Source organism: Ranitomeya imitator, chromosome 4, assembly GCF_032444005.1.
Source record: "Ranitomeya imitator isolate aRanImi1 chromosome 4, aRanImi1.pri, whole genome shotgun sequence".
Lineage (NCBI taxonomy): Eukaryota > Metazoa > Chordata > Amphibia > Anura > Dendrobatidae > Ranitomeya > Ranitomeya imitator.
This window is the reverse complement of record NC_091285.1, coordinates 715,984,874-716,273,231: the sequence shown is the minus strand read 5'-3', so window position 1 is coordinate 716,273,231 and position 288,358 is coordinate 715,984,874. Positions and strand designations below refer to the sequence as shown.

Below are 288,358 nucleotides of genomic sequence, written 5' to 3'. Positions count from 1 at the left end.
TACAGAAAGCAAAATTGTCCCCAATTAACTCATTCTTCTCCAATGCTAACAACCTTCTATGCAGCTTCAGTCCGGGCTTCTTTATACAATGCCTACAAGTAGTATTCAACCCCCTGCAGATTTAGCAGGTTTAATAAGATGCAAATAAGTTAGAGCCTTCAAACTTCAAACAAGAGCAGGATTTATTAACAGATGCATAAATCTTACAAACCAAAAAGTTTTGTTGCTTAGTTAAATTTTTATAAATTTTAAACATAAAAGTGTGGGTAAATTATTATTCAACCCCTAGGTTTAATATTTTGTGGAATAACCTTTGTTTGCAATTACAGCTAATAATCGTCTTTCATAAGACCTGATCAGGCCGGCACAGGTCTCTGGAGTTATCTTGGCCCACTCCTCCATGCAGATCTTCTCCAAGTTATCTAGGTTCTTTGGGTGTCTCATGTGGACTTTAATCTTGAACTCCTTCCACAAGTTTTCAATTGGGTTAAGGTCAGGAGACTGACTAGGCCACTGCAACACCTTGATTTTTTGCCTCTTGAACCAGGCCTTGGTTTTCTTGGCTGTGTGCTTTGGGTCGTTGTCTTGTTGGAAGATGAAATGACGACTCATCTTAAGATCCTTGATGGAGGAGCGGAGGTTCTGGGCCAAAATCTCCAGGTAGGCCGTGCTATCCATCTTCCCATGGATGCGGACCAGATGGCCAGGCCCCTTGGCTGAGAAACAGCCCCACAGCATGAAGCTGCCACCACCATGCTTGACTGTAGGGATGGTATTCTTGGGGTCGTATGCAGTGCCATCCAGTCTCCAAACGTCACGTGTGTGGTTGGCACCAAAGATCTAGATCTTGGTCTCATCAGACCAGAGAACCTTGAACCAGACAGTCTCAGAGTCCTCCAAGTGATCATGAGCAAACTGTAGACGAGCCTTGACATGACGCTTTGAAAGTAAAGGTACCTTACGGGCTCGTCTGGAACGGAGACCATTGCGGTGGAGTACGTTACTTATGGTATTGACTGAAACCAATGTCCCCACTGCTATGAGATCTTCCCGGAGCTCCTTCCTTGTTGTCCTTGGGTTAGCCTTGACTCTTCGGACAAGCCTGGCCTCGGCACGGGAGGAAACTTTCAAAGGCTGTCCAGGCCGTGGAAGGCTAACAGTAGTTCCATAAGCCTTCCACTTCCGGATGATGCTCCCAACAGTGGAGACAGGTAGGCCCAACTCCTTGGAAAGGGTTTTGTACCCCTTGCCAGCCTTGTGACCCTCCACGATCTTGTCTCTGATGGCCTTGGAATGCTCCTTTGTCTTTCCCATGTTGACCATGTATGAGTGCTGTTCACAAGTTTGGGGAGGGTCTTAAATAGTCAGAATAGGCTGGAAAAAGAGATAATTAATCCAAACATGTGAAGTTCATTGTTCTTTGTGCCTGAGCTACTTCTTAATACTTTAGGGGAACCAAACAGAATTCTGGTTGGTTGAGGGGTTGAATAATAAATGACCCTCTGAAAAGACTTTTCACAATTTAAAAAAAAATAAACAAAGAAATAACATTCTTTTTTGCTGCAGTGCATTTCACACTTCCAGGCTGATCTGCAGTCCAAATGTCACAATGCCAAGTTAATTCCAAATGTGTAAACCTGCTAAATCTGCAGGGGGTTTAATACTACTTGTAGGCACTGTATAACCGCGTTGTAACGCTACTATGCCCACCCATACCCGTCCTCCCAGGAACGCTGGCATACTCACCGCCCCAGCCGCGTGGTGTATCCCTTGGTATTTTCCCTTCTTCCTGGTTCTCGGTGGCACACCTAGGGCACGCGCACTGGCCGTACTTAAGAGGCCAGCGAAGCGCACCTTCAAAATGGCTCCCAGCTAATAGCCAGTGTCCTCAATCCAAAGTCCCTGGTCCTTGTGTGGTCAGTGTCCTGAACCCAAAGTTCCTGGTCCTCGTGTGTCCAGTGTCCTGAACCCAAAGTCCCTGGTCCTTGTGTGGTCAGTGTCCTGAACCCAAAGTTCCTGGTCCTCGTGTGTCCAGTGTCCTGAACCCAAAGTCCCTGGTCCTTGTGTGGTCAGTGTCCTGACCCCAAAGTCCCTGGTCCTCGTGTGTCCAGTGTCCTGAACCCAAAGTCCCTGGTCCTTGTGTGGTCAGTGTACTGAACCCAAAGTTGCTGGTCCTTGTGTGTCCAGTGTCCTGAGCCCAAAGTCCATGGTCCTCATGTGTCCAGTGTCCTGAACCCAAAGTCCCTGGTCCTTGTATGGTCAATGTCCTGAACCCAAAGTTCCTGGTCCTCGTGTGTCCAGTGTCCTGAACCCAAAGTCTCTGGTCTTTGAGTGGCTAGTGTCCTGAACCCAAAGTCCCTGGTCCTTGTGTGGTCAGTGTCCTGAACCCAAAGTTCCTGGTCCTCGTGTGTCCAGTGTCCTCCTGAACCCAAAGTCTCTGGTCCTTGAGAGGCCAGTGTCCTGAACCCAAACTCTCTGTTCCTTGTGTGGCTAGTGTCCTGAACCCAAAGTCCCTAGTCCTTGTCTCTGAATTTACCCTGTCTGAGACTCTGTGTCAGTAACCTTTCTGCCTGAGGATCCTGAACCTAGTAGTCTGAAAAGAGCCCAATCATTGACGTCAGATCCCAAAAAACAATTACAAGATGACGGACCACCAAACAGTTTAATTACATCCAATGAGTTTTGTTACTAGGACAGAAGACTTCTTGCTGCATTGTCATACAGGGATCTTCTCTCCTGTATCGTGGGAGAATGGGATTGAAAAATGGCGCAATGTTGGACTCTGCAAAATGATGCAAACAAACCCTAAATGTTACTCCCTTTCTCGTGGTGCTGTGTGCAGATACCTGATGAGAGGAACGTCTTTGCTGTCTTTGCAGAGATTCAGTCCTCGTTTTCCACAAAACCCGTAGCCCTATAATCTGTCCATCACTCAGCCTCCACACGTGGAAAAAAAGGACATTTTTGGCGTTCTCCAGACTGGTATTTGACAAACAGCGGGGAGCGGAAGGGGATTTACAAAAGTGAATTGCAAGGCTCTACAGTGTACCTCATCTTGGCCTTCTTCTGGAGTATGAAGTCCTTGGTGAAGAAGAGGAATGTGCCTGCTATGGCGGTATATTCCAGAACATGTTCAGCCTTGTGAAATGAAGAAAGACTCTAAACGTGCCCCTTGTGGGTAAGGGATAATTCTTTATGCTGGGCTCGCCAGGGTCAGAGAAGGAGCCGTGTACAAGGAGCAATCAGTTGACTTTTCACCACCTGCAAATCGGCCATAACGAGGGCATAGTGGTATTCACAGAGGGTATACTGGTATTCACAACGGCCAGGAAAGTCGCAACTCCAACAACATAAAAAAATGGACACAAGGACCCATCTAGACTAGAAAAACTACTTGTAAAACCAAAATGCCTACAGACAATGATCGTACTATTAAGGCTGTGTCTCATCTCTCACAGGTTGAAAACCACAAAGTGGGGAGGGTACAATGCCTATGAAGACTGGAACAAGGAGGACCTACAAAGCCAAGCCAGCGGTCCCGACCCAGAGCAGGACACCTTCTTCCCTTTCCTGAATGACAGTGTCAGGGGCAGCGAGCCAGACAGGCCCATCTTCAGTGTCTCACCACCTCGCAGCCCTGGTGGAGTAAGTTTTTAGGATGTCATATTATTAATCGAGGCATGGATCCAGTGAGATTCTGAACACGTTTCCTGTCATAGGACCGTCATCAGATCATCTGCGTGAAAAACACATACTGTAATGTTAACACTCAGATCATGCAAAATAATAGAGAGCACTAGATAACAAAATCAAAGCTGACGTGAAAAACTGGAAAAGAAAGGATCCATAAATGAGAGTATCAAGACATTCAAGGTAGAGGGCCAGAAATCCCATAGATGTGGCAATAGTTAGATGGTCAGTCCATACTACATAGTGGCAGATACTCTGAATGCTTTCGATAAGCCTGGTTACATTGTGCCGGCTGTAGAGTTTGGTGGAGCAGGGATAATGCTACGGCCTCGGCCCCTTAGATCTAATGGTTCAGGGTACAAAGCATTAGAAACAATTGAAACTTTCAACTTTACGTCAACAATTTTGGTAAGGCCATTTTATTGCCCATATTAATGTCTATGGATGTAGATGAGGACAGAGAAGCCCCCAGGAGGTGGATGTGGGGGGCACATACTTTTTCCATATTAATGTCTATGGATGTAGATGAGGACAGAGAAGCGCCCCCAGGTGGATGTGGGGGGCACATACTTTTCTCCATATTAATGTCTATGGATGTAGATGAGAAGCCCCCGGAGGTGTATGTGGGGCAGGGGTGGACACTGACAGCTTGGGGCCCCTGTGCAAGAAATGCGGCTGGGCACCCCTCCAAAGCTACATATATAAATATATATATATACTGTATATATATATAGAGAGAGACACGCACACATGCATGTATATATAGTATAATACATAGTCTCCTTTATTATGTATATAGTGCCCTCTCTTGTTACGTACAGCACCACCCCTTATATATCGGATTATATAGAGCCCCGTCTTTATTACATACCGTTCTCTCTTGTTAAATGTATAATGGAATGACGGCTGATGGAGTATGGGAAAGCTTATTTTCTAATGAAGGGCTGATGGACTGGTCGTCTGGTCACCGACTGCTCCATCAGAAGTAATTTTATATCTAACAAGAGAGGGGACTATGTAATAAAAGCAGGCGCTATGAATAGTAAAAATAACAAGAATAAACTATGTAAGAGACAGCACTGTTCATAATAGGAGAGGAAGCTATATAATAATGGACGGAACCATATATAAATAGTATGGTACATAATAAGGGACAGTGTTATACATAATACAAGAGGAAACTATGTAACTGAGGATCGCACTATACATAAGTGAGTACACTATATACTAAGGGACTGTGCTATACATAAGTGAGTACACTATATACTAAGGGACTGTGCTATACATAATAAGTGAGTACGCAATATACTAAAAGACTGTGCAATACATATGTGAGTACACTATATACTAAGGGACTGTGCTGTACATAATAAGTGAGTACACTATATACTAAGGGACTGTGTTATACATAATAAGTGAGTACTCTATATACTAAGGGAATGTGCTGTGCTATACATAAGCGAGTACACCATATACTAAGAGACTGTGCTATATATAAGTGAGTAAACTATATACTAAAGGACTTCAATACATAAGTGAGTACACGCTATACTAAGGGAATGTGCTATACATAGTAAGTGAGTACACTATATACTAAGGGACCGTGCAATACACAATAAGAGAGTACACTATATACTAAGGGACTGTGCTATACATAAGTGAGTACACTATATACTAAGGGACTGTGCTATTCGTAAGTGAGTACACTATATACTAAGGGACTGTGCTATACATAAGTGAGTACACTATATACTAAGGGACTGTGCTATACATAATAAGGCTACATTCTTGTATCAGTGTCCAGTGTTGGTGTGCTGCCCACTTTTACAAACGCATTGAGCATGTCCTATGCTGATCCTCAAAATCGGATCAGAACAGGACATTCTTAGTCCCTGTCCTGTTTCCCCATCAGTCACTATGAGTACATGATAGTGTCTTCTCCCACCCCCAAATTCATTATGATGCTATCAGGTACTGAGCATCCTCCGCCACCTCCCAATTTATCACAAGTCCCTGACAGCATCTTCTCTCACCTTTCATTTCATTATAAAGGATCCTATGCACCTTTTCCCCTCCTCTCCCACTCCCCAATAAATTTTAAGTCCCCAATAGCATCACAATGAATTGTCAAATGGGGGAAGAAGCTATCAGGGGCTTAGCACCTTCCTCCACCGCCCAATTCATTTTACATCCATATCTAACGTCTTCCTCAACCTCCCCCTGTTCGTAAGTCCATTATAAGTCCCCCCTTCCTCCCATCCCAATCCTCAACATCTATCATTGTCCTCCCCCACCTCCATCATTGCCCTCTCCATCACCTCCATGATTGCCTTCACCACCCCATCAGTGCCCTCTCCACCAACCCCATCATTGCCTTCTCCCCCACCTCATTCATTGCCATATCCACCACCCTCATCATTGCCCTCTCCACCACCTCCATCATTGCCCTTTCCACCATCACAATCATTACCTTCTCCAATCCCCTCCATCATTGCCCTCTCCACCCCCTCCATCATTACCTTCTCCCTCAACACCTCCATCATTGCCCCTTTCACCACCTCCATCATTGCCTTTTACACCACCTTCATCATTACCCTCCCCACCACCTCCATCATTTTTCTCCCCCTCCACCCCCGTTCATTGCCCTGTCCACCACCTCCATCACTGCCTTCTCCACCACCTCCATCATTACCCTCTCCACCACCTCATCATTGTTCTCACCCTCCACTCCCGTCATTGTCCTCTCCACCACCTCCATCATTGCCTTCTCCCCCACCACCCCATCACTGCCCTTTCCACCACTACTATCATGACTTTCTCCCCCACCACCCCATCATTGCCCTCTCCATCACTCCCATCATTGTCTTCTTCCTCCATCATTGCCCTTTCCACCACCTCCATCATTCCCTTCTCCCCACCATCCCCATCATTGCCCTTTTCACCACATATATCATTACTTTCTCCCCCACCACCACATCATTGCTCTCTCATCACCCCCATCATTGCCCTTTCCACAATCTCTATCATTGTTTTCTCCCCCACTACCCCCATCATTGCCCTTTCCACTACCTCCATCATTGCTTTGTCCCCCACCACCCCATTATTGTCCTCTCCATCGCCTCTATTATTGCCTTCTCCCCCACCACCCTCATCATTGCCTTATTCACCACCTCCATCATAGCCTTCTCCCCAACCACCCCTTCATTGCCCTTTCCACCACCTCCATCATTACCTTTTCCCCACCTCCCCCATTATTGCCCTTTCCACCACCTCCATCATTGCCCTTTACACCACCTCTATCATGGCTTTCTCCCCATCACCCCATCATTGCCCTCTCCATCATTGCTTTCTCCCCCACCACCCCATAATTGCCCTTTCCATCACCTCCTTCATTGCCTTCTCCCCACCACTCCCATCATTGCCCATTCCATCACCTCCATCATTGCCTTCTCCCCACACCCCCATCATTTCCCTTTCCACCACCTCTATCATTGCTTTCTCCCCCACCACTCCCATCATTGCCCTTTCCATCACCACCATCATTGCCTTCTCCCCCACCACTCCTATCATTGCCCTTTCCACCACCTCTATCATTGTTTTCTCCCCCACCACCCCATGATTGTCCTCTCCATCACCCCCATCATTGTCCACTCCACCACCTACACACACCCAACACACAGACACACAGCACCACTCACCTCTCTGCACGTTCCCCTGCAGCCGCAGCACACATGCACACAGAGACAAACACAGACACATACACAAGCAGACAGACACACACAGACAAACCACTCAACCTCCCCGCACATTCCCCGGCAGCCGCAGCATCACCATTGCCGACAGCTTTCTCGCTGACGCAACCGCGTGCTGAATGATGACATCATCCAGCCGCACTGCTATGTAAGACACGAAGCGCGGGCAGGAAGCAGGATGGATCCCTGCAGCTCCGCTCAGCTGCCATTCTCTCCTGAATGCAGTGGAGCGGAGCTGCAGGGATCGCTCCCTTCCCGCCGCACATGAGGGCAATCTGGCCAGAGGACCCCCGGAGCCTCGGGGCTGGATAAACAGGCCAGATTGCCCTCAATGTTAGCCGCCCTGCAGGGGCCCCCTCCACCTACGGGCCCGATGCAGCCGCACGGGCTGCACATGCGGTATGTCCGCCCCTGATGTGGGGGACACATCACTACTCTCTCCATATTAATGTCTATGGATGTAGATGAGGACAGAGAAGCCCCCGGAGGTGGATGTGGGGGGGCACATACTTTCTCCATATTAATGGATCAGTATCTGATCAGTATCGGTAGGACAGATGAGCTGGGCACAATATAAGAGCATTTCTATAATACACAGCAGTAATAGTATAGTAAGTAAGTCATAATGATTCGCTAAGCCGTAGGTGGTGTGTGGAGCGCAGAGCAGAGACATTGAGGCCATGTGCACACGTTCAGGTTTTTTCGCGTTTTTTCGCGCTAAAAACGCTATAAAAACTCATTAAAAACGCATACATTATGCATCCTATCATTTAGAATGCATTCTACATGTTTTGTGCACATGGATGCGTTGTTTTCCGCGAAAAAAACGCATCGCGGTAAAAAAATGAGCATGTTCATTATTTTTGCGGATTTTCTGCGTTTTTCCGGCAATTCTATGCATTTGGGAAAAAACACACAAAAAACCCACAAAAACGCGTCAAAAACGCGTCAACAAACGCGAAAAAAACGCATGCGGATTTCTGGCAGAAATGTCCGGTTTTTGTCAGGAAAATTTCTGCAAGAAATCCTGACGTGTGCACATACCCTAACGCAGCTGAGTTGGGCTAGCCAGACGACATGTAGAACAGTGAAGTGGGAAGTGCTGGGTTCAGCAAAGCCGTGTACGTAGGATCAGTAGAGACAAGCAGGCAGGCAAGTAATTTGATGCAGAAAACCAGCATGTTCATGTTGGATCAGCAAAGCAAGCAAATAGGCTCCCTGTTTTAGCAGAGCTGGATGTTTAGGTAGCACTCGGGAACACTGAGTAGACAATCAGGCACCTTGTTGTGCCAGAGCTGGGTGTGTGGACAGCACTCAGAAACAATGGGGCTAAGTAGACATGCACCTTGTTGTGGCAGAGCTGGGTGTGCAGACAGCACTCAGAAACAATGGGGCTAAGTAGACATGCACCTTGTTGTGGCAGAGCTGGGTCAGTGTGCAGACAGCAATGAGAAACTACAGAGCTGAGTAAGCAATCAGGCACTTTGTTGTAGGCGAGACGATTATGCGTACGACACTCAGAAATAGCTGAGCTAAGGACACAGGCAGGCATCTGGCTGCAGCATTAGACTCTTGGAAAGCGCATAGTGGTTTTGCTGTCACTCAGGTGGTAAAGCAGTAGCCAGCGCAGTAGTCAGCTTAGTAGTCCGCCTCACAAGGCCTGAAATGACGACATGAGAGACTTGCCGTATTCCTATAGTAGGCCAGAGGAAGCCTGCCGTAGGGGAATGATGACACAAAGCCCAGTGCTGGACCTGGGACAGGTGGGCAACACATGGTAACAATTGTGCAAATCAAAAACACTGAAGAGAGCAGGAAGAGACGAGGGTGGAGCGGCTGTATGTGGTAAGGGCGGATTAGACGTCTATAGGAGGGAATATGATTAGGTGGAGTGGCGGTGTAATGTCTCACCTGGTTAGGCGGATCATCAAAGCTGCTGGTCCAGAAGAGCCGTTCTTGAGCAATGTGGACCGGTAGTGCTGGTCCAGCAGGACAGAGGAGTCAGGGCGAAGTGGTGCCGAAGATGTAACAGGCCGTAGAGGAGAAGTCCAATTGGCATAGCAGAGCTGGAGCAACAATGTCTGATGTGGTAGAGCTGGGACTGGAGTTGGCATAGGTGAATAAAGGTGATAAGTATGGTGGGAGGGGACTGGAACGTCCATAGATCTTAATATCAGGTAGTTTATAATCCTAGATGACAAATCACTAATATTGCTATTTTGTCACGCAGGCAGTGTTCCCGTGGTTGAGCCCCCAGCATGATACCACCACACCTTTCATGGACAGAAGCTTTGATGGGTTGGGACCGGCCGGGAAATTCTTCTGAGCAGCCGATGTTATAATGTTCTTACTGCTTCTTTTATCAGTTTATTATATTATTAGAGTTAATAAAGCAGATGTTGTGTCATAGACTGTGGTCACTATTCTTATAATTCACATACTCTTGCCAGGGCCATCTGTATTTTTCTACTGATCTATATATATAATTGTCTAAGGGGTACTTCCGTCTTTCTGTCTGCAACTTCCGTAACGGAAATCCCGCGTCACTGATTGGTCTCGCCAGCTGCCTGTCATGGCTGCCGCGACCAATCAGCGACGGGCACAGTCCGATTAGTCCCTCCCTAGTCCCCTGCAGTCAGTGCCTAGCGCCTGCATGCTCCCCTCCAGTCACCGCAGTCAGTGCCCAGCGCCCGCATGCTCCCCTCCAGTCACTGCAGTCAGTGCCCGGCGCCCGCATGCTCCCCTCCAGTCACCGCAGTCAGTGCCCGGCGCCCACATGCTCCCCTCAAGTCACCGCAGTCAGTGCCCGGCGCCCGCATGCTCCCCTCCAGTCACTGCAGTCAGTGCCCAGCGCCCGCATGCTCCCCTCCAGTCACTGCAGTCAGTGCCCGGCACCCGCATGCTCCCTTCCAGTCACCCCAGTCAGTGCCCGGCGCCCACATGCTCCCCTCCAGTCACCGCAGTCAGTGCCCAGCGCCCGCATGCTCCCCTCCAGTCACTGCAGTCAGTGCCCGGCTGTTATGAATAGGTAATTCAGAACCACAATGGACCTTGAAGTTCAGAGCACACAAGTGACCTGACAAAAACCACAAAACATAGGACGAGCTCTGAGACGTGGGAACTCTGCTGACCGCAATCCCTAAACCTATCAAACCACACTAGAGGTAGCCGTGGATTGCGCCTAACGCTCCCTATGCAACTCGGCACAGCCTGAGAAACTAGCTAGTCCTGAAGATAGAAAAATAAGCCTACCTTGCCTCAGAGAAATTCCCCAAAGGAAAAGGCAGCCCCCCACATATAATGACTGTGAGTAAAGATGAAAAATACAAACACAGAGATGAAATAGATTTAGCAAAGTGAGGCCCGACTTACTGAATAGACCGAGGATAGGAAAGATAGCTTTGCGGTCAGCACAAAAACCTACAAACAACCACGCAGAGGGGCAAAAAGACCCTCCGCACCAATTAACGGTACGGAGGTGCTCCCTCTGCGTCTCAGAGCTTCCAGCAAGCAAACAAAAACAAAAAAGCAAGCTGGACAGAAAATATAGCAACAAAAGTAACACAAGCAGAACTTAGCTTATGCTGAGCAGACAGGCCACAGGAACGATCCAGGAGGAAGCAAGACCAATACTAGAACATTGACTGGAGGCCAGGATCAAGGCATTAGGTGGAGTTAAATAGAGCAGCACCTAACGACTTAACCTCATCACCTGAGGAAGGAAACTCAGAAGCCGCAGTACCACTCGTGACCACAGGAGGGAGCTTGATAACAGAATTCACAACACCCGGTGCCCGCATGCTCCCCTCCAGTCACCGCAGTCAGTGCCCGGCGCCCGCATGCTCCCCTCCAGTCACCGCAGTCAGTGCCTAGCGCCTGCATGCTCCCCTCCAGTCACCGCAGTCAGTGCCCAGCGCCCGCATGCTCCCCTCCAGTCACTGCAGTCAGTGCCCGGCGCCCGCATGCTCCCCTCCAGTAACCGCAGTCAGTGCCCGGCGCCCACATGCTCCCCTCCAGTCACCGCAGTCAGTGCCCGGCGCCCGCATGCTCCCCTCCAGTCACCGCAGTCAGTGCCCGGCGCCCGCATGCTCCCCTCCAGTCACCGCAGTCAGTGCCCGGCGCCCTCATGCTCCCCTCCAGTCACCGCAGTCAGCGCCCGGCGCCCGCATGCTCCCCTCCAGTCACCGCAGTCAGTGTCCGGCGCCCGCATGCTCCCCTCCAGTCACCGCAGTCAGTGCCCGGCGCCCGCATGCTCCCCTCCAGTTACTCGTGAGACCATTAAGTCATCTGGGTAATTTCGCAATGCATCCTAGGAACGGAAGATGGCGGCAGCCGCGCGCTCATCGCCTGGGCCACAGCTTCGCTGGATTGGATCCCGGCAGGTGAGTATATAACTATTTTTTAGTTAATTTTTTTTTTTTTAACAGGGATATGGTGCCCACACTGCTATATACTACGTGGGCTGTGTAATATACCGTGTGGCTGCTATATTCTACCTGGCCAGTGTTAGATGCTATGTGGGCTGTGTTATGTACTGCGTGGGCTGTGCTACTGTATATATTACGTGGCCAGTGTTATATACTGCGTGGACTGTGTAATATACCATGTGGCTGCTATATACTACCTGGCCAGTGTTATATACTGCGTGTGCTGTGCTATATATTACGTGGCCAGTGTTATATACTGCGTGGCTGTGTTATATACTACGTCGCCTGTGTTATATACTGCGTGTCTGCTATATACTGCGTGGGCTGTGTTATATAGTATGTGGGCTGTGTTATATACTGTTTGGGCTGTGTTATATATTGCGTGGCCTGTATTAACGCATCGGGTATTCTACAATATGTATGTATGTTTGTATATAGCAGCCACATAGCATATAGCACAGGCCACATCGTATTTGTCTGCTATATACTACATGGCTCCTATATACTACGTGGCCTGTGCTATATACTATGTGGCTGCTATATACATACATACATATTCTAGAATACCCGATGCGTTAGAATCGGGCCACCATCTAGTATGTTTATAATATTCTATATAGTTCGTACAGAAGCAGGAAGTAAAGTCCTGGATGGCAGGTATGTGTCACCCAGATGGCTGGCCTCGGTGATGTAAGTGCATGAAGAAAATACACCAGAAACAACAGGTTGCTTCAAGGATTTCTAAGTGGACTGCATTTTGGGTCCGGGATTTAGGAGCAACCAAAAGAACCTGGGTGGGAAAGGTCGCTCCCATACACTCCAGCCCAGGGTTTGCTCATCTAATAACAAGCAGCTGGGTTAGCTCAGTAGCATCTGTGGTGTTTAGAGAGGGAAAAGTCCATTAATGGTGGACAGTCTCTGCAAGAGCCTGGGAGATAGATTTACAATTGAATAGGTGAACTATTTTTCCTGCCCAGTGAAAGGACTGCTTTATTATTCACTTGTGGCGGAAAAAATGCTGTTCCTTTTCATTTGAGCCCTATGGAAGTTTATGAAGCATAAAAAATCTTACACACAAGGTCCCGCTGCCCGTGTGTGCCCTGACAGCTGCCGGACAGCTTGAAGCCCTACATACAGTTGGTGTCAGGCATGAAGTTCTAGAGAGCACAGTGTCAGGGATCCGAATATTTGTCAGGACTTTCTTAATCCCACAATCTTGTACGAACACGGTTGATAATTGGGATTGATCTTTTATCAGACCCCGAGTCCCACCCCTCTATGATGACATTGTAACGGAGTGCCACCCCCGCCCTGATTTCATAGACCATACTTCATTAACATTTCCTACCCTCCTGTACAAGGATCAGCTGATTGAGGCTTTGGAAGGAGCTAGCCTTCAAGATGGCACTGGAGAGGGACTCCCAGAGCAATTGGAGGATAGACGGGACCTGGAGGTAAATACTCAGAAAAGTCAGTGGGTTGTGTGGTATGAGGAGGAGATGGCCTTGCTGGGAGAAGAAGCCACCATAGAAGATAAACGGGAGGCTATTCGGAGAGCTCATGAAAGGCAGCTCTCTGAGGAAGCAGCTAGAGCCCACAGGCAGACCTCCACCATAACTCCCACCATGAGGGAACCTCCAAGAGTGTCCCGCAAGGACTTTAAGCCATTTAACGAGGCTGCAGGGGACATTGAGGGATTCTTCAAAGACTTTGAACATCAATGTCAGTTAATGGAAGTCCCAGAAATGGAGCGGGTCAGACATCTGGTGGGACTTTTGGACGGTGGGGCTGCGGATGCATACAGAGCTATGGACCCTCGGTGGAATCGAGAGTATGAGGACATCAAATAAACCATTCTGGAACATTATGCTGTGACTCCAGAGACCTACAGGACTCAGTTCCGCTTGCTAACCTGTAGGGGGCATGGGTCTTTTAAAATGTATGCCCATAGAATCAAAAAAGCATGCCATCGCTGGCTGGAGGGGGGGGGGGGGGGGGGAAGCCTTAACGCCGGAGACCATCCTCAAGGCCATCCTAAAAAAACAGTTCTTTGCGAAGTGTCCCACAGAGATCAGGGAATGGGTGCGTGAGAGAAAGCCAGCTACAGTAGAACAAGCTGCCGCCTTCTCTGATGAGGTTCTCACCATCAAGCCTCAGTGGAAAAAGTTACTGATAGATGGAGAAAGAACTACCAACTCCCCTTCATCACCAGTGGCTCCTTTACCTTCAGGCCCAATGTTCACCGCCCTACTAATACCCATGTGAAAGTGCCTGCAACTGCTACCACAGCTTCTGGAATGCGACGCTGGGGAAGAATAGAAGAACGTAGATGTTATGGATGTGGGCAGCCTGGGCATCTGCAAGCTGCCTGTCCAGGTGGTTGGAGGAGGAATGGCCACACCCCAACTTAGCCAGTCCATTATCTACAGACACCTTCAACAGAGGAAGAGCTTGTTTCACTCCCTGATGACTTGTCAAGTGACCATGATATGTCTGCCCCACTACCTGGAGTTTATTGGGTGTGGGCCACCGCCACCTGTTCTGATCTGCGGAGCAAACTGTCACGGGAGTACTGTGTAGACTAAGGCTGGTTACCCGGGCCCCTGTGATATCCCTCAGGCTAGGAAAACCCTGTCTGACCCTCTCCCAGAAGTTACACTAAAGGTACCGTCACATTTAGGTGATATCGACATCGTTGTCGATATCGCTGCAGCGTCGCTGTTTGGTCGCTGGAGAGCTGTCACACAGACAGCTCTCCAGCGACCAACGATCCCGAGGTCCCCGGGTAATCAGGGTAAACATCGGGTTACTAAGCGCAGGGCCGCGCTTAGTAACCCGATGTTTACCCTGGTTACCAGCGTAAAAGTAAAAAAAACAAACAGTACATACTTACCTACCGCTGTGTCCCCGGCGCTCTGCTTCTCTACACTCCTCCTGCACTGACTGTGAGCACAGCGGCCGGAAAACAGAGCTGTGATGTCACCGCTCTGCTTTCCGGCTGACCGACGCTCACAGCCAGTACAGGAGGAGTGCAGAGCACAGCGCCGGGGACAGACAGCGGTAGGTAAGTATGCAGTGTTTGTTTTTTTACTTTTACGCTGGTAACCAGGGTAAACATCGGGTTACTAAGCGTGGCCCTGCGCTTAGTAACCCGATGTTTACCCTGGTTACCAGTGAAGACATCGCTGGATCGGTGTCACACACGCCGAGTCAGCGATGTCTGCAGGGAGTCCAGCGACGAAATAAAGTTCTGGACTTTCCTCAGCGACCAACGATCTCCCAGCAGGGGCCTGATCGTTGGTCGCTGTCACACATAACGATTTCCTTAACGATATCGTTGCTACGTCACAAAAAGCAACGATATCGTTAACGATATCGTTATGTGTGAAGGTACCTTAAAGGTGTGCATGTCTGGGCCGCCAGCCCTGACCCTGTCTCCTGTTTCAGCCCTCAGCTGAAACCACCTCCCGCCACCCAGTGAAGAGACCACACACCAATCCCCACAGAAAGCACAGACAGGGAAAACTGAAAAACGCACCACGCCGCAGTCACACAGGAATACATGAAAATGTGCACAGGGCAAAACAAATACAAATATAGGAAGGAGAAATATGACAAAGGATAATACACCACCAGATACGATATTCCTTCTCCTAGACCACCACTCCAGACCGAGATCACCAGGCACAAGACACAAGCTACAATCGGCAACGCCCAAAGTTCAGCAGAACTATTTAAAGGCAGAGGGCGTGACCCAGCCTCCAATCCGAGTACCAGCTAGATTAACCCCGGACAACCTAGATAAAATCTAGCCGGCACCACTGAGTGCATAGTGGACGAATGCGGAATTACTGCTGTCTGTCGGACGCCCTAGTGTGAATAGCGTCTGACATGACACAAACATCTACAGGAAGTTATGCTGGATGGCCAAAAGGTTGTTTGTGTTGCTGTGACTAGGGGGCATTTCTCACTATAGCTGATCCCCGGGTGGTTCAGCCAGAAGCCATTCAAAAGGGACCAGGGATTGCCATTGAATTGGCTGGGGGCACCCAGAGGAATATCCCAAAAGCCTACGTGATCTTGGACTATGGCTTTGGGGCAAAACGATTCATGATTGGTGTGATGAATGGCCTTCCTGCAGACATTCTTCTAGGAAATGATGTGGGGGATCTTCAGTGTCACTTTGTGGGTGCAGTAACCCGAAGTCAAGCCAAGAGAGACGCACAAATGGATATGCTCAACCTGTCATTGGAGCTAAGACCATCAGCATTGCCTTCGCAGCCGGTGAGTGACTCTTCTGTTGGGGATTATAACGAACTCAACTAGAACTGAGAGTGGACCCTCTGGACCGTGGGCAGCCCTACCCCTGAGCGAGCGACCTTGGGATGAACCGACCCCTATACAGGGACCGTAAGGAGCAGGCCCAGAGGTCACTTACCCACAGTGGAAGTACCGAGAGGGACGGCTCCAGGTAGAAACGAAAAGGCACTGAAGGAACACTGGCAGGAGTAAGAACCAGGAGAAGACTCTGGAGACTGTGGAACAAAAACAAAAGGAAGGGTTAGGAGTACAAGACAAAACGGAAACGGGAAAAAACAAGAGCAAGGGACAAATACAGAGAGGAGCGAAGTCCAACAAGAGACAGCGAACTGGCGAACCAAACACGAGCACCACAGGGGCCAGAAGCACAGACAATGCTATGACAAACAGGCAATGAGGCACAGAGGAGGACGCCTAATATAGCAAAGACAAGGGTAGGGATTGGTTGAGGCTACACTGACCTTGAACCCAGAGGAATGGTATCAGGTGTGATGCGCCTGCATCTATTGTGAAACCCAGAGCGCCTGCGCAGGGTCAGCAAGCCTCCAGCAGCAGAGAACTCCAGAGAGGAGGCGGAGTCAGCGAGACGCCCGGACCCGGAAGTGGAACGCCGGGGACGCGCCGCTGCTGAGACAGGAGCAGAGCGGCGAGAGCGCGCCGCAGCACGAGCAGGGACCCTAGCCGGAGAAGAGGTAAGAAGACGCCCGGCCCCAGCACACAGCCTGCGGCGAGCAGCCGCAGCAGTAGCGGTAACAGTACCCCCCTCCTTACAACCCCCTCTACGTAAACGGGCAAAAAATTTGTTAAGAATACGAGGAGCATTAATGTTTTCAGAGGGCTCCCAGGATCTCTCCTCAGGACCAAAACCCTTCCAATCAATCAAAAAAAAATCTTTTCCATGAATTTTCTTAACTGCAAGGATATCCTTCACAACGAAAATATTATCTGCACAGACTGGTTGCGAGGAAGAACTAGATGGAGAATGGAAGCGGTTAAAGATAACTGGTTTGAGAAGAGAGACATGAAAAGTATTGGGAATACGGAGCGAGGCAGGTAACTTCAGCTTGTAAGCGACTTCGTTAACTCGACGCAGAATCTCAAAAGGACCAATGTAGCGAGGACCAAGCTTATAGGAGGGGATCTTGAGTCTGATGTATTTAGAAGAAAGCCAGACCTTGTCACCGGGTACAAAAGGAGGTGAATCCAAGCGTTTCTTGTCAACTTGTCTCTTCATTAATAAGGAAGCTCTCTCGAGCGACTTCTTAACCTCACCCCAGATTGTAGAGAAGTTGCGAGCTGAAGAGTCTGCCGCTGGAACTCCGGAGACAGAGGAGACCGGTAGGGGCAAGCCAGGATGTTGACCAAACACTACAAAGAAAGGAGTCTTCGCAGATGCTTCACTGGAGTGGTTATTGAAAGCAAACTCCGCCCAAGGAAGCAGATCAACCCAATCACTATGATAAGCATTGGTGAAGTGTCGCAGATAGGCGGCTAAAGTCTGGTTAGTCCGCTCAGCTTGACCGTTCGTTTGAGGATGGTAGGCGGAGGAAAAGTCTAGAGAAACTTTAAGGAGTTTGCACAGAGCTCTCCAGAATCGAGAGGTGAATTGTGTTCCTCTGTCGGAGACGATATGAAGAGGAAAGCCATGGAGTCTGAAAATGTTCTGGATAAATATTTTTGCCAACTCAGGAGTGGAGGGTAAACCGGGAAGTGAAATGAAGTGAGCCATCTTGGAGAACCGGTCAACTACAACAAGAATGACGGTACAACCTGAGGAACTTGGTAGATCGGTAATGAAATCCATGGCTATATGCTGCCAGGGTATAGATGGAATCGGTAGAGGAAGAAGGTTGCCGAAAGGTAATTGTCGGGGCACTTTGTTCCTAGCACAAGAAGGACAAGATGCGACGAATTCTTTGACATCTTGGCGTAGAGTAGGCCACCAATAATACCGCGAGATGAGGAGGAAAGTCTTCTTATAACCCGCATGTCCTGCCAGTTTGGAGGAATGACCCCAAGATAACACTCTCACCCTGCTGCAGTCCGAGACGAGGGTTTTACCTGGTGGCGGAGAAAGCATCTGTAGCGGTGCCACAGTCATGATCTTGGATGGGTCTATAATGTATGCTGGCGGCTCCTCCGCATCCGGCGGCTGAAAGGACCTGGACAGTGCGTCAGCCTTAAGATTCTTGTTGCCGGGCCGAAAGCGTAACTCAAATTCAAAACGGGCAAAAAATAGAGACCATCTGGCTTGACGAGGATTTAGTCTTTGCGCGGTTTGTAGATACGCAAGGTTCTTATGATCGGAGTAGATAACGAATGGATGTACAGACCCCTCCAGCAGATACCTCCACTCTTCCAAGGCCAACTTGATGGCTAATAACTCACGATCACCAATGGTATAGTTTCGTTCGGAGTTAGAAAAACTCTTAGAGTAAAACCTGCAGGGAACCACTCGCCCTTCAGAAGACTTTTGTGAGAGCACAGCTCCAGCTCCAGTAGAGGACGCGTCTACCTCCAAAATGAAGGGTTTATTAACCTCTGGATGATGCAAGACTGGGGCGGAGGAAAAAGACTTCTTAAGAGATTCAAAGGAGACTTCAGCTTCAAGAGTCCATCCCTTAGAGCTGGAACTTTTCCGGGTGAGAATAGTAAGGGGTTGGATCATAGACGAGAAGTTTGGAATGAATTGTCTATAGTAATTGGCAAACCCAATGAATCGTTGGATGGCTTTTACTCCACAGGGTTGCGGCCATTTGAGTATGGCACTCACTTTCTCAGGATCCATCCTAAGACCAGAATCCGAAATGATGTATCCCAGAAACGGCAAGGAGGTCTGTTCAAACAGACATTTCTCGTATTTGGCAAACAGGTGGTTCTCTCTCAAACGCAGCAAGACCTTGCGAACACTTCTACGATGAGACGGAAGATCAGTGGAGAAAACAAGAATGTCATCCAGATACACCACAACACACGAGTTAAGAAGATCTCTGAAAATATCGTTGACGAACTCTTGAAAAACCGCGGGTGCGTTGCAAAGCCCAAAAGGCATAACCAAATATTCGTAGTGGCCGTCTCGAGTGTTAAAAGCGGTCTTCCATTCGTCACCGGCGCGAATACGAACAAGGTTGTAAGCGCCTTGAAGATCAAGCTTGGTGAAGATACGAGCACCACGGAGACGGTCGAAGAGCTCGGGAATGAGAGGTAGAGGGTACCTGTTCTTGACCGTAATATTGTTCAATCCTCGGTAATCAATACAGGGACGTAAAGAACCGTCTTTCTTTTTCACAAAGAAAAAACCTGCTCCGGCAGGGGAAGAAGATTTTCGGATAAACCCTTTAGCCAGATTTTCCTTAATGTATTCCGACACAGACTGGGTCTCAGCAGCAGACAAAGGGTAGATTCTTCCTCTGGGTGGAGAACAACCGGGAAGGAGATCAATCGGGCAGTCATAAGGCCGGTGTGGGGGAAGACCCTCCGCCTCTCTCTTGTCGAAGACATCCGCGTAGGACCAGTAAGGAGTAGGTAACCCCTCAGGAACACAGGCAGACCGAGATGGCAGAACTGGGCGAACTGACTGTAGACAACGTGAATGACAAGTAGACCCCCACCGTAGGACATCTCCGGTACGCCAATTAAGGGTCGGTTCATGCACTCGAAGCCATGGCAGTCCAAACAATAACGTGTGAGACAGGTTCGGGAGAACGTAGAAGGCAATTTTCTCGTGGTGAAGAGCCCCGATTTGTATCTCCACCTCCTCAGTAATCAACGAGACGGCCTCCCGTAAGGGCCTCCCATCCACAGAAGCAATTAAACGAGGAGAGTCCAGAGAGAAGACTGGAATGCGAAGCCTCCGAACCGCGTCAAGACTGATAAAATTACCTGCTGCGCCCGAATCCACATACGCAGTCTCAGAAAAGCGACCTAGATCTGAAATAAGTAAAACAGAAAGGGTTAAAGGTTGAGAGGAAGCTGGAACACCTAGGGAAGCCTTTCTTACCTGTCCTAGGCAGAGAAGTTTTCCGGTCTCTCCGGACAGCTACGAAGCAAGTGAGCGGCACTCCCACAATAAAAGCAGAGGCCTAGGGTACGCCTCTCCTTGCGACGTTGCTCCGCCAACTTTACTCGATCCACTTGCATGGGTTCAGGAGAAGAAGCGGAAGAAGAAGCTGCGGCGGGAACTCGAGGGCTACTGGACCGACGGAGAGGAGCAGAGACATTAGACCTTCTGGCACAAGCGGATTCTCGGGAACGTTCCTGAAAGCGAAGGTCTATACGCGTAGCGAGAGAGATAAGATCCTCCAGGGTGGTTGGAGTATCTCGTCCAGCGAGTTCGTCCTTAATACGGCTGGACAAACCCCGCCAAAACGCACCCACTAGAGCCTCGTTATTCCATCCGAGCTCCGACGCCAGGGTACGGAAGCGGATGGCATACTGTCCCACAGATAAAGAACCCTGACGTAAATTAAACAGAGACTCAGTAGTAGAGGCTAAACGTCCGGGCTCGTCAAAAACCTTGCGGAAGGTCTCAAGGAAATCTCCTAAATGGGAGACTAAGGGATCATCCCGTTCCCACAAGGGATTGATCCAGGCTAAAGCCTCCCCCTCCAAATGAGAGACAATAAACGCTACTCTGGCTCATTCAGTAGGATACTGCTGAGGTAGAAGCTCGAAATGGAGACGGCATTGATTCAAAAACCCTCTGCAGAGTTTGGGATCGCCAGAATACCGGGGAGGTTTACCCAGACGAGGAGGAGGATGAGAAGTTGGGACTGGAGTGGAATCCAGAGCGGAGGCAACAGGAGCCGACTGTAAGCTGAATAGGCGATCATCAATAGATGCCATATGACTCAACATACGGGTTTGAGTATCCCGCTGTAGAGATAATTCCTGCTGTAGGTTAGCTAGCAGAGCGGCGTTCACAGGATCAGCAGTTTGCAGGGAGGTTAAGCGTGACTCCATGGTCTTCATAAAAGCCATAATGCGCTGCTGGTTATCGCGCAAAAGGGCCAACTCCTTCTGGGCCGAGAAGGGTGTACTAGTGGGGTCCATGGCCTGTTTGTACTATAACGAACTCAACTAGAACTGAGAGTGGACCCTCTGGACCGTGGGCAGCCCTACCCCTGAGCGAGTGACCTTGGGATGAACCGACCCCTATACAGGGACCGTAAGGAGCAGGCCCAGAGGTCACTTACCCACAGTGGAAGTACCGAGAGGGACGGCTCCAGGTAGAAACGAAAAGGCACTGAAGGAACACTGGCAGGAGTAAGAACCAGGAGAAGACTCTGGAGACTGTGGAACAAAAACAAAAGGAAGGGTTAGGAGTACAAGACAAAACGGAAACGGGAAAAAACAAGAGCAAGGGACAAATACAGAGAGGAGCGAAGTCCAACAAGAGACAGCGAACTGGCGAACCAAACACGAGCACCACAGGGGCCAGAAGCACAGACAATGCTATGACAAACAGGCAATGAGGCACAGAGGAGGACGCCTAATATAGCAAAGACAAGGGTAGGGATTGGTTGAGGCTACACTGACCTTGAACCCAGAGGAATGGTATCAGGTGTGATGCGCCTGCGTCTATTGTGAAACCCAGAGCGCCTGCGCAGGGTCAGCAAGCCTCCAGCAGCAGAGAACTCCAGAGAGGAGGCGGAGTCAGCGAGACGCCCGGACCCGGAAGTGGAACGCCGGGGACGCGCTGCTGCAGAGACAGGAGCAGAGCGGCGAGAGCGCGCCGCTGCAGAGACAGGAGCAGAGCGGCGAGAGCGCGCCGCAGCACGAGCAGGGACCCTAGCCGGAGAAGAGGTACGGAGACGCCCGGCCCCAGCACACAGCCTGCGGCGAGCAGCCGCAGCAGTAGCGGTAACAGGGATAATATAAGTGTCCCTTGGGATACAGCTCAGTTTAGACAAGAAGTAGAGACTGACCCTACCCAAGCCAGTTTTAGAGTTCTGGCTGAAGTGGGGCAGATAGGGGAATATGAGGAAAAAATTATGAAAGAAAATGGACTTCTATATCGTGTTACCAATACTACCTCTCCAGATAAACCCTGGAATTCTAGTAAGCAGCGGATTGTTCCTCAGAAATACAGGGTTTCCCTACTTCACCTTGCTCATGATATTTCTACTGCCGGCCATCAAGGGAAAACCCGAACGGAGAGACGATTAACTCAGGTTTTCTATTGGCCTGGGATTTCTCAAGCAGTAGCACATTTCTGCTGAACTTTCGACATATGTCAGCATAGAGGGCGACCAGGAGATCATCCAAAGGCACCTTTGCAACCACTTCCCATAATAGAAGAGCCCTTCCAAAAAAGTAGCTGTTGATATTATTGGACCCCTGGCTAAACCCAGTAAATCTGGAAAGCAGTACATTCTCACTGTTGTGGACTATGCCACTAGATACCCAGAAGCGGTGGCCCTGTCAAGTATTTCTGCCGCCAAAGTAGCCGAGGCCCTGGTTACAATTTTCACTAGAGTGGGATTCCCAAGTGAGATCCTACCAGATAAAGGCTCCCAGTTCATGTCAGAGCTGGTACAGTGTCTCTGGCGCACTTGTGGAGTACGAGCGATCCGTACTACACCATATCATCCTCAAACCAATGGGTTTTGTGAAAGGTTTAATGGCACCCTGCCTACCCCTGTCCTACCCTGCTTCTGGTGGGGGACATTGTGTTCCTTTGTTGCTCTCTGCAGGGGGCTTCTCAGACTGGCTGGGACTGGACATTTGGAGCCTCTTTTGTACTTTCAGCTCCAGGTAACAAATGTTTTAGGGTGGGTGTGAGCCCCTCCACCCATCCATGGGGCTGATCCCTAGAGGTGGAACAATAAGCCCATGGATATACTATCATCACTATTCTTCTGGGACCTGTGTGGTGTGAGGAGCTAGGATCTGCTGCTGCGGCCAGATCCTGGTGCCGGTCTATCAAGTAGTGTTTTGTTTTCCCTGGAGTCGGATTATCGGGTGTCGCCCTGGATTTGTTATTATGTTGAGGCCTTATTGTAAGTTGAAGAACCTGATCACTGTTTGCCGGAATATTCTCTCAGTTGCAATAAAGGTCTCTTGGATTATTCATCGGTCTGCTGTCCCTGCTTGCTCTGTCGCACACCCCGTCACAGACATCACAAGGTCCCGGTTGTGGGCTGGACTCAGCCCTTCATAATTTTAGGAAATCCCTATTTATGTAATAACTCCTCATAAGATGACGGCAGAAGGTCGTGATTGATGTCATCTTGTGTATTGGGATTTTATCTACGCTTAGAAACCAAACATGGCTTATCTGCTGGCGGTGAGCCCACCTCAAAGCCGCGACATGTCAGCTGTTTTGCACATGCTGACAGCGGCATTTAACTAGCGCTCTCGGCCGCGCGGCCGGCTCTTCTCGCACCGCTGACCCCCGTCACATGATCGGGGGTCATCGGTGCATTGCCATAACAACCAGAGGTCTCCTTGAGACCTCTATGGTTGTTGATGGCCGATTGCTTTGAGCGCCACCCTGTGGTCGGCGTTCAAAACACACCTGCATTTCTGCTACATAGAGGTGATCTGTGCTTCACCTCTATGTAGCAGAGCCGATCGTGTAGTGCATGCTCCTAGCCTCCTATGGAGGCTATTGAAGCATGCCAAAATTGAAAAAAAAAGTTAAAAAATATAAAAAAAATAAAAAATATATAAAAGTTCAAATCACCCCCCGCGTTCAGAATCGCCCGATCTATCAATAAAAACAAAGGATTAACCTGATCACTAAATGGCGTAGTGAGAAAAAAAATCAAAACGACCAAATTATGTGTTTTTGGTCACCGCGACATTGCATTAAAATGCAATAACAGGCGATCAAAAGAACGTATCTGCACCAAAATGGTATAATTAAAAACACCAGCTTGGCACGCAAAAAAATAAGCCCTCACCCGACCCCAGATCACGAAAATTGGAGACACTATGGGTATCGGAAAATGGCGCAATTTTTTTTTTTTTTTGTTTTTTAGCAAATTTTGGATTTTTTTTTTACCACTTAGATAAAAGAGAACCTATACATGTTTGGTGTCTATGAACTTGTAATGACCTGGAGAATCATAATGGTAGGTCAGTTTTAGCATTTGGTGAACCTAGCAAAAAAGCCAAACAAAAAACAAGTGTGAGATTGCACTTTTTTTGCAATTTCACCGCACTTGGAATTTTTTCCCGTTTTCTGTTACACGACATGGTAAAACCAATGGTATCGTTCAAAAGTACATCTCGTCCTGCAAAAAATAAGCCCTCACATGGCCATATTGATGGAAAATTATAAAAGTTATGGCTCTGGGAAGGAGGGGAGCGAAAAACGACAAAAGCTCCGGGGGTGAAGGGGTTAATATCAGATGGATCGAAATTCCAATATTCCATATTTTCTCCCGGAGACGTACTGTCTGCTGTCTCATTGTACTGCAGAGACCACAGCTATGTGTAAAGGTGTCAGATCTTCTTTAATCCACTCCAATCTAATAGCCTTTTCCTGTCTCTCTATGTGTGGACAATACACATCTTCAGTCACCTAGACATCAAGGGGAATCCTTACATGGGCGGACATACCGCCTGTTCAACTTGTGCAACCGCACAGGGGCCCAGAGCGGGAGGGGGCCCCCGACGGACATACAAAGCAATAAATGTGAATGACAGCCGGCGGCAGTATTACTGCTAACAGGAGAAGCAGGGGGGCCCGCTCTGCTGCATGCATGTGATATGACAGTGAAACGGGCCCCCCTCCTCACCTGCTAGCATTTATTATGCTGCTGTCCAGCCGGCTGTCACTGCTGCGGTCTGTGGTGAGGTGACGGGTAGCAGACGCTGGACCAGGAAGAGAGGAGGGAGGGGGAGGGCCTCTCAGTCACAGTGAGTCACTGAAGCTTGTTCTGCTTGTGATTCTTTCCGGAGGGCACGACACTACATGTTACTTGCCTGCACCACGCCTGAGACGCAGCAGCACCTGAGGAGCCCGGAGCATGTTAGAGTCCCTGTTGAGTACTCGTACCGGGTCCTTCGGTCCACAGGGGGATGTCATGGTGGCTGACCCGGTCCGTGGCCCTGGGATGTCTGAGTAAAAGGGAAAGGTCTTTAAAGGGATAAAGTTTGTGTTCGTTATGCCACCTGTGGTATTCGGTCAGGGTGACCGACACTGCTTTAAGGGGTCCGCTGGGGTGATGTTATGGCAGCTAGATGGTATACCTTCCCACAGGTGAAGTATGTCCCCAGGGCCTCCCGGTGTGTAGATGTTGATATGGTGAATGGCGCAGGGAATAACGAGGACACAAGGTTGCAGTCTCTTTACCTTTACTGAAGACTTCAGCATCCACAGTCCAGGGCACCAGATCACAGGGCAGGCAGAGTCCAGCCGGTTTGGAGGCAAGTCCAGAGTCACCGTGGTGTTGTTGTTCCTTACTGCCTAAGGCTTCACATAAGGTCCTCACAGATGTAGTGTCTCTCTCTCTGTCCCCAATATAGGATAGGACAAACCCGTATGACTGGTGGCTTGAGGCGGTTTATAGGGACTCTATCATGCCCCAGCCTCTAAGGGGTGCCACCATGCCTCCTGGGTGTAGGGCGGACAGGAGCAAGGTATAAAGGTCGTTACTCCCTCGGTGTTTCGGCTACCGGGATTCTGTGCCTCAGAAGGAGACAGCCTGTGTAGGGCTGGTCCCCTTCTGGTATCCACTCCTTTGTTACGACTTCTTTTGCACGCTCGCTGCAATACAGTTCTGCCTTCGATGTCTCTTCCTAAGATCTGCAGCTCTGAGGGCATTCACAGCTCTGTGTCCTTCTCCTTTGCTCTCTGACAGGATCTTACCCCTGCCAGGGACCAAATAACTGAGCGGAGCTCAGCCAGCAACTGACTAATGCAGCGCCCCAGAGATCTGATCGTTGCAGTATGACACTCTGCCACTAAGGGGAGTGATGGTACGTCTGATGGCACTGAAGGAATTCTACTGACCAGGTATCACCAGCACACATTACACTTCACACTCCGGCCACTAGGGGGAGAAAAAGGCTTTATTTATTGGGCCACTCCTCACACTGGTAAAACTAGGGGTTGGATAGGAAGTTAGTCAGAAGCTGACTGGGTTGGATTCAGGCAACATCCCGTGGCAGGGGGTGTTGCAGGGAGAAGACACAGGGGGGTCTCTGTCAGGCGTGGAAACCTGGCAGGTGCCTAGCGAACAGAGCAGAACGTAACGGAACCGCGCCTGCACACCCCGCGGCGGTATACTAAGAGAGAGACACGAAGGGAAGGATATTGTGGAACAGTGAGAAACGAGATCAAGCACAAAGGAGAACCAGTAGGAGTCGTGCCGTGAAACCGAGGCAACATCCTACTGAGGCGCGTAGCCGGAGTAACTGACTCTAGGCCTTACTTCGAACTCCGCAGGACAGTTAATTATAGGTTGGCTGTCTACCTTAAATTTCCTACGAAGACATAGCGGGCAACGCGTGGAGAGGGGCGTCTTTAGGGTCCCGGAAGAGCTCCGAGCCTTCCCCGACATACGGATGCGTACTAGCCATAACATACCTGGGGGACGAGAAACTAGTAACATCTGGAACAAGCGAGAGAGAATTAGAAAGAAAGAACGAACGAGAACAGCAGTTGTGAGGACTATTCCGAATGCTCAGCAGGGTAGCACTACAACACACAGGCGCTATTGGTAGGCACTGATTTCCACCTGCAAAGGGAACTCTGGATGTGCCCATCGGACCGGCCGATCTCGGATAGCCCTGTTAACCGTGCTCTGGATTAAGGATCCTGAAGTCTTCAGTAAAGAGGTAAAGAGACTGCAACCTTGTGTCCTCGTTATTGACTGCACCTCACACCATCACCATTCGCCTTACTGGGAAGCCCTGGGGACAGACTTCACCTGTAAGAAGGTATACTGTTGTGAATTCTGTTTTGGAACTCCCTCCTGTGGTCATGAATGGTACTTCGGCGAGTTCTGTCCATGGACTCCCTCTGGTGACTGTGAGTGGAGCTGCTGGTTCTGAGGTTCCTTCCACAGGTGACCTGGTTTTTTCTTAGGCTGCTGCTCTATTTAACTCCACCTAGATCGTTACTCCGTGACACCTGTCAATGTTCCAGTACTGATTCAGTTCGCTCTTGGATTTTTCTGGTGACCGTCTTTGCCAGCAGAACCTAAGTCCCTGCTAGTTTATTTTGTTGTTCTTGTTTTCTTGTCCAGCTTGCTAATATGATTCTGTCTGGCTAGCTGGAAGCTCTGGGAGGCAGTGTGGCACCTCCGCACCGTTAGTCGGTGCGGGGGTCTTTTTGCACACTCTGCGTGGTCTTTTGTAGTTTTTTGTGCTGACCGCAAAGTTACCTTTTCTATCCTCTGTCTGTTTAGGTAGTCTGGCCTCCCTTTGCTGAAACCTCTTTCATTCCTGTGTTTGTGTATTTCATCTTAACTCACAGTCATTATTTGTGGGGGGCTCCTTTTTCCTTTGGGGAATTTCTCTGAGGCAAGGTAGGCTTTACTTTCTATCTCTAGGGGTAGCTAGCTCTTAGGCCTGTTAGGTACGCTCCACGGCTATTTCTAGTGTTTGTGATAGGATTAGGGATTGCGGTCAGCAGAGTTCCCACTTCCCAGAGCTTGTCCTGTGAGTTTAACCATCAGGTCTTTCCTGGTGCTCCTTACCACCAGGTCCATAACAGTACAGGTGGCCCAAAGTATTAATGCATCTCAATAGAGGGATAAGAGAAGTTCTGAGACCATTTTTTTTCCTCTGCAGTGTGTTTTGTCTTTCTTTTCCCCTTTACCTCTGGGTGGTTCAGGACACAGGTGTAGATATGGACATTCAAGGTCTGTCCTCTTGTGTGGATCATCTCACTACAAGGGTACAAAGCATTCAAGATTTTGTAGTTCGGAATCCAATGTTAGAGCCTAGAATTCCTATTCCTGATTTGTTTTCTGGGGATAGGTCTAAGTTCCTGAATTTCAAAAATTATTGTAAACTGTTTCTGGCTTTGAAACCCCGCTCCTCTGGTGACTCAGTTCAACAAGTAAAAATCATTATTTCTTTGTTACATGGTGATCCTCAAGACTGAGCATTTTCCCTTGCGCCAGGAGATCCTGCATTGCGTGATGTAGATGCGTTTTTTCTGGCGCTTGGATTGCTTTATGATGAACCAAATTTAGTGGATCAGGCAGAGAAAAACTTGCTGGCTTTGTGTCAGGGTCAGGATGAGGTGGAGGTATATTGTCAGAAATTTAGAAAGTGGTCTGTGCTTACTCAGTGGAATGAGTGTGCCCTGGCGGCAATTTTCAGAAAAGGTCTTTCTGAAGCCCTTAAGGATGCTATGGTGGGATTTCCCACGCCTGCTGGTCTGAATGAGTCTATGTCCTTGGCCATTCAGATCGATCGGCGCTTGCGTGAGCGCAAAGCTGTGCACCATTTGGCGGTATTCTCTGAGCATAGGTCTGAGCCTATGCAATGTGATAGGACTTTGACCAGAGCTGAACGGCAAGAACACAGACGTCAGAATGGGCTGTGTTTTTACTGTGGTGACTCCACTCATGCTATCTCTGATTGTCCTAAGCGCACTAAGCGGTTCGCTAGGTCTGCCACCATTGGTACGGTACAGCCTAAATTTCTTTTGTCCATTACTCTGATTTGCTCTTTGTCGTCCTATTCTGTTATGGCGTTTGTGGATTCAGGCGCTGCCCTGAATTTGATGGACTTGGAGTTTGCCAGGCGCTGTGGTTTTTTCTTGGAGCCCTTGCAGTGTCCTATTCCATTGAGAGGAATTGATGCTACGCCTTTGGCCAAGAATAAGCCTCAGTACTTACAGTACTTTGGTCACCGGTGCTCAGGAAGGATATAATGGAACTAGAGAGAGTACAAAGGAGGGCAACAAAATTAATAAAGGGGATGGGAGAACTACAATACCCAGATAGATTAGCGAAATTAGGATTATTTAGTCTAGAAAAAAGACGACTGAGGGGCGATCTAATAACCATGTATAAGTATATAAGGGGACAATACAAATATCTCGCTGAGGATCTGTTTATACCAAGGAAGGTGACGGGCACAAGGGGGCATTCTTTGCGTCTGGAGGAGAGAAGGTTTTTCCACCAACATAGAAGAGGATTCTTTACTGTTAGGGCAGTGAGAATCTGGAATTGCTTGCCTGAGGAGGTGGTGATGGCGAACTCAGTCGAGGGGTTCAAGAGAGGCCTGGATGTCTTCCTGGAGCAGAACAATATTGTATCATACAATTAGGTTCTGTAGAAGGACGTAGATCTGGGGATTTATTATGATGGAATATAGGCTGAACTGGATGGACAAATGTCTTTTTTCGGCCTTACTAACTATGTTACTATGTTACTATGTTACTGGACCCAATTGACCATGCGCATGGCTCCTACACATCAGGAGGATATTCGCTCTTTGGTGTTGCACAATCTGCATGATGTGGTCGTTTTGGGGTTGCCATGGCTACAGGTCCATAATCCAGTATTGGATTGGAAATCTATGTCTGTGTCCAGCTGGGGTTGTCAAGGGGTACATGGTGATGTTCCATTGCTGTCAATTTCGTCTTCCTCTCCTTCTGAAGTTCCTGAGTTTTTGTCGGATTACCGGGATGTATTTGATGAGCCCAAGTCCGGTGAACTACCTCCTCATAGGGATTGTGATTGTGCTATTAATTTAATTCCTGGTAGTAAGTTTCCTAAGGGCCGACTGTTCAATTTATCTGTGCCAGAACACGCCGCTATGCGGAGTTATATAAAGGAGTCCTTGGAGAAAGGGCATATTCACCCGTCGTCGTCACCGTTGGGAGCAGGCTTCTTTTTTGTGGCCAAGGAGGATGGTTCTTTGAGACCTTGTATTGATTACCGCCTTCTTAATAAGATCACGGTCAAATTTCAGTACCTTTGCCGCTACTGTCTGATTTGTTTGCTCGGATTAAAGGGGCTAGTTGGTTCACCAAGATAGATCTTCGAGGGGCGTATAATCTTGTGCGTATTAAACAGGGCGATGAAGGGAAAACAGCATTTCATACGCCTGAGGGCCATTTTAAGTACCTGGTGATGCCATTCGGGCTTTCTAATGCTCCATCTGTGTTTCAATCCTTTATGCATGATATCTTCCGAGAGTATCTGGATAGATTCATGATTGTGTATTTGGATGATATTTTGGTCTTTTCGGATGATTGGGAGTCTCATGTGAAGCAGGTCAGAATGGTGTTCCAGGTCCTTCATGCTAATTCCTTGTTTGTGAAGGGGTCTAAATGTCTCTTTGTAGTTCAGAAGGTTTCATTTTTGGGTTTCATTTTTTCCCCTTCTACTATCGAGATGGACCCTGTTAAAGTTCAGGCCATTTATGACTGGACTCAGCCTACATCTGTAAAGAGTCTGCAGAAGTTCCTGGGCTTTGCTAATTTTTACCGTCGCTTCATCGCTAATTTTTCTAGTGTTGTTAAACCGTTGACTGATTTGACCAAGAAAGGTGTTGATGTGGTCAATTGGTCTTCTGCGGCTGTGGAAGCTTTTCAGGAGTTGAAGCGCCGTTTTTCTTCTGCCCCTTTGTTGTGCCAGCCAGATGTTTCCCTCCCGTTTCAGGTCGAGGTTGATGCTTCTGAGATTGGAGCAGGGGCTGTTTTGTCTCAGAGAAGTTCTGATGGCTCGGTGATGAAACCATGTGCTTTCTTTTCTAGAAAGTTTTCGCCTGCCGAGCGTAATTATGATGTTGGCAACCGAGAGTTCTTGGCTATGAAGTGGGCGTTCGAGGAGTGGCGACATTGGCTTGAAGGAGCCAAGCATCACGTGGTGGTCTTGACGGATCACAAGAATTTGACTTATCTCGAGTCTGCCAAACGGTTGAATCCTAGACAGGCTCGTTGGTCGCTGTTTTTCTCCCGTTTCGATTTTGTGGTTTCGTACCTTCCGGGCTCTAAGAATGTGAAGGCTGATGCCCTTTCAAGGAGTTTTGTGCCTGACTCTCCGGATGTTCCTGATCCGGCTGGTATTCTCAAGGAGGGGGTAATTTTGTCTGCCATCTCCCCTGATTTGCGGCGGGTGCTGCAGAAGTTTCAGGCTGATAGACCTGACCGATGTCCAGCGGAGAAGCTCTTTGTCCCTGATAGATGGACTAGTAGAGTTATCTCTGAGGTTCATTGTTCGGTGTTAGCTGGTCATCCCGGAATCTTTGGTACCAGAGATTTGGTGGCTAGATCCTTTTGGTGGCCTTCCTTGTCACGGGATGTGCGCTCTTTTGTGCAGTCCTGTGGGACTTGTGCTCGGGCTAAGCCCTGCTGTTCTCGTGCCAGTGGGTTGCTTTTGCCCTTGCCGGTCCCGAAGAGGCCCTGGACGCATATTTCCATGGATTTTATTTCAGACCTCCCTGTCTCTCAGAGGATGTCGGTCATCTGGGTGGTTTGTGATCGCTTCTCTAAGATGGTCCATTTGGTACCCTTGTCTAAATTGCCTTCCTCCTCTGATTTGGTGCCATTATTTTTCCAGCATGTGGTTCGTTTGCATGGCATTCCGGAGAACATCTTCTCGGACAGAGGTTCCCAGTGTGTTTCGAGGTTTTGGCGGTCCTTTTGTGCTAAAATGGGCATTGATTTGTCTTTTTCTTCGGCTTTCCAACCTCAGACAAATGGCCAAACCGAACGAACCAATCAGACTTTGGAAACATAGCTGAGATGCTTTGTTTCTGCTGATCAGGATGATTGGGTGTCTTTCTTGCCTTTGGCTGAGTTCGCCCTTAATAATCGGGCCAGCTCGGCTACTTTGGTTTCGCCTTTTTTCTGTAATTCTGGTTTCCATCCTCGTTTTTCTTCAGGGCAGGTTGAGCCTTCGGACTGTCCTGGTGTGGATTCTGTGGTGGACAGGTTGCAGCAAATTTGGACTCACGTGGTGGACAATTTGACATTGTCCCAGGAGAAGGCTCAACGTTTCGCTAACCGCCGTCGCCGTGCTGGTCCCCGACTTCGTGTTGGGGATTTGGTTTGGCTGTCGTCTCGTTATGTTCCTATGAAGGTTTCCTCTCCTAAGTTTAAGCCTCAATTCATTGGTCCTTATAAGATTTCTGAAGTTCTTAATCCTGTGTCATTTCGTTTAGCCCTTCCGGTTTCTTTTGCCATCCATAATGTGTTCCATAGGTCGTTGTTGCGGAGATACGTGGCGCCTATGGTTCCCTCCGTTGACCCTCCTGCCCCGGTGTTGGTCGAGGGGGAGTTGGAGTATGTGGTGGAGAAGATTTTAGATTCTCGTATTTCGAGACGGAAACTCCAGTACCTGGTCAAGTGGAAGGCTTATGGTCAGGAAGATAATTCCTGGGTTGTTGCCTCTGATGTTCATGCTGCTGATCTGGTTCGTGCCTTTCATTTGGCTCGTCCTGATCGGCCTGGGGGTTCTGGTGAGGGTTCGGTGACCCCTCCTCAAGGGGGGGGGGTACTGTTCTGAATTCTGTTTTGGAACTCCCTCCTGTGGTCATGAATGGTACTTCGGCGAGTTCTGTCCATGGACTACCTCTGGTGGCTGTGAGTGGAGCTGCTGGTTCTGAGATTCCTTCCACAGGTGACCTGGTTTATTCTTAGGCTGCTGCTCTATTTAACTCCACCTATATCGTTACTCCATGCCACCTATCAATGTTCCAGTACTGATTCAGTTCGCTCTTGGATTTTTCTGGTGACCGTCTTTGCCAGCAGAAGCTAAGTCCCTGCTAGTTTATTTTGTTGTTCTTGTTTTCTTGTCCAGCTTGCTAATATGATTCTGTCTGGCTAGCTGGAAGCTCTGGGAGGCAGTGTGGCACCTCCGCACTGTTAGTCAGTGCAGGGGTCTTTTTGCACACTCTGCGTGGTCTTTTGTAGTTTTTTGTGCTGACCGCAAAGTTACCTTTTCTATCCTCTGTCTGTTTAGGTAGTCTGGCCTCCCTTTGCTGAAACCTCTTTCATTCCTGTGTTTGTGTATTTCATCTTAACTCACAGTCATTATTTGTGGGGGGCTCCCTTTTCCTTTGGGGAATTTCTCTGAGGCAAGGTAGGCTTTACTTTCTATCTCTAGGGGTAGCTAGCTCTTAGGCTGTGCCGAGGCGTCTAGGCCTGTTAGGTACGCTCCACGGCTATTTCTAGTGTGTGTGATAGGATTAGGGATTGCGGTCAGCAGAGTTCCCACTTCCCAGAGCTTGTCCTGTGAGTTTAACCATCAGGTCTTTCCTGGTGCTCCTAACCACCAGGTCCATAACAGTATACCATCCAGCTGCCATTCCATCACCCCAGCGGACCCCACAGCAGCGTCGGTCACACTGACCGAACACCACAGGTGGCGTTACGAATCCCTGACAGACTGTACCACCTTTATTGGACGCCCCTTAGCAGGGTCACGGACCGGGTCTAGCCACCGTGACAGCCTCAGAACCGAACCAGAGAGGCACGGTACCAAGAACTCGTGGCCCTGTGTCTGGGGGCGCTCCACTAACTTTCCCTACAGGCGACCAGTTTTACCAATGTGGGGAGTGACCTAATAAATAGGAGCAAGAGCTCCCCCTGGTGGCCTGGAGTGTGAAATGTGTTGCATGTTTGTGATACCTGGATGCAGTTGTCCTTCTTTGCCTCTAAACGTAGCATCACTCTCCCCGAGAGGAAAGCAATACACTGCGATGACCCAGACCCTGGGGTGCCGCAGGCGCGTCACATATAATGTAGAAAATCAGCCTCAATGGATCCATGGGTCAGGAAGTGACCATCAGACATCAGACTGTAACGGGAGTTAGTGGACAATATTCCTCGCTGCCAACAGAATGGAGATGTATATCCCAGTATGGTACAGTAAGGTGGTGGTTTATTTCAAAGCGTGTATTGAAGTATATAACTTCTTCTTCAGGAAAAAACCACATTTATCATGTTGATATACATCTCTATTCTGTCGGCAGAGCGTAATATTGTCCACTGACTCCGGTTACTGTCTGGGTGTAACCCTGGCAGTCAGAGCATAGCATGTGCACCTCTGGTGCTACCGTAGGGACAAGCTTCCCAGGTCCCACATGGTTGCTACATTTTGTGCAAAAATGGCTATAGCCTGAGGCCTGCTCCCTGGCACAGAGGGTGGAAAGAGTTTATACCCTTGTGAGGATGTAGACGGTCTCACCCAGTCCTGCCCTGGATACAGCCGCCATATGCACAAGTGTAATATGAACGGTGTTATGCAATTTTGGAAACATAATTTTTTTGTTAGGAAGTTATAAGCGTTAAAAATTGACCAGCGATTTCTCATTTTTACAACAAAATTTGCAAAACCATTTTTTCAGAGACCACCTCACACTTGAAGTGACTTTGAGGTGTCTATATGACAGAAAATGCCCAAAAGTGACACCATTCTAAAAACTTCACCCCTCAAGGTGCTCAAAACCACATTCAAAAAGTTTATTAACCCTTCAGGTGCTTCACAGGAATTTTTGGAATGTTTAAAAAATTTTTAACTTAAACTTTTTTCACGAAATGTTTACTTCAGATCCAATTTGTTTTATTTTACCAAGGGCAACAGGAGAAATTAGACCATGAAAATCGTTGTACAATTTGTCCTGAGTATGCCGATACTCCATATGTTGGGGTAAACCACTGTTTGGGCGCATGGCAGAGCTCGGAAGGGAAGGAGCGCCATTTGACTTTTCAATGCAAAATTTGCTGGAATTGAGATCGGACACCATGTCGCGTTTGGAGAGCCTCTGGTGTGCCTAAACAGTGGAAACCCCCCACAAGTGACACCATTTTGGAAAGTAGACCCCCTAAGGAACTAATCTAGATGTGTGGTGAGCACTTTGAACCTCCAAGTGCTTCACAGAAGTTTATAATGTAGAGCCGTAAAAAAAAATCATATTTTTTTCACAAAAAATGATCTTTTCGCCCCCAATTTTTTATTTTCCCAAGGGTAACAGGACAAATTGGACCCCAAAAGTTGTTGTTCAACTTGTCCTGAGTACGCTGATACCCCATAAATGGGGGTAAACCACTGTTTGAGCGCATGGCAGAGCTCGGAAGGGAAGGAGCGTCGTTTGACTTTTCAATGCAAAATTGGCTGGAATTGAGATCGGAACCCATGTCCCATGTTTGGAGAGCCCCTGATGTGCCTAAACAGTGGAAACCACCCACAAGTGACCCCTTTTTGGAAAGAAGACCCCCTAAGAAACTTATCTAGATGTGTGGTAAGCACTTTTAACCCCCAATTGTTTCACTAAAGTTTAGAATGTAGAGCTGTGAAAATTAAAAAATCATTTTTCTTTCCACAAAATGATCTTTTAGCCTGCAATTTTTTTTCCCAAGGGTACCAGGAGAAATTGGATCCCAAAAGTTGTTGTCCAATTTGTCCTGAGTACGCTGATACCCCATATGTGGGAGGGAACTGTTGTGAATTCAGAAGCTAAGTCCCTGCTTGTTTATTTTGTTGTTCTGGTTTTCTTGTCCAGCTTGCTAATATGATTCTGTCTGGCTAGCTGGAAGCTCTGGGAGGCAGAGTGGCGCCTCCGCACCGTTAGTCGGTGCGGGGGTCTTTTTGCACACTCTGCGTGGTCTTTTGTAGTTTTTTGTGCTGACCGCAAAGTTACCTTTTCTATACTCTGTCTGTTTAGGTAGTCTGGCCTCCCTTTGATAAAACCTGTTTCATTTCTGTGTTTGTGACTTTCATCTTATCTCACAGTCAATATTTGTGGGGGGCTGCCTTTTCCTTTGGGGAATTTCTCTGAGGCAAGGTAGGCTTTACTTTCTATCTCTAGGGGTAGCTAGCTCTTAGGCTGTGCCGAGGCGTCTAGGCCTGTTAGGTACGCTCCACGGCTATTTCTAGTGTGTGTGATAGGATTAGGGATTGCGGTCAGCAGAGTTCCCACTTCCCAGAGCTTGTCCTGTGAGTTTAACCACCAGGTCTTTCCTGGTGCTCCTAACCACCAGGTCCATAACAGTACAGGTGGCCCAAAGTATTAATGCATCTCAATAGAGGGATAAGAGAAGTTCTGAGACCATTTTTTTTTCTCTGCAGTGTGTTTTGTCTTTCTTTTCCCCTTTACCTCTGGGTGGTCCAGGACACAGGTGTAGATATGGACATTCAAGGTCTGTCCTCTTGTGTGGATCATCTCACTACAAGGGTACAAAGCATTCAAGATTTTGTAGTTCGGAATCCAATGTTAGAGCCTAGAATTCCTATTCCTGATTTGTTTTCTGGGGATAGGTCTAAGTTCCTGAATTTTAAAAATTATTGTAAACTGTTTCTGGCTTTGAAACCCCGCTCCTCTGGTGACTCAGTTCAACAAGTAAAAATCATTATTTCTTTGTTACATGGTGATCCTCAAGACTGAGCATTTTCCCTTGCGCCAGGAGATCCTGCATTGCGTGATGTAGATGCGTTTTTTCTGGCGCTTGGATTGCTTTATGATGAACCAAATTTAGTGGATCAGGCAGAGAAAAACTTGCTGGCTTTGTGTCAGGGTCAGGATGAGATAGAGGTATATTGTCAGAAATTTAGAAAGTGGTCTGTGCTTACTCAGTGGAATGAGTGTGCCCTGGCGGCAATTTTCAGAAAAGGTCTTTCTGAAGCCCTTAAGGATGCTATGGTGGGATTTCCCACGCCTGCTGGTCTGAATGAGTCTATGTCCTTGGCCATTCAGATCGATCGGCGCTTGCGTGAGCGCAAAGCTGTGCACCATTTGGCGGTATTCTCTGAGCATAGGTCTGAGCCTATGCAATGTGATAGGACTTTGACCAGAGCTGAACGGCAAGAACACAGACGTCAGAATGGGCTGTGTTTTTACTGTGGTGACTCCACTCATGCTATCTCTGATTGTCCTAAGCGCACTAAGCGGTTCGCTAGGTCTGCCACCATTGGTACGGTACAGCCTAAATTTCTTTTGTCCATTACTCTGATTTGCTCTTTGTCGTCCTATTCTGTTATGGCGTTTGTGGATTCAGGCGCTGCCCTGAATTTGATGGACTTGGAGTTTGCCAGGCGCTGTGGTTTTTTCTTGGAGCCCTTGCAGTGTCCTATTCCATTGAGAGGAATTGATGCTACGCCTTTGGCCAAGAATAAGCCTCAGTACTTACAGTACTTTGGTCACCGGTGCTCAGGAAGGATATAATGGAACTAGAGAGAGTACAAAGGAGGGCAACAAAATTAATAAAGGGGATGGGAGAACTACAATACCCAGATAGATTAGCGAAATTAGGATTATTTAGTCTAGAAAAAAGACGACTGAGGGGCGATCTAATAACCATGTATAAGTATATAAGGGGACAATACAAATATCTCGCTGAGGATCTGTTTATACCAAGGAAGGTGACGGGCACAAGGGGGCATTCTTTGCGTCTGGAGGAGAGAAGGTTTTTCCACCAACATAGAAGAGGATTCTTTACTGTTAGGGCAGTGAGAATCTGGAATTGCTTGCCTGAGGAGGTGGTGATGGCGAACTCAGTCGAGGGGTTCAAGAGAGGCCTGGATGTCTTCCTGGAGCAGAACAATATTGTATCATACAATTAGGTTCTGTAGAAGGACGTAGATCTGGGGATTTATTATGATGGAATATAGGCTGAACTGGATGGACAAATGTCTTTTTTCGGCCTTACTAACTATGTTACTATGTTACTATGTTACTGGACCCAATTGACCATGTGCATGGCTCCTACACATCAGGAGGATATTCGCTCTTTGGTGTTGCACAATCTGCATGATGTGGTCGTTTTGGGGTTGCCATGGCTACAGGTCCATAATCCAGTATTGGATTGGAAATCTATGTCTGTGTCCAGCTGGGGTTGTCAAGGGGTACATGGTGATGTTCCATTGCTGTCAATTTCGTCTTCCTCTCCTTCTGAAGTTCCTGAGTTTTTGTCGGATTACCGGGATGTATTTGATGAGCCCAAGTCCGGTGAACTACCTCCTCATAGGGATTGTGATTGTGCTATTAATTTAATTCCTGGTAGTAAGTTTCCTAAGGGCCGACTGTTCAATTTATCTGTGCCAGAACACGCCGCTATGCGGAGTTATATAAAGGAGTCCTTGGAGAAAGGGCATATTCGCCCGTCGTCGTCACCGTTGGGAGCAGGCTTCTTTTTTGTGGCCAAGGAGGATGGTTCTTTGAGACCTTGTATTGATTACCGCCTTCTTAATAAGATCACGGTCAAATTTCAGTACCTTTGCCGCTACTGTCTGATTTGTTTGCTCGGATTAAAGGGGCTAGTTGGTTCACCAAGATAGATCTTCGAGGGGCGTATAATCTTGTGCGTATTAAACAGGGCGATGAAGGGAAAACAGCATTTCATACGCCTGAGGGCCATTTTAAGTACCTGGTGATGCCATTCGGGCTTTCTAATGCTCCATCTGTGTTTCAATCCTTTATGCATGATATCTTCCGAGAGTATCTGGATAGATTCATGATTGTGTATTTGGATGATATTTTGGTCTTTTCGGATGATTGGGAGTCTCATGTGAAGCAGGTCAGAATGGTGTTCCAGGTCCTTCATGCTAATTCCTTGTTTGTGAAGGGGTCTAAATGTCTCTTTGTAGTTCAGAAGGTTTCATTTTTGGGTTTCATTTTTTCCCCTTCTACTATCGAGATGGACCCTGTTAAAGTTCAGGCCATTTATGACTGGACTCAGCCTACATCTGTAAAGAGTCTGCAGAAGTTCCTGGGCTTTGCTAATTTTTACCGTCGCTTCATCGCTAATTTTTCTAGTGTTGTTAAACCGTTGACTGATTTGACCAAGAAAGGTGTTGATGTGGTCAATTGGTCTTCTGCGGCTGTGGAAGCTTTTCAGGAGTTGAAGCGCCGTTTTTCTTCTGCCCCTGTGTTGTGCCAGCCAGATGTTTCCCTCCCGTTTCAGGTCGAGGTTGATGCTTCTGAGATTGGAGCAGGGGCTGTTTTGTCTCAGAGAAGTTCTGATGGCTCGGTGATGAAACCATGTGCTTTCTTTTCTAGAAAGTTTTCGCCTGCCGAGCGTAATTATGATGTTGGCAACCGAGAGTTCTTGGCTATGAAGTGGGCGTTCGAGGAGTGGCGACATTGGCTTGAAGGAGCCAAGCATCACGTGGTGGTCTTGACGGATCACAAGAATTTGACTTATCTCGAGTCTGCCAAACGGTTGAATCCTAGACAGGCTCGTTGGTCGCTGTTTTTCTCCCGTTTCGATTTTGTGGTTTCGTACCTTCCGGGCTCTAAGAATGTGAAGGCTGATGCCCTTTCAAGGAGTTTTGTGCCTGACTCTCCGCATGTTCCTGATCCGGCTGGTATTCTCAAGGAGGGGGTAATTTTGTCTGCCATCTCCCCTGATTTGCGGCGGGTGCTGCAGAAGTTTCAGGCTGATAGACCTGACCGATGTCCAGCGGAGAAGCTCTTTGTCCCTGATAGATGGACTAGTAGAGTTATCTCTGAGGTTCATTGTTCGGTGTTAGCTGGTCATCCCGGAATCTTTGGTACCAGAGATTTGGTGGCTAGATCCTTTTGGTGGCCTTCCTTGTCACGGGATGTGCGCTCTTTTGTGCAGTCCTGTGGGACTTGTGCTCGGGCTAAGCCCTGCTGTTCTCGTGCCAGTGGGTTGCTTTTGCCCTTGCCGGTCCCGAAGAGGCCCTGGACGCATATTTCCATGGATTTTATTTCAGACCTCCCTGTCTCTCAGAGGATGTCGGTCATCTGGGTGGTTTGTGATCGCTTCTCTAAGATGGTCCATTTGGTACCCTTGTCTAAATTGCCTTCCTCCTCTGATTTGGTGCCATTATTTTTCCAGCATGTGGTTGGTTTGCATGGCATTCCGGAGAACATCTTCTCGGACAGAGGTTCCCAGTGTGTTTCGAGGTTTTGGCGGTCCTTTTGTGCTAAAATGGGCATTGATTTGTCTTTTTCTTCGGCTTTCCAACCTCAGACAAATGGCCAAACCGAACGAACCAATCAGACTTTGGAAACATATCTGAGATGCTTTGTTTCTGCTGATCAGGATGATTGGGTGTCTTTCTTGCCTTTGGCTGAGTTCGCCCTTAATAATCGGGCCAGCTCGGCTACTTTGGTTTCGCCTTTTTTCTGTAATTCTGGTTTCCATCCTCGTTTTTCTTCAGGGCAGGTTGAGTCTTCGGACTGTCCTGGTGTGGATTCTGTGGTGGACAGGTTGCAGCAAATTTGGACTCACGTGGTGGACAATTTGACATTGTCCCAGGAGAAGGCTCAACGTTTCGCTAACCGCCGTCGCCGTGCTGGTCCCCGACTTCGTGTTGGGGATTTGGTTTGGCTGTCGTCTCGTTATGTTCCTATGAAGGTTTCCTCTCCTAAGTTTAAGCCTCAATTCATTGGTCCTTATAAGATTTCTGAAGTTCTTAATCCTGTGTCATTTCGTTTAGCCCTTCCGGTTTCTTTTGCCATCCATAATGTGTTCCATAGGTCGTTGTTGCGGAGATACGTGGCGCCTATGGTTCCCTCCGTTGACCCTCCTGCCCCGGTGTTGGTCGAGGGGGAGTTGGAGTATGTGGTGGAGAAGATTTTAGATTCTCGTATTTCGAGACGGAAACTCCAGTACCTGGTCAAGTGGAAGGGTTATGGTCAGGAAGATAATTCCTGGGTTGTTGCCTCTGATGTTCATGCTGCTGATCTGGTTCGTGCCTTTCATTTGGCTCGTCCTGATCGGCCTGGGGGTTCTGGTGAGGGTTCGGTGACCCCTCCTCAAGGGGGGGGGTACTGTTCTGAATTCTGTTTTGGAACTCCCTCCTGTGGTCATGAATGGTACTTCGGCGAGTTCTGTCCATGGACTACCTCTGGTGGCTGTGAGTGGAGCTGCTGGTTCTGAGATTCCTTCCACAGGTGACCTGGTTTATTCTTAGGCTGCTGCTCTATTTAACTCCACCTATATCGTTACTCCATGCCACCTATCAATGTTCCAGTACTGATTCAGTTCGCTCTTGGATTTTTCTGGTGACCGTCTTTGCCAGCAGAAGCTAAGTCCCTGCTAGTTTATTTTGTTGTTCTTGTTTTCTTGTCCAGCTTGCTAATATGATTCTGTCTGGCTAGCTGGAAGCTCTGGGAGGCAGTGTGGCACCTCCGCACTGTTAGTCAGTGCAGGGGTCTTTTTGCACACTCTGCGTGGTCTTTTGTAGTTTTTTGTGCTGACCGCAAAGTTACCTTTTCTATCCTCTGTCTGTTTAGGTAGTCTGGCCTCCCTTTGCTGAAACCTCTTTCATTCCTGTGTTTGTGTATTTCATCTTAACTCACAGTCATTATTTGTGGGGGGCTCCCTTTTCCTTTGGGGAATTTCTCTGAGGCAAGGTAGGCTTTACTTTCTATCTCTAGGGGTAGCTAGCTCTTAGGCTGTGCCGAGGCGTCTAGGCCTGTTAGGTACGCTCCACGGCTATTTCTAGTGTGTGTGATAGGATTAGGGATTGCGGTCAGCAGAGTTCCCACTTCCCAGAGCTTGTCCTGTGAGTTTAACCATCAGGTCTTTCCTGGTGCTCCTTACCACCAGGTCCATAACAGTATACCATCCAGCTGCCATTCCATCACCCCAGCGGACCCCACAGCAGCGTCGGTCACACTGACCGAACACCACAGGTGGCGTTACGAATCCCTGACAGACTGTACCACCTTTATTGGACGCCCCTTAGCAGGGTCACGGACCGGGTCTAGCCACCGTGACAGCCTCAGAACCGAACCAGAGAGGCACGGTACCAAGAACTCGTGGCCCTGTGTCTGGGGGCGCTCCACTAACTTTCCCTACAGGCGACCAGTTTTACCAATGTGGGGAGTGACCTAATAAATAGGAGCAAGAGCTCCCCCTGGTGGCCTGGAGTGTGAAATGTGTTGCATGTTTGTGATACCTGGATGCAGTTGTCCTTCTTTTCCTCTAAACGTAGCATCACTCTCCCCGAGAGGAAAGCAATACACTGCGATGACCCAGACCCTGGGGTGCCGCAGGCGCGTCACATATAATGTAGAAAATCAGCCTCAATGGATCCATGGGTCAGGAAGTGACCATCAGACATCAGACTGTAACGGGAGTTAGTGGACAATATTCCTCGCTGCCAACAGAATGGAGATGTATATCCCAGTATGGTACAGTAAGGTGGTGGTTTATTTCAAAGCGTGTATTGAAGTATATAACTTCTTCTTCAGGAAAAAACCACATTTATCATGTTGATATACATCTCTATTCTGTCGGCAGAGCGTAATATTGTCCACTGACTCCGGTTACTGTCTGGGTGTAACCCTGGCAGTCAGAGCATAGCATGTGCACCTCTGGTGCTACCGTAGGGACAAGCTTCCCAGGTCCCACATGGTTGCTACATTTTGTGCAAAAATGGCTATAGCCTGAGGCCTGCTCCCTGGCACAGAGGGTGGAAAGAGTTTATACCCTTGTGAGGATGTAGACGGTCTCACCCAGTCCTGCCCTGGATACAGCCGCCATATGCACAAGTGTAATATGAACGGTGTTATGCAATTTTGGAAACATAATTTTTTTGTTAGGAAGTTATAAGCGTTAAAAATTGACCAGCGATTTCTCATTTTTACAACAAAATTTGCAAAACCATTTTTTCAGAGACCACCTCACACTTGAAGTGACTTTGAGGTGTCTATATGACAGAAAATGGCCAAAAGTGACACCATTCTAAAAACTTCACCCCTCAAGGTGCTCAAAACCACATTCAAAAAGTTTATTAACCCTTCAGGTGCTTCACAGGAATTTTTGGAATGTTTAAAAATTTTTAACTTAAACTTTTTTCACGAAATGTTTACTTCAGATCCAATTTGTTTTATTTTACCAAGGGCAACAGGAGAAATTAGACCATGAAAATCGTTGTACAATTTGTCCTGAGTATGCCGATACTCCATATGTTGGGGTAAACCACTGTTTGGGCGCATGGCAGAGCTCGGAAGGGAAGGAGCGCCATTTGACTTTTCAATGCAAAATTTGCTGGAATTGAGATCGGACACCATGTCGCGTTTGGAGAGCCTCTGGTGTGCCTAAACAGTGGAAACCCCCCACAAGTGACACCATTTTGGAAAGTAGACCCCCTAAGGAACTAATCTAGATGTGTGGTGAGCACTTTGAACCTCCAAGTGCTTCACAGAAGTTTATAATGTAGAGCCGTAAAAAAAAATCATATTTTTTTCACAAAAAATGATCTTTTCGCCCCAAATTTTTTATTTTCCCAAGGGTAACAGGACAAATTGGACCCCAAAAGTTGTTGTTCAACTTGTCCTGAGTACGCTGATACCCCATAAATGGGGGTAAACCACTGTTTGAGCGCATGGCAGAGCTCGGAAGGGAAGGAGCGTCGTTTGACTTTTCAATGCAAAATTGGCTGGAATTGAGATCGGAACCCATGTCCCATGTTTGGAGAGCCCCTGATGTGCCTAAACAGTGGAAACCACCCACAAGTGACCCCTTTTTGGAAAGAAGACCCCCTAAGAAACTTATCTAGATGTGTGGTAAGCACTTTTAACCCCCAATTGTTTCACTAAAGTTTAGAATGTAGAGCTGTGAAAATTAAAAAATCATTTTTCTTTCCACAAAATGATCTTTTAGCCTGCAATTTTTTTTCCCAAGGGTACCAGGAGAAATTGGATCCCAAAAGTTGTTGTCCAATTTGTCCTGAGTACGCTGATACCCCATATGTGGGAGGGAACTGTTGTGAATTCAGAAGCTAAGTCCCTGCTTGTTTATTTTGTTGTTCTGGTTTTCTTGTCCAGCTTGCTAATATGATTCTGTCTGGCTAGCTGGAAGCTCTGGGAGGCAGAGTGGCGCCTCCGCACCGTTAGTCGGTGCGGGGGTCTTTTTGCACACTCTGCGTGGTCTTTTGTAGTTTTTTGTGCTGACCGCAAAGTTACCTTTTCTATACTCTGTCTGTTTAGGTAGTCTGGCCTCCCTTTGATAAAACCTGTTTCATTTCTGTGTTTGTGACTTTCATCTTATCTCACAGTCAATATTTGTGGGGGGCTGCCTTTTCCTTTGGGGAATTTCTCTGAGGCAAGGTAGGCTTTACTTTCTATCTCTAGGGGTAGCTAGCTCTTAGGCTGTGCCGAGGCGTCTAGGCCTGTTAGGTACGCTCCACGGCTATTTCTAGTGTGTGTGATAGGATTAGGGATTGCGGTCAGCAGAGTTCCCACTTCCCAGAGCTTGTCCTGTGAGTTTAACCACCAGGTCTTTCCTGGTGCTCCTAACCACCAGGTCCATAACAGTACAGGTGGCCCAAAGTATTAATGCATCTCAATAGAGGGATAAGAGAAGTTCTGAGACCATTTTTTTTCCTCTGCAGTGTGTTTTGTCTTTCTTTTCCCCTTTACCTCTGGGTCGTCCAGGACACAGGTGTAGATATGGACATTCAAGGTCTGTCCTCTTGTGTGGATCATCTCACTACAAGGGTACAAAGCATTCAGGATTTTGTAGTTCGGAATCCAATGTTAGAGCCTAGAATTCCTATTCCTGATTTGTTTTCTGGGGATAGGTCTAAGTTTCTGAATTTCAAAAATAATTGTAAACTGTTTCTGGCTTTGAAACCCTGCTCCTCTGGTGACTCAGTTCAACAAGTAAAAATCATTATTTCTTTGTTACGTGGTGATCCTCAAGACTGGGCATTTTCCCTTGCGCCAGGAGATCCTGCATTGCATGATGTAGATGCGTTTTTTCTGGCGCTTGGATTGCTTTATTATGAACCAAATTTAGTGGATCAGGCAGAGAAAAACTTGCTGGCTTTGTGTCAGGGTCAGGATGAGGTGGAGGTATATTGTCAGAAATTTAGAAAGTGGTCTGTGCTTACTCAGTGGAATGAGTGTGCCCTGGCGGCAATTTTCAGAAAAGGTCTTTCTGAAGCCCTTAAGGATTCTATGGTGGGATTTCCCACGCCTGCTGGTCTGAATGAGTCTATGTCCTTGGCCATTCAGATCGATCGGCGCTTGCATGAGCACAAAGCTGTGCACCATTTGGCGGTATTCTCTGAGCATAGGTCTGAGCCCATGCAATGCGATAGGACTTTGACCAGAGCTGAACGGCAAGAACACAGACGTCAGAATGGGCAGTGTTTTTACTGTGGTGACTCCACTCATGCTATCTCTGATTGTCCTAAGCGCACTAAGCGGTTCGCTAGGTCTGCCACCATTGGTACGGTACAGCCTAAATTTCTTTTGTCCATTACTCTGATTTGCTCTTTGTCGTCCTATTCTGTTATGGCGTTTGTGGATTCAGGCGCTGCCCTGAATTTGATGGACTTGGAGTTTGCCAGGCGCTGTGGTTTTTTAGAAGAAAAAAAAAGGTTTGAGTTCCAGCTCCATAAAATGCAATCGTTTAATGAAATCCAACAATTAAAATGAGACATATAACAATGCTCCCTCCGGTGAACAACTCCAAGTGAGGAGCAATAGGCGACGCGTTTCGATGCGGAGATCTTTTTCAAAGCCATATCTAAATCTGTTTGAGCTTCTCCTATATACTGGGAGCCACCAATCAGATTCAATTCATTCATCACATGACATTACATAGAATCCTGATAAAAACAATGTGAATCTGTACAGATACGTTTAAAATATTCACTCTATACTCAACAATAATGTAACATGGTTTCTATACGTTTATTTAATCCCTTCGGATGTCTAGTATTTACATGAAAGATCCAATACGCTTCTCGTGTGAGGAGACGTCTCCTCATATCGCCACCTCTCCGGGGCATATTAACCTGTTCTATAGCCTGGACCTGAAAACTAGCGGTACTGCGTGCATGGCAAGCTACGAAATGTCTAGAAGCAGCTGATATATTCCTGTTGTTGCCGGTTATATTGTTAATGTCATATAAATGCTCCCTAATACGGGTTTTTAATTTCCTAGATGTGCAGCCAATATATGACATATTACATTTGTTGCAATCAATTTTATATACCAAATTTGTGGAGTTACAATTTATATACTGTTTAATATTAAAATCAATTGTACCTTCCACATTTTGAAAAGTTTTAGTTACTTTAGCATGCTTACATGTGCCACAATTGTTTGTGCCACACCTAAAGAACCCTGTATAGTCCAACCATGTTTTTTTCTTTTTTTCCATTATATGTGGTTGATATAGGCTGGGGGAAATTTGGCTTCCTATAGTTGGAGCCCTCCTTGAGACTATATTTACACCAGATTTTAGAATATTATTAAGTTTATCATCCTCATACAGTACAGGCAAATATTTGTGAATAATATTTTTTATTTCATTATATTGAGGACTAAATTGAAAACATATATAAGGTTTATTAACCTGATTTGGATCTGTTTTTCTCACTGCTGTTATTAGATCTTTACGATCTTTTTTTTCCACTATTTTTTTTGCTCTATTAATTACCCAATTGGGATATTTGCGATTTTTTAGTTTATTTTCAATCTGTTTGAATTCCCCCTGAAGATCCTGCACTGATGAACAATTCCTTTTAATTCTGGTGAACTCACCCACCGGGATAGCCTTGATGGTATGTTTACTGTGGCTACTTTGTGCATGCAAAATAGTATTGCCACTAACTGGTTTGTGATGAGTTTTAGTTATGACATTCTGCCCAACAGATCCCCTAAGATCCAAATCCAAAAAAGATATCCCAATTTGATCGGTTCTATACGTAAACCTGATATTGTAGTGATTACTATTGAGATAGTCCACAAACTGTGGTATGGCAGATACAGCTGTGGTTTTTTCTTGGAGCCCTTGCAGTGTCCTATTCCATTGAGAGGAATTGATGCTACGCCTTTGGCCAAGAATAAGCCTCAGTACTGGACCCAATTGACCATGCGCATGGCTCCTACACATCAGGAGGATATTCGCTCTTTGGTGTTGCACAATCTGCATGATGTGGTCGTTTTGGGGTTGCCATGGCTACAGGTCCATAATCCAGTATTGGATTGGAAATCTATGTCTGTGTCCAGCTGGGGTTGTCAAGGGGTACATGGTGATGTTCCATTGCTGTCAATTTCGTCTTCCTCTCCTTCTGAAGTTCCTGAGTTTTTGTCGGATTACCGGGATGTATTTGATGAGCCCAAGTCCGGTGAACTACCTCCTCATAGGGATTGTGATTGTGCTATTAATTTAATTCCTGGTAGTAAGTTTCCTAAGGGCCGACTGTTCAATTTATCTGTGCCAGAACACGCCGCTATGCGGAGTTATATAAAGGAGTCCTTGGAGAAAGGGCATATTCACCCGTCGTCGTCACCGTTGGGAGCAGGCTTCTTTTTTGTGGCCAAGGAGGATGGTTCTTTGAGACCTTGTATTGATTACCGCCTTCTTAATAAGATCACGGTCAAATTTCAGTACCTTTGCCGCTACTGTCTGATTTGTTTGCTCGGATTAAAGGGGCTAGTTGGTTCACCAAGATAGATCTTCGAGGGGCGTATAATCTTGTGCGTATTAAACAGGGCGATGAAGGGAAAACAGCATTTCATACGCCTGAGGGCCATTTTAAGTACCTGGTGATGCCATTCGGGCTTTCTAATGCTCCATCTGTGTTTCAATCCTTTATGCATGATATCTTCCGAGAGTATCTGGATAGATTCATGATTGTGTATTTGGATGATATTTTGGTCTTTTCGGATGATTGGGAGTCTCATGTGAAGCAGGTCAGAATGGTGTTCCAGGTCCTTCATGCTAATTCCTTGTTTGTGAAGGGGTCTAAATGTCTCTTTGTAGTTCAGAAGGTTTCATTTTTGGGTTTCATTTTTTCCCCTTCTACTATCGAGATGGACCCTGTTAAAGTTCAGGCCATTTATGACTGGACTCAGCCTACATCTGTAAAGAGTCTGCAGAAGTTCCTGGGCTTTGCTAATTTTTACCGTCGCTTCATCGCTAATTTTTCTAGTGTTGTTAAACCGTTGACTGATTTGACCAAGAAAGGTGTTGATGTGGTCAATTGGTCTTCTGCGGCTGTGGAAGCTTTTCAGGAGTTGAAGCGCCGTTTTTCTTCTGCCCCTTTGTTGTGCCAGCCAGATGTTTCCCTCCCGTTTCAGGTCGAGGTTGATGCTTCTGAGATTGGAGCAGGGGCTGTTTTGTCTCAGAGAAGTTCTGATGGCTCGGTGATGAAACCATGTGCTTTCTTTTCTAGAAAGTTTTCGCCTGCCGAGCGTAATTATGATGTTGGCAACCGAGAGTTCTTGGCTATGAAGTGGGCGTTCGAGGAGTGGCGACATTGGCTTGAAGGAGCCAAGCATCACGTGGTGGTCTTGACGGATCACAAGAATTTGACTTATCTCGAGTCTGCCAAACGGTTGAATCCTAGACAGGCTCGTTGGTCGCTGTTTTTCTCCCGTTTCGATTTTGTGGTTTCGTACCTTCCGGGCTCTAAGAATGTGAAGGCTGATGCCCTTTCAAGGAGTTTTGTGCCTGACTCTCCGCATGTTCCTGATCCGGCTGGTATTCTCAAGGAGGGGGTAATTTTGTCTGCCATCTCCCCTGATTTGCGGCGGGTGCTGCAGAAGTTTCAGGCTGATAGACCTGACCGATGTCCAGCGGAGAAGCTCTTTGTCCCTGATAGATGGACTAGTAGAGTTATCTCTGAGGTTCATTGTTCGGTGTTAGCTGGTCATCCCGGAATCTTTGGTACCAGAGATTTGGTGGCTAGATCCTTTTGGTGGCCTTCCTTGTCACGGGATGTGCGCTCTTTTGTGCAGTCCTGTGGGACTTGTGCTCGGGCTAAGCCCTGCTGTTCTCGTGCCAGTGGGTTGCTTTTGCCCTTGCCGGTCCCGAAGAGGCCCTGGACGCATATTTCCATGGATTTTATTTCAGACCTCCCTGTCTCTCAGAGGATGTCGGTCATCTGGGTGGTTTGTGATCGCTTCTCTAAGATGGTCCATTTGGTACCCTTGTCTAAATTGCCTTCCTCCTCTGATTTGGTGCCATTATTTTTCCAGCATGTGGTTGGTTTGCATGGCATTCCGGAGAACATCTTCTCGGACAGAGGTTCCCAGTGTGTTTCGAGGTTTTGGCGGTCCTTTTGTGCTAAAATGGGCATTGATTTGTCTTTTTCTTCGGCTTTCCAACCTCAGACAAATGGCCAAACCGAACGAACCAATCAGACTTTGGAAACATATCTGAGATGCTTTGTTTCTGCTGATCAGGATGATTGGGTGTCTTTCTTGCCTTTGGCTGAGTTCGCCCTTAATAATCGGGCCAGCTCGGCTACTTTGGTTTCGCCTTTTTTCTGTAATTCTGGTTTCCATCCTCGTTTTTCTTCAGGGCAGGTTGAGTCTTCGGACTGTCCTGGTGTGGATTCTGTGGTGGACAGGTTGCAGCAAATTTGGACTCACGTGGTGGACAATTTGACATTGTCCCAGGAGAAGGCTCAACGTTTCGCTAACCGCCGTCGCCGTGCTGGTCCCCGACTTCGTGTTGGGGATTTGGTTTGGCTGTCGTCTCGTTATGTTCCTATGAAGGTTTCCTCTCCTAAGTTTAAGCCTCAATTCATTGGTCCTTATAAGATTTCTGAAGTTCTTAATCCTGTGTCATTTCGTTTAGCCCTTCCGGTTTCTTTTGCCATCCATAATGTGTTCCATAGGTCGTTGTTGCGGAGATACGTGGCGCCTATGGTTCCCTCCGTTGACCCTCCTGCCCCGGTGTTGGTCGAGGGGGAGTTGGAGTATGTGGTGGAGAAGATTTTAGATTCTCGTATTTCGAGACGGAAACTCCAGTACCTGGTCAAGTGGAAGGGTTATGGTCAGGAAGATAATTCCTGGGTTGTTGCCTCTGATGTTCATGCTGCTGATCTGGTTCGTGCCTTTCATTTGGCTCGTCCTGATCGGCCTGGGGGTTCTGGTGAGGGTTCGGTGACCCCTCCTCAAGGGGGGGGGTACTGTTCTGAATTCTGTTTTGGAACTCCCTCCTGTGGTCATGAATGGTACTTCGGCGAGTTCTGTCCATGGACTACCTCTGGTGGCTGTGAGTGGAGCTGCTGGTTCTGAGATTCCTTCCACAGGTGACCTGGTTTATTCTTAGGCTGCTGCTCTATTTAACTCCACCTATATCGTTACTCCATGCCACCTATCAATGTTCCAGTACTGATTCAGTTCGCTCTTGGATTTTTCTGGTGACCGTCTTTGCCAGCAGAAGCTAAGTCCCTGCTAGTTTATTTTGTTGTTCTTGTTTTCTTGTCCAGCTTGCTAATATGATTCTGTCTGGCTAGCTGGAAGCTCTGGGAGGCAGTGTGGCACCTCCGCACTGTTAGTCAGTGCAGGGGTCTTTTTGCACACTCTGCGTGGTCTTTTGTAGTTTTTTGTGCTGACCGCAAAGTTACCTTTTCTATCCTCTGTCTGTTTAGGTAGTCTGGCCTCCCTTTGCTGAAACCTCTTTCATTCCTGTGTTTGTGTATTTCATCTTAACTCACAGTCATTATTTGTGGGGGGCTCCCTTTTCCTTTGGGGAATTTCTCTGAGGCAAGGTAGGCTTTACTTTCTATCTCTAGGGGTAGCTAGCTCTTAGGCTGTGCCGAGGCGTCTAGGCCTGTTAGGTACGCTCCACGGCTATTTCTAGTGTGTGTGATAGGATTAGGGATTGCGGTCAGCAGAGTTCCCACTTCCCAGAGCTTGTCCTGTGAGTTTAACCATCAGGTCTTTCCTGGTGCTCCTTACCACCAGGTCCATAACAGTATACCATCCAGCTGCCATTCCATCACCCCAGCGGACCCCACAGCAGCGTCGGTCACACTGACCGAACACCACAGGTGGCGTTACGAATCCCTGACAGACTGTACCACCTTTATTGGACGCCCCTTAGCAGGGTCACGGACCGGGTCTAGCCACCGTGACAGCCTCAGAACCGAACCAGAGAGGCACGGTACCAAGAACTCGTGGCCCTGTGTCTGGGGGCGCTCCACTAACTTTCCCTACAGGCGACCAGTTTTACCAATGTGGGGAGTGACCTAATAAATAGGAGCAAGAGCTCCCCCTGGTGGCCTGGAGTGTGAAATGTGTTGCATGTTTGTGATACCTGGATGCAGTTGTCCTTCTTTTCCTCTAAACGTAGCATCACTCTCCCCGAGAGGAAAGCAATACACTGCGATGACCCAGACCCTGGGGTGCCGCAGGCGCGTCACATATAATGTAGAAAATCAGCCTCAATGGATCCATGGGTCAGGAAGTGACCATCAGACATCAGACTGTAACGGGAGTTAGTGGACAATATTCCTCGCTGCCAACAGAATGGAGATGTATATCCCAGTATGGTACAGTAAGGTGGTGGTTTATTTCAAAGCGTGTATTGAAGTATATAACTTCTTCTTCAGGAAAAAACCACATTTATCATGTTGATATACATCTCTATTCTGTCGGCAGAGCGTAATATTGTCCACTGACTCCGGTTACTGTCTGGGTGTAACCCTGGCAGTCAGAGCATAGCATGTGCACCTCTGGTGCTACCGTAGGGACAAGCTTCCCAGGTCCCACATGGTTGCTACATTTTGTGCAAAAATGGCTATAGCCTGAGGCCTGCTCCCTGGCACAGAGGGTGGAAAGAGTTTATACCCTTGTGAGGATGTAGACGGTCTCACCCAGTCCTGCCCTGGATACAGCCGCCATATGCACAAGTGTAATATGAACGGTGTTATGCAATTTTGGAAACATAATTTTTTTGTTAGGAAGTTATAAGCGTTAAAAATTGACCAGCGATTTCTCATTTTTACAACAAAATTTGCAAAACCATTTTTTCAGAGACCACCTCACACTTGAAGTGACTTTGAGGTGTCTATATGACAGAAAATGGCCAAAAGTGACACCATTCTAAAAACTTCACCCCTCAAGGTGCTCAAAACCACATTCAAAAAGTTTATTAACCCTTCAGGTGCTTCACAGGAATTTTTGGAATGTTTAAAAATTTTTAACTTAAACTTTTTTCACGAAATGTTTACTTCAGATCCAATTTGTTTTATTTTACCAAGGGCAACAGGAGAAATTAGACCATGAAAATCGTTGTACAATTTGTCCTGAGTATGCCGATACTCCATATGTTGGGGTAAACCACTGTTTGGGCGCATGGCAGAGCTCGGAAGGGAAGGAGCGCCATTTGACTTTTCAATGCAAAATTTGCTGGAATTGAGATCGGACACCATGTCGCGTTTGGAGAGCCTCTGGTGTGCCTAAACAGTGGAAACCCCCCACAAGTGACACCATTTTGGAAAGTAGACCCCCTAAGGAACTAATCTAGATGTGTGGTGAGCACTTTGAACCTCCAAGTGCTTCACAGAAGTTTATAATGTAGAGCCGTAAAAAAAAATCATATTTTTTTCACAAAAAATGATCTTTTCGCCCCAAATTTTTTATTTTCCCAAGGGTAACAGGACAAATTGGACCCCAAAAGTTGTTGTTCAACTTGTCCTGAGTACGCTGATACCCCATAAATGGGGGTAAACCACTGTTTGAGCGCATGGCAGAGCTCGGAAGGGAAGGAGCGTCGTTTGACTTTTCAATGCAAAATTGGCTGGAATTGAGATCGGAACCCATGTCCCATGTTTGGAGAGCCCCTGATGTGCCTAAACAGTGGAAACCACCCACAAGTGACCCCTTTTTGGAAAGAAGACCCCCTAAGAAACTTATCTAGATGTGTGGTAAGCACTTTTAACCCCCAATTGTTTCACTAAAGTTTAGAATGTAGAGCTGTGAAAATTAAAAAATCATTTTTCTTTCCACAAAATGATCTTTTAGCCTGCAATTTTTTTTCCCAAGGGTACCAGGAGAAATTGGATCCCAAAAGTTGTTGTCCAATTTGTCCTGAGTACGCTGATACCCCATATGTGGGAGGGAACTGTTGTGAATTCAGAAGCTAAGTCCCTGCTTGTTTATTTTGTTGTTCTGGTTTTCTTGTCCAGCTTGCTAATATGATTCTGTCTGGCTAGCTGGAAGCTCTGGGAGGCAGAGTGGCGCCTCCGCACCGTTAGTCGGTGCGGGGGTCTTTTTGCACACTCTGCGTGGTCTTTTGTAGTTTTTTGTGCTGACCGCAAAGTTACCTTTTCTATACTCTGTCTGTTTAGGTAGTCTGGCCTCCCTTTGATAAAACCTGTTTCATTTCTGTGTTTGTGACTTTCATCTTATCTCACAGTCAATATTTGTGGGGGGCTGCCTTTTCCTTTGGGGAATTTCTCTGAGGCAAGGTAGGCTTTACTTTCTATCTCTAGGGGTAGCTAGCTCTTAGGCTGTGCCGAGGCGTCTAGGCCTGTTAGGTACGCTCCACGGCTATTTCTAGTGTGTGTGATAGGATTAGGGATTGCGGTCAGCAGAGTTCCCACTTCCCAGAGCTTGTCCTGTGAGTTTAACCACCAGGTCTTTCCTGGTGCTCCTAACCACCAGGTCCATAACAGTACAGGTGGCCCAAAGTATTAATGCATCTCAATAGAGGGATAAGAGAAGTTCTGAGACCATTTTTTTTCCTCTGCAGTGTGTTTTGTCTTTCTTTTCCCCTTTACCTCTGGGTCGTCCAGGACACAGGTGTAGATATGGACATTCAAGGTCTGTCCTCTTGTGTGGATCATCTCACTACAAGGGTACAAAGCATTCAGGATTTTGTAGTTCGGAATCCAATGTTAGAGCCTAGAATTCCTATTCCTGATTTGTTTTCTGGGGATAGGTCTAAGTTTCTGAATTTCAAAAATAATTGTAAACTGTTTCTGGCTTTGAAACCCTGCTCCTCTGGTGACTCAGTTCAACAAGTAAAAATCATTATTTCTTTGTTACGTGGTGATCCTCAAGACTGGGCATTTTCCCTTGCGCCAGGAGATCCTGCATTGCATGATGTAGATGCGTTTTTTCTGGCGCTTGGATTGCTTTATTATGAACCAAATTTAGTGGATCAGGCAGAGAAAAACTTGCTGGCTTTGTGTCAGGGTCAGGATGAGGTGGAGGTATATTGTCAGAAATTTAGAAAGTGGTCTGTGCTTACTCAGTGGAATGAGTGTGCCCTGGCGGCAATTTTCAGAAAAGGTCTTTCTGAAGCCCTTAAGGATTCTATGGTGGGATTTCCCACGCCTGCTGGTCTGAATGAGTCTATGTCCTTGGCCATTCAGATCGATCGGCGCTTGCATGAGCACAAAGCTGTGCACCATTTGGCGGTATTCTCTGAGCATAGGTCTGAGCCCATGCAATGCGATAGGACTTTGACCAGAGCTGAACGGCAAGAACACAGACGTCAGAATGGGCAGTGTTTTTACTGTGGTGACTCCACTCATGCTATCTCTGATTGTCCTAAGCGCACTAAGCGGTTCGCTAGGTCTGCCACCATTGGTACGGTACAGCCTAAATTTCTTTTGTCCATTACTCTGATTTGCTCTTTGTCGTCCTATTCTGTTATGGCGTTTGTGGATTCAGGCGCTGCCCTGAATTTGATGGACTTGGAGTTTGCCAGGCGCTGTGGTTTTTTAGAAGAAAAAAAAAGGTTTGAGTTCCAGCTCCATAAAATGCAATCGTTTAATGAAATCCAACAATTAAAATGAGACATATAACAATGCTCCCTCCGGTGAACAACTCCAAGTGAGGAGCAATAGGCGACGCGTTTCGATGCGGAGATCTTTTTCAAAGCCATATCTAAATCTGTTTGAGCTTCTCCTATATACTGGGAGCCACCAATCAGATTCAATTCATTCATCACATGACATTACATAGAATCCTGATAAAAACAATGTGAATCTGTACAGATACGTTTAAAATATTCACTCTATACTCAACAATAATGTAACATGGTTTCTATACGTTTATTTAATCCCTTCGGATGTCTAGTATTTACATGAAAGATCCAATACGCTTCTCGTGTGAGGAGACGTCTCCTCATATCGCCACCTCTCCGGGGCATATTAACCTGTTCTATAGCCTGGACCTGAAAACTAGCGGTACTGCGTGCATGGCAAGCTACGAAATGTCTAGAAGCAGCTGATATATTCCTGTTGTTGCCGGTTATATTGTTAATGTCATATAAATGCTCCCTAATACGGGTTTTTAATTTCCTAGATGTGCAGCCAATATATGACATATTACATTTGTTGCAATCAATTTTATATACCAAATTTGTGGAGTTACAATTTATATACTGTTTAATATTAAAATCAATTGTACCTTCCACATTTTGAAAAGTTTTAGTTACTTTAGCATGCTTACATGTGCCACAATTGTTTGTGCCACACCTAAAGAACCCTGTATAGTCCAACCATGTTTTTTTCTTTTTTTCCATTATATGTGGTTGATATAGGCTGGGGGAAATTTGGCTTCCTATAGTTGGAGCCCTCCTTGAGACTATATTTACACCAGATTTTAGAATATTATTAAGTTTATCATCCTCATACAGTACAGGCAAATATTTGTGAATAATATTTTTTATTTCATTATATTGAGGACTAAATTGAAAACATATATAAGGTTTATTAACCTGATTTGGATCTGTTTTTCTCACTGCTGTTATTAGATCTTTACGATCTTTTTTTTCCACTATTTTTTTTGCTCTATTAATTACCCAATTGGGATATTTGCGATTTTTTAGTTTATTTTCAATCTGTTTGAATTCCCCCTGAAGATCCTGCACTGATGAACAATTCCTTTTAATTCTGGTGAACTCACCCACCGGGATAGCCTTGATGGTATGTTTACTGTGGCTACTTTGTGCATGCAAAATAGTATTGCCACTAACTGGTTTGTGATGAGTTTTAGTTATGACATTCTGCCCAACAGATCCCCTAAGATCCAAATCCAAAAAAGATATCCCAATTTGATCGGTTCTATACGTAAACCTGATATTGTAGTGATTACTATTGAGATAGTCCACAAACTGTGGTATGGCAGATACAGCTGTGGTTTTTTCTTGGAGCCCTTGCAGTGTCCTATTCCATTGAGAGGAATTGATGCTACGCCTTTGGCCAAGAATAAGCCTCAGTACTGGACCCAATTGACCATGCGCATGGCTCCTACACATCAGGAGGATATTCGCTCTTTGGTGTTGCACAATCTGCATGATGTGGTCGTTTTGGGGTTGCCATGGCTACAGGTCCATAATCCAGTATTGGATTGGAAATCTATGTCTGTGTCCAGCTGGGGTTGTCAAGGGGTACATGGTGATGTTCCACTGCTGTCAATTTCGTCTTCCACTCCTTCTGAAGTTCCTGAGTTTTTGTCGGATTACTGGGATGTATTTGATGAGCCCAAGTCCAGTGCCCTACCTCCTCATAGGGATTGTGATTGTGCTATTAATTTAATTCCTGGTAGTAAGTTTCCTAAGGGCCGACTGTTCAATTTATCTGTGCCAGAACACGCCGCTATGCGGAGTTATATAAAGGAGTCCTTGGAGAAAGGGCATATTCGCCCGTCGTCGTCACCGTTGGGAGCAGGCTTCTTTTTTGTGGCCAAGAAGGATGGTTCTTTGAGACCTTGTATTGATTACCGCCTTCTTAATAAGATCACCGTCAAATTTCAGTACCCTTTACCACTTCTGTCCGATTTGTTCGCTCGGATTAAAGGGGCTAGTTGGTTCTCCAAGATAGATCTTCGAGGAGCATATAATCTTGTGCGTATTAAACAGGGCGATGAATGGAAAACAGCATTTAATACGCCTGAGGGCCATTTTGAGTACCTGGTGATGCCATTCGGGCTTTCTAATGCTTTGTCTGTGTTTCAGTCCTTTATGTATTATATCTTCCGAGAGTATCTGGATAGATTCATGATTGTATATTTGGATGATATTTTGGTCTTTTCGGATGATTGGGAGTCTCATGTGAAGCAGGTCAGAATGGTGTTCCAGGTCCTTTGTGCTAATTCCTTGTTTGTGAAGGGGTCTAAATGTCTCTTTGGAGTTCAGGAGGTTTCATTTTTGGGTTTCATTTTTTCCCCTTCTACTATTGAAATGGACCCTGTTAAAGTTCAGGCCATTTATGACTGGACTCAGCCTACATCTGTAAAGAGTCTGCAGAAGTTCCTGGGCTTTGCTAATTTTTACCGTCGCTTCATCGCTAATTTTTCTAGTGTTGTTAAACCGTTGACTGATTTGACCAAGAAGGGTGCTGATGTGGTCAATTGGTCTTCTGCTGCTGTGGAAGCTTTTCAGGAATTGAAGCGTCATTTTTCTTCTGCCCCTGTGTTGTGCCTGCCAGATGTTTTGCTTCCGTTTCAGGTCGAGGTTGATGCTTCTGAGATTGGAGCAGGGGCTGTTTTGTCTCAGAGAAGTTCTGATGGCTCGATGATGAAACCATGTGCTTTCTTTTCTAGAAAGTTTTCGCCTGCCGAGCGTAATTATGATGTTGGCAACCGAGAGTTGTTGGCTATGAAGTGGGCATTCGAGGAGTGGCGACATTGGCTTGAAGGAGCCAAGCATCGCGTGGTGGTCTTGACGGATCACAAGAATTTGACTTATCTCGAGTCTGCCAAACGGTTGAATCCTAGACAGGCTCGATGGTCGCTGTTTTTCTCCCGTTTCGATTTTGTGGTTTCTTACCTTCCGGGCTCTAAGAATGTGAAGGCTGATGCCCTTTCAAGGAGTTTTGTGCCTGACTCTCCGGATGTTCCTGAGCCGGCTGGTATTCTCAAGGAGGGGGTAATTTTGTCTGCCATCTCCCCTGATTTGCGGCGGGTGCTGCAGAAGTTTCAGGCTGATAGACCTGACCGTTGTCCAGCGGAGAAGCTCTTTGTCCCTGATAGATGGACTAGTAGAGTTATCTCTGAGGTTCATTGTTCGGTGTTAGCTGGTCATCCCGGAATCTTTGGTACCAGAGATTTGGTGGCTAGATCCTTTTGGTGGCCTTCCTTGTCACGGGATGTGCGCTCTTTTGTGCAGTCCTGTGGGACTTGTGCTCAGGGTAAGCCCTGCTGTTCTCGTGCCAGTGGGTTGCTTTTGCCCTTGCCGGTCCCGAAGAGGCCCTGGACGCATATTTCCATGGATTTTATTTCAGACCTCCCTGTCTCTCAGAGGATGTCGGTCATCTGGGTGGTTTGCGATCGCTTCTCTAAGATGGTCCATGTGGTACCCTTGTCTAAATTGCCTTCCTCCTCTGATTTGGTGCCATTATTTTTCCAGCATGTGGTTCGTTTGCATGGCATTCTGGAGAACATCGTCTCGGACAGAGGTTCCCAGTTTGTTTCGAGGTTTTGGCGGTCCTTTTGTGCTAAAATGGGCATTGATTTGTCTTTTTCTTCGGCTTTCCATCCTCAGACAAATGGCCAAACCGAACAAACCAATCAGACTTTGGAAACATATCTGAGATGCTTTGTTTCTGCTGATCAGGATGATTGGGTGTCTTTCTTGCCTTTGGCTGAGTTCGCCCTTAATAATCGGGCCAGCTCGGCTACTTTGGTTTCGCCTTTTTTCTGTAATTCTGGTTTCCATCCTCGTTTTTCTTCAGGGCAGGTTGAGCCTTCGGACTGTCCTGGTGTGGATTCTGTGGTGGACAGGTTGCAGCAAATTTGGACTCACGTGGTGGACAATTTGACATTGTCCCAGGAGAAGGCTCAACGTTTCGCTAACCGCCGTCGCCGTGTTGGTCCCCGACTTCGTGTTGGGGATTTGGTTTGGTTGTCGTCTCGTTATGTTCCTATGAAGGTTTCCTCTCCTAAGTTTAAGCCTCGTTTCATTGGTCCTTATAAGATTTCTGAAGTTATTAATCCTGTGTCATTTCGTTTGGCCCTTCCAGCTTCTTTTGCCATCCATAATGTGTTCCATAGGTCGTTGTTGCGGAGATACGTGGCGCCTGTGGTTCCCTCCGTTGACCCTCCTGCCCCGGTGTTGGTCGAGGGGGAGTTGGAGTATGTGGTGGAGAAGATTTTAGATTCTCGTATTTCGAGACGGAAACTCCAGTACCTGGTCAAGTGGAAGGGTTATGGTCAAGAAGATAATTCCTGGGTTGTTGCCTCTGATGTTCATGCTGCTGATCTGGTTCGTGCCTTTCATTTGGCTCGTCCTGATCGGCCTGGGGGTTCTGGTGAGGGTTCGGTGACCCCTCCTCAAGGGGGGCGGGTACTGTTGTGAATTCTGTTTTGGAGCTCCCTCCTGTGGTCATGAATGGTACTTCGGCGAGTTCTGTCCATGGGCTCCCTCTGGTGGCTGTGAGTGGAGCTGCTGGTTCTGGGATTCCTTCCACAGGTGACCTGGTTTGTTCTTAGGCTGCTGCTCTATTTAACTCCACCTAGATCGTTACTCCAGGCCACCTGTCAATGTTCCAGTACTGATTCAGTTCGCTCTTGGATCTTTCTGGTGACTGTCTTTGCCAGCAGAAGCTAAGTCCCTGCTTGTTTATTTTGTTGTTCTGGTTTTCTTGTCCAGCTTGCTAATATGATTCTGTCTGGCTAGCTGGAAGCTCTGGGAGGCAGAGTGGCGCCTCCGCACCGTTATTCGGTGCGGGGGTCTTTTTGCACACTCTGCGTGGTCTTTTGTAGTTTTTTGTGCTGACCGCAAAGTTACCTTTTCTATCCTCTGTCTGTTTAGGTAGTCTGGCCTCCCTTTGCTGAAGCCTCTTTCATTCCTGTGTTTGTGTATTTCATCTTAACTCACAGTCATTATTTGTGGGGGGCTTCCTTTACCTTTGGGGAATTTCTCTGAGGCAAGGTAGGCTTTACTTTCTATCTCTAGGGGTAGCTAGCTCTTAGGCTGTGCTGAGGCGTCTAGGCCTGTTAGGTACGCTCCACGGCTATTTCTAGTGTGTGTGATAGGATTAGGGATTGCGGTCAGCAGAGTTCACACTTCCCAGAGCTTGTCCTGTGAGTTTAACTATCAGGTCTTTCCTGGTGCTCCTAACCACCAGGTCCATAACAGGGAACAACTGTTTAGGAGCACGGCAGAGCTCGGAAGGGAAGGAGCGCCGTTTGGAATGCAGACTTAGATGGATTGGTCTGCAGGCGTCACGTTGCATTTGGAGAGCCCCTGATGTACCTAAACAGTAGAAACCCCCCACAAGTGACCCCATATTGGAAACTAGACCCCCCAAGGAACTTATCTAGATGTGTTGTGAGAACTTTGAACCACCAAGTGTTTCACTACAATTTATAACGCGGAGCCGTGAAAATAAAAAATATTTTTTTTCCACGAAAATGATATTTTAGCCCCCAAATTTTAATTTTCCCAAGGGTAACAGGACAAATTGGACCCTAAAAGTTTTTGTCTTATTTGTCCTGAGTACGCTGATACCGCATACACTGCAGAGCTCAGAAGGGAAGGAGCGCCGTTTGGAATGCAGACTTAGATGGATTGATCTGCAGGCGTCAGGTTGCATTTGCAGAGCCCCTGATGTACCTAAACAGTAGAAACCCCCCACAAGTGACCCCATATAGGAAACTAGACCCCCCCAAGGAACTTATCTAGATGTGGTGTGAGAACTTTGAACCCCCAAGTGTTTCACTACAGTTTATAACGCAAAGCCGTGAAAAAAAAATAATTTTTTTTCCCACAAAAAATACTTTTTAGCCCCCGGTTTTGTATTTTCCCAAGGGTAACAGGAGAAATTGGACCCCAAAATTTGTTGTCCAATTTGTCCTGAATATGCTGATACTCCATATGTGGGGGTAAACCCCTGTTTGGGCACACGGGGGAGCTCGGAAGGGAAGGAGCACTGTTTTAGTTTTTCAACGCAGAATTGGCTGGAATTGAGATCGGACGCCATGTCGTGTTTGGAGAGCCCCTGATGTGCCTAAACAGTGGAAACCCCCCAATTATAACTGAAACCCAAATCCAAACACGCCCCTAACCCTAATCCCAACGGTAACACCTCTAACCCAAACACACCCCTAACCCTAATCCCAACCATAACCCTAACCACACCCCTAACCCTAATCCCAACCCTAATCCCAACCGTAAATGTAATCCAAACCCTAACTTTAGCCCCAACCCTAACCCTAACCCTAATGGGAAAATGGAATAAATACATTTTTTAAATGTTATTATTTTTCCCTAACTAAGGGGTTGATGAAGGGGGGTTTGATTTACTTTTATAGCGGGTTTTTTTGGCTGATTTTTATGATTGGCAGCCGTCACACACTAAAAGACGCTTTGTATTGCGAAAAATAGCTTTTGCATCACCACATTTTGAGAGCTATAATTTATCGATATTTTGGCCCACAGAGTCATGTGAGGTCTTGTTTTTTGCGGGACAAGTTGACGTTTTTATTGGTACCATTTTTGGGCACATGACATTTTTTGATCGCTTTTTATTCCGATTTTTGGGAGGCAGAATGAACAAAAACAAGCAATTCCTGAATTTCTTTTAGGGGGCGTTTATACCGTTCCACGTGTGGTAAATTGATAAAGCAGCTTTATTCTAACCCTAACCCTAACCCTAATCCCAACCCTAATCCCAACCGTAAATGTAATCCAAACCCTAACTTTAGCCCCAACCCTAACCCTAACTTTAGCCCCAATCCTAACTGTAACCCCAACCCTAACCCCAAGCCTAACCCCAACCCCAACCCTAGCCCTAACCCTAGCCCTAACCCCAACCCTAACTTTAGCCGCAACTCTAACCCTAACCCTAATGGGAAAATGGAAATAAATACATTTTTTAAAATTTTATTATTTTTCCCTAACTAAGGGGGTGATGAAGGGGGATTTGATTTACTTTTATAGCGTTTTTTTGGCGGATTTTTATGATTGGCAGCCGTCACACACTAAAAGACGCCCACAGAGTCATGTGACATCTTGTTTTTTGCGGGACGAGTTGACGTTTTTATTGGTAACATTTTCGGGCACGTGACATTTTTTAATCGCTTTTTATTCCGATTTTTGGGAGGCAGAATGAACAAAAACCAGCAATTCCTGAATTTCTTAGGGGGGGGGGGGGGGGCGTTTATACCGTTCCACGTGTGGTAAAATTGATAAAGCAGTTTTATTCTTCAGGTCGGTATGATTACAGCGATACCACATTTATATCTTTTTTTTATGTTCTGGCGCTTTTACACAATAAAAACTATTTTATATAAAAAATAATAGTTTTTGCATCGCTTTATTCTGAGAGCTATAACTTTTTTATTTTTCTGCTGATAACGCTGTATGGTAGCTTTTTTTTGCAGGACAAGATGACGTTTTCAGAGGTACCATATTTATTTATATCTGTCTTTTTGATTGCGTGTTATTCCACTTTTTGTTCGTCGGTATGGTAATAAAGCGTTGTTTTTTTGACTCGTTTTTTTTGCGGTGTTCACTGAAGGGGTTAACTAGTGAGATAGTTTTATAAAGCGGGTCGTTACGGACGCGGTGATACCAAATATGTGTACTTTTATTGTTTTTTTTTTTTACTTACATAAATAAATGGATTTATTGGGAAATATTTTTTTTTTCCATTCTATTTTTTTTTTTACTCTCTAACATTTTCCCAGGGTGGGACATCACTATATTAGATCAGATCGCTGATCTGACACTTTGCATAGCACTGTGTCAGATCAGCGATCTGACAGGCAGTACAGGAGGCTTTCCGGCGCCTGCTCTGAGCAGGTGCCAGCTAGCCACCTCACATCAGGACCCGGAAGGAGCCCCGCGGCCATCTTGGATCCAGGGACTCTTTCCAGAACACCGGAACAACGCGATCGCATTGCGTTGTTCTGGTGGGAGAGCGCAGGGAGCCCCCATCCCTGCGCGATGCCCCTCTATGTCACTGTTACTACTGACAGCGGCATCAGAGGGGTTAAATGCTCACGATCGGTGCTAGCCCTGATCGTGGGCATTGCTGCGGGGTGTCAGCTGTCATATACAGCTGACACCCGCATGCGATCGCCACGGCGCTCAGCGTGAGGCCGCGCGATCGTGCCGCCGTACTAGTACTACGGTTTGCGGGAACTCAGTTCCCGCAGAGCACTACTAGTACGGCGCATGTCGGGAAGGGGTTAATGTGTATGTGTCATGGGGTTACCCCAAAGGAGCGGAGCTAGAAGACCGCAGCTTCTGGTTTCTCCTACTCCGCCACCGAGAAGAAGCACTTTTCCGGTTTATTAAATGTGTTTATTTGTTCCAGCAGAACAGGGGTTAATCAGCCATGTTGGAAATTCCTGTGTTCAGCTGTGCTCGGTTAGCCATTCCTTTTCCCTATAAAATCTGGGCTCGATTGCCAAATCCTTGTCAGAGTTAGCAATTGCTTCATGACAATAGGAGGGGAGAAGTTGGTATGAGCTGGAGGAGTTATAAGCGACTGTTGTTTGGTTTGTACGCTTGGTTATTCCTTATCCTTCCCTGTTTTGCTTTCTTCCCCTTCCTGCACACTCGGGTGTATTCCTCTGTTATATATGAGTGAATATTTTGTATCCCTGGAGTTTTCTGTTAACCCTTGTCTGTGTTGCCTTGTTTGTTGGGTTGGTGTACTACGGTGCAAAGTAGCGCTCCTCTTCCCTGGGTGGGGAAGAGAACAGACAGAGGGCTAACTCAGGAGATAAGGCAAGGGAGGAGGCCCGGCATCTTCGCCATCTGAAGTATCCCTGGGAACAGGGCGAGCTAGAGTGCCCCCTAGTGTTAGGGTCAGGAAAGTAGCCCCTGGTCCCAGGTCTCAACAGTTGTGTCTTGACAGTATGTGTACAATCCCTATGTAATGTGTCAGGGTAAGGTGTAGAATAGCGGGGTTATTATGGGAACCCCATGATAGTGTATAAGAATAAGTGTGTCATAGATAAAAGGCGAAAGGTTATTAGTAATATACTGTAAAGATAGGAAAAAGATAAGGAGTAGTTAATATTAGGTACAGGTGTTGGGGTGATCTTTTATGATTGCATGTTCCAGACCAAAATATGAGCCGAGTGCGTGCATAAAAGAGACACACCAGACACGGAGTCGAATGTAGGCTCCTTCCTCGGCAAAGGCTAGCACATAACACTTTATTCTTAGAACAAAAGAATCTTGTAACTTGCAGAAAGTTGGTGTTGTTCAACTTCTGAATAGTAATGGTGTCAGTTTATGATAGGTCTTTTCCAACTCCACTCCATATATGGTATTCAATCCAATGTCCAGTGTTCAATGACTTCTTCACATTGCAAAAATTCCTTCCAGGGTGTTGCTCCAGGACAAAATTTCCATCTTGCCACATTACATCTGAGCTGGCTTATGTAAGGTTTAATAATAAATTAGCCAATCTCTCCTTCACAGTCCCCCCTAAATTCAATTATTAAACCTGATGTCATGATGTAATACGACCCAACTGGTGGTTGGTCAGCGGACGGCGCAATACGTACAACGGGATGGAAAATGGGGAAAGGAAGGTCCTACTTATAGGGAAATGGGGGATGGTCACCAGCTGAGCTAAAACCTGAGCCTGTCTTTGCACTCCTCTAATGCCCTAAGTGGGTCCTTCGCCCCACCACCATCAGGAACCTCGTCCCTCACTGTCACCTATTTCTGGCCTGGCTAGTGCACTGGCCTGCAAGGGACACTAGCCTCACCACTGCAGATAATAGCACACAAGGAGACAGTGGCAAACACAAAACAGGACAAGGAGAAAACACAGTACATGAATTGTGACATCTGAGCTGTCCGTTAGACAGGCAATGCTAAGCCTTTTTACCCCCACTGATGCAGTCTTTATACATGTGGAAGTCAGATATATTTATCCCTACCTAATAAACCGAACAGTGTTAGGTAGATAATGGCAAGGATATGTATTACTCGGGTGGTTGGTCCACTTTTTTGCAATGTGAGGCGTAGATCCATGTTCATCTCCCTTCGAGTTTCACTGAGGTAGGTGTTGTCAGGAGAAATTGGAAGGGTCCATCAAATCAAGGTTCGAGGGCTCTCCTGACATGTCTTTTACCACCACCTAGTCTGCGGGCTGCAGAGGGTGACTCCGTTCTATAGTATCTGGATCTGGAAATGAAGAGTAAACTCGAGAGCATATGTTAGACAAGCATTTTGTAAGTGCAATAACGTAAGAAGACAGCCTATCATGTTGCATCTGGAACTGATATGGATATACAACCCTAACCTTGGGGCTGACGCAAATATCACCTCATATGGGCTGAGGCCTATATTTTTGTTGGGAGTATACCTGATTGAGAAAAGTGCAAGGGGCAAGCATTCTGTCCATGGTATGCCCATTTCAGAAATGGCTTTTTGGATTTTCAGTGTCAGGGTTCCATTCAATCTCTCTACTCTACCGCTACTTTGTGGATGTACACAGCATGAAGGCCTTTCTACTCCCAGGATGGACATTATTTCCTGCATTTCGTCTCATGGTAAAGTGGGTACCTCTGTCACTCTCTGTTGTCTGAAGCATTCCATAGCTGCAGACGACTTCTGAAATCAGTGTCTTCACTGTACCCTTGGTGGTGACTTTATACACACCGGGCACGCCTCTGTCCATGCTGAGAAGAGGTCAAAACACACAAGTACATCCTTGGGAAGTTGAATGTAGTTTTTCTGAAGGTGCTGGAATGGGGTACAGGGTCCTTGTTTACATCTCATAGACGTCTTGGTGATGCGTCCCACATTGTTGAGTGCACAGGTCTGACAGGCGTGGATGTGTTTGGCTGCAGTGACACTGAATCCAGGAGCATACCAATGCCGGTAGACGAGGTCTGTCATGGAAGACAGATGGGAGGGCAATAGTGTTAATAAAAGGGGAAGCACTTCCTGATTGCAGAAGGTTTGGAGTAAATGGTAAGATAAGCTAGTTCACTGTTGAGGTCACGTGCGGTGGTCTGCTAGAGTCAACATGGCCTATTACTCAGGGCAGTGGATCGCCATATCACCATTCCATGTGGGTCCGCCTGTCGGGCCCAGGACCTCAAGAATGGCATTGGGGCCATGAGGCACATCAGGACTGCGGGGAAAGATGGACATGGACTCATTAAGGTGGAAGGCAATGGAATCCGGGTGCACTGCCATGGGTGGAGAGGAATCCCTAGTGTCAGTGGAGTCTGCAGCTAAAGGGACGCTCCATGCAGAAAGAGTGCTTGGGCTGAAGTTACATACAGTACCTGAGGGAAAGAATGTAACCTGTTGTTCCCTATCCAACCCACATGCTCCATTGTAATAACCATGAGCTGTTCGGTAAACATTTGACTGTTGAAAAGCACTTGGTGTCCTCTGGATTGTGTGCGGCTGTAACGGGGTCTACCAAGCTGGGGTACCTCTTTCAGTACCACCCAGTGTTTAAGGAGGTCCACTCTGCTTTGTCTGGAGTCTGAATGAAGGACACTGGCTCTAATTGCTTGGTTACATGGGCGCATATAAAAGATCACTGCTTCTCCACGTATTTCCAGTCTGACAACACTTTACTCACAGGACACAGAATATATCACACAGATACAGAGGGCAGGCCAATAGAAAAGCGGCAGGCCAGACATACATTACAATAGCCGCAGGTGGCTGTAAGGATTCGGACAGAAATCCGAGAGTGGACCCTCTGGGTCGTGACTCCAGAGCCCCCGGGGTCGAGCGGACCAGATGGAATCACCCCCTATACAGGACCTCGGGGGAATGGAGACACAACAGCTAGAGCCAAAGGGACGACCCAAGATAAGATGGAGACTACAGAGCTATTAGAGTGGCGGGGAATAATAGAAAACAGGACTTAACTGATAATGACAGGAACACAGACGATGTAGGACAAGGCAGGACCACAGGACTTGGCAGGAGACGGCAGGAACACGGAACTTGGAAGGACACAGCAGGAACACGGACCTTGGCAGGAGACAGCAGGAACACGGAACTTGGTAGGAAACAGCAGGAACACGGTACTAGGCAGGACACAGCTGGAAGACGGAACTTGGCAGGACACAGCAGGTACACGGAACTTGGCGGGACACAGCAGGAAGACGGAACTTGGCAGGACACAGCAGGAAGACGGAACTTGGCAGGACACAGCAGGTACACGGAACTTGGCGGGACACAGCAGGAAGACGGAACTTGGTAGGACACAGCAGGTACACGGAACTTGGCGGGACACAGCAGGAAGACGGAACTTGGCAGGACACAGCAGGTACACGGAACTTGGCGGGACACAGCAGGAAGACGGAACTGGGTAGGACACAGCACTGAAACAAAGCGAAGACTAAGCAGGGAAACGAGACTGGAATAAGGGAGCCTAGGACATAGGGACACTGACGGCAGACAGTGCACCTACAAAGCAAAGGCGTCTTACCTAGGGAGACGCCGGGAAGAAATACCCGATGGGCGCCGCCATTTTGGGGCGGAGCCACCGGGTCGCGACCTCCCAGAAGGCTCTGCGATGGAGGAGACGCGACCGCGCATGCGCAGAGAGACCGGACGCCGTGAGCCAGTGAAGGAGGAAGCAGAGCGGCGCTGGACAGGATCGCGAGTGCGCCGAGGGATGGGAGAAGCCGGGTAAGTATGCGCAGCGGTCGTAACAGTACCTCCCTCCTTAGTCCCCCTCTTTTTAAGGCTAGAAAGGAATCTTTTCATGATAAGGGGAGCATTGATGTTCTCTCGGGGCTCCCAGGACCTCTCCTCAGGGCCAAATCCCTCCCAATCAATCCAAAAAAAGGTTTTACCCCTAACAACCTTTTTGGCAAGAATGTCTTTAACATTAAAGATTCTATCAGAAGTACAGAGCTGAGGAGAGGGAGAGGTAGCGGAGTGAAAACGATTAAAGACTGCAGGCTTGAGAAGAGACACATGGAAGCCATTGGGAATGCGCAGAGAGGCAGGCAGCTTCAACTTATAAGAGACATCATTAATGCGACTCAAGATAGGAAAAGGACCAATATAGCGGGGACCCAGTTTGCAAGAGGGAATTTTGAGCTTGATATAGTGGGAGGAAAGCCAAACTTTATCACCCGGAGAATATGGCAGAGCATCCAAACGCCTCTTGTCAGCAAACTTTTTCATATTAAGGCTAGCTCTCTCAAGAGCCACTTTGGTCTCATTCCAAATCGTAGAGAATTCCCGGGACAAGCAATCCGCTGCCGGTACCCCCGAGGAAAGAGAAACAGGAAGAGGAATGTTCGGATGTTGACCATAGACTACGAAAAAGGGAGTTTTGGAGGAAGACTCGCTGGGAAGATTGTTATATGAGAATTCGGCCCAGGGGAGAAGAGAGACCCAGTCATCTTGGTGTGCATTGGAGAAATGTCGCAGATATGTAGTCAGGACTTGATTAACTCGCTCCACTTGTCCGTTGGACTGAGGGTGATAGGCGGAAGAGAAGTCCAAGTTAACCTTTAATAGACTGCAGAGAGCTCTCCAAAAACGTGAGGTAAATTGTACTCCACGGTCTGAGACGATATGATGTGGAAAACCATGAAGACGGAAGACTTGGTGTAAACAATTCTTAGCCAACTCAGGAGCGGAAGGCAGACCAGGCAATGCGATGAAGTGAGCCATCTTAGAGAACCGATCTACAACAACCAAGATGACAGAGCAATTCGAGGAACAAGGTAGATCAGTGATGAAGTCCATAGCTATATGACTCCAAGGAACGGAAGGCACAGGCAGAGGATGCAGGAGACCGGAAGGAAGCTGCCTAGGGACTTTATTTTTTGCACAAGAAGGACAAGAAGCAATGAATTTGGTGACGTCTTGTTGGAGAGATGGCCACCAGTAATGCCGAGAGATAAGAGAAAGTGTCTTCTTGACTCCTACATGTCCTGCAATTTTGGAGGAGTGACCCCAACGTAAAACTCTCTCCTTGTCTTGATTAGCCACAAGAGTCTTGCCAGGAGGAGTTGAAATCACTCTTAAAGGAGCAAGAGTGACGATCTTCGCAGGATCAATGATGTGAGCCGGAGAATCCTCAATGTCCTGAGGCTGAAAGGATCTCGAAAGAGCATCTGCTTTGACATTCTTATTTCCGGGTCGGAAATGAAGTTCAAATTCAAATCGTCCGAAGAATAAAGACCATCTGGCTTGTCGTGGATTTAGTCTTTGGGCAGACTGAATATAGGCCAGATTCTTGTGGTCTGTGTAAATGGTGAATGGATGAAGAGACCCCTCAAGGAGATAACGCCATTCCTCCAAGGCAAGCTTGATAGCCAAAAGTTCTTTATCGCCTATAGAGTAGTTACGCTCAGGAGCGGAAAAGGTTTTAGAAAAAAAAACACAGGTCACCAAACGTCCGGACGAGGATCTTTGCAAAAGTACAGCTCCAGCTCCAATAGAGGATGCGTCGACCTCAAGGACAAACGGTCTATTAGCATCAGGACGATGAAGCACAGGGGCCGTAGCGAAACTTTGTTTGAGGGACAGAAAGGACTCTTCAGCCTCAGGGGTCCAAAGACTGGAGTTGACTCCCTTGCGAACTAGGGCAGAGATAGGCTTGGTCATGGAAGAAAAATGAGGAATAAATTGTCTATAGTAGTTGGCAAAGCCAAGAAAACGTTGGATTGCTTTTGTTCCAAGAGGACGAGGCCAATTCAGGACAGCAGAAACCTTCTCTGGATCCATCTCTAAGCCAGATCTTGAGACAATATATCCAAGGAAGGGAAGAGAAGATTGTTCAAAGACGCACTTCTCAATCTTAGCGAACAGATGATTCTCTCTTAGCCTTTGCAGAACACGACGGACATCTCGCCTGTGAGTGGAGAGATCCGGAGAAAAGATGAGAATGTCGTCAAGGTAAACTACGACTGAGGAGTAGAGAAGATCCCGAAATACATCGTTCACAAATTCCTGAAAAACCGCGGGGGCGTTGCAGAGACCAAACGGCATAACCAAGTATTCGTAGTGACCGTCACGAGTATTGAAGGCAGTCTTCCACTCATCGCCTGCACGAATACGAACCAGATTGTATGCGCCACGTAGATCTAACTTGGTAAAAATTTGCGCACCCCGAAGACGGTCGAAGAGTTCCGGAATGAGTGGCAGAGGATATTTGTTCTTCACCGTGATGTTGTTTAGGCCTCGATAATCAATGCAGGGACGGAGAGAACCGTCTTTCTTCTTCACGAAAAAAAACCCTGCTCCGGCCGGAGAAGAAGACTTGCGAATGAATCCTTTAGCAAGATTTTCTTGGATGTACTCAGACATAGCTTGAGTCTCAGCAGGGAGAGAGGATAAATTCTGCCCCTGGGCGGGTTAGTTCCAGGCACGAGATCTATGGGAAAATCATAGAGATGGTGAGGCGGAAGACCCTCAGCCTCCTTCTTGTTGAAGACATCAGAAAAAGCGCTGTAGACACAGGGTAAGGCGGGAAAAGAAGAGGAAGGAGAAGAAATAGAGGAAGATCCCACAGGACACACCGGCAGCAGACAACGCTCCCGACAAAGCTCACCCCAGCGCAAGATATTACCATTGCGCCAATCTAAAATGGGCTCGTGGTTCCGTAACCAAGGAAGACCTAAGAGCATAGGATGAGACAGACCCGCTAAAACATAAAATGCAATTCTCTCCTTGTGCAGAGCCCCAACCTGAAGTTCCACCTCAAGTGTTACTTGAGTAATGGTCTCCTGTAAAGGTTTACCATCCACAGATGCAAGAATCACAGGAGCCTCTAAAGTTTTGACTGGAACAGAGAATTTCAAAACCTCTTCCAACCTGATAAAATTCCCTGCAGCGCCCGAATCCACATAAGCATCCAGAGAAATGCCCTTGCCCGCAATATGCAAAAGAACGGACAAAGTAAGGGGTTGAGAGGGATCACACACACCTAGGGAGGCCTCTCTTACCTGACCTAGGCGGAGGAGTTTTCCGGACGTTCAGGGCAAGAGCGCAATAAATGAGCAGCACTCCTGCAGTAAAAACATAACCCTTGAGTGCGCCTCTCTTTACGACGTTGTTCGGACATCTTAAGACGGTCCACTTGCATAGGTTCCGGTGCGGACGCCTGAGAGGAAGTTCTAGGCTGTGGGCTGAGTGGCTTACGAGTGGCAGGAGAAGGACGAAGAGATCTCCGCTCGCGGGTGCATTCTTGGAACCGAAGGTCAATACGGGTAGCTAAGGAAATTAACTCCTCCAAAACTGTAGGGGTGTCCCGACCAGCTAACTCATCTTTTATGCGCCCAGAGAGACCCCGCCAGAAAGCACCCACCAACGCCTCATTGTTCCAGCCCAAGTCAGAGGAAAGGGTGCGGAACTGAATAGCGTACTGGCCTACGGAAAGCGATCCCTGATGGAGAGAAAATAGAGCTTCAGTAGTAGAGACCAGACGTCCAGGTTCGTCAAAGACAAGACGGAAAGTCTCCAAAAATTCAGACAACCGGGAGACTAGGGGATCGTCTCGCTCCCAGAGTGGATTAACCCATGCCAAGGCGTCACCCTCCAGATGGGAAATGAGAAAAGCAACCTTGGACCGATCCGTTGGGTAATGCTGGGGCAGAAGCTCAAAGTGAAGACGGCATTGGTTTAAAAATCCCCGGCAGGATTTAGGATCCCCATTGTACCGAGGCGGTTTAGCCAAGCGGGGTGGAGGGTGGGAAGCAGGAGCAGATGTAGAAGCGGCTGTCTGGATAGAAAGCAGCCGATCGTCTATTGAAGACATATAACTAAGTATATGGGCCTGGGTGTCACGCTGCTGAGCTAACTCTTGCTGTAAGCCAACGAGTAGAGCGGCGTTGCCAGGATCAGAGGGCAGGAGCGAAGCCAAGCGAGAATCCATAGCTTTCAAAAAGGACATTATACGGGACTGATTCTCCCGCAAAAAGAGTAGCTCTTTTTGCGCAGCAGAGGCCCCAGCGGGGTCCATGGCCTTTGCTTACTGTAAGGATTCAGACAGAAATCCGAGAGTGGACCCTCTGGGTCGTGACTCCAGAGCCCCCGGGGTCGAGCGGACCAGATGGAATCACCCCCTATACAGGGAGTGTTAGGAGCAGGACCTCGGGGGAATGGAGACACAACAGCTAGAGCCAAAGGGACGACCCAAGATAAGATGGAGACTACAGAGCTATTAGAGTGGCGGGGAATAATAGAAAACAGGACTTAACTGATAATGACAGGAACACAGACAATGTAGGACAAGGCAGGACCACAGGACTTGGCAGGAGACAGCAGGAACACGGAACTTGGAAGGACACAGCAGGAACACGGACCTTGGCAGGAGACAGCAGGAACACGGAACTTGGTAGGAAACAGCAGGAACACGGTACTAGGCAGGACACAGCTGGAAGACGGAACTTGGCAGGACACAGCAGGTACACGGAACTTGGCGGGACACAGCAGGAAGACGGAACTTGGCAGGACACAGCAGGAAGACGGAACTTGGCAGGACACAGCAGGTACACGGAACTTGGCGGGACACAGCAGGAAGACGGAACTTGGTAGGACACAGCTGGTACACGGAACTTGGCGGGACACAGCAGGAAGACGGAACTTGGCAGGACACAGCAGGTACACGGAACTTGGCGGGACACAGCAGGAAGACGGAACTGGGTAGGACACAGCACTGAAACAAAGCGAAGACTAAGCAGGGAAACGAGACTGGAATAAGGGAGCCTAGGACATAGGGACACTGACGGCAGACAGTGCACCTACAAATTATTATTATTATTATTATTTATTATTATAGCGCCATTTATTCCATGGCGCTTTACATGTGAGGAGGGGTATACATAATAAAACAAGTACAATAATCTTGAAAAATACAAGTCACAACTGGTACAGGAGGAGAGAGGACCCTGCCCGCGAGGGCTCACAATCTAGAAGGGATGGGTGAGGATACAGTAGGTGAGGGTAGAGCTGGCCGTGCAGCGGTTTGGTCAATCGGTGGTTACTGCAGGTTGTAGGCTTGTCGGAAGAGGTGGGTCTTCAGGTTCTTTTTGAAGGTTTCGATGGTAGGCGAGAGTCTGATATGTTGTGGTAGAGCATTCCAGAGTAGGGGGGATGCACGAGAGAAATCTTGTATGCGATTGTGGGAAGAGGAGATAATAGGGGAGTAGAGAAGGAGATCTTGTGAGGATCGGAGGTTGCGTGCAGGAAAGTACCGGGAGACGAGGTCACAGATGTATGGAGGAGACAGGTTGTGGATGGCTTTATATGTCATGGTTAGGCTTTTGTACTGGAGTCTCTGGGTGATGGGGAGCCAGTGCAGGGATTGACAGAGGGGAGAGGCCGGGGAATAGCGGGGGGACAGGTGGATTAGTCGGGCAGCAGAGTTTAGAATAGATTGGAGGGGTGCAAGAGTGTTAGAGGGGAGGCCACAGAGCAGGAGGTTACAGTAGTCAAGGCGGGAGATGATCAAATCAAAGGCATCTTACCTAGGGAGACGCCGGGAAGAAATACCAGATGGGCGCCGTCATGTTGGGGCGGAGCCACCGGGTCGCGACCTCCCAGAAGGCTCTGCGATGGAGGAGACGCGACCGCGCATGCGCAGAGAGACCGGACGCCGTGAGCCAGTGAAGGAGGAAGCAGAGCGGCGCTGGACAGGATCGCGAGTGCGCCGAGGGATGGGAGAGCAGGGTAAGTATGCGCAGTGGTCGTAACAGTGGCTGGAGCCTGCCGATATTTACTGTGGGAATTACAAAGGTGGGGGGCAGACAAAAGGGGAATATCGTGTCCCCTCTGCCCAGGGGCGCAGCCTGTGGGCTGATGCATTAGGGACATGCATCTCACATCGCACCTATTATACATACATATAACTGCACAACATATTCTGGGTGCTGAGTGGTTCTGTAACACATAACAGCGGCGGTTTGGGATGATGGAAGTCTGGAGCCGGCAGAAGCCTACGACCCACCAGTGAGTGTAATGCACACCACACCTAACAGCACACTGGGACTGGGACACGAATTTCCTGGGTGGCCCAGGGAGATGCCCAGAATTCAGATGACCTTGTGAAGAGATACCTGGCTGTGGAGAACTCCCTGAGCTGTCAGAAGAGTTTAAAGTCATCTTACTAGTGTACCCCAAGGGGAGCTGACACCCAAAAGAAGGGGTCTAAATCCTCGCTTGTGGGTTGCCCAAAGACCCTAGAGGCATCAGAGCCACTTCAGAGGAATCAGTCTTGTGCTATTGTCTGTTGGAGGTGTCATGACCCAGTACATATAGCAGCCTGTTGTCCTACAGCCTCAGAGCAATTTGACTGCACATAGGCTTGCTCTGCTCACGATTTGCATATTCCCCATGCAGTGTCATAATCCACCCTGGTGAGGGACCTCAGCTGTGCCAGGTGTTGGTGAACGGCATGACTGATTAGCCTCCTAGACTCAGGGAGTTTGGTGACCCGGATAACAGCCATACCCCATGTGCTAGTCCCCGGGAAGGGACTAGCGGTAAGTTGTATCCCATGGCCCGGGTCGACATACACACAGACTGTGGTTCCATGTCTCACGAAGTGGGAGTTGTCAAGGTCATATTGCATGTTGTGAATGTCAAACAAGATTTATCTGTGACTAGTGGGGGAAAGCTGTAGTGCCCGGTACCTCGGGATGCAACCCGGTTTGATGAGGATGAGGAAACATCCCCTGAAGCCAATATCCCTGACATTGAGGTGTCCATGGAAAAGTTTGAGACGTCCCAACTCAATGGACTTAGCACTAAAAGGTGCTCTGGAAAATGTAACAGTGTTGAATGGCGTTTCCCAGTAGCCGGGGGCCGATAATTGGTTCCCATATTTTGCCATGAATGTTGATCCATTGTACAGAGTGAAGTGACCAAAGTGAGGGGCCAGGTAATTGACCAAGTACTTGTGTCTAGACCCTAGAGACACATGGTGTTAGATATGGCTCATCCACATGTATTAGGTGGTCATCTGGGAGTCTGGGATAAAACCCAGAAGCGGATCCCCCAAAGATTGTACTGGCCTCGGTGCTATAGGGAAATTCTGAGTTATTGTTGGACTTATTCCATATGTCAGCTGACCTCCCTGGTGGCCCACTTTCACAGGCCATTAGTTCCTTTGACAATAATTGAGGTTTCAATCGAACGAGTAGCTATGGATTCTGGTGGGACTCCTGGTAAAGTGCACCAGTGAACATCAGTATGGTGGTATTAGATTGTGCTACTTGGTACCTGGAGGCACTGCCATTAAGAAACTACTCTTCAAAGTGTGTTGCTCTTGGGTTGGTCCATAAATTTTCTCAAATTGGCCTTTCCAAGGAGATATTAATGGATTAGGGGACACCATTCATGTCAAAAATTAAGAGGGAATTGTGTAAAGTCCCACAAATGTTGCAGCTCTGGACCTCTGTGTACCATCCGCAGACACATGACCTGGTAGAAAGGTTTATAAAGGCCATGTTAAAGAAGGTGGTAGTGAATGATGGTAGGGATTGTGGCTGTCTGTTATCCTACCTATTATTCTTCATTAACCCCTTAACGACTGCAGATAAGCCTTTAAATGGCGGCAGTTAAGGGGCCTTATTCCTCAGCACCACTTTTTAATGGCGCTGATAAATAAGTGTATAGCGCCAACCCGGCGTCGAAAAATCTCCAGGGTCTCGGCTACCAGGGGTAGCCAAGGCCCTGGAGAACATGATTCGGGTCGGTTTTTACCTTCTCCAGTCACGTGATCGCCGTTATTCACTAAATAATGGCGGTCACAAAAAAAAAGTCAGCTTTTCCATTCATTTCTCTCTCCTCTGATATGATCTATCATACCCTACCCTGAGCTCCCCTGAGCCTCCCAGGTCCCTCCACCATCCCAATACTAAGGAAATCCTGAAAACATGAGGACTGGAGTAGGGGAACACTGCCGTAGCATAAACTAGCTCACTTGAGCTGTTATTCACCCTGGACTGTACTTACTGTGTCCTGTGGAGATGCTCTTTTACAATCAGCATGGGCCATCCTCTCCAAAAATTGATATTTGGCAAAAATTTTGCAATTTTCAAACTTTTATTTTTGTGCCCTTAAATCAGAAAGTCATATCACACAAAATAGTTAATAAGTAACATTTCCCACATGTCTACTTTACATCAGCACAATTTTGGAAACATCATTTTTTTTTTTGTTAGGACGTTATAAGGGTTAAAAGTTGACCAGCGATTTCTCATTTTTCCAACACCATTTACTAAACCATTTTTTTAGGGACCACTTCACACTTGAAGTGAGTTTTAGGAGTCAATAGAACAGAAAATGCCCAATAGTGACACCATTCTAAAAACTGCACCCCTCAAGGTGCGCAAAACCATATTCAAGAAGTTTATTAACCCTTCAGGTGCTTTGCTTCATGGGAACTAAAGCAATGTGGAAGGAAAAAATTAACATTTTACATTTTTTCACAAAAAATTTACTTCAGACCCCAACTTTTTTTTATATTCACAATTATAACAGGAAAAAATGGACCCCAAAATTTGCTGTGCAATTTCTACAGAGTATGTTGATATGCTGTATGTGGGGGAAAGCCACTGTTTGGGCGCATGGCAGGGCTCAGAAGGGAGCACTGTTTGACTTTTTGAACGCAAAATTGTCTGGAATCAATGGCATGCACAATGTTACATTTGGAGACCCCTTGATGTGCCTAAACAGTGGAAACATGTATGCACAAGTATCTTTTATACTGATAACAAGATCAAACAGGAGCCATTACTACAGGTAATGAGTGGAGGACAGAGGAGCCTCTTAAAGAAGAAGTTACAGGTCTGTGAGAGCCAGAAATCTTGCATGTTTTTAGGTGACCAAATCCTTATTTTTCCACCATAATTTTCAAAATAAATCTTGCCATTGTGACTCTCATAGTTGTGGTCTACCTATGATGTCAATTACAGGCCTCTCTCATCTTTTTAAGTGGAAGAACTTGCACAATTCGTAGCTGACTAAAAAATTTTTCCATTGTATATATACCCCAAGATGAGGCAGCTTACACTTATTATGAAGATTAGATTTATATCCCATGACGAGGGAGCTTAGACTTGTTATACATGATGATGAGGGAGCTTAGACTTGTTACATCTCCATGATAAGGGAGCTTAGACTTGTTATTTCCCCATGATGCCCCCATGATGAGGGAGCTTAGACTTGTTATAGCCCCATGATGAGGGAGCTTAGACTTGTTATATCTCCATGATAAGAGAGCTTAGACTTGTTATATCTCCAAGATAAGGGTGCTTAGACTTGTTATATCTCCAAGATAAGAGAGCTTAGACTTGTTACATCTCCATGATAAGGGAGCTTAGACTTGTTATATCTCCATGATGAGGGAGCTTAGACTTGTTATATCACCATGATAAGGGAGCTTAGACTTGTTATATCTCCAAGATAAGGATGCTTAGACTTGTTATAGCCCCATGATGAGATGATGAGGGAGCTTAGACTTGTTATATCTCCATGATGAGGGAGCTTAGACTTGTTATGTCTCCAAGATGAAGGTGCTTAGACTTGTTATATCCCCATGATGAGGGAGCTTAGACTTGTTATATCACCATGATAAGGGAGCTTAGACTTGTTATATCCCCATGATGAGGGAGCTTAGACTTGTTATATCCCCATGATGAGGGAGCTTAGACTTGTTATAAACCATGATGAGGGAGCTTAGACTTGTTATATCACCATGATAAGGGAGCTTAGACTTGTTATATCCCCATGATGAGGGAGCTTAGACTTGTTATATCCCCATGATGAGGGAGCTTAGACTTGTTATAAACCATGATGAGGGAGCTTAGACTTGTTATATCCCCATCATGAGGGAGCTTAGACTTGTTATATCTCCATGATGAGGGAGCTTAGACTTGTTATACATGATGATGAGGAAGCTTGGAATTGTTATACACCATAATAAAAGAGCTTAAACCTATTATATTTACCCCAAGATAAGGAAGCTTAGACTTGTTGTACCCCGTGATGAGAGAGATTATATTTTTTATACGCAGAGTTTATGCTTCTTAAATATCCCATGATGAAGGAAGGTAGAAATATTATAGCTCATGATGAAGGAACTTAGTCTTGTTATACTCCATGATGAGGATGAGGAAGTTTTATCTTTTTGTACTGAAGGTGAACTTAGACTTGTTAAACCACATCACAAGGGAATAAGACTTGTTTTACCCCATGACAAGTGAGCTTAGTCCTGTTATAGCTGATGATAAGGGAGCTTTAGTCTTGTTATACTCTATTATGAGGGAGCTCTGTCTTGTTATCCCCCATGATGGAGGAGTCTAGACTCGTTCTATGTTAAGCACATGGTTGTGGAAACACTGTGCCATGGCTGGGGGGAGAGCCTGGAGGGGCGTAACTAAGAAACCACCTGGTTCTTCACTAGAACCCCTAATAGTGTGGTTAGACTTGAATACAGGTGGACACCAGGAGCCACTCCAGGACAGACCCAGGAGCCACTCCTCCTTCTAGACCTGTCCTCTGCTTTCGACACAGTTGACCACTGCCTCCTACTACAGATCCTCTCCTCCTTTGGCATTAAAGACCTCGCCCTATCCTGGATCGCCTCATACCTTTCCAACCGCACATTCAGCGTTTCCCACTCCCATACTACCTCCTCATCCCACCCTCTCTCTGTTGGAGTCCCCCAAGGCTCTGTTCTAGGACCCCTACTCTTCTCAATTTATACACTTGGCTTGGGACAACTCATAAAGTCCCATGGATTCCAGTACCACCTCTATGCTGACGACACTCAGATCTACCTCTCTGGCCCAGACGTCACCGCTCTGCTGTCCAGAATCCCAGAGTGCCTATCAGCCATATCCTCCTTCTTCTCCTCTCGCTTCCTCAAACTCAATGTGGACAAATCTGAACTCATCATCTTTCCTCCATCCCACAAATCTTCCTTACTTGACCTATCTATCGCAGTCAATGACATCATGCTTTCCCCTGTACCCGAAGTCCGCTGCCTCGGAGTAACCTTCGACTCTGCCCTGTCCTTCAAACCACACGTCCAAGCTCTTTCCACCTCCTGTCGCCTCCAGCTCAAAATATCTCCAGGATCCGTCCTTTCCTCAACCCCCAATCTACTAAAATGCTTGTGCACGCCCTCATCATTTCCCGCCTTGACTACTGCAACATCCTTTTCTGTGGCCTCCCTGCTAACACCCTTGCACCTCTCCAGTCCATCCTTAACTCTGCTGCCCGACTAATCCATCTCTCTCCTCGCTACTCCTCCGCTTCCCCCCTCTGCAAATCTCTTCACTGGCTCCCATTCCCTCAGCGTATCCAGTTCAAATTGCTAATACTGACCTACAAAGCCATCCACAACCTGTCTCCTCCATATATCTCTGAACTAATCTCTCGATATCTTCCCTCACGTGACCTCCGGTCCTCCCAAGACCTCCTTCTCTCCTCCACACTTATTCGCTCCTCATCCAATCGCCTCCAAGACTTCTCCCGAATATCCCCCATCCTCTGGAACTCTCTGCCCCAACACGTCCGACTATCAACCACAGTCGGATCCTTCAGACGGAACCTGAAAACTCATCTCTTCAGGAAAGCCTACAGCCTGCACTGACACCGCTGCTGCCTCATCACCAACGAAGCTACCGCCTCACCAACACCGGAGCTACCGCCTCACCAACACCGGAGCTACCGCCTCACCAACACCGGAGCTACCGCCTCACCAACACCGGAGCTACCGCCTCACCAACACCGGAGCTCCTGCAACCCTCAACCTACTGTCTCCTTCCCCATAATCCTGTAGAATGTAAGCCCGCAAGGGCAGGGTCCTCGCCCCTCTGTATCAGTCCGTCATTGTTAGCTTGTTTACTGTATGTGATATTTGTAACTTGTATGTAACCCCTTCTCATGTACAGCACCATGGAATCAATGGTGCTATATAAATAAATAATAATAATAATAATTGCAGTTGACCCCCAATGGGGCAGGGAAGTAGGACTGGCTGAGGACTGGATATTATGGAAACACGCAGCTGGTAGACAGAACAGGTACCTGATCAGGAACAGACAAGATAGGTTCAGGAACACAGGATGGACTCAGGTACAGGATCAAAGGTGCAGGTTTAGACTAGACTGGTGAGGGTAGTGGTAAACCATTTTTTAGGTACCACTTCACACTTGAAGTGAGTTTTAGGAGTCAATAGAACAGAAAATGCCCAATAGTGACACCATTCTAAAAACTGCATCCCTCAAGGTGCGCAAAACCATATTCAAGAAGTTTATTAACCCTTCAGGTGCTTTGCTTCACGGGAACTAAAGCAATGTGGAAGGAAAAAAATTAACATTTTACATTTTTTCACAAAAAATTTACTTCAGACCCCAACTTTTTTTTATATTCACAATTATAACAGGAAAAAATGGACCCCAAAATTTGCTGTGCAATTTCTACAGAGTATGTTGATATGCTGTATGTGGGGGAAAGCCACTGTTTGGGCGCATGGCAGGGCTCAGAAGGGAGCACTGTTTGACTTTTTGAACGCAAAATTGTCTGGAATCAATGGCATGCACAATATTACATTTGGAGACCCCTTGATGTGCCTAAACAGTGGAAACATGTATGCACAAGTATCTTTTATACTGATAACAAGATCAAACAGGAGCCATTACTACAGGTAATGAGTGGAGGACAGAGGAGCCTCTTAAAGAAGAAGTTACAGGTCTGTGAGAGCCAGAAATCTTGCATGTTTTTAGGTGACCAAATCCTTATTTTTCCACCATAATTTTAAAAATAAATCTTGCCATTGTGACTCTCATAGTTGTGGTCTACCTATGATGTCAATTACAGGCCTCTCTCATCTTTTTAAGTGGAAGAACTTGCACAATTCGTAGCTGACTAAAAAAAATTTCCACTGTATATATACCCCAAGATGAGGCAGCTTACACTTATTATGAAGATTAGATTTATATCCCATGACGAGGGAGCTTAGACTTGTTATACATGATGATGAGGGAGCTTAGACTTGTTACATCTCCATGATAAGGGAGCTTAGACTTGTTATTTCCCCATGATGAGGGAGCTTAGACCTGTTATAGCCCCATGATGAGGGAGCTTAGACTTGTTATATCTCCATGATAAGAGAGCTTAAGGTACCTTCACATTAAGCGACGCTGCAGCGATACCGACAACGATCCGGATCGCTGCAGCGTCGCTGTTTGGTTGCTGGAGAGCTGTCACACAGACCGCTCTCCAGCGACCAACGATGCCGGTAACCAGGGTAAACATCGGGTAACTAAGCGCAGGGCCGCGCTTAGTAACCCGATGTTTACCCTGGTTACCATCCTAAAAGTAAAAAAAAACAAACAGTACATACTTACCTACAGCCGTCTGTCCTCCAGCGCTGTGCTCTGCTCTCCTCCTGTACTGACTGTGAGCACAGCGGCCGGAAAGCAGAGCGGTGACGTCACCGCTCTGCTTTCCGGCTGACCGACGCTCACAGCCAGTACAGGAGGAGTGCCGAGCACAGCGCTGGAGTACAGACGGCTGTAGGTAAGTATGTACTGTTTGTTTTTTTTTACTTTTAGGATGGTAACCAGGGTAAACATCGGGTTACTAAGCGCGGCCCTGCGCTTAGTTACCCGATGTTTACCCTGGTTACCAGTGAAAACATCGCTGGATCGGTGTCACACACGCCGATCCAGCGATGTCAGCAGGAGTCCAGCGACGAAATAAAGTTCTGGACTTTATTCAGCGACCAACGATCTCCCCGCAGGGGCCTGATCGTTGGTCGCTGTCACACATAACGATTTCATTAACGATATCGTTGCTACGTCACAAAAAGCAACGATATCGTTAACAATATCGTTATGTGTGAAGGTACCTTTAGACTTGTTATATCTCCAAGATAAGGATGCTTAGACTTGTTATATCTCCATGATAAGAGAGCTTAGACTTGTTACATCTCCATGATAAGGGAGCTTAGACTTGTTATATCTCCATGATGAGGGAGCTTAGACTTGTTATATCACCATGATAAGGGAGCTTAGACTTGTTATATCTCCAAGAGAAGGGTGCTTAGACTTGTTATAGCCCCATGATGAGGGAGCTTAGACTTGTTATATCTCCATGATGAGGGAGCTTAGACTTGTTATATCACCATGATATGGGAGCTTAGACTTGTTGTATCTCCAAGATAAGGGTGCTTAGACTTGTTATAGCCCCATGATGAGGGAGCTTAGACTTGTTATATCTCCATGATAAGAGAGCTTAGACTTGTTATATCTCCAAGATGAGGGTGCTTAGACTTGTTATATCCCCATGATGAGGGAGCTTAGACTTGTTATATCACCATGATAAGGGAGCTTAGACTTGTTATATCTGTCATGATCCCAATGGCAGGAGATCACAAAAGGACAAGCACACAAAAAAAACAGAACAAGCTCTAGGGTGATGGAAACTGAGCTGACCGCGATCCTGAACCTAATTCACAACACTAGCAGTAGCCGGGGAACGTGCCTACGATGATTCTAGACGTCTCGCGCCAGCCGAAGGACTAGCTTCCCCTATTAGAAGAAACAAAGACCTCTCTTGCCTCCAGAGAAACACCCCACAGAAATAGCAGCCCCCCACATGTAATGACGGTGAAATGAGAGGAAAGCACATACGTAGTAATGAAAACAGATTCAGCAAAATGAGACCCGCTAAAACTAGATAGCAGAGGATACAAAAGTGAACTGCGCGGTCAGCGAAAAACCCTACAAAAAACCATCCTGAAATTACCTGAACTCATGTGCCAACTCATGGAACATGAGGAGTAATATCAGCCCACTAGAGCAACCAGCAACAAGGAATCACATAACTGCAAGCTGGACTAAAACAAAAATAAAGCAAAGCGTGGAACAGGAAAATCAAAAACTTAGCTTGTCCTGAAGATTACTGAAGCGGAAAGCAGAGGTAACAAGACACACTGATTACATTGATCGCCGGTGAGGAAATGACAAGAAAGCCAGGTTAAATAGGAAACTCCCATATCCTGATAGAACAGGTGGACACCAGAGACCGCAGAGAACACAAGTCACCCAGTACCATCTGTAACCACCAGAGGGAGCCCAAAAACAGAATCCACAACAGTACCCCCCCTTGAGGAGGGGTCACCGAACCCTCACGAGAACCACCAGGGCGACCAGGATGAGCCCTATGAAATGCACGGACCAAATCAGCAGCATGAACATCAGAGGCAACCACCCAAGAATTATCCTCCTGACCATAACCCTTCCACTTGACCAAATACTGAAGTTTCCGTCTGGAAACACGAGAATCCAAGATCTTCTCCACAACATACTCCAATTCTCCCTCCACCAGCACCGGAGCAGGAGGCTCAAGCGAAGGAACAACAGGTACCTCATACCTCCGCAACAACGACCGATGGAACACATTATGAATAGCAAACGATGCCGGAAGATCCAAACGAAACGACACAGGGTTAAGAATTTCCAAGATCCTATAGGGACCGATGAACCGAGGCTTGAACTTAGGAGAAGAGACCTTCATAGGAACAAAACGAGAAGACAACCACACCAAGTCCCCAACATGAAGTCGAGGACCCACGCGGCGACGGCGATTAGCAAACTGCTGAGCCCTCTCCTGGGACAACTTCAAATTGTCCACCACATGACTCCAAATCTGATGCAACCTATCCACCACCATGTCCACTCCAGGACAATCAGAAGGCTCCACCTGACCAGAGGAAAAACGAGGATGAAACCCCGAATTACAAAAGAAAGGAGAAACCAAGGTAGCAGAACTAGCCCGATTATTAAGGGCAAATTCGGCAAGCGGCAAAAAGGTAACCCAGTCATCTTGATCAGCAGAAACAAAACACCTCAAATAAGTTTCCAAGGTCTGATTAGTTCGTTCCGTCTGGCCATTCGTCTGAGGATGGAATGCAGACGAAAAGGACAAATCAATGCCCATCTTACAACAGAACGTCCGCCAAAATCTAGACACAAACTGGGATCCCCTGTCAGAAACAATGTTCTCCGGAATCCCATGCAAACGAACCACGTTCTGAAAAAAACAGAGGGACCAACTCAGAGGAGGAAGGTAACTTAGGCAAGGGCACCAGATGAACCATCTTAGAAAAGCGGTCACACACAACCCAGATGACGGACATTTTTTGAGAGACAGGGAGATCCGAAATAAAGTCCATGGAAATGTGCGTCCAAGGCCTCTTCGGGATAGGCAAAGGTGACAACAATCCACTGGCCCGAGAACAGCAAGGCTTAGCCCGAGCGCAAACTTCACAAGACTGCACAAAAGAACGCACATCCCTCGACAAGGAAGGCCACCAAAAAGACCTGGCCACCAAGTCTCTAGTACCAAATATTCCAGGATGACCTGCCAACGCAGAAGAATGGACCTCGGAGATGACTCTACTGGTCCAATTATCCGGAACAAACAGTCTTTCAGGCGGACAACGATCAGGTTTATCCGCCTGAAACTCCTGCAAAGCACGTCGCAAGTCTGGGAAGACAGCCGACAAAATCACCCCATCCCTAAGGATACCAGTGGGCTCAGAATTTCCAGGGGAATCAGGCACAAAACTCTTAGAAAGAGCATCCGCCTTCACATTCTTTGAACCTGGCAGGTATGAAACCACAAAATCGAAACGGGAGAAAAACAGTGACCAACGAGCCTGTCTAGGATTCAGACGCTTGGCAGACTCAAGGTAAATCAGATTTTTGTGATCAGTCAAGACCACCACACGATGTCTAGCACCCTCAAGCCAATGACGCCACTCCTCAAATGCCCACTTCATGGCCAAAAGCTCACGATTACCAACATCATAATTCCGCTCAGTGGGCGAAAACTTTCTAGAAAAGAACGCACATGGCTTCATCACCGAGCAATCGGAGCTTCTCTGTGACAAAACCGCCCCCGCTCCAATCTCAGAAGCATCAACCTCAACCTGAAAAGGAAGCGAAACATCTGGCTGACGCAACACAGGAGCAGAAGAAAACCGGCGCTTAAGTTCCTGAAAGGCCTCCACAGCCGCAGGAGACCAATCAGCAACATCAGCACCCTTCTTAGTCAGATCCGTCAAAGGCTTAACAACACTAGAAAAATTAGTTATGAAACGACGATAAAAATTAGCAAAGCCCAAGAACTTCTGTAGACTCTTAAGAGATGTAGGCTGCGTCCAGTCACAAATAGCTTGAACCTTGACAGAATCCATCTCAATAGTAGAAGGGGAAAAAATATACCCCAAAAAAAGAAATCTTCTGGACTCCAAAGAGACACTTTGAACCTTTTACAAACAAAGAATTGGCCTGCAGGACCTGAAACACCTTCCTGACCTGCTGAACATGGGACTCCCAGTCATCAGAAAAAAACAAAACATCATCCAAATACACAATCATAAATTTATCCAGATATTCACGGAAAATATCGTGCATAAAGGACTGGAAGACAGAAGGAGCATTAGAAAGTCCAAAAGGCATCACCAAATACTCAAAATGGCCCTCAGGCGTATTAAATGCGGTTTTCCACTCATCACCCTGCTTAATCCGCACAAGATTATACGCACCCCGAAGATCAATCTTAGTGAACCATTTAGCCCCCTTAATGCGAGCGAACAAATCAGTCAACAATGGCAAAGGATACTGATATTTGACTGTAATCTTATTCAAAAGACGGTAATCTATACAAGGCCTCAAGGAACCATCTTTTTTGGCCACGAAAAAAAAACCTGCTCCCAAAGGAGACGAAGATGGACGGATATGTCCCTTTTCCAAGGACTCCTTAACATAATCCCGCATAGCAGTATGCTCTGGCACTGACAGATTGAACAAACGACCTTTAGGAAATTTACTGCTAGGAATCAAATCTATAGCACAATCGCAATCCCTGTGAGGAGGAAGCGAATTGAGCTTAGACTCCTCAAAAACATCCCGATAATCAGACAAAAATACAGGAACCTCAGAAGGAGTAGATGAAGCGATAGAAATCGGAGGTGCATCATCATGAACCCCCTGACATCCCCAGCTTAACACAGACATCGTTTTCCAGTCCAAGACTGGGTTATGAGTTTGTAACCATGGCAGACCAAGTACTAGAACATCATGTAAATTATACAGTACCAGGAAGCGAATCACCTCCTGATGAACGGGAGTCATACGCATGGTCACGTGTGTCCAGTACTGAGGTTTATTCATAGCCAAAGGTGTAGAGTCAATTCCTTTCAAAGGAATAGGAACTTCCAGAGGTTCCAGACTAAACCCACAGCGATTGGCAAATGACCAATCCATAAGACTCAGGGCAGCGCCTGAATCTACATAGGCATCGACGGAAATGGCAGATAATGAACAAATCAGAGTCACAGACAGAATGAACTTAGACTGCAAAGTACTAATGGCAACAGACTTATCAACCTTTTTTGTGCGTTTAGAGCATGCTGATATAACATGAGCTGAATCACCACAATAAAAACACAACCCATTTTTCCGCCTATAGTTTTGCCGTTCACTTCTGGACTGAATTCTATCACATTGCATTGTCTCAAGTGCCTGTTCAGAAGACACCGCCAAATGGTGCACAGGTTTGCGCTCCCGTAAACGCCGATCAATCTGAATAGCCATAGTCATAGACTCATTCAGACCTGCAGGCGCAGGGAACCCCACCATAACATCTTTAATGGCCTCAGAAAGGCCATCTCTGAATCTTGCAGCCAGGGCGCACTCATTCCACTGAGTAAGCACTGACCATTTCCGAAATTTTTGACAATATATTTCTGCTTCATCTTGCCCCTGAGAGAGAGCCAATAAAGCTTTTTCAGCCTGAATCTCTAGGTTAGGTTCCTCATAGAGCAAACCCAATGCCAGAAAAAACGCATCCACATTGAGCAACGCAGGATCCCCTGGTGCCAATGCAAATGCCCAATTCTGAGGGTCACCCCGCAGGATAGATATCACAATCTTGACTTGCTGAGCAGGGTCTCCAGAGGAGCGAGATTTCAAAGAAAGAAACAACTTGCAATTGTTCCTAAAATTCTGAAAACTAGATCTATCTCCAGAAAAAAACTCTGGGATAGGAATTCTAGGTTCAGACATAGGAGCATGTACAACAAAATCTTGTATATTTTGAACCTTAGCAGCAAGATTATTCAGGCTGGAAGCCAAACTCTGGACGTCCATGATAAACAGCTGAGGTCAGAGCCATTCAAGGATTAAGAGGAGGTAAGACGCAGCAAACTCTGAGGGAAGGAAAAAAAAAAAAACTTCCTCAGACTACTTTTCCTCCTACTTCAGCCAATATGATTACCACTTTTCGGGCCGGCGATACTGTCATGATCCCAATGGCAGGAGATCACAAAAGGACAAGCACACAAAAAAACAGAACAAGCTCTAGGGTGATGGAAACTGAGCTGACCGCGATCCTGAACCTAATTCACAACACTAGCAGTAGCCGGGGAACGTGCCTACGATGATTCTAGACGTCTCGCGCCAGCCGAAGGACTAGCTTCCCCTATTAGAAGAAACAAAGACCTCTCTTGCCTCCAGAGAAACACCCCACAGAAATAGCAGCCCCCCACATGTAATGACGATGAAATGAGAGGAAAGCACATACGTAGTAATGAAAACAGATTCAGCAAAATGAGGCCCGCTAAAACTAGATAGCAGAGGATACAAAAGTGAACTGCGCGGTCAGCGAAAAACCCTACAAAAAACCATCCTGAAATTACCTGAACTCATGTGCCAACTCATGGAACATGAGGAGTAATATCAGCCCACTAGAGCAACCAGCAACAAGGAATCACATAACTGCAAGCTGGACTAAAACAAAAATAAAGCAAAGCGTGGAACAGGAAAATCAAAAACTTAGCTTGTCCTGAAGATTACTGAAGCGGAAAGCAGAGGTAACAAGACACACTGATTACATTGATCGCCGGCGAGGAAATGACAAGAAAGCCAGGTTAAATAGGAAACTCCCATATCCTGATAGAACAGGTGGACACCAGAGACCGCAGAGAACACAAGTCACCCAGTACCATCTGTAACCACCAGAGGGAGCCCAAAAACAGAATCCACAACATATATCCCCATGATGAGGGAGCTTAGACTTGTTATATCCCCATGATGAGGGAGCTTAGACTTGTTATATCTCCATGATAAGAGAGCTTAGACTTGTTATATCTCCAAGATGAGGGTGCTTAGACTTGTTATATCCCCATGATGAGGGAGCTTAGACTTGTTATATCTCCATGATAAGAGAGCTTAGACTTGTTATATCTCCAAGATGAGGGTGCTTAGACTTGTTATATCCCCATGATAAGGGAGCTTAGACTTGTTATATCTCCATGATAAGAGAGCTTAGACTTGTTATATCTCCATGATAAGGGAGCTTAGACTTGTTATATCTCCATGATAAGAGAGCTTAGACTTGTTATATCTCCAAGATGAGGGTGCTTAGACTTGTTATATCCCCATGATGAGGGAGCTTAGACTTGTTATATCACCATGATAAGGGAGCTTAGACTTGTTATATCCCCATGATGAGGGAGCTTAGACTTGTTATATCCCCATGATGAGGGAGCTTAGACTTGTTATAAACCATGATGAGGGAGCTTAGACTTGTTATATCCCCATCATGAGGGAGCTTAGACTTGTTATATCTCCATGATGAGGGAGCTTAGACTTGTTATACATGATGATGAGGAAGCTTGGAATTGTTATACACCATAATAAAAGAGCTTAAACCTATTATATTTACCCCAAGATAAGGAAGCTTAGACTTGTTGTACCCCGTGATGAGAGAGATTATATTTTTTATACCCAGAGTTTATGCTTCTTAAATATCCCATGATGAAGGAAGGTAGAAATATTATAGCTCATGATGAAGGAACTTAGTCTTGTTATACTCCATGATGAGGATGAGGAAGTTTTATCTTTTTGTACTGAAGGTGAACTTAGACTTGTTAAACCACATCACAAGGGAATAAGACTTGTTTTACCCCATGACAAGTGAGCTTAGTCCTGTTATAGCTGATGATAAGGGAGCTTTAGTCTTGTTATACTCCATTATGAGGGAGCTCTGTCTTGTTATCCCCCATGATGGAGGAGTCTAGACTCGTTCTATGTTAAGCACATGGTTGTGGAAACACTGTGCCATGGCTGGGGGGAGAGCCTGGAGGGGCGTAACTAAGAAACCACCTGGTTCTTCACTAGAACCCCTAATAGTGTGGTTAGACTTGAATACAGGTGGACACCAGGAGCCACTCCAGGACAGACCCAGGAGCCATTGCAGTTGACCCCCAATGGAGCAGGGAAGTAGGACTGGCTGAGGACTGGATATTATGGAAACACGCAGCTGGTAGACAGAACAGGTACCTGATCAGGAACAGACAAGATAGGTTCAGGAACACAGGATGGACTCAGGTACAGGATCAAAGGTGCAGGTTTAGACTAGACTGGTGAGGGTAGCGGTATAGATGCGGGCAAGATGAATAAGGCTGTGGACTTGGTAAAAACAGGATTGGCTCAGGAACAGGTTACAGCAGGGGCACAGGAACCAGTTCAGACAGGGCAGGCAGGATCAGGTGAAAGATGGACAGGATCAGGTTCAGACAGGGTAGGCAGGTTCAGGAAGCACAGGTACAGAGACCTTACAGCTGGGTAGCAGGAAATACACGGAATACTAAAGTTGCTAAGGCACCTCCCAATAATGGCTGGTGACATTTTCAGAAGAGCGTACTGCCCCCTTAAGAGGCAGTGAGCATGAGCACCTTAAGCACAGTCTCTGGAGATCTGCGTCTCTTGTGCAGGTCCAGGGAAGGAACAGACACCGAGGGAGCGCAGATGGGTGATTGAACACGCCGACACCCTTGCTGGGAGGAGAAAGAAGACCCGTGCCGGTGCTGTTCTAACATTATACCCCATGATGAGGGAGCTTAGACAAGTCATTCCTTATGATGAGGGAGCTTAGACAAATCATTCTCCATTAGGAAGGACCTTAGTCTTGTTACGTCCCATGATGAGGGAGCTTAAACTGGTAATACCCCATGATGAGAGAGTTTATGATGAGGGAGCGTAGAGAAGTCATACCCCATTATGAGGGAGCTTAGTCTTTTTATGCCCCATGATGAGGGAGTTTAGACTGGATATACCCCATGATGAGGGAGCTTAGACTCGATATACCCCATGATGAGGGAGCTTAGACTGGATATACCCCATGATGAGGGAGATTAGACTTGTTATACTCCATGATGAGGGAGATTAGACTCGTTATACCCCATGATGAGGGAATATAGACTTGTTATACCCGATGACGAGGAAGATTAGACTTGTTATACCCCATGATGAGTGAGATTAGTCACGTTATACCAAATTATGACGGAGATTAGACTCGCTATACCCTATGATGAGGGAGATTAGACTTGTGATACTCCATGATGAGAGAGATTAGACTGAATATACCCCATGATGAGGAGATTAGACTTGTTATACTCCATGATGAGGAGATTAGACTTGTTATACCCCATGATAAGGGAGATTAGACTCATACCCCATGATGAGGGAGATTAGACTTGTGATACTCCATGATGAGAGAGATTAGACTGAATATACCCCATGATGAGGAGATTAGACTTGTTATACTCCATGATGAGGAGATTAGACTTGTTATACCCCATGATGAGGGAGATTAGACTTGTTATTCCCCATGATAAGGGAGATTAGACACATACCCCAATGATGATGAGGAGAATAAACTCGTTATACTCCATGATGAGGGAGATTAGACTCGTTATACCCATGATGAGGGAGATTAGACTTGTTATACCCCATGATGAGGAGATTAAACTCGTTATACTCCATGATGAGGGAGATTAGACACATTTTACCCCATGATGAATAAACTCGTTATACTCCATGATGAGGGAGATTAGGCTCGTTATACCCTGCGGTGAAATATGTATATATATGTATATATATATATATATATATATATATATATATATGCAGTGGACTGTGTGTAGATTTATTTTATTTATTTTGTTACTGGCAAATGTAACATCTGTCTTGAAAGCTGTAAGTCGCACCCAGGTGTTATTATGTACTTCCCTGGGACAAGTAGACTCTGTCTCCAAATCTCACCAGGAGGTCTAGCTAGGGCCAAGATGAAAGGTAACATTTGGCACCTCCTGGGTCTTGGAGGGGAGATGTTAATTGCGGCCTGAGGGTATCTATCCTTGAGAACCTTTACACAGGGTGTCTCAAGAAAAAAATAATATATGAATTGGGGGCACGGCTGTGGCCCAATCAAAAAGCCAGAAATTATCATATTAACCTGAGGGGGCGGTCTAGAAACCTGACCTCCAGACCAAGCTATAAATTACGGCTGTATACAGAGAATTGTGTTCACATAATGGGGGCAGCCTGACAAAGCTGGTGTGATCCAATCTACATTCGTCCTACCCTCAGGGAACAGAAAGCAGACTACAAGTTAGATGATTTCCGTAAGTTTCTCCTCTTTATTTTTATACTGTTTTGCATAAGTTGTATGCCTTTTTATTATCATATTTTTATACCTTTTTCTTACTGTAAGCACTGAACCTTTTTCGTTTTAAAATATAAAACTTTAAGAAGTTGAACCTTGAATGTTCTAAAAGAATCCATAGCCTAAGGTATGTGAGCCTTATGAGTGAGAGACATTATTAGTATTAATATTTCCGGGACTCATCGCCCCGTGTATTCGGTGAGTGGTGGCAGCGTGTATGAGCGGGTGTGTGGCCTGGGTCGGTGTGTGATTTATGCTCCTATTACAGCATAGGACAGAGGTTGAATGCTGGACTGAGAGTGGGGAGATGGATTAACCCTTGCTGGCGCAACCCCAAGTCACGTGCTGAGAATTAGTGATACCACGGAGTAGGGTTCCGTGACATACCCCTTGATGAGGGAGATTAGACTTGTTACACCCTATGATGAGGGAGATTAGACTTGTTATACCCCATGATGAGGAGATTAGACTTGTTATACCCCATGATGAGGAGATTAGACTCGTTATTCCCCATGATGAGTAAGATTAGACTTGTTATACCCCATGATGAGGAGATTAGACTTGTTATACCCCATGATGAGGGAGATTAGACTTGTTGTACCCCTTGATGAAGAGATTAGACTCGTTATACCCCATGATGAGGAGATTAGACTTGTTATTCCCCATGATGAGGGAGATTAGACTTGTTATTCCCCATGATGAGGCAGATTAGACTCGTTATACCCCATGATGAGGGAGATTAGACTTGTTATTCCCCATGATGAGTGAGATTAGTCTCGTTATTCCCCATGATGAGGGAGATTAGACTCGTTATTCCCCATGATGAGGGAGATTAGACTTGTTATACCCCATGATGAGGAGATTAGACTTGTTATACCCCATGATGAGGGAGATTAGACTTGTTATTCCCCATGATGAGTGAGATTAGTCTCGTTATTCCCCATGATGAGTGAGATTAGTCTTGTTATTCCCCATGATGAGGGAGATTAGACTTGTTATACCCCATGATGAGGGAGATTAGACTCGTTATTCCCCATGATGAGGGAGATTAGTCTCGTTATACTCCATGATGAGGGAGATTAGACTTGTTATACTCCATGATGAGGGAGATTAGTCTCGTTATACCCCATGATGAGGGAGATTAGACTTGTTATTCCCCATGATGAGTGAGATTAGTCTCGTTATTCCCCATGATGAGGAGATTAGTCTCGTTATTCCCCATGATGAGGGAGATTAGACTCGTTATTCCCCATGATGAGGGAGATTAGACTTGTTATTCCCCATGATGAGTGAGATTAGTCTCGTTATTCCCCATGATGAGGGAGATTAGACTCGTTATTCCCCATGATGAGGAGCTTAGACTTGTTATTCCCCATGATGAGGAGATTAGACTTGTTATACCCCATGATGAGGGAGATTAGACTTGTTATTCCCCATGATGAGTGAGATTAGTCTCGTTATTCCCCATGATGAGTGAGATTAGTCTCGTTATTCCCCATGATGAGGGAGATTAGACTCGTTATACCCCATGATGAGGGAGATTAGACTCGTTATTCCCCATGATGAGGGAGATTAGTCTCGTTATACTCCATGATGAGGGAGATTAGACTTGTTATACTCCATGATGAGGGAGATTAGTCTCGTTATACCCCATGATGAGGGAGATTAGACTTGTTATACCCCATGATGAGTGAGATTAGTCTCGTTATTCCCCATGATGAGTGACATGGGCGGACACACCGCATGTTCAGCCTGTGCAGCTGCACAGGGGCCCAGGAGGACAGGGGGCCCGATCAGCTGCTCAAATATCTTACTCTCTCATAGAGCCAGCGACTGCATCTACACTAAGAGGAGAGGAAGGGGCCGTACCTGAGTCTTTTGCTGTCAGAGAGGGGGCCCTTCCTCCTCTCCTCTGAGTGTAGATGCAGCCGCTGGCTCTATGATATGATGAAGCCAGGAGCCCGGGATCCCTGGACACGCCCCCTGGAATCCTTGGACACGCCCCCAGCTTGTCTTCCTGGTGCAGGCAGGAGCAGGCTGGTGAGTATGGCTGATTTCAGACAGTCCTGTCTCCTGCCTCCTCCTCACTGCCTCTGACTGCTGATGGGAGCAGCCTCTGAGCAGTCAGTACATCTGTAACCTCTGCTGCCTCCTGAGCAGTTCTGATAACTGAACTGCCTGATCAATGTTCACATGAGCTATCACATCAATCCCTCCTGCCCCCTGTAGCTACCTCCACCTCCTGTACTGAGGGGGCTTTATTGAAAAACTGCGGCACTGGCCCATTCAGATGCAGGAGCTACAGTGTGAATGCTGCTTGAGTGGCCAGTGCAGCCATTCCTCAGTAAAGACCCCTCAGTACAGGGGTGGTAAGTGGCTACGGGGGGAGGGGAGGTTGATGTGATGGCCGATGTTCACATGGGTCAGACACCTGACAGAACTTCTCAGGAGGAAGAAGTCTCAGATCCACTGACTGCGGGGAGAACACTCTGCAGCTATCAGAGGTAGTGAAGAGGCAGGAGGACTGGCGAGAGCTGGAGATCTGGCCAGTAAGTGCTGATGGAGGACTGAAGACCCCCAGGATGGAGCTGCTGGAGATGGGAGAATGCACCTGCCAGAGGGACGGCATGTGTAAGTAACAAAATGTGTACAGACTTACTATCACCTATGTGCATTACCATACTTCTGTGCACCTGTTTGTAAAAGTCTATATATAATTATATATATATAATTGCCTGAGGGGTACTTCCGTCTGTCTGTCTGTAACTTCCGTAACGGAAATCCTGGGTCGCTGATTGGTCGCGGCCGGCCGCGACCAATCAGCAATATTGGGGCGGGAGTTAAACACTGCTTCACTTTTTGCTATTGATGCTGCCTATGCAGGATCAATAGTAAAAACGTATAATGTTAAAAATAATAATTAAAAAAAACATTATATTCTCACCTTCCGACGTCCGCATCAGCCTTCCCACTCCTCGCGCTCCGGTGCCAAGAATGCATTGCAGCAATGAGCCGAGATCACAACGTAGCGGTCTCGCGAGACCGATACATTATCACAGGTTATTGCCGCAAAGCATTACTGGGAACGGAGCGTTGCAAGGAGCATAGCTAAAGCCCTGCGCTAGATCCGGGAGCCACCGGAGGGTGAGTATATAACTATTTTTTATTTTAATTGTGTTTTTTTTAACAGGAATATGGTGCAGACATTGCTATATACTACGTGCGCTGTCATATACTACGTGGCTGTGTTATATACTACGTGGCTGTGTTATATACTGCGTCGCTGTGCTAATATACTGCGTGGGCTGTGTTTTGTACTGTGGGCTGTGCTATATACTACATCGCTGTGTTATATACTGCATTGGCTGTGTTATATACTGCGTGGCTGTGCAATATACTACGTGGGCTATGTTATATACTGAGTAGAATCTGGGTTTTTTCATGTGTTGCAGAAGAACAAGACAAATTATCAGAGAAAAGGGCATGTAGCGCTATGCCTGACATGGTGTCCTTTCCTCCCTCCATGCAGGGACATCAGCTTACTCCCTGGCCCATGGCACTGTCTCCAGCATGCTCCTGCCTTCTACCTCCACTATGCACGCTGCACTGTGTCCCGATGGCATGCCTAGGGTGCATGTGTGCGCACTCCCCTGTTCTAAAAGGGGCAGCACGTTTACATGGTAAATGCTCAGCTGGGAGGCATATAGCTAAATGTGTGTTCACTTGCAACGTGTCTCCCAGCCAAAAGTGTGGAGACATCCTGTATATAGGGCACCCTCCCCAGTAGGGAGGTGCCTGAGCAATCCCTATAGTTACAGTATGTTAGGTGTGTATGCAACTGTATGTTGCCAGGTCCCCCATCCCTAGTCTGATATAGTATCCCATATCCCATACCCTGTGTACTGATATTAGTGCTTGCTTCCTGTGACTGCTTCGGCGGTGTCTGTATCCTCAAATCGCATCTGCGGTACCGGTACCCTCCCGTCCCTTAACATCCTCTCTATTTATGTATGGTGCCGTCCTTTATTATATAGCGTCTAGTGATGAGCGAATATACTCGTTACTCGAGATTTCTCGAGCACGCTCTGGGTTCCGCCAAGTATTTTTTAGAGCTTGGAGATTTAGTTTTCTTTGCCGCAGGTGAATGATTTACATCTGTTAGCCAGCATAAGTACATATGGGGGTTGCCTGGTTGCTAGGGAATTTCCACATGTACTTATGCTGGCTAATAGATGTAAATCATTCAGCTGCGGCAAGAAAAACTAAATCTCCGAGCACTAAAAAATACTTGGAGAACACTCGAGCGTGCTGGAGAAATCTCGAGTAACGAGTATATTCGCTCATCACTAATGGCGTTCTGTTATGTGGAGCGCCGTCCATTATTACACAGTATCATCTCTTGTCATCTACAGCACCGTCCCTTACATTGAGTATTCTCATTATTTTTGTTATTCACAGCGTCTTCTCTTTATTGCATGGTGTCCTCTCCTGTAAAATGACTGCTGAGGGAGCAGCATCTGACCAGAAGACCAGTCCATCAGCCGCATCCATCACAAAAGAAGCTTTCCGATGCTCCATCAGCCATCATTTCAGTTTATATCTAACAGGAGTGGATGATATGTAATAAAGAACAGGGAGATATAAATAACAAAAATAATGAGAATCTGATATGTAAGGGACGGTGCTGTACATAACAAGAGGGAACTATATGATAAGGGACGGTGCTATACATAAAGAGAGAGCACTGTGTAATAAGGGGCGGCAATATATATGAGAGGAGACTGTAAAAAAAATATGTATATCTGTAGCTTGGTCGCGATGAAAGGAGGGGGGGCCCAGATACATTACTTGCACAGGGGCCCTAAGCTGTCTGTGTCCGCCCCTGATGAGTGAGATTAGTCTCGTTATTCCCCATGATGAGGGAGATTAGACTCGTTATTCCCCATGATGAGTGAGATTAGTCTCGTTATTCCCCATGATGAGAGAGATTAGACTTGTTATACCCCATGATGAGGAGATTAGACTCGTTATTCCCCATGATGAGGGAGATTAGACTTGTTATACCCCATGATGAGGGAGATTAGACTTGTTATTCCCCATGATGAAGGAGATTAGACTTGTTATTCCCCATGATGAGGGAGATTAGACTTGTTATTCCCCATGATGAGTGAGATTAGACTCGTTATTCCCCATGATGAGGGAGATTAGACTTGTTATACCCCATGATGAGGAGATTAGACTTGTTATACCCCATGATGAGGAGATTAGACTTGTTATACTCCATGATGAGGAAGATTAGTCTTATTATACCCCATGATGAGTGAGATTAGACTTGTTATTCCCCATGATGAGGGAGATTAGACTTGTTATTCCCCATGATGAGTGAGATTAAACTTGTTATTCCCCATGATGAGTGAGATTAGACTCGTTATACCCCATGATGAGGGAGATTAGACTTGTTATTCCCCATGATGAGGGAGATTAGACTCGTTATTCCCCATGATGAGGAGATTAGACTTGTTATTCCCCATGATGAGTGAAATTAGACTCGTTATACCCCATGATGAGGGAGATTAGACTCGTTATTCCCCATGATGAGGAGATTAGACTTGTTATTCCCCATGATGAGTGAGATTAGACTCGTTATACCCCATGATGAGGGAGATTAGACTTGTTATTCCCCATGATGAGGGAGATTAGACTTGTTATTCCCCATGATGAGGGAGATTAGACTTGTTATACCCCATGATGAGGGAGATTAGACTTGTTATTCCCCATGATGAGGAGATTAGGCTTGTTATACCCCACGATGAGGGAGTTTAGACTCGTTATACCCCATGATGAGGGAGATTAGACTTGTTATTCCCCATGATGAGTGAGATTAGACTCGTTATTCCCCATGATGAGTGAGATTAGACTCGTTATTCCCCATGATGAGGAGATTAGACTTGTTATTCCCCATGATGAGTGAGATTAGACTCGTTATTCCCCATGATGAGTGAGATTAGACTCGTTATACCCCATGATGAGGGAGATTAGACTTGTTATTCCCCATGATGAGGGAGATTAGACTCGTTATTCCCCATGATGAGGAGATTAGACTTGTTATTCCCCATGATGAGTGAGATTAGACTCGTTATACCCCATGATGAGGGAGATTAGACTCGTTATTCCCCATGATGAGGAGATTAGACTTGTTATTCCCCATGATGAGTGAGATTAGACTCTTTATACCCCATGATGAGGAGATTAGACTCGTTATTCCCCATGATGAGGAGATTAGACTTGTTATTCCCCATGATGAGTGAGATTAGACTCGTTATACCCCATGATGAGGAGATTAGACTTGTTATTCCCCATGATGAGGGAGCTTAGACTTGTTATATCTCTATGATGAGGGAGATTAGACTCGTTATTCCCCATGATGAGGAGATTAGACTTGTTATACCCCATGATCAGGGAGATTAGACTCGTTATTCCCCATGATGAGGAGATTAGACTTGTTATCCCCATGATGAGGAGATTAGACTTGTTATCCCCATGATTAGGGAGATTAGACTCGTTATTCCCCATGATGAGGGAGATTAGACTCGTTATACCCCATGATGAGGAGATTAGACTCGTTATTCCCCATGATGAGGAGATTAGACTCGTTATCCCCCATGATGAGGAGATTAGACTTGTTATACCCCATGATGAGGAGATTAGACTTGTTATTCCCCATGATGAGGAGATTAGACTTGTTATACCCCATGATGAGGGAGATTAGACTTGTTATTCCCCATGATGAGTGAGATTAGTCTCGTTATTCCCCATGATGAGTGAGATTAGTCTCGTTATACCCCATGATGAGTGAGATTAGTCTCGTTATTCCCCATGATGAGTGAGATTAGTCTCGTTATTCCCCATGATGAGGGAGATTAGACTCGTTATTCCCCATGATGAGTGAGATTAGACTCGTTATACCCCATGATGAGGGAGATTAGACTTGTTATTCCCCATGATGAGGGAGATTAGACTTGTTATACCCCATGATGAGGGAGATTAGACTTGTTATTCCCCATGATGAGGGAGATTAGACTTGTTATTCCCCATGATGAGTGAGATTAGACTCGTTATTCCCCATGATGAGGGAGATTAGACTTGTTATACCCCATGATGAGTGAGATTAGACTTGTTATACTCCATGATGAGGAGATTAGACTTGTTATACTCCATGATGAGGGAGATTAGTCTCGTTATACCCCATGATGAGGGAGATTAGACTTGTTATTCCCCATGATGAGGGAGATTAGACTTGTTATTCCCCATGATGACGGAGATTAGACTTGTTATTCCCCATGATGAGTGAGATTAGACTCGTTATACCCCATGATGAGGGAGATTAGACTCGTTATTCCCCATGATGAGGGAGATTAGACTCGTTATTCCCCATGATGAGGGAGATTAGACTTGTTATTCCCCATGATGAGTGAGATTAGACTTGTTATTCCCCATGATGAGTGAGATTAGACTCGTTATACCCCATGATGAGGGAGATTAGACTCGTTATTCCCCATGATGAGTGAGATTAGACTCGTTATACCCCATGATGAGGGAGATTAGACTTGTTATTCCCCATGATGAGGGAGATTAGACTTGTTATACCCCATGATGAGGGAGATTAGACTCGTTATTCCCCATGATGAGGGAGATTAGACTTGTTATACCCCATGATGAGGGAGATTAGACTTGTTATACCCCATGATGAGGGAGATTAGACTCGTTATTCTCCATGATGAGGAGATTAGACTCGTTATACCCCATGATGAGGGAGATTAGACTTGTTATTCCCCATGATGAGGGAGATTAGACTTGTTATCCCCATGATGAGGAGATTAGACTCGTTATACCCCATGATGAGGAGATTAGACTTGTTATACCCCATGATGAGGGAGATTAGACTTGTTATACCCCATAATGAGGGAGATTAGACTTGTTATTCCCCATGATGAGGAGATTAGACTTGTTATTCCCCATAATGAGGGAGATTAGACTCGTTATTCCCCATGATGAGTGAGATTAGACTTGTTATTCCCCATGATGAGGGAGATTAGACTCGTTATTCCCCATGATGAGTAGATTAGACTCGTTATACCCCATGATGAGGGAGATTAGACTCGTTATTCCCCATGATGAGGAGATTAGACTTGTTATTCCCCATGATGAGTGAGATTAGACTCGTTATACCCCATGATGAGGGAGATTAGACTTGTTATTCCCCATGATGAGGGAGATTAGACTTGTTATTCCCCATGATGAGGAGATTAGACTTGTTATTCCCCATGATGAGGGAGATTAGACTTGTTATACCCCATGATGAGGGAGATTAGACTTGTTATACCCCATGATGAGGGAGATTAGACTCGTTATTCTCCATGATGAGGAGATTAGACTCGTTATACCCCATGATGAGGGAGATTAGACTTGTTATCGCCATGAGGAGGAGATTAGACTCGATATACCCCATGATGAGGAGATTAGACTTGTTATACCCCATGATGAGGGAGATTAGACTTGTTATACCCCATAATGAGGGAGATTAGACTTGTTATTCCCCATGATGAGTGAGATTAGACTCGTTATACCCCATGATGAGGGAGATTAGACTTGTTATACCCCATGATGAGGGAGATTAGACTTGTTATACCCCATGATGAGGGAGATTAGACTTGTTATTCCCCATGATGAGGAAATTAGACTTGTTATTCCCCATGATGAGTGAGATTAGACTCGTTATACCCCATGATGAGGGAGATTAGTCTTGTTATTCCCCATGATGAGGAGATTAGACTCGTTATTCCCCATGATGAGGAGATTAGACTTGTTATTCCCCATGATGGGTGAGATTAGACTCGTTATACCCCATGATCAGGGATATTAGACTTGTTATTCCCCATGATGAGTGAGATTAGACTTGTTATACCCCATGATGAGGAGATTAGACTTGTTATACCCCATGATGAGTGAGATTAGTCACGTTATACCCCATGATGAGTGAGATTAGACTTGTTATACCCTATGATGAGGGAGATTAGACTTGTTATACCCCATGATGAGGGAGATTAGACTTGTTATTCCCCATGATGAGGGAGATTAGACTTGTTATACCCCATGATGAGGGAGATTAGACTTGTTATTCCCCATGATGAGGGAGATTAGACTTGTTATTCCCCATGATGAGTGAGATTAGACTCGTTATTCCCCATGATGAGGGAGATTAGACTTGTTATACCCCATGATGAGTGAGATTAGTCTCGTTATACCCCATGATGAGGGAGATTAGACTTGTTATTCCCCATGATGAGTGAGATTAGACTTGTTATTCCCCATGATGAGTGAGATTAGACTCGTTATACCCCATGATGAGGGAGATTAGACTCGTTATTCCCCATGATGAGTGAGATTAGACTCGTTATACCCCATGATGAGGGAGATTAGACTTGTTATTCCCCATGATGAGGGAGATTAGACTTGTTATACCCCATGATGAGGGAGATTAGACTCGTTATTCCCTATGATGAGGGAGATTAGACTTGTTATACCCCATGATGAGGGAGATTAGACTTGTTATACCCCATGATGAGGGAGATTAGACTCGTTATTCTCCATGATGAGGAGATTAGACTCGTTATACCCCATGATGAGGGAGATTAGACTTGTTATTCCCCATGATGAGGGAGATTAGACTTGTTATCCCCATGATGAGGAGATTAGACTCGTTATACCCCATGATGAGGAGATTAGACTTGTTATACCCCATGATGAGGGAGATTAGACTTGTTATACCCCATAATGAGGGAGATTAGACTTGTTATTCCCCATGATGAGGAGATTAGACTTGTTATTCCCCATGATGAGGGAGATTAGACTCGTTATTCCCCATGATGAGTGAGATTAGACTCGTTATACCCCATGATGAGGGAGATTAGACTTGTTATTCCCCATGATGAGGGAGATTAGACTCGTTATTCCCCATGATGAGGAGATTAGACTTGTTATTCCCCATGATGAGTGAGATTAGACTCGTTATACCCCATGATGAGGGAGATTAGACTTGTTATTCCCCATGATGAGGAGATTAGACTTGTTATTCCCCATGATGAGTGAGATTAGACTCGTTATACCCCATGATGAGGGAGATTAGACTTGTTATTCCCCATGATGAGGGAGATTAGACTTGTTATTCCCCATGATGAGGAGATTAGACTTGTTATTCCCCATGATGAGGGAGATTAGACTTGTTATACCCCATGATGAGGGAGATTAGACTTGTTATACCCCATGATGAGGGAGATTAGACTCGTTATTCTCCATGATGAGGAGATTAGACTCGTTATACCCCATGATGAGGGAGATTAGACTTGTTATCCCCATGATGAGGAGATTAGACTCGTTATACCCCATGATGAGGAGATTAGACTTGTTATACCCCATGATGAGGGAGATTAGACTTGTTATACCCCATAATGAGGGAGATTAGACTTGTTATTCCCCATGATGAGTGAGATTAGACTCGTTATACCCCATGATGAGGGAGATTAGACTTGTTATACCCCATGATGAGGGAGATTAGACTTGTTATACCCCATGATGAGGGAGATTAGACTTGTTATTCCCCATGATGAGGAGATTAGACTTGTTATTCCCCATGATGAGTGATATTAGACTCGTTATACCCCATGATGAGGGAGATTAGACTTGTTATTCCCCATGATGAGGAGATTAGACTCGTTATTCCCCATGATGAGGAGATTAGACTTGTTATTCCCCATGATGGGTGAGATTAGACTCGTTATACCCCATGATGAGTGAGATTAGACTTGTTATACCCCATGATGAGGAGATTAGACTTGTTATACCCCATGATGAGTGAGATTAGTCACGTTATACCCCATGATGAGTGAGATTAGACTTGTTATACCCTATGATGAGGGAGATTAGACTTGTTATACCCCATGATGAGATTAGACTTGTTATACCCCATGATGAGGAGATTAGACTTGTTATACCCCATGATGAGGAGATTAGACTCGTTATACCCCATGATGAGGAGATTAGACTTGTTATACCCCATGATGAGGAGATTAGACTTGTTATTCCCCATGATGAGAGAGATTAGACTTGTTATACCCCATGATGAGGGAGATTAGGCTTGTTATTCCCCATGATATAGTTAGTAAGGCCGAAAAAAGACATTTGTCCATCCAGTTCAGCCTATATTCCATCATAATAAATACCCAGATCTACGTCCTTCTACAGAACCTAATAATTGTATGATACAATATTGTTCTGCTCCAGGAAGACATCCAGGCCTCTCTTGAACCCCTCGACTGAGTTCGCCATCACCACCTCCTCAGGCAAGCAATTCCAGATTCTCACTGCCCTAACAGTAAAGAATCCTCTTCTATGTTGGTGGAAAAACCTTCTCTCCTCCAGACGCAAAGAATGCCCCCTTGTGCCCGTCACCTTCCTTGGTATAAACAGATCCTCAGCGAGATATTTGTATTGTCCCCTTATATACTTATACATGGTTATTAGATCGCCCCTCAGTCGTCTTTTTTCTAGACTAAATAATCCTAATTTCGCTAATCTATCTGGGTATTGTAGTTCTCCCATCCCCTTTATTAATTTTGTTGCCCTCCTTTGTACTCTCTCTAGTTCCATTATATCCTTCCTGAGCACCGGTGCCCAAAACTGGACACAGTACTCCATGTGCGGTCTAACTAGGGATTTGTACAGAGGCAGTATAATGCTCTCATCATGTGTATCCAGACCTCTTTTAATGCACCCCATGATCCTGTTTGCCTTGGCAGCTGCTGCCTGGCACTGGCTGCTCCAGGTAAGTTTATCATTAACTAGGATCCCCAAGTCCTTCTCCCTGTCAGATTTACCCAGTGGTTTCCCGATCAGTGTGTAATGGTGATATTGATTCCCTCTTCCCATGTGTATAACCTTACATTTATCATTGTTAAACCTCATCTGCCACCTTTCAGCCCAAGTTTCCAACTTATCCAGATCCATCTGTAGCAGAATACTATCTTCTCTTGTATTAACTGCTTTACATAGTTTTGTATCATCTGCAAATATCGATATTTTACTGTGTAAACCTTCTACCAGATCATTAATGAATATGTTGAAGAGAACAGGTCCCAATACTGACCCCTGCGGTACCCCACTGGTCACAGCGACCCAGTTAGAGACTATACCATTTATAACCACCCTCTGCTTTCTATCACTAAGCCAGTTACTAACCCATTTACACACATTTTCCCCCAGACCAAGCATTCTCATTTTGTGTACCAACCTCTTGTGCGGCACGGTATCAAACGCTTTGGAAAAATCGAGATATACCACGTCCAATGACTCACCGTGGTCCAGTCTATAGCTTACCTCTTCATAAAAACTGATTAGATTGGTTTGACAGGAGCGATTTCTCATAAACCCATGCTGATATGGAGTTAAACAGTTATTCTCATTGAGATAATCCAGAATAACATCCCTCAGAAACCCTTCAAATATTTTACCAACAATAGAGGTTAGACTTACTGGCCGATAATTTCCAGGTTCACTTTTAGAGCCCTTTTTGAATATTGGCACCACATTTGCTATGCGCCAGTCCTGCGGAACAGACCCTGTCGCTATAGAGTCACTAAAAATAAGAAATAATGGTTTATCTATTACATTACTTAGTTCTCTTAGTACTCGTGGGTGTATGCCATGCGGACCCGGAGATTTATCTATTTTAATCTTATTTAGCCGGTTTCGCACCTCTTCTTGGGTTAGATTGGTGACCCTTAATATAGGGTTTTCATTGTTTCTTGGGATTTCACCTAGCATTTCATTTTCCACCGTGAATACCGTGAAGAAGAAGGTGTTTAATATGTTAGCTTTTTCCTCGTCATCTACAACCATTCTTTCCTCACTATTTTTTAAGGGGCCTACATTTGAGTGAGATTAGACTCGTTATACCCCATGATGAGGGAGATTAGACTTGTTATTTCCCATGATGAGGGAGATTAGACTTGTTATACCCCATGATGAGTGAGATTAGACTTGTTATACCCCATGATGAGGAGATTAGACTTGTTATACCCCATGATGAGGGAGATTAGACTCGTTATTCTCCATGATGAGGAGATTAGACTCGTTATACCCCATGATGAGGGAGATTAGACTCGTTATACCCCATGATGAGGGAGATTAGACTTGTTATACCCCATGATGAGGAGATTAGACTTGTTATTCCCCATGATGAGGGAGATTAGACTTGTTGTTCCCCATGATGAGGGAGATTAGACTTGTTATACCCCATGATGAGGAGATTAGACTCGTTATTCCCCATGATGAGGAGATTAGACTTGTTATTCCCCATGATGAGGGAGATTAGACTTGTTGTTCCCCATGATGAGGGAGATTAGACTTGTTATACCCATGATGAGGAGATTAGACTCGTTATACCCCATGATGAGGAGATTAGACTTGTTATACCCCATGATGAGGGAGATTAGACTTGTTATTCCCCATGATGAGGAGATTAGACTTGTTATACCCCATGATGAGTGAGATTAGACTCGTTATACCCCATGATGAGGGAGATTAGACTTGTTATACCCCATGATGAGGAGATTAGACTTGTTATTCCCCATGATGAGGAGATTAGACTCGTTATTCCCCATGATGAGGAGATTAGACTCGTTATTCCCCATGATGAGGAGATTAGACTCGTTATACCCCATGATGAGGAGATTAGACTTGTTATACCCCATGATGAGTGAGATTAGACTTGTTATACCCCATGATGAGTGAGATTAGTCACGTTATACCCCATGATGAGTGAGATTAGACTTGTTATACCCCATGATGAGGAGATTAGACTCGTTATTCCCCATGATGAGGGAGATTAGACTTGTTATACCCCATGATGAGGGAGATTAGACTCGTTATTCCCCATGATGAGGAGATTAGACTCGTTATACCCCATGATGAGGAGATTAGACTTGTTATTCCCCATGATGAGGGAGCTTAGACTCGTTATACCCCATGATGAGGGAGATTAGACTTGTTATTCCCCATGATGAGGGAGATTAGACTCGTTATTCCCCATGATGAGGGAGATTAGACTTGTTATACCCCATGATGAGGGAGATTAGACTCGTTATTCCCCATGATGAGGAGATTAGACTCGTTATACCCCATGATGAGGAGATTAGACTTGTTATTCCCCATGATGAGGGAGCTTAGACTTGTTATATCTCTATGATGAGGGAGATTAGACTCGTTATTCCCCATGATGTCAATGGCTGCTCACTATCCCCAGTCCCACACGCCCGGTGCCTCGGGGTGATCCTCGACTCTGCCCTCTCTTTCAAGCCACATATCCAAGCCCTTGCCTCCTCCTGTCGTCTCAAACTCAAAAATATTTCCCGGATCCATGCTTTCCTTGACCGCAACACTGCAAAAACGCTAGTGCATGCCCTTATCATCTCCCGCCTCGACTACTGCAACCTCCTACTCTCTGGACTTCCCTCTAGCACTCTGGCACCACTCCAATCCATCCTACACTCTGCTGCCCGACTAATCCACCTGTCCCCCCGCTATTCCCCAGCCTCTCCCCTGTGTCAAGCCCTTCACTGGCTTCCTATCGCCCAGAGACTCCAGTTCAAAACCCTCACACTGACATACAAAGCCATCCACAACCTGTCTCCTCCATACATCTGTGACATGGTCTCCCGGTACCTACCTACACGCGACCTCCGATCCTCCCAAGACCTCCTTCTCTACTCCCCTCTCATCTCTTCTTCCCATAACCTCATCCAAGACTTCTCCCGTGCTTCCCCCATACTCTGGAACTCTCTACCCCAACACATCAGACTTGCGCCTACCATAGAAACATTCAAAAAGAACCTGAAGACTCATCTCTTCCGACAAGCCTACAGCCTGCAGTGATCCTCAACCTACTGAACAGCCGTACAGCCAGCTCTTCCCTCTCCTAGTGTATCCTCACCCACCCCCTGCAGACTGTGAGCCCTCGCGGGCAGGGTCCTCCCTCCTTATGTACTCGTGTGCCTTGTTATCTGCTCATGTTTAATGTATTTGTCTATATTTGCCCCGTATTCACATGTAAAGCGCCATGGAATAAATGGCGCTATAAAAATGTATAATAATAATAATAATAATGATGAGGAGATTAGACTTGTTATACCCCATGATGAGGAGATTAGACTTGTTATACCCCATGATGAGGAGATTAGACTTGTTATTCCCCATGATGAGGGAGATTAGACTCGTTATTCCCCATGATGAGGGAGATTAGACTCGTTATACCCCATGATGAGGAGATTAGACTCGTTATACCCCATGATGAGGGAGATTAGACTCGTTATCCCCCATGATGAGGAGATTAGACTCGTTATTCCCCATGATGAGGAGATTAGACTCGTTATCCCCCATGATGAGGAGATTAGACTCGTTATCCCCCATGATGAGGAGATTAGACTTGTTATACCCCATGATGAGGAGATTAGACTTGTTATTCCCCATGATGAGGGAGATTAGACTCGTTATTCCCCATGATGAGGGAGATTAGACTCGTTATACCCCATGATGAGGAGATTAGACTTGTTATTCCCCATGATGAGGAGATTAGACTCGTTATTCCCCATGATGAGGAGATTAGACTCGTTATACCCCATGATGAGGAGATTAGACTCGTTATACCCCATGATGAGGGAGATTAGACTCGTTATCCCCCATGATGAGGAGATTAGACTTGTTATATCTCTATGATGAGGGAGATTAGACTTGTTATACCCCATGATGAGGAGATTAGACTCGTTATTCCCCATGATGAGGAGATTAGACTCGTTATACCCCATGATGAGGAGATTAGACTCGTTATACCCCATGATGAGGGAGATTAGACTCGTTATCCCCCATGATGAGGAGATTAGACTCGTTATTCCCCACGATGAGGAGATTAGACTTGTTATACCCCACGATGAGGAGATTAGACTCGTTATCCCCCATGATGAGGGAGATTAGACTCGTTATTCCCCATGATGAGGAGATTAGACTTGTTATACCCCACGATGAGGAGATTAGACTTGTTATTCCCCATGATGAGGAGATTAGACTTGTTATTCCCCATGATGAGGAGATTAGACTTGTTATTCCCCATGATGAGGAGATTAGACTTGTTATACCCCATGATGAGGGAGATTAGACTCGTTATTCCCCATGATGAGGGAGATTAGACTCGTTATTCCCCATGATGAGGAGATTAGACTTGTTATTCCCCATGATGAGGGAGATTAGACTCGTTATTCCCCATGATGAGGAGATTAGACTTGTTATTCCCCATGATGAGGGAGATTAGACTTGTTATTCCCCATGATGAGGGAGATTAGACTCGTTATACCCCATGATGAGGAGATTAGACTCGTTATTCCCCATGATGAGGGAGATTAGACTCGTTATTCCCCATGATGAGGGAGATTAGACTCGTTATTCCCCATGATGAGGGAGATTAGACTCGTTATTCCCCATGATGAGGGAGATTAGACTCGTTATTCCCCATGATGAGGAGATTAGACTTGTTATTCCCCATGATGAGGAGATTAGACTTGTTATTCCCCATGATGAGGGAGATTAGACTTGTTATTCCCCATGATGAGGGAGATTAGACTCGTTATACCCCATGATGAGGAGATTAGACTCGTTATTCCCCATGATGAGGGAGATTAGACTCGTTATTCCCCATGATGAGGGAGATTAGACTCGTTATTCCCCATGATGAGGGAGATTAGACTCGTTATTCCCCATGATGAGGGAGATTAGACTCGTTATACCCCATGATGAGGAGATTAGACTCGTTATTCCCCATGATGAGGGAGATTAGACTCGTTATTCCCCATGATGAGGGAGATTAGACTCGTTATTCCCAATGATGAGGGAGATTAGACTCGTTATTCCCCATGATGAGGGAGATTAGACTCGTTATTCCCCATGATGAGGAGATTAGACTTGTTATTCCCCATGATGAGGAGATTAGACTTGTTATTCCCCATGATGAGGGAGATTAGACTTGTTATTCCCCATGATGAGGGAGATTAGACTTGTTATACCCCATGATGAGGAGATTAGACTCGTTATTCCCCATGATGAGGGAGATTAGACTCGTTATTCCCCATGATGAGGGAGATTAGACTTGTTATTCCCCATGATGAGGGAGATTAGACTCGTTATTCCCCATGATGAGGGAGATTAGACTCGTTATTCCCCATGATGAGGGAGATTAGACTTGTTATTCCCCATGATGAGGAGATTAGACTTGTTATTCCCCATGATGAGGGAGATTAGACTTGTTATTCCCCATGATGAGGAGATTAGACTTGTTATTCCCCATGATGAGGAGATTAGGCTTGTTATACCCCATGATGAGGAGATTAGTCTCGTTATTCCCCATGATGAGGGAGATTAGACTTGTTATTCCCCATGATGAGGAGATTAGACTTGTTATTCCCCATGATGAGGGAGATTAGACTTGTTATTCCCCATGATGAGGGAGATTAGACTTGTTATACCCCATGATGAGGGAGATTAGACTTGTTATTCCCCATGATGAGGAGATTAGACTTGTTATTCCCCATGATGAGGGAGATTAGACTTGTTATTCCCCATGATGAGGAGATTAGACTTGTTATTCCCCATGATGAGGGAGATTAGACTCGTTATTCCCCATGATGAGGAGATTAGACTCGTTATTCCCCATGATGAGGAGATTAGACTTGTTATTCCCCATGATGAGGGAGATTAGACTTGTTATTCCCCATGATGAGGAGATTAGACTTGTTATTCCCCATGATGAGGGAGATTAGACTCGTTATACCCCATGATGAGGAGATTAGACTCGTTATTCCCCATGATGAGGGAGATTAGACTCGTTATTCCCCATGATGAGGGAGATTAGACTCGTTATTCCCCATGATGAGGGAGATTAGACTCGTTATTCCCCATGATGAGGAGATTAGACTTGTTATTCCCCATGATGAGGAGATTGGACTCGTTATTCCCCATGATGAGGGAGATTAGGCTCGTTATTCCCCATGATGAGGGAGATTAGACTCGTTATTCCCCATGATGAGGAGATTAGACTCGTTATTCCCCATGATGAGGAGATTAGACTTGTTATTCCCCATGATGAGGAGATTAGACTTGTGATACTTAATGATGAGGGAGATTAGACCTGATTAACACCAATGATTAGGGAGATTAGGTTTTTTATACCCCATGATGAGGCATATTACAAGTCTTACAACCAATTTTCAGGAAGTGTAGTCATCACAGGCTAAACCCCATCCATAGCTTCCATAGCTCCCAGTGATTCAGTGACGTCACTACACTGGACACGTGCGGGACATAACCCGGGATGAACGGTCGCACGCTATGCTCCCGCTTACTAGCGCCACCAAGCGGCTGAACATGGCAAGCTCACGGCTGTCACAAAGATTTCCGCCAGCTGAGCGCTGGAGCAGCAGCTGGTGACGTCACTGGGTGTACTACGCGCCGCATTCGGCCTCATCCAGGAGCATTCAACGTCATGACATCGGGCCCCGCCCTCCCGGCGTGTGACGTAAGACGTTGTGATGAGAGAGGGGGGGCTCGATGATAAGATGGCGACTGGAGGGTCCCGGGGAGGTGAGTGAGGGTCCGAGGGTGGAGACCGAGCACCGGGGAGGGGTGTGCTGTGCTGCGTGTATATATGTATACCGTCACCACTGTGCCACGTGTGCGAGTGTACAGCCCTGTCACCGTATATCTCACCCTGTCACCGTATATCCCACCCTGTCACCGTATATCCCACCCTGTCACCGTATATCCCACCCTGTCACCGTATATCCCACCCTGTCACCGTATATCCCACCCTGTCACCGTATATCCCACCCTGTCACCGTATATCCCACCCTGTCACCGTATATCCCACCCTGTCACCGTATATCCCACCCTGTCACCGTATATCTCACCCTGTCACCGTATATCCCACCCTGTCACCGTATATCCCACCCTGTCACCGTATATCCCACCCTGTCACCGTATATCTCACCCTGTCACCTGTATATCTCACCCTGTCACCGTATATCCCACCCTGTCACCGTATATCCCACCCCGTCACCGTATATCCCACCCTGTCACCGTATATCCCACCCTGTCACCGTATATCCCACCCTGTCACCGTATATCCCACCCTGTCACCGTATATCCCACCCTGTCACCGTATATCTCACCCTGTCACCGTATATCCCACCCTGTCACCGTATATCCCACCCTGTCACCGTATATCCCACCCTGTCACCGTATATCCCACCCTGTCACCGTATATCCCACCCTGTCACCGTATATCCCACCCTGTCACCGTATATCCCACCCTGTCACCGTATATCCCACCCTGTCACCGTATATCCCACCCTGTCACCGTATATCTCACCCTGTCACCGTATATCCCACCCTGTCACCGTATATCCCACCCTGTCACCGTATATCCCACCCTGTCACCGTATATCCCACCCTGTCACCGTATATCCCACCCTGTCACCGTATATCCCACCCTGTCACCGTATATCTCACCCTGTCACCGTATATCCCACCCTGTCACCGTATATCCCACCCTGTCTCCCGTGTATCCCACCCTGTCACCGTATATCTCACCCTGTCACCGTATATCCCACCCTGTCACCGTATATCCCACCCTGTCACCGTATATCCCACCCTGCCACCGTATATCCCACCCTGTCACCGTATATCCCACCCTGTCACCGTATATCTCACCCTGTCACCGTATATCCCACCCTGTCACCGTATATCCCACCCTGCCACCGTATATCCCACCCTGTCACCGTATATCCCACCCTGTCACCGTATATCTCACCCTGTCACCGTATATCCCACCCTGTCACCGTATATCTCACCCTGTCACCGTATATCCCACCCTGTCACCGTATATCCCACCCTGTCTCCCGTGTATCCCACCCTGTCACCGTATATCCCACCCTGTCACCGTATATCCCACCCTGTCACCGTATATCCCACCCTGTCACCGTATATCCCACCCTGTCACCGTATATCCCACCCTGTCACCGTATATCCCACCCTGTCACCGTATATCCCACCCTGTCACCGTATATCCCACCCTGTCACCGTATATCCCACCCTGTCACCGTATATCCCACCCTGTCACCGTATATCCCACCCTGTCACCGTATATCCCACCCTGTCACCGTATATCCCACCCTGTCACCGTATATCCCACCCTGTCACCGTATATCCCACCCTGTCACCGTATATCCCACCCTGTCACCGTATATCCCACCCTGTCACCGTATATCCCACCCTGTCACCGTATATCCCACCCTGTCACCGTATATCCCACCCTGTCACCGTATATCCCACCCTGTCACCGTATATCCCACCCTGTCACCGTATATCCCACCCTGTCACCGTATATCCCACCCTGTCACCGTATATCCCACCCTGTCACCGTATATCCCACCCTGTCACCGTATATCCCACCCTGTCACCGTATATCCCACCCTGTCACCGTATATCCCACCCTGTCACCGTATATCCCACCCTGTCACCGTATATCCCACCCTGTCACCGTATATCCCACCCTGTCACCGTATATCCCACCCTGTCACCAGATATCCCACCCTGTCACCGTATATCCCACCCTGTCTCCCGTGTATCCCACCCTGTCTCCCGTGTATCCCACCCTGTCACCGTATATCCCACCCTGTCACCGTATATCCCACCCCGTCTCCCGTGTATCCCACCCCGTCTCCCGTGTATCCCACCCCGTCTCCCGTGTATCCCACCCCGTCTCCCGTGTATCCCACCCTGTCACCGTATATCCCACCCTGTCACCAGATATCCCACCCTGTCACCGTATATCCCACCCTGTCACCGTATATCCCACCCCGTCTCCCGTGTATCCCACCCCGTCTCCCGTGTATCCCACCCCGTCTCCCGTGTATCCCACCCCGTCTCCCGTGTATCCCACCCCGTCTCCCGTGTATCCCACCCCGTCACCCGTGTATCCCACCCTGTCACCGTATATCTCACCCTGTAGAGAAAAAAAAAAAGAAAAAGAGGGGCTGACAGCACTCACACAAACGGGCGCTCGTTCCTTGTCCAGGGAACCAACCTGGATATATCAAATAGTCCAAAAGAAGGGATGAACAGTGCTCCAGCCGGGTGTCGTGGTAACAAAAAGGTCTTTATTAATCCATGTAAAAGCGACGTTTCGACCAGTATCCTGATCTTTTTCAAGCATGTAACATAATGCAAGGTGTCGGCTAAATGGTGTGGATACCACACAGGGCACCAATCACCAGTTAGCCACTAATTACATAAATACATATAACAAATAACATCAATCAAATAATACCCCACCCATTAAAATGGATACATACAATGTCAGCAGCATGAAAAACACAAAAAAGAAAAAAAACAAAGCAAAAGAGCTTATATCACATAACATTGTTGCAGTGTTTATATATCCTCCAACCAGTTAGGTTCCGGCATATCCGTAACCAAGTTTCGCGCCGCAGCGGGGCGGACCGTGCTCTGTGGTCATGTGAGATGGGCGGGCTGTTGCCATGGCACGCAGCTACAGCCATCCGGGCGCTTCTAAGTCTGCTGCGGTCCTGTGGCTTGCCGGGATAGGACGCGGGATTGTGATGTAGCTATTATGTAAGTTGTAAGTGGCTGCCTGATTTGTTATTTAGGGCTCTTTGGAAGCGTGATGAACTCGGATAGGCTGGCTGAATTTTGGCGCCAAACATAGAGAGGACCTGGATTGGACATGAGGACTGTGATGATTATTGGACATTTGTAGCCTTGGTTACGGATATGCCGGAACCTAACTGGTTGGAGGATATATAAACACTGCAACAATGTTATGTGATATAAGCTCTTTTGCTTTGTTTTTTTTCTTTTTTGTGTTTTTCATGCTGCTGACATTGTATGTATCCATTTTAATGGGTGGGGTATTATTTGATTGATGTTATTTGTTATATGTATTTATGTAATTAGTGGCTAACTGGTGATTGGTGCCCTGTGTGGTATCCACACCATTTAAGCCGACACCTTGCATTATGTTACATGCTTGAAAAAGATCAGGATACTGGTCGAAACGTCGCTTTTACACGTATATCCCACCCTGTCACCGTATATCCCACCCTGTCACCGTATATCCCACCCTGTCACCGTATATCCCACCCTGTCACCGTATATCCCACCCTGTCACCGTATATCCCACCCTGCCACCGTATATCCCACCCTGCCACCGTATATCCCACCCTGTCACCGTATATCCCACCCTGTCACCGTATATCCCACCCTGTCACCGTATATCCCACCCTGTCACCGTATATCCCACCCTGTCACCGTATATCCCACCCTGTCACCGTATATCCCACCCTGTCACCGTATATCCCACCCTGTCACCGTATATCCCACCCTGTCACCGTATATCCCACCCTGTCACCGTATATCCCACCCTGTCACCGTATATCCCACCCTGTCACCGTATATCCCACCCTGTCACCGTATATCCCACCCTGTCACCGTATATCCCACCCTGTCACCGTATATCCCACCCTGTCACCGTATATCCCACCCTGTCACCGTATATCCCACCCTGTCACCGTATATCCCACCCTGTCACCGTATATCCCACCCTGTCACCGTATATCCCACCCTGTCACCGTATATCCCACCCTGTCACCGTATATCCCACCCTGTCACCGTATATCCCACCCTGTCACCGTATATCCCACCCTGTCACCGTATATCCCACCCTGTCACCGTATATCCCACCCTGTCACCGTATATCCCACCCTGTCACCGTATATCCCACCCTGTCACCGTATATCCCACCCTGTCACCGTATATCCCACCCTGTCACCGTATATCCCACCCTGTCACCGTATATCCCACCCTGTCACCGTATATCCCACCCTGTCACCAGATATCTCACCCTGTCACCGTATATCCCACCCTCTCACCCGTATATCCCACCCTGTCTCCCGTGTATCCCACCCTGTCTCCCGTGTATCCCACCCTGTCTCCCGTGTATCCCACCCTGTCACCGTATATCTCACCCTGTCACCAGATATCCCACCCTGTCACCGTATATCCCACCCTGTCACCGTATATCCCACCCTCTCACCCGTGTATCCCACCCTGTCTCCCGTGTATCCCACCCTGTCTCCCGTGTATCCCACCCCGTCTCCCGTGTATCCCACCCCGTCTCCCGTGTATCCCACCCCGTCTCCCGTGTATCCCACCCCGTCTCCCGTGTATCCCACCCCGTCTCCCGTGTATCCCACCCTGTCACCGTATATCCCACCCTGTCACCAGATATCCCACCCTGTCACCGTATATCCCACCCTGTCACCGTATATCCCACCCCGTCTCCCGTGTATCCCACCCCGTCTCCCGTGTATCCCACCCCGTCTCCCGTGTATCCCACCCCGTCTCCCGTGTATCCCACCCCGTCACCCGTGTATCCCACCCTGTCACCGTATATCTCACCCTGTAGAGAAAAAAAAAAAGAAAAAGAGGGGCTGACAGCACTCACACAAACGGGCGCTCGTTCCTTGTCCAGGGAACCAACCTGGATATATCAAATAGTCCAAAAGAAGGGATGAACAGTGCTCCAGCCGGGTGTCGTGGTAACAAAAAGGTCTTTATTAATCCATGTAAAAGCGACGTTTCGACCAGTATCCTGATCTTTTTCAAGCATGTAACATAATGCAAGGTGTCGGCTAAATGGTGTGGATACCACACAGGGCACCAATCACCAGTTAGCCACTAATTACATAAATACATATAACAAATAACATCAATCAAATAATACCCCACCCATTAAAATGGATACATACAATGTCAGCAGCATGAAAAACACAAAAAAGAAAAAAAACAAAGCAAAAGAGCTTATATCACATAACATTGTTGCAGTGTTTATATATCCTCCAACCAGTTAGGTTCCGGCATATCCGTAACCAAGTTTCGCGCCGCAGCGGGGCGGACCGTGCTCTGTGGTCATGTGAGATGGGCGGGCTGTTGCCATGGCACGCAGCTACAGCCATCCGGGCGCTTCTAAGTCTGCTGCGGTCCTGTGGCTTGCCGGGATAGGACGCGGGATTGTGATGTAGCTATTATGTAAGTTGTAAGTGGCTGCCTGATTTGTTATTTAGGGCTCTTTGGAAGCGTGATGAACTCGGATAGGCTGGCTGAATTTTGGCGCCAAACATAGAGAGGACCTGGATTGGACATGAGGACTGTGATGATTATTGGACATTTGTAGCCTTGGTTACGGATATGCCGGAACCTAACTGGTTGGAGGATATATAAACACTGCAACAATGTTATGTGATATAAGCTCTTTTGCTTTGTTTTTTTTCTTTTTTGTGTTTTTCATGCTGCTGACATTGTATGTATCCATTTTAATGGGTGGGGTATTATTTGATTGATGTTATTTGTTATATGTATTTATGTAATTAGTGGCTAACTGGTGATTGGTGCCCTGTGTGGTATCCACACCATTTAAGCCGACACCTTGCATTATGTTACATGCTTGAAAAAGATCAGGATACTGGTCGAAACGTCGCTTTTACACGTATATCCCACCCTGTCACCGTATATCCCACCCTGTCACCGTATATCCCACCCTGTCACCGTATATCCCACCCTGTCACCGTATATCCCACCCTGTCACCGTATATCCCACCCTGCCACCGTATATCCCACCCTGCCACCGTATATCCCACCCTGTCACCGTATATCCCACCCTGTCACCGTATATCCCACCCTGTCACCGTATATCCCACCCTGTCACCGTATATCCCGCCCCGGTCGCCCGCGTGTCCCGCCCCGGCCGCCCGCGTGTCCCGCCCCGGCCGCCCGCGCATCCCGCCCGTCGCCCGTATAGCTCACCCGGTCACAGTCTGTCATCATGTGTCTTTTCGCGCCCAGCCCCAGCCCCGACTTTTTTTTTAATGTTACTTTACCTAATTAAGAGGGCGATAAAGGGGGCTTTGATTTACTATTTTTTTTATTTTGATCACTGTTTCTTCCCAGAACAAGACTCCAGGGGACAGAGCTGGAGGGTCCGGGGACACTGGAGGGACTAGGAGGGCTTGGGGACCCCATTTCTCTCTCCTGTGGTATGCGAGATCAGTGTTCTCCAACTCCAGTCCTCAAGGCCCACCAGCAGGTCATGTTTTCAGGATTTCCTTAGTATCGCCCATGTGATAAATCCTGAAAACATGACCTGTTGGGGGGCCTTGAGGACTGGAGTTGGGGAACAGTATGCTAGATCACATCAGAGGAGAGAAAAAATAAATGGAAAATCAGAATTTTTTTTTTTTGTGGTCGTCTTTATTCGGTGAATATGGCGATCGCAAACACTGGGGACAGTAAAAACCTGCCCCATATGTATGTGTAAGGAAAACCACACACGAGAGGAGCCGGGGGATGCGGATATCCCCCCGCCGTAACCAATCTGTGACGGAGCTTACACAGTCGCAGCTCTCTAGCGCCCCACTTACCCTCAGGTCAGTCAGGGAACTGCACCTAGGATAAGTAGGCGCCAGAGAGGCTGCCCTGTCACATACTGGTTATCGGGGCACTCTGCAATGAAGGCGGTATATATACAGTGTGTCCGTAAAGTCATGGTGCACTTTTGACCAGTCACTGGAAAGCAACAAAAAACGCTAGAAATGTGAAATCTGCTCCAAATAAAAGGCAAACTTTCCCAGTTTCATACCTATTCAGTGCAGTTCGATGTGGGCTCCATTTGTTGCCCTACACACATCCAAACGATAGTGAAGTTCTTGCCACACACGGGTGAGGACGTCTGGTGTAACACCGTGAATAACATCCGTGCTTCTCTGTTTTAAGTGTTAAATGTAGTTGATGCGTTAAATGTACACATGTTGCTTCACATAACCCCAAAAGTCTAAGGGCGTCAGATCCGGGGATCGTGGTGGCCATGGCTTGACAGAACCCTTGCCTATCCACTGCCGGGGAAATGTTCTATCCAGAAACTCACAATGGTGGCATAGTGTGGAAGAGCGCCGTCCTGTTGAAAGATGACGCCTTCTGGAATTTGTGGCACTGTATACAATTCCAACATGTCAAGATATGTATTTGCCGTCACAGACCGCTCCGCGGAAAAAAATGGGCCTATCGCGGGGTGGTTTCTCCACCAAACTGCTGGTTTCCTTTAGCTGCTTATCCCACCGAGTAATGTTATTCCTATGTGGTGGCGCTTCGATATTCACATTGCACTTTGGTCGCGGATTCGAATTTAGTGAGCCATAGAACATACTGAACTTTCCACTGTACTGTGCACATCTCAACTGGCATGGAAAACCACGCAGCTGGCATAAGCTTGTGGGTGCGTGATGTCACAGACCTGGCAGTGGGTTAATCACTTCACTTCATCAGGGGTTAATCTGACTGGGGGCTCAGCAACAGCTTAAATGAGTTTGTGTTGTTTGATTGGTTCTTGTTATCTCTCCTCTGATATGATTGGGCCAGAGATAGGGCGCCAAAATGTCAACTAATAAATAGATCCTGTGACTGGTCAAAAGTGCACTATGACTTTACGGACACACTGTTTATCTCCAGTCCCAGGCTGGGAATATCGATATCAACCTCCGATCCTTCACTGCCGGGATCCCCCAATAACACCAGAATGGTATGCTGACACCAGTTCCTCGTTAGATATATGCCCAATCCCTTATCACACTTATATCGGGTCAGAAACCAACCCCAGGTAGTGTGTAAGTACTAGCCGGACTCACAGATGTGGGAAATAGGGTTTCGAGATAAAAGAGCAGCCCAAAATTGCACAAAGGCGCGCTAGTTAATACAGATATATACAGATATTGTAGCCAGAAGTACAGATAAAGGGAGGGTACAGGTTGGGATTGCAGTTAGCTGTATGTGTCACGTTACCGTTTCTTTTCGCTTGTGGATGAAGGGAAGCTCTCGTATCCACAGGCACCTTCTTAGTTTCTGGTCCGTCTCCACACGTGACGTGACACGGCTTCCGTAGTAGAACAAAGGCAAAAGGTGTGTAGCTAGCCTTTAGCCCCTAGCTCGCCCCCTCCCATATTTGCCACCGCCCCTCTGGGTCGGACTGAATTCTACTCCCTTGACCTCCTAGCTGAAATTCTTCCCAATATCTAGGATGGGTCATAACTTCCTAGCGGGAGGTCCGAACGGGACGACTGACATCTCAACGAGTTCTTTGGGGCTGGACCTCTGCGGAAAGTCCAAACTTGGGTCGGCTAAGAGGTTCTGGAGAGGCAGTCTCAATAACTCGTAATCCGGGACCACTAGAGAAATATGAGACGCAGAGGTCCGTGCGGAGGTCTCCCAGGGTTCTGGTCGTATATCGGATATAACCCTGAAATGCACGGTACTCTCATAATTCAACTCTAGGTGTCGGAGTCTAGAGTTTTCCCTTGACGTAGGCAGACTTGCACAAAAGACAGCAGGGGGTCCTAGCTCTACCTTCATTAACACGTGGCCTCTAATTCTCTGGCCATTTGGACAAAGTTCTGCTCTTGTGGGGGGATCTGAGCACTTTTCCCAAGGGTGGGGCCACTTCAACACTGGAGGAAGATCTCTGGATAATCTTTGGGGCCTGAATTAAAAATCCAAAATGGAGTCTCCCTCATCCTTCACAGTATATCTGTGTGTATATATGTACACACACAAACACACAGCAAAAGTTTGGACACACCTTCTCATTTAAAGATTTTTCTGTATTTTCCATTTTCCTGACTATGAAAATTGTACATTCTCACTGAAGGCATCAAAACTATGAATTAACACATGTGGAATTATATACTTAACAAAAAAGTGTGAAACAACTGAAATTATGTCTTATATTCTAGGTTCTTCAAAGTAGCCACCTTTTGCTTTTGCAGTGACCATGGGCCTCAGCTGTTTCTCTCATTAGTGCTCTCCATACTTTGATGCCAGGTTAGGTGGATGGCCATGTCTTCGTAGGTTTGCAGTTGTGCCGTACTCCTTCCATTTTTAGATGCTATATTGTACAGTGCTCCATGAGATGTTCAGAGCTTGGGCTATTGTTTATAACCTAACCCTACTTTACTCTTCACAACTTTATACCTTTATCCCTGACCTGTCTGGTGGGCTCCTTGGCTTTCATCATGCTGTTTGGTCCCTAATGTTCGCTCACAAACCTCTGAGGCCTTCACAGAACAGCTGCAGTTATTCTGAGAAGGAATCACACCCAGGTGGACGCAATGTATTAATGATGTGACTTCTGGGGGCTATTGGTCACGCAGGATTTTATTTAGGGTTATTGGACTACAGGGGGCTGAATACTAATGAACCTCAACTCAGTCATAGCTGACATTGCCTCTTATCTCCTGGCTGTGGATGAGGGTGAAGGTTGCTGCATTTATTACCTGGATTATCAGCGCCGCGTCCTTTACCCCGTGTGACACTCCATGTTGTGCACAGGTTCATGCTGGGTACTCCGCTTAGGGTGCAGGCCCGGACGTCCGCTCTTACCTGTAGTCTCCATCTCGCATGTCCGTGTCTATTCATTCCTGAACCACAGATGTCCACACGACGGACACCAGGAGATAACCGGCGTCTCCTCACTCTCCTAATCCCTCCTGTCCTCTTGTGTTCCAGAGAACAGTAAATCCAGACGCCCCCGAGCCTAACGCGTGTTCTCCTCCCCCGAGATGTCCCACTAATGGCCATGAATAGCAAGGAGGGCGCTGAGGTCTCAGGTAAGATTATATGTGAGATTATAACCTGTACTGGGGTCTCATGTGAGATTGTACCCTGTATCGGGGTCTCAGGTGAGATTATACCTGAGGTTATATCCTATACTGGGGTCTCATGTGAGATTATACCCTGTTTCAGGCTCTCCGATGAGATTATACCCTGTACTGAGGTCTCAGGTGAGATTATACCCTGTACTGGGGTCTCATGTGAGATTGTACCCTGTATCGGGGTCTCAGGTGAGATTATACCTGAGGTTATATCCTATACTGGGGTCTCAGGTGAGATTATACCCTGTATCAGGCTCTCAGATGAGATTATACCCTGTACTGAGGACTCAGGTGAGATTATACCCTGTACTGAGGACTCAGGTGAGATTATACCCTGTACTGAGGACTCAGGTGAGATTATAACCTGTACTGAGGACTCAGGTGAGATTATACCCTGTATCGGGCTCTCAGATGTGATTATACCCTGTATCTGGGTCTCAGGTGAGATTATACGTGAGGTTATATCCTATACTGGGGTCTCAGATGAGATTATACCCTGTACTGAGGTCTCAGGTGAGATTATACCCTGTGTCTGGCTCTCAGATGAGATTATACCCTGTATCGGGCTCTCAGATGTGATTATACCCTGTATCTGGGTCTCAGGTGAGATTATACGTGAGGTTATATCCTATACTGGGGTCTCAGATGAGATTATACCCTGTACTGAGGTCTCAGGTGAGATTATACCCTGTGTCTGGCTCTCAGATGAGATTATACCCTGTACTGAGGTCTAAAGTGAGATTATATGTGTGATTATACCCTGTACTGAGGTTTTAAGTGAGATTATCTATATATATATAATTGTCTAAGGGTTTTTCCGTCTGTCTGTCTGTCTGTCTGTCTGTCTGTCTGTCCTGGAAATCCCGCGTCTCTGATTGGTCGAGGCCGCCAGGCCTCGACCAATCAGCGACGAGCACAGCGACGATGATGTCATAAAGGACGTAGATATCCCGCATCTCTGATTGGTCGAGGCCGCCAGGCCTCGACCAATCAGCAACGGGCACAACGACGATGATGTCATAATGGTTGCCATGGCGACGATGATGTCATAAAGGTCGCCTCGACCAATCAGCGACGGGCACAGTCTGCCGCGAATTCTGGAATCGTCATTGTCCATATACTACTGGGACATGCATATTCTAGAATACCCGATGCGTTAGAATCGGGCCACAATCTAGTATATATATAATTGTCTAAGGGTTTTTCCGTCTGTCTGTCTTTCTGTCTCTGTCTTTCTGTCTGTCTGTCTTTCTGTCTGTCTGTCTGTCTGTCCTGGAAATCCCGCGTCTCTGATTGGTCGAGGCCGCCAGGCCTCAACCAATCAGCAACGGGCACAGCGACGATTATGTCATAATGGTTGCCATGGCGACGATGATGTCATAAAGGTTGCCTCGATCAATCAGCGACGGACACAGTCTGCCGCGAATTCTGGAATCGTCATTGTCCATATACTACGGGGACATGCATATTCTAGAATACCCGATGCGTTAGAATCGGGCCACAATCTAGTATATGATATTATGCCTTGTTCTGAGGTCTAAAATAAGATTATATGTGAGATTATACTGAGGTCTGAAGTGAGATTATACCATGTACTGGGGTCTCAGGTGAGATTATACCCTGTCTTGGGGTCTTGGATGAGATTATACCCTGTGTTGGGGTCTTGGATGAGATTATACCTTGTATCGGGAACTCGGGTGAGATTATACCCTGTACTGAGGTCTAAAGTGAGATTATATGTGATATTATACCCTGTATCGGGGTCTCTTATAATCCCACATTTTTTTTCTTTAGAGAACAGTCACCACATTAAGGTTTTCCTACCCAAGAAGCTGCTGGAGTGTTTACCGAGGTGCGCAGCCCTGCCGAAAGAGAGGCTGCGCTGGAACACCAATGAGGTACGGCGCCTCCTGAGATATTCTGTGCTGCTCTGTACGTACCGCTATGTGACCTGTGATCCCTGAGATCAGCCTTCTCTCCTGAGATACTCTGCTGCTGTATACCTTCCGCTGTGTGACCTGTGATCGCTGAGATCAGCCTTCTCTCCTGAGATACTCTGTGCTGCTGTATGCCTACTGCTGTGTGACCTGTGATCGCTGAGATCAGCCTTCTCTCCTGAGATACTCTGTGCTGCTGTATGGCTCCTGCTGTGTGATCTGTGATCACTGAGATCAGCCTTCTCCCCTGAGATACTATGTGCTGCTGTATAACTACCGCTGTGTAATCTGTAATCGCTGAGATGAGCCTTCTCCCCTGAGATACTCTGTGCTGCTGTATACTTACCGCTGTGTGATCTGTGATCACTGAGATCAGCCTTCTCTCCTGAGATGCTATATGCCTACTGCTGTGTGATCTGTGATCGCTGAGATCAGTCTTCTCTCCTGAGATACTCTGTGCTGCTTTATGCCTGCCGCTGTGTGATCTGTGATCGCTGAGATAAGCCTTCTCTCCTGAGATACTCTGTGCTGCTGTGTGCCTACTGCTGTGTGATCTGTGATCACTGAGATCAGCCTTCTCCCCTGAGATACTCTGTGCTGCTGTATGCCTACCGCTGTGTGATCGCTGAGATCAGCCTTCTCTCCTGAGATACTCTGTGCTGCTGTATGCCTACTGCTGTGTGATCAGTGATCCCTGAGATCCGCCTTCTCTCCTGAGATACTCTGTGCTGCTGTATGCCTGCCACTGTGTGATCTGAGATCAGCCTTCTCTCCTGAGATACTCTGTGCTGCTGTATGCCTACTGCTGTGTGATCTGAGATCAGCCTTCTCTCCTGAGATACTCTGTGCTGCTGTATGGCTCCTGCTGTGTGATCTGTGATCACTGAGATCAGCCTTCTCCCCTGAGATACTATGTGCTGCTGTATAACTACCGCTGTGTAATCTGTAATCGCTGAGATGAGCCTTCTCCCCTGAGATACTCTGTGCTGCTGTATACTTACCGCTGTGTGATCTGTGATCACTGAGATCAGCCTTCTCTCCTGAGATGCTATATGCCTACTGCTGTGTGATCTGTGATCGCTGAGATCAGTCTTCTCTCCTGAGATACTCTGTGCTGCTTTATGCCTGCCGCTGTGTGATCTGTGATCGCTGAGATAAGCCTTCTCTCCTGAGATACTCTGTGCTGCTGTGTGCCTACTGCTGTGTGATCTGTGATCACTGAGATCAGCCTTCTCCCCTGAGATACTCTGTGCTGCTGTATGCCTACCACTGTGTGATCGCTGAGATCAGCCTTCTCTCCTGAGATACTCTGTGCTGCTGTATGCCTACTGCTGTGTGATCAGTGATCCCTGAGATCCGCCTTCTCTCCTGAGATACTCTGTGCTGCTGTATGCCTGCCACTGTGTGATCTGTGATCGCTGAGATAAGCCTTCTCCCCTGAGATACTCTGTGCTGCTGTATGACTACTGCTGTGTGATCTGTGATCCCTGAGATCCGCCTTCTCTCCTGAGATACTCTGTGCTGCTGTATGCCTGCCACTGTGTGATCTGTGATCGCTGAGATAAGCCTTCTCCCCTGAGATACTCTGTGCTGCTGTATGCCTACCGCTGTGTGACCTGTGATCGCTGAGATCCACCTTCTCTCCTGAGATACTCTGTGCTGCTGTATACCTACCGCTGTGTGATCTGTGGTCGCTGAGATCAGCCTTCTCCCCTGAGATACTCTTTGCTGCTGTATGCCTACCGCTGTGTGATCGCTGAGATCAGCCTTCTCCCCTGAGATACTCTGTGCTGCTGTATGCCTACTGCTGTGTGATCTGTGATCACTGAGATCAGCCTTCTCCCCTGAGATACTCTGTGCTGCTGTATGCCTACCGCTGTGTGATCGCTGAGATCAGCCTTCTCTCCTGAGATACTCTGTGCTGCTGTATGCCTGCCGCTGTGTGATCTGTGATCGCTGAGATCCGCCTTCTCTCCTGAGATACTATGTGCTGCTGTATGGCTCCTGCTGTGTGATCTGTGATTGCTGAGATCAGCCTTCTCTCCTGAGATACTCTGTGCTGCTGTATGCCTACTGCTGTGTGATCAGTGATCCCTGAGATCCGCCTTCTCTCCTGAGATACTCTGTGCTGCTGTATGCCTACCGCTGTGTGATCTGTGATTGCTGAGATCAGCCTTCTCCCCTGAGATACTCTGTGCTGCTGTATGCCTACCGCTGTGTGATCGCTGAGATCAGCCTTCTCCCCTGAGATACTATGTGCTGCTGTATAACTACCGCTGTGTGATCTGTGATCACTGAGATCAGCCTTCTCCCCTGAGATACTCTGTGCTGCTGTATGCCTGCAGCTGTGTGACCTGTGATCGCTGAGATCCGCCTTCTCTCCTGAGATACTCTGTGCTGCTGTATGCCTTCCGCTGTGTGATCTGTGATCGCTGAGATAAGCCTTCTCCCCTGAGATACTCTGTGCTGCTGTATGACTACTGCTGTGTGATCTGTGATCACTGAGATAAGCCTTCTCTCCTGAGATACTCTGTGCTGCTGTATGCCTACCGCTGTGTGACCTGTGATCGCTGAGATCCACCTTCTCTCCTGAGATACTCTGTGCTGCTGTATGCCTACTGCTGTGCGATCTGTGATCGCTGAGATCATCCTTCTCTCCTGAGATACTCTGTACTGCTGTATGCCTGCCGCTGTGTGACCTGTGATTACTGAGATCAGCCTTCTCTCCTGAGATACTCTGTGCTGCTGTATGCCTACCGCTGTGTGATCTGTGATCGCTGAGACCAGCCTTTTCTCCTTAAATACTCTGCGCAGCTCTCTTGTATGTTCCTCGTTCTGTCAGCTTTGCCCCGGCCGCCATCTCGGCTCGCTTTGCTTCGGCCAGGCTCAGTGACTTTTACCCGGATTCTTCTGCTCTGTCTGCAGGAGATCGCCTCGTACCTGATCACCTTCGAGAAGCACGAGGAGTGGCTGTCCTGTGCACCCAAGACCAGGTGACCGCCTGCTGCTGCCTCTGTGTGCTGGAACGGTGCCGGGGCCACTACAAGGAGTTGGACCTCTGTATCTCTGTACCACGCGGCTGCGTGAGGTCACTATGGGGCGGGGGTGGGGGGCTCGGAGATGTAGATAGGCACTGTTCTCCTGCCTTCACCCCCCAAGCACGGTGCACACACCCGCTGTGTCCGGGGACAGTCTGTGAGACTTCCCCTCTGCTCTCTTTTCAATGGACAGTTCCAGCATTCTGCCAGCACTATAGGATCTGGAACACGAGCCCATAATCTGTTCCCACTTGCTACGGTGGGACACCGGCTGTCCCCCCACTATATGTAAATCCAGGGATTCAGACCGCCTGTCCGTCACTTTATCTGTCAGTCTGACCCTCCGGGAAACGGTTTATATTTCTCTCAGGTTTAGGGATTTTCTGGAAATCCCTTTTTGTAATAAATTGAGGGACTCTTTGATTCTGGCTAGCTTTAATGATTACCCCCATGATATATGATGTCCTCCCCTGTATCGGGGGCTTCATCCTGTGTTTCTGTATGTCCAGACCCCAGAACGGCTCCATTATCCTGTACAACCGCAAGAAGGTGAAATATCGGAAAGATGGCTACTGCTGGAAGAAGCGCAAGGACGGCAAGACCACCCGAGAGGATCACATGAAGCTGAAGGTGCAGGGCATGGAGGTGCGTCCCCATGGGGAGCCGCCCCGGGGGGCCGTCCTCTCTCCTCCCGTCCTCTAACCTCCCCCTCTGTCTCCGCAGTGCCTGTATGGCTGCTATGTGCACTCCTCCATCGTCCCGACATTTCACCGCCGCTGCTACTGGCTCCTGCAGGTGAGGAATGGTGCCACCTGCAGTGTAAAGGATGGGCACTGATGCCATGTCTGCTGACCCTACGGCCGATGAGATTACAGGACGGCCCGAGGTGCACATCCGTGCCGGCGGCTGGACGAGCGTGACCTCCGAGACTACGGTGTGCAGCCTTACCCGAGGCTGGAGGAGCCGCGCCGGACATGAGGTCGGGGACAGCAGACTATAACACGTCTCTGGCACCGCCTGCTTGCTGTCCGGCACGCGTCCAGGTTGCTGCAGTTAGTCACTTGGCCATAGGGGGTCCTCAGTGAGCCACGGCTCCGATCTGTATAGGGCCTGAGCTTAGCGGTGCCTCGTCCCCGTCAGTCCCTGCACGTCGCTGTCCTCCATATTGGTGGTGCCGCTATCCACTGTGACACACACTGACGTCCATCAGGGTGTGTGGGCGACACTGGCGCTACAGCCGAGCACAGGGCCAGCCGCTGATTATGGGGAGGAGTCTTCTGTGACCCGTCTGCCATCTCTTACAGAACCCGGACATCGTCCTCGTTCACTACCTGAATGTCCCGGCCATCGAGGACTGCGGGAAGATCTGCGGCCCCATCCTCTGCTCCACCAGCAGCGACCGCAAGGAGTGGATGAAGTGGAGCAAGGAGGAGCTGATCAGCCAGCTGAAGCCCATGTGTAAGGACCAGGGGGGTGTATGGGAGGTGTCCTATACAGAGGTACGGGTCTATAGGAGATGTGTGTGATGTACAGAGGGACTAGACTATAGGGGAAGTGTATCGTATACAGAGGGACGGGTCTATAGGGGATGTCATATACAGAGGGACCGGTCTATAGGAGATGTGTGTGATGTACAGAGGGACCGGTCTATAGGGGATGTGTGTGATATACAGAGGGGACCGGACTATAGGGGACGTGTATCGTATACAGAGGGACGGGTCTATAGAGGGTGTCATATACAGAGGAACCGGTCTATAGGGGATTTGTGTGATATACAGAGGGACGGGTCTATAGGGGATGTGTGTGATATACAGAGGGACTAGACTATAGGGGACGTGTATCGTATACAGAGGGACCGGTCTATAGGGGATGTCATATACAGAGGGGACCGGTCTATAGGAGATGTGTGTGATACACATCCCCTATAGTCCGGTCCCCTTTGTATATCACACACATCTCCTATAGACCGGTCCCCTCTGTATATGACATCCCCTATAGACCGGTCCCTCTGTATATGACACCCCCTAAAGGCCCGTCCCTCTGTATACGATACACATCCCCTATAGTCCGGTCCCCTTTGTATATCGTATACAGAGAGATGGGTCTATTGGGAATGTGTATCGTATACAGAGGGACGGGTCACTAGGGGATGTGTATCGTATACAGGGGGACGGGTCAATAAGGGATGTGTATCGTATACAGGGGGACGGGACAATAAGGGATGTGTATCGTATACAGGGGGACGGGTCTATTGGGAATGTGTATCGTATACAGAGGGACGGGTCGCTAGGGGATGTGTATCGTATACAGGGGGACGGGACAATAAGGGATGTGTATCGTATACAGAGGGACGGGTGAATAGGGGATGTGTATCGTATACAGAGGGACGGGTGAATAGGGGATGTGTATCGTATACAGAGGGACGGGTGAATAGGGGATGTGTATCGTATACAGAGGGACGGTCTATAGCAGGGGTGTCAAACTGCATTCCTCGAGGGCTGCGAACAGGTCATGTTTTCAGGATTTCCTTGTACTGCACAGGTGATAATTTAATCACCTACACAAATAATGAGTTGGTGATTAAATTATCACCTGTGCAGTACAAGGAAATCCTGAAAACATGACCTGTTCGCAGCCCTCGAGGAATGCAGTTTGACACCCCTGGTCTATAGAGAATGTGTATCGTATACAGAGGGACGGGTCTATAGGGGATGTGTATCGTATACAGAGGGACGGGTCTATAGGGGATGTGTATCGTATACAGAGGGACGGGTCTATAGGGGATGTGTGTGATATACAGAGGGACTAGACTATAGGGGGCGTGTATCGTATACAGAGGGGACCGTTCTATAGGGGATGCCATATACAGAGGGGACCGGTCTATAGGAGATGTGTGTGATATACAGAGGGGACCGGACTATAGGGGATGTGTATCTTATACAGAGGGATGGGTCTATTGCGAATGTGTATCGTATACAGAGGGACCAATCTATAGGGGATGTGTGTGATATACAGAGGGACTAGACTATAGGGGATGTGTATCGTATACAGAGGGACGGGTCTATAGGGGATGTGTAACGTATACAGAGTGACGGGCCTATAGGGGATATGTATTGTATACTGAGTGATGGAGCTATAGGGGATGTATATCATATACAGGTGGGACCATCTACAGGGGATGTGTCCTATACAGGGGGGACTGGTCTATAGTGAATGTGTGTGATATATAGGGGACTGGTCTATAGGGGGTGTGTGTGATATACAGGGGGACTGGTGTATAGAGGATGTGTGTGATATATAGGGGACCAGTCTATAGGGAATGTGTGTGTGATATACGGGGGGATTGGTCTATAGGGGATGTGTCATAAATAGGTGACATGAGCCATATACAGGGGGCCGCTCTATAGGAGATGTGTGTCATAAATAGGCGACATGAGCCATATACAGGGGGCCGCTCTATAGGAGATGTGTGTCATAAATAGGTAACATGAGCCATATACAGGGGGCCGCTCTATAGGAGATGTGTCATAAATAGGTGACATGAGCCATATACAGGGGGGCCGCTCTATAGGAGATGTGTGTCATAAATGGGCGACATGAGCCATATACAGGGGGCCGCTCTATAGGAGATGGGTCATAAATGGGCGACATAAGCCATATACAGGGGGGCCGCTCTATAGGAGATGTCATAAATAGGTGACATGAGCCATATACAGGGGGCCGCTCTATAGGAGATGTGTGTCATAAATAGGTGACATGAGCCATATACAGGGGGCCGCTCTATAGGAGATGTGTGTCATAAATAGGTAACATGAGCCATATACAGGGGGCCGCTCTATAGGAGATGTGTGTCATAAATAGGCGACATGAGCCATATACAGGGGGGCCGCTCTATAGGAGATGTGTGTCATAAATAGGCGACATGAGCCATATACAGGGGGGCCGCTCTATAGGAGATGTGTGTCATAAATAGGTAACATGAGCCATATACAGGGGGCCGCTCTATAGGAGATGTGTGTCATAAATAGGTAACATGAGCCATATACAGGGGGCCGCTCTATAGGAGATGTGTCATAAATAGGCGACATGAGCCATATACAGGGGGCCGCTCTATAGGAGATGTGTGTCATAAATAGGCGACATGAGCCATATACAGGGGGGCCGCTCTATAGGAGATGTGTCATAAATAGGCGACATGAGCCATATACAGGGGGCCGCTCTATAGGAGATGTGTGTCATAAATAGGCGACATGAGCCATATACAGGGGGGCCGCTCTATAGGAGATGTGTCATAAATAGGCGACATGAGCCATATACAGGGGGCCGCTCTATAGGAGATGTGTGTCATAAATAGGCGACATGAGCCATATACAGGGGGCCGCTCTATAGGAGATGTGTCATAAATAGGTGACATGAGCCATATACAGGGGGCCGCTCTATAGGAGATGTGTCATAAATAGGTGACATGAGCCATATACAGGGGGCCGCTCTATAGGAGATGTGTGTCATAAATAGGTGACATGAGCCATATACAGGGGGGCCGCTCTATAGGAGATGTGTCATAAATAGGTGACATGAGCCATATACAGGGGGCCGCTCTATAGGAGATGTGTCATAAATAGGTGACATGAGCCATATACAGGGGGCCGCTCTATAGGAGATGTGTCATAAATAGGTGACATGAGCCATATACAGGGGGCCGCTCTATAGGAGATGTCATAAATAGGCGACATGAGCCATATACAGGGGGGCCGCTCTATAGGAGATGTGTGTCATAAATAGGCGACATGGGCCATATACAGGGGGCCGCTCTATAGGAGATGTGTCATAAATAGGTGACATGAGCCATATACAGGGGGCCGCTCTATAGGAGATGTGTCATAAATAGGTGACATGAGCCATATACAGGGGGGCCGCTCTATAGGAGATGTCATAAATAGGCGACATGAGCCATATACAGGGGGCCGCTCTATAGGAGATGTGTCATAAATAGGTGACATGACCCATATACAGGGGGACAGCTCTATAGGAGATGTGTCATAAATAGGCGACATGAGCCATATACAGGGGGGCCGCTCTATAGGAGATGTGTGTCATAAATAGGTGACATGAGCCATATACAGGGGGCCGCTCTATAGGAGATGTGTGTCATAAATAGGTGACATGAGCCATATACAGGGGGCCGCTCTATAGGAGATGTGTCATAAATAGGCGACATGAGCCATATACAGGGGGGCCGCTCTATAGGAGATGTGTGTCATAAATAGGTGACATGAGCCATATACAGGGGGCCGCTCTATAGGAGATGTGTCATAAATAGGCGACATGAGCCATATACAGGGAACCGCTCTATAGGAGATGTCATAAATAGGTGACATGAGCCATATACAGGGGGACAGCTCTATAGGAGATGTGTCATAAATAGGTGACATGAGCCATATACAGGGGGGCTGCTCTATTGGAGATGTGTCATAAATAGGTAACATGAGCCATATACAGGGGGCCGCTCTATAGGAGATGTGTGTCATAAATAGAGACATGAGCCATATACAGGGGGCCGCTCTATAGGAGATGTGTGTCATAAATAGGCGACATGAGCCATATACAGGGGGCCGCTCTATAGGAGATGTGTGTCATAAATAGGCGACATGAGCCATATACAGGGGCCGCTCTATAGGAGATGTGTGTCATAAATAGGCGACATGAGCCATATACAGGGGCCGCTCTATAGGAGATGTGTGTCATAAATAGGTGACATGAGCCATATACAGGGGGCCGCTCTATAGGAGATGTGTCATAAATAGGCGACATGAGCCATATACAGGGGGCCGCTCTATAGGAGATGTCATAAATAGGCGACATGAGCCATATACAGGGGGCCGCTCTATAGGAGATGTGTCATAAATGGGCGACATGAGCCATATACAGGGGGCCGCTCTATAGGAGATGTGTGTCATAAATAGGCGACATGAGCCATATACAGGGGGCCGCTCTATAGGAGATGTGTCATAAATAGGCGACATGAGCCATATACAGGGGGACAGCTCTATAGGAGATGTGTCATAAATAGGCGACATGAGCCATATACAGGGGGCCGCTCTATAGGAGATTTGTGTCATAAATAGGTGACATGAGCCATATACAGGGGGACCGCTCTATAGGAGATGTGTGTCATAAATAGGTGACATGAGCCATATATAGGGGGCCGCTCTATAGGAGATGTGTCATAAATAGGTGACATGAGCCATATACAGGGGGCCGCTCTATAGGAGATGTGTCATAAATAGGTGACATGAGCCATATACAGGGGGCCGCTCTATAGGAGATGTGTCATAAATAGGTGACGTGAGCCATATACAGGGGGGCCGCTCTATAGGAGATGTGTCATAAATAGGTGACGTGAGCCATATACAGGGAACCGCTCTATAGGAGATGTGTGTCATAAATAGGTGACATGAGCCATATACAGGGGGGCCGCTTTATAGGAGATGTGTGTCATAAATAGGCGACATGAGCCATATACAGGGGGCCGCTCTATAGGAGATGTGTGTCATAAATAGGCGACATGAGCCATATACAGGGGGCCGCTCTATAGGAGATGTGTGTCATAAATAGGCGACATGAGCCATATACAGGGGACCGCTCTATAGGAGATGTGTGTCATAAATAGGCGACATGAGCCATATACAGGGGCCGCTCTTTAGGAGATGTGTATCATAAATAGGCGACATGAGCCATATACAGGGGCCGCTCTATAGGAGATGTGTCATAAATAGGTGACATGAGCCATATTCAGGGGGGCCGCTCTATAGGAGATGTGTCATAAATAGGCGACATGAGCCATATACAGGGGGCCGCTCTATAGGAGATGTGTGTCATAAATAGGCGACATGAGCCATATACAGGGGGCCGCTCTATAGGAGATGTGTGTCATAAATTGGCGACATGAGCCATATACAGGGGCCGCTCTATAGGAGATGTGTGTCATAAATAGGTGACATGAGCCATATTCAGGGGGGCCGCTCTATAGGAGATGTGTCATAAATAGGCGACATGAGCCATATACAGGGGGCCGCTCTATAGGAGATGTGTGTCATAAATAGGCGACATGAGCCATATACAGGGGGGCCGCTCTATAGGAGATGTGTCATAAATAGGTGACATGAGCCATATACAGGGGGCCGCTCTATAGGAGATGTGTCATAAATAGGTGACATGAGCCATATACAGGGGGCCGCTCTATAGGAGATGTGTCATAAATAGGCGACATGAGCCATATACAGGGGGCCGCTCTATAGGAGATGTGTGTCATAAATAGGCGACATGAGCCATATACAGGGGGCCGCTCTATAGGAGATGTGTCATAAATAGGCGACATGAGCCATATACAGGGGGTCGCTCTATAGGAGATGTGTCATAAATAGGCGACATGAGCCATATACAGGGGGGCCGCTCTATAGGAGATGTGTGTCATAAATAGGTGACATGAGCCATATACAGGGGGTCGCTCTATAGGAGATGTGTGTCATAAATAGGTGACATGAGCCATATACAGGGGGCCGCTCTATAGGAGATGTGTCATAAATAGGCGACATGAGCCATATACAGGGGGCCACTCTATAGGAGATGTGTGTCATAAATAGGCGACATGAGCCATATACAGGGGGCCGCTCTATAGGAGATGTGTGTCATAAATAGGCGACATGAGCCATATACAGGGGGGCCGCTCTATAGGAGATGTGTCATAAATAGGTGACATGAGCCATATACAGGGGGCCGCTCTATAGGAGATGTGTGACATAAATAGGTGACATGAGCCATATACAGGGGGCCGCTCTATAGGAGATGTGTCATAAATAGGTGACATGAGCCATATACAGGGGGCCGCTCTATAGGAGATGTGTGACATAAATAGGTGACATGAGCCATATACAGGGGGCCGCTCTATAGGAGATGTGTCATAAATAGGTGACATGAGCCATATACAGGGGGCCGCTCTATAGGAGGTGTGTGATATAAATAGGTGACATGAGCCATATACAGGGGGCCACTCTATAGGAGATGTGTGTCATAAATAGGCGACATGAGCCATATACAGGGGGCCGCTCTATAGAATATGTGTCATAAATAGGTGACATGAGCCATATACAGGGTGGCCGCTCTAAAGGAGATGTGTCATAAATAGGCGACATGAACCATATACAGGGGGCCGCTCTATAGGAGATGTGTGTCATAAATAGGCGACATGAGCCATATACAGGGGGCCGCTCTATAGGAGATGTGTCATAAATAGGCGACATGAGCCATATACAGGAGGCCGCTCTATAGGAGATGTGTCATAAATAGGCGACATGAGCCATATACAGGGGGGCCGCTCTATAGGAGATGTGTGTCATAAATAGGCGACATGAGCCATATACAGGGGGCCGCTCTATAGGAGATGTGTGTCATAAATAGGCGACATGAGCCATATACAGGGGGCCGCTCTATAGGAGATGTGTGTCATAAATAGACGACGTGAACCATATACAGGGGGCCGCTCTATAGGAGATGTGTCATAAATAGGCGACGTGAGCCATATACAGGGGGCCGCTCTATAGGAGATGTGTCATAAATAGGCGACGTGAGCCATATACAGGGGGCCGCTCTATAGGAGATGTGTCATAAATAGGCGACGTGAGCCATATACAGGGGGTCCGCTCTATAGGAGATGTGTGCCATAAATAGGTGACATGAGCCATATACAGGGGGCCGCTCTATAGGAGATGTGTCATAAATAGGTGACATGAGCCATATACAGGGGGCCGCTTTATAGGAGATGTGTGTCATAAATAGGCGACATGAGCCATATACAGGGGGCCGCTCTATAGGAGATGTGTGTCATAAATAGGCGACATGAGCCATATACAGGGGGCCGCTCTATAGGAGATGTGTGTCATAAATAGGTGACATGAGCCATATACAGGGGGCCGCTCTATAGGAGATGTGTCATAAATTGGTGACATGAGCCATATACAGGGGGGCCGCTCTATAGGAGATGTGTGTCATAAATAGGTGACATGAGCCATATACAGGGGGCCGCTCTATAGGAGATGTGTCATAAATAGGCGACATGAGCCATATACAGGGGGCCGCTCTATAGGAGATGTGTGTCAAATAGGCGACATGAGCCATATACAGGGGTGCCGCTCTATAGGAGATGTGTGTCATAAATAAGTGACATGAGCCATATACAGGGGGCCGCTCTATAGGAGATATGTGTCATAAATAGGCGACATGAGCCATATACAGGGGGCCGCTCTATAGGAGATGTGTCATAAATAGGTGACATGAGCCATATACAGGGGGCCGCTCTATAGGAGATGTGTGTCATAAATAGGTGACATGAGCCATATACAGGGGGGCCGCTCTATAGGAGATGTGTCATAAATAGGTGACATGAGCCATATACAGGGGGCCGCTCTATAGAAGATGTGTGTCATAAATAGGTGACATGAGCCATATACAGGGGGCCGCTCTATAGGAGATGTGTCATAAATAGGCGACATGAGCCATATACAGGGGGCCGCTCTATAGGAGATGTGTGTCATAAATAGGTGACATGAGCCATATACAGGGGGGCCGCTCTATAGGAGATGTCATAAATAGGCGACATGAGCCATATACAGGGGGCCGCTCTATAGGAGATGTGTGTCATAAATAGGTGACATGAGCCATATACAGGGGGACAGCTCTATAGGAGATGTGTCATAAATAGGCGACATGAGCCATATACAGGGGGGCCGCTCTATTGGAGATGTGTCATAAATAGGTAACATGAGCCATATACAGGGGGGCCGCTCTATAGGAGATGTGTGTCATAAATAGGCGACATGAGCCATATACAGGGGCCGCTCTATGGGAGATGTGTGTCATAAATAGGTGACATGAGCCATATTCAGGGGGGCCGCTCTATAGGAGATGTGTCATAAATAGGCGACATCAGCCATATACAGGGGGCCGCTCTATATGAGATGTGTGTCATAAATAGGCGACATGAGCCATATACAGGGGGCCGCTCTATAGGAGATGTGTCATAAATAGGCGACATGAGCCATATACAGGGGGCCGCTCTATAGAAGATATGTGTCATAAATGGGCGACATGAGCCATATACAGGGGGGCCGCTCTATAGGAGATGTGTCATAAATAGGTGACATGAGCCATATACAGGGGGGCCGCTTTATAGGAGATGTGTGTCATAAATAGGCGACATGAGCCATATACAGGGGGCCGCTCTATAGGAGATGTGTGTCATAAATAGGTGACATGAGCCATATACAGGGGGCCGCTCTATAGGAGATGTGTGTCATAAATAGGTGACATGAGCCATATACAGGGGGCCGCTCTATAGGAGATGTGTCATAAATAGGTGACATGAGCCATATACAGGGGGCCGCTCTATAGGAGATGTGTCATAAATAGGCGACATGAGCCATATACAGGGGCCGCTCTATAGGAGATGTGTCATAAATAGGCGACATGAGCCATATACAGGGGGCCGCTCTATAGGAGATGTGTCATAAATAGGCGACATGAGCCATATACAGGGGGGCCGCTCTATAGGAGATGTGTCATAAATAGGCGACATGAGCCATATACAGGGGGCCGCTCTATAGGAGATGTGTCATAAATAGGCGACATGAGCCATATACAGGGGGCCGCTCTATAGGAGATGTGTCATAAATAGGCGACATGAGCCATATACAGGGGGGCCGCTCTATAGGAGATGTGTCATAAATAGGCGACATGAGCCATATACAGGGGGCCGCTCTATAGGAGATGTGTCATAAATAGGCGACATGAGCCATATACAGGGGGGCCGCTCTATAGGAGATGTGTGTCATAAATAGGCGACATGAGCCATATACAGGGGGGCCGCTCTATAGGAGATGTGTGTCATAAATAGGTGACATGAGCCATATACAGGGGGCCGCTCTATAGGAGATGTGTCATAAATAGGTGACATGAGCCATATACAGGGGGGCCGCTTTATAGGAGATGTGTGTCATAAATAGGCGACATGAGCCATATACAGGGGGCCGCTCTATAGGAGATGTGTGTCATAAATAGGCGACATGAGCCATATACAGGGGGCCGCTCTATAGGAAATGTGTGTCATAAATAGGTGACATGAGCCATATACAGGGGGCCGCTCTATAGGAGATGTGTGTCATAAATAGGCGACATGAGCCATATACAGGGGCCGCTCTATAGGAGATGTGTGTCATAAATAGGCGACATGAGCCATATACAGGGGCCGCTCTATAGGAGATGTGTGTCATAAATAGGTGACATGAGCCATATTCAGGGGGGCCGCTCTATAGGAGATGTGTCATAAATAGGCGACATGAGCCATATACAGGGGGCCGCTCTATAGGAGATGTGTGTCATAAATAGGTGACATGAGCCATATACAGGGGGACAGCTCTATAGGAGATGTGTCATAAATAGGCGACATGAGCCATATACAGGGGGGCCGCTCTATTGGAGATGTGTCATAAATAGGTAACATGAGCCATATACAGGGGGGCCGCTCTATAGGAGATGTGTGTCATAAATAGGCGACATGAGCCATATACAGGGGCCGCTCTATGGGAGATGTGTGTCATAAATAGGTGACATGAGCCATATTCAGGGGGGCCGCTCTATAGGAGATGTGTCATAAATAGGCGACATGAGCCATATACAGGGGGCCGCTCTATATGAGATGTGTGTCATAAATAGGCGACATGAGCCATATACAGGGGGCCGCTCTATAGGAGATGTGTCATAAATAGGCGACATGAGCCATATACAGGGGGCCGCTCTATAGAAGATATGTGTCATAAATGGGCGACATGAGCCATATACAGGGGGGCCGCTCTATAGGAGATGTGTCATAAATAGGTGACATGAGCCATATACAGGGGGTCGCTTTATAGGAGATGTGTGTCATAAATAGGCGACATGAGCCATATACAGGGGGCCGCTCTATAGGAGATGTGTGTCATAAATAGGTGACATGAGCCATATACAGGGGGCCGCTCTATAGGAGATGTGTGTCATAAATAGGTGACATGAGCCATATACAGGGGGCCGCTCTATAGGAGATGTGTCATAAATAGGTGACATGAGCCATATACAGGGGGCCGCTCTATAGGAGATGTGTCATAAATAGGCGACATGAGCCATATACAGGGGCCGCTCTATAGGAGATGTGTCATAAATAGGCGACATGAGCCATATACAGGGGGCCGCTCTATAGGAGATGTGTCATAAATAGGCGACATGAGCCATATACAGGGGGGCCGCTCTATAGGAGATGTGTCATAAATAGGCGACATGAGCCATATACAGGGGGCCGCTCTATAGGAGATGTGTCATAAATAGGCGACATGAGCCATATACAGGGGGCCGCTCTATAGGAGATGTGTCATAAATAGGCGACATGAGCCATATACAGGGGGGCCGCTCTATAGGAGATGTGTCATAAATAGGCGACATGAGCCATATACAGGGGGCCGCTCTATAGGAGATGTGTCATAAATAGGCGACATGAGCCATATACAGGGGGGCCGCTCTATAGGAGATGTGTGTCATAAATAGGCGACATGAGCCATATACAGGGGGGCCGCTCTATAGGAGATGTGTGTCATAAATAGGTGACATGAGCCATATACAGGGGGCCGCTCTATAGGAGATGTGTCATAAATAGGTGACATGAGCCATATACAGGGGGGCCGCTTTATAGGAGATGTGTGTCATAAATAGGCGACATGAGCCATATACAGGGGGCCGCTCTATAGGAGATGTGTGTCATAAATAGGCGACATGAGCCATATACAGGGGGCCGCTCTATAGGAGATGTGTGTCATAAATAGGTGACATGAGCCATATACAGGGGGCCGCTCTATAGGAGATGTGTGTCATAAATAGGCGACATGAGCCATATACAGGGGCCGCTCTATAGGAGATGTGTGTCATAAATAGGCGACATGAGCCATATACAGGGGCCGCTCTATAGGAGATGTGTGTCATAAATAGGTGACATGAGCCATATTCAGGGGGGCCGCTCTATAGGAGATGTGTCATAAATAGGCGACATGAGCCATATACAGGGGGCCGCTCTATAGGAGATGTGTGTCATAAATAGGCGACATGAGCCATATACAGGGGGCCGCTCTATAGGAGATGTGTGTCATAAATAGGCGACATGAGCCATATACAGGGGCCGCTCTATAGGAGATGTGTGTCATAAATAGGCGACATGAGCCATATTCAGGGGGGCCGCTCTATAGGAGATGTCATAAATAGGCGACATGAGCCATATACAGGGGGCCGCTCTATAGGAGATGTGTGTCATAAATAGGCGACATGAGCCATATACAGGGGGGCCGCTCTATAGGAGATGTGTCATAAATAGGCGACATGAGCCATATACAGGGGGCCGCTCTATAGGAGATGTGTCATAAATAGGCGACATGAGCCATATACAGGGGGGCCCCTCTATAGGAGATGTGTCATAAATAGGTGACATGAGCCATATACAGGGGGCCGCTCTATAGGAGATGTGTCATAAATAGGCGACATGAGCCATATACAGGGGGCCGCTCTATAGGAGATGTGTCATAAATAGGTGACATGAGCCATATACAGGGGGCCGCTCTATAGGAGATGTGTGTCATAAATAGGCGACATGAGCCATATACAGGGGGTCGCTCTATAGGAGATGTGTCATAAATAGGCGACATGAGCCATATACAGGGGGCCGCTCTATAGGAGATGTCATAAATAGGCGACATGAGCCATATACAGGGGGTCGCTCTATAGGAGATGTGTCATAAATAGGCGACATGAGCCATATACAGGGGGGCCGCTCTATAGGAGATGTGTGTCATAAATAGGTGACATGAGCCATATACAGGGGGTCGCTCTATAGGAGATGTGTGTCATAAATAGGTGACATGAGCCATATACAGGGGGCCGCTCTATAGGAGATGTGTCATAAATAGGTGACATGAGCCATATACAGGGGGCCGCTCTATAGGAGATGTGTGACATAAATAGGTGACATGAGCCATATACAGGGGGCCGCTCTATAGGAGATGTGTCATAAATAGGTGACATGAGCCATATACAGGGGGCCGCTCTATAGGAGATGTGTGACATAAATAGGTGACATGAGCCATATACAGGGGGCCGCTCTATAGGAGATGTGTGTCATAAATAGGCGACATGAGCCATATACAGGGGGCCGCTCTATAGAATATGTGTCATAAATAGGCGACATGAGACATATACAGGGTGGCCGCTCTAAAGGAGATGTGTCATAAATAGGCGACATGAACCATATACAGGGGGCTGCTCTATAGGAGATGTGTGTCATAAATAGGCGACATGAGCCATATACAGGGGGCCGCTCTATAGGAGATGTGTCATAAATAGGCGACATGAGCCATATACAGGGGGCCGCTCTATAGGAGATGTGTGTCATAAATAGGCGACATGAGCCATATACAGGGGGCCGCTCTATAGGAGATGTGTCATAAATAGGTGACATGAGCCATATACAGGGGGGCCGCTCTATAGGAATGTGTGTCATAAATAGGTGACATGAGCCATATACAGGGGGCCGCTCTATAGGAGATGTGTGTCATAAATAGGCGACATGAGCCATATACAGGGGGCCGCTCTATAGGAGATGTGTGTCATAAATAGGCGACATGAGCCATATACAGGGGGGCCGCTCTATAGGAGATGTGTCATAAATAGGTGACATGAGCCATATACAGGGGGGCCGCTCTATAGGAGATGTGTGTCATAAATAGGCGACATGAGCCATATACAGGGGGCCGCTCTATAGGAGATGTGTCATAAATAGGCGACATGAGCCATATACAGGAGGCCGCTCTATAGGAGATGTGTCATAAATAGGCGACATGAGCCATATACAGGGGGGCCGCTCTATAGGAGATGTGTGTCATAAATAGGTGACATGAGCCATATACAGGGGGCCGCTCTATAGGAGATGTGTGTCATAAATAGGCGACATGAGCCATATACAGGGGGCCGCTCTATAGGAGATGTGTGTCATAAATAGACGACATGAACCATATACAGGGGGCCGCTCTATAGGAGATGTGTGTCATAAATAGGCGACGTGAGCCATATACAGGGGGCCGCTCTATAGGAGATGTGTCATAAATAGGCGACGTGAGCCATATACAGGGGGCCGCTCTATAGGAGATGTCATAAATAGGCGACGTGAGCCATATACAGGGGGCCGCTCTATAGGAGATGTGTCATAAATAGGTGACGTGAGCTTATACAGGGGGGCCGCTCTATAGGAGATGTGTGCCATAAATAGGTGACATGAGCCATATACAGGGGGCCGCTCTATAGGAGATGTGTCATAAATAGGTGACATGAGCCATATACAGGGGGCCGCTTTATAGGAGATGTGTGTCATAAATAGGCGACATGAGCCATATACAGGGGGCCGCTCTATAGGAGATGTGTGTCATAAATAGGCGACATGAGCCATATACAGGGGGCCGCTCTATAGGAGATGTGTGTCATAAATAGGTGACATGAGCCATATACAGGGGGCCGCTCTATAGGAGATGTGTCATAAATAGGTGACATGAGCCATATACAGGGGGGCCGCTCTATAGGAGATGTGTCATAAATAGGTGACATGAGCCATATACAGGGGGCCGCTCTATAGGAGATGTGTGTCATAAATAGGTGACATGAGCCATATACAGGGGGGCCGCTCTATAGGAGATGTGTCATAAATAGGCGACATGAGCCATATACAGGGGGCCGCTCTATAGGAGATGTGTGTCAAATAGGCGACATGAGCCATATACAGGGGTGCCGCTCTATAGGAGATGTGTGTCATAAATAGGCGACATGAGCCATATACAGGGGGGCCGCTCTATAGGAGATGTGTCATAAATAGGTGACATGAGCCATATACAGGGGGCCGCTCTATAGGAGATGTGTGTCATAAATAGGTGACATGAGCCATATACAGGGGGCCGCTCTATAGGAGATGTGTCATAAATAGGCGACATGAGCCATATACAGGGGGCCGCTCTATAGGAGATGTGTCATAAATAGGCGACATGAGCCATATACAGGGGGGCCGCTCTATAGGAGATGTCATAAATAGGCGACATGAGCCATATACAGGGGGCCGCTCTATAGGAGATGTGTCATAAATAGGCGACATGATCCATATACAGGGGGCCGCTCTATAGGAGATGTGTGTCATAAATAGGCGACATGAGCCATATACAGGGGGCCGCTCTATAGGAGATGTCATAAATAGGTGACATGAGCCATATACAGGGGGACAGCTCTATAGGAGATGTGTCATAAATAGGTGACATGAGCCATATACAGGGGGGCTGCTCTATTGGAGATGTGTCATAAATAGGTAACATGAGCCATATACAGGGGGGCCGCTCTATAGGAGATGTGTGTCATAAATAGGCGACATGAGCCATATACAGGGGCCGCTCTATAGGAGATGTGTGTCATAAATAGGTGACATGAGCCATATTCAGGGGGGCCGCTCTATAGGAGATGTGTCATAAATAGGCGACATGAGCCATATACAGGGGGCCGCTCTATATGAGATGTGTGTCATAAATAGGCGACATGAGCCATATACAGGGGGCCGCTCTATAGGAGATGTGTCATAAATAGGCGACATGAGCCATATACAGGGGGCCGCTCTATAGGAGATATGTGTCATAAATGGGCGACATGAGCCATATACAGGGGGGCCGCTCTATAGGAGATGTGTCATAAATAGGTGACATGAGCCATATACAGGGGGGCCGCTTTATAGGAGATGTGTGTCATAAATAGGCGACATGAGCCATATACAGGGGGCCGCTCTATAGGAGATGTGTGTCATAAATAGGTGACATGAGCCATATACAGGGGGCCGCTCTATAGGAGATGTGTGTCATAAATAGGTGACATGAGCCATATACAGGGGGCCGCTCTATAAGAGATGTGTCATAAATAGGTGACATGAGCCATATACAGGGGGCCGCTCTATAGGAGATGTGTCATAAATAGGCGACATGAGCCATATACAGGGGCCGCTCTATAGAATATGTGTCATAAATAGGCGACATGAGCCATATACAGGGGGCCGCTCTATAGGAGATGTGTCATAAATAGGTGACATGAGCCATATACAGGGGGGCCGCTCTATAGGAGATGTGTCATAAATAGGCGACATGAGCCATATACAGGGGGCCGCTCTATAGGAGATGTGTCATAAATAGGCGACATGAGCCATATACAGGGGGCCGCTCTATAGGAGATGTGTCATAAATAGGCGACATGAGCCATATACAGGGGGGCCGCTCTATAGGAGATGTGTCATAAATAGGCGACATGAGCCATATACAGGGGGCCGCTCTATAGGAGATGTGTCATAAATAGGCGACGTGAGCCATATACAGGGGGCCGCTCTATAGGAGATGTGTCATAAATAGGCGACATGAGCCATATACAGGGGGGCCGCTCTATAGGAGATGTGTGTCATAAATAGGCGACATGAGCCATATACAGGGGGCCGCTCTATAGGAGATGTGTGTCATAAATAGGCGACGTGAGCCATATACAGGGGGCCGCTCTATAGGAGATGTGTGTCATAAATAGGCGACATGAGCCATATACAGGGGGCCGCTCTATAGGAGATGTGTGTCATAAATAGGCGACATGAGCCATATACAGGGGGCCGCTCTATAGGAGATGTGTGTCATAAATAGGTGACATGAGCCATATACAGGGGGCCGCTCTATAGGAGATGTGTGTCATAAATAGGCGACATGAGCCATATACAGGGGTCGCTCTATAGGAGATGTGTCATAAATAGGCGACATGAGCCATATACAAGGGGACTGCTGTATAGGAGAATCTTGGGTGAAAGCCTCTCCCGTGGATCCGTCCTGGTCTGGACAATTCAAGAGTAATATGAAAAAGATTTTGGGTTTTTACCGTAATAGCCGTTTCTCTGATTCTTTATTGGGGGGCACAGGAAAAAATGGGTGTACGCTGCTAGGAGGCTGACACTATGTAATAAAAAAATGGCTCCTCAGTTGTGTCCACCCACCGACCGGAGCGAAGCAACCTGAAAAAAAGAACACAGACCGATCCAACAGAATCCATAGAGGAAAGCGCGGGTGCTGTATCCCCCAATGAAGGCTCCGAGATAGAGATTTTACCGAAACAACCCCAAATCTTTTTCTCTGTCGCTTCATTGGGGGACACAGGAAACCGTGGGACGTCCCAAAGCACAAAGCAGTCCCCAAGGGTGGGAAGACTACAAGAACTAGTCAAAAATATGAGGCAAAAATCGCAGGTCGGAGACTGGCCATGGTAATATGGAACCAACATTACTACCCAGGCCGGAAAGCTCCAAGAAAAAAGGTAAAAAATAACGGAGAACATCAGCCTGATAAAGAATGATGCCGGAGGCCCCTGTAAGGAAACAATGGAGATCTGACCTACACCATTAAGCGTCAGAACCACAAAGCGGATCCAAGGTCGAAGACAAATGATGACTGTCCAGACGCAAACAGGGAATCTGAGCGTCCGAAGAAACTGCTAGAAAGCAGAGAAAGTGTTCGACACCAGAGGCTGGCTTCTCAAAAGACACCTGGGCGGGCGCTAGGATTGTGTTAGCGAGCACTCCCCACATAAAATACAAACAAATGAAATGAGAAGACTGGTTTCCCTGAAAAGAATACAGAAACCTGCCCCAAGGGGGTTGAGTGACATACTGGGCTCCTGGACCGACAACAGGGAGGAGAGTAAGGGAAAAATAAGGGGAATTCTCTACTTAGATCGTAATCACACCGTGACCGGAGGAACCGGAGCTTGGATGCTGCGGTTGACTAACCGGCTCTTTCGATGCTGTGGTCCACTAACTGGCTCTTGGATGCTGCGATCCACTAACCGGCTCTTGGATGCTGCGATCCACTAACCGGCTCTTGGATGCTGCGGTCCACTAACCGGCTCTTGGATGCTGCGGTCCACTAACTGGCTCTTGGATGCTGCGGTCCACTAACCGGCTCTTGGATGCTGCAGTCCACGAGCTGGCTCTTTCGATGCTGTGGTCCACTAACCGGCTCTTGGATGCTGCGGTCCACTAACCGGCTCTTGGATGCTGCGGTCCACTAACCGGCTCTTGGATGCTGCGGTCCACTAACTGGCTCTTGGATGCTGCGATCCACTAACCGGCTCTTGGATGCTGCGATCCACTAACCGGCTCTTGGATGCTGTGGTCCACTAACTGGCTCTTGGATGCTGCGGTCCACTAACCGGCTCTTGGATTCTGCGGTCCACTAACCGGCTCTTGGATGCTGCAGTCCACGAGCTGGCTATTTCGATGCTGTGGTCCACTAACTGGCTCTTGGATGCTGCGATCCACTAACCGGCTCTTTGATGCCGCTGTCCACTAATCTACTCTTGGATGCTGCGGTCCACTAACTGGCTCTTGGATGCTGCGGTCCACTATCCGGCTCTTGGATGCTGCGGTCCACTAACTGGCTCTTGGATACTGCGGTCCACTAACCGGCTCTTAGATGCTGCGGTCCACTAACCGGCTCTTGGATGCTGCGGTCCACTAACCGGCTCTTGGATGCTGTGGTTCACTAACTGGCCCTGAAAAAAACTGGAACAGTAAAATTGAAATAGCAAGGTGATGGATCCGAAAAACTGACACAGAAGTTTCCAAGAGGAAACTGTAAGGAAGTAGAGTACCACCTTGATAGTAGAATACAAGCGGAATGGAAGGACTAGAGAGAAGGCTACTGCCAACATGCTGGAGAGCAACCGCTGAGTCGGGGGCTGGAAGTGAACTGATGGGAAACTTTGGGACAATGTAGGGTATGCTCCATCACAATGACTATGAAAAGGAACCATCTGATGAGACCGACCTCTTTTCCTATTGAAGGACCTTTGCAGATTAAGGAATAGGTAGAACGCAGCAGACTCTGAATCATTCATGACCAGATGACTCTGCCTAGGTTGACCCGGATAACGGAATGGCTGCGAAGTTGAGACAGAACTAGTTTCCGTCATGAAGTTAAAAAAAGGGTGAATATCTCCCACACCGGGTCCAGATGAAAAACAAGGGAAGAAATAATTAGCCTGAGGGCAATCCTGAGCTATGCAACCCTGAACCCTTCAGGAATGAGTACTGCGTATGTGGCTTGAGACAGCATATTCCAAAAAAAAAAAATAATAACCAGAGATTGGGCTGAACAAAGTGCAAACTTGACCTAATGACAGCCGAGGCCAAACAGCGGAATGCTTCAAGCAAAGGGCAAGGCGTGTCCCAGCATGAAGAGAAAGAGGAGCCAGGCCTGAAGTCAGTGAGATCCCTGCAGGGATGCTGAGAAAATGAAGGCTAGGCCGATGGCCACCCCTGGAGGTGGCAGAGAATCAAGGAGTCTCTGCAATCCGGGAGAAAAGCACTGGGGCAATCTCAGGCTTACTGGGACGAGGATGGTCATAGGGCATTGTAAGGCATCGTAAGGCATCTTAGTATATGAACCGTTGAACTTAAACAGAGAGATGGATATCGTCCTACTCTGAACAGGGAGAAATTAGACGAAAAGTCCCTGAATAGTTGGAGTAAGCCATGCAACACGTGGGAAGAGACCAGTCAACTCCCTGGAAAGTTGGCCATGGATAGGAGCACCTAGAATTCGGAAAGGAAAAAGAAACCACTTTCCATATGACGTCTTGGGTGATCTTAATCCGGCCTGGACCATTTGTGAAGGGAAGTAGGCGAGAAACCTCGTGTGTGGGACCGTTCACCTTGGTATGAGTCACAAAACAACCTATGATAACTGTGAAAATAGAGAAAAGTGGAACGCTGAAAACACAACGCCAACAAAGAGTATTATGTATGGCGAGATCCCACCATTCGAGGTAGGGGAAGGGAACGGACCCCAGGGAAGATGCCTAGTGCCAGAATAACTCGTGTAGGCTCGAGAAAAAAGGCGGAGGTCGGCTTACCAGCACAACTGGCTGGCCACGAAACCTGGCCCAGTATAATATGGGGTCAGATATAGCCAGAGATATCATAGGTTGGATTGGGTTTTCTGGGTGAGAAAGAGGAGTACCTGGGAAAAAAGGATATGAATCTTGCTGAAGGAAGAAACCTGTTTCTCCTACATAAGATCTAGGCCTGGAGCAGCTCTCGTACAGTGATCGATGCTTGCGATGAGTATCATGTTATCCGATCTGGTTCTTGATGGAGGGGCAAACCTGTTCCTGTGATGTTCGGAAATTGAATCCCGGAGCTGATAGGCTCTTGCTCTCATGGCCTTATCAGGTGTCTGTAAGAGAAAAAGGAGCTAAGTATTGACAAACAGGCAGGAAGCTCAGCTGTTGAGGTAGCTCAAGGCCTATTCGGATCGCACTGCGATCAGTCAAGAGAATCATGGCAACTATGGGATCTGACTCTCTAAGAAATAGACAGAACGCCTAAAATGCAATTGGTGAATCATATATGACAGGTGAAACGCACTGGATAGTAGGTAGAGTACACGGACAGCACAGTAGACTGATCTTCTGGATAGTTAGCGGTAGATCCGAATGACCGGATGGTGAACAAGGCACCTGGGGAGCATGCAGTCAGGGAAAGATACGTTTCAGAAAGAGAATCTGCTGCTCACCTGGCACCTGAAACCTGCATGTCTGACCTACCTGGAAGTGAGCTGGGCACTTATACTGCCACTGTGACCGACCATGTGGTACATGGTAGATTGTCTGGCTCACTGTAAGTATGGAAAAACAACGTGAACACTGGAGCCCTCAACAACGAGGCATGAGGTGGCTGTGCATGCGACTTACCCACTCTTATTAACCATGAGGCACGTGGTAGAAGGTGCGTCTGACTTGCCTGAAAGCGGACTAGTACCGCTGCTGCAGTCAACCATAACTGATGAATATAAGGCACATCTAATTCGCTCAATGATGAATAGAAGGAAGTGTAGGCAGATGCTGCAAATGACCATGTGGTACATGTTTGAGGGTGCTCCTGACTCACCTGAATATGGGACAGAACTCCCGTACTGCTGCAGCAGTGAATCCGAGGCACATCTGAGTCACTGCAGAGACGGCTGCTGCAATCGACCATAATGTATCTGGTAGGTGAAATCCTGGATAGCTGCTGCAAATGGCTTTCAGTATTCTGTGACTGACTCACCGTGTATAGAACCCGGTAGAGAATAGTATAGGAGAGACTATTTCTGAGCAGTCCAGGTCTGGAATACTCAACAGTATTAGTCAGATAAGTCTCTTACATCCGGCGGTGTCCTAAAAGAATGTACTGTCCTGCCATCTCTCCTGAGGACAGAACAGCCTGAAGAATGTCCTGACCTGCCATCTTTCCTGAGGACAGAACAGCCTGAAGAATGTCCTGTCCTGCCATCTCTCCTGAGGACAGAACAGCGTGAAGAATGTCTTGTCCTGCCATCTCTCCTGAGGACAGAACAGCCTGAAGAAGGTCCTGTCCTGCTATCTCTCCTGAGGACAGAACAGCCTGAAGAATGTCCTGTCCTGCCATCTCTCCTGAGGACAGAACAGCCTGAAGAATATCCTGTCCTGCCATCTCTCCTGAGGACAGAACAGCCTGAAGAAGGTCCTGTCCTGCCATCTCTCCTGAAGACTGAACAGCCTGAAGAATGTCTTGTCCTGCCATCTCTCCTGAGGACAGAACATGCTGAAGAATGTCTTGTCCTGCCGTCTCTCCTGAGGACAGAACAGCCTGAAGATTGTCCTGACCTGCCATCTCTCCTGAGGACAGAACAGCCTGAAGAATGTCCTGTCCTGCCATCTCTCCTGAGGACAGAAGAGCCTAAAGAATGTCCTGTCCTGTCATCTCTCCTGAGGACAGAACATCCTGAAGAATGTCTTGTCCTGCCATCTCTCCTGAGGACAGAACAGCCTGAAGAATATCCTGTCCTGCCATCTCTCCTGAGGACTGAACAGCCTGAAGAATGTCCTGTCCTGCCATCTCTCCTGAGGACAGAACAGCCTGAAGAATATCCTGTTCTGCCATCTCTCCTGAGGACAGAACAGCGTGAAGAATGTCCTGTCATCTCTCCTGAGGACAGAACAGCCTGAAGAATATCCTGTCCTGCCATCTCTCCTGAGGACAGAACAGCGTGAAGAATGTCCTGTCCTGCCATCTCTCCTGAGGACAGAACAGCCGGGGCTTTGAAGATAAGAGGGAAACCTCTTGAGGATATGGAGTCTTTTACTCCGATGGGAGTCCGTTCCAAACACTGTCATAGTGAAGGACCAAGTGCAATTCACCTCTCCTCCTAAAGTGGTGTAATGCCGGAGGGGCTGCCGAGGGATTGCAGTGCCTGTGTTACCTGGAGAGAAAACGCCACCTTCCGGGACCATGTGCCGTAGGATGGCAAACGCAGAGAGGAAGAGGAGGGCCTAGGAAGAGAGCGCATGTCTGTGATGGGCGGGAAAAAAACCCGCCAGAAAAAAGCTGGGAAGGTGGAGGCGGAGCTAACTGCTGCGACTAGGCTGTACAGTAGACTAGGCTGTACTCGGGGCCTAAATTAAAAGATGAGGCCAGCGAAACGGGGGGGGGGGGGGGGGGGAGGGCGGCACGGAGGCTAAAAAAAGTACAGCAAAAAGACCCTGTGCCCACCGATCCTGAGTTATGTAAACCCCACACAGGGGCATGTAGACCAGAAGGAGTATTCTAAAACCAGAGAGGTAAAAGAAAAGAAGGACCCTGTGCCCATACTTCCTGTAAAATCCCCACCCAGAGGCATATAAACAACAACAACAAAAAGTTTAATCCTTAGAGAACTTTGGTGAAATCAGATGGAGGGGGGAGATGGTCAAAAACCTCTTATTGAATTCCATCTTCATTCATCAATGTCCATCCACTTCATCTCTCTTTATCCTCATCTTTTTCTTCATCTTGATCTTCTCCTCAGCACCTCTGGAAAGGAACCTGATGGAGAAAGGAAAAGGATGTACCTCTCCATCCCTGGTGATGTCAGGATCATCCGTAGATGTCCAAGGTTCTGGGGTTGTGGGACGCCCATGCCTCCTAAAACCGACAGGCTCTGGTGGGAGCCGGGGATCAGGAGCGATGTTTGGATCACCTAAACACTCGTGTTTGGGGTCCTGTCGGCTAGACACATGAGGATACCGGGTGGCAGTACACGCCGTACTCATAGTCTATACGTGAGAGTAATGTGACTGTTCACATTGTATCCCTCCAGAGGTAAGGAGAAGATCCATCTGAAAAGGAAAGAGGGAGACGTTACTGGAAAACGATGAAAACCGAGGAGACTATGGGTCTAGAAGAAGACACTTGTCCACCTCCTACTGACACTAAGCTAAACTGACCATTTTATCAACGGTTGCTGAGGTGGACACTGCTAAGGGGGAGCCACTTTTTTTTTTATTGCACAGTGTCCATCTCCTAGAGGCAGCATATACAGTATATGGGCATATATAGACTTCAAAAAGCGTTGAATAAAGCCACCATTCCTTTTCTTCAATACGTCCGGACTTTTATTTGTTCAGCAACGTGGATGATATCCACAAAATTCCTTTGTATAGTTGACATGTATCATATACAGGGGGACCGGTCTATAGGGGACATGTGGCATGTACAGGAGGGACCCGTCTATTGGGGGCATATGTCATACATAAGAGGCACCATATGTAGGGGTTGTGTGTCATATACAGGTGTGTCTTGTCAATAGGGGACATGTGTCATATACAGGGGGACCGGTCTTTAGGGGATGTGTGTCATATACAGGAGGGACCGTCTATAGGGGATATGTAATATAAAGAATGGTGGCGTTCTCTTGAGTATTCGGACATTCTATCTGCCTGAAGGTTTTCTCTCTGGGTCGGGGTCCCATATCAGAGGCTATGGTGAGGGTCTCATCTCGCTCTCTTTCTCCTCAGTCCATGGCATTAAGTGGTCGTGCAGTAACGGGAATGGCACCAGTGAGTTCTCCATTGAGCAGTTGGTGCAGCAGACGCTGGAGACACACCAGGCCAAACCCACGCCCCGCACCCACGCCTGTCTGTGCTCCACCAACCTGGGTGAGTGCCTCCGTGGTGCGGCCCTCACGGGCGGCTCCTCTGGCCTTGCGTTATTTCGGGTTGCACATCCCCCCGCCCCTCTTCACTGTCTTTTCTTTGCCCCCAGGATCCGCCGGCAGTGTTCCTCATAAGTGCACCAGCACCAAGCACCGCATTATCTCTCCTAAAGTTGAGGCCCGGCTGTGCCCATTCCCTGCCCTCACCGAGGTGCAGAACATTTCCTCCTCCTCAGCCGAGCCTGACCAGGGGAAGGAGCGGAGGCCGGGCCAGAAGGGAAACAAGACACCTTCCGGGAGTGACCCCAGCTCCTCACATTCCTTCTCAGACCTTCCAGACACCACACAGACGTCTCCACCACTGACGCTCACCAATGGTTTCTATGGCGATCGTGAGCTAACAGGAGTCACCATAACGACCACCCCGGGGGTACCGGGCATTAGTGCCGTACTTGTGATGACTGGCATTCCGGAGAAACCCTTAGCCTTGATGCCCAGCCAACACCTAATGCCCGGGGATACCGGCAGCCAACCTGCCACCGTTCCGGTTGGCATCTCCTTGTTGCCTTCTCCGATGGAGGGGCTCTTGCTGTCTTCTTCCCATAGTCTGGAGGTGGCGATGGAATCCGCTCCGGGGGGCAGCAGTGGGGCATTTGACCCTGACTCCTTCCTCAATAGCCCTAGAGAAGGGCAGACTTACGGGGGAGCAGCGAAGTCGGACGAGTTCAAGACGGAGACATCCGATAGAGCGATAGTGGACCTGTGCACTGAAGGGGGCGATTACGTGGAAGAAGACGAGCTGACGCCAAGTGGCATGGTATCAAGTGTGAAGGAGGAGACCACCAATGTGAAAACAAGAAAGGAGGAGGACGGTCGCAGCTCAGAGATTAAGATGGAGGAAACCCGGGAAGGGCAGGTCAGCTCCAGTGACGAGGTCAGCGCCGACATAATCCCCTCAGAAGTCAAAGATGACGCTCCCAGCACCCACATGAGCGACTTGTACTCCATCATCCAGAACGATCTGAGCTCCTCATCTGGAGCCTCCAGCGTCCACATGGAGCTCTCGGGCGAGAACTTCAATATATCCTTCGACAGTCAGTTTCCAGACCTCATCTCCGACTTGATGACGGATGAAGCCACACCTGGGGGATACCAACAGTTCGGAGAACACCAGACCACGTCTTCTCCAGTGCAGGCCATGTTCGGACCACCGGGGCAAGAACCACCGACGCAGGAGCCCATGGGTGGAAACACCTCCATCATTGCAGACTCCTTCCCGACCCCGGAGGCCGGGGCTACTGGGCTTGTTGGAATTACGGACTTCTCTCCAGACTGGTCGTACCCAGAGGTATGTGGTCCAGCCACGGCCATCACTGGCCAGTAATAAATCCTCGCTGTGCCGCTTATCTCAGTCCATGTGCTGGGGCTTTCACAGGAATGGCCCCGCAGCCTCTGAATCCAGGGTCCAGGGAGCCCCTGTGATGTCATGATGTCATAATTACATCACTGTGAAGTGGGCGCATGGACATAGGTCTGTGCTGATGGCGATCACTGTGTGCGGGGGCACGGATGTAGGTCTGCTGATGGTGCTGATGTTCTGTGCAGCAGGGGTAGGGACGTAGGTCTGTGCTGATGGCGGTCAGTGTCTGCAGCAGGGCTAGGGACGTAGGTCTGTCCTGCTGGGGGTCCCTGTGCAGCAGTGATGGGGCCATAGATCTGTCCTGCTGGGGGTCCCTGTGCAGCAGTGATGAGGCCATAGATCTGTCCTGCTGGGGGTCCCTGTGCAGCATTGATGGGGCCATAGATCTGTCCTGCTGGGGGTCCCTGTGCAGCAGTGATGGGGCCATAGATCTGTCCTGCTGGGGGTCCCTGTGCAGCAGTGATGGGGCCATAGATCTGTCCTGCTGGGGGTCCCTGTGCAGCAGTGATGGGGCCATAGATCTGTCCTGCTGGGGGTCCCTGTGCAGCAGTGATGGGGCCATAGATCTGTCCTGCTGGGGGTCCCTGTGCAGCAGTGATGGGGCCATAGATCTGTCCTGCTGGGGGTCCCTGTGCAGCAGTGATGAGGCCATAGATCTGTCCTGCTGGGGGTCCCTGTGCAGCAGTGATGAGGCCATAGATCTGTCCTGCTGGGGGTCCCTGTGCAGCAGTGATTGGGGCCATAGATCTGTCCTGCTGGGGGTCCCTGTGCAGCAGTGATTGGGGCCATAGATCTGTCCTGCTGGGGGTCCCTGTGCAGCAGTGATGGGGCCATAGATCTGTCCTGCTGGGGGTCCCTGTACAGCAGTGATGGGGCCATAGATCTGTCCTTATGGGGGTCCCTGTGCCGCAGTGATGGGGCCATAGATCTGTCCTTATGGGGGTCCCTGTGCAGCAGTGATGGGGCCATAGATCTGTCCTGCTGGGGGTCCCTGTGCAGCAGTGATGGGGCCATAGATCTGTCCTGCTGGGGGTCCCTGTGCAGCAGTGATGGGGCCATAGATCTGTCCTGCTGGGGGTCCCTGTGCAGCAGTGATGGGGCCATAGATCTGTCCTGCTGGGGGTCCCTGTGCAGCAGTGATGGGGCCATAGATCTGTCCTGCTGGGGGTCCCTGTACAGCAGTGATGGGGCCATAGATCTGTCCTGCTGGGGGTCCCTGTGCAGCAGTGATGGGGCCATAGATCAGTCCTGCTGGGGGTCCCTGTGCAGCAGTGATGGGGCCCTAGATCTGTCCTGCTGGGGGTCTCTGTGCAGCAGTGATGGGGCCATAGATCTGTCCTGCTGGGGGTGCCTGTGCAGCAGTGATGGTGCCATAGATCAGTCCTTATGGGGGTCCCTGTGCAGCAGTGATGGGGCCATAGATCTGTCCTGCTGGGGGTCCCTGTGCAGCAGTGATGGGGTCATAGATCTGTCCTTATGGGGGTCCCTGTGCAGCAGTGATGGGGCCATAGATCAGTCCTGCTGGGGGTCCCTGTGCAGCAGTGATGGGGCCATAGATCTGTCCTGCTGGGGGTCTCTGTGCAGCAGTGATGGGGCCATAGATCTGTCCTGCTGGGGGTCCCTGTGCAGCAGTGATGGGGCCATAGATCAGTCCTTATGGGGGTCCCTGTGCAGCAGTGATGGGGCCATAGATCTGTCCTGCTGGGGGTCCCTGTGCAGCAGTGATGGGGTCATAGATCTGTCCTTATGGGGGTCCCTGTGCAGCAGTGATGGGGCCATAGATCAGTCCTTATGGGGGTCCCTGTGCAGCAGTGATGGGGCCATAGATCTTTCCTGCTGGGGGTCTCTATGCAGCAGTGATGGGGCCATAGATCTGTCCTGCTGGGGGTCCCTGTGCAGCAGTGATGGGGCCATAGATCTGTCCTTATGGGGGTCCCTGTGCAGCAGTGATGGGGCCATAGATCTGTCCTGCTGGTGGTCCCTGTGCAGCAGTGATGGAGCCATAGATCTGTCCTTATGGGGGTCCCTGTGCAGCAGTGATGGGGCCATAGATCTGTCCTGCTGGGGGTCTCTGTGCAGCAGTGATGGGGCCATAGATCTGTCCTGCTGGGGGTCCCTGTGCAGCAGTGATGAGGCCATAGCTCTGTCCTTATGGGGGTCCCTGTGCAGCAGTGATGGGGCCATAGATCTGTCCTTATGGGGGTCCCTGTGCAGCAGTGATGGGGCCATAGATCAGTCCTTATGGGGGTCCCTGTGCAGCAGTGATGGGGCCATAGATCTTTCCTGCTGGGGGTCTCTGTGCAGCAGTGATGGGGCCATAGATCTGTCCTGCTGGGGGTCCCTGTGCAGCAGTGATGGGGCCATAGATCTGTCCTTATGGGGGTCCCTGTGCAGCAGTGATGGGGCCATAGATCTGTCCTGCTGGGGGTCTCTGTGCAGCAGTGATGGGGCCATAGATCTGTCCTGCTGGGGGTCCCTGTGCAGCAGTGATGAGGCCATAGCTCTGTCCTTATGGGGGTCCCTGTGCAGCAGTGATGGGGCCATAGATCTGTCCTGCTGGGGGTCCCTGTACAGCTCTGATGGGGCCATAGATCTGTCCTGCTGGGGGTCCCTGTGCAGCAGTGATGAGGCCATAGATCTGTCCTGCTGGGGGTCCCTGTGCAGCAGTGATGGGGCCATAGATCTGTCCTGCTGGGGGTCCCTGTGCAGCAGTGATGGGGCCATAGATCTGTCCTGCTGGGGGTCCCTGTGCAGCAGTGATGGGGCCATAGATCTGTCCTGCTGGGGGTCCCTGTGCAGCAGTGATGGGGCCATAGATCTGTCCTGCTGGGGGTCCCTGTGCAGCAGTGATGAGGCCATAGCTCTGTCCTGCTGGGGGTCCCTGTGCAGCAGTGATGGAGCCATAGATCTGTCCTGCTGGGGGTCCCTGTGCAGCAGTGATGGAGCCATAGATCTGTCCTGCTGGGGGTCCCTGTGCAGCAGTGATGGAGCCATAGATCTGTCCTGCTGGGGGTCCCTGTGCAGCAGTGATGGGGCCATAGATCTGTCCTGCTGGGGGTCCCTGTGCAGCAGTGATAGGGCCATAGATCTGTCCTGCTGGGGGTCCCTGTGCAGCAGTGATGGAGCCATAGATCTGTCCTGCTGGGGGTCCCTGTGCAGCAGTGATGGGGCCATAGATCTGTCCTGCTGGGGGTCCCTGTGCAGCAGTGATAGGGCCATAGATCTGTCCTGCTGGGGGTCCCTGTGCAGCAGTGATGGAGCCATAGATCTGTCCTGCTGGGGGTCCCTGTGCAGCAGTGATGGGGCCATAGATCTGTCCTGCTGGGGGTCCCTGTGCAGCAGTGATGGGGCCATAGATCTGTCCTGCTGGGGGTCCCTGTGCAGCAGTGATGGGGCCATAGATCTGTCCTGCTGGGGGTCCCTGTGCAGCAGTGATGGGGCCATAGATCTGTCCTGCTGGGGGTCCCTGTGCAGCAGTGATGGGGCCATAGATCTGTCCTTATGGGGGTCCCTGTGCAGCAGTGATGGGGCCATAGATCTGTCCTTATGGGGGTCCCTGTGCAGCAGTGATGGGGCCATAGCTCTGTCCTTATGGGGGTCCCTGTACAGCAGTGATGGGGCCATAGATCTGTCCTGCTGGGGGTCCCTGTGCAGGATTGATGGGGCCATAGATCTGTCCTGCTGGGGGTCCCTGTGCAGCAGTGATGGGGCCATAGATCTGTCCTTATGGGGGTCTTTGTACAGCAGTGATGGGGCCATAGATCTGTCCTTATGGGGGTCCCTGTGCAGCAGTGATGGGGCCATAGATCTGTCCTGCTGGGGGTCCCTGTGCAGCAGTGATGAGGCCATAGATCTGTCCTGCTGGGGGTCCCTGTGCAGCAGTGATGAGGCCATAGATCTGTCCTTATGGGGGTCCCTGTGCAGCAGTGATGGGGCCATAGCTCTGTCCTTATGGGGGTCCCTGTACAGCAGTGATGGGGCCATAGATCTGTCCTGCTGGGGGTCCCTGTGCAGGATTGATGGGGCCATAGATCTGTCCTGCTGAGGGTCCCTGTGCAGCAGTGATTGGGCCATAGATCTGTCCTTATGGGGGTCTTTGTACAGCAGTGATGGGGCCATAGATCTGTCCTTATGGGGGTCCCTGTGCAGCAGTGATGGGGCCATAGATCTGTCCTGCTGGGGGTCCCTGTGCAGCAGTGATGAGGCCATAGATCTGTCCTGCTGGGGGTCCCTGTGCAGCAGTGATGAGGCCATAGATCTGTCCTTATGGGGGTCCCTGTGCAGCAGTGATGGGGCCATAGATCTGTCCTGCTGGGGGTCTTTGTACAGCAGTGATGGGGCCATAGATCTGTCCTTATGGGGGTCCCTGTGCAGGATTGATGAGGCCATAGCTCTGTCCTTATGGGGGTCCCTGTGCAGCAGTGATGGGGCCATAGATCTGTCCTGCTGGGGGTCCCTGTGCAGCAGTGATGGGGCCATAGATCTGTCCTTATGGGGGTCTTTGTACAGCAGTGATGGGGCCATAGATCTGTCCTGCTGGGGGTCCCTGTGCAGCAGTGATGGGGCCATAGATCTGTCCTGCTGGGGGTCCCTGTGCAGCAGTGATGAGGCCATAGATCTGTCCTGCTGGGGGTCCCTGTGCAGCAGTGATGAGGCCATAGATCTGTCCTTATGGGGGTCCCTGTACAGCAGTGATGGGGCCATAGATCTGTCCTGCTGGGGGTCCCTGTGCAGGATTGATGGGGCCATAGATCTGTCCTGCTGGGGGTCCCTGTGCAGCAGTGATGGGGCCATAGATCTGTCCTTATGGGGGTCCCTGTGCCGCAGTGATGGGGCCATAGATCTGTCCTTATGGGGGTCTTTGTACAGCAGTGATGGGGCCATAGATCTGTCCTTATGGGGGTCCCTGTGCAGCAGTGATGGGGCCATAGATCTGTCCTGCTGGGGGTCCCTGTGCAGCAGTGATGAGGCCATAGATCTGTCCTGCTGTGGGTCCCTGTGCAGCAGTGATGGGGCCATAGATCTGTCCTGCTGGGGGTCCCTGTGCAGCAGTGATGGGGCCATAGATCTGTCCTGCTGGGGGTCCCTGTGCAGCAGTGATGGGGCCATAGATCTGTCCTGCTGGGGGTCCCTGTGCAGCAGTGATGGGGCCATAGATCTGTCCTGCTGGGGGTCCCTGTGCAGCAGTGATGGGGCCATAGATCTGTCCTGCTGGGGGTCCCTGTGCAGCAGTGATGGGGCCATAGATCTGTCCTGCTGGGGGTCCCTGTGCAGCAGTGATGGGGCCATAGATCTGTCCTGCTGGGGGTCCCTGTGCAGGATTGATGAGGCCATAGCTCTGTTCTTATGGGGGTCCCTGTGCAGCAGTGATGGGGCCATAGATCTGTCCTGCTGGGGGTCCCTGTGCAGCAGTGATGGGGCCATAGATCTGTCCTGCTGTGGGTCCCTGTGCAGCAGTGATGGGGCCATAGATCTGTCCTGCTGGGGGTCCCTGTGCAGCAGTGATGAGGCCATAGATCTGTCCTTATGGGGGTCCCTGTGCAGCAGTGATGGGGCCATAGATCTGTCCTGCTGGGGGTCCCTGTGCAGCAGTGATGGGGCCATAGATCTGTCCTGCTGGGGGTCCCTGTGCAGCAGTGATGGGGCCATAGATCTGTCCTGCTGGGGGTCCCTGTGCAGCAGTGATGAGGCCATAGATCTGTCCTTATGGGGGTCCCTGTGCAGCAGTGATGGGGCCATAGATCTGTCCTGCTGGGGGTCCCTGTGCAGCAGTGATGGGGCCATAGATCTGTCCTGCTGGGGGTCCCTGTGCAGCAGTGATGAGGCCATAGATCTGTCCTGCTGGGGGTCCCTGTGCAGCAGTGATGGGGCCATAGATCTGTCCTTATGGGGGTCCCTGTGCAGCAGTGATGGGGCCATAGCTCTGTCCTTATGGGGGTCCCTGTGCAGCAGTGATGGGGCCATAGATCTGTCCTGCTGGGGGTCCCTGTGCAGCAGTGATTGGGCCATAGATCTGTCCTGCTGGGGGTCCCTGTGCAGCAGTGATGGGGCCATAGATCTGTCCTTATGGGGGTCCCTGTGCAGCAGTGATGGGGCCATAGATCTGTCCTGCTGGGGGTCCCTGTGCAGCAGTGATTGGGCCATAGATCTGTCCTGCTGGGGGTCCCTGTGCAGCAGTGATGGGGCCATAGATCTGTCCTTATGGGGGTCCCTGTGCAGCAGTGATTGGGCCATAGATCTGTCCTGCTGGGGGTACCTGTGCCGCAGTGATGGGGACATAGATCTGTCCTGCTGGGGGTCCCTGTGCAGCAGTGATGGAGCCATAGATCTGTCCTGCTGGGGGTCCCTGTGCAGCAGTGATGAGGCCATAGCTCTGTCCTTATGGGGGTCCCTGTGCCGCAGTGATGGGGCCATAGATCTGTCCTGCTGGGGGTCCCTGTACAGCACTGATGGGGCCATAGATCTGCCCTGCTGGGGGTCCCTGTGCAGCAGTGATGGGGCCATAGATCTGTCCTGCTGGGGGTCCCTGTGCAGCAGTGATGGGGCCATAGATCTGTCCTGCTGGGGGTCCCTGTGCAGCAGTGATGGAGCCATAGATCTGTCCTGCTGGGGGTCCCTGTGCAGCATTGATGGGGCCATAGATCTGTCCTGCTGGGGGTCCCTGTACAGCTCTGATGGGGCCATAGATCTGTCCTGCTGGGGGTCCCTGTGCAGCAGTGATGGGGCCATAGATCTGTCCTTATGGGGGTCCCTGTGCAGCAGTGATGGGGCCATAGATCTGTCCTGCTGGGGGTCCCTGTACAGCAGTGATGGGGCCATAGATCTGTCCTGCTGGGGGTCCCTGTGCAGCAGTGATGAGGCCATAGATCTGTCCTGCTGGGGGTCCCTGTGCAGCAGTGATGGGGCCATAGATCTGTCCTGCTGGGGGTCCCTGTGCAGCAGTGATGGGGCCATAGATCTGTCCTGCTGGGGGTCCCTGTGCAGCAGTGATGGGGCCATAGATCTGTCCTTATGGGGGTCCCTGTGCAGCAGTGATGGGGCCATAGATCTGTCCTGCTGGTGGTCCCTGTGCAGCAGTGATGGGGCCATAGATCTGTCCTTATGGGGGTCCCTGTGCAGCAGTGATGAGGCCATAGATCTGTCCTGCTGGGGGTCCCTGTGCAGCAGTGATGGGGCCATAGATCTGTCCTGCTGGGGGTCCCTGTGCAGCAGTGATGGGGCCATAGATCTGTCCCGCTGGGGGTCGCTGTGCAGCAGTGATGGGGCCATAGATCTGTCCTTATGGGGGTCCCTGTGCAGCAGTGATGGGGCCATAGATCTGTCCTGCTGGGGGTCCCTGTGCAGCAGTGATGGAGCCATAGATCTGTCCTGCTGGGGGTCCCTGTGCAGCAGTGATGGGGCCATAGATCTGTCCTGCTGGGGGTCCCTGTGCAGCAGTGATGGGGTCATAGATCTGTCCTGCTGGGGGTCCCTGTGCAGCAGTGATGAGGCCATAGATCTGTCCTTATGGGGGTCCCTGTGCAGCAGTGATGGGGCCATAGATCTGTCCCGCTGGGGGTCGCTGTGCAGCAGTGATGGGGCCATAGATCTGTCCTTATGGGGGTCCCTGTGCAGCAGTGATGGGGCCATAGATCTGTCCTGCTGGGGGTCCCTGTGCAGCAGTGATGAGGCCATAGATCTGTCCTGCTGGGGGTCCCTGTGCAGCAGTGATGGGGCCATAGATCTGTCCTGCTGGGGGTCCCTGTGCAGCAGTGATGGGGCCATAGATCTGTCCTGCTGGGGGTCCCTGTGCAGCAGTGATGAGGCCATAGATCTGTCCTGCTGGGGGTCCCTGTGCAGCAGTGATGGGGCCATAGATCTGTCCTGCTGGGGGTCCCTGTGCAGCAGTGATGGGGTCATAGATCTGTCCTGCTGGGGGTCCCTGTGCAGCAGTGATGAGGCCATAGATCTGTCCTTATGGGGGTCCCTGTGCAGCAGTGATGGGGCCATAGATCTGTCCTGCTGGGGGTCCCTGTGCAGCAGTGATGGGGCCATAGATCTGTCCTTATGGGGGTCCCTGTGCAGCAGTGATTGGGCCATAGATCTGTCCTTATGGGGGTCTTTGTACAGCAGTGATGGGGCCATAGATCTGTCCTTATGGGGGTCCCTGTGCAGCAGTGATGGGGCCATAGATCTGTCCTGCTGAGGGTCCCTGTGCAGCAGTGATTGGGCCATAGATCTGTCCATATGGGGGTCTTTGTACAGCAGTGATGGGGCCATAGATCTGTCCTTATGGGGGTCCCTGTGCAGCAGTGATGGGGCCATAGATCTGTCCTGCTGGGGGTCCCTGTGCAGCAGTGATGGGGCCATAGATCAGTCCTGCTGGGGGTCCCTGTGCAGCAGTGATGGGGCCATAGATCTGTCCTGCTGGGGGTCCCTGTGCAGCAGTGATGGGGTCATAGATCTGTCCTGCTGGGGGTCCCTGTGCAGCAGTGATGGGGCCATAGATCTGTCCTGCTGGGGGTCCCTGTGCAGCAGTGATGAGGCCATAGATCTGTCCTTATGGGGGTCCCTGTGCAGCAGTGATGGGGCCATAGATCTGTCCTTATGGGGGTCCCTGTGCAGCAGTGATGGGGCCATAGATCTGTCCTGCTGGGGGTCCCTGTGCAGCAGTGATGGGGCCATAGATCTGTCCTGCTGGGGGTCCCTGTGCAGCAGTGATGAGGCCATAGATCTGTCCTGCTGGGGGTCCCTGTGCAGCAGTGATGGGGCCATAGATCTGTCCTGCTGGGGGTCCCTGTGCAGCAGTGATGGGGCCATAGATCTGTCCTGCTGGGGGTCCCTGTGCAGCAGTGATGGGGTCATAGATCGTCCTGCTGGGGGTCCCTGTGCAGCATTGATGGGGCCATAGATCTGTCCCGCTGGGGGTCCCTGTGCAGCAGTGATGGGGTCATAGATCTGTCCTTATGGGGGTCCCTGTGCAGCAGTGATGAGGCCATAGATCTGTCCTGCTGGGGGTCCCTGTGCAGCAGTGATGGGGCCATAGATCTGTCCTGCTGGGGGTCCCTGTGCAGCAGTGATGGGGCCATAGATCTGTCCTGCTGGGGGTCCCTGTGCAGCATTGATGGGGCCATAGATCTGTCCTGCTGGGGGTCCCTGTGCAGCATTGATGGGGCCATAGATCTGTCCTGCTGGGGGTCCCTGTGCAGCAGTGATGGGGCCATAGATCTGTCCTGCTGGGGGTCCCTGTGCAGCAGTGATGAGGCCATAGATCTGTCCTGCTGGGGGTCCCTGTACAGCAGTGATGGGGCCATAGATCTGTCCTGCTGGGGGTCCCTGTGCAGCAGTGATGGGGCCATAGATCTGTCCTGCTGGGGGTCCCTGTGCAGCAGTGATGGGGCCATAGATCTGTCCCGCTGGGGGTCCCTGTGCAGCAGTGATGGGGCCATAGATCTGTCCTTATGGGGGTCCCTGTGCAGCAGTGATGGGGCCATAGATTTGTCCTGCTGGGGGTCCCTGTGCAGCAGTGATGAGGCCATAGATCTGTCCCACTGGGGGTCCCTGTGCAGCAGTGATGGGGCCATAGATCTGTCCTGCTGGGGGTCCCTGTGCAGCAGTGATGGGGCCATAGATCTGTCCCGCTGGGGGTCCCTGTGCAGCATTGATGGGGCCATAGATCTGTCCTTATGGGGGTCCCTGTGCAGCAGTGATGGGGCCATAGATCTGTCCTTATGGGGGTCCCTGTGCAGCAGTGATGAGGCCATAGATCTGTCCTGCTGGGGGTCCCTGTGCAGCAGTGATGAGGCCATAGATCTGTCCTGCTGGGGGTCCCTGTGCAGCATAGATGGGGCCATAGATCTGTCCTGCTGGGGGTCCCTGTGCAGCATTGATGGGGCCATAGATCTGTCCCGCTGGGGGTCCCTGTGCAGCAGTGATGAGGCCATAGATCTGTCCTGCTGGGGGTCCCTGTGCAGCAGTGATGAGGCCATAGATCTGTCCTGCTGGGGGTCCCTGTGCAGCAGTGATGGGGCCATAGATCTGTCCTGCTGGGGGTCCCTGTGCAGCAGTGATGGGGCCATAGATCTGTCCTTATGGGGGTCCCTGTGCAGCAGTGATGGGGCCATAGATCTGTCCTTATGGGGGTCCCTGTGCAGCAGTGATGAGGCCATAGATCTGTCCTGCTGGGGGTCCCTGTGCAGCAGTGATGGGGCCATAGATCTGTCCTTATGGGGGTCCCTGTGGAACAGTGATGGGGCCATAGATCTGTCCTGCTGGGGGTCCCTGTGCAGCAGTGATGAGGCCATAGATCGTCCTGCTGGGGGTCCCTGTGCAGCAGTGATGAGGCCATAGATCTGTCCTTATGAGGGTCCCTGTGCAGCAGTGATGGGGCCATAGATCTGTCCTGCTGGGGGTCCCTGTGCAGCAGTGATGAGGCCATAGATCTGTCCTTATGGGGGTCCCTGTGCAGCAGTGATGGGGCCATAGATCTGTCCTTATGGGGGTCCCTGTGCAGCAGTGATGGGGCCATAGATCTGTCCTGCTGGGGGTCCCTGTGCAGCAGTGATGAGGCCATAGATCTGTCCTGCTGGGGGTCCCTGTGCAGCAGTGATGAGGCCATAGATCTGTCCTTATGAGGGTCCCTGTGCAGCAGTGATGGGGCCATAGATCTGTCCTTATGGGGGTCCCTGTGCAGCAGTGATGGGGCCATAGATCTGTCCTTATGGGGGTCCCTGTGCAGCAGTGATGAGGCCATAGATCTGTCCTGCTGGGGGTCCCTGTGCAGCAGTGATGAGGCCATAGATCTGTCCTGCTGGGGGTCCCTGTGCAGCAGTGATGGGGCCATAGATCTGTCCTTATGGTTGTCCCTGTGCAGCAGGGGCACAGACGTAGGTGCCGACTCCGTTCTGGTGAGCCACAGACGCCTGTCTGACTGCTGGGCTGGCTCACTTAGGACATTTTCGAGGATGCCGGGTCCTCTGCACTTCCGTTGGGCGCAGTACTCCTATCTCACCTGCAGAGGGGGCCGTGCACATTGCGTTGTAGGACATGGCAGGTGGTGGTCTCTTCACCCGGGCACCAGGCGGACGATCAGCCGCCGTGTTATTTACATGGCACGTCTGATATAAAGCAGGGATCTGATGATGGACAGGAGGAGGCTGCCCGCCGGATGCCCCTGGGGTGGCGCCATCTTCTTGGAGGGACATCAAGCAGAAAGCTGGCACCGCAGACATTCCTGCCCCCACAAGCGGCTCTTATTGTCCTCACATGTGACATGTGGCGACACGTGTGTGCGGACGTGCCCGGGGGCCGCGCCATGTGCTGCTGGTGACGGAGCGGTGGCTGCTCGGGCCGGGCACTGGCCCCTCGTCTTCCAGTAAATTGTCTCTTTCTCTCTGGTGTCAGGGTGGAGTGAAGATCCTCATCACCGGCCCATGGTTGGAGGACACGGATTCCTACTCCTGCCTGTTCGATCATGTGACTGTGCCAGCCTCCCTCATCCAATCAGGAGTCTTACGCTGCTACTGCCCAGGTGAGTAGACGGCCCACCCTCAGCGAGTTGTGCTGGGGGGTCTCTCACCGTCTGCCCTCCCTGTGATTGCAGCTCACGAGGCCGGCCTGGTCACCCTGCAGGTCATCCAGCACCAGCACATCATCTCACACTCCGTCATCTTCGAGTATCGAGCAAGGAACTTCTTGTCGCTGCCCAGCACCCAACTCGACTGGCTGTCACTGGATGGTAAGTGTCTCCGGGGGGCTTATGTTCTGTATTCTCGGTGTCCTGGGGGATATGAGCGGCCAGGACCACGCGGGACAGCGACTTTGGGCTAAGCGGTGGTCAGATCTTCCACCATTGCTCTGACTTCTATATTGATGCCCTCTAAGGACGAGAACGTGGGAGACGACTTGGGTAGGGGGTCCTGAGACTGAGGGTGTATCCCGCACCTCAGAGGATGAGGGGTCCTGAGACTGAGGGTGTATCCCGCACCTCAGAGGATGAGGGGGTCCTGAGACTGAGGGTGTATCCCGCACCTCAGAGGATGAGGGGGTCCTGAGACTGAGGGTGTATCCCGCACTTCAGAGGATGAGGGGGTCCTGAGACTGAGGGTGTATCCCGCACCTCAGAGGATGAGGGGGTCCTGAGACTGAGGGTGTATCCTGCACCTCTGAGGATGAGGGGGTCCTGAGACTCAGGGTGTATCCCGCACCTCAGAGGATGAGGGGGTCCTGAGACTGAGGGTGTATCCCCCACCTCAGAGGACGACGGAGTCCTGAGACTGAGGGTGTATCCCCCACCTCAGAGGATGAGGGGGTCCTGAGACTGAGGGTGTATCCCCCACCTCAGAGGATTAGGGGGTCCTGAGACTGAGGGTGTATCCCACACCTGAGAAGATGAGGGGGTCCTGAGACTGAGGGTGTATCCCGCACCTCAGAGGATGAGGGGGTCCTGAGACTGAGGGTGTATCCCGCACCTCAGAGGATGAGGGGGTCCTGATACACCGGGGATATCCCACACCTCAGAGGATGAGGGGGTCCTGAGACTCAGGGTGTATCCCTCCCCAGAGGATGAGGGGGTCCTGATACACCAGGTATATCCCACACCTCAGAGGATGAGGGAGTCCTGAGACTGAGGGTGTATCCCGCACCTCAGAGGATGAGGGGGTCCTGAGACACCGGGGATATCCCACACCTCAGAGGATGAGGGGGTCCTGAGACTGAGGGTGTATCCCACACCTCAGAGGATGAGGGAGTCCTGAGACTCAGGGTGTATCCCGCACCTCAGAGGATGAGGGGGTCCTGAGACTGAGGGTGTATCCCCCACCTCAGAGGACGAGGGAGTCCTGAGACTGAGGGTGTATCCCCCACCTCAGAGGATGAGGGGGTCCTGAGACTGAGGGTGTATCCCCCACCTCAGAGGATGAGGGGGTCCTGAGACTGAGGGTGTATCCCCCACCTCAGAGGATTAGGGGGTCCTGAGACTGAGGGTGTATCCCACACCTCAGAGGATGAGGGGGTCCTGAGACTCAGGGTGTATCCCGCACCTCAGAGTATGAGGGGGTCCTGATACATCGGGGATATCCCACACCTCAGAGGATGAGGGGGTCTTTATACACCGGGGATATCCCACACCTCAGAGGATGAGGAGGTCCTGAGACTGAGGGTGTATCCCACACCTCAGAGGATGAGGGGGTCCTGAGACTGAGGGTGTATCCCACACCTCAGAGGATGAGGGGGTCCTGAGACTGAGGGTGTATCCCGCACCTCAGAGGATGAGGGGGTCCTGAGACACCAGTTATATCCCACACCTCAGAGGATGAGGGGGTCCTGAGACACCGGGGATATCCCACACCTCAGAGGATGAGGGGGTCCTGAGACTGAGGGTGTATCCCACACCTCAGAGGATGAGGGGGTCCTGAGACTGAGGGTGTATCCCACACCTCAGAGGATGAGGGGGTCCTGAGACTGAGGGTGTATCCCGTACCTCAGAGGATGAGGGGGTCCTGAGACTGAGGGTGTATCCCACACCTCAGAGGATGAGGGGGTCCTGAGACTGAGGGTGTATCCCGTACCTCAGAGGATGAGGGGGTCCTGAGACTGAGGGTGTATCCCGCACCTCAGAGGATGAGAGGGTCCTGAGACTGAGGGTGTATCCCGCACCTCAGAGGATGAGGGGGTCCTGAGACTGAGGGTGTATCCCGCACCTCAGAGGATGAGGAGGTCCTGAGACTGAGGGTGTATCCCGCACCTCAGAGGATGAGGGGGTCCTGAGACACCAGTTATATCCCACACCTCAGAGGATGAGGGGGTCCTGAGACTGAGGGTGTATCCCGCACCTCAGAGGATGAGGGGGTCCTGAGACACCAGGTATATCCCACACCTCAGAGGATGAGGGGGTCCTGAGACACCAGGTATATCCCACACCTCAGAGGATGAGGGGGTCCTGAGACACCAGGTGTATCCCACACCTCAGAGGATGAGGGGGTCCTGAGACACCAGGTATATCCCACACCTCAGAGGATGAGGGGGTCCTGAGACTGAGGGTGTATCCCACACCTCAGAGGATGAGGGGGTCCTGAGACTGAGGGTGTATCCCACACCTCAGAGGATGAGGGGGTCCTGAGACTGAGGGTGTATCCCACACCTCAGAGGATGAGGGGGTCCTGAGACTGAGGGTGTATCCCGCACCTCAGAGGATGAGGAGGTCCTGAGACACCAGGTATATCCCGCACCTCAGAGGATTAGGGGGTCCTGAGACACCAGGTGTATCCCACACCTCAGAGGATGAGGGGGTCCTGAGACACCAGGTATATCCCACACCTCAGAGGATGAGGGGGTCCTGAGACTGAGGGTGTATCCCACACCTCAGAGGATGAGAGGGTCCTGAGACTGAGGGTGTATCCCGCACCTCAGAGGATGAGAGGGTCCTGAGACTGAGGGTGTATCCCGCACCTCAGAGGATGAGGGGGTCCTGAGACACCAGGTATATCCCACACCTCAGAGGATGAGGGGGTCCTGAGACTGGGGGTGTATCCCGCACCTCAGAGGATGAGGGGGTCCTGAGACACCAGGTATATCCCACACCTCAGAGGATGAGGGGGTCCTGAGACACCAGGTGTATCCCACACCTCAGAGGATGAGGGGGTCCTGAGACACCAGGTATATCCCGCACCTCAGAGGATGAGGGGGTCCTGAGACACCAGGTATATCCCACACCTCAGAGGATGAGGGGTTCCTGAGACACCAGTTATATCCCACACCTCAGAGGATGAGGGGGTCCTGAGACACCGGGGATATCCCACACCTCAGAGGATGAGGAGGTCCTGAGACTGAGGGTGTATCCCACACCTCAGAGGACGAGGGAGTCCTGAGACTGAGGGTGTATCCCCCACCTCAGAGGATGAGGGGGTCCTGAGACTGAGGGTGTATCCCCCACCTCAGAGGATGAGGGGGTCCTGAGACTGAGGGTGTATCCCCCACCTCAGAGGATTAGGGGGTCCTGAGACTGAGGGTGTATCCCACACCTCAGAGGATGAGGGGGTCCTGAGACTCAGGGTGTATCCCGCACCTCAGAGTATGAGGGGGTCCTGATACATCGGGGATATCCCACACCTCAGAGGATGAGGGGGTCTTTATACACCGGGGATATCCCACACCTCAGAGGATGAGGAGGTCCTGAGACACCAGTTATATCCCACACCTCAGAGGATGAGGGGGTCCTGAGACACCGGGGATATCCCACACCTCAGAGGATGAGGGGGTCCTGAGACTGAGGGTGTATCCCACACCTCAGAGGATGAGGGGGTCCTGAGACTGAGGGTGTATCCCGCACCTCAGAGGATGAGGGGGTCCTGAGACTGAGGGTGTATCCCGCACCTCAGAGGATGAGGGGGTTCTGAGACACCAGGTATATCCCACACCTCAGAGGATGAGGGGGTCTTGAGACACCAGGTATATCCCACACCTCAGAGGATGAGGGGGTCCTGAGACTGAGGGTGTATCCCGCACCTCAGAGGATGAGGGGGTCCTGAGACACCAGGTATATCCCACACCTCAGAGGATGAGGGGGTCCTGAGACACCAGGTGTATCCCACACCTCAGAGGATGAGGGGGTCCTGAGACACGGGGGATATCCCGCACCTCAGAGGATGAGGGGTCCTGAGACACCAGGTGTATCCCACACCTCAGAGGATGAGGGGTCCTGAGACTCAGGGTATATCCCTCCTCAGAGGATGAGGGGGTCCTGAGACACGGGGGATATCCCGCACCTCAGAGGATGAGGGGGTCCTGAGAGACCAGGTATATCCCGCACCTTAGAGGATGAGGGGGTCCTGAGACACCAGGTATATCCCGCACCTCAGAGGATGAGGGGGTCCTGAGACTCAGGGTATATCCCTCCTCAGAGGATGAGGGGGTCCTGAGACACGGGGGATATCCCGCACCTCAGAGGATGAGGGGGTCCTGAGACACCAGGTATATCCCGCACCTCAGAGGATGAGGGGGTCCTGAGACACCAGGTATATCCCGCACCTCAGAGGGTGAGGGGGTCCTGAGACACCGGGGATATCCCACACCTCAGAGGATGAGGGGTCCTGAGACTCAGGGTATATCCCTCCTCAGAGGATGAGGGGGTCCTGAGACACGGGGGATATCCCGCACCTCAGAGGATGAGGGGTCCTGAGACACCAGGTGTATCCCACACCTCAGAGGATGAGGGGGTCCTGAGACTGAGGGTGTATCCCACACCTCAGAGGATGAGGGGGTCCTGAGACTGAGGGTGTATCCCACACCTCAGAGGATGAGGAGGTCCTGAGACTGAGGGTGTATCCCGTACCTCAGAGGATGAGGGGGTCCTGAGACTGAGGGTGTATCCCGCACCTCAGAGGATGAGAGGGTCCTGAGACTGAGGGTGTATCCCACACCTCAGAGGATGAGGGGGTCCTAAGACTGAGGGTGTATCCTGCACCTCTGAGGATGAGGGGGTCCTGAGACTGAGGGTGTATCCCGTACCTCAGAGGATGAGGGGGTCCTGAGACTGAGGGTGTATCCCACACCTCAGAGGATGAGGGGGTCCTGAGACTGAGGGTGTATCCCACACCTCAGGGAATGAGGGGGTCCTGAGACTGAGGGTGTATCCCTCACCTCAGAGGATGAGGGGGTCCTGAGACTGAGGGTGTATCCCACACCTCAGAGGATGAGGAGGTCCTGAGACACCAGTTATATCCCACACCTCAGAGGATGAGGGGGTCCTGAGACACCAGGTATATCCCACACCTCAGAGGATGAGGGGGTCCTGAGACTGGGGGTGTATCCCGCACCTCAGAGGATGAGAGGGTCCTGAGACTGAGGGTGTATCCCGCACCTCAGAGGATGAGGAGGTCCTGAGACACCAGTTATATCCCACACCTCAGAGGATGAGGGGGTCCTGAGACACCAGGTATATCCCGCACCTCAGAGGATGAGGGGGTCCTGAGACTGAGGGTGTAGCCCACACCTCAGAGGATGAGGGGGTCCTGAGACACCAGGTATATCCCACACCTCAGAGGATGAGGGGTTCCTGAGACACCAGGTGTATCCCACACCTCAGAGGATGAGGGGGTCCTGAGACACCAGGTATATCCCACACCTCAGAGGATGAGGGGGTCCTGAGACTGAGGGTGTAGCCCACACCTCAGAAGATGAGGGGTTCCTGAGACACCAGGTGTATCCCACACCTCAGAGGATGAGGGGGTCCTGAGACTGAGGGTGTAGCCCACACCTCAGAGGATGAGGGGGTCCTGAGACACCAGGTATATCCCACACCTCAGAGGATGAGGGGGTCCTGAGACACCAGGTATATCCCACACCTCAGAGGATGAGGGGGTCCTGAGACTGAGGGTGTATCCCACACCTCAGAGGATGAGGGGGTCCTGAGACACCAGTTATATCCCACACCTCAGAGGATGAGGGGGTCCTGAGACACCGGGGATATCCCACACCTCAGAGGATGAGGGGGTCCTGAGACTGAGGGTGTATCCCACACCTCAGAGGATGAGGGGGTCCTGAGACTGAGCGTGTATCCCACACCTCAGAGGATGAGGGGGTCCTGAGACTGAGGGTGTATCCCGTACCTCAGAGGATGAGGGGGTCCTGAGACTGAGGGTGTATCCCGCACCTCTGAGGTTGAGGGGGTCCTGAGACTGAGGGTGTATCCCACACCTCAGAGGATGAGGGGGTCCTGAGACACCAGGTATATCCCACACCTCAGAGGATGAGGGGGTCCTGAGACTGAGGGTGTATCCCGCACCTCAGAGGATGAGGGGGTCCTGAGACACCAGTTATATCCCACACCTCAAAGGATGAGGGGGTCCTGAGACATCGGGGATATCCCACACCTCAGAGGATGAGGGTGTCCTGAGACTGAGGGTGTATCCCACACCTCAGAGGATGAGGGGGTCCTGAGACACCGGGGATATCCCGCACCTCAGAGGATGAGGGGGTCCTGAGACACCGGGGATATCCCGCACCTCAGAGGATGAGGGGGTCCTGAGACACAGGGGATATCCCACACCTCAGAGGATGAGGGGGTCCTGAGACACGGGGGATATCCCGCACCTCAGAGGATGAGGGGGTCCTGATACACCGGGAATATCCCGCACCTCAGAGGATGAGGGGTCCTGAGACTGAGGGTGTATCCCGCACCTCAGAGGATGAGGGGGTCCTGAGACTGAGGGTGTATCCCACACCTCAGAGGATGAGGAGGTCCTGAGACACCAGTTATATCCCACACCTCAGAGGATGAGGGGGTCCTGAGACACCAGGTATATCCCACACCTCAGAGGATGAGGGGGTCCTGAGACTGGGGGTGTATCCCGCACCTCAGAGGATGAGAGGGTCCTGAGACTGAGGGTGTAGCCCACACCTCAGAGGATGAGGGGGTCCTGAGACACCAGGTATATCCCACACCTCAGAGGATGAGGGGTTCCTGAGACACCAGGTGTATCCCACACCTCAGAGGATGAGGGGGTCCTGAGACACCAGGTATATCCCACACCTCAGAGGATGAGGGGGTCCTGAGACTGAGGGTGTAGCCCACACCTCAGAGGATGAGGGGGTCCTGAGACACCAGGTATATCCCACACCTCAGAGGATGAGGGGGTCCTGAGACACCAGGTATATCCCACACCTCAGAGGATGAGGGGGTCCTGAGACACCAGTTATATCCCACACCTCAGAGGATGAGGGGGTCCTGAGACTGAGGGTGTATCCCACACCTCAGAGGATGAGGGGGTCCTGAGACTGAGCGTGTATCCCACACCTCAGAGGATGAGGGGGTCCTGAGACTGAGGGTGTATCCCGTACCTCAGAGGATGAGGGGGTCCTGAGACTGAGGGTGTATCCCGCACCTCTGAGGTTGAGGGGGTCCTGAGACTGAGGGTGTATCCCTCACCTCAGAGGATGAGGAGGTCCTGAGACACCAGTTATATCCCACACCTCAGAGGATGAGGGGGTCCTGAGACACCGGGGATATCCCACACCTCAGAGGATGAGGGGGTCCTGAGACTGAGGGTGTATCCCACACCTCAGAGGATGAGGGGGTCCTGAGACTGAGCGTGTATCCCACACCTCAGAGGATGAGGGGGTCCTGAGACTGAGGGTGTATCCCGTACCTCAGAGGATGAGGGGGTCCTGAGACTGAGGGTGTATCCCGCACCTCTGAGGTTGAGGGGGTCCTGAGACTGAGGGTGTATCCCGCACCTCAGAGGATGAGGAGGTCCTGAGACACCAGTTATATCCCACACCTCAGAGGATAAGGGGGTCCTGAGACTGGGGGTGTATCCCGCACCTCAGAGGATGAGGGGGTCCTGAGCCTGGGGGTGTATCCCGCACCTCAGAGGATGAGGGGGTCCTGAGACTGAGGGTGTATCCCGCACCTCAGAGGATGAGGAGGTCCTGAGACACCAGTTATATCCCGCACCTCAGAGGATAAGGGGGTCCTGAGACTGGGGGTGTATCCCGCACCTCAGAGGATGAGGGGATCCTGAGACTGGGGGTGTATCCCGCACCTCAGAGGATGAGGGGGTCCTGAGACTGAGGGTGTATCCCGCACCTCAGAGGATGAGGAGGTCCTGAGACACCAGTTATATCCCACACCTCAGAGGATGAGGGGGTCCTGAGACACCAGGTATATCCCACACCTCAGAGGATAAGGGGGTCCTGAGACTGAGGGTGTATCCCACACCTCAGAGGATGAGGGGGTCCTGAGACACCAGGTATATCCCACACCTCAGAGGATGAGGGGGTCCTGAGACTGAGGGTGTATCCCGCACCTCAGAGGATGAGGGGGTCCTGAGACACCAGTTATATCCCACACCTCAGATGATGAGGGGGTCCTGAGACATCGGGGATATCCCACACCTCAGAGGATGAGGCTGTCCTGAGACTGAGGGTGTATCCCACACCTCAGAGGATGATGGGGTCCTGAGACACCGGGGATATCCCGCACCTCAGAGGATGAGGGGGTCCTGAGACACCGGGGATATCCCGCACCTCAGAGGATGAGGGGGTCCTGAGACACAGGGGATATCCCACACCTCAGAGGATGAGGGGGTCCTGAGACACGGGGGATATCCCGCACCTCAGAGGATGAGGGGGTCCTGATACACCGGGAATATCCCGCACCTCAGAGGATGAGGGGTCCTGAGACTGAGGGTGTATCCCGCACCTCAGAGGATGAGGGGTCCTGAGACTGAGGGTGTATCCCGCACCTCAGAGGATGAGGGGGTCCTGAGACACCGGGGATATCCCACACCTCAGAGGATGAGGGGGTCCTGAGACTGAGGGTGTATCCCACACCTCAGAGGATGAGGGGGTCCTGAGACTGAGCGTGTATCCCACACCTCAGAGGATGAGGGGGTCCTGAGACTGAGGGTGTATCCCGTACCTCAGAGGATGAGGGGGTCCTGAGACTGAGGGTGTATCCCGCACCTCTGAGGTTGAGGGGGTCCTGAGACTGAGGGTGTATCCCACACCTCAGAGGATGAGGGGGTCCTGAGACACCAGGTATATCCCTCACCTCAGAGGATGAGGGGGTCCTGAGACTCCAGGTATATCCCTCACCTCAGAGGATGAGGGGTCCTGAGACTCCAGGTATATCCCTCACCTCAGAGGATGAGGGGGTCCTGAGACACGGGGGATATCCCACACCTCAGAGGATGAGTGGTCTTGAGACACCAGGTATATCCCGCACCTCAGAGGATGAGGGGGTCCTGAGACTCCAGGTATATCCCTCACCTCAGAGGATGAGGGGTCCTGAGACTCCAGGTATATCCCTCACCTCAGAGGATGAGGGGGTCCTGAGACACGGGGGATATCCCACACCTCAGAGGATGAGGGGTCCTGAGACACCAGGTATATCCCACACCTCAGAGGGTGAGGGGGTCCTGAGACACCAGGTGTGTCCCGCACCTCAGAGGATGAAGGGTCCTGAGACACCGGGGATATCCCTCCTCAGAGGATGAGGGGGTCCTGAGACACCGGGGATATCCCGCACCTCAGAGGGTGAGGGGGTCACGGGACGTGGGGTGACTTTGGCGCGGTGTGTTTGGTGGGCACCGCAGTTGTGGGTTGCCCGCTTCCTGGGGGTTGCGTCCGGCTTGTTGCTGGGGACAGGTGTCCGCACCCGTGGACTGGTGGAGGTCGCGGTCACCGGCCTGCGCTCGGCCTCTGCTCTCTCTGCCAGGCTGCTGGCGCTGAGAGGTGGCAGGAATCTCCTCTTCTATTTTCGTCTTCCATCTTTCAGCGCCCGCCAGCAACCTGAATCCCACCAGGACTATTTTGTTAGTTGTGGAAGGACACCGTGACGCGGGTGACATGCCTGCCATTCCTGGCGCAGCGTGACACGGGCACAGGACAGCCCGCTCTCTAGAAAGCAGCTGCCTCCAGTCATGGAGGAGGGGAGGGCGGCCCTGATTATAGAAAGTCCGCAGTGTCCTCTGCAGGGGCCCAGACTGCGTAACCCATCATGTGCTGGTGTCGCCCTGCAGGAGGCGGGCCGCTCACCGCTCTCTGTAACACCCTCCAGGGGGCGTGGTCACTCACAGCTCCCTCCTTTGTATCACCCTACAGGGGGCGGGGTCACATCTCCCTTCTCTCTGTATCACCCTGCAGGGGGCGGGGTCACACCTCCCTTCTATCTGTATCACCCTGCAGGGGGCGGGGTCACACCTCCCTTCTATCTGTATCACCGTACAGGAGGCGGGGTCACATCTCCCTTCTCTCTGTATCACCCTGCAGGGGGCGGGGTCACACCTCCCTTCTATCTGTATCACCCTGAAGGGGGCGGGGTCACACCTCCCTTCTATCTGTATCACCCTACAGGGGGCGGGGTCACATCTCCCTTCTCTCTGTATCACCCTGCAGGGGGCGGGGTCACACCTCCCTTCTATCTGTATCACCCTACAGGGGGCGGGGTCACATCTCCCTTCTCTCTGTATCACCCTGCAGGGGGCGGGGTCACACCTCCCTTCTATCTGTATCACCCTACAGGGGGCGGGGTCACATCTCCCTTCTCTGTATCACCCTACAGGGGGCGGGGTCACATCTCCCTTCTCTCTGTATCACCCTACAGGGGGCGGGGTCACATCTCCCTTCTCTGTATCACCCTACAGGGGGCGGGGTCACATCTCCCTTCTCTCTGTATCACCCTGCAGGGGGCGGGGTCACACCTCCCTTCTATCTGTATCACCCTACAGGGGGCGGGGTCACATCTCCCTTCTCTCTGTATCACCCTGCAGGGGGCGGGGTCACACCTCCCTTCTATCTGTATCACCCTACAGGGGGCGGGGTCACATCTCCCTTCTCTGTGTATCACCCTGCAGGGGGCGGGGTCACACCTCCCTTCTATCTGTATCACCCTACAGGGGGCGGGGTCACATCTCCCTTCTCTGTATCACCCTGCAGGGGGCGGGGTCACAGCTCCCTTCTATCTGTATCACCCTACAGGGGGCGGGGTCACATCTCCCTTCTCTGTATCACCCTGCAGGGGGCGGGGTCACAGCTCCATTCTATCTGTATCACCCTACAGGGGACACCCCCTGAGGAAGGAGCCGCGTTTAGGCTCCGAAACGCGCGTCGGGGTTGGCTCAGGTCCCCCACCGGCCAGCAAACATCAGGTAAACACCTCTCTATTTTATGCTGGTTTGTGGCCGGTATGCAGCGAAATCTTTTTGCTAGATGTGCACTTGCACCTCATTATTGATGTATTGTCTCTGGCCTTAGTGTTAACTACCAGTGCCCTGCATTGTGTGCTCGTTTACATCACTCATTGGAGTATATACTTTGTGACATGATGTGCTGACACGGTGGGGAGTACCCTGTAGCCCTGTTTTTTACTGCCGTACAGTTTTCTCACTGCCCCCACTGGTCCCGATGTATCTTGTCCGTTGTTCAATTTTATAAATTTTGTATGTTTAATAAAGGTATATTTTATGGGATTTATGGACTGTGGTTCTTTGTGGAGTATGCTATGTGCACACGTAGGAAATGTGGTGCAGAATTTTCTGCACTAAATCTGCATCTGCAGATTTGATGCAGTTTTTGTGCAGTTTCTGTGCAGTTTCTGTGCAGTTTCTATGCAGTTTCTGTGCAGATTCTATGCAGTTTCTATGCAGTTTCTATGCAGTTTCTATGCAGTTTCTGTGCAGTTTCTGTGCAGTTTCTATGCAGTTTCTGCGCAGTTTCTGCGCAGTTTCTTCGCAGTTTCTATGCAGTTTCTGTGCAGTTTCTGTGCAGTTTTTGTGCAGTTTTTGTGCAGTTTTTGTGCAGTTTCTGTGCAGTTTCTGTGCAGTTTCTGTGCAGTTTCTGTGCAGTTTCTGTGCAGTTTCTGTGCAGTTTCTGTGCAGTTTCTGCGCAGTTTTTGTGCAGTTTTTGTGCAGTTTCTGTGCAGTTTCTATGCAGTTTCTGTGCAGTTTCTGTGCAGTTTTTGTGCAGTTTCTGTGCAGTTTCTGTGCAGTACAATGTAAATCAATGAGAAAAGAAAAAAGCTGTGCACATGGTGCAGAAAAATCTGCGCAGAAACGCTGCAGAACTGCACAAAAGAAGCGACGTGCACTTCTTTGAAATCTGCAGCGTTTCTGCGCAGATTTTTCTGCACCATGTGCACAGCTTTTTTCTTTTCTCATTGATTTACATTGTACTGTATATCACAGTGCAGTTCTGCACCAATTCTGCACTAAATCTGCATCGTGTGCACATACCCTAAGGGTATGTGCACACGATGCAGATTTAGTGCAGAAAAATCTGCTGCAGTTCTGCACTAAATCTGCATCTCCTGGCAGAATCTGCAGGTGCGTTTTTGATGCGTTTTTTATGCGTTTTTGATGCGTTTTTTATGCGTTTTTTTTAGCACAAATCTGCACAAAAAACGCATGAAAAACGCATCAAAAACGCATGAAAAACGCACCTGCAGATTTCTATTATGGAGGGGTGCAGAAACGCTGCAGAACTGCACAAAAGAAGTGACAGGCACTTCTTTGAAAACTGCAGCGTTTCTGCGCAGATTTTTCTGCACCATGTGCACAGCTTTTTTTTTTTCCCATTGATTTACATTGTACTGTATATCACAGTGCAGTTCTGCAGCGTTTCTGCTGCAGAAAAATCTGCAGCAGTTCTGCACTAAATCTGCATCGTGTGCACATACCCTTAGGATTTCTGTTTACAGTTGTCCCTTTTGTTTAGTCCTAAATATGCACACATGATATATTTCTAACAATATTGGTACCTGTTTACTTGTAATCTGTGTGTAATATGTGTGTCACAACTTTACTACACCCTGCAGGGGGCGGGGTCACACCTCCCTTCTATCTGTATCACCCTACAGGGGGCGGGGTCACATCTCCCTTCTCTGTATCACCCTGCAGGGGGCGGGGTCACACCTCCCTTCTATCTGTATCACCCTACAGGGGGCGGGGTCACACCTCCCTTCTATCTGTATCACCCTACAGGGGGCGGGGTCACATCTCCCTTCTCTCTGTATCACCCTGCAGGGGGCGGGGTCACACCTCCCTTCTATCTGTATCACCCTACAGGGGGCGGGGTCACATCTCCCTTCTCTCTGTATCACCCTGCAGGGGGCGGGGTCACACCTCCCTTCTCTGTGTATCACCCTGCAGGGGGCGGGGTCACACCTCCCTTCTATCTGTATCACCCTACAGGGGGCGGGGTCACATCTCCCTTCTCTGTATCACCCTGCAGGGGGCGGGGTCACAGCTCCCTTCTATCTGTATCACCCTACAGGGGGCGGGGTCACATCTCCCTTCTCTGTATCACCCTGCAGGGGGCGGGGTCACATCTCCCTTCTCTCTGTATCACCCTACAGGGGGCGGGGTCACACCTCCCTTCTATCTGTATCACCCTACAGGGGGCGGGGTCACATCTCCCTTCTCTCTGTATCACCCTGCAGGGGGCGGGGTCACACCTCCCTTCTATCTGTATCACCCTACAGGGGGCGGGGTCACATCTCCCTTCTCTGTGTATCACCCTGCAGGGGGCGGGGTCACACCTCCCTTCTATCTGTATCACCCTACAGGGGGCGGGGTCACATCTCCCTTCTCTGTATCACCCTGCAGGGGGCGGGGTCACAGCTCCCTTCTATCTGTATCACCCTACAGGGGGCGGGGTCACATCTCCCTTCTCTGTATCACCCTGCAGGGGGCGGGGTCACATCTCCCTTCTCTCTGTATCACCCTGTAGGGGGCGGGGTCACATCTCCCTTCTCTCTGTATCACCCTACAGGGGGCGGGGTCACACCTCCCTTCTATCTGTATCACCCTACAGGGGGCGGGGTCACATCTCCCTTCTCTCTGTATCACCCTGCAGGGGGCGGGGTCACACCTCCCTTCTATCTGTATCACCCTACAGGGGGCGGGGTCACATCTCCCTTCTCTGTGTATCACCCTGCAGGGGGCGGGGTCACAGCTCCCTTCTATCTGTATCACCCTACAGGGGGCGGGGTCACATCTCCCTTCTCTGTATCACCCTGCAGGGGGCGGGGTCACAGCTCCCTTCTATCTGTATCACCCTACAGGGGGCGGGGTCACATCTCCCTTCTCTGTATCACCCTGCAGGGGGCGGGGTCACATCTCCCTTCTCTCTGTATCACCCTGTAGGGGGCGGGGTCACATCTCCCTTCTCTCTGTATCACCCTGTAGGGGGTGGGGTCACATCTCCCTTATTTCTATATCACCCTGCGGGGGGAGGGGGGGGAAATGGGGGCGGGTCACATCTCCCTTATCTCTATATCACCCTGCAGGGGGCGGGTCACATCTCCCTTCTCTGTGTATCACCCTGTGGGGGGCGGGGTCACATCTCCCTTATCTCTATATCACCCTGCGGGGGGGGGGGGGGGGCACATCTCCCTTCTTTGTGTATCACCCTGTAGGGGGCGGGGCCACATCTCCCTTCTCTGTGTATCACCCTGTAGGGGGCGGGGTCACATCTCCCTTCTCTCTATATCACCCTGCGGGGGGCGGGGCCACATCTCCCTTCTCTGTGTATCACCCTGTAGGGGGCGGGGTCACATCTTCCTTATCTCTATATCACCCTGCGGGGAGGGGGGGAGGGCCACATCTCCCTTCTCTGTGTATCACCCTGTAGGGGGCAGGGTCACATCTTCCTTCTCTCTGTATCACCCTGTAGGTGGCGGGGCCACATCTCCCTTCTCTGTGTATCACCCTGTAGGGGGCGGGGTCACATCCCCCTTATCTCTATATCACCCTGCGGGGGGGGGGGGGGGCACATCTCCCTTCTCTCTGTATCACCCTATAGGGGGCGGGTCACATATCCCTTCTCTCTATATCACCCTGCGGGGGGCGGGGCCACATCTCCCTTCTCTCTATATCACCCTGCGGGGGGCGGGGCCACATCTCCCTTCTCTGTGTATCACCCTGTAGGGGGCGGGGTCACATCTCCCTTCTCTCTATATCACCCTGCGGGGGGCGGGGCCACATCTCCCTTCTCTGTGTATCACCCTGTAGGGGGCGGGGTCACATCTCCCTTATCTCTATATCACCCTGCGGGGGGGGGGGGGGGGCACATCTCCCTTCTTTGTGTATCACCCTGTAGGGGGCGGGGCCACATCTCCCTTCTCTGTGTATCACCCTGTAGGGGGCGGGGTCACATCTCCCTTCTCTCTATATCACCCTGCGGGGGGCGGGGCCACATCTCCCTTCTCTGTGTATCACCCTGTAGGGGGCGGGGTCACATCTTCCTTATCTCTATATCACCCTGCGGGGAGGGGGGGAGGGCCACATCTCCCTTCTCTGTGTATCACCCTGTAGGGGGCAGGGTCACATCTTCCTTCTCTCTGTATCACCCTGTAGGTGGCGGGGCCACATCTCCCTTCTCTGTGTATCACCCTGTAGGGGGCGGGGTCACATCCCCCTTATCTCTATATCACCCTGCGGGGGGGGGGGGGGGCACATCTCCCTTCTCTCTGTATCACCCTATAGGGGGCGGGTCACATATCCCTTCTCTCTGTATCACCCTGCAGGGGGCGGGGTCACATCTCCTTTCTCTCTGTATCACCCTGCAGGGGGCGGGGTCACATCTCCCTTCTCTCTATATAACCCTGCGGGGTTGCGGGTCCACATCTCCCTTCTCTGTGTATCACCCTGTAGGGGGCGGGGTCACATCTTCCTTATCTCTATATCACCCTGCAGGGGGCGGGTCACATCTCCCTTCTCTGTGTATCACCCTGTGGGGGACATCTCCCTTCTCTGTGTATCACCCTGTGGGGGACATCTCCCTTCTCTGTGTATCACCCTGTAGGGGGCGGGGTCACATCTCCCTTATCTCTATATCACCCTGCGGGGGGGCACATCTCCCTTCTTTGTGTATCACCCTGTAGGGGGCGGGGCCACATCTCCCTTCTCTGTGTATCACCCTGTAGGGGGCGGGGTCACATCTCCCTTCTCTATATCACCCTGCGGGGGGCGGGGCCACATCTCCCTTCTCTGTGTATCACCCTGTAGGGGGCGGGGTCACATCTTCCTTATCTCTATATCACCCTGCGGGGGGGGGGGGGGGGAGGGCCACATCTCCCTTCTCTGTGTATCACCCTGTAGGGGGCAGGGTCACATCTTCCTTCTCTCTGTATCACCCTGTAGGTGGCGGGGCCACATCTCCCTTCTCTGTGTATCACCCTGTAGGGGGCGGGGTCACATCCCCCTTATCTCTATATCACCCTGCGGGGGGGGGGGGGCACATCTCCCTTCTCTCTGTATCACCCTATAGGGGGCGGGTCACATATCCCTTCTCTCTGTATCACCCTGCAGGGGGCGGGGTCACATCTCCCTTCTCTCTGTATCACCCTGCAGGGGGCGGGGTCACATCTCCCTTCTCTCTATATAACCCTGCGGGGTTGCGGGTCCACATCTCCCTTCTCTGTGTATCACCCTGTAGGGGGCGGGGTCACATCTTCCTTATCTCTATATCACCCTGCGGGGGGGCACATCGCCCTTCTTTGTGTATCACCCTGTAGGGGGCGGGGTCACATCTCCCTTCTCTCTATCACCCTGTAGGGGGCGGGTCACATCCCCCTTATCTCTATATCACCCTGCGGCACATCTACCTTCTCTGTGTATCACCCTGTAGGGGGCGGGGTCACATCTCCCTTATCTCTATATCACCCTGCGGGGGGTGCGGGGCCACATCTCCCTTCTCTGTGTATCACCCTGTAGGGGGCGGGGTCACATCTTCCTTATCTCTATATCACCCTGCCGGGGGGGCACATCTCCCCTCTCTGTGTATTACCCTGCAGGGGGGCACATCTCCCCTCTCTCTGTATCACCCTGCAGGGGGCGGGGCTCATACATGCGTGTCATACATGCGTGTCATACATGTAGATGCAGGCAGGGATGTGAGCTGTCGCTTCCTCCTCTTCGCTGTCGCCCTCCCCCTCTATTAATCTGATCTTCTTAAATGATGGGTGAAGCCTGAGTGAGAGATTTCGGGAGGAGGGGGCTGGCTTGGGCTCCTTAGCGGCTAATTTACTGCTGGTCAGAAGGACATTTAACCCCTTGCGGTGCTTCCCTGCATTTGTGTCTTCTTCATGCGTGTTCCTGATAGTTCCATGCGTCCCCCATGTCGCCGGTGTGGACCCCTCTGTCCTCTATCTCTGGTAGTAGTGTCTGCCGACATTATAATGATGTAGAGATGTTAGCGGCTTGTCTGGAGGTGGACGCCATGTCTGACTCCCACTGAAATAAAGCCCTAATTCTTGTACAATTGCAAGGTGTATCCATTTACTGGTGCGCTCAGTGCAGGGTGGACTGGAACTGGGGTGGTTTGGTTGTGTGTCCGGACGGCTGATGTTGGCAGGTTCTGGTGTAGTCTGGTTGTGTATCTAGAAGACACTGTTGTGGGCAATTAATGGAGTAGTCTGATAGTTTGAATGGCCGATTGTGTTGAACACTAATGTTGGTAGATACTTGTATATTTGGTTGGGTGTATGAAAAACTGTAATGTTGACAGCTTCTGGTATAGTTCGCTGGTTTGTCTGGAAGACACTGGTGTTGGCAGGTACTGGTGTAGATTTCATAGGTGTCGGTGTGAAGTTGGATGATTTCCATGAAAGACTGTCTTTTAGCAAGTACCATAATAGGACGGATGTTTGGAAGACTGTTGTTTGCAAGAGGTAATATAGTTTATGGTTTATTTCAGGTGTGTCGTTGGGTGTGTGGAAGATTAGTAGTTTGACTGGGGGCCAACAACTCTGTGGTGTCAACAGGCACTGGTGTAGTTTGACTGGGGGTCAACAACTCTGTGGTGTCAACAGGCACTGGTGTAGTTTGACTGGGGGCCAACAAGTCTGGTGTCAACAGGAACTGGTGTAGTTTGGGGCCAACAAGTCTGGTGTCAACAGGAACTGGTGTAGTTTGGGGCCAACAAGTCTGGTGTCAACAGGAACTGGTGTAGTTTGATTGGGGTCAACAACTCTGTGGTGTCAACAGGCACTGGTGTAGTTTGACTGGGGGTCAACAACTCTGTGGTCTCCACAGGCACTGGTGTAGTTTGATTGGGGGCAACAAGTCTGCGGTGTCAACAAGCACTGGTGTAGTTTGACTGGGGGTCAACAACTCTGTGGTCTCCACAGGCACTGGTGTAGTTTGATTGGGGGCAACAAGTCTGCGGTGTCAACAAGCACTGGTGTAGTTTGACTGGGGGTCAACAACTCTGTGGTCTCCACAGGCACTGGTGTAGTTTGATTGGAGGTCAACAAGTCTGTGGTGTCAACAGGAACTGGTGTAGTTTGATTGGGGGAAACAAGTCTGTGGTGTCAACAGGCACTGGTGTAGTTTGATTGGGGGAAACAAGTCTGTGGTGTCAACAGGCACTGGTGTAGTTTGATTGGGGGCAACAAGTCTGTGGTGTCAACAGGGACTTGTGTAGTTTGACTGGGGGTCAACAACTCTGTGGTGTCAACAGGCACTGGTGTAGTTTGATTGGAGGTCAACAAGTCTGTGGTGTCAACAGGCACTGGTGTAGTTTGATTGGGGGCAACAAGTCTGGTGTCAACAGGCACTGGTGTAGTTTGATTGGAGGTCAACAACTCTGTGGTGTCAACAGGCACTGGTGTAGTTTGATTGGAGGTCAACAAGTGTGTGGTGTCAACAGGCACTGGTGTAGTTTGATTGGGGGCAACAAGTCTGTGGTGTCAACAGGCACTGGTGTAGTTTGATTGGAGGCAACAAGTCTGTGGTGTCAACAGGCACTGGTGTAGTTTGATTGGGGGCAACAAGTCTGTGGTGTCAACAGGCACTGGTGTAGTTTGATTGGGGGCAACAAGTCTGTGGTGTCAACAGGCACTTGTGTAGTTTGACTGGGGTCAACAACTCTGTGGTGTCAACAGGCACTGGTGTAGTTTGATTGGGGGACAACATGTCTGAGATGTGTGGCTTTTCCTGGTGTAGTTTAACAGCCTGTTTTGAATGCTGATGTTGGCAATTACTGGTGTCGTTTCACTGGGTGTGTTGAAGTCTTTGGAAGGAACTGGGGTAGTTTTGATTGTTTTCTATACAAAAAATGTGAGAAGTTGGCCTTTACTGGTTAAGTTTGGTTGTATGTCTGGAAAACTGTGCTTTTGGCACGTACTGGTGTAGATTAGATTGTTGTCTGGATGACTTTTTATGCTTGTAGGCAGCTTGGTTGCTTGTTGGGAGGAATAGTTTTGTAGGAACTGGTGATCTTTGGTAGTTTGCTTAGAAGCTTGGTGTTGGCAGGTAGTGGTGTAGTTTGGATAAGTGACTGGTAAGTAATAGTGATGATGGTCCCTGGTGTAATTTATTTAGTTGGCTCCCGGAAGACTGTGATGTTGGCACGCGTCAGGGTAACTGGATGTTTGCTCGCAGCAGTGTGATGGTGACATTTATTGACGTTGTTTGCTGGTGTTTCTGGAGGATTGCTGTACTTTGTGCTGTTTCTGTGCACATGATTCATTTGGCTTTAGGTTGTGATTTGTAGAGGGTGGTGTCCTGCAGACATTACACTGTAATCTTGTTTGGCTGTATGTTAAATGTAGTCCAGTATTTCTAGATGGTGTGGTATATCTGATTGTGTGAGGTGCGATTGTTGTATTTTGCCATTACAGTAATTTGGTTTTCATTTGGTATCCAGGTGATGCCGATGGTTTTTTTTTTTTTGCTTGGTTGTGGAAGTGGTTACGGCGTGATTGTACTGTATCCAGGTATCGGGCTTAATTTATTGTGTTCTGGATTGTGGAACATAATTGTGGTGCGTCCCGGTGACTCTGTAGTTCGCTTGTGTTTATGTAGATGCAGATTTTTATTGTTGGTGTGACTCACTTCATATAGGTTTGTGTTGTGTGGAATAATATTGTGATCTGAATGCTGTAGTGATGCACGTACGTACAGTCGCTGGGCAGTCCCTCCGGCCAGACTGCAGCTTGCCTGTGATAATCGGCTTGGTCTAATTACTGGACGTCCAAGTAAAACCGTCCCCGTCTGTTGAGGTTCTGGCTACTTCTGTAGGATACACAGATGGCATACTATTGTGGATATGAAAAGTCTACACACCTCTGGTAAAATGCCAAGCTTTTGTTTATGTACAAAAGTCCTATAAAGAAGAATAATTTTAGAACTTTTTCCACCTTTTAATGTCGCCCGTAATCTGTACAAATCCATTGGGGGGGGGGGGGGGGAATAAAAAATAAGAATATTTAAATAATGTGATTGCATAAGTGTTGACACCTTATTTTATTTTGTGTTGTGTTCAGAATTAGCCATGTTACATAGTAGTCCTCGCTCGTCAGCTGTCATTTACCGCTATTCTTATAAACCCCAGAGAACGTTGTCACTGTTCTTGGAGGATTTTCCTGACAATTTCTGCTGTGTAAACAGCTGACAACACAGCAAAGGATCGCACTGTGGAAACTGAACCATCAGGATAAGGGAGAAAAAACGTTTGCTAGGCATTAGATCTACCATGGACACTGTGGAGGTGTCATCAAGAATTAGCTAGAGCTGAACACCTCTCGAAAGTTGTCTAAAAGATGAGAAGGCTGCCAAGAAGTCAACCGCAACATTAAAGGAGCTGCAGGAATTTCTGGTCAGTCCTGGTTGCGTCCTGCATGTGAACACAATCTCCCTTATTCTTCATATACTGGCCTGTGGGGTCTTGGTAAAGACCGAAGCATTTTCTTACAAAGAAAAGCATCCAGGCTCGGCGATGTTCTGCCAGAACCTCCAACACGGTGGCCAGAAGCAGGAAATGTGTTCTGTCTGATGAGACCGAGGGGGAACTTTTTGGTCATAATTCCAGAAGGTGCAAAGTCGACTACTAATCACCAGAAGATCCCCATCCACATAGTGCGGCATGGTGGAGGCACTAATGTGCTTTGGAGCTGGTTTTCTACAGCTGGAACCAGGGCTTTAGGCTAGGGGGAAGGAAATTATGAACAGAACCAATATCAGATAATTTTACATCAGAACCTTCCAAGTAGTGACCTCCAAGTCGGCAAATGAACGGCTTCACCAGAAGAAAATCGAAGTTCTGGAACGGCTAAGCCCAGAACTGAACCCAAGGGGCAATCTGTGGTGACCTGAAGAGGGCGCTGTACATAGGAGATGCCCCCACAATCTGACAAGATGTGGAGCCGGCAAAGATCACCAACTCTAGATGTGCCGCGCTGATGGACCCCGACCCAAAAAGACTGAACGGTGCCAGAAATTCACAGGGACCGCAACAAAGTATTAGTGTAAGGGTGCACAGATTTATGCAACTACATTGTTTTTGTTTTTTGGGGGGGGGTTTTCACATGAAGATTTCAGTTTGTTTCTCTCTGGATTTGCACAGATTATGGGCGACATTAATGGCAGAAAAAGTTTTGAAATGATTCTCGTCGGGATGATTATTTTTACATGACAGAAATCTGGCAGCAGGGGTGTTTAGACTTTTTTTTTTTATAGACTTTTTTTTTTTCCGATTGCCACCGTAGTGATGTAGCTGATATAAGGGGTGTGTTTGGACTTGCGTGTGCCCAGGTTAGTTTTGTAGGAATTTCCGGCCTGATCATTGCGCATCCGAGTGTCTTCGGTTGTACAGACATTTGTGCGATTTCCCACTAACAAAGAATATTTTAATCAATAGATCTTTGAATAATATTAAATTCCACATTTGGATGTGTTTACAAAAAAAATGTTCCTGTGCCGAGATAATCTTATAAATGTGCTGATATCCTGATCGCACCACAGCTGCTGGGAGGTGGAGGAAGCAAAAAAGAGTATACAGACAGGACAGCACGGGATCACAAGTGATTTTTTCTTTTAGGTAAAACATTGCTTAAAAACAGGCAGCAAAATATTTTAGCTCAGAAAAAGTCAGCTGTGATCCCATTCTGTCCTGTCTGTATACTCTCTTTTGCTTCCCCCCACCAAGGAGATGTGGTATGATCAGACCATGTCCCTGTACAGTCAGACACAACCATTACACAGTACACAGCAGGGGCATATTTATGAGATTATCTCAGCACAGGAACATTTTATTTATCACATACAATTGTGGAATTTACTTTTCTTCCAAGATTTATTAAAGTCATACTTTATTTGTAGAAAAAACCTTTAAATTTTTTACTTGTACAGTGTATACAGCATTGGTCTCAGGTAACAGTTTAGTATGACTGTGCTGCCCGGCCTGTGTAATATATACAGCATTAATCCAAGGTAGTGTGTAGTGTGACAGTCAGCTTGTACACTACATACAGTACCTATTCAATGTAACAGTGTAGTACGACTGTGATGTCCAGTTCTACACTATATACAGACTTGTTCCAAAGTAACTGTAGTATCACTTTGCTGTACACGATATACAGACTTGTTCCAATGTAACTGTAGTATGACTGTTGTTCACTGTATACAGACTTGTTCCAATGTAACAGTGTAGTATGACTGCTGTTCACTGTATACAGATTTGTTACAATGTAACAGTGTAGTATGACTGCTGTTCACTGTATACAGACTTGTTCCAATGTAACTGTAGTATGACTGTTGCTCACTGTATACAGATTTGTTACAATGTAACAGTGTAGTATGACTGCTGTTCACTGTATACAGATTTGTTACAATGTAACTGTAGTACGACTGTTGCTCACTGTATACAGATTTGTTACAATGTAACAGTGTAGTATGACTGCTGTTCACTGTATACAGATTTGTTACAATGTAACAGTGTAGTATGACTGTTGTTCACTGTATACAGATTTGTTACAATGTAACAGTGTAGTATGACTGCTGTGCACTGTATACAGATTTGTTACAATGTAACAGTGTAGTATGACTGCTGTTCACTGTATACAGACTTGTTCCAATGTAACTGTAGTATGACTTGTTCACTGTATACAGATTTCTTACAATATAACAGTGTAGTATGACTGTTGTTCACTGTATACAGATTTGTTACAATGTATCAGTGTAGCATGACTGCTGTTCACTGTATACAGATTTGTTACAATGTAACTGTAGTATGACTGTTGTTCACTGTATACAGATTTCTTACAATGTAACAGTGTAGTATGAATGCTGTTCACTGTATACAGACTTGTTCCAATGTAACTGTAGTATGACTGTTGTTCACTGTATACAGATTTCTTACAATATAACAGTGTAGTATGACTGTTGCTCACTGTATACAGACTTGTTCCAATGTAACAGTGTAGTATGACTGCTGTTCACTGTATACAGATTTCTTACAATGTAACAGTGTAGTATGACTGCTGTTCACTGTATACAGACTTGTTCCAATGTAACAGTGTAGTATGACTGTTGTTCACTGTATACAGATTTGTTACAATGTAACAGTGTAGTATGACTGTTGTGCACTGTATACAGATTTGTTCCAATGTGACAGTGTAGTATGACTGCTGTTCACTGTATACAGACTTGTTACAATGTAACAGTGTAGTATGACTGTTGTTCACTGTATACAGATTTGTTACAATGTAACAGTGTAGTATGACTGCTGTTCACTGTATACAGACTTGTTCCAATGTAACTGTAGTATGACTGCTGTTCACTATATACAGACTTGTTACAATGTAACAGTGTAGTATGACTGTTGTTCACTGTATACAGATTTGTTACAATGTAACAGTGTAGTATGACTGCTGTTCACTGTATACAGATTTGTTACAATGTAACAGTGTAGTATGACTGTTGCTCACTGTATACAGATTTCTTACAATGTAACAGTGTAGTATGACTGCTGTTCACTGTATACAGATTTCCTACAATGTAACAGTGTAGTATGACTGCTGTTCACTGTATACAGATTTGTTACAATGTAACAGTGTAGTATGACTGTTGCTCACTGTATACAGACTTGTTCCAATGTAACAGTGTAGTATGACTGCTGTGCACTGTATACAGATTTGTTACAATGTAACAGTTTAGTATGACTGCTGTGCACTGTATACAGATTTGTTACAATGTAACAGTGTAATATGACTGTTGTTCACTGTATACAGATTTCTTACAATGAAACAGTGTAGTATGACTTCTGTTCACTGTATACAGATTTGTTACAATGTAACACTGTAGTACAAGTGTGTTGTCCATTTGTACACTGCATATAGACTTGTTCCAATGTAACAGTGTAGTACGACTGCTGTTCACTGTATACAGATTTGTTACAATGTAACAGTGTAGTATGACTGTTGTTCACTGTATACAGATTTCTTACAATGTAACACTGTAGTACAAGTGTGTTGTCCATTTGTTCACTGTATACAGACTTGTTCCAATGTAACAGTGTAGTACGACTGTTGCTCACTGTATACAGATTTGTTACAATATAACAGTGTAGTATGACTGCTGTTCACTGTATACAGATTTGTTACAATGTAACAGTGTAGTATGACTGTTGCTCACTGTATACAGATTTGTTACAATGTAACAGTGTAGAATGACTATTGCTTACTGTGTACAGACTTGTTACAATGTAACAGTGTAGTATGACTATGAAAGTTACAGCTGAACCGCGCATAAAGGGACCAAAACCACATAAAAAATGAATAAAGCAAATAAGCAAACACTAGTACAGCCACTAAAACTAATATCCAGAGGGCTACTAGGGGCTGGACAGAACCACCCAAGGTGCGGATAGGGCCGCGAAAATGGAACCAGGACAGATGTGCAGGAATGACTAAATACCTACACTGATAGTGCAGTCGGCCCCTTACCAGATATAAAGTATAGGATGGTAAATGTAAAAATATAAAATGGGAACATACATATGTGGAGCTGGCGGACTTACCGGAACATGGATGCCGCAGCGGCAGCAGAATGGGCAAGCATGTAGTTCTACGGTGAGAAGCCCAGAACCTCGTGGATAGAATACCGTGCCGGCCAGCAAATCTGGAGGGGCTGCGGCGCTGAGCTGCACCGAGAGGAGGATCAATGAATGGATGCACGTGGGCGCTGTACCGGGAAGCCCTGAGGCGGGAAAGGGCTGAACGCGCAGGCGAACCTGCAGGGGAGCGGGCACAGAATCGCTGTGTGGTCGCTACGTAGAGCCAGGGAATGCCCCGGCCGGTGGCGTCCCTGGATACGAGCAGGGGGAAGATGGCCGACAGAAGACTCAGCGTGTGACGTCACAGCTACGGAGCGGTACTGGGACCAGAATTAACCAACGCGTTTCGGAGGCACTACGTCCTCCTTCGTCAGGGTTACCGGTCCCTGAATGCTCAGATGGTTTATGAAGGAGCCCTGTGGACCAACCCCCCAGAAACGAGCCGCCCCCATCCCAATAATATGGACTGCCCATATTTTTTATTAATATTTTTACAAAAAATTTTTTCCTTTTTTTTTTTTTTTTTTTATTCACTATCTATTATCCCCTTTTGTGTTATCTTCAGGGGGGTGGTCTGGTCCCTTTTGGTTAAGGGGGTTAAGTGGGGGACGTTAGGCGCTATACTTTCATATTCTGCCACCGCTTCCCTATATGGGCAGTCCATATTATTGGGATGGGGGCGGCTCGTTTCTGGGGGGTTGGTCCACAGGGCTCCTTCATAAACCATCTGAGCATCCAGGGACCGGTAACCCTGACGAAGGAGGACGTAGTGCCTCCGAAACGCATTGGTTAATTCTGGTCCCAGTACCGCTCCGTAGCTGTGACGTCACACGCTGAGTCTTCTGTCGGCCATCTTCCCCCTGCTCGTATCCAGGGACGCCACCGGCCGGGGCATTCCCTGGCTCTACGTAGCGACCCCACAGCGATTCTGTGCCCGCTCCCCTGCAGGTTCGCCTGCGCGTTCAGCCCTTTCCCGCCTCAGGGCTTCCCGGTACAGCGCCCACGTGCATCCATTCATTGATCCTCCTCTCGGTGCAGCTCAGCGCCGCAGCCCCTCCAGATTTGCTGGCCGGCACGGTATTCTATCCACGAGGTTCTGGGCTTCTCACCGTAGAACTACATGCTTGCCCATTCTGCTGCCGCTGCGGCATCCATGTTCCGGTAAGTCCGCCAGCTCCACATATGTATGTTCCCATTTTATATTTTTACATTTACCATCCTATACTTTATATCTGGTAAGGGGCCGACTGCACTATCAGTGTAGGTATTTAGTCATTCCTGCACAGCTGTCCTGGTTCCATTTTCGCGGCCCTATCCGCACCTTGGGTGGTTCTGTCCAGCCCCTAGTAGCCCTCTGGATATTAGTTTTAGTGGCTGTACTAGTGTTTGCTTATTTGCTTTATTCATTTTTTATGTGGTTTTGGTCCCTTTATGCGCGGTTCAGCTGTAACTTTCATTGTGCATATTTCTATAGCAGGATTGGCACTTACCTGCCCTGACTCCAGCTGCTAGGGACCTTGGGGTTTGATATTAGCGCTTGTGTGTTTCCTTCTTTTAGTGTAGTATGACTGCTGTTCACTGTATACAGATTTGTTACAATGTAACAGTGTAGTATGACTGCTGTTCACTGTATACAGACTTGTTCCAATGTAACTGTAGTATGACTGCTGTTCACTGTATACAGATTTGTTACAATATAACTGTAGTATGACTGCTGTTCACTGTATACAGACTTGTTCCAATGTAACAGTGTAGTATGACTGTTGCTCACTGTATACAGATTTGTTACAATGTAACAGTGTAGTATGACTGCTGTTCACTGTATACAGATTTGTTACAATATAACAGTGTAGTATGACTGTTGCTCACTGTATACAGATTTGTTACAATATAACAGTGTAGTATGACTGCTGTTCACTGTATACAGATTTGTTACAATATAACAGTGTAGTATGACTGTTGCTCACTGTATACAGATTTGTTACAATGTAACTGTAGTATGACTGCTGTTCACTGTATACAGACTTGTTCCAATGTAACAGTGTAGTATGACTGTTGCTCACTGTATACAGATTTGTTACAATGTAACAGTGTAGTATGACTGCTGTTCACTGTATACAGACTTGTTCCAATGTAACTGTAGTATGACTGCTGTTCACTGTATACAGATTTGTTACAATATAACTGTAGTATGACTGCTGTTCACTGTATACAGACTTGTTCCAATGTAACAGTGTAGTATGACTGCTGTTCACTGTATACAGACTTGTTCCAATGTAACAGTGTAGTATGACTGTTGCTCACTGTATACAGATTTGTTACAATATAACAGTGTAGTATGACTGCTGTTCACTGTATACAGATTTGTTACAATATAACAGTGTAGTATGACTGTTGCTCACTGTATACAGATTTGTTACAATATAACAGTGTAGTATGACTGCTGTTCACTGTATACAGATTTGTTACAATATAACAGTGTAGTATGACTGTTGCTCACTGTATACAGATTTGTTACAATGTAACAGTGTAGTATGACTGTTGTTCACTGTATACAGACTTGTTACAATGTAACAGTGTAGTATGACTGTTGCTCACTGTATACAGATTTGTTACAATGTAACAGTGTAGTATGACTGCTGTTCACTGTATACAGACTTGTTACAATGTAACAGTGTAGTATGACTGCTGTTCACTGTATACAGACTTGTTCCAATGTAACAGTGTAGTACGACTGCTGTTCACTGTATACAGATTTGTTACAATGTAACAGTGTAGTATGACTGTTGTTCACTGTATACAGATTTCTTACAATGTAACACTGTAGTACAAGTGTGTTGTCCATTTGTTCACTGTATACAGATTTGTTACAATATAACAGTGTAGTATGACTGCTGTTCACTGTATACAGATTTGTTACAATATAACAGTGTAGTATGACTGTTGCTCACTGTATACAGATTTGTTACAATGTAACAGTGTAGTATGACTGTTGCTCACTGTATACAGATTTGTTACAATGTAACAGTGTAGAATGACTATTGCTTACTGTGTACAGACTTGTTACAATGTAACAGTGTAGTATGACTGTTGTTCACTGTATACAGATTTCTTACAATGTAACACTGTAGTACAAGTGTGTTGTCCATTTGTTCACTGTATACAGACTTGTTCCAATGTAACAGTGTAGTACGACTGTTGCTCACTGTATACAGATTTGTTACAATATAACAGTGTAGTATGACTGCTGTTCACTGTATACAGATTTGTTACAATGTAACAGTGTAGTATGACTATTGCTCACTGTATACAGATTTGTTACAATGTAACAGTGTAGAATGACTATTGCTTACTGTGTACAGACTTGTTACAATGTAACAGTGTAGTATGACTGTTGCTCACTGTATACAGATTTGTTACAATATAACAGTGTAGTACGACTGTGTTGTCCGCTTGTATAATGTATATATCTGAGGTATAATCCCAGGTAAATGTGCAGTACGACTGTTATCTGCCTGTATTCTGTACACAGCATAGATCCCAGGTCATGTTGTATCTTCCAGGTTATGGTGTAGGTCATCTCTATTTTGCGTTTCCCAGTAGTTTGTGCCCAGGCTGCCCTTAGGAGCCTTCCATGGTGGCACCTAGGTGTTAGGCTGCCCAGTCAATCCCAGTGCTTATTGAGAAATATTCCATGGGCTGAGTCGGATTTTCCTTCCCTTTTAATGAGCTAGAAAGGGAGGGGGATGTCTATTTTAGTAGGGTGAGGATTATAGGACAGAGAGGGCTGACACCGCTCATCACAGGACGACAGGAAATCTCAGTCTCAGGGTGATTCCCTGCCGCCAACTTCACAGGACCCTGCCGGACGGGGGGATCCCGGGGGCTGCCCCTGAGGATGCTGGGAAGGATCATACCTCTGGTGTGCATGACATGAAGGTAGGGGAGGGACAGCGGCTTCCACAACTCCGGCCTCGTGTTTTCTGGGGGTTGTAATGTGAATGAGTGGAATGATGTGCGGTGAGGCCACTACCAGGTGCCAGGGTCTCCGTGGGCGCAGAGTGGGCAGCGAGTGGCACAAGGTGGTAATGGGCTGTGGTTAGGTACTATGTGGCATAGGTTGGCAGTGGGCACATACCGGTACACCGCACATCCTCTGCCACTCATGGACCTCTCCTCTCCTGCAGACAATCAATTCAGGATGTCAATACTGGAGCGTCTGGAGCAGATGGAGCGTCGCATGGCGGATATGAGCTCCGGACAGCACCAGCCCACCGTCGGACCACAGTGCGGACCCCGCGCAGGAGACAGTCAGGTCAGTGCTCTGTGTGCAGGAGACAGTCAGGTCAGTGCTCCGTGTGCAGGAGACAGTCAGGTCAGGGCTCCATGTGCAGGCGACAGTCAGGTCAGTGCTCCGTGTGCAGGAGACAGTCAGGTCAGTGCTCTGTGTGCAGGAGACAGTCAGGTCAGTGCTCCGTGTGCAGGATACAGTCAGGTCAGTGCTCTGTGTGCAGGATACAGTCAGGTCAGTGCTCTGTGTGCAGGAGACAGTCAGGTCAGTGCTCCGTGTGCAGGATACAGTCAGGTCAGTGCTCTGTGTGCAGGATACAGTCAGGTCAGTGCTCTGTGTGCAGGATACAGTCAGGTCAGTGCTCCGTGTGCAGGATACAGTCAGGTCAGTGCTCCGTGTGCAGGATACAGTCAGGTCAGGGCTCCGTGTGCAGGATACAGTCAGGCCAGTGCTCCGTGTGCAGGATACAGTCAGGTCAGTGCTCCGTGTGCAGGAGACAGTCAGGTCAGTGCTCCGTGTGCAGGAGACAGTCAGGTCAGTGCTCCGTGTGCAGGAGACAGTCAGGTCAGTGCTCCGTGTGCAGGAGACAGTCAGGTCAGTGCTCCGTGTGCAGGAGACAGTCAGGTCAGTGCTCCGTGTGCAGGAGACAGTCAGGTCAGTGCTCCGTGTGCAGGAGACAGTCAGGTCAGTGCTCCGTGTGCAGGAGACAGTCAGGTCAGTGCTCTGTGTGCAGGAGACAGTCAGGTCAGTGCTCCGTGTGCAGGAGACAGTCAGGTCAGTGCTCTGTGTGCAGGAGACAGTCAGGTCAGTGCTCCGTGTGCAGGATACAGTCAGGTCAGTGCTCCGTGTGCAGGATACAGTCAGGTCAGTGCTCCGTGTGCAGGAGACAGTCAGGTCAGTGCTCCGTGTGCAGGAGACAGTCAGGTTAGTGCTCTGTGTGCAGGAGACAGTCAGGTTAGTGCTCCGTGTGCAGGATACAGTCAGGTCAGTGCTCCGTGTGCAGGAGACAGTCAGGTCAGTGCTCTGTGTGCAGGAGACAGTCAGGTTAGTGCTCCGTGTGCAGGATACAGTCAGGTCAGTGCTCCGTGTGCAGGAGACAGTCAGGTCAGTGCTCCGTGTGCAGGAGACAGTCAGGTCAGTGCTCCGTGTGCAGGAGACAGTCAGGTCAGTGCTCCGTGTGCAGGAGACAGTCAGGTCAGTGCTCCGTGTGCAGGAGACAGTCAGGTCAGTGCTCCGTGTGCAGGAGACAGTCAGGTCAGTGCTCCGTGTGCAGGAGACAGTCAGGTCAGTGCTCCGTGTGCAGGAGACAGTCAGGTCAGTGCTCTGTGTGCAGGAGACAGTCAGGTCAGTGCTCCGTGTGCAGGAGACAGTCAGGTCAGTGCTCCGTGTGCAGGAGACAGTCAGGTCAGTGCTCTGTGTGCAGGAGACAGTCAGGTCAGTGCTCCGTGTGCAGGAGACAGTCAGGTCAGTGCTCCGTGTGCAGGAGACAGTCAGGTCAGTGCTCTGTGTGCAGGAGACAGTCAGGTCAGTGCTCCGTGTGCAGGAGACAGTCAGGTCAGTGCTCCGTGTGCAGGAGACAGTCAGGTCAGTGCTCCGTGTGCAGGAGACAGTCAGGTCAGTGCTCTGTGTGCAGGAGACAGTCAGGTCAGTGCTCTGTGTGCAGGAGACAGTCAGGTCAGTGCTCTGTGTGCAGGAGACAGTCAGGTCAGTGCTCTGTGTGCAGGAGACAGTCAGGTCAGTGCTCCGTGTGCAGGAGACAGTCAGGTCAGTGCTCTGTGTGCAGGAGACAGTCAGGTCAGTGCTCTGTGTGCAGGAGACAGTCAGGTCAGTGCTCCGTGTGCAGGAGACAGTCAGGTCAGTGCTCCGTGTGCAGGAGACAGTCAGGTCAGTGCTCCGTGTGCAGGAGACAGTCAGGTCAGTGCTCCGTGTGCAGGAGACAGTCAGGTCAGTGCTCCGTGTGCAGGAGACAGTCAGGTCAGTGCTCCGTGTGCAGGAGACAGTCAGGTCAGTGCTCTGTGTGCAGGAGACAGTCAGGTCAGTGCTCTGTGTGCAGGAGACAGTCAGGTCAGTGCTCCGTGTGCAGGAGACAGTCAGGTCAGTGCTCCGTGTGCAGGAGACAGTCAGGTCAGTGCTCCGTGTGCAGGAGACAGTCAGGTCAGTGCTCCGTGTGCAGGAGACAGTCAGGTCAGTGCTCCGTGTGCAGGAGACAGTCAGGTCAGTGCTCCGTGTGCAGGAGACAGTCAGGTCAGTGCTCCGTGTGCAGGAGACAGTCAGGTCAGTGCTCCGTGTGCAGGAGACAGTCAGGTCAGTGCTCCGTGTGCAGGAGACAGTCAGGTCAGTGCTCCGTGTGCAGGAGACAGTCAGGTCAGTGCTCCGTGTGCAGGAGACAGTCAGGTCAGTGCTCCGTGTGCAGGAGACAGTCAGGTCAGTGCTCCGTGTGCAGGAGACAGTCAGGTCAGTGCTCCGTGTGCAGGAGACAGTCAGGTCAGTGCTCCGTGTGCAGGAGACAGTCAGGTCAGTGCTCCGTGTGCAGGAGACAGTCAGGTCAGTGCTCCGTGTGCAGGATACAGTCAGGTCAGTGCTCCGTGTGCAGGAGACAGTCAGGTCAGTGCTTTGTGTGCAGGAGACAGTCAGGTCAGTGCTCTGTGTGCAGGAGACAGTCAGGTCAGTGCTCCGTGTGCAGGATACAGTCAGGTCAGTGCTCCGTGTGCAGGATACAGTCAGGTCAGTGCTCCGTGTGTAGGAGACAGTCAGGTCAGTGCTCCGTGTGCAGGATACAGTCAGGTCAGTGCTCCGTGTGCAGGAGACAGTCCGGTCAGTGCTCCGTGTGCAGGAGACAGTCAGGTCAGTGCTCTGTGTGCAGGAGACAGTCAGGTCAGTGCTCTGTGTGCAGGAGACAGTCAGGTCAGTGCTCCGTGTGCAGGAGACAGTCAGGTCAGTGCTCTGTGTGCAGGAGACAGTCAGGTCAGTGCTCCTTGTGCAGGAGACAGTCAGGTCAGTGCTCCTTGTGCAGGAGACAGTCAGGTCAGTGCTCCTTGTGCAGGAGACAGTCAGGTCAGTGCTCCGTGTGCAGGAGACAGTCAGGTCAGTGCTCTGGGTCCATCCAGGGTGTCTGGATTCATCCTGTCTGGCGAGGTGTCTATGTACACACACACTCACGCACGCGCGCTTAGAATATCATCAAAAAGATAATTTATTTCAGTTCTTCAATACAAAACATGAATCTCCTATATTCTATGGAGTCATTACACACAGAGTGATCTATTTCATGTGTTACTTTCTGTTAATGTTGATGATTATGGCTTACAGCCAATGAAAACCCAAAAATCATTATCTCAGTAAATTAGAATACTTTATAACACCAGCTTGAAAAATGATTGTAAAATCTGAAATGTCGTCCTACTAAAATGTCTGTTCAGTAAATGCACTCAGTACTTGGTCCTTTTGCATCAATTACTGCATCAGTGCACACCCCCGCAGAAACCTTGCACACCTAGACATTCACAGACTCTCAGACTCTCTCCTACCCCTGTCCTCCATATCTTCACTCCACGACACGGACAGTGCCACCGCTTTCTATAACGCCACCCTCACATCAGCCATAGACTCAGTCGCCCCTCTCACACATGGCAAAGTGCGACGAACCAATAGGCAACCCTGGCACAACAGTCTCACCAAAAAACTTCGACAAGCATCCAGGGTCGCGGAGCAGCATTGGAAGAAAACACGCCTGCCAGACGACTTCACTGCTTTCAAACAAGCTACACTTGCCTTCAAATTAGCCCTCACCTCCGCTAAACAGACCTATTTCACTAACCTTATATCTTCATTATCCTACAACCCAAAACAACTGTTCAGCACATTTAACTCCCTCCTCCGCCCACCACTGCCACCTCCAACTCCCCACATCTCCTCCGAGGACTTTACCACCTACTTCAAAAACAAGATCGATCAAACAAGGCAAACCCTAACTGTTCCACCACCCCAACCACTCGATATGCCAGACCTCTGCGCTTCCCTAATAATCTCACTCTCCATCATCACTGAAGGAGAACTTACTCACCTCCTTTCCGAATCACACCTCACTACCTGTGCACTTGACCCCATCCCTTCCCACCTGCTCCCCAAACTCACTAACATGCGCATTCCAGCCCTAACCCATCTCTTCAACCTATCGCTGTCTTCTGGTACCTTCCCTTCTGCCTTCAAACATGCCACCATCACACCCATCCTCAAAAAAACTAACCTTGACCCAACTGCTATGCCCAGCTACCGCCCCATATCACTGCTCCCGTTTGCTTCAAAACTCCTTGAGCAGCACGTCCATGGTCAACCTTCCTCCCACCTCTCATCTAACTCTCTCCTTGACAACCTCCAATCTGGCTTCCGCCCCCACCACTCCACCGAAACTGCCCTGACAAAAATTACTAATGACTTACTCACAGCCAAAGCTAACAGACATTTCTCCATCCTCCTTCTCGACCTGTCCTCTGCCTTCGACACAGTCGATCACTGCCTACTGCTACAGATTCTTTCTTCCCTTGGCATCAAAGACCTTGCCCTGTCCTGGATTGCCTCATATCAAGATTCAAGATTCAAAGATTCAAAGAAGCTTTATTGGCAGGACCAAATACACATCAGTTTTGCCAAAGCAAGTGTATAGAGGCAATAGGGATAGGGACTGAGGGGATGTTGGGTAGGAGCTGTGGGGGGAGGTGGATGGGGCAGATCCAGGTTGGGGGCTATAGTCCATGGCATAGGGGAGGTGGATGGGGCAGATCCAGGGTGGGGGCTATAGTCCATGGCATAGGGGAGGTGGATGGGGCAGATCCAGGTTGGGGGCTATAGTCCATGGCATAGGGGAGGTGGATGGGGCAGGTTCAGGTTGGGGGCTATAGTCCATGGCATAGGGTAGGTGGATGGGGCAGGTTCAGGTTGGGGGCTATAGTCCATGGCATAGGGGAGGTGGATGGGGCAGGTCCATTGTGGGGGCTATAGTCCATGGCATAGGGGAGGTGGATGGGGCAGATCCAGGTTGGGGGCTATAGTCCATGGCATAGGGGAGGTGGATGGGGCAGGTTCAGGTTGGGGGCTATAGTCCATGGCATAGGGGAGGTGGATGGGGCAGGTTCAGGTTGGGGGCTATAGTCCATGGCATAGGGGAGGTGGATGGGGCAGGTCCATTGTGGGGGCTATAGTCCATGGCATAGGGGAGGTGGATGGGGCAGATCCAGGTTGGGGGCTATAGTCCATGGCATCATAGTTCTCTTTCTCGCAGTCTATGGCATTCGCTCACATACCGCGCTGCTATCTCCACCGCTCTCTCTTCTTCTCCCAGCAAGATATATGTTTTCTCTTCCTCCTTCATGGTGATGAAGTCTGGGAAGAGATGTGAGAGTCTCCTGAAGTGAGTGTCCCTCACTGCTGAGTATTTGGAGCAGTGTAGCAGGAAGTGGGTTTCGTCCTCTATGGCCTCCTGATCACAGTGTTGGCACAGTCTTTCCTCCCTGGGCTTGTAGCTCTGCCTGTGTCGGCCACATTCGATGGCCAGACTGTGGGCGCTGAGTCTATATCGGCTCAGGATCTGGCGGTCTCTGGGGTCCGGGAGTTTCTCCAGATATGGGGCCAGTCTGTAGTCTCTCTGTAGGCTCCGGTACATGGTCAGTTTCTGTGAGCTGATGATATCATTCTTCCAGTCACTGACATACCTCTCCTGGCCTTCATCTGCCATCTTCCTAATTCCGGCTTTTGTCAGGTTGTTGTGATTGGTGTTCTGGTCCGGTTGGGTTTGGCTGGGCTGTTCCGGGGGTTCTGGTTTTTCTGTTTCACCTACATGTATCAGGGCTTTATGGTGATGGGAGCTTGGATTGCTCCTATGCAGGTGAGCCCGGAATGACAGCGCCCTCTTTAGAACTTTAGAACATATCTCTCCGACCGCACATTCAGCGTTTCCCACTCCCCCACCACCTCCTCATCCCTCCCTCTCTGTTTGTGTCCCTCAAGGCTCTGTCCTGGGGCCCCTACTTTTTTACATCTATACCCTTGGCCTAGGACATCTCATAAAGTCCAATGGCTTCCAGTACCACCTATATGCGGACGACACTCAGATCTACCTCTCTGGCCCAGATGTCACCTCCCTGTTGTCCAGAATCTCAGAGTGCCTATCAGCCATATCCTCCTTCTTCACCTCTCGCTTCGTAAAACTCAATGTAGACAAAACCGAACTCATAATCTTTCCTCCATCCCACGTATCCCCCGTACCTGACCTATCTATTATGGTAAACGGCATCGCAGTCTCTCCCGCACCTGAAATCCGCTGCCTCCAGGAAACAATCGACTCTGCCCTGTCCTTCACACCACACGTCCAAACTCTTGCCACCTCCTGTCGCCTCCAACTCAAAAATATTGCCTGAATCGGTCCCTTCCTCAGCCCACAATCTACTAAAACTCTTGTGCATGCCCTCATCATCTCCCGCCTCGATTACTGCAACACCCTCCTCTGTGGCCTACCCGCTAACTCCCTTTTACCTCTAAAGTCCATCCTCAACTCTGCTGCCTGCCTAATCCACCTCTCTCCTTCTACTCCCCTGTTTCTCTCCTCTGCAAATCCCTCCACTTGCTCCCAATTCCCCAACAAATCCAGTTCAATCTACTAACACTGACCTACAAAGCCATCCACAACCAGTCCCCTCCCAATATATCTCTGAGCTAATCTCCCAATATCTTCCCTCACGTAATCTTCGATCCTCCCAAGACCTCCTACTCTCCTCCACACTTATTCCTTCCTCACACAACCGCCTCCAAGATTTCTTCCGAATATCCCCCATCCTCTGGAATTCCACGCAACACGTCCGATTATCCACCACCCTCGGATCCTTCAGACAGAACCCGAATACCCATCTCTTCAGGAAAGTCTACAGCCTGCAATAACCATTCTGCCGCCTCACCACCACCCGAGCTGCCGCCGCCTCACCACCACCCGAGCTGCCGCCACCTCACTACCACCCGAGCTGCCGCCTCACCAACCACCCGAGCTGCCGCCGCCTCACCACCACCCGAGCTGCCGCCTCACCCCCACCAGAGCTGCGGCCTCACCACCACCAGAGCTGCGGCCTCACCACCACCACCAGAGCTGCCACACCCCCCGACCTTCTGTCTCTTCCCCATTATCCCATAGAATGTAAGTCCGCAAGGACAGGGTCCTCTCCCCTCTGTACCGTCTGTCATTCTATATTGGTTTACTGTAAACGATATCTATAACTCTTTATGAAACCCCCTTCTCATGTACAGAACCATGGAATTAATGGTGCTATATAAATAAATAATAATAATCAATGCGGCGTGGCATGGAGGCGATCAGCCTGTGGCGCTGCTGAGCTGTTATGGAAGCCCAGGTTGCTTTGATAGCAGCCTTCAGCTCGTCTGCATTGTTGGGTCTGGTGTCTCTCATCTTCCTCTTGACAATACTCCACAGATTCTCTATGGGGTTAAGGTCAGGCGAGTTTGCTGCCAATCATGCCCAGTGATACTGCTGTTTGTACACCAGGTATTGGTACTTTTGGCCGTGTGGACAGGGGCCAAGTGCTGCTGGAGAATGACATTTCCATCTCCAAAAAGCTTATCGACAGAGGGAAGCATGAAGTGCTCTAAAATGTCCTGGTAGACGGCTGCGCTGACTTTGGCCTCGTTTCCTTGTGGATTGTCAATGACGCCTTCTGGACATCTATAGGTCAGGAGTCTTCCCCATGATTGTGGAGCTACTGAAACAGACTAAGGGACCTTTATAAACACTTGGGAGCCTTTACAGGTGTTTTATGTTAATTATTCTAATTTACTGAGATAATGACTTGACTGTCCTCCTGGATACACCTGTCCATATTAAGACTCTCTCCTCCTGGCTGTATATATACTCCTCTCCTCTTGGCTGTATATATACTCCTCTCTCTCCTCCTGGCTGTATATATACTCCTCTCCTCTTGGCTGTATATATACTCCTCTCTCTCTCCTCCTGGCTGTATATATACTCCTCTCTCTCCTCCTGGCTGTATATATACTCCTCTCTCTCCTCCTGGCTGTATATATACTCCTCTCTCCTCCTGGCTGTATATATACTCCTCTCTCCTCCTGGCTGTATATATACTCCTCTCTCCTCCTGGCTGTATATATACTCCTCTCTCTCCTCCTGGCTGTATATATACTCCTCTCTCCTCCTGGCTGTATATATACTCCTCTCTCCTCCTGGCTGTATATATACTCCTCTCTCCTCCTGGCTGTATATATACTCCTCTCTCTCCTCCTGGCTGTATATATACTCCTCTCTCTCATCCTGGCTGTATATATACTCCTCTCTCTCCTCCTGGCTGTATATACTCCTCTCTCTCCTCCTGGCTGTATATATACTCCTCTCTCCTCCTGGCTGTATATATACTCCTCTCTCCTCCTGGCTGTATATATACTCCTCTCTCTCCTCCTGGCTGTATATATACTCCTCTCTCCTCCTGGCTGTATATATACTCCTCTCTCTTCCTGGCTGTATATATACTCCTCTCTCTCCTCCTGGCTGTATATATACTCCTCTCTCTCCTCCTGGCTGTATATATACTCCTCTCCTCTTGGCTGTATATATACTCCTCTCTCCTCCTGGCTGTATATATACTCCTCTCTCCTCCTGGCTGTATATATACTCCTCTCTCTCCTCCTTGCTGTATATACTCCTCTCTCTCCTCCTGGCTGTATATATATACTCCTCTCTCCTCCTGGCTGTATATATACTCCTCTCTCCTCCTGGCTGTATATATACTCCTCTCTCCTCCTGGCTGTATATACTCCTCTCTCTTCCTGGCTGTATATATACTCCTCTCTCTCCTCCTGGCTGTATATATACTCCTCTCTCCTCCTGGCTGTATATACTCCTCTCTCTTCCTGGCTGTATATATACTCCTCTCTCTCCTCCTGGCTGTATATATACTCCTCTCTCCTCCTGGCTGTATATACTCCTCTCTCCTCCTGGCTGTATAATTACTCCTCTCTCCTCCTGGCTGTATATACTCCTCTCTTCCTGGCTGTATATATACTCCTCTCTCTCCTCCTGGCTGTATATACTCCTCTCTCTTCCTGGCTGTATATATACTCCTCTCTCTCCTCCTGGCTGTATATATACTCCTCTCTCTCCTCCTGGCTGTATATATACTCCTCTCTCCTCCTGGCTGTATGTATACTCCTCTCTCCTCCAGGCTGTATATATACTCCTCTCTCTCCCCTCCTGGCTGTATATATACTCCTCTCTCCTCTTGGCTGTATATATACTCCTCTCTCTCCTCTTGGCTGTATATATACTCCTCTCTCTCCTCCTGGCTGTATATACTCCTCTCTCTCCTCCTGGCTGTATATATACTCCTCTCTCCTCCTGGCTGTATATATACTCCTCTCTCCTCCAGGCTGTATATATACTCCTCTCTCTCCCCTCCTGGCTGTATATATACTCCTCTCTCCTCTTGGCTGTATATATACTCCTCTCTCTCCTCTTGGCTGTATATATACTCCTCTCTCTCCTCCTTGCTGTATATACTCCTCTCTCTCCTCCTGGCTGTATATATACTCCTCTCTCCTCCTGGCTGTATATATACTCCTCTCTCCTCCTGGCTGTATATATACTCCTCTCTCCTCCTGGCTGTATATATACTCCTCTCTCTTCCTGGCTGTATATATACTCCTCTCTCTCCTCCTGGCTGTATATATACTCCTCTCTCTCCTCTTGGCTGTATATATACTACTCTCTCCTCCTGGCTGTATATATACTCCTCTCTCTCCTCCTGGCTGTATATATACTCCTCTCTCTCCTCCTGGCTGTATATATACTCCTCTCTCTTCCTGGCTGTATATATACTCCTCTCTCTCCTCCTGGCTGTATATATACTCCTCTCTCTCCTCTTGGCTGTATATATACTCCTCTCTCTTCCTGGCTGTATATATACTCCTCTCTCTCCTCCTGGCTGTATATATACTCCTCTCTCTCCTCTTGGCTGTATATATACTCCTCTCTCTCCTCCTGGCTGTATATATACTCCTCTCTCCTCTTGGCTGTATATATACTCCTCTCTCCTCTTGGCTGTATATATACTCCTCTCTCTTCCTGGCTGTATATATACTCCTCTCTCTCCTCCTGGCTGTATATATACTCCTCTCTCTCCTCTTGGCTGTATATATACTCCTCTCTCTCCTCTTGGCTGTATATATACTCCTCTCTCTCCTCCTGGCTGTATATACTCCTCTCTCTCCTCCTGGCTGTATATATATACTCTTCTCTCTCCTCCTGGCTGTATATATACTCCTCTCTCCTCCTGGCTGTATATATACTCCTCTCTCTCCTCCTGGCTGTATATATACTCCTCTCCTCTTGGCTGTATATATACTCCTCTCTCCTCCTGGCTGTATATATACTCCTCTCCTCTTGGCTGTATATATACTCCTCTCTCTCCTCCTGGCTGTATATATACTCCTCTCTCTCCTCCTGGCTGTATATATACTCCTCTCTCCTCCTGGCTGTATATATACTCCTCTCTCCTCCTGGCTGTATATATACTCCTCTCTCTCCTCCTGGCTGTATATATACTCCTCTCCTCTTGGCTTTATATATACTCCTCTCTCCTCCTGGCTGTATATATACTCCTCTCTCTCCTCCTGGCTGTATATATACTCTCTCTCCTCCTGGCTGTATATATACTCCTCTCCTCTTGGCTGTATATATACTCCTCTCTCCTCCTGGCTGTATATATACTCCTCTCTCCTCCTGGCTGTATATATACTCCTCTCTCCTCCTGGCTGTATATATACTCCTCTCTCCTCCTGGCTGTATATATACTCCTCTCTCCTCCTGGCTGTATATATACTCCTCTCTCTCCTCCTGGCTGTATATACTCCTCTCTCCTCCTGGCTGTATATACTCCTCTCTCCTCCTGGCCGTATATATACTCCTCTCTCTCCTCCTGGCTGTATATATACTCCTCTCTCCTCCTGGCTGTATATATACTCCTCTCTCCTCCTGGCTGTATATATACTCCTCTCTCTCCTCCTGGCTGTATATATACTCCTCTCCTCTTGGCTGTATATATACTTTTCTCTCCTCCTGGCTGTATATATACTCCTCTCTCCTCCTGGCTGTATATATACTCCTCTCTCCTCCTGGCTGTATATATACTCCTCTCTCTCCTCCTGGCTGTATATATACTCCTCTCCTCTTGGCTGTATATATACTTTTCTCTCCTCCTGGCTGTATATATACTCCTCTCTCCTCCTAGCTGTATATATACTCCTCTCTCTCCTCCTGGCTGTATATATACTTTTCTCTCCTCCTGGCTGTATATATACTCCTCTCTCTCCTCCTGGCTGTATATATACTCCTCTCTCCTCCTGGCTGTATATATACTCCTCTCTCCTCCTGGCTGTATATATACTCCTCTCTCCTCCTGGCTGTATATATACTCCTCTCTCCTCCTGGCTGTATATATACTCCTCTCTCCTCCTGGCTGTATATATACTCCTCTCTCTCCTCCTGGCTGTATATATACTTCTCTCTCTCCTCCTGGCTGTATATATACTCCTCTCTCTCCTCCTGGCTGTATATATACTCTTCTCTCTCCTCCTGGCTGTATATATACTCCTCTCTCTCCTCCTGGCTGTATATATACTCCTCTCTCTCCTCCTGGCTGTATATATACTCCTCTCTCTCCTCCTGGCTGTATATATACTCCTCTCTCCTCCTGGCTGTATATATACTCCTCTCTCTCCTCCTGGCTGTATATATACTCCTCTCTCTCCTCCTGGCTGTATATACTCCTCTCTCTCCTCCTGGCTGTATATATACTCCTCTCTCTCCTCCTGGCTGTATATATACTCCTCTCTCTCCTCCTGGCTGTATATATACTCCTCTCTCTCCTCCTGGCTGTATATATACTCCTCTCTCTCCTCCTGGCTGTATATATACTCCTCTCTCTCCTCCTGGCTGTATATATACTCCTCTCTCCTCCTGGCTGTATATATACTCCTCTCTCCTCCTGGCTGTATATATACTCCTCTCTCCTCCTGGCTGTATATATACTCCTCTCTCTCCTCCTGGCTGTATATATACTTCTCTCTCTCCTCCTGGCTGTATATATACTCCTCTCTCTCCTCCTGGCTGTATATATACTCCTCTCTCTCCTCCTGGCTGTATATATACTCCTCTCTCTCCTCCTGGCTGTATATATACTCCTCTCTCTCCTCCTGGCTGTATATATACTCCTCTCTCTCCTCCTGGCTGTATATATACTCCTCTCTCTCCTCCTGGCTGTATATATACTCCTCTCTCCTCCTGGCTGTATATATACTCCTCTCTCCTCCTGGCTGTATATATACTCCTCTCTCTCCTCCTGGCTGTATATATACTCCTCTCTCTCCTCCTGGCTGTATATATACTCCTCTCTCTCCTCCTGGCTGTATATATACTCCTCTCTCCTCCTGGCTGTATATATACTCCTCTCTCCTCCTGGCTGTATATATACTCCTCTCTCCTCCTGGCTGTATATATACTCCTCTCTCCTCCTGGCTGTATATATACTCCTCTCTCTCCTCCTGGCTGTATATATACTCCTCTCTCCTCCTGGCTGTATATATACTCCTCTCTCCTCCTGGCTGTATATATACTCCTCTCTCCTCCTGGCTGTATATATACTCCTCTCTCTCCTCCTGGCTGTATATATACTCCTCTCTCTCCTCCTGGCTGTATATATACTCCTCTCTCTCCTCTTGGCTGTATATATACTCCTCTCTCTCCTCCTGGCTGTATATATACTCCTCTCTCTCCTCCTGGCTGTATATATACTCCTCTCTCCTCCTGGCTGTATATATACTCCTCTCTCTCCTCCTGGCTGTGTATATATATATATACTCCTCTCTTGCTGTGTACCTGGGTTAGTAGTTACACGGCTCGTCAGATCAGACCCATCCTCTCCTGCCGTTGTCAGATTCCCCCCACGTCCACATATTGTGATTCGTGGATTATGGGGTCTCACCTTATTGTGGTGGTCTATCGCCGGGCTGGAGGAGGAGGAGGAGGAGGAATGCATCGTCTGTTTAAATTTCCATCAGACGTCACCCGAGATTTACTAAGTGGATTATTCGCTTCTTAAGTTACACACAATATTTTCCACCGCGTCTGTTCCCTGCAGGGGGTGCGGGCAGCAGTGTATCCTCTGCGGAGGGTCCGGGGCAGCAGTGTATCCTCTGCGGAGGGTCCGGGGCAGCAGTGTATCCTCTGCGGAGGGTCCAGGACAGCAGTGTATACTCTGCGGAGGGTCCGGGACAGCAGTGTATACTCTGCGGAGGGTCCGGGACAGCAGTGTATACTCTGCGGAGGGTCCGGGGCAGCAGTGTATACTCTGCGGAGGGTCCGGGGCAGCAGTGTATCCTCTGCGGAGGGTCCGGGGCAGCAGTGTATCCTCTGCGGAGGGTCCGGGGCAGCAGTGTATCCTCTGCGGAGGGTCCGGGGCAGCAGTGTATCCTCTGCGGAGGGTCCAGGACAGCAGTGTATACTCTGCGGAGAGTCCGGGACAGCAGTGTATACTCTGCGGAGGGTCCGGGACAGCAGTGTATACTCTGCGGAGGGTCCGGGACAGCAGTGTATACTCTGCGGAGGGTCCGGGGCAGCAGTGTATCCTCTGCGGAGGGTCCGGGACAGCAGTGTTTCCTGTCCAGAGGGTCCGGGGCAGCAGTGTATCCTCTGCGGAGGGTTCGGGACAGCAGTGTATACTCTGCGGAGGGTCCGGGACAGCATTGTATCCTCTGCGGAGGGTCCGGGGCAGCAGTGTATCCTCTGCGGAGGGTTCGGGACAGCAGTGTATCCTCTGCGGAGGGTTCGGGACAGCATTGTATCCTCTGCGGAGGGTTCGGGACAGCATTGTATCCTCTGCGGAGGGTCCGGGGCAGCAGTGTATCCTCTGCAGAGGGTCCGGGGCAGCAGTGTATCCTCTGCGGAGGGTCCGGGGCAGCAGTGTATCCTCTGCGGAGGGTCCGGGGCTTTTACAGTCACCCCCTCATCACTTACCTATTCTGCTCCAACTGCATCCACCAGATCCTGTCTCTCTCGTGTGATAACACTGGATCCACCATACAGTGGATTCGGAAAGTATTCAGACCCCTTTAAATTTTTCACTCTTTGTTTCATTGCAGCCATTTGGTAAATTCAGAAAAGTTCATTTTTTTCTCATTAACCCCTTTCTGCCATTAGACGTACTATTGCGTCCATGTGGGGTGGGCTTTACTTCCCAAGGACGCAATAGTACGTCATATGCGATCGGCAGCGCTCACGGGGGGAGCGCCGCCGATCGCGGCCGGGTGTCAGCTGTTTATCGCAGCTGACATCCGGCACTATGTGCCAGGAGCGGTCACGGACCGCCCCCGGCACATTAACCCCCGGCACACCGCGATCAAAGATGATCGCGATGTGCCGGCGGTGCAGGGAAGCACCGCGCAGGGAGGGGGCTCCCTGCGGGCTTCCCTGAGCCCCCCGCAGCAACGCGATGTGATCGCGTTGCTGCGAGGGTCTCACCTCCCTCCCTGCTCCCTCCAGCCCCGGATCCAAGATGGCCGCGGATCCGGGTCCTGCAGGGAGGGAGGTGGCTTCACAGAGCCTGCTCATAGCAGGCACTGTGAAGCAGCCTGCACTCCTATCAGATCAGTGATCTGACAGAGTGCTGTGCAAACTGTGAGATCACTGATCTGTGATGTCCCCCCCTGGGACAAAGTAAAAAAAAAAAATTTCAAATGTGTAAAAAAAAATTAAAAAAAATATTCCAAAATAATGAAAAAAAAATAAAAATATTATTCCCATAAATACATTTCTTTATCTAAATAAAAAAAAAAAAAACAATAAAAGTACACATATTTAGTATCGCCGCGTCCGTAACGGCCCAACCTATAAAACTGGCCCACTAGTTAACCCCTTCAGTAAACACCGTAAGAAAAAAAAAAAAAAAAAACGAGGCAAAAAACAACGCTTTATTATCATACCGCCGAACAAAAAGTGGAATAACACGCGATCAAAAAGACAGATATAACTAACCATGGTACCGCTGAAAACGTCATCTTGTCCCGCAAAAAACGAGCCGCCATACAGCATCAGCAGCAAAAAAATAAAAAAGTTATAGTCCTGAGAATAAAGCGATGCAAAAATAATTATTTTTTCTATAAAATAGTTTTTATCGTATAAAAGCGCCAAAACATAAAAAATGATATAAATGAGGTGTCGCTGTAATCGTACTGACCCGAAGAATAAAACTGCTTTATCAATTTTACCAAACGCGGAACGGTATAAACGCCTCCCCCAAAAGAAATTCATGAATAGCTGGTTTTTGGTCATTCTGCCTCACAAAAATCGGAATAAAAAGCGATCAAAAAATGTCACGTGCCCGAAAATGTTACCAATAAAAACATCAACTCGTCCCGCAAAAAACAAGACCTCACATGACTCTGTGGACCAGAATATAGAAAAATTATAGCTCTCAAAATGTGGTAACGCAAAAAATATTTTTTGCAATAAAAAGCGTCTTTCAGTGTGTGACGGCTGCCAATCATAAAAATCCGCTAAAAAACCCGCTATAAAAGTAAATCAAACCCCCCTTCATCACCCCCTTAGTTAGGGAAAAATTAAAAAAATGTATTTATTTCCATTTTCCCATTAGGGCTAGGGTTAGAGTTAGGGCTAGGGTTAGAGCTAGGGTTAGGGTTAGGGCTAGGGTTAGGGCTAGGGTTAGTGCTAGGGTTAGGGCTAGGGTTAGGGCTAGGGTTAGAGCTAGGGTTAGGATTAGGGCTAGGGTTAGGGCTAGGGCTACAGTTTGGGTTGGGGCTAAAGTTACAGTTAGGGTTTAGATTACATTTACGGTTGGGAATAGGGTTGGGATTAGGGTTAGGGGTGTGTCAGGGTTAGAGGTGTGGTTAGGGTTACTGTTGGGATTAGGGTTAGGGATGTGTTTGGATTAGGGTTTCAGTTATAATTGGGGGGTTTCCACTGTTTAGGCACATCAGGGGCTCTCCAAACGCGACATGGCGTCCGATCTCAATTCCAGTCAATTCTGCGTTGAAAAAGTAAAACAGTGCTTCTTCCCTTCCGAGCTCTCCCGTGTGCCCAAACAGGGGTTTACCCCAACATATGGGGTATCAGCGTACTCAGGACAAATAGGACAACAACTTTTGGGGTCCAATTTCTCCTGCTACCCTTGGGAAAATACAAAACTCGGGGCTAAAACATATTTTTTGTGGGAAAAAAAAGATTTTTTATTTTCACGGCTCTGCGTTATAAACTGTAGTGAAACACTTGGGGGTTCAAAGTTCTCACAACACATCTAGATTAGTTCCCTGGGGGGTCTAGTTTCCAATATGGGGTCACTTGTGGGGGGTTTCTACTGTTTAGGTACATTAGGGGTTCTGCAAACGCAATGTGACGTCTGCAGACCATTCCATCTAAGTCTGCATTCCAAATGGCGCTCCTTCCCTTCCGAGCTCTGCCATGCGCTCAGACGTTGGTTTCCCCCAACATACGGGGTATCAGCGTACTCAGGACAAATTGGACAACAACTTTTGGGGTCGAATTTCTCCTCTTACCCTCGGGAAAATACAAAACTGGGGGCTAAAAAATAATTTTGGGGGGAAAGATTTTTTTTTTTAATTTTCACGGCTCTGCGTTACAAACTGTAGTGAAACACTTGGGGGTTCAAAGCTATCACAACACATCTAGATGAGTTCCTTAGGGGGTCTAGTTTCCAAAATGGTGTCACTTGTGGGAGGTTTCTACTGTTTAGGTACATTAGGGGCTCTGCAAATGCAATGTGACACCTGCAGACCATTCCATCTAAGTCCTCATTCCAAATGGAGCTCCTTCCCTTCCGAGCCCTCCCATGCGCCCAAACAGTGGTTCCCCCCCACATATGGGGTATCAGCGCACTCAGGACAAATTGGACAACAAATTGTGGGGTCGAATTTCTCCTTTTACCCTCGGGAAAATACAAAACTGGGGGCTAAAAAATAATTTTTGTGGGAAAAAAATTTTTGTTTTATTTTTACGGCTCTCCATTATAAACTTCTGTGAAGCCCTTGGTGGGTCAAAGCGCTCAGCACACATCTAGATAAGTTCCTAAGGGGGTCTACTTTCCAAAATGGTGTCACTTGTGGGGGGTTTCTACTGTTTAGGTACATTAGGGGCTCTGCAAACGCAATGTGACACCTGCAGACCATTCCATCTAAGTCTGCATTCAAATGGCACTCCTTCCCCTCCGAGCCCTCCCATGCACCCAAACGGTGGTTCCCCCCACATATGGTGTATCATCGCACTCAGGACAAATTGGGCAACAAATTTTGGGGTCCAATTTCTCCTGTTACCCTCAGGAAAATACAAAACTGGGGGCTAAAAAAATAATTTTTGTGGGAAAAAAATTTTGTTTTATTTTTACGGCTCTGCATTATAAACTTCTGTGAAGCACTTGGTGGGTCAAAGTGCTCACCACACCTCTAGATAAGTTCCTTAGGGGGTCTACTTTCCAAAATGGTGTCATTTGTGGGGGGTTTCAATGTTTAGGCACATCAGTGGCTCTTCAAACGCAACATGGCGTCCCATCTCAATTCCTGTCAATTTTGCTTTGAAAAGTCAAACGGCGCTCCTTCCCTTCCGAGCTCTCCCATCCACCCAAACAGTGGTTTACCCCCACATATGGGGTATCCGCGTACTCAGGACAAATTGTACAACAACTTTTGGGGTCCAATTTCTTCTCTTACCTTTGGGAAAATAAAAAATTGGGGGCAAAAAGATAATTTTTGTGAAAAAATATGATTTTTTATTTTTACGGTTCTACATTATAAACTTCTGTGAAGCACTTGGTGGGTCAAAGTGCTCACCACACCTCTAGATAAGTTCCTTAGGGGGTCTACTTTCCAAAATGGTGTCACTTGTGGGGGGTTTCAATGTTTAGGCACATCAGTGGCTCTTCAAACGCAACATGACGTCCCATCTCAATTCCTGTCAATTTTGCATTGAAAAGTCAAACGGCGCTCCTTCCCTTCCGAGCTCTCCCATCCGCCCAAACAGTGGTTTACCCCCACATATGGGCTATCAGCGTACTCAGGACAAATTGTACAACAACTTTTGGGGTCCAATTTCTTCTCTTACCCTTGGGAAAATAAAAAATTGGGGGCGAAAAGATAATTTTTGTGAAAAAATATGATTTTTTATTTTTACGGTTCTACATTATAAACTTCTGTGAAGCACTTGTTGGGTCAAAGTGCTCACCACACCTCTAGATAAGTTCCTAAGGGGGTCTACTTTCCAAAATGGTGTCACTTGTGGGGGGTTTCAATGTTTAGCCACATCAGGGGCTCTCCAAACGAAACATGGCGTCCCATCTCAATTCCAGTCAATTTTGCATTGAAAAGTCAAATGGCACTCCTTCGCTTCCGAGCTCTGCCATGCGCCCAAACAGTGGTTTACCCCCACATGTGGGGTATTGGCATACTCAGGACAAATTGTACAACAATGTTTGGGGTCCATTTTCTCCTGTTACCCTTGGTAAAATAAAACAAATTGGAGCTGAATTAAATTTTTTGTGAAAAAAAGTTAAATGTTCATTTTTATTTAAACATTCAAAAAATTCCTGTGAAGCACCAGAAGGGTTAATAAACTTCTTGAATATGGTTTTGAGCACCTTGAGGGGTGTAGTTTTTAGAATGGTGTCACACTTGGGTATTTTCTATCATATAGACCCCTCAAAATGACTTCAAATGAGATGTGGTCCCTAAAATAAAATGGTGTTGTAGAAATGAGAAATTGCTGGTCAACTTTTAACCCTTATAACTTCCTAACAAAAAAAAATTTTGGTTCCAAAATTGTGCTGATGTAAAGTAGACATGTGGGAAATGTTACTTATTAAGTATTTTGTGTGACATATCTCTGTGATTTAATTGCATAAAAATTCAAAGTTGGAAAATTGCGAAATTTTCATAATTTTCGCCAAATTTCCGTTTTTTTCACAAATAAACGCAGGTACTATCAAATAATTTTTACCATTGTCATGAAGTACAATATGTCACGAGAAAACAATGTCAGGATCACCAGGATCCATTGAAGCGTTCCAGAGTTATAACCTCATAAAGGGACAGTGGTCAGAATTGTAAAAATTGGCCCGGTCATTAACGTGCAAACCACCCTTGGGGGTAAAGGGGTTAATGTCCACTCTGCCTCCATCTTCACTGAAATAAACAGAAATGTAGTAATTTTTGCAAATTTATTAAAAAATAAAACCTGAACTATCCCATGGTCATAAGTATTCAGCCCCTTTGCTCAGTATTGAGTAGAAGCCCCTTTTGAGCTAGTACAGCCATGAATCTTCTTGTGAATGAGGCAACAAGTTTTTCCCCCCTGGATTTGGGGATCCTCGGCCATTCTTCCTTGCAGATCCTCTCCAGTTCCGTCAGGTTGGATGGTGAACGTTGGTGGACGCCATTTTCAGGTCTCCAGAGATGCTCCATTGGGTTTAGGTCGAGGCTCTGGTTGGGCCGGTCAAGAATGGTCACAGAGTTGTTCTGAAGCCGCTCCATTATTATTTTAGCTGTGTGCTTAGGGTCATTGTCTTGTTGGAAGGTGAACCTTCAGCCAAGTCTGAGGTCCTGAGCACTCTGGAAGAGGTTTTCATCCAGGATATCTCTGTACTTGGCCACATTCATGTTTCCCTCAATGACAACCAGTCGTCCTGTCCCTGCAGCTGAAAAACATCCCATAGCATGATGCTGCCTCCACCATGCTTCACTGTTGGGATTGTATTGGGCAGGTGATGAGCAGTGCCTGGTTTTCTCCACACATACCGCTTAGAATTATCACCAAAATGCTCTATCTTCATCTCATCAGATCAGAGAATCTTATTTCTCATAGTCTGGGAGTCCTTCATGTGTTTTTTTAGTAACCTCTATGCGGCTTTCATATGTCTTGCACTGAGGAGAGGCTTCCGTCGGGCCGCTCTGCCATAAACGCCCAACTGGTGGAGGCTGCAGTGATAGGTGACTTTGTGGAACTTTCTCCCATCTCCCTACTGCATCTCTGGAGCTCAGCCACAGTGATCTTGGGGTTCTCCTTTACCTTCTCACCAAGGTTCTTCTCCCATGATTCCTCAGTTTGGCTGGGCGGCCAGGTCTAGGAAGACTTCTGGTGGTCCCAAACTTCTTCCATGTAAGGACTATGGAGGCCACTGTTCTCTTAGGAACCTTGAGTACTGCAGAAATTCTGTTGTACCCTTTGCCAGGTCTGTGCCACAATTCTGTCTCTGAGCTCCTTGGCCGGTTCCTTTGACCTCATGATTCTCATTTGGTCTGACATGCACTGTGAGCTGTGAGGTCTTATATAGACAGGTGTGCGCCGCACCAAATCAAGTCCTATCAGTTTAATTACACACAGCTGGACTCCAATGAAGGAGTAGAACCATCTCAAGGAGGATCACAAGGAAATGGACAGCATGTGACTTACATATGAGTGTCTGAGCAAAGGGGCTGAAGACTTATGACCATGTGACATTTCAGTTTTTCCTTTTTTAATAAATTTGCAAAAATTTCTACATTTCTGTTTTGTCAGTCAAGATGGGGTGCAGAGTGAACATTAATGAGAAAAAATGAACTTTTCTGAATTTATCATGGCTGCAATGAAATAAAGGTCCTGTCTCTGCGATCACATTGGACCCTCCAGGTTCTGTCTCTTTGATCACACTGGATCTGCTAGATCCTGTCCCTGCGATCTCATTGGATCCACTAGATCCTGCCATTTGTGGTCACACTGGATTCACCATATCATGTCCCTGTGATCATACTGGACCCTCCAGATCCTGTCCCTGCGATCACAATGGATCTGCCAGATCCTGTCCCTGCAATCACACTGGACCCTCCAGGTCCTGTCACTGCAATCACACTGGATCTGTCATGTGCTGTCTCTGCGATTACACTGGATCTGTCATGTCCTGTCTCTGCGGTTACACTGGATCTGTCATAGGATCCACCTGATCTTGTCTCTGATCACACTGGATCCTCCAGATTCTTTCTCTGCAGTCACACTGGACCCACCAGGTCCTGTCTCTGCGATCACATTGGACCCTCCAGGTTCTGTCCCTGCGATCACACTGGATCTGCTAGATCCTGTTCCTGCGATCTCATTGGATCCACCAGATCCTGCCCCTTGTGGTCACACTGGATTCACCAGATCATGTCCCTGCGATCACACTGGACCCTCCAGATCCTGTCTCTGCGATCACACTGCATCTGTCAGGTCCTGTCTCTGCGATCACACTGGACCCTCCAGATCCTGTCTCTGCGATCACACTGGACCCTCCAGATCCTGTCTCTGCGATTACACTGCATCTGTCAGGTCCTGTCTCTGCGATCACACTGGACCCTCCAGATCCTGTCTCTGCGATCACACTGGACCCTCCAGATCCTGTCTCTACGATCACACTGCATCTGTCAGGTCCTGTCTCTGCGATCACACTGGACCCTCCAGATCCTGTCTCTGATCACAGTGCATCTGTCAGGTCCTGTCTCTGCGATCACACTGGACCCTCCAGATCCTGTCTCTACGATCACACTGCATCTGTCAGGTCCTGTCTCTGCGATCACACTGGACCTTCCAGATCCTGTCTCTGTGATCACACTGCATCTGTCAGGTCCTGTCTCTGCGATCACACTGGACCCTCCAGATCCTGTCTCTGCGATCACACTGGACCCTCCAGATCCTGTCTCTGCGATAACACTGCATCTGTCAGGTCCTGTCTCTGTGATCACACTGGACCCTCCAGATCCTGTCTCTGCCATCACACTGGATCTGTCATATTCTGTCTTTGCGATCACACTGGACCCTCCAGATCCTGTCTCTGCCATCACACTGCATCTGTCATATTCTGTCTTTGTGATCTCTCGGGATCCTCTGTCAGCCGTTTCATGTTTGTGTCATCTTGTGTCCTTTCCTCCCTTGCTCTTTCAGGTGTCTGATACCTTTGAAGCTCGCCTGGTTGCGGTCTGCGAGAAGATGATGTCACAGAGCTGCTGGGTGACGTCAGACTTTCTGGCACATGAGATGAGCTTCCGCGGGATGACTCTGCTGCATCTGGCGGCGGCGCAGGGCTATGCCCGTCTTATTGAGACCCTGATCCAGTGGCGGTGAGTGTGACGGCATTCATGTAGCATAGTCAGGGACACTCAGCGGCACAGACCTGTGAAAATGTCATGTCATCCTCAGGAGCATTCACTCTCAGAGCCTGGCTGTAGAATTTGAGGTGGACCCTCTGAACGTTGATCACTTCTCCTGCACGCCGCTGGTGAGTACGTACATTGTGCCTGCAGCGCCGCTTATCTCCTCTGCCATGGTGTCTGACTGCAGCCTGGCGCATTTATTCTGTGGTGGGACATAGTGACTCCGCACCACCCGCACTTCTTCTGGTGGATCCTCTGGCCGCCCGTCTTGTCCCTGTGCTTTGTACTCATCTGTTATCCTGTCTGTTTTAGATGTGGGCCTGTGCTCTTGGCCCCCCGTCTTGTCCCTGTGCTTTGTACTCCTCTGTTGTCCTTGTTGTCCTGTCTGTTTAAATGTGGGCCTGTGCTCCTGGCCTTCGTCCTGTCCCTGTGCTTTGTACTCATCTTTTGTCCTGTCTGTCTTAGATGTAGGCCTGCGCTCTTGGCCCCCCATCCTGTTTTTCTGCTTTGTACTCATCTGTTGTCCTGTCTGACTTAAATGTGGGCCTGCACTCTTGGCCCCTCGTCCTGTCCCTGTGCTTTGTACTCGTCTATTGCCCTGTCTGTTTAGATGTGGGCCTACGCTCCTGGCCCCCGTCCTGTCCCTGTGCTTTGTACTCCTCTGTTGCCCTGTCTGTTTAGATGTGAGCCTGCGCTCCTGGCCCCCGTCCTGTCCCTGTGCTTTGTACTCAACTGTTGTCCTGTCTGTTTAGATGTAGGCCTGCGCTCTTGGCCCCTGTCCTGTCCCTGTGCTTTGTACTCATCTGTTGTCCTGTCTGTTTAGATGTAGGCCTGCGCTCTTGGCCCCCGTCCTGTCCCTGTGCTTTGTACTCATCTGTTGTCCTGTCTGTTTAGATGTGGACCTGCACTCTTGGCCCCCCGTCCTGTCCCTGTGCTTTGTACTCATCTATTGCCCTGTCTGTTTAGATGTAGGCCTGCGCTCCTGGCCCCCGTCCTGTCCCTGTGCTTTGTACTCATCTGTTGTCCTGTCTGTTTAGATGTCGGCCTGCGCTCCTGGCCCCCGTCCTGTCCCTGTGCTTTGTACTCATCTATTGTCCTGTCTGTTTAGATGTGGACCTGCGCTCTTGGCCCCCCCGTCCTGTCCCTGTGCTTTGTACTCATCTGTTGTCCTGTCTGTTTTAGATGTGGACCTGCGCTCTTGGCCTCCCATCTTGTCCCTGTGCTTTGTACTCATCTGTTGTCCTGTCTGTTTTAGATGTGGGCCTGCGCTCTTGGCCCCCGTCTTGTCCCTGTGCTTTGTACTCATCTGTTGTCCTGTCTGTTTTATATGTGGACCTGCGCTCTTGGCCCCCGTCATGTCCCTGTGCTTTGTACTCATCTGTTGTCCTGTCTGTCTTAGATGTGGGCCTGTGCTCTTGGCCCCCGTCCTGTCCCTGTGCTTTGTACTCATCTGTTGTCCTGTCTGTTTTAGATGTGGGTCTGCGCTCTTGGCCCCCTGTCCTGTCCCCTGTGCTTTGTACTCATCTGTTGTCCTGTCTGTCTTAGATGTAAGCCTGCGCTCTTGGCCCCCCGTCCTGTCCCTGTGCTTTGTACTCATCTGTTGTCCTGTCTGTTTTAGATGTGGGCCTGCTCTCTTGGCCCCCCGTCCTGTCCCTGTGCTTTGTAATCATCTGTTGTCCTGTCTGTTTTAGATGTGGGCCTTCGCTCTTGGCCCCCGTCCTGTCCCTTTGCTTTTCCTTTGTACTCATCTGTTGTCCTGTCTGTCTTAGATGTGGGCCTGCGCTCTTGGCCCCCCGTCCTGTCCCTGTGCTTTGTACTCATCTGTTGTCCTGTCTGTTTTAGATGTGGGCCTGCTCTCTTGGCCCCCCGACCTGTCCCTGTGCTTTGTAATTATCTGTTGTCCTGTCTGTTTTAGATGTGGGCCTTCACTCTTGGCCCCCGTCCTGTCCCTTTGCTTTTCCTTTGTACTCATCTGTTGTCCTGTCTGTCTTAGATGTGGGCCTGCGCTCTTGGCCCCCCGTCTTGTCCCTGTGCTTTGTACTCATCTGTTGTCCTGTCTGTTTTAGATGTGGGCCTGCGCTCTTGGCCCCCCGTCCTGTCCCTGTGCTTTGTACTCATCTGTTGTCCTGTTTGTCTTAGATGTGGGCCTGCCCTTTTGGCCCCCGTCCTGTACCTGTGCTTTGTACTCATCTGTTGTCCTGTCTGTTTTAGATGTGGACCTGCGCTCTTGGCCCCCCGTCCTGTCCCTGTGCTTTGTACTCATCTGTTGTCCTGTCTGTTTTAGATGTGGGCCTGCGCTCTTGGCCCCCCGTCCTGTCCCTGTGCTTTGTACTCATCTGTTGTCCTGTCTGTCTTAGATGTGGGCCTGCCCTTTTGGCCCCCGTCCTGTACCTGTGCTTTGTACTCATCTGTTGTCCTGTCTGTCTTAGATGTAGGCCTGCGCTCTTGGTTCCCCGTCCTGTCCCTGTGCTTTGTACTCATCTGTTGTCCTGTCTGTTTTAGATGTGGACCTGCGCTCTTGGCCCCCCGTCCTGTCCCTGTGCTTTGTACTCATCTGTTGTCCTGTCTGTTTTAGATGTGGGCCTGCGCTCTTGGCCCCCCGTCCTGTCCCTGTGCTTTGTACTCATCTGTTGTCCTGTCTATCTTAAATGTGGACCTGCGCTCTTGGCCCCCCGTCCTGTCCCTGTGCTTTGTACTCATCTGTTGTCCTGTCTGTCTTAGATGTGGGCCTGCCCTTTTGGCCCCCGTCCTGTTCCTATGCTTTGTACTCATCTGTTGTCCTGTCTGTCTTAGATGTGGGCCTGCGCTCTTGGCCCCCATCCTGTCCCTGTGCTTTGTACTCATCTGTTGTCCTGTCTGTTTTAGATGTAGGCCTGCGCTCTTGGCCCCCCGTCCTGTCTCTGTGCTTTGTACTCATCTGTTGTCCTGTCTGTTTTAGATGTGGATCTGTGCTCTTGGCCCCCGTCCTGTCTCTGTGCTTTGTACTCATCTGTTGTCCTGTCTGTTTTAGATGTGGACCTGCGCGTTTGGCCTCCCGTCCTGTCCCTGTGCTTTGTACTCATCTGTTGTCCTGTCTGTTTTAGATGTAGGCCTGCGCTCTTGGCCCCCCGTCCTGTCCCTGTGCTTTGTACTCATCTGTTGTCCTGTCCGTCTTAGATGTAGGCCTGCGCTCTCGGCCCCCGTCCTGTCCCTGTGCTTTGTACTCATCTGTTGTCCTGTCTGTTTTAGTTGTGGTCCTGCGCTTTGGCCCCCCGTCCTGTCCCTGTGCTTTGTACTCACCTGTTGTCCTGTCTGTCTTAGATGTAGGCCTGCGCTCTCGGCCCCCGTCCTGTCCCTGTGCTTTGTACTCATCTGTTGTGCTGTCTGTTTTAGATGTGGACCTGCGCTCTTGGCCCCCCGTCCTGTCCCTGTGCTTTGTACTCATCTGTTGTCCTGTCTGTTTTAGATGTGGGCCTGTGCTCTCGGCCCCCGTCCTGTCCCTGTGCTTTGTACTCATCTGTTGTCCTGTCTGTCTTAGATGTGGACCTGCGCTCTTGGCCCCCCGTCCTGTCCCTGTGCTTTGTACTCATCTGTTGTCCTGTCTGTCTTAGATGTGGACCTGTGCTCTTGGCCCCCGTCCTGTCCCTGTGCTTTGTATTCATCTGTTGTACTGTCTGTCTTAAATGTAGGCCTGCGCTCTTGGCCCCCGTCCTGTCCCTGTGCTTTGTACTCATCTGTTGTCCTGTCTGTCTTAGATGTAGGCCTGCGCTCTCGGCCCCCGTCCTGTCCCTGTGCTTTGTACTCATCTTTTGTCCTGTCTGTCTTAGATGTGGACCTGTGCTCTTGGCCCCCGTCCTGTCCCTTTGCTTTGTACTCATCTGTTGTCCTGTCTGTTTTAGATGTGGGCCTGCGCTCTTGGCCCCTCGTCCTGTCTCTGTGCTTTGTACTCATCTATTGTCCTGTCTGTCTTAGATGTGGGCCTGCGCTCCTGGCCCCCGTCCTGTCCCTGTGCTTTGTACTCATCTGTTGTCCTGTCCGTCTTAGATGTAGGCCTGCGCTCTCGGCCCCCGTCCTGTCCCTGTGCTTTGTACTCATCTGTTGTCCTGTCTGTTTTAGTTGTGGTCCTGCGCTTTGGCCCCCCGTCCTGTCCCTGTGCTTTGTACTCACCTGTTGTCCTGTCTGTCTTAGATGTAGGCCTGCGCTCTCGGCCCCCGTCCTGTCCCTGTGCTTTGTACTCATCTGTTGTGCTGTCTGTTTTAGATGTGGACCTGCGCTCTTGGCCCCCCGTCCTGTCCCTGTGCTTTGTACTCATCTGTTGTCCTGTCTGTTTTAGATGTGGGCCTGTGCTCTCGGCCCCCGTCCTGTCCCTGTGCTTTGTACTCATCTGTTGTCCTGTCTGTCTTAGATGTGGACCTGCGCTCTTGGCCCCCCGTCCTGTCCCTGTGCTTTGTACTCATCTGTTGTCCTGTCTGTCTTAGATGTGGACCTGTGCTCTTGGCCCCCGTCCTGTCCCTGTGCTTTGTATTCATCTGTTGTACTGTCTGTCTTAAATGTAGGCCTGCGCTCTTGGCCCCCGTCCTGTCCCTGTGCTTTGTACTCATCTGTTGTCCTGTCTGTCTTAGATGTAGGCCTGCGCTCTCGGCCCCCGTCCTGTCCCTGTGCTTTGTACTCATCTTTTGTCCTGTCTGTCTTAGATGTGGACCTGTGCTCTTGGCCCCCGTCCTGTCCCTTTGCTTTGTACTCATCTGTTGTCCTGTCTGTTTTAGATGTGGGCCTGCGCTCTTGGCCCCTCGTCCTGTCTCTGTGCTTTGTACTCATCTATTGTCCTGTCTGTCTTAGATGTGGGCCTGCGCTCCTGGCCCCCGTCCTGTCCCTGTGCTTTGTACTCATCTATTGTCCTGTCTGTCTTAGATGTGGGCCTGCGCTCCTGGCCCCTCGTCCTGTCTCTGTGCTTTGTACTCATCTATTGTCCTGTCTGTCTTAGATGTGGGCCTGTGCTCTTGGCCCCCGTCCTGTCTCTGTGCTTTGTACTCATCTGTTGTACTGTCTGTTTTAGATGTGGGCCTGCGCTCTTGGCCCCCCGTCCTGTATCTGTGCTTTGTACTCATCTGTTGTCCTGTCTGTCTTAGATGTGGGCCTGCGCTCTCGGCCCCCGTCCTGTCCCTGTGCTTTGTACTCATCTGTTGTCCTGTCTGTTTTAGATGTGGGCCTGTGCTCTTGGCCCCCGTCCTGTCCCTGTGCTTTGTTCTCATCTGTTGTCCTGTCTGTTTTAGATGTAGGCCTGCGCTCTCGTCCCCCGTCCTGTCCCTGTGCTTTGTACTCATCTGTTGTCCTGTCTGTTTTAGATGTGGGCCTGCGCTCTTGGACACACAGAGGCGGCCACTCTCCTCTTCCGCTGGGACTGCAGAGCCCTCTCCATACCAGACTCTCTGGGACGACTTCCTCTGGGTGTCGCTCGATCACGAGGGCACGTGAAGCTGGCGTCTACCCTAGAAGAGATGCAGAGACAGGAAATGGCACAGGGGAACTTCACCGATCTACAGCAGTCCAGCTGGCACTCCCTGGTGGGCAGTCAGGACATCAGTCAGGGGCTTTCTCCCCTCTCCACCAGCGCAGACACTGGTAATGGGATTGGCCAGATCTGTGTAATGGAATCAGGTGGTGTGACCTGAAGGTAATGGATTTCTTTTCCACAGGTCTCAGCAGCCTCCCATCCCCCTCTGAGGTATCGGACGGGTCAGTATCGGTAACCTCGGCGTATTCCAGCAGCTCAGCCCTTCGTGGCTCACCTGACTGCAGCCCAGAAAGCAGCCAAGATGCCCCGGCGGTGCCATCCCCCAATTCCGGGATATGTGGAGCTGCTTCCTGGCAGCTGGATGACCCAGCAGAACAAGTTCCCTACTTTGGCTCCCCCGGGGTAGCTGGAGACGATCTCCTGGAATATCAGGAGGACACAGAGAACCAGGACTACCTGCAGGTAATGTGTCGCTTCCTCTCGTCCATCACTGCTGCGCTCTCCTCGTCACTGCAGTTTAGTTCTGTCTCTCCGTTCTCTGCATATTGTGTCCGCTGCACCCTCTTCTCTCTTGTGCTCCTTCAAATCCTTCCTCTGTCGCCCTCACTTTGCTTCGTCCCAGGTTGATATGGTTACCCTCGCAGAACAGATCATAGAAGCCACCCCAGACCGCATCAAGCAGGACGACTTCACAGCATCCGACTCTGCCGTCCTCCGAGAAAGGTCCCCAAATCTCAGCAAGACTATGGCGTGGCTGGCCAGTTACCTGGACACTGCAGACCAGATGCCTGGGCTGCCGCCACATGGGTCAGTACATAAGAGCTTGGACATATGGTGTGTGCACAGGCCGTGGAGTAACTGAGCTGGGAGTGTGTATACTGGCCGTGGAGTAGCAGAGCTGGGAGTGTGTATACTGGTCGTGGAGCAGCAGATCTGGAAGGTCGTGCACAGGCCGTGGAGTAGCAGAGCTGGGAGTGTGTATACTGGTCGTGGAGTAGCAGAGCTGGGAGTGTGTATACTGGTCGTGGAGTAACAGTGCTGGGAGTGTGTATACTGGCCGTGGAGTAGCAGATCTGGAAGTGTGTGCACAGGCCGTGGAGTAGCAGAGCTGGGAGTGTGTATACTGGTCGTGGAGTAGCAGAGCTGGGAGTGTGTATACTGGTCGTGGAGTAACAGTGCTGGGAGTGTGTATACTGGCCGTGGAGTAGCAGATCTGGAAGTGTGTGCACAGGCCGTGGAGTAGCAGAGCTGGGAGTGTGTATACTGGTTGTGGGGTGGCAGAGCTGGGAGTGTGTATACTGGTCATGGAGTAACAGAGCTGGGAATGTGTATACTGGCCGTAGAGTAGCAGAGCTGGGAGTGTCTGTAAGAGCGTGGAGTAGCAGATCTGGAAGTGTGTACAGGCCATGGAGTATCAGAGCTGGTAGTGTGTGTACAGTCTGTGGAGTAGCAGAGCTGGGAGTGTGTATACAGGCTCAGGAGTAGCAGAGCTGGGAGTGTGTGTACAGGCTCGGGAGTAGCAGAGCTGGGAGAGTGTGTGTACCGACCGTGGAGTAGCAGAGCGACGAGTGTGTATACAGGCTCGGGAGTAGCAGTGCTGTGGGTATTATACAGGCTGTGGAGTAGCAGAGCTGGGAGTGTGTGTACATTCTGTGTAGTTGCAGTGCTGGGAGAGTGTCCGGAATCCCACCGTGCTGCCACCAATATGTCACGGATGGAACCACTATGTCACGTTTCATGGGGAAGATACCTTTATCATCCCCACCACTCACAACAATTTGTCACAAACCGGGGCTGTTTGGCTGCCCCTGGTTCCTTCTGTAGGGGATTTATCTATATCCCACTTCCCAGTCCCGGTTTGGAACTTGCAGCTCTCTGGCACCCCCCTTACCCTCAGGTCAGTCAGGGTACTGCACCTTGAGTAATTAGTCGCCAGAAAGGCTGCCTGCTGTGTACTGGCTATTGGGCATGCTGCAGCGAGGGCGAAATAACTACTCCCACTCAGGCCAGAACAATAATTATCAACGCCGCCGGTCGCTGCAAAGACTCCCAAATGCACAGAACAAAGTATGCTGCCACCAGCTCCGATTTTCCAAGTCTTAACGGGTCCAGAGCCAACTCAAATCAGTAGCGTAATTCACCTCAAAGGACGCGACAGTTCGTTATAGAACAAGGAGAGACAAGCTAATAAATAGTATATTTTACTCCAAAAAAGGTAGGCAGTGTTTACAAAGTATAAAAAGATAATATAAAGAAGACAAATCATGTGTACATTACAATTACAAATAAAAGAAGGATTAAAATTGAAAAAAACACTTACATAGTGTTCAGATCATTTCATCTCCTGTTTGCCCATGTGCTCAGGAGATACATCAAGATGCATGTCACATCCATAGAGCAGCTGGACCCTGGGCAAAAAGACTTCAGAAGACTGTTCGCTTCACTACTTGTTTCTTAGCCTAAAACCCAGGCACTCCCCCTGCGGGGATATCACTTAAGGGCTGAAACCTTCCCTTTACTTAGACTTAGGAAAACTATTTTTTATGCCTAGCTCGCTGTTGGAATCTCGTATCCAGAATACACCCTTATCATGAGGTGCGCCACATTGGGGTGATTCTTTTAAGTGTAAATACGGAGCAATTACCTAAACCGCTTACTGAGAAATCCGCACTTTGCCCTCATTGCGTTTAGCTGCTAGCGGTTTCAGGGAGTGATAGATCTATCGATGGACATCCGGAATATACAATTCTTCTATCTCTAGCCCGGATCGGTGCCAAAATATGTCACTTTAATAGAACATAGAATCTCATGGTGGCGACACCTGTTTCAACTAGTACCACATGGGAGGGGGAATGAGTAGTTTTAGGGAGACTGCTCTGCCTTCAGCATAGAACCATAAAAATTCTTCAGGGAGGGGTTTAGGATTCACACACAAACAAGCAGCAGGCAGAAAGAGAAGAGGGGGGTGGGAATGGCCCACAGCGTGTCTCTGGAAAGCCATGTAACCTTCTGAAATCAAACTCACAATATGACATTTTTACATTATCGTGACAGAGAGTGTGCGTACAGTCCGTGGAGTAGCAGAGTTTGAAGTGCTTATGTACCGAGGAATAGCAGAGCTGAGAGTGTGTGTACAGGCCTTGGAGTAGCAGAGTTGGGAGTGCGTATGTATAGACCGTGGAGTAGCAGAGCTGGGAGTGTGTACAGTCCGTGGAGTATTAGAGTTTGGAGTGTGTGTGTACAGACCGTGAAGTAGCAGAGCTGGGAGTGTGTGTACAGGCCGTGGAGCATCAGAGTTTGGAGAGTGTGTGTACAGTCCTTTGAGTAGCAGAGTTTGGAGAGTGTGCATACAGGCCGTGGAGTAGCAGAGTTTGGAGAGTGTGCGTACAGGCTGTGGAGTAGCAGAGTTTGGAGAGTGTGTGTGCAGGCCGTGGAGTAGCAGAGTTTGGAGAGTGTGTGTACAGACCGTGGAGTAGCAGAGTTTGGAGAGTGTGTGTACAGGCCGTGGAGTATCAGAGTTTGGAGAGTGTGCGTACAGGCTGTGGAGTAGCAGAGTTTGGAGAGTGTGCGTACAGTCCGTGGAGTAGCAGAGTTTGGAGAGTGTGCGTACAGGCTGTGGAGTAGCAGAGTTTGGAGAGTGTGCGTACAGGCCGTGGAGTATCAGAGTTTGGAGAGTGTGAGTACAGGCTGTGGAGTATCAGAGTTTGGAGACTGTGTGTGTGCAGGCTCTGGAGTATCAGAGTTTGGAGAGTGTGCGTACAGTCCGTGGAGTATCAGAGTTTGGAGAGTGTGCGTACAGGCCGTGGAGTAGCAGAGTTTGGAGAGTGTGCGTACAGGCCGTGGAGTAGCAGAGTTTGGAGAGTGTGAGTACAGACTGTGGAGTATCAGAGTTTGGAGAGTGTGTGTGCAGGCTGTGGAGTATCAGAATTTGGAGAGTGTGCGTACAGTCCGTGGAGTATCAGAGTTTGGATAGTGTGCGTGCAGGCTGTGGAGTATCAGAGTTTGGAGAGTGTGCGTACAGTCCGTGGAGTATCAGTTTGGAGAGTGTGCATACAGGCCGTGGAGTAGCAGAGTTTGGAGAGTGTGCGTGCAGTCCGTGGAGTAGCAGAGTTTGGAGAGTGTGCGTACAGGCCGTGGAGTAGCAGAGTTTGGAGAGTGTGCGTACAGGCCGTGGAGTATCAGAGTTTGGAGAGTGTGAGTACAGGCTGTGGAGTATCAGAGTTTGGAGAGTGTGTGTGCAGGCTGTGGAGTATCAGAGTTTGGAAAGTGTGCGTACAGTCCGTGGAGTATCAGAGTTTGGAGAGTGTGCGTACAGGCCGTGGAGTAGCAGAGTTTGGAGAGTGTGAGTACAGGCTGTGGAGTATCAGAGTTTGGAAAGTGTGCGTACAGTCCGTGGAGTATCAGAGTTTGGAGAGTGTGTGTACAGGCCGTGGAGTAGCAGAGTTTGGAGAGTGTGTGTACAGACCTTGGAGTAGCAGAGTTTGGAGAGTGTATGTACAGGCCGTGGAGTAGCAGAGTTTGGAGAGTGTTTGTACAGGCCGTGGAGTATCAGAGTTTGGAGTGTGTGTGTACAGGCCGTGGAGTAGCAGAGTTTGGAGAGTGTGCGTACAGGCTGTGGAGTATCAGAGTTTGGAGTGTGTGTGTACAGGCCGTGGAGTAGCAGAGTTTGGAGAGTGTGCGTACAGGCTGTGGAGTATCAGAGTTTGGAGAGTGTGTGTACAGGCTGTGGAGTATCAGAGTTTGGAGTGTGTGTGTACAGGCCATGGAGGTAGCAGAGTTTGGAGAGTGTGTGTACAGGCTGTGGAGTAACAGTGTGTTCAGGCCTAGACATGTCTGGTTTGCTCACCTACTCTGTCGTGTGCACACAGTGAGGGGATGCGTGCCGCTCGTGCTTTGGCCCGCTTTGCTCAGATGAGCCCAGGAGAGGACGGCAGTAACCTGGCGGCAGAGATCGGAGGGTATGGACAGCGGATCAAGCGAGTGAACAGGAGATCCATGGAGGGGTTACGTGTAAAGGTGACTAGGTATGAAGCATGTGGTCCCTGACACGGGTGTAGCTGTGACCTCGGAGGTCTTTGTTTTTTACCGTTACTGCCGCCTTCCTGTTTCCAGGTCTGACGCGCCGCCGTCCCCCACGACGCCACCTCCTCTGGGTGAGATCTCCTTCGACAGGTTTGACCCTCCTGGTGCCGCACGATGGTCCGAGTTCCTCAGTGCCTCAAGTAGTGGACGCATGGAAAGTGAGTTTGCTCTGCTGACCCTCTCTGACCACGAACAGCGTGAACTGTATGAGGCGGCTCGAGTCATCCAGACGGCCTTCCGCAAGTACAAGGTGAGAACTCTGGTTACTTAGTGCGCCACAACCTGTTTACATTGCAGCTTCTATTAGGAGGCATATTGGTGGGGGTGATTTATAAAGGGCCAGACCTCCTCTTCATCCGCGCCTGTCCTATTACACATGGAAGTCTCTCACTGGACATTTGTATTCTGCATCCAGGGACGACGACTAAAGGAACAGCAGGACCTGGCGGCCGCCGTCATTCAGCGCTGCTACCGCAAATACAAGCAGGTGAGGGGGGGGGATACAAACCAATGCAGATGGGAGGTTTCTGATGCCTGTGGGGGATGGGATGATGGCGTGAAAGGTTTAATTGCTGCACCGTGCTGACAGTGATGGTTCATGCTCTTGTGACACGGTCATTAGGCGGTGATGGTGTACAGCGACGTACAACTAGGAAATGTCCTATGCCCATGACACTGGGTGAGATCGATAGGGGAGACAGCGTCTCTGATTGGGATGTTGCCCTGAAACATGACTTTGATGAGATTGGGAGAGAAGGATGCGTAACTGAATGAGTGGTTGCCCTGATCCTGGTTCTCTGTGAGATCGGTAGGGAAGGACGCACCACTGATTGGGATGATAACCTGACCCTGGTGATATCAGTAGAGAAGGACCCACCACTGACTGGGATGTTGGCCTGACCCTGGTGATATCAGTAGAGAAGGACCCACCACTGTTTGGGATGTTGGCCTGACCCTGGTGATATCAGTAGAGAAGGACCCACCACTGTTTGGGATGTTGGCCTGACCCTGGTGATATCAGTAGAGAAGGACCCACCACTGACTGGGATGTAGACCTGACCCTGGTGATATCAGTAGAGAAGGACCCACCACTGACTGGGATGTTGGCCTGACCCTGGTGATATCAGTAGAGAAGGACCCACCACTGTTTGGGATGTTGGCCTGACCCTGGTGATATCAGTAGAGAAGGACCCACCACTGTTTGGGATGTTGGCCTGACCCTGGTGATATCAGTAGAGAAGGACCCACCACTGACTGGGATGTTGGCCTGACCCTGGTTCCTAGTAAGATCAGTAGAGAAAGATGCACCACTGTTTGGGAATTTGGCCTGACTCTGGATCTTGGTGAGATTGGTAGAGAAGGATGTACCACTGATTCAGATGTTGGCCTGACTCTGGTTCTTGCTGAGATCGGTAGAGAAGGAAGCACCACTGATTGGGATGACTCTGGTTATTGGTGAGATCGGTAGAGAAGGAGGTGTCACTGATTGGGATGATGACCTTATCCTGGTTCTTGGTGGGATTAGTAGAGAAATACGCACTACTGATTGGGATGTTGGCCTGACTTCTGGCTCTTGGTGGGATTGGTAGAGAAATACGCACTATTGATTTGGGTTGTTGGCCTGACCCTGGTGATATCAGTAGAGAAGGACCCACCACTGACCGGGATGTTGACCTGATCCTGGTTCCTAGTAAGATCGGTAGAGAAAGATGCACCACTGTTTGGGAATTTGGCCTGACTGTGGTTCTTGGTGGGATTGGTAGAAAAGGACACACAACTGATACTGATTGGGATGTTGGCCTCACCCTGGCTCTTGCTGTGATCGGTAGAGAAAGATGCACCACTGATTTGGAGGACGACCTGACCCTGGTTATTGGTGAGATCGGTAGAGAAGGAGGTGTCACTGATTGGGATGATGACCTGATCCTGGTTCTTGGTGGGATTGGTAGAGAAAGACGCACTACTGATTGGGATGTTGGTCTGACCCTCGGTCTTGGTGAGATTGGTAGAGAAGGACGCACCAATGAAAGGGATGATGACCTGTTGGGAGAGGTGTTACTGATTGGGATGTTGGCCTGACTCTGGTTCTTGGTGAGATCGGTAGAGAAGGACGCACCCCTGATTGGGATGATGACCTGACTCTGGTTCTTGGTGAGATCGGTAGAGAAGGATGCACCACTGATTGGGATGATGACCTGACTCTGGTTATTGGTGAGATCGGTAGAGAAGGAGGTGTCACTGATTGGGATGATGACCTGATCCTGGTTCTTGATGAGATTGGTAGAGCAATACGCACTACTGATTGGGATGTTGGCCTGACTCTGGTTCTTGGTGGGACGGATAGAGAAATACGCACTACTGATTGGGATGTTGGCCTGACTCTGGTTCTTGGTGGGACGGATAGAGAAATACGCACTACTGATTGGGATGTTGGCCTGACTCTGGTTCGGTGAGATTGGTAGAGAAGGATGCACCACTGATTCAGATGTTGGCCTGACTCTGGTTCTAGGTGAGATCAGTAGAGAAATATGCACCACTGATTGGGATGTTGGCCTTACTCTGGTACTTGGTGGGATTGGTAGCGAAATACCACTGATTGGGATGATGATCTGATTCTGATTCTTGGTGGGATTGGTAGAGAAGGACGCACCACTGAGTGGGATGATGACCTGATTCTGGTTCTTGGTGGGATTGGTAGAAAAGGACGCACCACTGAGTGGGATGATGATCTGACTCTGGTTCTTGGTGAGCTCGGTAGAGAAGGATGCACCACTGATTGGGATGATGAACTGATCGTTGTTATTGGTGGGATTGGTAGAGAAATATGCACTACTGATTGGGATGTTGGCTTGACTCTTGGTGAGATTGGTAGAGAAAGAGGCGTTACTGAATGGGATGTTGGTCTGACCCTCGTTCTTGATGAGATTGGTAGAGAAGGAGATGTCACTGATTGGGATGTTGGCATGACTCTGGTTCTTGGTGAGATTGGTAAAGAAGGATGCACTACTGATTCAGATGTTGGCCTGACTCTGGTTATTGGTGGGATTGGTTGAGAAATACGCACTACTGATTGGGATGTTCGCCTGACTCTGGTGATCTCAGTAGAGAAGGACTCACCACTGTTTGGGGTGTTGGCCTGATCCTGGTTCCTAGTAAGATCGGTAGAGAAAGATGCACCACTGTTTGGGAATTTGGCCTGACTGTGATTCTTGGTGCAATTGGTAGAGAAGTACACACTACTGATACTGATTGGGATGTTGGCCTCACCCTGGCTCTTGTGGTGATCGGTAGAGAAGGAGGCATCACTGATTGGGATGATGGCCTGGCCCTGGTTATTGGTGAGATCGGCAGAGAAGGAGGTGTCACTGATTGGGATGTTGGCCTGACTCTGGTGCTTGGTGAGATTGGTAGAGAAGGACGCACCACTGAGTGGGATGATGACCTGACTCTGGTTCTTGGTGAGATCGGTAAAGAAGGATGTACCACTGATTGGGATAATGACCTGATCCTGGTTATTGTGGGATTGGTAGAGAAATATGCACTACTGTTTGGGATGTTGGCCTGACTCTGGTTCTTGGTGGGATTGGTAGAGAAATACGCACTACTGATTGGGATGTTGGCCTGACTCTGGTTCTTGGTGGGACAGATAGAGAAATACGCACTACTGATTGGGATGTTGGCCTGACTCTGGTTCTTGGTGGGACGGATAGAGAAATACGCACTACTGATTGGGATGCTGGCCTGACTCTGGTTCAGTGAGATTGGTAGAGAAAGAGGTGTTACTGATTGGGATATTGGCCTGACCCTCGCTCTTGGTGAATTCGGTAGAGAAGGAGATGTCACTGATTGTGATGTTGGCCTGACCATGGTTCTTGTTGGGATTGGTAGAGAAGGAGATGTCATGGATTCAGATGTTGGCCTGACTGGTTCGGTGGGATCGGTAGAGAAAGAGGCGGTACTGAATGGGATGTTGGTCTGACCCTCATTCTTGGTGACATTGGTAGAGAAGGAGGCGTCACTGATGGTGATGTTGGCCTGACCCTATTTCCGAGTGAGATCGGCAAGACGGCTCTATCAATGATGGAGGTAATGATGTGACACCTGACTGCCTGCTTGGTGATCGACAGCACAGTAGTGATGGGGTGTCATAGAACGTTCAGCCACTAATCCCAGTATATGACATTTGATAGATGTGGGTAGACCGTACATGTCACAAATACATCACGTGACGTTCGCCCGGGGGTTCACCTGCTCTTTTCCCACTAATCCAAGCCTTCTTCTCTTTCAAGCTGACATGGATCGCTCTTAAGGTAAAATCCTCCCACTTTTCAGTCCTGATCCTGCTGCGTAGAACACAAATGTTGTTTCTAGATTGGGAAGCTGCCCATAAAGACCCCAAGAGGGACTGTGGTGGGGAAAACATACAGTGGTCCACTGTATTGACTAGATCCAACATCTGTCCTCAATAATCCCAACTCCCAGTCTTCTAATTGTATAGGATATTATACTGTTGGGTCCATATTAAGTGGTCGGGAATGTTATGAGGTACGCTATCTTGTGGTCGGGAACGTTATGAGGTAGGGTCGCCATCTAGCTCCATCTAGTGGTTGGGAACATTATGAGGGAGGGTCGCCATATAGTGATCGGAAATGCTATGAAGTAGGATCGCCATCTAGTGGTCTGGAACATTATGAGGTAGGGTCGCAATCTAGGAATCTCGAATGTTATGAGGGAGAGTCGCAATCTAGGAATCTCGAACGTTATGAGGGAGGGTCGCAATCTAGGAATCTCGAATGTTATGAGGTAGGGTCGCAATCTAGGAATCTCTAATGTTATGAGGGAGGGTCGCAATCTAGGAATCTCGAACGTTATGAGGGAGGGTCGCAATCTAGGAATCTCGAACGTTATGGTCGCAATCTAGGAATCTCAAATGTTATGAGGGAGGGTCGCAATCTAGGAATCTTGAACGTTATGAGGGAGAGTCGCAATCTAGGAATCTCGAACGTTATGAGGGAGGGTCGCAATCTAGGAATCTCGAATGTTATGAGGTAGGGTCGCAATCTAGGAATCTCGAACGTTATGAGGGAGGGTCGCAATCTAGGAATCTCGAATGTTATGAGGGAGGGTTTCTATCTAGGAATCTCTAATGTTATGAGGGAGGGTCGCAATCTAGGAATCTCGAATGTTATGAGGTAGGGTCGCAATCTAGGAATCTCGAATGTTATGAGGTAGGGTCGCAAACTAGGAATCTCGAACGTTATGAGGTAGGGTCGCAATCTAGGAATCTCGAACGTTATGAGGGAGGGTCGCAATCTAGGAATCTCGAACGTTATGAGGGAGGGTCGCAATCTAGGAATCTTGAACGTTATGAGGTAGGGTCGCAACCTAGGAATCTCGTACGTTATGAGGGAGGGTCACCATCTAGGAATCTCGAATGTTATGAGGTAGTGTCGCAAACTAGGAATCTCGAACGTTATGAGGGAGGGTCACCATCTAGGAATCTCGAATGTTATGAGGGAGGGTCGCAATCTAGGAATCTCTAATGTTATGAGGGAGGGTCGCAATCTAGGAATCTCGAATGTTATGAGGGAGGGTCGCAATCTAGGAATCTCGAATGTTATGAGGGAGGGTCGTAATCTAGGAATCTCTAATGTTATGAGGGAGGGTCGCAATCTAGGTATCTCGAATGTTATGAGGGAGGGTCGCAATCTAGGAATCTCGAACGTTATGAGGGAGGGTTTCTATCTAGGAATCTCTAATGTTATGAGGGAGGGTCGCAATCTAGCAATCTCGAATGTTATGAGGGAGGGTCGCAATCTAGGAATCTCTAATGTTATGAGGGAGGGTCGCAATCTAGGAATCTCGAATGTTATGAGGGAGGGTCGCAATCTAGGAATCTCTAATGTTATGAGGGAGGGTCGCAATCTAGGAATCTCGAATGTTATGAGGGAGGGTCGCAATCTAGGAATCTCTAATGTTATGAGGGAGGGTCGCAATCTAGGAATCTCGAATGTTATGAGGGAGGGTCGCAATCTAGGAATCTCTAATGTTATGAGGTAGGGTCGCAATCTAGGAATCTCGAACGTTATGAGGGAGGGTCGCAATCTAGGAATCTCGAACGTTATGAGGGAGGGTCGCAATCTAGGAATCTTGAACGTTATGAGGTAGGGTCGCAACCTAGGAATCTCGTACGTTATGAGGGAGGGTCACCATCTAGGAATCTCGAATGTTATGAGGGAGGGTCGCAATCTAGGAATCTCTAATGTTATGAGGGAGTGTCGCAATCTAGGAATCTCGAATGTTATGAGGGAGGGTCGCAATCTAGGAATCTCGAATGTTATGAGGGAGGGTCGTAATCTAGGAATCTCTAATGTTATGAGGGAGGGTCGCAATCTAGGTATCTCGAATGTTATGAGGTAGGGTCGCAATCTAGGAATCTCGAACGTTATGAGGGAGGGTCGCAATCTAGGAATCTCTAATGTTATGAGGTAGGGTCGCAATCTAGCAATCTCGAATGTTATGAGGGAGGGTCGCAATCTAGGAATCTCGAATGTTATGAGGGAGGGTCGCAATCTAGGAATCTCTAATGTTATGAGGGAGGGTCGCAATCTAGGAATCTCGAATGTTATGAGGGAGGGTCGCAATCTAGGAATCTCTAATGTTATGAGGTAGGGTCGCAATCTAGGAATCTCGAACGTTATGAGGGAGGGTCGCAATCTAGGAATCTCGAACGTTATGAGGGAGAATCGCAATCTAGGAATCTCTAATGTTATGAGGTAGGGTCGCAATCTAGGAATCTCGAACGTTATGAGGGAGGGTCGCAATCTAGGAATCTCTAATGTTATGAGGTAGGGTCGCAATCTAGGAATCTCGAACGTTACGAGGTAGGGTCGCAATCTAGGAATCTCTAATGTTATGAGGTAGGGTCGCAATCTAGGAATCTCGAACGTTACGAGGTAGGGTCGCAATCTAGGAATCTCGAATGTTATGAGGGAGGGTCGCAATCTAGGAATCTCGAACGTTATGAGGTAGGGTCGCAATCTAGGAATCTCGAACGTTATGAGGGAGGGTCGCAATCTAGGAATCTCGAACATTATGAGGGAGGGTCGCAATCTAGGAATCTCGAATGTTATGAGGGAGGGTCGCAATCTAGGAATCTCAAATGTTATGAGGGAGGGTCGCAATCTAGGAATCTGGAATGTTATGAGGTAGGGTCGCAATCTAGGAATCTCTAATGTTATGAGGGAGGGTCGCAATCTAGGAATCTCGAACGTTATGAGGGAGGGTCGCAATCTAGGAATCTCGAATGTTATGAGGTAGGGTCGCAATCTAGGAATCTCTAATGTTATGAGGGAGGGTCGCAATCTAGGAATCTCGAATGTTATGAGGGAGGGTCGCAATCTAGGAATCTCTAATGTTATGAGGGAGGGTCGCAATCTAGGAATCTCGAATGTTATGAGGGAGGGTCGCAATCTAGGAATCTCTGTTATGAGGGAGGGTCGCAATCTAGGAATCTCGAATGTTATGAGGGAGGGTCGCAATCTAGGAATCTCTAATGTTATGAGGGAGGGTCGCAATCTAGGAATCTCGAATGTTATGAGGGAGGGTCGCAATCTAGGAATCTCTAATGTTATGAGGTAGGGTCGCAATCTAGGAATCTCGAACGTTATGAGGGAGGGTCGCAATCTAGGAATCTCGAACGTTATGAGGTAGGGTCGCAACCTAGGAATCTCGTACGTTATGAGGGAGGGTCACCATCTAGGAATCTCGAACGTTATGAGGGAGGGTTTCTATCTAGGAATCTCTAATGTTATGAGGGAGGGTCGCAATCTAGCAATCTCGAATGTTATGAGGGAGGGTCGCAATCTAGGAATCTCTAATGTTATGAGGGAGGGTCGCAATCTAGGAATCTCGAATGTTATGAGGGAGGGTCGCAATCTAGGAATCTCTAATGTTATGAGGGAGGGTCGCAATCTAGGAATCTCGAATGTTATGAGGGAGGGTCGCAATCTAGGAATCTCTAATGTTATGAGGGAGGGTCGCAATCTAGGAATCTCGAATGTTATGAGGGAGGGTCGCAATCTAGGAATCTCTAATGTTATGAGGTAGGGTCGCAATCTAGGAATCTCGAACGTTATGAGGGAGGGTCGCAATCTAGGAATCTCGAACGTTATGAGGGAGGGTCGCAATCTAGGAATCTTGAACGTTATGAGGTAGGGTCGCAACCTAGGAATCTCGTACGTTATGAGGGAGGGTCACCATCTAGGAATCTCGAATGTTATGAGGGAGGGTCGCAATCTAGGAATCTCTAATGTTATGAGGGAGTGTCGCAATCTAGGAATCTCGAATGTTATGAGGGAGGGTCGCAATCTAGGAATCTCGAATGTTATGAGGGAGGGTCGTAATCTAGGAATCTCTAATGTTATGAGGGAGGGTCGCAATCTAGGTATCTCGAATGTTATGAGGGAGGGTCGCAATCTAGGAATCTCGAACGTTATGAGGGAGGGTTTCTATCTAGGAATCTCTAATGTTATGAGGGAGGGTCGCAATCTAGCAATCTCGAATGTTATGAGGGAGGGTCGCAATCTAGGAATCTCTAATGTTATGAGGGAGGGTCGCAATCTAGGAATCTCGAATGTTATGAGGGAGGGTTGCAATCTAGGAATCTCTAATGTTATGAGGGAGGGTCGCAATCTAGGAATCTCGAATGTTATGAGGGAGGGTCGCAATCTAGGAATCTCTAATGTTATGAGGGAGGGTCGCAATCTAGGAATCTCGAATGTTATGAGGGAGGGTCGCAATCTAGGAATCTCTAATGTTATGAGGTAGGGTCGCAATCTAGGAATCTCGAACGTTATGAGGGAGGGTCGCAATCTAGGAATCTCGAACGTTATGAGGGAGAGTCGCAATCTAGGAATCTCTAATGTTATGAGGTAGGGTCGCAATCTAGGAATCTCGAACGTTATGAGGGAGGGTCGCAATCTAGGAATCTCTAATGTTATGAGGTAGGGTCGCAATCTAGGAATCTCGAACGTTACGAGGTAGGGTCGCAATCTAGGAATCTAATGTTATGAGGTAGGGTCGCAATCTAGGAATCTCGAACGTTACGAGGTAGGGTCGCAATCTAGGAATCTCGAATGTTATGAGGGAGGGTCGCAATCTAGGAATCTCGAACGTTATGAGGTAGGGTCGCAATCTAGGAATCTCGAACGTTATGAGGGAGGGTCGCAATCTAGGAATCTCGAACATTATGAGGGAGGGTCGCAATCTAGGAATCTCGAATGTTATGAGGGAGGGTCGCAATCTAGGAATCTCAAATGTTATGAGGGAGGGTCGCAATCTAGGAATCTGGAATGTTATGAGGTAGGGTCGCAATCTAGGAATCTCTAATGTTATGAGGGAGGGTCGCAATCTAGGAATCTCGAACGTTATGAGGGAGGGTCGCAATCTAGGAATCTCGAATGTTATGAGGTAGGGTCGCAATCTAGGAATCTCTAATGTTATGAGGGAGGGTCGCAATCTAGGAATCTCGAATGTTATGAGGGAGGGTCGCAATCTAGGAATCTCGAATGTTATGAGGGAGGGTCGTAATCTAGGAATCTCTAATGTTATGAGGGAGGGTCGCAATCTAGGTATCTCGAATGTTATGAGGGAGGGTCGCAATCTAGGAATCTCGAACGTTATGAGGGAGGGTTTCTATCTAGGAATCTCTAATGTTATGAGGGAGGGTCGCAATCTAGCAATCTCGAATGTTATGAGGGAGGGTCGCAATCTAGGAATCTCTAATGTTATGAGGGAGGGTCGCAATCTAGGAATCTCGAATGTTATGAGGGAGGGTCGCAATCTAGGAATCTCTAATGTTATGAGGGAGGGTCGCAATCTAGGAATCTCTAATGTTATGAGGGAGGGTCGCAATCTAGGAATCTCTAATGTTATGAGGGAGGGTCGCAATCTAGGAATCTCTAATGTTATGAGGGAGGGTCGCAATCTAGGAATCTCTAATGTTATGAGGTAGGGTCGCAATCTAGGAATCTCGAACGTTATGAGGGAGGGTCGCAATCTAGGAATCTCGAACGTTATGAGGGAGAGTCGCAATCTAGGAATCTCTAATGTTATGAGGTAGGGTCGCAATCTAGGAATCTCGAACGTTATGAGGGAGGGTCGCAATCTAGGAATCTCTAATGTTATGAGGTAGGGTCGCAATCTAGGAATCTCGAACGTTACGAGGTAGGGTCGCAATCTAGGAATCTCTAATGTTATGAGGTAGGGTCGCAATCTAGGAATCTCGAACGTTACGAGGTAGGGTCGCAATCTAGGAATCTCGAATGTTATGAGGGAGGGTCGCAATCTAGGAATCTCGAACGTTATGAGGTAGGGTCGCAATCTAGGAATCTCGAACGTTATGAGGGAGGGTCGCAATCTAGGAATCTCGAACATTATGAGGGAGGGTCGCAATCTAGGAATCTCGAATGTTATGAGGGAGGGTCGCAATCTAGGAATCTCAAATGTTATGAGGGAGGGTCGCAATCTAGGAATCTGGAATGTTATGAGGTAGGGTCGCAATCTAGGAATCTCTAATGTTATGAGGGAGGGTCGCAATCTAGGAATCTCGAACGTTATGAGGGAGGGTCGCAATCTAGGAATCTCGAATGTTATGAGGTAGGGTCGCAATCTAGGAATCTCTAATGTTATGAGGGAGGGTCGCAATCTAGGAATCTCGATCATTATGAGGGAGGGTCGCAATCTAGGAATCTCTAATGTTATGAGGGAGGGTCGCAATCTAGGAATCTCGATCGTTATGAGGGAGGGTTTCTATCTAGGAATCTCTAATGTTATGAGGGAGGGTCGCAATCTAGGAATCTCGAACGTTATGAGGGAGGGTTTCTATCTAGGAATCTCTAATGTTATGAGGGAGGGTCGCAATCTAGGAATCTCGATCGTTATGAGGGAGGGTTTCTATCTAGGAATCTCTAATGTTATGAGGGAGGGTCGCAATCTAAGAATCTCGAATGTTATGAGGGAGGGTCGCAATCCAGGAATCTCGAACATTATGAGGGAGGGTCGCAATCTAGGAATCTCGAATGTTATGAGGGAGGGTCGCAATCTAGGAATCTCTAATGTTATGAGGGAGGGTCGCAATCTAAGAATCTCGAATGTTATGAGGGAGGGTCGCAATCCAGGAATCTCGAACGTTATGAGGGAGGGTCGCAATCTAGGAATCTCGAACATTATGAGGGAGGGTCGCCATCAAATAATTTGGAACATTATGAGGTAGAGTAGCCAACTAGTGACATGGAATATTATGAGGTAGGGTCGCCATCTAGTGGCTTGGAACATTGAGGTAGGATCGCCATCAAGTGGTCGGGACCGTTATGAGTTGAGGTGGCCACTAGAGGCCTAGAACATTATGCTTTAGGGGTCGCCTTCCAATGGTCTGGAACACTGAGATAGGATCGCCTTCCAGGGTTGACATCTAGTGGTCAGCAATCTGTCAGGAAGGTGATATGTGACACTCTCCTTTTCGGCCCGTGCATGGCCATTAATCCCAGTACCTTTCTTTCCCAGTATGCTTTGTACAAGAAGATGACGCAGGCAGCCATCCTGATCCAGTCCAAGTTCCGTAGTTACTATGAACAGAAGCGTTTCCAGCAAAGTCGCCGGGCAGCTGTGCTGATCCAGCAATGTTACCGCAGCTACCGGGAGGGGGCCCGCAGCGGCCCAGCTCTGCAGCATCGCATCAAGTGAGTGATGGACTTAGGGTTATCACTCGCCATATTATATACAGTCATGGCCAAAAGTGTTGGCACCCTTGAAATTGTTCCGAAAAATGAAGTATTTCTCCCAGAACATTGTCACAGTTACACATTTTGTTATATACAGATTTATTTCCTGTTGTGTGTTTTAGAACAACACAAAAAAACAGAGAAAAAAAGGCAAATTGGACATAATTTCATACAAACCACCCCAATATTGTTGGCACCATTCCAAAATTGTGGGTAAACAGCTTTGTTTCAAAAACGTGATGCTCGTTCACACTCACCTGTGGCAAGTAACTGGTGTGGGCAATATGAAACTCGCACCTGAAAACAGTTCAAAAGGTGAGAAGTTGACTCAATCTTTACATTGTGGGCCACACTAAGCATGGGGAACAGAAAGAGGAGAAGAGAACTGTCTGAGGACTTGAGAACCAAAATTGTTCAACAAAATTAGCAATCTGATGGTTACAAGTCCATCTCCAGAGATCTGGATGTTCCTTTGTCCACGATGCACAACGTAATCAAGAAGTTTACAACCCATGGCACTGTACCTAATCGTCCTGGACTGCAGAAAGAAATGGATGAAAGTTTGTTATTCAGGATAGTCCAGATAGGGTGGCTAAGCAGCCCCAATCAAGGTCCAAAGAAATTCACGCTGTCCTGCAGGCTCAGGGGGCAACAGTGTCAGCGCCAACTATCTGTCCACATGGGAATGAAATGAAAAACTATGGCAGGAGACACTGCTGATACAGAGACATAAAAAAGCTAGACTGCAGTTTGCCAAAATGTACGTGAGTAATCCAAAATCTTTCTGGGAAAGCGTCTAGTGGACAGATGAGACCAAGATAGAGCTTTTTGGTAAAGCACATCATTCTGTTTACCGAAAACGCAGTGAAGACTACAAAGAAAAGAACACAGTGCCTACAGTCAAATATAGTGGAGGGTCACAGATGTTTTGGGACATTTTTTGCTGCTTCTGGCACTGGGTGCCTTGACTGTGTGCAAGGCATCATAAAATTTGACGAAGACCAAAGGACTTTGGGTGGCAATGTAGTGCTCGGTGTCAGAGAGCTGGGTTTGCGTCCAATTTGTCTTTTTCCCTCTGTTTTTTGTGTTGTTCCAATACACACAAATGAAGTAAACCTGTGTATAACAAAGCGTGGGGGGATTGCAATAATGTTCTGGGAGAAATATTTCATTTTTTGGGAAAACTTCAAGGGTGCCAACGCTCTAAGCCTTGACTGTATATCGCCTGAGCTGCCACGTGCCTCACACTGATGAGTAATGAATCGTAATCACTCTCCATATTATGTACAGTATATCCTGTGCGTGCCTCGCACTGATGAGTAATGGATGCCTGGTCATCACTCTCCATATTATGTACAGTATATCTTGTGCGTGCCTCGCACTGATGAGTAATGGACGCTCGGTAATCACTCTCCATAGTATATACAGTATATCCTGTGCGTGCCTCGCACTGATGAGTGATGGACGCTCGGTAATCACTCTCCATAGTATATACAGTATATCCTGTGCGTGCCTCGCACTGATGAGTGATGGACACCCGGTAATCACTCCATATTATGTACAGTATATCCTGTGCGTGCCTCTCACTGATGAGTGATGGACACCCGGTAATGACTCTCCATATTATGTACAGTATATCCTGTGCGTGCCTCGCACTGATGAGTGATGGACGCCCGGTAATCACTCTCCATATTATATACAGTATATCCTGTGCGTGCCTCGCACTGATGAGTGATGGACACCCGGTAATCACTCTCCATATTATGTACAGTATATCCTGTGCGTGCCTCGCACTGATGAGTGATGGACGCTCGGTAATCACTCTCCATATTATGTACAGTATATCCTGTGCGTGCCTCGCACTGATGAGTGATGGACACCCGGTAATCACTCCATATTATCTCCAGTATATCCTGTGCGTGCCTCTCACTGATGAGTGATGGACACCCGGTAATGACTCTCCATATTATGTACAGTATATCCTGTGCGTGCCTCGCACTGTTGAGTGATGGACACCCGGTAATCACTCTCCATAGTATATACAGTATATCCTGTGCGTGCCTCGCACTGATGAGTAATGGACGCTCTGTAATCACTCTCCATAGTATATACAGTATATCCCATGTGTGCCTCGCACTGATGAGTGATGGACACCCGGTAATGACTCTCCATATTATGTACAGTATATCCTGTGCGTGCCTCGCACTGATGAGTGATGGACACCCGGTAATCACTCTCCATATTATGTACAGTATATCCTGTGCGTGCCTCGCACTGATGAGTGATGGACACCTGGTAATCACTCTCCATATTATGTACAGTATATCCTGTGCGTGCCTCGCACTGATGAGTGATGGATACCCGTTAATCACTCTCCATATTATGTACAGTATATCCCGTGTGTGCCTCGCACTGATGAGTAATGGACGCCCGGTAATCACTCTCCATATTATGTACAGTATATCCTGTGCGTGCCTCGCACTGATGAGTGATGGACACCCGCTAATCACTCCATATTATGTACAGTATATCCTGTGCGTGCCTCGCACTGATGAGTAATGGACACCCGCTAATCACTCCATATTATATACAGTATATCCTGTGCGTGCCTCGCACTGATGAGTAATGGACGCTCGGTAATCACTCTCCATAGTATATACAGTATATCCTGTGCGTGCCTCACACTGATGAGTAATGGACACCCGGTAATCACTCTCCATATTATGTACAGTATATCCTGTGCGTGCCTAGCACAGATGAGTAATGGACGCCCGGTAATCACTCTCCTTATTATGTACAGTATATCTTGTGCGTGCCTCGCACTGATGAGTGATGGACGCCCGGTAATCACTCACCATAGTATATACAGTATATCCTGTGCGTGCCTCGCACTGATGAGTGATGGACGCCCGGTAATCACTCTCCATATTATATACAGTATATCCTGTGCGTGCCTCGCACTGATGAGTGATGGACGCCCGGTAATCACTCCATATTATGTACAGTATATCCTGTGCATGCCTCGCACTGATGAGTGATGGACACCCGGTAATCACTCCATATTATGTACAGTATATCCTGTGCGTGCCTCGCACTGATGAGTGATGGACACCTGGTAATCACTCCATATTATATACAGTATATCCTGTGCGTGCCTCGCACTGATGAGTGATGGACACCCGGTAATCACTCCATATTATATACAGTATATCCTGTGCGTGCCTCGCACTGATGAGTGATGGACGCCCGGTCATCACTCCATAGTATATACAGTATATCCTGTGCGTGCCTCGTACTGATGAGTGATGGATACCCGGTAATCACTCCATATTATGTACAGTATATCCTGTGCGTGCCTCGCACTGATGAGTGATGGACACCTGGTAATCACTCCATATTATATACAGTATATCCTGTGCGTGCCTCGCACTGATGAGTGATGGACACTCGCTAATCACTCCATATTATGTACAGTATATCCTGTGTGTGCCTCGCACTGATGAGTGATGGACACCCGGTAATCACTCTCCATAGTATATACAGTATATCCTGTGCGTGCCTCGCACTGATGAGTGATGGACACCCGCTAATCACTCCATATTATGTACAGTATATCCTGTGCGTGCCTCGCACTGATGAGTGATGGACACCCGGTAATCACTCCATATTATGTACAGTATATCCTGTGCGTGCCTCGCACTGATGAGTGATGGACACCCGGTAATCACTCTCCATAGTATATACAGTATATCCTGTGCGTGCCTCGCACTGATGAGTGATGGATACCCGGTAATCACTCCATATTATGTACAGTATATCCTGTGCGTGCCTTGCACTGATGAGTAATGGACGCCCGGTAATCACTCTCCATATTATGTACAGTATATCCTGTGCGTGCCTCGCACTGATGAGTGATGGATACCCGGTAATGACTCTCCATATTATGTACAGTATATCCTGTGCGTGCCTCGCACTGATGAGTAATGGACACCCGGTAATCACTCTCCATATTATGTACAGTATATCCTGTGCGTGCCTCGCACTGATGAGTAATGGATGCCCGGTAATGACTCTCCATATTATGTACAGTATATCCTGTGCGTGCCTCGCACTGATGACTGATGGACACCCGCTAATCACTCCATATTATGTACAGTATATCCTGTGCGTGCCTCGCACTGATGAGTGATGGACACCTGGTAATCACTCTCCATATTATGTACAGTATATCCTGTGCGTGCCTCGCACTGATGAGTGATGGACACCTGGTAATCACTCTCCATATTATGTACAGTATATCCTGTGCGTGCCTCGCACTGATGAGTGATGGACACCTGGTAATCACTCTCCATAGTATATACAGTATATCCTGTGCGTGCCTCACACTGATGAGTGATGGACGCCCGGTAATCACTCTCCATATTATATACAGTATATCCTGTGCGTGCCTCGCACTGATGAGTGATGGACACCCGGTAATGACTCTCCATATTATGTACAGTATATCCTGTGCGTGCCTCGCACTGATGAGTGATGGACGCTCGGTAATCACTCTCCATAGTATATACAGTATATCATCTGCGTGCCTCGCACTGATGAGTGATGGACACCCGGTAATGACTCTCCATATTATGTACAGTATATCCTGTGCGTGCCTCGCACTGATGAGTGATGGACGCTCGGTAATCACTCTCCATAGTATATACAGTATATCATGTGCGTGCCTCGCACTGATGAGTGATGGACACCCGGTAATGACTCTCTATATTATGTACAGTATATCCTGTGCGTGCCTCGCACTGATGAGTGATGGATACCCGGTAATCACTCCATATTATGTACAGTATATCCTGTGCGTGCCTCGCACTGATGAGTGATGGATACCCGGTAATCACTCCATATTATGTACAGTATATCCTGTGCGTGCCTCGCACTGATGAGTGATGGACACCCGGTAATCACTCTCCATATTATGTACAGTATATCCTGTGCGTGCCTCGCACTGATGAGTGATGGACACCTGGTAATCACTCTCCATATTATGTACAGTATATCCTGTGCGTGCCTCGCACTGATGAGTGATGGACACCCGGTAATGACTCTCCATATTATGTACAGTATATCCTGTGCGTGCCTCGCACTGATGAGTAATGGACGCCCGGTAATCACTCTCCTTATTATGTACAGTATATCTTGTGCGTGCCTCGCACTGATGAGTGATGGACGCCCGGTAATCACTCTCCATAGTATACAGTATATCCTGTGCGTGCCTCGCACTGATGAGTGATGGACGCCCGGTAATCACTCTCCATATTATATACAGTATATCCTGTGCGTGCCTCGCACTGATGAGTGATGGACGCCCGGTAATCACTCCATATTATGTACAGTATATCCTGTGCATGCCTCGCACTGATGAGTGATGGACACCCGGTAATCACTCCATATTATGTACAGTATATCCTGTGCGTGCCTCGCACTGATGAGTGATGGACACCTGGTAATCACTCCATATTATATACAGTATATCCTGTGCGTGCCTCGCACTGATGAGTGATGGACACCCGGTAATCACTCCATATTATATACAGTATATCCTGTGCGTGCCTCGCACTGATGAGTGATGGACGCCCGGTCATCACTCCATAGTATATACAGTATATCCTGTGCGTGCCTCGTACTGATGAGTGATGGATACCCGGTAATCACTCCATATTATGTACAGTATATCCTGTGCGTGCCTCGCACTGATGAGTGATGGACACCTGGTAATCACTCCATATTATATACAGTATATCCTGTGCGTGCCTCGCACTGATGAGTGATGGACACTCGCTAATCACTCCATATTATGTACAGTATATCCTGTGTGTGCCTCGCACTGATGAGTGATGGACACCCGGTAATCACTCTCCATAGTATATACAGTATATCCTGTGCGTGCCTCGCACTGATGAGTGATGGACACCCGCTAATCACTCCATATTATGTACAGTATATCCTGTGCGTGCCTCGCACTGATGAGTGATGGACACCCGGTAATCACTCCATATTATGTACAGTATATCCTGTGCGTGCCTCGCACTGATGAGTGATGGACACCCGGTAATCACTCTCCATAGTATATACAGTATATCCTGTGCGTGCCTCGCACTGATGAGTGATGGATACCCGGTAATCACTCCATATTATGTACAGTATATCCTGTGCGTGCCTTGCACTGATGAGTAATGGACGCCCGGTAATCACTCTCCATATTATGTACAGTATATCCTGTGCGTGCCTCGCACTGATGAGTGATGGATACCCGGTAATGACTCTCCATATTATGTACAGTATATCCTGTGCGTGCCTCGCACTGATGAGTAATGGACACCCGGTAATCACTCTCCATATTATGTACAGTATATCCTGTGCGTGCCTCGCACTGATGAGTAATGGATGCCCGGTAATGACTCTCCATATTATGTACAGTATATCCTGTGCGTGCCTCGCACTGATGACTGATGGACACCCGCTAATCACTCCATATTATGTACAGTATATCCTGTGCGTGCCTCGCACTGATGAGTGATGGACACCTGGTAATCACTCTCCATATTATGTACAGTATATCCTGTGCGTGCCTCGCACTGATGAGTGATGGACACCTGGTAATCACTCTCCATATTATGTACAGTATATCCTGTGCGTGCCTCGCACTGATGAGTGATGGACACCTGGTAATCACTCTCCATAGTATATACAGTATATCCTGTGCGTGCCTCACACTGATGAGTGATGGACGCCCGGTAATCACTCTCCATATTATATACAGTATATCCTGTGCGTGCCTCGCACTGATGAGTGATGGACACCCGGTAATGACTCTCCATATTATGTACAGTATATCCTGTGCGTGCCTCGCACTGATGAGTGATGGACGCTCGGTAATCACTCTCCATAGTATATACAGTATATCATCTGCGTGCCTCGCACTGATGAGTGATGGACACCCGGTAATGACTCTCCATATTATGTACAGTATATCCTGTGCGTGCCTCGCACTGATGAGTGATGGACGCTCGGTAATCACTCTCCATAGTATATACAGTATATCATGTGCGTGCCTCGCACTGATGAGTGATGGACACCCGGTAATGACTCTCTATATTATGTACAGTATATCCTGTGCGTGCCTCGCACTGATGAGTGATGGATACCCGGTAATCACTCCATATTATGTACAGTATATCCTGTGCGTGCCTCGCACTGATGAGTGATGGATACCCGGTAATCACTCCATATTATGTACAGTATATCCTGTGCGTGCCTCGCACTGATGAGTGATGGACACCCGGTAATCACTCTCCATATTATGTACAGTATATCCTGTGCGTGCCTCGCACTGATGAGTGATGGACACCTGGTAATCACTCTCCATATTATGTACAGTATATCCTGTGCGTGCCTCGCACTGATGAGTGATGGACACCCGGTAATGACTCTCCATATTATGTACAGTATATCCTGTGCGTGCCTCGCACTGATGAGTGATGGACGCCCGGTAATCACTCTCCATATTATGTACAGTATATCCTGTGCGTGCCTCGCACTGATGAGTGATGGACACCTGGTAATCACTCTCCATATTATGTACAGTATATCCTGTGCGTGCCTCGCACTGATGAGTGATGGACACCCGGTAATGACTCTCCATATTATGTACAGTATATCCTGTGCGTGCCTCGCACTGATGAGTGATGGACACCCGGTAATGACTCTCCATATTATGTACAGTATATCCTGTGCGTGCCTCGCACTGATGAGTGATGGACACCCGGTAATGACTCTCCATATTATGTACAGTATATCCTGTGCGTGCCTCGCACTGATGAGTGATGGACACCCGGTAATCACTCCATATTATGTACAGTATATCCTGTGCGTGCCTCGCACTGATGAGTGATGGATACCCGGTAATCACTCCATATTATGTACAGTATATCCTGTGCGTGCCTCGCACTGATGAGTGATGGATACCCGGTAATCACTCCATATTATGTACAGTATATCCTGTGCGTGCCTCGCACTGATGAGTGATGGATACCCGGTAATCACTCCATATTATGTACAGTATATCCTGTGCGTGCCTCGCACTGATGAGTGATGGACACCGGCCTCCGCTCTGACATGGTGGTCCTGACCCTCTCCTGGCTTTTTCCTAGGGGCTCTTTTCTCACCAAGAAGCAGGATCAGGCTGCCCGCAAGATCATGCGCTTCCTCCGCCGCTGCCGTCACAGGTACAGGGAGGGTTTGAGGCCCGCTGCTGTGAGGATTGGGGGTCTCACACCTGACGCACTTTTGTGATCCCTCACAGGATGAAGGAGATGAAGCAGGCGCAGGACCTGGACTGTCTGCAGAAGAGGGGGCTGACCAATTAACCCCTCGCTACTGCTGGATCACGGACCGTCAGAGGCAGCGCAAGAGCCGGCGGGCCTGTGCCATACCATGCGCTGCCTATGAGCCGGGATGACGGGTGGTATCACTCATACCTCTTATGAGCTGCTGGGTGCAGCGCCCCCTGTGTGCAGCCGCCGTGTGCGCAGGCGCCTGTGCCCTGTACATGTGTCCATATATCTGCACGTTCCTGCCGCCCCGCGTATTTGTGACTGCTGGGGGGCCGCTCACCGGTGCATGTGGCTGTACGTGTTGGTGTGTATATATCCGCATATAAATATATATATATATATCGGGCTGTGTACATATATATATATCTGTACATTGTGGCCTCAGGCAGCTGGATTATTTATTTCACTGGCGTCATTTCATGCACTTTGATACTCGGATATTATATGATTGATGTTTTTCTCTTTTTTTTTTACTGATATTTCAGACAATTTTTCATGTTGTTTTTGTCGTTGTGTTTTTGTAAAAGCTTTTTCCGTACTTGTATCTTCGGCGGCTCCGACATCACGATGTCCTACGGAGGGACGACGCACAGATCCGGGGTCTCCGCAGACGTTCGCTGGCCGACGCCGCCACTTTCATCTTGGAGGGTCTATTGCACTATTTTTCTTTGTCCTCTCGCTGCCCGCGGCTGTCAGGTCGGACGCTGCCGGAACGGGCACTTTGCGCATTATTTGCTTGTTTCGCACTGCTGTACAGATTGGGGGGAGACGAGACCCGTCGGGGGTCCGGGGTCACTTATTAAGACTGTGCCTCTGCTGCACGTGGGCGCCGCTTCGGGGGTCTCGCTGCTGTCGGGCGACTAATGAGCCCCACGTCACCATCCCACAACACACAACTTTATACTTCGGGGTTTCTTAGTTTTTTTGCAAGATCACAATTAGTAAAATATATAAAAACATTACAGGATAAAGAACGATCAGAAGCAGAAATGTCCCCAGCCCCTCAGGGCGCGGCCTCTTGGTGGGCTCCACGTTTACGGGGTTTTGGACATTAGTTTTCATTTTCCTCCTTTACTTTTAATCCTTCAGAATCTCCTGTATTGAAAATCAACAGAAATTTATTTTTTTCCATTAGTTAACAAAATTATAATTTTTTTTTTCTCCCCTTTTTTTTTTTTGCTATTTCCTATAATTTGGTTTTAGATTTTTTTTTTTAAAAGATAGAAAATCTGAAAAATAAAATAAAAATCTGAAGACAGAGGAGCAAAGTACGACTGCACAGGACTCTGCCTGTCCGGGAAGCGTTAGATACCGACGCTATGACGTAGAGAATCCCTCCCGATCACCACAGATTACATTAAATGTGAAGGATTTATGGAAAATTCAGTATTTTAATATCTGAAGAAGTTGAAGAAATGTTGAGTTTTCTCCCGGACATCGGTCTCCTTTTTACCCTATTTTGTGTTCGTTTTTAACCCCTTTAAATACGTTTTCCATCCTCCACATCGGAGGACAGCAAAAATGTTAAAAAAAAAAAAAATCAAGGCTGAAAAAAAACGTAAAATATTTAACACTACAGATTGTGAATGAAATTATATTTAAGGATAAAAGCTATTTTATTTTTAGCGAACCTTGGGTGGGGGAGGGGGGATTTGCATGGAAACAAAATGTACATAATGTAATATAGAAAATTTCTGATATTCTAGAATTTATTGCCTGCTTCACATGCAAACCTTTTGGAGATGCAAGAATTGGATCAGTGGATTTTGCTCCAGAATTTCCGGCTTTGTTCTGAGTATTTTTTATCGTTTTTTTATTTTATTGTTTCTTTTTATTTAATTTTATCTGCATGACTTTGTACCCATTTACATTAAAATGCTGAATTGGCCGGAAAGAAGCCGCCTGTGGTTATTGTATCACGTGGAATTGGAAAGAATGCAGGGAGGAGCTATCCCAGAATGCACTGTGTCCTGTAGATGACGTCATTCCATTATCAGCCAATCATCTCTGCCCTCCCTGCAGTGGGTGGAGCCTGTACTCTGCCTGTGACATGCAGCGCACGGCGCAGTCTCCAGCCTCTCCCGAGCGCTGCTCCTCTGTCTCTCCCGGGCGCTGCTCCTCGGTCTCTCCCGGGCGCTTCTCCTCGGTCTCTCCCGGGCGCTTCTCCTCGGTCTCTCCCGGGCGCTTCTCCTCGGTCTCTCCCGGGCGCTGCTCCTCGGTCTCTCCCGGGCGCTGCTCCTCGGTCTCTCCCGGGCGCTGCTCCTCGGTCTCTCCCGGGCGCTTCTCCTCGGTCTCTCCCGGGCGCTTCTCCTCGGTCTCTCCCGGGCGCTTCTCCTCGGTCTCTCCCGGGCGCTTCTCCTCGGTCTCTCCCGCGCGCTGCTCCTCTGTCTCTCCCGCGCGCTGCTCCTCTGTCTCTCCCGCGCGCTGCTCCTCTGTCTCTCCCGCGCTGCTCCTCTGTCTCTCCCGCGCGCTGCTCCTCTGTCTCTCCCGCTCGCTGCTCCTCTGTCTCTCCCGCGCGCTGCTCCTCGGTCTCTCCCGCGCGCTGCTCCTCGGTCTCTCCCGGGCGCTGCTCCTCGGTCTCTCCCGGGCGCTTCTCCTCGGTCTCTCCCGGGCGCTTCTCCTCGGTCTCTCCCGGGCGCTTCTCCTCGGTCTCTCCCGGGCGCTGCTCCTCTGTCTCTCCCGCGCGCTGCTCCTCTGTCTCTCCCGCGCGCTGCTCCTCTGTCTCTCCCGCGCGCTGCTCCTCTGTCTCTCCCGCGCTGCTCCTCTGTCTCTCCCGCGCGCTGCTCCTCTGTCTCTCCCGCGCGCTGCTCCTCTGTCTCTCCCGCGCGCTGCTCCTCTGTCTCTCCCGCGCGCTGCTCCTCGGTCTCTCCCGGGCGCTTCTCCTCGGTCTCTCCCGGGCGCTGCTCCTCGGTCTCTCCCGGGCGCTGCTCCTCGGTCTCTCCCGGGCGCTGCTCCTCGGTCTCTCCCGGGCGCTGCTCCTCGGTCTCTCCCGGGCGCTTCTCCTCGGTCTCTCCCGGGCGCTTCTCCTCGGTCTCTCCCGGGCGCTTCTCCTCGGTCTCTCCCGGGCGCTGCTCCTCTGTCTCTCCCGCGCGCTGCTCCTCTGTCTCTCCCGCGCGCTGCTCCTCTGTCTCTCCCGCGCGCTGCTCCTCTGTCTCTCCCGCGCGCTGCTCCTCTGTCTCTCCCGCGCGCTGCTCCTCTGTCTCTCCCGCGCGCTGCTCCTCGGTCTCTCCCGTGCGCTGCTCCTCGGTCTCCCGCGCGCTGCTCCTCTGTCTCTCCCGCGCGCTGCTCCTCTGTCTCTCCCGCGCGCTGCTCCTCTGTCTCTCCCGCGCGCTGCTCCTCTGTCTCTCCCGCGCGCTGCTCCTCTGTCTCTCCCGCGCGCTGCTCCTCTGTCTCTCCCGGGCGCTGCTCCTCGGTCTCTCCCGCGCGCTGCTCCTCGGTCTCTCCCGCGCGCTGCTCCTCTGTCTCTCCCGGGCGCTGCTCCTCTGTCTCTCCCGCGCGCTGCTCCTCTGTCTCTCCCGCGCGCTGCTCCTCTGTCTCTCCCGCGCGCTGCTCCTCTGTCTCTCCCGCGCGCTGCTCCTCTGTCTCTCCCGCGCGCTGCTCCTCTGTCTCTCCCGCGCGCTGCTCCTCTGTCTCTCCCGCGCGCTGCTCCTCGGTCTCTCCCGCGCGCTGCTCCTCGGTCTCTCCCGCGCGCTGCTCCTCGGTCTCTCCCGCGCGCTGCTCCTCGGTCTCTCCCGCGCGCTGCTCCTCGGTCTCTCCCGCGCGCTGCTCCTCTGTCTGTCCCGCGCGCTGCTCCTCTCTGTCCCGCGCGCTGCTCCTCTGTCTCTCCCGCGCGCTGCTCCTCTGTCTCTCCCGCGAGCTGCTCCTCTGTCTCTCCCGCGAGCTGCTCCTCTGTCTCTCCCGCGCGCTGCTCCTCTGTCTCTCCCGGGCGCTGCTCCTCTGTCTCTCCCGCGCGCTGCTCCTCGGTCTCTCCCGGGCGCTGCTCCTCTGTCTCTCCCGGGCGCTGCTCCTCCCAGTCTCCTGGTCGCAATGTGGAAGGACAGACTGAAATTAAGCTCTAACTCGAGCGCCGTGACCCTATAAAAGGACGTCTCGTACCCCCTCATCTTGCACAACCAGGGAAGGAAACTAGACAAGAAGAATCCCCATAAGGATGGCCTTCTGATCTGGTGAAACTCTAAATTGTCTGTGTTCCCCCAAGACTGAAGAGGAGGATTAGGTGTGTGTTGGTGATTTTTGTGACAAGTTCTTACAGTATATAACACAGGAGCCACCATTTACAATAGGTCATGTCACAGCTCACCTCCTCCTCCTGTACAATGACTGACAACACTTCTATATACAGTAGATAACACAGGATCCATTGTAACGGATCCCTTTCTCTGTGGTGTCACTAATTCGTCACATGTGCGCTCTCACACGTGACTTGGGGTTGCGCCTGCAAGGGTTAATCTATCTCCCCACTCTGTCCAGCATTCAACCTCTGACCTATGCTGTAATGGGAGCATAAATGACACACCGACCCAGGCCACACACCCGCTCACACACGCTGCCGCCACCACTCACCGAATACACGGGCAATGAGTCCCGGAAATATTAATACTAATAATGTCTACCACTCATAAGGCTCACACACCTTAGGCTATGGATTCTTTTAGAACATTTAAGGTTCAACTTGTTAAAGTTTTATACTTTAATACGAAAAAGGTTCAGTGCTTACAATAAGAAAAGGTATAAAAATATAATAAAAAGACATACAACTTATACAAAACAGTATGAAATAAACAGGAGAAAACTTACAAAAATCATCTAACTTGTAGTCTGCTTTCTGCTCCATGAGGGTAGGATGAATGTAGACTGGATCACACCAGCTCGGCCGCCCCCATTATGTGAACACTTATTCTCTGCATACAGCCCTAATTATAGCTTGGTCTGGAGGTCAGGTTTCTAGACCAGCCCCTCAGGTTAATATCATAACTGCTGGCCCTTGATTGGACCATGGCCGCCCTACTAATGAATATATTATTTTTCTCTTGAGACACCCTGTGTAAAAGTTCTCACAGATGGATACCGTCAGGCCGCAATTAACATCTCCCCTCCAAGAGCTAGGAGGTGTCAAATGTTACCTTTGTTCTTGGTCCTAGCTTACACCTCCTGGTGAGATTTGGAGACAGAATTCTACTTGTCCCAGGAAAATAAATATTAACACCTGGGTGCAAACCTGCAGCCTTCAGGACAGATGTTCGTAGTCACACAATACCTATACATAAGGTCACTGCACATATATATATATATATATATATATATATATATATAAATATATATATATTCACCACACCTCCCTCCTTATGAACTTGCATGGGGGTTGACTTACAGGTCAGCTCCGGAGCACGTATCTGGTTCTGCCCCACCTTGGCGAGATAGGCCATCAGCATTGCCATGATCGACTCCCTTCTTATGCTGAATTGTGAAATGATATTGTTGTAATATCAGACTCCATCTAAGCAACTTCCTGTTGTCCCCAACTACTCTGAGACAACTCAATGGGTTATGATCTGTGATCATGGTGAAGTTGCGCCCATAAAGGTATGGTGGCAGCTTCTGCAGAGCCCACACAATTGCCAAACATTCCTTCTCAGGGCCACAGGCGAGGCCCAGGCACTGTGGGATTTTTGTATCACCTTGAGTTTCAGCATCTCCTCTACCTGTTCCCTCGTGTGCCTTCACCTCTGCTGACACACGGTATGCAGACTGCCGTACTGGGGGATTAGTACCAGTGTCCACATGGTGAACTGCTAAGTGCATCCTCCCAGGCTCCCCTGTGAAGACTTCGGTGAACTCGCTGAGCGCTCCCATCAGCTCAGACCTCTGACTGTGGGATAGCTCAGGGGTAAACTCTGCTGACTACAGGGCCTCCATGTACTGAGTCCCGGCCCCCACATCCAGTAACAGATCAGCCTCCCCCTCTTCAGGCCGGCTACAGACAGGTAAGACACAGGTCTCCCTGTCATGATGAGCCTTCAGCATAGTCACATGAAATACTTTCTGATGCTTTGCATGCTCATCTAGGGTCACCACATAATTAACATCATTCAGCCGCTTATGAATAGTATATGGTCCCTCCCATGCAGCCTGCAATTTATTCTGTAACATAGGGACCAACACCCAAACCTTCTGCCCTTCCTCGTAGGCCCTCAGTCTGGCATTACGGTCATACCAGACCTTCTGGTTGATTTGGGCCTGGGCCACGATCTCATGGGCCAGGTTGCTCAGTTTTTGCATTCTGTCTCTGAGCCGCAGTACATATTCAACCACTGAGACTCCAGTAGTTCTGGGGTCGTCCTCCCAACAGTCCTTAATCAAATCAAGTGGCCCCCTGACCCTCCTCCCATAAACCAGTTCAAAGGGGGAGAATCCAGTAGACGCCTGGGATACCTCTCTGTAAGCAAACATGGTGGAGGTACGGCTCCCAGTCTCTCCCTTCAGTCTCCACCAGCATTTTGAGCATTTGCTTTAATGTTCCGTTAAAATGCAGAGTCGGTTGGTTTGGGGATGATAGGCGCTGGCCACAAAATGCTGTACTTGTATTCTTTCACAGAGGCTTTCCATCAGATCAGACATGAACTGGGTTCCCTGATCGACCAACATTTCCCTGGGGAAACCCACACGAGAGAACAAAGTAAAGCTTTGTCTGCTCGGATGGAGGATAGTGCCGCAGCTTCCGGGTATCGTGTAGCATAGTCCACCACTGTGAGGATGTACTTTTTGCCAGAGCTGCTAGGGATTGCAATTGGCCCTATGATATCTGTTATGGCTGGCAATCAGGCAACACAGCGTGCAGTAATCAGCGCACATACAGAGATCTGGCAATAACCAAAAACAATAGGACGAGCTCTGAGATGTGGAATCTCTGTAGACTGCAGTACCTGATCTATCCTCACACAACTATAAGCAGCAGTGGATTGCGCCTAACACTACCTATGCAACTCGACACTGCCTGAGGAGCTGACTAGCCTGAAGATAGAAATACAAGCCTGACTTACCTCAGAGAAATACCCCAAAGGAATAGGCAGCCCCCCACATATAATGACTGTTAGCAAGACGAAAAGACAAACGTAGGAATGAAATAGATTCAGCAAAGTGAGGCCCGATATTCTAGACAGAGCGAGGATAGCAAAGAGAACTGCAGTCTACAAAAAACCCTAAAACGAAAACCACGCAAAGGGGCAAAAAGACCCACCGTGCCGAACTAACAGCACGGCGGTGCACCCCTTTGCTTCTCAGAGCTTCCAGCAAAAGATAATAGCAAGCTGGACAGAAAAAACAGAAAACAAACTAGAAGCACTTATCTAGCAGAGCAGCAGGCCCAAGGAAAGATGCAGTAGCTCAGATCCAACACTGGAACATTGACAAGGAGCAAGGAAGACAGACTCAGGTGGAGCTAAATAGCAAGGCAGCCAACGAGCTCACCAAAACACCTGAGGGAGGAAGCCCAGAGACTGCAATACCACTTGTGACCACAGAAGTGAACTCAGCCACAGAATTCACAACAGTACCCCCCCCTTGAGGAGGGGTCACCGAACCCTCACCAGAACCCCCAGGCCGACCAGGATGAGCCACATGAAAGGCACGAACAAGATCTGGGGCATGGACATCAGAGGCAAAAACCCAGGAATTATCTTCCTGAGCATAACCCTTCCATTTGACCAGATACTGGAGTTTCCGTCTAGAGACACGAGAATCCAAAATCTTCTCCACAATATACTCCAATTCCCCCTCCACCAAAACAGGGGCAGGAGGCTCCACAGATGGAACCATAGGTGCCACGTATCTCCTCAACAACGACCTATGGAATACATTATGTATGGAAAAGGAGTCTGGGAGGGTCAGACGAAAAGACACCGGATTGAGAATCTCAGAAATCCTATACGGACCAATAAAACGAGGTTTAAATTTAGGAGAGGAAACCTTCATAGGAATATGACGAGAAGATAACCAAACCAGATCCCCAACACGAAGTCGGGGTCCCACACGGCGTCTGCGATTAGCGAAAAGCTGAGCCTTCTCCTGGGACAAGGTCAAATTGTCCACTACCTGAGTCCAGATCTGCTGCAACCTATCCACCACAGAATCCACACCAGGACAGTCCGAAGACTCAACCTGTCCTGAAGAGAAACGAGGATGGAACCCAGAATTGCAGAAAAATGGAGAGACCAAGGTAGCCGAGCTGGCCCGATTATTAAGGGCGAACTCAGCCAACGGCAAAAATGACACCCAATCATCCTGGTCAGCGGAAACAAAACATCTCAGATATGTTTCCAAGGTCTGATTGGTTCGTTCGGTCTGGCCATTAGTCTGAGGATGGAAGGCCGAGGAGAAAGATAGGTCAATGCCCATCCTACCACAAAAGGCTCGCCAGAACCTCGAGACAAACTGGGAACCTCTGTCAGAAACAATATTCTCAGGAATGCCATGTAAACGAACCACATGCTGGAAGAACAAAGGCACCAAATCAGAGGAGGAAGGCAATTTAACCAAGGGCACCAGATGGACCATTTTAGAAAAGCGATCACAGACCACCCAAATGACCGACATTTTTTGAGAAACGGGAAGGTCAGAAATGAAATCCATCGAAATATGTGTCCAAGGCCTCTTCGGGACCGGCAAGGGCAAAAGCAACCCACTGGCACGTGAACAGCAGGGCTTAGCCCTAGCACAAATTCCACAGGACTGCACAAAAGCACGCACATCCCGTGACAGAGATGGCCACCAGAAGGATCTAGCAACCAACTCCCTGGTACCAAAGATTCCTGGATGACCGGCCAGCACCGAACAATGAAGTTCAGAGATAACTTTACTAGTCCACCTATCAGGGACGAACAGTTTCTCGGCCGGACAACGATCAGGTTTATTAGCCTGAAATTTCTGCAACACTCTCCGCAAATCAGGGGAGATGGCAGACACAATGACTCCTTCCTTGAGGATACTCGCCGGCTCAGATAACCCCGGAGAGTCGGGCACAAAACTCCTAGACAGAGCATCCGCCTTCACATTTTTAGAGCCCGGAAGGTATGAAATCACAAAATCAAAACGAGCAAAAAATAACGACCAACGGGCCTGTCTAGGATTCAAGCGCTTGGCAGACTCAAGATAAGTAAGGTTCTTATGATCAGTCAAAACCACCACGCGATGCTTAGCACCCTCAAGCCAATGACGCCACTCCTCGAATGCCCACTTCATGGCCAGCAACTCTCGGTTGCCCACATCATAATTACGCTCAGCAGCAGAAAATTTCCTGGAAAAGAAAGCACATGGTTTGAACACTGAGCAACCAGAACCTCTCTGTGACAAAACCGCCCCTGCACCAATCTCAGAAGCATCAACCTCGACCTGGAACGGAAGAGAAACATCAGGTTGACACAACACAGGGGCACAGCAAAAACGACGCTTCAACTCCTGAAAAGCTTCCACGGCAGCAGAAGACCAATTAACCAAATCAGCACCCTTCTTGGTCAAATCGGTCAATGGTCTGGCAATGCTAGAAAAATTACAGATGAAGCGACGATAAAAATTAGCAAAGCCCAGGAATTTCTGCAGACTTTTTAGAGATGTCGGCTGAGTCCAATCCTGGATGGCCTGAACCTTAACCGGATCCATCTCGATAGTAGAAGGGGAAAAGATGAACCCCAAAAATGAAACTTTCTGCACACCGAAGAGACACTTTGATCCCTTCACGAACAAGGAATTAGCACGCAGTACCTGGAAAACCATTCTGACTTGCTTCACATGAGACTCCCAATCATCTGAGAAGATCAAAATGTCATCCAAGTAAACAATCAAGAATTTATCCAGATACTCACGGAAAATGTCATGCATAAAAGACTGAAAAACAGATGGAGCATTGGCAAGTCCGAACGGCATCACCAGATACTCAAAATGACCCTCGGGCGTATTAAATGCCGTTTTCCATTCATCTCCCTGCCTGATTCTCACCAGATTATACGCACCACGAAGATCAATCTTAGTAAACCAACTAGCCCCCTTAATCCGAGCAAACAAGTCAGAAATCAATGGCAAGGGATACTGAAACTTAACAGTGATCTTATTAAGAAGGCGGTAATCAATACACGGTCTTAGCGAACCATCCTTCTTGGCTACAAAAAAGAACCCTGCTCCCAATGGTGACGACGATGGGCGAATATGTCCCTTCTCCAGGGACTCCTTCACATAACTGCGCATAGCGGTGTGTTTAGGTACGGACAAATTAAATAAACGACCCTTAGGGAATTTACTACCAGGAATCAAATCGATAGCACAATCACAATTCCTATGCGGAGGTAGGGCATCAGACTTGGACTCTTCAAATACATCCTGAAAGTCCGACAAGAACTCTGGGATGTCAGAAGGAATGGATGACGAAATTGACAAAAATGGAACATCACCATGTACTCCCTGACAACCCCAGCTGGTTACCGACATAGAGTTCCAATCCAATACTGGATTATGGGTTTGTAGCCATGGCAACCCCAACACGACCACATCATGCAAATTATGCAGTACCAGAAAGCGAATAACTTCCTGATGTGCAGGAGCCATGCACATGGTCAGCTGGGCCCAGTACTGAGGCTTATTCTTGGCCAAAGGTGTAGCATCAATTCCTCTCAACGGAATAGGACACCGCAAAGGCTCCAAGAAAAATCCACAACGTTTAGCATAATCCAAATCCATCAGATTCAGGGCAGCGCCTGAATCCACAAACGCCATGACAGAATACGATGACAAAGAGCACATTAAGGTAATGGACAAAAGGAATTTGGACTGTACAGTACCAATAACGGCAGAGCTATCGAACCGCCTAGTGCGTTTAGGACAATTAGAAATAGCATGAGTAGAATCACCACAATAGAAACACAGTCTGTTCAGACGTCTGTGTTCTTGCCGTTCTACTTTAGTCATAGTCCTGTCGCACTGCATAGGCTCAGGTTTACTCTCAGACAATACCGCCAGATGGTGCACAGATTTACGCTCGCGCAAGCGACGACCGATCTGAATGGCCAAGGACATAGACTCATTCAAACCAGCAGGCATAGGAAATCCCACCATTACATCCTTAAGAGCTTCAGAGAGACCCTTTCTGAACAAGGCCGCTAGTGCAGATTCATTCCACAGAGTGAGTACTGACCACCTCCTAAATTTCTGACAATATACTTCTACATCATCCTGACCCTGGCATAAAGCCAGCAGATTTTTTTCAGCCTGATCCACTGAATTAGGCTCATCGTAAAGCAATCCCAGCGCCTGGAAAAATGCATCAACATTACTCAATGCAGAATCTCCTGGTGCAAGAGAAAACGCCCAGTCCTGTGGGTCGCCGCGCAAAAAAGAAATAATAATCAAAACCTGTTGAATAGGATTACCAGAAGAATGAGGTTTCAAGGCCAAAAATAGCTTACAATTATTTCTGAAGCTCAGGAACTTAGTTCTGTCACCAAAAAACAGATCAGGAATCGGAATTCTTGGTTCTAGCATCGATTTCTGATCAATAGTATCTTGAATCTTTTGTACATTTACAACGAGATTATCCATTGAGGAGCACAGAGCCTGAATATCCATGTCCACAGCTGTGTCCTGAAGCACTCTAATGTCTAGGGGAAAAAAAAGACTGAAGACAGAGCTAAGAAAAAAAAATGATGTCAGGATTTCTTTTTTCCCTCTATTGGGAATCATTGGTGTGGCTCCTTGTACTGTTATGGCTGGCAATCAGGCAACACAGCGTGCAGTAATCAGCGCACATACAGAGATCTGGCAATAACCAAAAACAATAGGACGAGCTCTGAGATGTGGAATCTCTGTAGACTGCAGTACCTGATCTATCCTCACACAACTATAAGCAGCAGTGGATTGCGCCTAACACTACCTATGCAACTCGACACTGCCTGAGGAGCTGACTAGCCTGAAGATAGAAATACAAGCCTGACTTACCTCAGAGAAATACCCCAAAGGAATAGGCAGCCCCCCACATATAATGACTGTTAGCAAGATGAAAAGACAAACGTAGGAATGAAATAGATTCAGCAAAGTGAGGCCCGATATTCTAGACAGAGCGAGGATAGCAAAGAGAACTATGCAGTCTACAAAAAACCCTAAAACGAAAACCACGCAAAGGGGCAAAAAGACCCACCGTGCCGAACTAACAGCACGGCGGTGCACCCCTTTGCTTCTCAGAGCTTCCAGCAAAAGATAATAGCAAGCTGGACAGAAAAAACAGAAAACAAACTAGAAGCACTTATCTAGCAGAGCAGCAGGCCCAAGGAAAGATGCAGTAGCTCAGATCCAACACTGGAACATTGACAAGGAGCAAGGAAGACAGACTCAGGTGGAGCTAAATAGCAAGGCAGCCAACGAGCTCACCAAAACACCTGAGGGAGGAAGCCCAGAGACTGCAATACCACTTGTGACCACAGAAGTGAACTCAGCCACAGAATTCACAACAGATATCCACAGCCACTTGCTGGAAAGGCTCATCGATCACAGGCAGTGGTATCAATGGAGCTTTCTGTATATTCCCGGACTTTCCAACTCTCTGACAAACTACACATGATCGACAGTAATTGGTAATATCTGTCCCCATCTTGGGCCAATAGAAGTTAGGTGTCAGGCAAGCTTTCGTCTTTTGTATTCCAAGGTATCCAGCCAAAGGAATTTCATGGGCAATTCTCAATAATTGTTTCCTAAATGGATAAGGGACGATCAGCCGCCGTTCATAGTCCCAAGATTCTGTTGTATCCGTGGGGATAGTCTCTGTATACAGTCTGCCCTGGTTCCAGTATACTCTCTCTTTGTCAGAAGCAGCAGGGGGTCGGTCGGCAAGACATCTGAGCCCCTCCAGACTGACATCTGTCCGCAGGGCCTCCTGGAAACTGTCAGCCTGCAGGCCCTGGCCTAGTGTGACTGCCAGGCCCTGGTCTGAAGCTGAGTCTTCAGTGTTTGTTATCAGGGACCTTGGGGGGCCTGACATGTATGGAGGCTCCGGGACCACAGTATGGGCCTCCTGTCCTGGCAGTTCTGAGACTCATCCTCTAATCTCTTTAGTTGATTCTGAGCCGCTGCCTGACTCCGGGTCACAGCTGCCACATATTTACAGTCCTGTGCATTGGGACATTTTCCCTCGCACAGGATCTCAGGTGGGTCACTTGCTTCCACCTTCTCTGTAGCATTTACTTGCAAGGGAAGAACATAGTGGGACCCCATCCTCCCCAGGTCCGTGCCTAGCAACACATTGGTGGGAATAGCCTCTGATACTCCCACTTCCTCAGTCCTTTCCCTGCTCCGCAGTCCAGGTACACACGGGGCATGGCAGGGCTGACCCCTCCATTCCCGGTTATAGACAGTCTTTCCTGGTATGATATCGGCAGGGGTTACCATGGCTGGATGCACCAGGTTCACCTCTGCCCCAGTGTCCCTGAGACCAATGGTGACTTTGTTGCCAACAGTGACAGTCTGACAGTTCTTATTAGCCCTTGCATCAGAGCCGGCCACAAAGAGGACAGATGGTGGGGACACAGACGGCTTTGTGGTTGTAGTTGGGCATTTCTCCCTGTCAGGGCAGACAGCGCTAACATGTCCAACTTTTGACCAAAAAAGATCATGCCCACACAATTGGGAGCTACCAAAAAGACACATCTGCAGGTTTTTCTCAATATCTGACATGAAATCAGAATAAACCTTTCCTGTTTTAGGACACTAGGATTACCATAATTATTAATATTTGCCAAATGCCAGAATACTGAGCGAGAGAGAGAATGGTTTAAGGCATTTGTATTACTTACCGTAAAGTCAAAAGTTTCCATACACTAAGATTTCTATGCCTTTACACAATTCTGGACTGCCCATATGATGGCGTTATTTGTTTGGAAGCTTCTGATAATTAGAGACACACCTGTGGATGTATTTTAATGCAAACCTGAAACACATGGCTTCTCTGTGTAGCCTTACGTGAAAGTCTCAAGAAAACAGCCAAGATATCAGGAAGAGAATTGTGAACTGGCACAAGTCTGGCACATCCTTGGGTATAATTTCTAAGATACCTGAAGGTGCCTCATTCACTTGTACAAACAATTATACGTAAGTACAAACAAGATGGGAATGTCCAGACATCATACCGCTCAGGAAGGAGACGGGTTCTGTGTCCCAGAGATTAAGTGCTTTGGTCTGACATGTGCTTATCAACCCAAGGACAAAAGCAAAAGACCTTGTGAAGATGACAGAAGCTGGCAATATTGTGTCAATATCCACAGTGAAACAAGTACTGTATCACCATGGGCTGAAAGGCCACTCTGCCAGGAAGAAGCCATTACTCCAAAAGAAACAAAAAAAAAGCCAGATTAATGTTTGTAAATGCACACAGTTACACAGACCTTAATTTTTGGAGACATGTCTTGTGATTTGATGAAACTAAAATTGAACTTTTTGTGCATAATGGCCGTCGTTACATTTGGAGGAAAAAGGGAGAAGCTTGGAAGCCTAAGAAAACACCATCCCTCCTGTGAAACATGGGGGTGACAGCATCATTTTGTGGGGTTGTTTTGCTGCAGGAGAGACTGGTGCACTTCACAAAATAGATGGCATCATCAGAAAAGAGGATAATGAGGTAATACTGAAGCAACATCTCAAGACGTCAGCCAGGAAGTTACCGCTTGGGCGGAAATGAGTCATCCAAATGGACAATGACCCGACGGATACTGCCAAAATGGTAATAAAGGAGCTTCAGGATATCAAAGTTAATGTGTTGGAGCGGCCATCACAAAGCCCCGATCTCAATCCTATTGAAAATTTACGGGCAAAGATGAAACGGCCGGTGCCAGCAAGGGACCTACAAACCTGGATCAGTTACACCAGTTTTGTCAGGAGGAATGGGCCCAAATTCCGACCAACTATTGTGAGAAGCTTGTGGAAGGAGATCCCAAACGTCTGACCCAAGTCATTCAGTGTAAGGGGCAATGGTACCAAATACTAATGAAATGGATGGAAACTTTTGACTTTGCAGTAATAAAAATTCCTTAAAACATTCTCTCATTCTTGCACTTGGCAAATATTAATAATTATGGTAATCATAACTGACCTAAAACGGGAAAGGTTTTTTCTGATTTCATGTCGGATATTCAGAAAAACATGCAGCTGTGTCTTTATAAATAGTGGATGGAAACTTCTGGTTTCAGCTGTAACACTGTATCCATCTGCAGTCATGGCAGTCTTCTTGGCCTATGAGGTTAATGGACGTGGGCCTCCTACTTGAAGTCCATGACCCTGTTAATCTGTAGGTTGTCATTATCGACTTGTCGGGAGGAACACCATGCTGGACAGATCCATTTGATCCTGCTGTAAGGCTTTTCTGTGGATTCAGACCTGAAGTGTGACGAGGATCTCGTTACTTCACCCGAGAGCCTGCTAGATGATAATGGAGGCTCCGTGTTCCGTGGCAGTTCTGCCCAGTGGAACATGGAGATACTGGTTCTGCAGTCTTGGCATCTCCAGGGCTCATCTGAACCAGTTGGGAATAGGAATGGTGGGAGGACTCCTGCCATGGACTGTGATGTTCATGAATAACTGCAGAAACAGGAGAGAACATATAGGCCAGAGCCTGTGCAGTGCGGACAGGGCCTCCCCAGCCATGTGAAGGGAAGGTTTGCACATCGGCGCTGAGCCTGTCACCATGAGATCCCGGGCTCTTACCAAATCCCAGGGATCGTAGTCCTGGACCATAAAGAAGGAGCTTCATCCTCTGCACAATTGCTGTGAAGGTTTCTGGACCTGTGCCACCATTTTTGAGATTTCTGACCTGAACGTACATGGGTAACAGAGCACATTGGGTGGCAAACTCTCTTTCCCTCCCGTAAGGAGGAATCTAACAGGGAAGGAAATCTCTTCTCGAGTTATCGGCAGCACTTTATTATTCCATCGACAATACAAATCCTTCTACCAGCCAGAGTAGACCAGAACCAGCACCAGGTCTCGGTAACGCTCCGTCTACAGAAGAGCTCAGATGGTCTGGTGTCCTAGCCTCCAGTTACCATAAAGAATATGTCCAGAAATACAATAGTGATGACCAATAGATAAGTCATCAAAGTCCGACCCTGTGAGAATTGGCTCCGCAGGCTGGAAACGCACGAACGGAGAAGCAAAGTGTCCGCTACCCAGAACTGCCGATCAGCTCCAATGGAAGAGACTGGGAGCTCAACTGCAACTTTCCAACCCAAATGCCAATGGCATGGCTAACTCAACTGCAACTTTCCAATCCAGGTCGTCGCTCCGCACAATCCAGGCTAACTGTAATAGTACATCATAATACTCCCAAATATCCCCCATCCTCTGGAATTCCACGCCTCAACACGTCTGATTATCCACCACCCTCGGATCCTTCAGTCTATTCGTTGCTCGGGTTTTCCCGAGCACGCTCGGGTGGTCTCCGAGTATTTGTAAGTGCTCGGAGATTTAGTTTTCGTTGCCTCAGCTGCATGATTTACAGCTGATAGACAGCTTGAATACATGTAAGGAATTCCCTAGCAACCAGGCAACCCCACATGTACTCACGTTGGCTAGCAGCTGTAAATCATGCAGCTGCGTCAACAAAAACTAAATCTATGAACAGTTACTAATACTGGAGACCACCTGAACGTGCTAGGGAAAACCCGAGCAACGACTACACTCGCTCATCACTACCGAAAACCCATTTCTTTAGGAAAGCTTACAGCCTGCAATAACCATTTTGCCGCCTCACCACCACCAGAGCTGCTGCACCCCCGACCTTCTGTCTCTTCCCCATTATCCCGTAGAATATAAGTCTGCAAAGACAGGGTCCTCTCCTCTCTGTACCAGTCGGTCTTCGTAAATTTGTTTACTGTAAACGATATCTATAACTTTATATGTAACCCCTTCTCATGTACTGCACCATGGAATTAATGGTGCTATAAAAATAATAATAATATATGAGGGTGATACCATAGAAATGGTATATATGTGTATGGATTTCAAAAAGTGGAAATTGGTGTACTCATTACCAAAAGACAGGTTCAGCGCAAATAGCATGAAAAACATATAGGAACAATGCACCAAGGAACAAAAGGGTAGAAAGATAAAACCAATATCTATTGACACATTTTACAAATTGTACACAGTGTGTGATGACACAGCATTGTATCTTAATTATCCAGACATCTATTTTAAGTAAGCCAGGAGGCCTAGACTGTCATCTGCATGTTGACTCTTCTTGTAGGTTGAATTGATGAATGGTTGTTTTTTTACCTCTTATATCAGCTTCTACAGTTTATTGCACTGTTATCTTTGCAAAGCAGGGATGCAGGGTCACTGAACAATGATGGTTGCTGATATGTTGATTACACATTATACCAGGCCACGCAGTTGAAGAATAAACTATAAATAATCAATGTGGGTGAACCTCATCACCCATTCCCCTTAATCTGTGATTGATGGCTTGAAGAACAGTTGTGAACTATAAAAAAGGGATATGCCTCTGTAACAAGACATTCAGAGATCCAAAGAATCATAGACTCTTTACAAAACCACAGCCAGGAACACTGTACAAGACGGCAGCAAACATCATGGCTCCATCACGAAGGACACAGATTTAACATTCTAAAGGATGTCAGCTTGGGGTATTTTGCTGGGACTGTTCTACGTGTTATTTTCCTGTTTTGTGCTTCAATAAAATATTGCCACACTGTTTTACCCTCACCTTGTGTTATTTGAGTATTACACCCATGGTTAAAGGAGAATGCGCATTCGGTGGGATGATCCCTGGTTCATGTGATTTCGGCTAGTGGACTATAGCACCCGCTAACCTCTCGTGTCTCCATAGAATGTTCTAGACAAGGGTGATTACGAAGGAGTGACCGAATGGCACCGCAGCAAACAAGGCAGTTGGAAAGTGCATAATAGATAATGCAAGATATGTGTACAATGAAAAATTAAGGACATGGAAATTCCAGCCCGCGACTCCCCACAATCCAGGCCACCTCTTGCCATATTCCGGGCCGTTGCTCCGAACATTCCAGGCCACTGCTCATCACATTCCAGGTGACCACACTGCATAATCCAGGTTGTCGCTCTGCACATTCAAGGCTCGGCTCATAATATTCCAGGCCACCGCTCTCCACTATCTAGGCCTCCGCTCATCACATTTCAGGCTGTTCCTCCTCACAATCCAGGCCGCCGTGCTGCACATTCCAGGCCACCGTTCAGCACATTCCAGGCCGTCGCTCCCCTACTTCCACATTACATTTGCATGCTCTCTTTTTTCTTCCCTCATGCTGCGCTGCTCTCTATTTCCTTCTTGCCACTCTTCGTGTCCCTCCCTGACGCTCCGCCATTTTCCGTTTCCCTCCCTGACGTTCTACTACTCTCTTCTCTCTCTGACGCTCCACAGTGGTTTCCTTTCCTGACACTTCACCGCACTCAGTTTCCTTCCTCACACTCTGCTGTCCTCAGTTTCCTTCTGTTTCCTTCCTCACAATCCTCCGCTCTCCGTTTCCTTCCCTCACGCTCCACCGCTGTTTATTCCCTCACACTCCGCCAGTTTCTTCCTTCATGCTCCGTCGCTTTCGGTTTCCTTCCCTCACACCCCGCTGCTGTTTCTTCTTCACGCTCGGCTGCTGTTTTCTTCCTTCACGCTCCACTGCTGTTTTCTTCCCTGATGCTCCGCAGCTGTTTTCTTCCCTCAAGCTCCGCAGTCTTCCGTTTCTTCCCTCGCGCTCCGCTGCTCTTCGTTTCCTTCCCTCACGCTCCGCTGCTCTGTTTCCTTCCCTCGCAATACACCACTGTTTCCTTCTCACGCTCCGCTGCTGTTTTCTTCCTTCACTCTCTGCTGCTGTTTTCTTCCCTCATGCTCCACAGTCTTCCGTTTCTTCCCTCGCTCTCCGATTCTTTCCCTCACGCTCCACTGGTTTCCTACTCTCATGCTCCGCCGCTGTTTTCTTCCCTGACGCTCCTCAGTCTTCCATTTCTTCCCTCGTGCTCCGCCACTCTGTTTCTTTCCCTCACGCTCCTCTGTTCTGTTTCCTTCCATCACACTACACCGCTGTTTCCTTCTCTCACGCTCCGCTGCTGTTTCCTTCTCTCACGCTCCAGTCTTCCGTTCCTTCCCTCACGCTCCGCTGTTCTTTGTTTCCTTCCCTCACGCGCCAGTCTTCAATTCCTTCCCTCACGCTCCGCAGTATTCTGTTCCTTCCCTCACGCTCCGCAGTATTCTGTTCATTCCCTCATGCTCCGCTGCTGTTTCCTTCTCTCACGCTCCGCTGCTATCCGTTTTCTTCCCTCACGCTCCGCTGTTTCCTTCCCTCACGCTCCGCAGCCTTCTGTCCTTTCCCTCACGCTCCGCTGCTGTTTCCTTCTCTCGCGCTCCACTGCTGTTTCCTTCCCTCACGCTCCACTGCTCTCCGTTTTCTTCCCTCACGCTCCGCTGCTCTCCGTTTTCTTCCCTCACGCTCTGCTGCTCTCCGTTTTCTTCCCTCACGCTCCGCCACCCTTTGTTTTCTTCCCTCACGCTCTGCAGTCTTCCGTCTTCTCTCGCGCTCCGCTGCTCTCCGTTTTCTTCCCTCACGCTCCGCCACCCTTTGTTTTCTTTCCTCACGCTCTGCTGCTGTTTCCTTCCCTCACGCTCCACTGCTCTCCGTTTTCTTCCCTCACGCTCCGCTGCTCTCCGTTTTCTTCCCTCACGCTCCGCTGCTCTCCATTTTCTTCCCTCACGCTCCGCTGCTCTCCATTTTCTTCCCTCACGCTCCGCTGCTCTCCGTTTTCTTCCCTCACGCTCTGCTGCTCTCCGTTTTCTTCCCTCACGCTCCGCTGCTCTCCGTTTTCTTCTCTCATGCTCCGCTGCTGTTTCCTTCTCTCACGCTCCGCTGCTCTATTTTCTTCCCTCACGCTCCGCTGCTCTCCGTTTTCTTCCCTCACGTTCCGCAGTCTTCCGTTTCTTCCCTCGCGCTCCGCTGCTCTCCGTTTTCTTCCCTCACGCTCCGCAGTTTTCTGTTCGTTCCCTCACGCTCCGCTGCTGTTTTCTTCTCTCGCGCTCCGCTGTTCTCCGCTTCTCTCATGCTCCGCTGCTCTCCGTTTTCTTCCCTCATGCTCCGCCACCCTTTGTTTTCTTCCCTCACGCTCTGCAGTCTTCCGTCTTCTCTCGCGCTCCGCTGCTCTCCGTTTTCTTCCCTCACGCTCCGCCACCCTTTGTTTTCTTTCCTCACGCTCTGCTGCGGTCTCCTTCCCTCACGCTCCGCAGTCTTCCGTTCCTTCCCTCACGCTCCGCTGCTGTTTCCTTCTCTCGTGCTCCGCTGCTCTCCGTTTTCTTCCCTCACGCTCTGCCACCCTTTGTTTTCTTCCCTCACGCTCCGCTGCTCTCCGTTTTCTTCGCTCACGCGCCGCCACCCTTTGTTTTCTTCCCTCACGCTCCGCAGTCTTCCATCTTCTCTTGCGCTCCGCTGCTCTCCGTTTTCTTCCTTCACGCTCTGCCACCCTTTGTTTTCTTCCCTCACGCTCCGCTGCTCTGTTTTCTTCCCTCACGCTCCGCCACCCTTTGTTTTCTTCTCTCACGCACCGCAGTCTTCCGTCTTCTCTCGCGCTCCGCTGCTCTCCGTTTTCTTCCCTCACGCTCCGCCACCCTTTGTTTTCTTTCCTCACGCTCCGCAGTCTTCCATTCCTTCCCTTACGCTCCGCTGCTGTTTCCTTCTCTCACGCTCCGCTGTTCTCCGCTTCTTCTCTCGTGCTCCGCTGCTCTCCGTTTTCTTCCCTCACGCTCTGCCACCCTTTGTTTTCTTCCCTCACGCTCCGCTGCTCTCCGTTTTCTTCCCTCACGCGCCGCCACCCTTTGTTTTCTTCCCTCACGCTCCGCTGCTCTCCGTTTTCTTCCCTCACGCTCCGCCACCCTTTGTTTTCTTCCCTCACGCTCTGCAGTCTTCCATCTTCTCTTGCGCTCCGCTGCTCTCCGTTTTCTTCCCTCACTCTCTGCCACCCTTTGTTTTCTTCCCTCACGCTCCGCTGCTCTGTTTTCTTCCCCCGTGCTCTGCCACCCTTTGTTTTCTTCCCTCACGCTCCGCTGCTCTCCGTTTTCTTCCCTCACGCTCTGCCACCCTTTGTTTTCTTCCCTCACGTGCCACAGTCTTCCATCTTCTCTTGCGCTCCGCTGCTCTCCGTTTTCTTCCCTCACGCTCCGTCACCCTTTGTTTTCTTCCCTCACGCTCCGCCACCATTTGTTTTCTTTCCTCACGCTCCGCAGTCTTCCGTCTTCTCTCATGCTCCGCTGCTCTCCGTTTTCTTCCCTCACGCTCCGCCACCTTTTTTCCCTCACGCTCCGCTGCTCTCCGTTTTCTTCCCTCACGCTCCGCAGTCTTCCGTTTCTTCTCTCACGCTCCGCTGCTCTCCGTTTTCTTCCCTCACGCTCCGCAGTCTTCCGTTTCTTCTCTCACGCTCCGCTGCTCTCCGTTTTCTTCTCTCACGATCCGCCACCCTTTGTTTTCTTCCCTCACGCTCCGCTGCTCTCCGTTTTCTTCTCTCACGCTCCGCTGCTCTCCGTTTTCTTCCCTCACGCTCCGCAGTCTTCCGTTTCTTCTCTCACGCTCCGCTGCTCTCCGTTTTCTTCTCTCACGATCCGCCACCCTTTGTTTTCTTCCCTCACGCTCCGCTGCTCTCCGTTTTCTTCCCTCACGCTCCGCTGCTCTCCGTTTTCTTCCCTCACGCTCTGCCACCCTTTGTTTTCTTCCCTCACGCTCCACAGTCTTCCATCTTCTCTTGCGCTCCGCTGCTCTCCGTTTTCTTCCCTCACGCTCCGTCACCCTTTGTTTTCTTCCCTCACGCTCCGCCACCATTTGTTTTCTTTCCTCACGCTCCACAGTCTTCCGTCTTCTCTCACGCTTCGCTGCTCTCCGTTTTCTTCCCTCACGCTCCGCTGCTCTCCGTTTTCTTCCCTCACGCTCCGCAGTCTTCCGTTTCTTCTCTCATGCTCCGCTGCTCTCCGTTTTCTTCTCTCACGATCCGCCACCCTTTGTTTTCTTCCCTCACGCTCCGCTGCTCTCCGTTTTCTTCTCTCACGCTCCGCTGCTCTCCGTTTTCTTCCCTCACGCTCCGCAGTCTTCCGTTTCTTCTCTCACGCTCCGCTGCTCTCCGTTTTCTTCTCTCACGATCCGCCACCCTTTGTTTTCTTCCCTCACGCTCCGCTGCTCTCCGTTTTCTTCCCTCACGCTCCGCTGCTCTCCGTTTTCTTCTCTCACGATCCGCCACCCTTTGTTTTCTTCCCTCACGCTCCGCTGCTCTCCGTTTTCTTCTCTCACGCTCCGCTGCTCTCCGTTTTCTTCTCTCACGATCCGCCACCCTTTGTTTTCTTCCCTCACGCTCCGCTGCTCTCCGTTTTCTTCCCTCACGCTCCGCTGCTCTCCGTTTTCTTCTCTCACGATCCGCCACCCTTTGTTTTCTTCCCTCACGCTCCGCTGCTCTCCGTTTTCTTCCCTCACGCTCCTCCGCTCTGTTTTCTTCCCGCCATGCTGTATGACACATTGTCACCGTTTCTGGTGTGCAGACCGTGGCGGTGGCCTCTCAGTATACGGCGCAGAGCGTTATACCACACTGTTATATTGCACATGGTTTATTACAACTATTTCACCCCCAACCGCGCTGCGTTGCCCCTTTAATGCTTACTAGTGGGACAAAGTGTCATTGCTCCTTTAAGAACGGGCGCACTTTTAAGGTCATGCGCGTGCCCGTCCACAGGATCCAAGATGGCGGATCTGCTCGGTTCTATTCTCAGCTCCATGGAGCGGCCGCCGCAGGTCGGGGACCAGGAAAGCCGGCGGAAGGCCAGAGGTGAGGTCGCTCGTTTAGAGCTATCCACACAGTGAGCTGCTCCCGGTCCGGGGTTGTGAGCTATTCCCGCCGGAGTCCCGGTGCTTCATTTTAGTGCCGAGAAATCAAACCGGCGAATGTCTGCCGCCTCATTGGTCAATCCGTGTGTCAGTTATATATAGGCGACCAATCAGCGGAGACATCACGTCGCAGCTGTGTCTTGATTGGCTGCGTCCTCGTTTGGGTGGGTCTCATGCAGCTGTTATGCACTGGGGCTGAGATCGGCCACTGGCTGAGCAGAGCTTCTTCCTTGTAGCAGCTGATTGGCTGTTCCGGGGAGCAGGCTGTGGCGCAGCTGCTCTGTGATTGGTGCATTGAGGTCTTGGCCTTTTCTGTGATTTGCAGATGCAAATGTCTGTTCTATTCCTTGTCCCGCCTCTTAGGATGTTTTGGTTTTAGTGTAGTCTTAACCCCTTAATGACCGGGCCAATTTTTACAATTCTGACCACTGTCACTTTATGAGGTTATAACTCTGGAACGCTTCAACGGATCCCGCTGATTCTGAGATTGTTTTTTCGTGACATATTGTACTTCATGGTAGTGGTAACATTTCTTCGATATTACTTGTGATTATTTATGAAAAAAACGGAAATATGGCGAAAATTGTTAAAATTTTGCAATTTTCAAACTTTTTATTTTTATGCCCTTAAATCACAGAGATATGTCACGAAAAATAGTTAATAACATTTCCCACATGTCTACTTTACATCAGCACAATTTTGGAAACAATTTTTTTTTTTTTGTTAGGGAGTGATAAGGGTTAAAAAGTTGACCAGCAATTTCTCATTTTTACACCAATATTTTTTTTAGGGACCACATCACATTTGAAGTCATTTTGAGGGGTCTATATGATAGAAAATAACCAAGTGTGACACCATTCTAAAAACTGCACCCCTCAAGGTGCTCAAAACCACATTCAAGAAGTTTATTAACCCTTCAGGTGTTTCACAGGAACTGAAACAATGTGGAAGGAAAAAATTAACATTTAAGTTTTTTTTGCAAACATTTTACTTCAGAACCATTTTTTTTTTTTTTATTTTCACAAGTGTAAAAACAGAAATTTAACCATACATTTTGTTGTGCAATTTCTCCTGAATACGTCGATACCACATATGTGGGGGTAAACTACTGTTTGGGCGCACCGCAGAGCTCGAAAGAGAAGGAGCGCCGTTTTGAAATGCAGACTTTGATAGAATGCTCTGCGGGCATTATGTTGCGTTTGCAGAGCCCCTGATGTACCTAAACAGTAGTAACCCCCCACAAGTGACCCCATTTTGGAAACTAGACCCCCCCCCCCCCTCAAGGAACTTATCTAGATGTGTGGTGAGAACTTTGAATGCCCAATTGCTTCACAGAAGTTTATAATGCAGAGTCGTGAAAATAAAAAATATTTTTTTTCCACAAAAAGATTTTGTAGCCCCCAAGTTTTAATTTCACAAGGGTGACAAGAGAAATTGGACCCCAAAAGTTGTTGTCCAATTTATCCCGAATACGCTGATGCCCCATATGTGGGGGTAAACCACTGGGCGCATGGCAGAGCTCAGAAGGGAGGGAGCACCATTTGACTTTTTGAGCGCAAAATTGGCTGTCGTGTTTGGAGACCCCCTGATGTACCTAAACAGTGGAAACCCCCCAATTCTAACTCCAACACACCCCTAACCTTAATCCTAACCCGATCCATAATCCTAATGACAACCCTAACGATAATCACAACCCTTACCCCAAAACAACCCTAACCATAACCCTAATCAAAACCCTAATCCCAATACACCCCTAACCCTAATCCCAAGTGTAACCCTAATGCCAACCCTAATCCAAACGGTAACCCTAATCCCAACCCTAGCCCTAACTTTAGCCCCAACCCTAGCCCAACCCTAACCCTAGCTTTAGCCCTAACCCTAGCCCTAAGGCTACTTTCACACTTGCGTCGTGTGGCATCCGTCGCAATCCATCGTTTTGGACAAAAAACGGATCCTGCAAATGTGCCCGCAGGATGCGTTTTTTGCCCATAGACTTGTATTGCCGACGGATCACGACGGATGGCCACATGTCGCGTCCATCGTGCACTGGATCCGTTGTGTTTTGGCGGACCATCGGCACAAAAAACGTTCAATGTAGCGTTTTTTTGTACGTCACGTCCGCCATTTCCAACCGCGCACACGTGGCCGTAACTCCGCCCCCTCCTCCCCAGGACATAGACTGGGCAGCGGATGCGTTGAAAAACTACATCCGCTGCCCACGTTGTGCACAACTTTCACAACGTGTGTCGGTATGTCGGGCCGACGCATTGCGATGGCCCCGTACCGACGCAAGTGTGAAAGAAGCCTAACCCTAAATTTAGCCCCAACCCTAAATTTAGCCCAACTCCTCCAGCTGCCGGCCGGCAGATAATGGCGGGTGCACTTCGCATGCGCCCGCCATTTTCTTACCGAATAAAGAAGCCGGCGGGCAGGAGGGGACGCAGGAGGATCCAGGGACATTGGTAAGTATAGCAGGGTCCCCGAATCCCCCTATTTCTCTGTCCTCTGATGTGCGATCACATCAGAAGATGGAGAATGACAGATCGCTTTTTTTTTTTTTTTTTTTGCGGCCGCCGGTAAACAGTTAATTACCGGCGATCGCAAAACAGGGGTCGGTAAAAACCAACCCCGATCATGTTCTTTGGGGTCTCGGCTACCCCCGGCAGCTGAGACCCCAAAGATTTTCCGGGTGCCGGCTGGTTGGCGCACTGCGCATGCGCCCGCTATTTTTGGCCGGAACAAGATGGCGGCGCCCATCGGGAGCCACGAGGAGCACCTGGGGAGACAGGTAAGTATTGGGGGGCTATCGGGGACCCCATTTCTCTGTCCTCTGATGTGCGATCACATCAAAGGACAGATGGAAATTAAATGGGAAATCGCGTTTTGTTTTTTGTTTTTTTTTTACGACCGCCGGTTAACGGTTAATTACCGGCGATCGCAACCCGGGGGTTGGTAAAACCCCCCGAATCATGTTCTCTGGGGTCTCAGCTACCCCCGGCAACCGAGACCCCAGAGAAAATCCGACTCTGGGGGGCGTTATTCACTTTTTCCACAGCACTGTTAATTAACGGCGCTGTGGTTTAAGTACCCTTAACTGCCGCCGTTAAAAGGCGTATCGGCGATCGTTAAGGGGTTAAAGGGAAAGTGTTAAAAACAACTCTTTTTAACAATTGAAGAAATGTAAAGTCTTTAATTAAAAAAAAACAAAATAAAAGTTTATAAAATGTGGAAAAAATTTTAATATATTTTTCTACCACTTTTAATCACTAGGGGAGCAGCTACCATGACAACCTAGTGTCCCATTAGCTTGCCTTACGCCTGCAGCAAATGTGGGCGGGGTCTGCTAGCTCCTCCCCATCTGGGCATCATGTCATCATCAGACTCAGGACAATAAAAATGACAATTTATTAAAAAATCAACATGTCGGCACCTTCAGGTCTGACAGCGGCTCCAGTCCTGGGTGACTCTCTGGCCTCATTTCTATCAATCTCTGGCTGAAAGGACCTTACAGATGGGAGAAACAAAAGTGATTTTGTTCTCATCTTCTTCCCCCCCCCCCCCCCCCCTTTTTTTTTTTTTTTTTTTTTTTTAGAGCAAGCAGCCCGACTGAAGAAGATGCAGGAGCACGAGAAGTGGCAGAAAGTGGAGTTCAGAAAAAAGGTGCAAGAAGCCCCGCCCCCTTCAGGGTGATAGAGAGAGGAGGGATCTGTGACCCCGCCCCCTGCAGGGTGATAGAGAGAGGAGGGAGCTGTGACCCCACCCCCTGCAGGGTGGTACAGATAGATGGGAGCTGTGGCCCCGCCCCCTGTGGGGTGATACAGAGGATGGAGCTGTGACCCCGCCCCCAGGAGGGTGTTGCTGATTGTTGGATGGTATGTTGGCCCCGCCCCCTGACGGGTGTTGCTTGTCCTGTAGATGGAGATGGCGGTGTCGGACTTCATCCAGGACAGTTCTCAGACGAAGAAGAAGTTCCAGCCGATGAGTAAGATTGAGCGCAGTATTCTGTGAGTAACATCGCCCGTTTCTCGCCCTGACTCAGTTCTTGCCTGTGTGGTGACCGCTGTCTCCTCTCGCACAGACACGACGTGGTGGAGGTGGCCGGCCTGACATCCTTTTCTTTTGGGGAGGATGAGGAAAGCAGATACGTGATGATATTTAAGAAGGTGGGTGCGGGCCTGTGGGGTGTGAAGGTGGTGGGTCAGTGTGCGGGCCTCTGGGGTTGGGGTGGTGGGTCGGTGTGCGGGGCTGTGTGCTGGCCTCTGGAGGTGGTGGGTCTCTGTGTGGAGTGGTGTGCTGGCCTCTGGAGGTGGTGGGTCGCTGTGGGGTGATAGGTTGCTGTGGGGTGATGTGCTGGCCTCTGGAGGTGGTGGGTCTCTGTGTGGGGTGGTGTGCTGGCCTCTGGAGGTGGTGGGTCTCTGTGTGGAGTGGTGTGCTGGCCTCTGGAGGTGGTGGGTCGCTGTGGGGTGATAGGTTGCTGTGGGGTGATGTGCTGGCCTCTGGAGGTGGTGGGTCTCTGTGTGGGGTGGTGTGCTGGCCTCTGGAGGTGGTGGGTCTCTGTGTGGGGTGGTGTGCTGGCCTCTGGAGGTGGTGGGTCTCTGTGTGGGGTGGTTTGCTGGCCTCTGGAGGTGGTGGGTCTCTGTGTGGGGTGGTGTGCTGGCCTCTGGAGGTGGTGGGTCTCTGTGTGGGGTGGTGTGCTGGCCTCTGGAGGTGGTGGGTCTCTGTGTGGGGTGATGTGCTGGCCTCTGGAGGTGGTGGGTCTCTGTGTGGGGTGGTGTGCTGGCCTCTGGAGGTGGTGGGTCTATGTGTGGGGTGGTGTGCTGGCCTCTGGAGGTGGTGGGTCTATGTGTGGGGTGGTGTGCTGGTCTCTGGAGGTGGTGGGTCTCTGTGTGGGGTGGTGTGCTGGTCTCTGGAGGTGGTGGGTCTCTGTGTGGGGTGGTGTGCTGGCCTCTGGAGGTGGTGGGTCGGTGTGCGGGGCTGTGTGCTGGCCTCTGGAGGTGGTGGTCTCTGTGTGGAGTGGTGTGCTGGCCTCTGGAGGTGGTGGGTCGCTGTGGGGTGGTAGGTTGCTGTGGGGTGGGGTGCTGGCCTCTGGAGGTGGTGGGTCGCTGTGGGGTGGTAGGTTGCTGTGGGGTGGTGTGCTGGCCTCTGGAGGTGGTGGGTCTCTGTGTGGGGTGGTGTGCTGGCCTCTGGAGGTGGTGGGTCTCTGTGTGGGGTGGTGTGCTGGCCTCTGGAGGTGGTGGGTCTCTGTGTGGGGTGGTGTGCTGGCCTCTGGAGGTGGTGGGTCTCTGTGTGGGGTGGTGTGCTGGCCTCTGGAGGTGGTGGGTCTCTGTGTGGGGTGGTGTGCTGGCCTCTGGAGGTGGTGGGTCTCTGTGTGGGGTGGTGTGCTGGCCTCTGGAGGTGGTGGGTCTCTGTGGGGTGGTGTGCTGGCCTCTGGAGGTGGTGGGTCTCTGTGTGGGGTGGTAGGTTGCTGTGGGGTGGTGTGCTGGCGTCTGGAGGTGGTGGGTCTCTGTGTGGGGTGGTTTGCTGGCCTCTGGAGGTGGTGGATCGCTGTGGGGTAGGGTGGTGTGCTGGCCTCTGGGGGTGGTGGGTCGCTGTGGGGTGGTAGGTTGCTGTGGGGTGGTGTGCTGGCCTCTGGAGGTGGTGGGTCTCTGTGTGGGGTGGTGTGCTGGCCTCTGGAGGTGGTGGGTCTCTGTGTGGGGTGGTGTGCTGGCCTCTGGAGGTGGTGGGTCTCTGTGTGGGGTGGTGTGCTGGCCTCTGGAGGTGGTGGGTCTCTGTGTGGGGTGGTGTGCTGGCCTCTGGAGGTGGTGGGTCTCTGTGTGGGGTGGTAGGTTGCTGTGGGGTGGTGTGCTGGCGTCTGGAGGTGGTGGGTCTCTGTGTGGGGTGGTTTGCTGGCCTCTGGAGGTGGTGGGTCTCTGTGTGGGGTGGTGTGCTGGCCTCTGGAGGTGGTGGGTCTCTGTGTGGGGTGGTGTGCTGGCCTCTGGAGGTGGTGGGTCTCTGTGTGGGGTGGTAGGTTGCTGTGGGGTGGTGTGCTGGCCTCTGGAGGTGGTGGGTCTCTGTGTGGGGTGGTTTGCTGGCCTCTGGAGGTGGTGGGTCTCTGTGTGGGGTGGTGTGCTGGCCTCTGGAGGTGGTGGGTCTCTGTGTGGGGTGGTGTGCTGGCCTCTGGAGGTGGTGGGTCTCTGTGTGGGGTGGTGTGCTGGCCTCTGGAGGTGGTGGGTCTCTGTGTGGGGTGGTGTGCTGGCCTCTGGAGGTGGTGGGTCTCTGTGTGGGGTGGTGTGCTGGCCTCTGGAGGTGGTGGGTCTCTGTGTGGGGTGGTGTGCTGGCCTCTGGAGGTGGTGGGTCTCTGTGTGGGGTGGTGTGCTGGCCTCTGGAGGTGGTGGGTCTCTGTGTGGGGTGGTGTGCTGGCCTCTGGAGGTGGTGGGTCTCTGTGTGGGGTGGTGTGCTGGCCTCTGGAGGTGGTGGGTCTCTGTGTGGGGTGGTGTGCTGGCCTCTGGAGGTGGTGGGTCTCTGTGTGGGGTGGTGTGCTGGCCTCTGGAGGTGGTGGGTCTCTGTGTGGGGTGGTCTGCTGGCCTCTGGAGGTGGTGGGTCTCTGTGTGGGGTGGTAGGTTGCTGTGGGGTGGTGTGCTGGCGTCTGGAGGTGGTGGGTCTCTGTGTGGGGTGGTTTGCTGGCCTCTGGAGGTGGTGGATCGCTGTGGGGTAGGGTGGTGTGCTGGCCTCTGGGGGTGGTGGGTCGCTGTGCGGGCCTCTGGGTTGGGGTCCCGCTCGGTGGGCATGTACCTCATTGTGCTCCATATTTAGGAGTTTGCCCCATGTGATGAGGAGCTGGAGTCGTATCGTCGAGGGGAGGAGTGGGACCCGGTGAAGGCGGAGGAGAAGAGGAAGATGAAGGTAAGCTTCCTGCAGCCACCGGCAGAGGGCACTGTTGGCTGACCCTTGTGACCTATGGTGGCCAATCACAATGCTGCTTTCATTTTTTGGTTACTATGGTGACCAGCTGGCATCTCTCTGTGTATATATTATATATATTCTGTGTTGGGGCAGGAGTTGGCCCAACGAGAGGCTGAGAAAGACGCCATGAAGACTCCATCAAGTGTCAACCCGAACAGCGACTACAAAGACAAATACAGTCACCTGATCGGGAAGATGGCCGCCAAGGACGCCGCCCACACCCTGCAGGCCAACAAGGCGTACGGCTGCGGTAAGGGATGCATGGTACTGGGGCGGGTCAGCGGTGTTCTGGGGATGTTGGTGGTCTTGACATCTCCCCACTTTCTCCTCAGTTCCAGTCGCCAATAAGCGCGACACACGATCCATCGAGGAGGCCATGAACGAGATCCGAGCCAAGAAACGATCAAAGCAAGAGGACGGGAAATCCTGAGCGCCCGGCGTGCCCCCGTGGTTGGGGGAATCCTCGTTTATTTGAATGAATTGATTGGTGCCGCTGTTCTGCCGCCGTCTGCGGACTGTCAGACACGCGATGTCTCCGGTGCCGCTATTCCGCCGCCATCCGCAGTCTGTCAGACTTCTCCGATGCCGCTGTTCCGCCGCCATCCGCGGTCTGTCAGACGTCTCCGGTGCCGCAGCATCTTATTTAATCTGGTTTTATTTGCGTTCAGGACTCATTTTAACCCTTGTCATGCTGTGATTCAGAGTTTTTTTTTTAAGTAAAAGAGTATAAAAGATGGCGGCCGCGACGTGTGGTGATTTCCTGGCTCTGCCGCCGTTTGTGACGCCCAACGCAGATTTATCTAGAAAGTATCCTTCTCAAACAGATCACTTTGTCCCAATATCTGACCCGCTGTCATGGCCGCCCCCGAACACTTTAGTATCTGGTTTTCGGATGTTGTATCCCTGCAGCGCCCTCTGCAGAGAAGGGAAGGAATCGGACCCCTTATAATATATACAGAAAAGGTGCTTTCTCCCCGTTGCTATGGTGGGCGTCTGAGTCCAGCCCTCGCTGCTCTTACTGCAGAGAATCTCGCTCGCAGGCTCTTCCAAGAAGAAGCGGAGGACGATGGCGGTCTCAGGACGGAGACGCCGCTGATCTGTACACGATGGAAACCACACGATCACCTCCTCTGAATTTCCCCACTCTTGGGTATTGGGTCACGTGCAGAAATCCCAACACCTCCATCCTCAGCCGCCATCGCTGAGGTTAACCCCTTCCCACGCAGCCAACGTCCGTTTTTGTGGTTTGTCCAGTTGTTTGTTTTTGTTTTTAATAATTTTAGTGATTTGTGTGTGTGTGTGTGGGGGGGTGGGGGGGAGGGACAACGAAATCTTTAATGGCTTCATTGGTTTTATGGAGCCATGCGAAGGGGTCTTTATTTTGTTTTGCGGTGTGAGCATTTTTTCTTCATACCATGTTGGGATGGATGTGACACTTTGCTTCTTAAAGGAACTTGTCAGCAGGATTGTGCTCAGTGACTACAGACCGTGCCGGATCGGAGCAGTTATACTGATTAGGCCGGCGTCACACTCAGTCGTATTCGACAAAAAAAAAAAAATCGCACAGCACTCGGATCACACAAGTGCTGTCCGTTTTTTTTTTTTTTTTTTTTTACGCGCCGATGGCCGGCTTTTCAAAGGACAGTCATGTGCATGTACATTTAAAATCACACTGACAGGTTCGAATAGATATAAACACATAGAATTGACAGTTGTTAGTGACACACACACACACACACACACACACACACACACACACACACACACACACACACACACACACACACACAAAGTCGGCAATACAGCAGCCGTGTACTATAAAATCACATCTGGACTTGTCAGCATAGAATTAGATGGATTACAGCTGGGGGCAGACGTTTATAGCCTGGGAAGAGGGTAACACCCATGGAGCTTCCCAGGCTATTAATATCAGATCACAGCTGTATACATAGCCTTTACTGGCTATTAAAATGGGGGACCCTAAAAAACATGTCTGGGGGGTCATCCTATAATTAATAACCAGCAAAGGCTATGCAGATAATAGCCTAGGAAGGGGCCATGGATACTGGACCGCCTCCCCAGGCTAAAAACATCAGCTCTCAGCCACCCCAGAAAAGGCGCATCTCTAAGATGTGACAATTCCGGCACTTAGCCTCGCTCTTCCCACTTGCCCTGTAGTGGTGGCAAGTGGGGTGATATCTATCCTATGTGTATATATCTATTCTAACCCTCAGTACACGGCAGATGAATTGCAGGCTTTTATTCCATCTATTTATTTATTTTACTCACTTATATAGCACCATTAATTCCACAGCACTTTACACACATTATCATCACTGTCCCCATCAAGGCTCACAATCTAGAGTCCCTATCAGTATGTCTTTGGAATATGGGAGGAAACTGGAGAACCTGGAGGAAAACCCACACAAACACGGGGAGAACATACAGACTCCTTGCAGATGTTTTCCTTGGTAGGATTTGAACCCAGGACCCCAGTGCTGCAAGTCTGCTGTGCTACCCACTGAGCCACCGTGCTGCCATCTATCATCTATTATCAACAGTAGAAAAAAAATTGGAAGAGCACCGTATAGAAAAATTCAGGCAGCCGGGCCCTCCAAAGAAATATCCATTAGTATAAACAATAAAAAGGAGGAGCAACGTTGCCACACCATATGGGCTAATAAAGTCCACTTTTTTTCATTTATTGGAGCGCCGCCTCCTTTTTATTTTTTTATTATCTACAGCATCTATCTATTATCTATCAATTTTCTATTTATCATCTATCTTTGAAGAATATTTCCTTTGACAACGATGTGTAAATGACGGAGAGTTGCTCTATGTAAAAACTCATATTAAAATCTCACCGCATTGGGATGTAAATCGGATGCTAGCTCTGAAAATTGGATTGTACCCGCCCGACATGTGTGCGACTCTCGGCAGGGAGACTCGGACCGATTTTTTTTTTTTTTATATACATTTACTGTGACTCCAGCCTTACAATGATACCTGGTGTGGAAATCCGTCTTGTGGTTGTTGTGTGAGCTGAATTTTCAGATAATGAGATTCTCGTGCTCCGGGGCGGCCTGTGGGTGGGGCTTTACTTGGCGCTATGTTCTCTTTTTCAAACAACTTTATTAAAAAAAAAATTAACAATTATAAATATGGGGAAAGGGGGGGGTTGGGTAAGTCGAGAAAATATTACTTTATTGGGGAACAAAACAGAAAATGGGAAACTATATAAAAACTAACAGTAATGTGTCACATCTATGTAATGCGGTTAGGGATTACAATCGCTTATAACATTTTCAGTTTAAAAGTTAAATAGAAAAGATAACCAACAGAGAAGCAAACTTATAAATAAAGACTTGGGGGGCAAAGTCAGAGCATGATTCCCACCTCTTATAATAGGTAGTGTAATCGTTATTTGCTATAGTGCGCTCAAGTCCCCAGTAAATTAAAACACGCCAAGATCATTGCATTGTTAAAACCTGGGAAGCCTGAAGATAATCCATCAACTATAGACCCATTGCTTTATTGAGCGGCCTTTACAAGCTGTTAGAACGCCTAATCTATAACAAGATCAATTTAAAGATTCTTGACTCAATACCTATAGAGCAAGCCGGCTTTAGACCTGCTCGAAACTGCACTGACCAAGTTTTAGCCTTGACAACTTTAATTGAAGCTGAATTTCAAAAGAACAAGAAGGTTTCAGTGGCGTTCATCGATCTTTCTGCCGCATATGACACTGTGTGGAGGGAAGGACTTCTATATAAGTTTCTGAAGGTGATTCCATGTAAGAAAATGATGTACCTCTTGAATAATATGAACCTTTCAACTTATCATGGGTGATTCAACCAGTTGTAAGAAAACCTTAAACAATGGTTTGGCCCAGGGATCAGTGCTGGCACCTCTCCTGTTTGCTTTTGTCGGGATCACACTCAGTCGGAGCAGCCTTTGGAAGTGGGGAATCACCAGAAATAATACACAAGACACGTCTTGTATAGTGTATCACTGGGAAGTCTCTGAAGCACGCCTGCCTTCAAAGTGCTATCCCTTCTTTATATAGTTGTTTCAGTAGGTTTAGTGGTTATACAAGTTTTGCATGTTTAAACAAAGAGACAAAACAGGAAAGAAAGAAAAGAAAAGAAAACAGTTTCGTGGGCGGCAGTTTCACAACAAACAGTACAAAGGCAATTCCACAGACAAGAAAAACAGGATTTCATACTATAGCTAAAATGTCCTTGAATGGACAGGTCAATATTTATCACAAATTCTTTTTTTTTTTGTTCATTGAGGTAATCATTTTTGTTCTGCTCTTCACAATCCCCCCTTTGACATATTCCATTCAAAACCTTGTCGATCATTTTAGTCATTCTTTTTGTGATATTACAAAAAAAAAACTTTATATTCTCGCATCCATTACACAAAATTTATTTGTGCATACCGAGATACCCTTGAGTACAACCTTGAATAATACATATATAATTACAATAATCATAACTATATGTATTATGCTCTGCATAATCCCGGCAACCCACCCACCGATCCCTCTGAACCAATTGGCCGGGTTAAGAAAAGAAAAGGTATCTGACCACCAGCTATCCTTATTTTGGTCATTGTCTTTGTCATACTGATCCCTGAGTCGTTGTACGTCTTTTAATTTAAATATCATACTCATAGTACTATTCGGGTCTATATAATGACAGCAGGTGGGTCCAATGATTTGACACATACCCCCTTGTGAGGCAGTTAGGTAATCCAATACCAGGGTATGTTGGTTAGTGACTATTATAAGCTGATTCTGTACAGCTATACTAGTATTTAATATGTCCAATATATCCCAAATCTGATCATCTAGATAATCCGTGGCTCTAACTAATTTATCCCACATCTGTGTTAACATAGGATAAATAAAAATGGTACTAGCAATTTTGTTGGGAATTCCCATTTGTACTATATGCGGCTTCCCCGAGGGACGTGGTGAGTTATCTGCAGGTCTTTTATACAGTGTGTGCTTGGGCACGGCTTGCATATTCACTTGTTTATTTGAAATTATGAAAGTAGCTGGGGTTAGGCGTCCTAATGTACAAGTACCCTTTATACCTACGGGAAGCCATTTATATGCTCCTTCTCCGCATATCCAAAATGTACCCTCAGGCAGATCCCACAAAGCTGAGTGCTGCAATACCAATCTGTGAGCCAAATCCACAAAACTAGATACATTCTGAAGCATACACCAAGAGGGTTTTTGTCCCAAGGGGCTACAGTACCCGGCTGCGGGATTCCCACATACATGCATTCCGTTGACATACTCATTGGATTCATTACAAACCAGGTTCCCCGGCTTACTTGTACAACTGTTTGCATCACCTTGGGGGAACAACTCAGAATGTTCCCATTTTCTATTATGTATGTATCTTTCCAATACTGTAGGTTTGAAAGCATCAGAGGAAGGGGTGGTTGTACTGAAACTGAGCTGTAGATTTTCAGTGGGGACCTGTCCTAAATCAGTTAATCCAGTCTTATTCCTAGGTACCCATTTTCCTCCCTTGAATGCTAAATATTGTAAGTTGTCTATTTTTCCTGTAAGATTGCCGTGCCACCAAGGAAATTCTACCCATCCCACAATTGGTATGGCGATTGTAGTATTCCATAGTCTAGTATTGCCAGGTTGGTTGTTGGCCAGGTTGTCTGAACAATTAGGCCAAGCGAATATTTCTTCAGCTGACACGGGAACTGCTAGAAAAGGTATACTTGTGGCTGATACTGGTGAATGGGTACAGATCCAACAATCTGCCAGGGGTTGCGTATTATTTAACAAGTCATGCACTAATTTTCTATGATGTTGTACGAATCTATTGTTCAAAGGGGCTAGAGAATTCAGTCTTTCCCATGCCTCCGTTGAGGTTAACATTATTAACATCAATATCATGAGTCTTATACTGCTTTTTTGCAATGGCTTGCATGTATCCATGATGCCTTTCCTTCAAGCTTGACTGCTGTTGGAGTTGTTAACAGGACTTGGAAAGGTCCGTCAAATCTCGGTTCCAGAGTCTTTCTGGTGTGTCTTTTCACGTAGACTTGATCACCAGGTTCCAACTTGTGGCCTCCTTCCAGATTTTCTGGATCTGGAAGGGAAGCAAAAACTTGCGAATGCACTTTAGTTAAACGTTTTTGTAATTCTTGTACATAAGCAGTTAAAGTCTCAGTATTCAACATCAGTTGTTGTGGAAAATAACAACCCAAATTTGCTGCTCTACCAAAAAGAATCTCATGTGGTGACAGCTTAGCCTTCCCCCTTGGGGTGTTTCGGATGGAATACAGGGCAAGTGGTAGACACTCGGTCCAAGGCTTTCCTGTTTCTGCCATGGCCTTCTGGATTTTTAATTTTATTGTCCCATTTAATCTTTCCACTTTACCTGAACTCTGTGGATGATATGGAGTGTGAAACTGGTTTTCTACTCCCAACATTTTCATAACATTCTGGAATATTTCCCCAGTAAAATGGGTACCTCTATCTGACTCGATCACCTCAGGCATGCCGTAACGGGGTATCAGTTCATGTGCTATTTTAATGGCAGTAGTTTTTGCTGAGACTTTACGAACTGGATAAGCCTCTGGCCACCCTGAGAACATGTCCACACACACAAGCACATATTCGTATCCATTGTACCTAGGAAGTTGGATGTAGTCGATCTGGAGTCTTTGAAAGGGATACAGTGGTCTTCCATGATGCTTGGTTGGGGTTTTAATGGCCTGACCTGGATTGTGTGCCAGGCATATAGCGCATGCAGCACACATGTTCCGAGCAAAATTACCAAAGCCTGGAGCCAACCACCTTTCTTTTACCTTGAGCGTCATACCATTTGCCGACACATGCGTGGGTAGGTGGAGGTCACTTGCCACTGCGGGGTACCAGGCTCTGGGTAAACACAACAAAGTTCCTTTTTTCCATAATCCTTGCTGATCTTCTGCCCCTTTTTTCTGCCACTGCCCTTGTTCTTCGTCGTCTACCTGTTTCTGAGCTTCCTTCAATCTTTCCTCATCATCTTCAGAGCTATCTAGTGTGTGGGCATGATGTAAGGGTTTACGTGCTGCCGGTTTTGCTGCCTTATCGGCTTTATCGTTACCCCTGGCTTCCTCGGTGTCGAGTCTCACATGTGCAGCTACCTTTATCACCGCTATTTCTTTAGTTTCTTGTGCTGCCTCCAGAATCTGTCTAATGAGGGAGGCATGTTTAACAGGTTGGCCTTGTGACGCCCAGGAGACCGGGATACCCAGCACCGGACCAATGGAGTCTGTCTCTTGAGGGGGATGTCACGGGTGGCTTGACCCGGTGCTGTGGCCTCAGGCAATGCACAGTGTAAGGGGTATCATGAGGGGACAGGCACTTACTTGATCAGCAGCAGGTTCTCCCAGCGGTGACGATCCCGATCCTGGATAGATGGCTATTGTCCAAATGAAAGACTGAGGCACTGAAACGTTTAACCAGTTTACTTTAACATAAAAGGATTTACAACCAGTCCTGTCACCGGAGTCTGTATGGGAACTCTGAGTTACTTTGACCCTGCCGGGGTCTTCGCCTCTTATTGTGCGCAATTTCTGTGTGGCCCTGCTGCTGTATGTGAACTGGCTGCCGGCCCAATCTGTCCCCTCCGGGTCCTGGTTCGACGGGCAACCCGAGTCCTTTTATCAGCTTACCCCCTCCGGGAGTACCGCTGAACTCTGTGTCTGTTGCTGCGTCCGGCCCTAGTGAAGCTGATATCACCTCACGTTTTTCCGGTTGCTGTATTATATATAATGAATACAGCCACGGATCCGGTATCCGTCTTTGCGCCTGTTCTGGGTAGTGATTAATGCTACCCGGTTCTCACAATGTCCTTTTTCTCTATCCCTCTTCTCCTCAGGCCGGTGATTTAGGCCTGGTAACAGTCACAGGGCTGTTAGAGATTCAACTGTATGACCTCTCACTTTCAGCTCCTTAGCCCAACTGCCAGTTCTTCTCTCAGACCAGAATGGATCAAGGGGAGTCTCTGGAGCTCCCCCGTCTGGCCGGAGGTGGTAGTGCAGTCTTGCTATTTTAGTATTTGTACTTACTGTCAGTAACTATTTTTGTGGCAAATACCCCTAGGGGTGCCACATTCCCCCTTAGTTAAGAACAGTACTCCGGGACTGTGGGACAATAACATTTTGAAATAACAATTATATTTTATTTTATTTTTTTAGTCTAGAAAAAAGACGACTGAGGGGCGATCTAATAACCATGTATAAGTATATAAGGGGACAATACAAATATCTCGCTGAGGATCTGTTTATACCAAGGAAGGTGACGGGCACAAGGGGGCATTCTTTGCGTCTGGAGGAGAGAAGGTTTTTCCACCAACATAGAAGAGGATTCTTTACTGTTAGGGCAGTGAGAATCTGGAATTGCTTGCCTGAGGAGGTGGTGATGGCGAACTCAGTCGAGGGGTTCAAGAGAGGCCTGGATGTCTTCCTGGAGCAGAACAATATTGTATCATACAATTATTAGGTTCTGTAAAAGGATGTAGATCTGGGGATTTATTATGATGGAATATAGGCTGAACTGGATGGACAAATGTCTTTTTTCGGCCTTACTAACTATGTTACTATGTTACTATGTAATATGTACAGAGTCTTAAAAATGAAAAGTTACAAAAACCACTCAAGGAAACAAAAATATAGTTCTGTAAAAAGTCACTTCAAATAGCGTCCATTAATACAGTTCTATCCTTGAAGGTATTAGGAAAGGCACTGTACTTAGTGTCCAGGAATTTCGTTCCATTTTTCCAACGGAGTTATCAATATAAAGTCTAAAGAAAGTTCAAAAAGAGCAAAAAGCAAAGTTCAAAAAGCAGTCTTTCCGGAGCTTTGATTTAGTGCCTCCGGGCTGATAAAAAGTTCAAGAATATGCAATAAGTTCATACAGACAAGTCTCTGTAGGCACTGGGCTTAAACGTTGCAGACTGATAACAATGACTATACTACATTTTCTGTTTAACTATATACGGCATAACATATATACAATTCACATTATGAGCTTTATAGTTGGTAATCTGCATACCTGGCCGGTAATTGACCCTGGGTACTACGCTGTGATCTACGTAATAGCGGTGTCTCTTCATGTGGTGTACTACTGTCTACTGCGGATGTAGTATCTGTCCGCTCTGCTAAAGATAATTCCACGACTATGGAGTTGGCAAGTCCACCGTGAATGGGATTACTCTGACCAGGAATCTGCTCTTCCTGGCCTGGAACCTCCTGTAGTACGGGGTCAGCCTCTTCCTGTCTTGGGACTTCTGGTATTGGGTTCGGTGTTGGGTAAAAGGCCACCATGGGAACCACTACTGCACCATGGTATGTTAGTAGAATTTTGGGAAAGTCTCCTATACAGGTGTGATACACTTCCTCTTCTTTTTCCTTTACTGGTTGAACCTGTATGGGTTGAATAACTTCTGGTTCTGGCTGGACAACGTCTGGCTCTTTCAATGCTTCCGGACATAATTTAAGATTGTCTCTTGACACTAGTACAGATGTTAAGCCTCCGTTTTTGCTAATGAGACACATTTTAGGATTATCCACTCTTGTTGGTAAAACTGTGTAGGGTACGGCTTCCCACTGATTGTCCAGTTTATTGGTTCGACGATTTCTCTTGAGCACTTGGTCACCCGGTCTTAATGGGGTCGCTAGAGCATTCTGGTTGAAAGTTCGCTCTTGTCTTTCTCTAGTTTGCTGAAGGCTTCTTTCCACACTCTCTTGCACTTGGCGATACTGCTTTTGCCGTATGATATCCCAATTGGAGTCTTGAACTTCTGCGTCTGGTTTCAGAATTCCCATTTCTAGATCGATTGGTAATTGGCCGGGTCTTGCACGCATAAGGTAAGCTGGGGTGCAGTTGGTGGAGCTCACCGGGACATGATTATACAGATCCACCAAGTCAGGCAATTTCTCTGGCCATTGATTCCTTTCTGTCTCAGGTAAAGTCTTTAGTAGGTCTATTACAATATGGTTCATCTTCTCGCATAAGCCGTTTGTTTGTGGATGATAGGCCGTCGTCCGGATCTTTTTGCAACCATACATATTACAGAATTCTCTGAAGATCTCTGATTCAAAGGCTGTACCTTGGTCGGTGAGAACCTGTTCCGGATATCCATGGGGTCTACAAAAGTACGTTTGGAACGCTTTGGCTGCTGTTTTTGCTGTCAGATCTTTTACGGGTACTACTACCAAGAAGCGTGAATAATGGTCCACGATGGTCAAGGCATAGACATAGCCGGACCGGCTTGGTGTCAACTTCACATGGTCCATGGCTACAAGTTCAAATGGTTGTTTGGTGATTATGGGCTGCAGTGGTGCTCTTTGGTTCTTTTGATCGTTTCTTCTGAGGTTGCACGGGCCACAATTTCTGCACCACTGTTCGATTGATTTTCTCATCCCGACCCAATAAAATCTTTCTCTTAGAAGTACTTCTAACTTTTTCCAACCGAAGTGACCAGCACCATTATGGTAAGCTTCGAGGACCATCTTCACATCTTGTTTAGGCACAATAATCTGCCAAACCAATTCATGTGTTTTCGGATTGGTGTATCTTCTACAGAGCTTCCCTTGATACAGGAACATTTTGCCTCTCTCTTTCCAGAGTTGATGCGTCTCTTCTGGGGCATCCTCATCGGGATATGCACTTTGCTCAGTCAACAGTCCTTTCACCAACTTCACAGCCGGATTGCTGTCTTGGGTGTCAGCCCATCTATGGTGTGCTAACGGATTAAAATTCACCTCTTGTTGTTTCTGATAGGTACTTGACTGATGTTTTGCCTTGGGACGATGGAAGGCTGGTAGTTCAATTTCTTCAAGCTCCCCCGTTTCCTCTTCTACATCTCTCAAGTGTGGCATCCGGGATAGGGCATCGGCATTTCCATTCTTGCGACCTGCTCGATACTTGATTATGAAGTTGTAATTAGATAACCGGGCTATCCATCGCTGTTCTAACGCACCTAATTTAGCTGTGTCCAGGTGGGTCAACGGATTGTTGTCAGTATAGACAATAAATTCTGCAGCGGCCAGATAGTGTTTGAAACGCTCCGTCACAGCCCAAACTACTGCCAGTAGTTCCAATTTGAAGGAGCTGTAATTTTCTGGATTTCTTTCAGTAGGCCGGAGCTTTCTACTTGCAAAGGCGATGACTTTCTCCCGACCTTCTTGCTTTTGTGACAGCACCGCTCCTAGTCCCACATTACTGGCATCGGTGTAGAGGATGAAAGGTTTATGGTAATCTGGGTATGCCAGAACCTCTTCTCCGGTTAGTGCCTTCTTTAGTTGTTCAAAGGAGTCTTCCCTTTCGTCGTTCCACTGAAAAGGAGGGTTTCGGTTTGAAGGTTTCTTCATCTGCCCTACCAAGGTGTCTTGCAAGGGTGCTGCCAACTTGGTAAATCCTTTTATAAATCTGCGATAGTAACCCACCAATCCCAGGAATTGTCTCACTTCTTTTGCGCTGGTAGGTCTTGGCCAATCCCTTATGGCGCTTATTTTCTCGGGATCTGGTGCTACTCCCTCCGAACTCACGATGTGTCCCAGGTACTGTACCTTTGGCTTGAGAAGGTGACATTTGGATGGCTTGACTTTCATGCCATACCTGGATAAGGCTTCGAACACTTCTGCCAGGTCTATTAAGTGTTGTTCGTAAGTCTTTGAGTAGACGATCACATCATCTAGGTACAGGAGGACGGTCTCGAAGTTCTTGTGTCCGAGGCAGCATTCCATCAGCCGCTGGAAGGTACCGGATGCGTTGCAGAGTCCGAACGGCATGCGATTAAATTCACATAGACCCATTGGTGTGGTGAATGCCGTCTTTTCCTTATCTCTCTCAGCCACAGGGACTTGCCAATACCCGCTTGTTAAGTCTAAGGTGGAAAAATAATTAGCAGATTTCAAAGCAGTTAAGGACTCTTCTATCCTAGGCAAGGGGTAGGCGTCTTTATGGGTGATGTTATTAATCTTCCGGTAGTCTACGCACATTCTCATGGTTCCGTCCTTTTTTTTGACAATCACTAGAGGGGCCGCCCAGGGGCTACAGCTGTCTCTTATTACCCCGGCCTGTTTCATTTCCCTCAGCATATCTTTTGCACATTGATAGTGAGCGGGCGGTATGGGTCTATATCTTTCTTTTATTGGGGGATGGTCACCTGTGGGGATTGTGTGTTCTACCCCTTCTATCCGTCCGAAGTCCAATGGGTGTTTACTGAAGACTTGTTCATATTCCGTCACTAGCCTATACACCCCTTGTTTTTGATGGGTAGGTGTTGAATTTATGCCCACGTGTAGCTGTTGGCACCAATCCTCCATTTCTCCATCTGAGCCATTGCCTTCCACCTGACAGGTTGGTTCTAAGGGCTCAATGGTTGTGATGGCATTGTTGTCAACAGTATATAGCTTTGCCATTGTAGCATACCTTGGCAAAGTGACCTCTTCCTCTCCACAGTTCAAAAGTCGTACCGGCACTCGTCCCCGGTGTACCTCGACTATCCCTCGTGCTGTGAGTATAGTGGGCCTGCTGTCGGTGTACACTGGTTCTATTAAGGCTTGATAATCTCGTCCCTTAGTACCAATGGCTGCTCTACACCATACCAGCATTTCTGTTTTTGGTGGGATTACAATAGACGTTGGATCACGTACCCTCACACTGCCGATTTCTCCACCTGCAACTTCTACCTGTTGCCTTAACATCAATACTTTTATTTCCCTCCGGAGAACTCTCTGCTGGCAGGATTGGGCAGTTTCAGCAATTTGCTGTAAGACAGAAATGACTTCGGAAAAGCAGTTCTCTAACACATTCATTCCTATCAATACAGTTGGTTCACAGTTCCGCCGGTCAACATCAACAACAATTATACCCTGTTTCTTCAGTTCTACTTTACCAATCTTTATGGTCATCTCCCTGAATCCTAGTTTCGGTACCAACTTACCAATACTGGCCCATATATCTAGTTCAACATCAGAGGGCCCTTTATCAATATCTGCATCAGCCCAGTACCTCTTATAAAGGATATACGGTATAGATGAAATCTGGGAACCTGTGTCCAGCAAAGCGTTGAGGGGAATTCCGTCCAGCACGATCGGGATAATGGGTCGTTCTCCGATGTACCTGTCGTGCCAGGGTG

At 48.9% G+C, this 288,358-nt stretch overlaps 4 protein-coding genes across 6 annotated transcripts; 2 read left to right on the top strand and 2 right to left on the bottom strand.

Annotated features, from left to right (window-relative positions):
- The first annotated feature begins 109,865 nt into the window (after window positions 1-109,865).
- CAMTA2 (calmodulin binding transcription activator 2) lies at window positions 109,866-247,222 on the top strand. 3 transcript variants are annotated; one of them, XM_069767515.1, is made up of 24 exons: window positions 109,866-109,980; window positions 120,028-120,128; window positions 121,968-122,071; window positions 125,036-125,103; window positions 125,658-125,793; window positions 125,872-125,943; window positions 126,453-126,606; window positions 150,169-150,309; window positions 150,416-151,653; window positions 163,108-163,234; window positions 163,307-163,441; window positions 192,228-192,355; window positions 214,368-214,543; window positions 214,623-214,701; window positions 219,901-220,177; window positions 220,252-220,532; window positions 220,693-220,877; window positions 224,939-225,094; window positions 225,183-225,402; window positions 225,568-225,639; window positions 229,442-229,462; window positions 236,718-236,893; window positions 245,143-245,217; window positions 245,295-246,475. In XM_069767515.1, the coding sequence occupies exons 2-24, from the start codon at window positions 120,092-120,094 to the stop codon at window positions 245,356-245,358; spliced, it is 4,122 nt and encodes a 1,373-aa protein (XP_069623616.1). In that variant the 5' UTR covers window positions 109,866-109,980; window positions 120,028-120,091; the 3' UTR covers window positions 245,359-246,475. The 3 variants fall into 3 exon arrangements, with proteins under 3 accessions (XP_069623616.1, XP_069623617.1, XP_069623618.1); XM_069767516.1 differs by lacking the exon at window positions 229,442-229,462 and having other exon boundaries at window positions 109,918-109,980; XM_069767517.1 differs by lacking the exon at window positions 229,442-229,462 and having other exon boundaries at window positions 109,923-109,980; window positions 220,720-220,877; window positions 245,295-247,222.
- A 104-nt stretch (window positions 247,223-247,326) lies between these two features.
- LOC138674900 (zinc finger CCCH domain-containing protein 13-like) lies at window positions 247,327-264,403 on the bottom strand. The gene is made up of 3 exons (XM_069762723.1): window positions 264,171-264,403; window positions 258,745-258,919; window positions 247,327-249,342 (listed from the first exon to the last, which is right to left on the bottom strand). Exons 1-3 carry the CDS (start codon window positions 264,401-264,403, stop codon window positions 247,327-247,329), a joined length of 2,424 nt encoding a protein of 807 aa, XP_069618824.1.
- Window positions 264,404-267,291: 2,888 nt separating this feature from the next.
- LOC138674899 (octapeptide-repeat protein T2-like) lies at window positions 267,292-267,876 on the bottom strand. The gene has a single exon (XM_069762722.1). The coding sequence runs from the start codon at window positions 267,874-267,876 to the stop codon at window positions 267,292-267,294; it is 585 nt and encodes a 194-aa protein (XP_069618823.1).
- A 170-nt stretch (window positions 267,877-268,046) lies between these two features.
- Window positions 268,047-275,919, top strand: SPAG7 (sperm associated antigen 7). Its single transcript, XM_069767514.1, has 7 exons — window positions 268,047-268,182; window positions 271,834-271,901; window positions 272,157-272,245; window positions 272,320-272,404; window positions 275,034-275,123; window positions 275,277-275,433; window positions 275,516-275,919. Exons 1-7 carry the CDS (start codon window positions 268,098-268,100, stop codon window positions 275,611-275,613), a joined length of 672 nt encoding a protein of 223 aa, XP_069623615.1. The 5' UTR covers window positions 268,047-268,097; the 3' UTR covers window positions 275,614-275,919.
- The last annotated feature ends 12,439 nt before the right edge of the window (window positions 275,920-288,358 follow it).

Excerpts from the sequence above, each read along its gene's own strand:
- LOC138674900 (XM_069762723.1), bottom strand. The coding sequence starts at position 264,403 with ATGGAAGGAAACAGAACAGAGGAGCGTGAGGGAAAGAAACAGAGTGGC. Across the intron at positions 258,920-264,170 it reads GAAGAAAACAGCAGCGGAGC|GGAGAAATGCCCAACTACAA; the intron begins GTGAGAAGGAAA and ends CTGCCCTGACAG. Across the intron at positions 249,343-258,744 it reads ACCTGGTGCATCCAGCCATG|GAGACTGGGAGGAGCAGCGC; the intron begins GTAACCCCTGCC and ends CATTGCGACCAG.
- LOC138674899 (XM_069762722.1), bottom strand. The coding sequence starts at position 267,876 with ATGTGTCATACAGCATGGCGGGAAGAAAACAGAGCGGAGGAGCGTGAG.
- CAMTA2 (XM_069767515.1), top strand. The coding sequence starts at position 120,092 with ATGGCCATGAATAGCAAGGAGGGCGCTGAGGTCTCAG. Across the intron at positions 122,072-125,035 it reads TGCGCTGGAACACCAATGAG|GAGATCGCCTCGTACCTGAT; the intron begins GTACGGCGCCTC and ends CTCTGTCTGCAG. Across the intron at positions 214,544-214,622 it reads GAGACCCTGATCCAGTGGCG|GAGCATTCACTCTCAGAGCC; the intron begins GTGAGTGTGACG and ends TGTCATCCTCAG.
- SPAG7 (XM_069767514.1), top strand. The coding sequence starts at position 268,098 with ATGGCGGATCTGCTCGGTTCTATTCTCAGCTCCATGGAGCGGCCGCCG. Across the intron at positions 268,183-271,833 it reads AAGCCGGCGGAAGGCCAGAG|AGCAAGCAGCCCGACTGAAG; the intron begins GTGAGGTCGCTC and ends TTTTTTTTTTAG. Across the intron at positions 272,405-275,033 it reads ACGTGATGATATTTAAGAAG|GAGTTTGCCCCATGTGATGA; the intron begins GTGGGTGCGGGC and ends CTCCATATTTAG.